General features: G+C 33.0%; 1 protein-coding gene across 1 annotated transcript; it reads left to right on the top strand.

Moving 5' to 3' along the window:
• The first annotated feature begins 81,162 nt into the window (after window positions 1-81,162).
• LOC139873298 (uncharacterized) lies at window positions 81,163-83,318 on the top strand. Its single transcript, XM_071861232.1, has 5 exons — window positions 81,163-81,569; window positions 81,678-81,728; window positions 82,039-82,172; window positions 82,482-82,582; window positions 82,933-83,318. The coding sequence occupies exons 1-5, from the start codon at window positions 81,246-81,248 to the stop codon at window positions 83,112-83,114; spliced, it is 792 nt and encodes a 263-aa protein (XP_071717333.1). The 5' UTR covers window positions 81,163-81,245; the 3' UTR covers window positions 83,115-83,318.
• The last annotated feature ends 205,040 nt before the right edge of the window (window positions 83,319-288,358 follow it).

Raw genomic sequence — 288,358 nt, 5'->3', positions numbered from 1 at the left:
CTTCGGCTTAAATAAGCATAATAATAATTTAGCTACGAGACATTAATTTAAAAAGGTTGAACATAACTTACAATGAGTATTAATAGCATAGCATTACATGGACAGAATTTCGACTTACAAACTTAAAACATTCGCTAACATAATCTTATTATTATTAAACTTAAATTAAAATTATAATTAAAATATAAATATAAATATATATTTGAGAGATAGAGAGTAGATGGATATATATTGGTGTACATAATTCGGCCGAAAACTCGTCCAATTTATAGACCTGGCCATGTACAGTAACCCATGCGATCGCATGGGTTTAGGCCTTCATAGCATTGCGATCGCATGGCCGCCTTCCACTGGTCCAAATGCTTCCAAAACGTGGGCTGCTGCGTATTATTTAATATTTATAATATAATATATATAATTATATATAATTATACATATATTATATTATATTCATGTGCATCGTTGACTTGTAATTTTAGCTCCGTTGCGTCACGCGTTGATAGTTGGTTCATGTCTCGGTTCCGGATTTTGGAACATCCTTTCGTACGATTTAATATCTTGTACTTTGCGTTTCGCGGCTCGTACTATTGTAATTTTGAGACGTTTCTCATCAATAAATTGAACCACTTGGATTGTACTTTGTAATTTTAGCATTTCGGTCAGTTGCATCTTCAAATCGTCGAATCTGTCTTTTATCTTCACCTTTTATTATTTAAACGAATATCACTTGTAAATAGAACAATTGCAACCAAAAGCTTGTCTTTCTTGAAGGATAATGCTATAAAATATATGTTCATTTTTAGCATTATCAAATATTCCCACACTTGAGTATTGCTTGTCCTCAAGCAATATAGAACTTGAAATAAAAACATACTTAAATCACTTCTTTATTCTTTACACTTTGTACATCAGTGATTTCAATACAGCGGTATGGACAATGATAGTAACGTTGTGGTTTACAGTCCCACATGACTATGAAATTTTAGATCCTTTAAGAAATTGGATCTTTATGAAAATATTTGATCTTTTGAAAATTCATTCTAGCTTTTACCCTAGATAAGTTTTCTGGAATAACCCTTCACCGGTGTTTGCAAAATGTTTTTGTGGGTTTTGTGGGTTTCAGATTTGAAAATTTTAGCTCAAAATTTATGGTTTTGTGTCACCTCAAAACTTATGGTTTTGTGTCACCCACTTACTAACCTTGTATTAGGAAAGCAACACATCCAGTTTACTTGTTCCGTTTATTACCTTTCGGTAAACTACCGTCCGGCTGTAAAGGAAAGCGTTGAACAAGCAACTGTTAAGGCAATGTCCCATGACATGCAGATAATTATGGTCGAAAGCGTGTCGGATGCAATTACTATCTTTTGTATGAGCAATAGTAAAGATCACCCTATAGTTTTTTGGTCTGGCACAAGGCCCTGTCTTCGACCATGCTATGCAACCACCGTTCTTACGGTTAACACCCGATTTGGTTCAAGTGACCTAATGAATTCAGGTGAATTCTTAGGATTTTACGTTCAATGGTAATGAACGCATTGAAAATGGGTTTTCAGAAAACAAATCGGTTTGTAATTTGATCAAAATATTTTCTCGTTCAAGCTCGAGTTTAGATATCATTGAATTCCATGAGTTTGTAATTCTCAGTCTTTAAGGTCAATCTCAAGGATTGAGTAATATCAGTCTTAAAAGCTTATTTTTGATCTTTAAGGAGATTATCCTTTATAGGGATCTGATTCATTAGTCTTATAAGCTAATTTGCACGGTGCCTCCCCATTATACGAGATAGATCCTCTCATGGTTAGGATAAGTCTGACCACTTCGCGACCCTGTTTGATGCTGAGGTCCGTGAATTTCCAGCTGATTTTCGAGAAAACTTTTCAAGGTTTTTCGTAAACTCTACAACTGGTCTAGATGAAAACTTCCTGACCTAAATCAAAAAGCGCGTGTCTTTTTCTCGAAAGACTGTACTTCCTTATAAATTCTATTTATATTACAATAAACTGGGTAAAACTTATTAATATCGTTCAAAACAAAAGTATCTTTAATTATTTGTACAAAAATATGTGATATATGTTCTAAATAACTTGGTAAATTTTTCCCACACTTGGCTTTTATTTTTGTTTCTTTGCCTTTTTATTCTCCTCTATTCTATTTTAAATGAATTCAAGCATTTTAGGTTGTTTCTCAATTTATGTCCTTTTCGAGGTAACAATAATTTCGGTGTTAACACCTAGTTTTATCGTTCATAAATATGTATAAACATGATTTTGAGTTCATTTAGTTAAAAAAAAAATTTAAAAATTTTACTAGAAGTGGGTAATCAGTATATAAGACTAGGGCTGTTCTTTATTATCAGAGAGCACTAGATTCTAATAAAACTACTGCGTTGCTAGTAAAGTTTAACGGTGGCTATTAAACCAAGTGTATAAGTAAAACAAAAATTATAAACCGAAAGAATTTAATCCCTTCCCACACTTAAGATATTTCAATGCCCTCATTTGCAAGAAATCAGTAGCAATTTAAATTATTGAGGGTGATTAGCGTAGAAAAATGATTAAATTTTACCAAAGTTCCCAAACATATTGTTTTTTGTGTTGAATGATAAATGGTGCACATCATTTGTTCAATCCTGCAGTTGTTATATCACATTTATTTTACATCTTGTCGTATGCATCTTGTCGTCAAAATTAGTTGCTTTTGCTGAACTTAATACCAGTCTTTGAAAATGCGCTGTTTTACCCTGTTGTGTACATGAGATAAAATTCATACAATACAAATATAAACATGCATGGTAATTTGAAATGGGACTTAATATCCCACTTTTAAATTACAAAAATAAAATATTAGTACAAAATAATAAAAATATTAAACATTACATTAAAGTATCAAAATGTTATATGTTTAAACATAACTAGATAAAAAAAAAAAGATAAGAAATCACCAATGGAACACTATTGATTTGGATAGGGATTCCAGTTCATATTTTCGTTCAGGTTCCAAGGTTGGTGATATGTGTCCTGGTAGGCTTGGTTGGGGTCGTACAGGTTAAAGGGTGGTCGCATATCGGGCTGATGTGGCGGATAGTATGCAGGTCGAGTCGGGACGTAGTTATGTGGTACCTGATATGATAGCTTGCTCATGATCTGATGCTGATGATAGTGCCATCTATCATGCTGGCATTGCCTGGATTGCTCGTACACATTATCGGCGTGCCACTGCTCATACTGACGATGCCTAGCCTCGTTAGTCATTTCTACCTCATATAAACGCTAGAAAACGTCAGTAGCACTATCCCTAATGACATCCCTAATGTCATCCGCTTCCTCCATCTCCTCATCCGAACCCCTTTCCACCTGTGGATGGTTGCCCTGATATTGTATTGCCTGATTGCGTCTCCTAGTCAATACCTTTGCACCTTGATAGACTTGCAAACCTAAAGTCTCGTCCTGTTCCCTAACCACCATCATTGGACCCCCTTGTTCCCTATCTATACCTAAATACTCTCCATTGAGAGTAACAAAAATACCTCCTCCTATTATTCCCCCATCCTGTATACCTTCCACCATTTTGGACAGATAAAAACCAACACAGTAGGGGATATTAACAAAGCCTCTAGTGTCTCGAATGCACTTAAGGTAAACTAAATCGTGTAGGGTCATTTTCTCCTTGTTGTTACCTCTTTGTGTAATCGAGTTTGCTAAAAATCTATGTATTATACGAAGTTCAGCTTTATTAATATCTAAATAGGAGTGTCTTCCTCCCCACGTAAAACCATTATAATTTGACATACGCCTCCAGATGGTGTTACCGTCAAAATTTCTATCTACCCTCTCACCATGATAAATCAAATTTGTACAATTAGGTGATAGTAATTCAGCGGGAGTGTAAATCTATAAAGCCATGGCCATGTCCAGCATGGACATCCTGTACATCCTACAGCCAAGTAAAAATCTAAGAAAACTCTTATCGTCTAACCTATCTACAACCTTATTTAAGGCTATAGTACTCATTAGCTCAACACACCACTCCATATATACAGGCCTACGAGTGGTAAATAAACGTTCCCAATCAGAAAAATAAGAGCTGCCATACCTTTGGATTAGATGCTGCCTAACTGGTTTAGCTAGGTGGACCCTTTCCAAAGGCTCCCAATCTATTACCCTTGGTACTTCTACATTTTTGGTCAAAAGCTTAAATTTGTTACTTTAGTACGTCGGGTAATCTCTCCAACTTCTATCAAATCGTAAATTGAGATGTAACTGTTCTTCATGAATTGTTGGGTGTTCTATTATATGGTGAACGGGAAATACTACGTAGGTAATAAAAAATTGTGGTTCTGGTTCATAGTATGGCACGTGTTGATTATAATGTTGTTGTTGTTCAGGTTGTGGTTCCGGTTGCGGTTCTTGATGAGGTTCTTGTTCAGGTCGTCTCGATGATGATGCACCTTCTGCATTGGTATTTCTTTGTAAAATACATTAAACACAAAATTTGTGCATCCAAATATGCATTAGTGTTAGCAAAATAACAAATTAAAACAATTACAATAACATGTTTAATCCATATTAAACTTATACTCATTTTCATATTTTTATTAATTCTACAACTTTTCAAATAAGCATATATGAAAAGGTATACAAAGTTCATAAGCATTCAACTCAAATAACATGTTAAAATAACCATTACTAGTAATTAAATAAATTTCAAATGGCATTAACATCAATTTAATCAAGTTCATGAATTTTAGACTTAAAAAGTCCACTTTGATGCTCAAAAATCATGTTTAGGATCAAAGTTTGGATCATTTAGCAACATAAACATGTTACACTACTTAATTTAGCAATAATTCATGACAAAAATCGGTCATAACCTGTTTATATCAAAAAGCCCCAAATTGCTCAAGAACACAAACCCTAGATTTTTAAAAATTTTGAAGTTTTTGGCTTCAAATCATGTTAAATAGCATCAATCTAGGTTATACATGCATAATATACTAACAATTTAACTCTAATTACACTATAAATTAACAAAATCAAATTAGGACAAATATTTGTAATTATCACAAAAATTAGGAATTTTAGGAGTTTAAGGGTGAAATTTTTACCTTTTTGCTTCCCCATCTGAGAAAAGGCATGATTGTAGCTAATTGTAGCTAATTGTAGAACGAAATTTGGTTGATTTTGGTTGAAAAATGATGATTTTAGGTGATGTTTTGGGAGTATTTTCGTATGTATGTGTGTGTGTTTTGTGGAAGATAGAAACCAGTCGATGGCTTTTTTAATCTGTCCAGTTTTTCAGCTCCATGCGACCGCCTGGCTTACTAGGCAAAACCCCATGTGATCGCATGGGGTGTATTTCTTTTTTTTTTAATGTTTTTGGCATACTTTAAATCAATAAGATTAAAATAAATGATAATAAAATTTCTCGTCCCGCCCTCGGGTAAAGCAATTTTGGTTCAACGACCTAGTCTTCAACTCACGACGAATTTTAAAAATCAATTTTTTTAACTTAATGAAATAAAGTACATTTTTGTTTTTAAATTCACACAAAACTTAAATTGAAATTACATAAAATTTAATATAAATATTAATAATATTTATATACATTAATTTTTCAAACTTACATTTAAATAATATAGTTATATATTAATTTTTTTTTAAAACAAGGTAAAAATAAAAAAAAAATCTTTTTGGTCTTTTATCCCACTTTAATCAATCAAATATTATCAAAAATATACGTCCCTCTTTTGGGTAAAGTAATTTTGGCTATATTACCTAGTTTTACTCCTGACAAATTTTTGAAATATTTTGAATTAATTGATTAAAGATATTTATACCTTATGAATAAACGGTAAATTTCGCAGTGATGAATTAAATTTTTGTATGATATCAATAATTTCGGTTTCGCATACCTAATTTTATTGAATATCAATTTAATACTTTATAGCGAACGATTCAGCGTTTATTATCAAAAGGTTAAAAGCAATAAATAAAAACAAATAAAAACTGTACATACTTACCTGTTGATAATGCTAAAAACGAACATATATTTCATAGCATTATTCCTCAAGAAAGACAAGCTTTTAGTTGCAATTGTTCTATTTACAAGTGATATTCGTTTAAATAATAAAAGGTGAAGACAAAAGACAGATTCGACGAATTGAAGACGCAAACGACCAAAAAGCTCAAAAGTACAAAAGACAATCAAAAAGGTTCCAATTATTGATAAGAAACGTCTCGAAATTACAAGAGTACAAGATTCAAAACGCAAAGTACAAAATATAAAATTGTACGCAAGGACGTTCGAAAATCCGAAACCGGGACCAGAGTCAACTCTTAACGCTCGACGCAACGGACTAAAAATTACAAGTTAACTAGGTATATAAATATAATATAATATATAATTAATTATATTAATTATATATATATTATATTTATAAATAAAAACCGTCGACAGAGAAAGACTCCAAGATATGAGCTGGAATTTCAAACTCCGCGACTTGCGGAGTTTGAAGGCAAAATTCACCGCGAGTCGCGGAGCCCCAAAATTGAAAACTGCCTATAAAGCCAACCGAATTCTGATCAAAATCATCATCTTTTTTCTTCCTCATTCATACGTAAAATTTATATTTATATTTATAATTTATATTTTAATTTTAATTATAATTCTAATAATAAGGGTATGTTAGCGAATATTGTAAGGGTGTAAGTCGAAATTATGTCCGTGTAACGCTACGCTATTTTTAATCATTGTAAGTTATGTTCAACCTTTTTACATTAATGTCTCATAGCTAAGTTATTATTATGCTTATTTAAAACGAAGTAATCATGATATTGGGCTAATTACTAAAATTGGGTAATTGGGCTTTGTACCATAATTGGGGTTTGGACAAAAGAACGACACTTGTGGAAATTAGACTATGGGCTATTAATGGGCTTTATATTTGTTTAACTAAATGATAGTTTGTTAATGTTAATATAAAGATTTACAATTGGGCGTCCCTATAAATTACCATATACACTCGATCGGACACGATGGGCGGGGTATTTATATGTACGAATAATCGTTCATTTAACCGGACAAGGGAATGGATTAATAGCCACTAGAATAATTAAAACAGGGGTGAAATTACATTCAAGGGTAATTGGTGTAATTGTTAACAAAGTAGTAAAACCTTGGTTTACACGCAGTCGATAACCTGGTGTATTCATTAAACAAAGTATTAAAACCTTGTTACAATTCGAATCCCCAATTAGTTGGAATATTTAACTTCGGGTATAAGAATAATTTGATGAGGACACTCGCACTTTATATTTATGACTGATGGACTGTTATGGACAAAAACCAGACGGACATATTAAATAATCCAGGACAAAGGACAATTAACCCATGGGCATAAAACTAAAATCAACACGTCAAACATCATGATTACGGAAGTTTAAATAAGCATAATTCTTTTATTTCATATTTAATTTCCTTTATTTTATATTTAATTGCACTTCTAATTATCGCACTTTTATTTATTGTTATTTAATCGCACTTTTAATTATCGTACTTTTTAATTATCGTAAGTTTATTTTATCGCACTTTTATTATTCGCAATTTCATTATCGTTATTTACTTTACGCTTTAATTTAAGTCTTGTATTTATTTTATATTTTACATTAGGTTTTAACTGCGACTAAAGTCTTAAAATCGACAAACCGGTCATTAAACGGTAAAAACCCCCCTTTATAATAATAATATTACTTATATATATATTTGTATTTTTAATAAAAGTAAACTAATATAGCGTTGAGCTTTGTTTAAAGATTTCCCTGTGGAACGAACCGGACTTACTAAAAACTACACTACTGTACGATTAGGTACACTGCCTATAAGTGTTGTAGCAAGGTTTAAGTATATCCATTCTATAAATAAATAAATATCTTGTGTAAAATTGTATCGTATTTAATAGTATTTCCTGCTAAAATTAATAACTATTTTATATACACCTCGCATAACATCAAGTATTTTTGGCACCGCTGCCGGGGACACTCTTAAACGCCGGAAGCGCAACCCTAATATAAAAAAAAAAAAATTTTTAGCTTACTTTTATTAAAAGTCGCTTTTGTAAAAATACGTTTTAATTATTAAAAAATATAAAAAGAAAAACAAAAATATAAGTATTTTTTTAGTATTTTTTTTAATATTTAAGTTTTATAAGTTTCTTTATCTTTATTTTAGTTATAATAATATAAATTTTATTAAATATCTTTTATTTATAGAAAAAAAACAGAAAACAGAAAATAAAAAATAAAGAAAAAACGCGTCGAATTTGAAACCTGTCAGCTGAAATTTGAAACCCCGCGACTCGCGGGGTTTGAAGCATTAAATACCGCGACTCGCGGAGGGTACCTGACACACGGACAGAAGCCCTAATTCAGCATTTATTACGGATTATTAATTATTATTATTATTATTAACCCTAATTAATATTATAATTAAGTTTTATTTTAATTTAAGTTTTATTTAATTTATATTTTAGTTTAAATAAGTTTAATTAAATTATAAAATTAGTAGTTTTATTAAATAAATAATATAAAAATAATATTTTTATAAAAATTGTACTTTTTACAACTTTTTGTATATTTTTATATTTTGTCCCTTTTTAATCGTTGTAGCATAACTTTTGTATTTTTAGCTCATATTTAATTTTAAACTTAGTTTTTGCTATAGTTATTTTTACTCCTAGATTTTTAGGCTTTGCCGTAGAATTCCTTAAGTGCTTTTTCTTTAGACTAAGATTTAGGTGCTTTAGAATTTTGCGACGCCATTTTAAGTTTTAGTTTCTTTTTAAGTTATTTCCATTTGGAATTTAGTTTTTCCTGTAAGCTTTAATATTTTTAGACGACTTTTACTATGTACCAATTGTCATTCCAATTAGTAATTTCAATTTGCGATTATAATTTTAAGTTAGTTGTAGTAATAAGGTTAGGTTAGTTAAGTATTTTTAAGTTTTTATAAGTTTCTTTTATTTTTCCGTCACCTTTTATTTTTCAACCATTTTTTCTTTTTCGACCTTTTGCGACGAACTCTTTTTCTCTCTTATTTCTCGCCATTCTAGTTTTTAGGACTTAGAATTTTTTCTACTTCTTATCTAAATTTCTTAAAATTACGAAAATTTATTTTAAGTGGTTAAATTGATAGACATCAAAATTTTCTGGTTCGTAGTAATAGTTGGATTTGTACGTGGACCGGGTTATTGGAGCCAAACAGTCCTCAATTATATTGAGACCAAACGAATCCTGCCCCTCTGCTGCATCTTTTGGCTATTCAAAACGTGGGCAAAATCAGAAAAGTCTATTAATTGGATAACTTATTATAATTTTTCTTTCCTTTTAAAAACTAATAGGATATTCAGTGAATGCACCGAGCAAGACGTTCACCACCTTTTGTACGTTCACCACCTGTAACTAGATCAAGACATTTAGCAAATATAACCGCCGTTGATTTTTCTTTAGAATCGTCATCTAGTCAACCAAGTACTTCAGTTCAAATTTCCGATAATCCATTTTTTGAACCCGACCTCACAATTGAGAATCCGGAAAATATTCAGGAACGGTTCGTAGATCCTGAACCATTAAACTTTCCTCCGGAGCCACCAATCATTCAAACAGAGATTGTTGAGGAACGAACTATTAAATCAGAATCATCTAGTGATACCGATTCAACAAATTCAATTATGGAGAATCTGGAACCTTTAAGTATGGAAGACCGAATGAGAGCTAAACGCACTGGCCAAGGTCACGCAATTACTCATCCAGACATTAATGCGCCAGATTATGAAATCAAAGGACAAATTCTACACATGGTGACTAATCAATGCCAATTTAGTGGTGCACCGAAGGAAGATCCAAATGAACATCTACGTACCTTTAAAAGGATCTGCACACTATTTAAAATCCGAGAAGTGGAGGATGAACAGATATATCTCATGTTATTTCCCTGGACTTTAAAGGGAGAAGCCAAAGATTGGTTGGAATCGTTACCTGAAGGGGCGATTGATACATGGGATGTTTTAGTTGACAAATTTCTTAAACAATTCTTTCCTGCATCTAAAGCCGTAAGACTTCAAGCAGAAATTGTTACGTTCACACAGAAACCAAATGAAACTCTATATGAGGCGTGGACAAGATATGGAAAGTTGTTAAGAGGATGTCCGCAACATGGTTTAGACACCTGTCAAATAGTACAAATATTCTACCAAGGATGCGACATCACTACAAGGAAAGACATAGATATAGCAGCTGGTGGTTCTATTATGAAGAAAACTGAAACTGATGCTTACAAAATTATTGATAACACTGCTTCCCACTCACATGAGTGGCACCAAGAAAAAGACATCATTAGATCATCTAAAGCAGCTAGAGCCGATTCTAGCCATGACTTAGATTCCATTTCCGCAAAGATAGATGATGTGGAGAGACGAATGGAAAAGATGACTAAAGATATTCACTCAATACGAATTAGTTGTGAGCAGTGTGGAGGACCACATTTGACAAAAGATTGTCTCAGTATTGAATTAACAATGGAACAAAGAGAGAATATTTCATACATAAACCAAAGGCCTGGAAATAATTATCAGAATAATTATCAACTGCCAAGACCGATTTACAATCAAAACCAGAATTATAACCGAAATATTCCATACAACAACCAACAAGGTCCTAGCAATCAACAAGTATCCAATAATACTTACAATCAGCAAAGACCTAATTTTCAAAACAAACCACCACAACAAACCGATGATAAAAAGCCGAATTTAGAAGATATGATGACGAAGCTAGTTGAAACTCAAACGCAGTTTTTCACATCTCAAAAACAAACCAATGAACAAAATGCTCAAGCATTTAGAAATCAACAAGCTTCTATTCAAAATCTGGAACAAGAAGTAAGTAACCTAGCAAGATTAATAGGTGAAAGAAAACCGGGAAGTCTACCTAGTGATACAAATGCTAACCCCCGGAATGAAACAGCTAAAGCTATTACCACAAGAAGTGGTACAACACTTAAACCACCTGAAATACCTGTAACTTCTGATGAAACTATTCCTACTCCACAAGAACCACAACCTGATCAAGATAAGGAAAAAGAACCGGTAGTTGAAAAGGATAATGAAGATAACACAGTTAAGGATAAACCTTATGTTAAACCATACCAACTACCACTTCCTTACCCGAGTAAAATGAAGAAAGAAAAACTTGAAGCCGAGCAATCCAAATTCTTGGATATGTTTAAACAGATAAATGTAAATCTTCCTTTCATTGATGTGATTTCAGGAATGCCAAGATATGCTAAATTCTTGAAAGATCTAATCTCAAATAGAAAGAAAATGGAAGAACTCTCGGCTGTTACTATGAATGCTAATTGTTCAGCAGTGCTGTTGAATAAGATACCAGAAAAATTATCTGATCCAGGAAGTTTCACAATTCCATGTTTTCTGGGTAGTCTTAGTTCAATAGAAGCATTGGCAGACTTAGGTGCTAGTATAAATCTAATGCCGTATTCACTATACACTAAACTAGACCTTGGAGAATTGAAACCAACCAGAATAAGCATACAACTAGCCGATAGATCAATAAAATATCCTAGAGGGATAATGGAGAACATGCTAGTTAAAGTTGGTACTTTAGTATTTCCAGTAGATTTTGTTGTTTTGGACATGGAAGAAGATTCTCAAGTTCCTCTCATATTAGGAAGACCATTCTTAAACACGGCTAAAGCAATGATAGACGTGTTCGGTAAGAAACTGACCCTAAGTATAGAGGATGAGAGTGTTACCTTTTCAGTTGATAGAGCAATGCAACAACCACAATCTGCAGATGATACATGTTATTATATTCAAACTATAGATGCACATGCAGAATTATTAGAAGAATTTCCAGAATTACAAGGAACAGGAGAATGTTCTTTAGGAGAAGGTAATGAACCAATTGATGAAGCTGAAATGTTAGCTACACTTATAGCTAATGGATATGAACCAACAACAGAAGAAATTCAAATGCTAAAAGAAGAAGACAGATATTGATATAAATCATCGATAGAAGAACCTCCGAAATTAGAGTTAAAGCCACTTCCAAACCATTTGGAATACGCTTATTTACATGGTGAATCTGAATTACCAGTAATAATATCGTCTTCTCTTACTGAAAATGAGAAATCACAACTCATTTCTGTGTTGAAAGCTCATAAACCAGCCATTGCATGGAAGATTCATGATATTAAAGGCATAAGTCCTTCGTATTGCACTCATAAAATCCTTATGGAAGAAGGTCATAAAACGTATGTGCAACGCCAACGAAGACTAAATCCTAATATGCAAGATGTTGTTAAGAAGGAAATAATTAAACTGCTAGATGCAGGTTTAATTTATCCAATTTCTGATAGTCCATGGGTAAGCCCAGTTCAATGTGTACCGAAGAAGGGTGGCATGACTGTCATCACAAATGAGAAAAATGAGCTTATTCCTACTAGGACTGTAACAGGATGGCGTGTATGTATTGATTATAGAAAATTAAATGACGCCACCAGAAAAGATCACTTTCCCTTACCTTTCATAGATCAAATGTTGGAAAGATTAGCCGGAAATAGTTACTATTGTTTTCTAGATGGATTTTCCGGATATTTTCAAATTCCAATAGCACCCGAAGATCAAGAGAAAACCACATTCACGTGCCCTTATGGTACTTTTGCTTACAAACGCATGCCATTTGGACTTTGTAACGCCCCTGCAACCTTTCAAAGGTGTATGATGGCGATTTTTCATGACATGATAGAAGAATGCATGGAAGTTTTCATGGATGACTTTTCAGTCTTCGGTGATACATTTAAATCATGTCTAGTTAATCTGGAATGAATGCTAATTAGATGCGAAAAATCAAATCTAGTACTTAATTGGGAGAAATGCCATTTCATGGTTAAAGAAGGCATCGTTCTTGGACATAAAATTTCAAAAGAAGGAATTGAAGTGGATAGAGCTAAAGTAGATGTAATTGCTAAACTTCCACATCCCACCAATGTTAGAGGAGTTAGGAGTTTTCTAGGGCATGCCGGTTTTTACCGACGTTTCATAAAAGATTTTTCTAAAATTGCCACTCCTATGAATAAACTCCTAGAAAAGGATGCGCCATTCATCTTTTCAGATGAATGTATCAAATCTTTTAATATTCTTAAAGAAAAACTCACTAATGCACCGATCATGATAACACCAAATTGGAATCTACCATTTGAACTAATGTGCGATGCAAGTGATTTTGCAATGGGAGCCGTTTTAGGACAAAGGATTGAAAAACGATTTCAACCTATATATTATGCTAGTAAGACATTACAAGGAGCACAAACGAACTATACAACTACTGAAAAAGAACTCCTTGCTATTGTCTTTGCTTTTGACAAATTTCGATCATATCTCGTTCTAGCAAAAACGGTGGTCTATACCGACCATTCTGCTCTTAGATACCTATTTTCAAAACAAGATGCTAAACCAAGATTAATCCGTTGGATCTTACTCTTACAAGAGTTTGATATTGAAATCCGAGATAAAAGAGGAGCAGAAAATCTCGCCGCTGATCATCTTTCCCGTCTTGAAAATCCCGAATTAGAAGTTCTGAATGAATCGGCCATACAAGACAACTTTCCTGATGAATATCTATTGAAGATAGATTATAAAGAAATCCCATGGTTTGCAGACTATGCAAACTACTTAGTTTGTGGATTCCTTGAAAAAGGATTATCGTACCAAAGATGAAAGAAATTCTTCAGTGATATAAAACACTATTTCTGGGAAGATCCACATCTGTTTAAAAGTTGTCCCGATGGAATAATACGCCGATGTGTATTTGGAGATGAAGCTAGTAAAATTTTAAACCATTGTCACACAGGACCAACAGGAGGGCATTATGGGCCTCAACTAACAGCAAGAAAAGTTTATGAAGCTGGATTCTATTGGCCTACAATTTACAAAGACGCACACCTTCTTTGCAAATCTTGTGATGCATGTCAAAGGGCCGGAAAAATAAGTCAACGTGATGAAATGCCACAAAATGTCATCCAAGTATGTGAAGTATTTGACATTTGGGGTATTGACTTTATGGGTCCATTTCCAAAATCTCATAATAATCTATATATACTCGTAGCCATTGATTATGTATCTAAATGGGCGGAAGCACAAGCTCTCCCAACTAACGATGCACGAGTTGTAGTCAACTTTTTAAAACGTCTTTTTGCAAGGTTTGGAACACCGAAAGCTTTAATAAGTGATCGGGGTACTCATTTCTGTAATAATCAACTTGAGAAAGTTCTTAAAAGATATGGAGTAACTCATAAAATCTCCACCGCATATCATCCACAAACAAGTGGACAAGTTGAAAATACCAACCGAGCTTTAAAACGTATTCTAGAGAAAACCGTAGGATCAAATCCGAAGGAATGGTCCATTAAATTGGAGGATGCACTCTGGGCTTTTAGAACAGCCTACAAAACTCCAATTGGAACCACACCTTTTAGACTTGTTTATGGAAAAGCATGTCATCTTCCAGTAGAAATTGAACACAAAGCATTTTGGGCTTTGAAAACATGTAATCTTGATTTACATGAATCCGGACGTCTACGATTAAGTCAACTAAATGAATTAGAAGAATTAAGACATGAAGCATACGAAAATTCGTTAATCTATAAAGAAAGAACGAAGAAATGGCATGATAAAAGAATCAGAAGTTCAAAAGAATTTAAAGAAGGAGACAGAGTTCTTCTTTTCAATTCACGATTCAAGCTATTTCCTGGAAAATTGAAATCAAGATGGTCTGGACCATTCATAGTCAAAAGAGTTTTCCCATACGGAACGATAGAATTAATAAATTCAAATGGGATGGAATTTAAAGTTAATGGTCACAGAGTTAAACATTACATACATGGTCCGATGGAAGTCGACAACGAAGTTAATCACAATTTCGACACCACAGCTAACTAAGTGTGGGGAGAATCAAGTCTTTAAAGGATAATATGTATTTCTGTTAGAGTTAGATTGTCTGTTTTCGTGTAGTTCTCGAAAATGGAACCCGAATGGTCTTTTCCTAGCAGACCCTAAAGAACTAGTCTTCTCCCCCCATTCTGAATTTTTATTTTTTTTAGGTTTTTACAAAATGAAGACTGCCTGTGAACTAAACCATGGTCTAATGCTACACGCTTTGATCACTAAAAGAAATAATGATATACTCCCGAGTGAAATAGTATCAGTAATCAGAGAAAGAATGGACGGAGTTAGAAAAGAATCCAGATGCGAAGATAATAAGTTACAATTTGGTAAAGGAAAATCAAAATCCGCAGCGAAAAGAAGAGCACGACACCTAGAACGATGTCACAAATGCGGAAAATGGTCACATGGAGGTAAATGTTCAAATAATCAAACCTATTCAAATACCGAATTTGTTACTTTATGCAGAGACGGACCGTTCATATGTTTAGAAGAAAAGACACTGAATGCTCGAGGTTACGCCTATGTAGCCATGGAAAACCAATTAAACCGACTATCTTATGAATGGGATAGATCATATAACTAAGAAATCTATTTCACAGGTATGTCTGTACAGTTTTTATTTTTATTTTTAACCTTTTGATAATAAACGCTAATTTGTTCGCTAAAAAGTATTAAATTGGTATTGAATAAAATTAGGTTTGGCGACCGAAATTATTGATATCATTCAAAAATTTATTACATCACTGCGAAATTTAACGTTTATTCTTAAGGTATAAATATCTTTAAACAATCAACCCAAAATATTTTAAAAATTCGTCATGAGTTAAATTAGGTCTTGGAACCGAAATTACTTTACCAAAAAGAGGGGCGCATATTTTTGATAATATTTGATTGATTAAAGTGGGATAAAAAGACAAAAAGATTTTTAATTTTATTTTTACCATGTTTTTAATCTTAATATTTAAATCTTAAATTAATATTGTAAACTTTGTAAAAACAATATATTTAAAATTGTAAATATTTGAAAAATTAATATAAGTTTAGTATGAATTTATAAATTTTTAAATTAAGTTTGATGTAAATTTTTAATTTTTAAAATATTAATTTTTAATTTTATGCATTTCAAATTTTAAGTTTGGTGTGAATTTTTAATAATAATTTTGAATTTTATATTTAAGTTGTGTGAATTTAAAAACAAAAATTTACTTTATCTCATTAAGTTAAGAATATGATTTTTAAATTCGTCGTAAGTTGAAGACTAGGTCTTTGAACCGAAATTGCTTTACCCGAGGGAGGGACGAGAACTTTTATTATCATTATTTTTAATCTTATTGAATTAGAGTATGCCAAAAACATTGAAAAAACCCAAAAATCTTAGCTTTTAAAACAATCGCTACAAAAAGACAAATTTTAAAATTTTATCGAAGGACGGATTAGGACATCGATCCGAAACGACCTCGTCCTAAATAACAAGGGAAACAAAATTTTAAAATTAAGTACTTAATTGTTTCAAAAGTTAATGATTATAAAAAAAAAAAAAAAAAAAAAAAAAAAAAAAACTCCGCGAGTCGCGGAGTTTAAAGGGTATTTCACCGCGACTCGCGGAGGGACCAATTCCCAGAAAAAAAATAAAACGTAAAAAACAGAGCAGTTCACTCCCCCACCCAAAAACACTGCGAAGAACAGCGAACAAAAACCCCAAAAATCCGAAAGAATTTAACCCCGAATGAAAGGGGTGAATCTTCATCCCAAGCCCGCAATGCTCCTGCTAAGAATTTGGAACAACAGGAGGTGGATAACTACTACAAGCAGGATATACCTCATCCAGTCATGACCTTTTCTGATATGCACTTGGAAGAGTTGCACCCGAACCTGAGATTTGACAGACTTTGGATAGATTATCCAAAATATCAACGGGGTTTGCATACTCTTCATTCTAAGGTTGTTGAGGTACCGAGGGTCATAGAATGGGGACCCTTAGAAGCTGTAGAATTGGCCGGGCCAAATAGGGAATTACTTGTACAGAGGTATGGTAATTCTTCTTTTAATGACTGGGTACATTTATTCACCATACGTAGACCTGTATATAAAGTATGGTGTGAAGAATTGTTATGTAGTATAGAGTTGAATGATCGGGTAGCTAGTTTAACCGATCGTTCTTTTATTAGATTTTTGTTAGGCGGTTCGATGCGCCACATGTCTTTACTGGACATGGCTCAGGCTTTATGTATATATACGCCTGAGGAGTTAGCGTCTGCCGATTGTAGAGGATTGATACTAAACGGTAGAAAGATAGATGAAAATTTTGATACACACGGTGTGTGGAGTCAAATGACAAGCCATCACCGTTTCAAAGGGGGAAATTACTCTTATTTGGATATAGATAGAGCCAAATTAAGAGTGATACATAGGTTTTTAGCTAATTCGATTACACAAAGGGGTAAGAACAAAGAAAAAGTAAATGAACAGGATTTGTTTTACCATATGTGTATTCGAGACCCACAAAGCGCTGTAAGTATACCATATTGTGTGGGTTATTATTTATCAGCTATGGTTCGGGGGATGCGACCACATAGCATAATAGGAGGTGGTATTTTTATTACTTTGATTGGTGAATATCTCGGTGTGGATATAAGTCGGGGGGGATTATTACTAGAAGAGCCAGAACCCCGCGATACTATAGGTTTAAATGTATACCATGGTGCGAAAGTTTTGAAGAGGCGAAATAACGCCGCAGTACGATACCATGGTAGACATCCACAGGTGTAGAGAAACCAGCAGCAAGGTAATGTAGGAGGGGGGGAATGATATGCAAGAAATGCATAGGTTTATAGCTTCTCAGGAATACGAAAATGCTAGACAGAGAGCATTTGAAGATTGGCAAGTTCATCAGAACCAGATCATAGCTCATTGCCAACATATAGGTAGAAACTATATTCCTACACCGAAACCCATCTTCCCTCCTTGGTCTATAGAGATGCAGCCACCGTATCCTACGTATGACCCTGCCGAAGCATTCTATAGCACTTATGGTTATGCCTGGAACCCCTATTGGTACCAATATCATCCTTAGTTTACTTATTATTTTTTTTTGTAATTTGTAATTATTGATACGTTTAATACTTTTGTTAATATTGTAATCATTTTTATAATTATCTAACTTTTATTCTTAGATTTTAATAATTTTTGAATGTGGGGTAATATACCAAACTTCAAAAATATGTATATATGTTTGCAGTTTATCATATGTACACAACAGGGTAAAACAATGCATTTTCAAAGACTGGCATTAAGTTCAGCAAAAGCAACTAATTTTGACGACAAGATGCAAAATATATGTGAAATAACAACAAGACGGAATGAACAAATGATGTGCACCATTTATCATTCAGCAAACAAACGCCAATATATTTGGAAACTTTGGTAAAATTTAATCATGTTCACACTAATCACCCTCAATAATTTAAATTGTTACTGATTTCTTGCAAATGAGGGCATTGCAAGATCTTAAGTGTGGGAAGGGGTTAAATTCTTTCGGATTTTAAAATTTTTATCTTAAACACTTGGTTACCATTAAAAAAACTAGTAAAGCAGTAGTTGTATTAGAATCTAGTGCTCTCTGATAATAAAGAACAGCCCTAGTCTTATATACTAACTACCCAATTCTAGTAAAATTTTTAAAAAAAAAATTTTCAATTAAATGAACTCAAAATCATGTTATACATATTTATGAACGATAAAACTAGGTTTTAACACCGAAATTATTGTTACCTCGGAAAGGACATAAATTGAGAAACAAACTAAAATGTTAAAATTCATTTAAAATGGAATAGAGGACAATAAAAAGGAAAATAAAAGCCAAGTGTGGGAAAATTTACCAAGTTATCTTAAACATATGTCACATATATCTGTAACAAATAACTGAAAATACTTTTGCTTTGGACTAAACTAAACTGTTTTACCCGATGAAAGAAAAGAAGAGATGGATCTACACGATGAATCAATTCCATCATTAAAAGGAAGTAAAGTCTTCCGAAAAAGACACGCGCTTCTTGATTTAGGTCATGAAGTTGTCGTCCAGACCAGCTGTAGGTTGACGAAAAATCTAGAAAAGTCATCACTAAAATCAGCAGGAAATCCACGGACCTCAGCATTAAACAGGGTCGCCAAGTGGTCAGATTTATCCTAACCATGAAAAGGATTTATCTCGTACAATGGGGGGGCACCGTGCAAATTAGCTTGATAAGACTAATGAATCAGATCCCTAGAAAGGATAATCTCCTTAAAGATTAAAAATCAGCTTTTAAGACTGATATCACTCAATCCTAGAGATTGACCTTAAAGATTGAGAATTCAAACTCATGGAATTCAATGATATCTAAACTCGAGCTTGAACGAGAAAATATTTTGATCAAAATTATAAACCGATTTGTTTTCTGAAAACCCTATTTTTAATGCGTTCATTACCATTGAACGTAAAATCCTAGGAATTCACCTGGAATTCATTAGGTCACCTGAACTAAATCGGGTGTCAACAGTAAGAACGGTGGTTGCATAGTGGTCAAAGACAGGACCTTGTGCCATACCGAAAAATTATAAGGGTGAGCTTTACTATTGCTCCTACCAAGGATAGTAATTGCGTCCGACACGTTATAGACCATAATCAAAAGCATGTCACGGGACATTGCCTTAACACTTGCTTGTTCAACGCTTTCCTTTACAACCGGACGGTAGTTTACCGAAAGGTAATATACGGGACAAGTAAACTGGACGTGTTGCTTTCCAAATACAAGGTTAGCAAGTGGGTGATACAAAACCGCAAGTTTGAGCTAAAATTTTCAAATCTGAAACCCACCAAACCCACAAAAATATTTTGCAAACACCGGTAAAGGGTTATTCCGGAAAACTTATCTAGGGTAAAAACTAGATTTCAAAAGATCAAATGTTTTCATAAAGATCCAATTTCCTTAATGGATCTAAATTTTTATAGTCATGTGGGACTGTAAACCATATCGTTACTACCATTGTTTATACCACCGTATAGAAATCACTGATGTACAAAGTGTGAAGAATAAAGAAGTGATTCTTGTATTTCAAGACAATATTGCTTGAGGACAAGCAACGCTCAAGTGTGGGAATATTTGATAATGCTAAAAACGAACATATATTTCATAGCATTATTCCTCAAGAAAGACAAGCTTTTAGTTGCAATTGTTCTATTTACAAGTGATATTCGTTTAAATAATAAAAGGTGAAGACAAAAGACAGATTCGACGAATTGAAGACGCAAACGACCAAAAAGCTCAAAAGTACAAAAGACAATCAAAAAGGTTCCAATTATTGATAAGAAACGTCTCGAAATTACAAGAGTACAAGATTCAAAACGCAAAGTACAAAATATAAAATTGTACGCAAGGACGTTCGAAAATCCGGAACCGGGACCAGAGTCAACTCTTAACGCTCGACGCAACGGACTAAAAATTACAAGTTAACTAGGTATATAAATATAATATAATATATAATTAATTATATTAATTATATATATATTAAATTTATAAATAAAAACCGTCGGCAGAGAAAGACTCCAAGATATGAGCTGGAATTTCAAACTCCGCGACTTGCGGAGTTTGAAGGCAAAATTCACCGCGAGTCGCGGAGCCCCAAAATTGAAAACTACCTATAAAGCCAACCGAATTCTGATCAAAATCATCATCTTTTTTCTTCCTCATTCATACGTAAAATTTATATATATATTTATAATTTATATTTTAATTATAATTATAATTCTAATAATAAGGGTATGTTAGCGAATATTGTAAGGGTGTAAGTCGAAATTCTGTCCGTGTAACGCTACGCTATTTTTAATCATTGTAAGTTATGTTTAACCTTTTTACATTAATGTCTCATAGCTAAGTTATTATTATGCTTATTTAAAACGAAGTAATCATGATGTTGGGCTAATTACTAAAATTGGGTAATTGGGCTTTGTACCATAATTGGGGTTTGGACAAAAGAACGACACTTGTGGAAATTAGACTATGGGCTATTAATGGGCTTTATATTTGTTTAACTAAATGATAGTTTGTTAATGTTAATATAAAGATTTACAATTGGGCGTCCCTATAAATTACCATATACACTCGATCGGACACGATGGGCGGGGTATTTATATGTACGAATAATCGTTCATTTAACCGGACACGGGAATGGATTAATAGCCACTAGAATAATTAAAACAGGGGTGAAATTACATTCAAGGGTAATTGGTGTAATTGTTAACAAAGTAGTAAAACCTTGGTTTACACGCAGTCGATAACCTGGTGTATTCATTAAACAAAGTATTAAAACCTTGTTACAATTCGAATCCCCAATTAGTTGGAATATTTAACTTCGGGTATAAGAATAATTTGATGAGGACACTCGCACTTTATATTTATGACTGATGGACTGTTATGGACAAAAACCAGACGGACATATTAAATAATCCAGGACAAAGGACAATTAACCCATGGGCATAAAACTAAAATCAACACGTCAAACATCATGATTACGGAAGTTTAAATAAGCATAATTCTTTTATTTCATATTTAATTTCCTTTATTTTATATTTAATTGCACTTCTAATTATCGCACTTTTATTTATTGTTATTTAATCGCACTTTTAATTATCGTACTTTTTAATTATCGTAAGTTTATTTTATCGCACTTTTATTATTCGCAATTTCATTATCGTTATTTACTTTACGCTTTAATTTAAGTCTTGTATTTATTTTATATTTTACATTAGGTTTTAACTGCGACTAAAGTCTTAAAATCGACAAACCGGTCATTAAACGGTAAAAACCCCCCTTTATAATAATAATATTACTTATATATATATTTGTATTTTTAATAAAAGTAAACTAATATAGCGTTGAGCTTTGTTTAAAGATTTCCCTATGGAACGAACCGGACTTACTAAAAACTACACTACTGTACGATTAGGTACACTGCCTATAAGTGTTGTAGCAAGGTTTAAGTATATCCATTCTATAAATAAATAAATATCTTGTGTAAAATTGTATCGTATTAAATAGTATTTCCTGCTAAAATTAATAACTATTTTATATACACCTCGCATAACATCACCTGTGAGATAGAATTCTCAGAGACCTGCTTTAGCCGACTCATAGGAGAGTCGTGTGATTTGGTTTTCCATAGCTACATAAGCGTAACCTCGAATCTTCAATAACTTTTCTTCTAAACATATGAACGGTCCTTCTCTGCATAGAGTAACAAATTCGGTATTTGAATATGTTTGATTGTTCGAACATTTACCTTCATGTGACCATTTTCCGCATTTATGACATCTTTCAAGGTGTCGTGCTCTTCTTTTTGTTGCGAATTTTGATTTTCCTTTACCAAAATGTGTCTTATGATGATCCTAGCATCTATAATCCGTTTATAAAGTTTCTTCGTTGTACTATTGAAAACGGGTTCATCTAATTTCGTATCAATAACGTGGTTCTTTGTTATCGGGTTATCATTAGGTGTTTCTTCATCTTCCCCACACATAGGCGTTTTTATGGGTTCAACAGTTTTGGTTGGTGGAGATCTAAACTTTCGGTTCATAAAGGTAACCGATTTGTCACCATCTCTAAGTGTCATTCTACCTTCTCTTACATCAATGAATGCTTCGGTGGTTGCTAAAAATGGGCGACCAAAAATTAGAGGAATATCAAGGTCTTCCTCCATATTAATAACTATGAAGTTTGCAACAAAGGTCAAACTTCCCACTTTAACGTTTTCAAACTATATATATATATATATATATATATATATATATATATATATATATATATATATATATATATATAAGTAATATTATTATTATTATAAAAGGGGATTTTACCGTTTAATGACCGGTTTGTCGATTTTAAAACTTTAATCACAATTAAAACCTAATGCAAAATATAACTTAATTTAAAGCGTAAAGTAAATGACGATAATTAAAGTGCGATAAATAAAATGACGGTAAATAAAATTGCGATAATTTAAAAGTACGATAATAAAAAGTGCGATAAGATATAAAATGAAGGAATTATGCTTATTTAAACTTCCATAATCATGATGTTCGACGTGTTGATTTTAATTTATTACCATGGGTTAATTGTCCTTTGTCCTGGATTATTTGATATGTCCATACGGTTTTGTCCATAATAGTCCATCGGTCATAATTATAAAGTGCGAGGATCTTCGTCAAATTAACCTTATATCCGAAGTCAAATATTCTAACTAATTGGGGATTCGAACTGTAACAAGGTCTTAATACTTTGTTTAATGAATACACCAGGTTATCAACTGCGTGTAATCCAAGGTTTTAATACTTTGTTAACAATTAAACCAATTACCCTTGAATGTAATCCACCCCTATTTTAATGAGTCCAGTGACTATTAATCCATTCCCATGTCCGGTCAAATGAACAATAATTTGTATTTATAAATATCCCACCCACCGTACCCGATTAAGCGTATGTGATTATTTATAGATATGTCAAATTGTAAGCTTTATATTAAATTAACGAGATATCGTTTAGTTAATATAAAGCCCATTAATAGCCCATAGTCTAATTTCCACAAGTGTCGTTCTTTTGTCCAAACCCCAATTATGGTACAAAGCCCAATTACCCAATCTTAATATTTAGCCAACATCACGATTACTTCGGGTTAAATAAGCATAATAATAATTTAGCTACGAGACATTAATTTAAAAAGGTTGAACATAACTTACAATGAGTATTAATAGCTTAGCATTACACGGACAGAATTTTGACTTACATACTTAAAACATTCGCTAACATAATCTTATTCTAATTAAACTTAAATTAAAATTATAATTAATATATAAATATAAATATATATTTGAGAGATAGAGAGTAGATGGATATATATTGGTGTACATAATTCGGCAGAAAACTCGTCCAATTTATAGATCAGGCCATGTACAGTAACCCATGCGATCGCATGGGATTAGGCCTTCATAGCCATGCGATCGCATGGCCGCCTTCCACTGGTCCAAATGCTTCCAAAACGTGGGCTGCTGCATATTATTTAATATTTATAATATAATATATATATATATATATATATATATATATATATATATATATATTATATTCATGTGCATCGTTGACTTGTAATTTTAGCTCCGTTGCGTCGCGCATTGATAGTTGATTCATGTCTCGGTTCCGGATTTTCGAACATCCTTTCGTACGATTTAATATCTTGCACTTTGCATTTCGCGGTTCGTACTGTTGTAATTTTGAGACATTTCTCATCAATAAATTGACCCACTTGGATTGTACTTTGTAATTTTTAGCATTTTGGTCATTTGCATCTTCAAATCGTCGAATCTGTCTTTTGTCTTCACCTTTTATTATTTAAACGATTATCACTTGTAAATAGAACAATTGCAACCAAAAGCTTGTCTTTCTTGAAGGATAATGCTATGAAATATATGTTCGTTTTTAGCATTATCAATACTTACAAATCACAACACTGCTCACTCGTGAACAAATGTAACACCGATCATCTCATGTTGATTAAATAATTCGAACTTCCACTATCAATATCGATTACAGAATACTACTAGATGCTGTTATGTGAAGAACTAAACTGAAGTTATAGCAACTGTTTCGATTTCTCTGTACGTGGTATATTTTAGTCAATAGATCGAATCTGAAGAAATCCTCGCAATCTAAGAATACAGGAGTGTTAGGAATCACGTATTTAAGTTATCTGAATTGAAGAGTGAAAGTGTGCAAAAATCAAAATTTAATTTTCATCTTCATCCTCATGGTCACGCTTCAGTTCATGCTTCCATCCTCAAAATTGTGATGCTTTGGTCAAGGATTCTTCACAGATGAACTTCGTGAATAAAACACAATTGCTGCTTGTGTTTGAAAAACTGACCAGATAAAAAAAAGAAACGGAATTGTTAATGGGCTGACTAGTTGGGCTGTTAAATTTCCGATTTCCACTTGGGTCGAGCCCAATTTTATTAGGTTCGTGAATCCGAGGCCAACCCTGCATTGTTCAATGTCGTCATATGTATTTTTACTACAAAATACAGTATAGTGAGTTTCATTTGCTCCCTTTTTAAATGCTTTTGCAATATATATTTTTGGGACAGAGAATACATGCGCTGCTTTTATAAATGTTTTACGAAATAAACAAAAGTAATCGAAACTACATTCTATGGTTGGATTATCGAAATCGAATATCACCCTTTTAGCTTGGTAACCTAAGAATTAGGGAACAGACATTCTAATTGATGCGAATCCTAAACGTAGATCTACGGGCACTAACACCCCCCATACTGGAAAATGGTATGCTTTAGTACTTCAAGTTTATATTATACAGATAGATTTCTGTTTTGGGGATATTCTATATGCATGATGTTAATGTCGGTTACAAGGTGTTCAATCCATATGAATGATTTTTAAACACTTGCAAGTATATGATTATTGAATAAAGGAAATCTTGTGGTCTATTATATTATTGAAAATGATTGTTTACGATAAACTAATGAACTCACCAACCTTTTGGTTGACACTTGAAAGCATGTTTATTCTCAGATATGAAAGAAATCTTCCGCTGTACATTTGTTCATTTTAGATATATTACTTGGAGTTATTCATGATAGATTTCAAAAGACGTTGCGTTCGAGTGGTTGAGTTCATCAAGATTATTATTAAGTCAATTATAGTTGGATATATTATGAAATGGTATGCATGCCGTCAACTTTCGATGTAATGAAAGTTTGTCTTTTTAAAAATGAATGCAATGTTTGTAAAATGTATCATATAGAGGTCAAATACCTCGCGATGTAACCAAATGTATGTAACATCCCGCCTTTTTCCGGTTACTTTCCGTTTAACTATTTTAAAGTCCGTTATATATTTATAACATCTTTCGTTAATACGCGTTTTAAATTATCTCGATTAGGTAATTCACGCACCCGAACGAAACTTGAGGGACTAAAATTGACACGGGGCAAACTAGTTGACTAGGTCAACTAGTCCACCCCAAATCACCACCATTCAACCATCTCCATCTCTCTCTCTTTCTCTCTAGCAAGAACACACACACAATTACCAAATTCATTCAATCATCATCTAAATTCGATCTAGGAGGCTTACAACAAAATAAATTACATATTCGTGATCCTCTCTCCATCCTCTTCATTTTGGTACCAACTTCATCTCGTTTGGGTAACATTTCTAAAACTCTAGATTTCTCTAAATTCGTGTTTTTGACTTGAAATGGTGTTAGTTAGTGTCTATGGCTCAAGTCTAACATGATTATATGATTTATATGCTCGATCTCGTTATTTTAGTGTAACTAGCATGAACTTGAATTTTGGTGTATTGTTCTTGAATTTTGGATGATCATATGTTGTTAGATGTCAAAAGTTCATGTTCTAATTGTGTTCCTAGTATCACTAGCTTCAATTTGATGTGTAGGTTGCTTTAGAAAAGTTCATGAACTTGATTTATGATTTTGGTGAATTTGGGTTAGGGTTTGATGAACTTGAAATGGACTTTTGATGCATTGAATACCATGGATTATTGTTGGTAAGTGTTTAGTTGGATTGTATGTTTGATTACCTTCGAAATGGCATATCATACATGTAAATTGGTTACCCGAATCATGAAATGCGTTTTTAGAACTTGAACCTTTGATTATGAAAGTTTAATGTGGTTTTGGGCTGTTGTAGGTGTTAAATTACTTGTTGAAATGTGTCTAGTTGTTTTCTTCGTCAAATTACCTTCCCAACGGTATAAAATACTTGACTTGATTGTTTGCGGATCATAAATTGTGTTTATTTGGTTTTTGGTTCGTGTACTTAGAAGCTTACTGCATCAGACTGAAATACCAGTCTGGACGCCGTCCAGAAACTTGGACGCCGTCCCAGCCTTCAAAGCTGGACGTCGTCCAGCTATTTGGACACCGTCCCAGCCTTCAAAGCTGGACGCCGTCCAGATAATCTGGACGCCGTCCAGATACCCTGGCAGGCCACTATCTTCGTTGGTCATTTTACGGAAAATGTTTGCTATGCTATGGACCTCCGATTCACATGTAACTTGTTCTAACATGCTCATATATGATTAAAAACCTCAGAAAAATAGTTCGGGACCTGACCCGAACGTGTTGACTTTTTCGTTGACTTTGACCCGACCAAGTTGACTTTTAATCAAACTTAACCAATTGTTTGTGCAATCGTTCTAACATGCTTTTATACTTGTACCTTGCATGAAACATGACAATTTGATTCACATGCTATTATGATCGAGTCTTAACGAGCCATAGGACTAATTGAACATTTTTGACCAATCGTGTGTACCGTTATTGATACAATCTATTGTTTAGGTCAAGACTAGCATTGTTCTTTGCACACGTTTACTTGTTGAAGTACTTTACTACTCGTGCACTCAAGGTGAGATCATAGTCCCACTTTTACTCTTTTTGAACTTATATTTTGGGATGAGAAAACATAAACATTTCTTTTACTAAGTGAACACAAGTACAGGAAAACAAACATTCTACATACGAGTTTAGAACGAAATCCTCAATTCGATTATCATTAGTTACACTTGCAGGGTGTAAGTGTAGGTGTGAACTTATGTTGTATGGCCATATGGGTTTGACAAACCCTCATCTCGGACGGTTCGCTACCGTCCACAGATGAAATATATTTTCGAGAAACAGTGTTGTTCTAGCACTATGAATGGGGTATCAACGGACGGAATGTTAAGCCTTGATAATTGGGTGCTCGTGAATATTAACTTTTAGAATGTATTACTATTTTATCTTTGATGTAAATCTTGTGGTTCGACTTACTTTTACTCACTTACTTACTTAAACCTATGATTTCACCAACGTTTTCGTTGACAGATTTCTATGTTTTTCTCAGGTCCCTGAACGTTTTGTGATACATGCTTCCGCTCATTATTTTGATACTTGCATTGGATGTCGAGTATATATGCATACATGGAGCATCTTTTGGCTACTTTTAAATTATGTCGCATAAGTTTCATTTGTACTTATAACTTTGTAACGTAATTTGTGGTGGAACAATTCTTATAAACTTTGAACAATCTTTACATTTGAAATGAATGCGACATATCTTTCGGTCAAACGTTGTTTAAAAGACTTATGACCACGTAACGGGACCTAAGTAGACGGCACCGTCAATGACGATTTTGTCGGGTCGCTACAGATGGTATCAGAGCGTTGGTTGTAGGGATTTAGAGTTCATTGGTGTCAACCTCGAGTCATAGGGTACATTGGTGAGTCTAGACTACAACCGGCATATAGACTTGAAGTAGGAATTACTTGACTACTTGTGCATTTATACTCGAACGCTTCTACTCATATCTACTCTTAGTTCATCTTAATCTCACGTTGTTAAATTTGATTGACACGCCACCTTGACTATATGAAATGATGTCGAATGCACATATGAATCAGGGTAATATAATTTCCGGGATTATATTACGGTGACTCATATGAACGTTCCGACATTGTGGCATAAAGAATTTAAGGGGAGTCAAGGAAAATTTTCTCTCTATCATTATTCCATATCACGGTTAGTATTATTTAGAATACTAACCAACGGTATTCTTTTGTTTTGAAGGAACAATGCCTCTTCGCCGTGCGCCACGCCGTGAAACTCCCGAACAAGCTCTACAACGCATGATATCCACCGCCGTAGATGCGGCCATGGCCGGTCACTCATCCAACAACAATAATAATAACAACCACAACAACAACAACAACAACAACAATGGAGCCGGTAACTCAAACGAGGGATGCTCCTATAAAGCTTTCATGGGGTGCAAACCTCACACTTTCGATGGAACCAGAGGACCGGTTGCTCTCACTCGATGGTTTGAGCAAACGGAAGCCGTTTTCAGTATAAGCAGTTGTCGGGACCAAGACAAGGTCAAGTACTCCACTCACACTTTCTCCGGAATCACTCTCACTTGGTGGAACACCTATGTACAATCGGTGGGTACCGATGAAGCCCACGCTCTCTCTTGGTCCGATTTGAAAGGAAAGATGATCACCGAATACTTTCCGCGCGAGGAAACCCGAAAGCTCGAACAAGAGCTAAGAACTCTAAAAGCGGTCGGAAACGATCTCAAGGCCTATAATCAACGATTTTCTGAACTAGCCTTGATGTGCCCAAACCTTGTGAACCCCGAGTCTTTAAGGGTTGAACTTTACATGGATGGTCTTCCAAAGAGCATCAAACACGGAGTAATGTCATCCAAACCCCCTAATCATCAAGAAGCTTTGAACATGGCCCGTAAATTGATAGAGACGGTGGACGAAATCGTAGTACCGGCACCTAAAGCCGAGGACAAGTCGGGTAACAACAAAAGAAAATGGGAAGCCACTCCATCAAGCAACTACAACAACAATACCTTCACCAAAAAGCCTTTCAACAACGACGGCAAGAAAGGTTATGCCGGAACTCAACCTTTTTGCAAAAAATGTCACAAGCACCACTCGAGTGAATGCGGCAAGCTAATTTGCCACCGGTGCCAAGGAGTTGGTCATAAGGCCAACAATTGCACAAGCGCCGCCCCCATCGCTCGAAAGGGGCCCAATCCTCCAAAAACGGTCACTTGTTACGAATGTGGCCAAACGGGCCATTATAGAAATGCATGCCCGAAGAGGAAAGATAACCCCAATACGCACGGCCGAGCTTTCAACATCAACACCGAGGAAGCCCGAGATGATAATGAATTGGTCACGGGTACGTTTCTTCTCAACAACACTTATGTTACTTGTTTATTCGATTCGGGTGCCGATAAGAGTTTTGTATCCAAGAATTTGACTCATTCTTTTAATACTCCACCACGTCCACTAGATACCACTTATACCATTGAAGTGGCCAACGGAAAACTATTGAGTGCCGACACATATTACCGGGGGTGTACGTTAAACATTTTGGGTAATGAGTTTGAAATCGACTTGATACCCATGGAACTAGGCAGCTTCGATGTAATAATCGGTATGAATTGGCTAGCCAAAACGAAATCTCACATCCTTTGTGATCTTAACGCAATCAGAATCCCTATCGAGAATGGTGAACCTTTGATCGTCTATGGCGATAAGAGTTGCACCGGACTCAACCTCTTTTCGTGTATTAAAGTTAGAAAACTACTCCGTAAGGGCTGTTTTGAGATCCTTGCTCACGTTAAGAAAGTCGAGTCCGATGAGAAGCACATCGATGATGTGCCAATTGTTAGTGACTATTCCGATGTATTTCCTGATGAATTGCCGAGTCTTCCACCTCATCGACCGGTTGAATTCCAAATCGATCTTATTCCGGGAGCCGCCCCCGTAGCACGTGCACCATACAGACTCGCTCCATCCGAAATGCAAGAATTACAAAGTCAAATCCAAGAACTACTTGATCGTGGTTTTATCCAACCTAGCCATTCACCTTGGGGCGCTCCGATTTTGTTTGTTAAAAAGAAAGACGGATCCCTACGAATGTGCATTGATTATCGTGAACTAAACAAATTGACGGTTAAGAACCGATATCCTCTTCCTCGCATCGATGACCTCTTTAATCAATTACAAGGGTCTTGTGTATATTCAAAAATCGATCTCCGCTCGGGTTATCATCAATTAAGGGTTAAGGGGGAAGATGTCTCCAAAACCGCTTTCCGAACTTGTTATGGTAGTTATGAATTTCTTGTAATGCCATTTGGTCTCACTAACGCACCGGCGGTGTTCATGGATCTTATGAACCGCGTGTGCAAACCGTATCTCGATAAATTCGTTATTGTGTTCATCGATGACATATTGATCTATTCTAAAAATGAAGAAGAGCACGAGGAACACCTCCGACTTGTGCTTGAACTTTTAAGACAAGAACAACTCTATGCCAAATTCTCCAAGTGTGAATTTTGGTTGAAGGAAGTTCAATTTCTTGGTCATGTTGTAAGTGATCAAGGTATTAAAGTCGATCCCACGAAAATCGAAGCCATTAGTAAATGGGAGACTCCTACTACTCCTACTCACATTCGTCAATTCTTGGGTCTCGCCGAGTACTATCGTAGATTCATCGAAAACTTCTCTTTGGTTGCACGTCCTCTAACCTCATTAACACACAAGGGAAAGAAATTCATTTGGGCGACCGAGCAAGAATTCGCGTTTCAAATCTTGAAGACAAAGCTAACCACCGCTCCTATCTTGTCACTTCCCGAAGGCAATGATGATTTTGTTGTATATTGCGATGCCTCGAAACATGGTTTTGGGTGTGTATTGATGTAACGGAAGAAAGTCATTGCTTATGCCTCTCGACAACTAAAAATTCATGAACGGAATTACACGACTCATGATCTCGAACTTGGAGCCGTTGTCTTTGCACTTAAAATGTGGAGACACTATCTTTATGGAACCAAGAGTACTATCTTCACCGATCACAAAAGCCTTCAACACATCTTCGATCAAAAGCAACTAAACATGAGACAACGAAGGTGGATTGAAACCTTAAACAATTACGATTGCGAGCTTCGTTACCATCCCAGGAAGGCAAATGTAGTAGCCGATGCCTTAAGCCGAAAAGAAAGAGCGGTGCCTCTTCGTGTCCGAGCCTTAAACATCACCATCCACACAAACCTTAATAGCTAAATTCGGGTAGCCCAAGATGAGGCTCTCATGGACGAAAACATCTCTCTCGAACACTTGAACGTCCTCACCTATCGATTCGAAGTTAAAGAAACCGGACTCCGATATTTCGCCGGAAGAATTTGGGTACCTAGTTATGGGGACTTGCGAAGCCTTATTTTGGACGAAGCCCATAAGTCAAGATATTCGATTCACCCCGGTGCCAATAAGATGTACCACGACCTCAAAGAACAATATTGGTGGCCAAACATTAAAAGGGACGTCGCTACTTATGTTGGAAAGTGCCTAACTTGCTCCAAAGTCAAAGCCGAACATCAACGACCGTCCGGACTACTTAAACAACCCGAAATCCCGCGATGGAAATGGGAAAGGATAACGATGGATTTTATCACCAAACTACCAAAGACGGTTGGCGGTTATGATACTATTTGGGTCATTGTTGACCGACTCACCAAATCCGCGCACTTCCTAGCCATGAAGGAAACCGACAACATGGAGAAACTCGCACAACTCTACATCAAAGAAATCGTAGCCCGACACGGTGTACCCTTATCGATTATCTCGGACCGAGATGGCCATTTTGTTTCTAGATTTTGGCGTACTTTGCAAGAAGCATTGGGAACGCGTTTAGACATGAGCACCGCATATCATCTACAAACCGACGGACAAATCGAACGCACAATTCAAACTTTGGAAGACATGCTACGAGCTTGCGTTGTCGACTTTGAAAAAGCTTGGGATAAGCACTTGCCTCTCGCCGAATTCTCCTACAACAATAGTTATCACGCGAGTATTAACGCCGCACCATTCGAAGCATTATATGGCCGAAAATGTCGTTCTCCTCTTTGTTGGGCCGAAGTAGGCGACAAACAAATCACCGGACCCGAACTCATTCACGAAACCACCGAGAAGATCGTTCAAATCCGAGATAGGCTTAGGACGGCCCGAAGTCGTCAAAAGAGCTATACCGACAAACGACGCAACGATCTTGAATTTCAAGTCGGTGACCGAGTAATGTTAAAAGTCGCACCTTGGAAAGGTGTAATCCTATTTGGGAAACGCGGGAAGCTAAATCCGCGGTATATTGGTCCTTTCAAAATCTTGGAGCGTGTTGGAACCGTTGCTTATCGTTTAGATCTTCCGCCTCAACTGAGTTTCGTTCATCCTACTTTCCATATATCTAACTTGAAAAAGTGTTTAGCCAAACCCGAACTCGTCATCCCTCTCGAGGAGCTTACTATCGATGACAAACTTCATTTTGTGGAGGAACCGGTTGAAATTGTGGACACCTCCGTCAAAACGTTAAAACAAAGCCGAATTCCAATTGTCAAGGTCCGTTGGAATGCCAAAAGGGGACCCGAGTTTACTTGGGAAAGACAAGATCAAATGCAAAGGAAGTATCCTCATCTATTCGTGAATTCGGAAACGCAAGATCTCGAGGAAGAAACAACGACTACTACGCCTACTTAAATTTCGGGACGAAATTTCTTTTAAGGAGTAGGTAATGTAACATCCCGCCTTTTTTCGGTTACTTTCCGTTTAACTATTTTAAAGTCCGTTATATATTTATAACATCTTTCGTTAATACGCTTTTTAAATTATCTCGATTAGGTAATTCACACACCCGAACGAAACTTGAGGGATTAAAATTGACACGGGGAAAACTAGTTGACTAGGTCAACTAGTCCACCCCAAATCACCACCATTCAACCATCTCCATCTCTCTCTCTTTCTCTCTAGCAAGAACACACACACAATTACCAAATTCATTCAATCATCATCTAAATTCGATCTAGGAGGCTTACAACAAAATAAATTACATATTCGTGATCCTCTCTTCATCCTCTTCATTTTGGTACCAACTTCATCTCGTTTGGGTAACATTTCTAAAACTCTAGATTTCTCTAAATTCGTGTTTTTGACTTGAAATGGTGTTAGTTAGTGTCTATGGCTCAAGTCTAACATGATTATATGATTTATATGCTCGATCTCGTTGTTTTAGTGTAACTAGCATGAACTTGGATTTTGGTGTATTGTTCTTGAATTTTGGATGATCATATGTTGTTAGATGTCAAAAGTTCATGTTCTAATTGTGTTCCTAGTATCACAAGCTTCAATTTGATGTGTAGGTTGCTTTAGAAAAGTTCATGAACTTGATTTATGATTTTGGTGAATTTGGGTTAGGGTTTGATGAACTTGAAATGGACTTTTGATGCATTGAATACCATGGATTATTGTTGGTAAGTGTTTAGTTGGATTGTATGTTTGATTACCTTCGAAACGGCATATCATACATGTAAATTGGTTACCCGAATCATGAAATGCGTTTTTAGAACTTGAACCTTTGATTATGAAAGTTTAATGCGGTTTTGGGCTATTGTAGGTGTTAAATTACTTGTTGAAATGTGTCTAGTTGTTTTCTTCGTCAAATTACCTTCCCAACGGTATAAAATACTTGACTTGATTGTTTGCGGATCATAAATTGTGTTTATTTGGTTTTTGGTTCGTGTACTTAGAAGCTTACTGCATCAGACTGAAATACCAGTCTGGACGCCGTCCAGAAACTTGGACGCCGTCCCAGCCTTCAAAGCTGGACGTCGTCCAGCTATTTGGACACCGTCCCAGCCTTCAAAGCTGGACGCCGTCCAGATAATCTGGACGCCGTCCAGATACCCTGGCAGGCCACTATCTTCGTTGGTCATTTTACGGAAAATGTTTGCTATGCTATGGACCTCCGATTCACATGTAACTTGTTCTAACATGCTCATATATGATTAAAAACCTCAGAAAAATAGTTCGGGACCTGACCCGAACGTGTTGACTTTTTCGTTGACTTTGACCCGACCAAGTTGACTTTTACTCAAACTTAACCAATTGTTTGTGCAATCGTTCTAACATGCTTTTATACTTGTACCTTGCATGAAACATGACAATTTGATTCACATGCTATTATGATCGAGTCTTAACGAGCCATAGGACTAATTGAACATTTTTGACCAATCGTGTGTACCGTTATTGATACAATCTATTGTTTAGGTCAAGACTAGCATTGTTCTTTGCACACGTTTACTTGTTGAAGTACTTTACTACTCGTGCACTCAAGGTGAGATCATAGTCCCACTTTTACTCTTTTTGAACTTATATTTTGGGATGAGAAAACATAAACATTTCTTTTACTAAGTGAACACAAGTACAGGAAAACAAACATTCTACATACGAGTTTAGAACGAAATCCTCAATTCGATTATCATTAGTTACACTTGCAGGGTGTAAGTGTAGGTGTGAACTTATATTGTATGGCCATATGGGTTTGACAAACCCTCATCTCGGACGGTTCGCTACCGTCCACAGATGAAATATATTTTCGAGAAACAGTGTTGTTCTAGCACTATGAATGGGGTATCAACGGACGGAATGTTAAGCCTTGATAATTGGGTGCTCGTGAATATTAACTTTTAGAATGTATTACTATTTTATCTTTGATGTAAATCTTGTGGTTCGACTTACTTTTACTCACTTACTTACTTAAACCTATGATTTCACCAACGTTTTCGTTGACAGATTTCTATGTTTTTCTCAGGTCCCTGAACGTTTTGTGATACATGCTTCCGCTCATTATTTTGATACTTGCATTGGATGTCGAGTATATATGCATACATGGAGCGTCTTTTGGCTACTTTTAAATTATGTCGCATAAGTTTCATTTGTACTTATAACTTTGTAACGTAATTTGTGGTGGAACAATTCTTATAAACTTTGAACAATCTTTACATTTGAAATGAATGCGACATATCTTTTGGTCAAACGTTGTTTAAAAGACTTATGACCACGTAACGGGACCTAAGTAGACGGCGCCGTCAATGACGATTTTGTCGGGTCGCTACAATGTAATGTATTCGTCCAGATGGATTAGGACGGGTCGTTATAGGTGGTATCAGAGCGGTGGTCTTAGTGAACCAGGTCTTGCATTAGTGTGTCTAACTGATAGTTGTTACGATGCATTTGTGAGTCTGGACTTCGACTGTGTCTGCATGTCAAAAGTTTTGCTTATCATTTCTAGTGGGAAATCAGCTGCTTATCATCCTTAGGAAATTATCTGCTTATCATTCTTAATCTAGACACATCTTACTGCCTGGATTGCATGAATAGTGTACAGACAAAAATTCATATCTTAGCGTATCTGCTAATACATACCTTAGCGTATCTATTACTGTAGACTTTGCCTGACATATTCCACAAATTCCTCCGTAATCTACGAAATCTTTTGTTATATATATATATATATATATATATATATATATATATATATATATATATATATATATATATATATATATATATAGAATATCATCTGGTATCCGAAAATCATTTCATATCAAAAAATCCTTTACTCAGTTGTACGAAATGAAACACATCACTAGTTCAAGTTCTTCGGAATCCGACAGCTATTCCGACATGAATGTTCACCTAAGCTCCGAAAGCAGTGAAACCGGAATGAATTCAACCAATCAACCATCCCTAATTCATCTGTTGAGTTCGTAGTCGACTTAATCAATGGAGACGCGAAGAAGGCGATCCTTTCCACCAACCGAATTCACCTCTTGGCGACGAACCTGAAGCACTTACCGGCGAACCTGTTCGAGACACTATTTTCTCTCTCATTTCCAGAGTATCTCATCACGATTATATACTATCTCAATTTCTAGATCTTATCCATCCGCTCGTTCCGACCGACAATCATTCCGGAATAATGGAAGAAGTCAACGAGCTTCGCGCTCGAGTAATCAATTTAGAGAATATGGTGAAAAACTTACCAGCTTCAGCAACATCATCGGTACCAATAGTACCATCAGTAACAGCACCAGTATCCTCAACATCTCATTCTGTACCTCGAGTATAATCATCATTCTACGAATCGTTCTACATCATTTATCTTCGTTTGACATAGAGAATATGTAATCTCTAATGTTTTAGAGATTATATATTCTTATTCTAACGGTAAATTAAATGAGTCTAATATCATATTAACTCATAAATCTATGATTACATCTGAAGAAAATATATATGTATATATGTTTTCATAAAGATTGTAATTAAAAATTCTTTTGTACAAACTGTTAATGATGAAAATATTTTAACGGGTAGGTAATACCCGAGGAATATTTAGATTTCACATTAATAAGTTACACTGTACATTCTTCGAGGGTATTTCAACAGTCATTTACTATCCTACTTACATCTACAGATATACGAATCTGTTCACTACAAAATAATCATTTTCATTCAATTTCATATTTGGATTTTGACCTATCAGAATCCAACAAGTGGCATAATGAAGAAAACATTGGACAAATAAAATTTGTTAGAAACAAGCAAATTAACTATGAGAAATGCTGTTAAGAATCCACGCTAACAAAATCCTAGCTAACTGTTCCTAGCTAACTGTTAATTCCTATTTACATTTATTTATCACAATTTATTTATCGCAATTTTAATTCTCGCAATTTTATTTATCGTCATTTAATTTCTGTTATTTATTTTTATGCACTTTAAATATCGGGACACGTATACAATGTTTTGACATATCATATTGACGTCATCTATATATATTATTTGGAATAACCATAGACACTCTATATGCAGTAATGATCGAGTTCTCTATACAGGGTTGAGGTTGATTCTAAATAATATATATACTTTGAGTTGTGATCGAGTCTGAGACATGTATATAACGGGTCACGACACGTAATAATTAATTCGAATATTATATATTAAACTATATATGAATTGTTGAACTACTAATTATGGACTCCTAACTATGGACTAATAACATTGGACAATTAAAATGAATTAAAATATTGATTATAACATATGAAACTAAACATTCCTTCAAGTTTGCCACTTGATTTCATCTTAAACCTCATTTGTATCTTGACGATTACAATCCGCTTTCAAACCTTTCATGATTCTTGAAAACACCTCAACCGAGAGTATGAACCAACCGCACTTCATCTATGGAAGAAAAGATTGATGCATATAGTTATGCACCTGAAAAACTCTCGGAAACTGAGTAAACGTTTAACATGTAGCTGTGCTAAATCCTTTAGCATTGTTATTACCGAAAATAGCCTTACAATCCCTTTCCAAATTAGCAAATTTTATCACAGCTCCAGCAAATCAACTTCGACTTTCATTCGGATTAGCCTTATTATAACCTCGATATATATGCGTACTCTTTTATTGTTACCGGGAAACCTTTTATATTCCACCATATTACCAGCAGACGTACCAGCAACCTCATTGCTCCTTGGCTTAAATCTCTTGGATAAATCACTATATTTATTCATTGAAACCCTATCATGTACTCATCGACATCTTGTAACGATAATTACCATACCAATTACTGGGAAGCATCAATCGATAATCTTGAATTTCTCAGCGATTCTACGACAACAATTATATATATATATATATATATATATATATATATATATATATATATATATATATATATATATATATATATATGTATATATATATATATATGTATGTATGTATATATATATATATATATATATATATATATATATATATATATATATATATATATATATATATATATATATATATATATATATATATATATATATATATATATATATATATATATATATATAACTTCTATCTCCTGGATTTACGAACTTCAATTCTGAACTTTTGAAAAGCGCTTTAGCCTCTGAATCAGTTTTCTGAGTTTTGAAAAAGCTGATAATGTAGTGAAAACTGAAGACTGCCTTAACAGTCAAAAGTTTGATGATAAAGAATGGAGTATTGAAAAAGCTCAGCGATTTTGATACTGAAAAATGAATTGAGCAAACCATGAAGGAGACTCTGAAAAAATCTTGATGATTCTGTTCTGATGAAATCTTCAATGAATACTTTGCACCGTAATTATTCTAAATCATTGTGAATTAATTTCTTCATCACAATTTGATTCTAAAATTCTAAGATATCATCGTATCTTTCATTATAAATATCCTCGATATTTCTGAAGATATTTTTATTACTATTCTTATCTGAATTCATTTATCTCTTCGCGATATCAGCGTTACATCAAAAATGGAAACTGTTTTAGTTTCTAAATTCTGAAATATTCGAACTTAAAATATGAATGATATTGAAGTAGTGTTGGGAAATGAAGCATGAGTTAGTCATGCTGAATTTCTAAATGGAACGTGATGATTCACAGATCATAACGTCATCATGTGCCATGTTACACGACTCTGGTATTCTATTTAACCTCTAAAAATATCAAGAAAATATTTTTCTTGATGATTCGGTGTTTTTCGAGGTAATATGGTAATTTGACAAATCAAGATCGTGCCATTATAATTCTTTTCTTAGAACATTAACTATGTTCATTTCGAAATCTATACCAACGAATTCTGGACCGTTATTCGCTTGACTTGAAGCTGAGAAGAGGAGACAAAAGTATGAAACTCTTGAATATAAAATAAAATATAAATTTCGACAACAACACATAATTACAAACTGTGCATATCAATACGTATTGCAACGTAAAGGCACGAGAGAATTAAAAATACTATAACCCCAAGGTAATAGTAAAAATAAATAAAATCCTCTGGTGAAAGATGAAAAAGAAGAATGACAGATATGAAAGTTAGGAGTATATCAAGGATCAGAACAGGATGGAGCATATTGACGAATACTTTAAAGTATGAGTTGTGGAAATAACGAAACGAAGGGGGTGAATATATAGTAAAAGATCCGACAGAGCAATCAAAACAGATTATCGCATTTAATCAAAACGGATTCTAATTTCCTTAATTACCGAAGAATCAAATCTTAGTACGAATATTTTCTATAAATTCCTTAAACTCCGGAAATCAATCCTATCTACGTCAAAAGATATGACGAACCTACATTTACTCCTTTCACTCTTTTGGGATAACTTCACTCGTACTCTTCATATAATCGAGTTGTTTTATCCATATTACTCAATGATAATAAAAAAAACTCTAAATTCTAGCTCGTATGCGTCATGAAAAACATATTTATTGTCAGCTATGACCATTCCAATCAAATTTCGGGACGAAATTTCTTTAACGGGTAGGTACTGTGACGACCCGGAAATTTTTGACCAAATTTAAAATTTATCTTCATATTATTCCGACACGATAAGCAAAGTTTATTAAGTTAAATCTTAAGAATTTTAAACTGTATTCATACATTCATTTAACCTCGACCAAATTCCAATGATTCACGAACCATTGTATGAACGGATATGATTATATATGTATATGTGTATATATTATAATTTGAAAACGTTAACAACGTATTAGATGTATAATACTTTATATGAATGTATTTGTTTCTGTGACGACCCGAAAATTTCTGACTAAATTTAAACTTTATCTTTATATTATTCTGACACGATAAGCAATGTTTGTTAAGTTAAATCTTAAGGATTTTAAACTATGTTTATACATTCATTTAAACCTCGACCAAATTCCAATGATTCACGAACCATTAAATGAACATATATGAATATGTATGTATATGTGTATATATTATAAATTGAAAATGTCAACAAAGTATTTAAACGTATAATGCTTTATATGAACGTATTTGTTTCAATATGATTATCGACGAAATTAAAAAAAATATATATTAAATGATTGAATTATCAGAAACATTGAATTATGATTACAAGTCTCTATTGAGAGGTCCACTATGATTTGAGAAAATCTATTCCTCTTAACGATATTCGGAAGAATTTGTAAAGTTATTTATAAATAAAAACAAAAAGTGTCATTTACGAAAGTCAGACAAAAGTTAGTGGAGAATTGGTTTCCATAATATTCTATTAATCTATTTTCAAATGTACAAAAACGTTTTCAGTTTAAAAAGAACTTTATTATTAAAACATATATAACTTTTATAAATATCTAAAATCACTTTTGACAACTCATTACTTAACCAGTATAATAAATATAACGATATTTATATTTTATTTCATTAAATATATATAACGATTTAAATTAATATTATATATATTTATACGATTATTATACATACATAGTTTTTATACTTTTACTATACTTTAACTTTACCTTTACTTTACTTTTACTTTACTTTAACTTTAATAATTCACTTTAATAATTCACTTTAATAATTCATACTTTAATAATTCACTTTATTAATTCATACTTTAATAATTCACTTTAATAATTCATACTTTAATAATTCACTTTAATAATTCAAACTTTAATAATTCACTTTAATAATTCAAAAATCTATTATAAATAGAATTCAATAGATTTCATTATTTCATAGAAACTTGAAAATATATTTCTCTAAACTCTCTCAATCGATTTATATATATATATATATATATATATATATATATATATATATATATATATATATATATATATATATATATATATATATATATATTTGCTCTGTATTATTTCAAGATATTATTAGTATACATAAAATATTACGACGGAGTGCTGTCCGAATGATTTCAAAATAGTTTTTTTGAATGAGTCGAAGCTAAGGAAATTATGGGTTATAGCTATGGAGGTGATGGGTATAGTTCATGGGTATGCTCGTGAGGTCAATCTAGTGTTTATCATCTCCGTTGCGTCTACGTACTTTCCTGCAATATTGAATCTCAATATTGATACGTTCGTGAATCCGAGGCCAACCTTGCACTTGTTAAATGACGTTATATGTATTTTTACTACGAAATACAGTATTGTGAGTTTCATTTGCTCCCTTTTATATATATTTTTGGGACTGAGAATACATGAACTGTTTTTATAAATGTTTTACGAAATAGGCACAAGTACTAAAACTAATTCTACGTGGGTTTAAACTAGAAGTATACCCTTAGCTTGGTAACATTAAACTACTTGTCTATGTACGGTAGGCGCGATTCCTAAAGATAGATCTATTGGGCCTGACAAACCCCATCCTGACTATGGGATGCTTTAGTACTTCGAGGTTATTTTAAACACACCTGATCTGGTGTACTTCAGAGGGTAAAACATGAACGTTAAGGGTTGTTACCGGGTGCCTACAACTTATAGAATACTTTTATACACTTGCGAGTGTACATATATTTATAAACGGAAATCTTATGGTCTATTAATATATTGAAATGATTGTTATGATAAACCTATGAACTCACCAACCTTTTGGTTGACACTTTAAAGCATCTTTATTCTCAGGTATTAAAGAAATCTTCCACTGTGCATTAGCTCATTTTAAGGATATTACTTGGAATCATTCATGGCATATTTTGAAAGACGTTGCATTCGAGTCATTGAGTTCAACAAGATTATAATTAAGCCAATTATAGTTGGATGTATTATGAAATGGTGTGCATGCCGTCAACTTTCGTTGTAAAGAAAGTTTGTCTTTTAAAAACGAATGCAATTTTTGTAAAATGTATCATATAGAGGTCAAATACCTCGCGATGTAATCAACTATTGTGAATCGTTTATAATGTATATGAACGGGTCCTTTCAGTTGGTATCAGAGCAGTGGTCTTAGCGAACCAGGTCTGCATTAGTGTGTCTCACTGATAGTCGTTAGGATGCATTAGTGAGCCTGGACTTCGACCGTGTCTGCATGTCAAAAGCTTTGCTTATCATTTTTGTCGGAAATTGCCTGCTTATCATTCTTAGTCTAGACACGTCTTACTGCATTGATTGCATGAATAGTGTATAGACAAAATTCATATCTTAGCGTATCTGCTAATCCATATCTTAGCGTATCTGTTACTGTAAACTTTGCCTGACATATCCCGTAAATTCCTCAGGTTGTGATTTTCTTTCCTGTTTCTCTGCTCACTCGTGAACAAATGTAACACCGATCATCTCATGTTGATTGATTAAAAAATTCGAACTTCCACTATCAATATCGATTACAGAATACTACTAGATGCTGTTATGTGAAGAACTAAACCGAAATTATAGCAACTGTTTCGATTTCTCTGTACGTGGTATATTTTAGTCAATAGATCGAATCCGAAGAAATCCTCACAATCTAAGAATACAGGAGTGTTAGGAATCATGTATTTAAGTTATCTGAATTGAAGAGTGAAAGTGTGCAAAAATCAAAATTTAATTTTCATCTTCATCCTCATGGTCACGCTTCAGTTCATGCTTCCATCCTCAAAATTGTGATGCTTTGGTCAAGGATTCTTCACAGATGAACTTCGTGAATAAAACACAATTGTTGCTTGTGTTTGAAAAACTGACCAGATAAAAAAAAGAAACGGAATTGTTAATGGGCTGACTAGTTGGGCTGTTAAATTTTCGATTTCTACTTGGGCCGAGCCCGATTTTATTAGGTTCGTGAATCCGAGGCCAACCCTGCATTATTCAATGTCGTCATATGTATTTTTACTACAAAATACAGTATAGTGAGTTTCATTTGCTCCCTTTTTAAATTCTTTTGCAATATATATTTTTGGGACTGAGAATACATGCGCTGCTTTTATAAATGTTTTACAGAATAGACACAAGTAATCGAAACTACATTCTATGGTTGGATTATCAAAATCGAATATCACCCTTTTAGCTTGGTAACCAAAGAATTAGGGAACAGACACCCTAATTGACGCGAATCTTAAAGGTAGATCTACGGGCACTAACACTCCCCATACTGGAAAATGGTATGCTTTAGTACTTCGAGTTTATATTATACAGATGGATTTCTATTTTGGGGATATTCTATATGCATGATGTTAATGTCGGTTACCAGGTGTTCAATCCATATGAATGATTTTTAAACACTTGCGAGTGTATGATTATTGAATAAAGGAAATCTTGTGGTCTATTATATTATTGAAAATGATTGTTTATGATAAACTAATGAACTCACCAACCTTTTGGTTGACACTTGAAAGCATGTTTATTCTCAGGTATGAAAGAAATCTTTCGCTGTGCATTTGTTCATTTTAGAGATATTACTTGGAGTTATTCATGACATATTTCAAAAGACGTTGCATTCGAGTCGTTGAGTTCATCAAGATTATTATTAAGTCAATTATAGTTGGATATATTATGAAATGGTATGCATGCCGTCAACTTTCAATGTAATGAAAGTTTGTCTTTTTAAAAACGAATGCAATGTTTGTAAAATGTATCATATAGAGGTCAAATACCTCGCGATGTAACCAAATGTAATGTATTCGTCCAGATGGATTAGGACGGGTCGTTATAAAAAGTATTGTTTGGTGATGTCTAAGAAAGACATTTATACACGGATTTGGTTGTTGGATTTTCCGAACAGTCTCTAATTATATTGGAACCAAAAGGATCCTGCCTCTCCGTAGTCGGCCTGGCCGCCTAGATACCTAGTAATCTGTAATAAATCCTATCATTTGGAATCTCGATAAGGTTAGTGACCGAATTTCAAGAATAATTGTTTTTATTAAATTATCGATCCTTTTAGTCAATTAATATGTTCTAAAAGTTACTTTTAAGTCTTATTAAATAGAAAATCATAAAAATGGAACAACAAAACACCCTTGCTTCTATGCAAAAATCATGCTTAGAAGAAAGAGGGACACCAATCACCTTAGGAACCGAAGGAACTCCTGAAATCAGTTCACATATGATCAAGCTGGTCAATATGATATGTAAATTTCAAGGATTACCGACTGAGATCCAAACTTTCACTTAAACAAATTTATCAGCCGGGTTGACTCTTTTAAGAAGGAAGAAAACGAGAAAAACCTTTTAAAACTTCATATTTTCCGATATTCTCTGTCTTCACACGCTTTAACATTGTTTGATGGTCTTAACCCGAATTCAATACACTCATGGGAAGAATTAGCCACTAAGTTTTTGAACAAATTTTATCCACCTTCCCTGCAAACCTGCTTAAGAAATGACATCACCAACTTTTCTCAAAAATAAAACGAGTCATTGTGTCTAGCATGGAATAGAGTAAAAGTGATGCTTAAAAGATGTCCGAATCATTCATTAAGTCGGGCAGACATAATCTGCACGCTTTACAATGGTTTGACCAAGGATGACAAGTCTCTCCTATACATGGCCTAGCAAGGCAATTTCATGTCCCGAACAGCAGACGAAGCATGGGATCTTTTGGACACAATAGCTGCACAGCCCGAGGATTGGAACAAAGAAGCTGCTGAGAAGGATGACATCGTCTCTCATACGGTACAAATGCTAGAAACCAGGTTACAAGATCTCACCGTCACTCTTCAAAGTTTATCAATTCCTAAAAGTACCGATGCTACTAGAACCAATCTAACGTATCCTTAACCTAGATGGGCATATAAATAGCAGAATAGCTTAGACTTTAATATACTCCTCCCACTACACCAATCTGCTACCCTCTCTAGAGAAACTTTAGTTGAATTTATGAAAAAGCAATACACGATAAACCTTCAAGTCATAGAATGTCAGAACAAATTTGATACCATGATAAAAACTTTTGAAAAGTTAATAATTAATTTTCAGCTTACACTTAAACGTTTAACCGCTAAAGTTGAATTAGAGAGTAGTGAGTTTACTGCCCTAGTAGTAACTAGCGGTGGGAAGGAAAGAACTGTTAATATACCCATACAAGACTCTTCCGATAAGGAACCTGTGTCAATTGACCCAGTTGTCAATCCACCGGAACCTATCTCTCCTAAGGCCCCGGAAATTATTCCGCGCGCCCGCATACCTTTCCCAGGTAGGCTTAGGAAGGAAAAATAAGAAGCACAATTTGCTAAGTATTAGGATATTATTAAGAATTTACATTTGAATGTGCGACTAGTAGATGATTTAGTTGAAATGCCAAACTACGCTAAATTTTTCAAAGAACTGCTTTCGAACAAAGAGAGATTAAGAGAGATAGTTAGCTTGCTCTTAAGTGAAGAATGCTCATTAGTGTTACAACATGGTATTCCCCCTAAGTTAGGAGATACAGGAAGATTTACGATACCTTGCTACCTGCAAGATGTCCAGATTAGCAATGCTTTAGCAGACTTAGGAGCCAGTATAAACCTAATGTCCTATTCATTATTACAAAAGCTAGGATTAAAAGACTTACGACCAACCAGAATGACTATCCAACTCGCGGACAGATCCGTTAAGATTCCTCGAGGGATAGCTGAGGATGTCCTAGTTAGAGTGGATAAGTTCGCATTCCCTGTCGATTTCGTCATTATGGATATTGAGGAAGACGCTAAGGTCCCCCTCATACTTGGCAGACCATTCCTAAATACTGCCAAGGACGTAATAGATGTTCACAACAAATCATTGAAGTTAAGAGTTGGAAGTGAAGAAGTCACATTTAATGTCGACCGACTCATGAGCGACCCCCGCGAGGAAGATATCAATCTCACTGATTCTTTTTAGGAACTCGTCAATGAATATCTAGAGGATACCATGGCTATATGCAGTCAAGATCAAATTTCTAAGGATTTGTTCTTTACACCTCCTGAAGGAAATCTCGACACCCATTTAGCCATAGATCCTGTCAACATAAATCTCCCCTCTCTGAAAGTAACTTATTCGGTAAAACTATCCAAATAGCACCACTAGGTCAAGACATTCCCCTACCTCTGTTAAGGAGAAGACCGAATGAAGAAACATATTTCATTCCGGTATTTCAGGAACCCCAGTCAAAAGAAGAATGTGCGGAGAGTCCTGAACCCATCTTAGAAACTAAAGAAGACGTTTCTGAAGAAGAAGCTTTAAGAAGGACAATTTTCAGAACCAAAGAATAGATAGCATTAGTGACTGCTATTAAGGAGGAAGAATCAGAATCCCAAGAGAGGTATGACTTTGACAGAGCAAAAATAGCTAGAATGAGGCCATCTATCGAGGAACCTCCGAAATTAGAATTGAAAAAGTTACCCAAACATCTGGAGTATGCATTATTAGAAGGAGAATCGCAACTCCCTGTAATCATCTCAAAAGACCTCACGCCATATGAGAAGGCGAAATTGATTCAAGTTCTGAAATCACATAAGAAAGCAATTGCTTGGAAGATTTCCGACATAAAAGGATTTAGTCCCAACTATTGCACCCACAAGATCTTCATGGAAGATGATTTCAGACCATCAGTTCAGAGGCAAAGAAGGGTCAATCATATGATTCAAGGAGTCGTCAAGAAAGAAGTAATCAAACTTCTGGACACCGGTCTGATCTATCATATTTCTGATTCACCATGGGTCAGTCCTGTTCAAGTCGTACCCAAGAAAGGAGGAATGACTGTAATCCAAAATGAGAATAATGAACTTATTCTAACACGGAAGGTCACCGGTTGGAGGGTTTGCATAGATTATCGTAAACTTAATGATGTAACCCGGAAGGATCATTTTCCGTTACCTTTCATCAATCAAATGTTGAAACGTCTATCAGGAAATGAATTCTATTGTTTACTTGACGGTTTTTCCGGCTACTTTCAAATTCCTCTCGATCCAAAGGACCAAGAAAAAACAACCTTCACCTGTCCTTATGCAACATTCGCCTATCGACGCATGCCCTTTGGGTTATACAATGCACCAGCTACATTTCAATGATGCATGGTAGCAATATTCCATGACATGATTGAGCATTGTATGGAAGTCTTCATGGATGACTTTTCAGTTTTTGGTAGTACCTTTGATTCGTGCCTTTCTAACCTTGACAAGATGCTCACCCGGTGTGAGGATTCGAATTTAGTTCTGAATTGGGAAAAATGTCACTTCATGGTTAAAGAAGGTATAGTTTTAGGACATAAAATTTCAAAAGCAGGAATAGAAGTTGATAAGGCTAAGATTGAGACCATTACTAAACTTCCAGAACCTACCACTGTAAAAGCGGTAAGGAGTTTCCTTGGACACACCGGTTTTTACCGACGTTTCATTAAAGACTTTTCAAAGGTCACTCGACCTCTCACTCATCTCCTCGGAAAGGAAGTTCTGTTTGTCTTCGATGAAGAATGCAGAAAAGCATTCAACTATCTGAAGGAACAACTCACGCATGCACCCATCATGATCGCTCCCGATTGGAGTTTACCATTCGAAATCATGTGTGATGCAAGTGACTTCACAGTTGGATCTGTACTAGGACAACGGACAGATAAGCACTTTCATCCAATCTATTACGCCAGCAAAACCTTGACCGAAGCTCAAGAGAATTATACCACTACAGAAAAGGAGCTGCTAGCTGTAGTTTTCTCCTTTGACAAATTCCGTTCCTATTTCATCCTGTCCAAAACTACGGTTTACACAGATTACTCAGGCCTTAAATATCTATTCACTAAGCAAGATGCTAAATCGAGACTCCTACGATGGATCTTACTCCTACAAGAATTCGATATTGAGATCAAAGATAAGAAATGAGCAGAGAATGTCGTAGTAGACCATCTCAGTCATTTGGAGAACCCAGCGATGGAACAACTTGCTGAACAAGATATCAGAGGCAAATTTCTGAAAGAACATCTTATGAGCTTAGGAGAAGCTAACATAGGATCGCAATTTACTGATACCCCTTGGTATGCTGACATAGCCAACTACCTAGTTGCTGGAGTAGTACAAAAGGGAATGAGCACATCCCGAAGAAGGAAGTTCTTCAGGGATGTCAATTACTACTACTGGGAAGATCCATACCTGTTTAAAATTTGCCCTGATCAAATAATCAGGACGTGCGTAGATGAGAAACAAGCAGCAGGGATTCTTCACCAGTGTCACCATGGACCAACAGGAGGTCATCATGGAGCAAACTTAACCGCAAAAAAAAGTCTACGAATCAGGATTTTATTGGCCATCTATATTCCGAGATGCGCAAGAGATTGTAAAGCGTTGCGACGCATGCCAAAGGCAAGGTATTATCTCTATGAAGAATCAGATGCCTCGGACTAATATTCAAGCTTGCGAGATCTTCGATATATGGGGATTAGACTTTATGGGGCCATTCCCTAAGTCTAATAGGAAAGAATATGTCCTCGTAGCAGTAGATTATGTCTCCAGATGGGTCAAAGCCCAAGCATTTCCAACTAATGATGCCAAAGTTGTCACCGACTTCCTGAAGAGACTCTTCTGCCGATTTAGAGCTCCCCGCGCTATAATAAGTGATAGAGGCACGAACTTTTGTAATACCCAGTTTATGAAAGTGATGTAACAATACGGAGTTACCCACAAAATGTCCACTGCCGATCATCCGCAGAAGAACGGATAAGCAGAGGTCACTAACAGAGCACTCAAGAGAATTCTAGAAACACCGTCAGCCATTATGGGAATAAATGGGCTGAGAAACTAGATGATGCTATGTGGGCATTCCGGACTGCCTACAAGAATCCCCTAGGAACTACACCCTACCAAATGATCTATGGAAAAACTTTTCATCTTCCATTGGAACTAGAGTATAAAGCTTTCTGGGCACTGAAAACCTGTAACCTCGATCCTTCAGTAACCGATAGACATCGAAAAATGCAAATGAATGAACTCGCTGAATTAAGAGACCAAGCTTACGAGACATCATACATCTACAAGGAACAAACGAAGCTGGCACATGATGCAAAACTGATTCCTACAAAGTTCGCTCCTGGAGATAAAGTTCTACTCTTTAATTCCCGATTCAAGAAGTTCGCCGGAAAATTTAGATCAAGATGGAGTGGCCCATACAAAGTTATTCACGCTTTTCCACATGGAGCCGTGGAATTGGAAGGACCCAGTGGCAATTTCAAGGTCAAAGGCCACCGTTTAAAGGCTTATCTAGAAGACCACAACAAGGAGGAGCACCTTTTCTCCTTTGATCCATTCTGAAGATCTGGCAGGAAAAGTCGAGCTCTAACGACTTGATAAACAAAGTGCTCTTGGAGGCACCCCTTGCTTATCCTTTTAATTTATTTATTTTATTTTCAAATTATTTTTAGTCTACAAATATACTATCTCTGTGCACTAACCCTAAGCGTCATACTTGCGCTTAATACTTACAAGTTTGTTGAACGTATTCAGGCAAAAATGTCAAGTTCAGGAGTTTCTTATTGCATTCCAGTTCGCAGGAGAAGAACTCCCCGAGTTTACTCTTCAGGAAGCAGTGCAGATCAGTTCAGGCCATCCACAGGACAGTTAGGTCCAAGACGTATGATCCTTGAGAGTGTTGAGGAGGACACTAGTACGGCACCACCAGCTCCTCCAGTGCGACGCTCCCGATGTCTAGCATCAAGACCAGCTGAGTTTCCAGAGTTACCAAAGGCACGTGAGCTACAGACTGTGATTCATTATGGAGCCACCTTGAACGATCCAGATGTTACTTGGGTAGTACTTAGAGACCAGTAGAGACTTTACCAAGCTTTCAGAGCGTACCTGCATCGTGAAGGAATGCCCAAGAGTACTCTGGGCCCTTCGTCGTACAGGCTAGCACGCCGTGTCCCTCCGACATGACAAGCTACCCCCAAGAACTCCACTCCAGTCTCAGTTCGTTCAGTCACCCCAGCCGCTGTTCCGACTCACGCAGCTCCCATTACGCCACATTTGCTAGTCATTTCACCTCTCCTAGTCACGGAGACGGTCCCTATTCATGAGCGACCAGAGAGCTGCTACTTAGTGACAGTACCCATCTCAGTAGAGCCATCCATGGCTCAGGTTTTTGAGATTACCGGGAACATCCCCGAAGAAGAGCCATTTCCGAGCTTATCACATCTGGAGTTGCCATCGGACCTTTGTTTAGACCCGCTTTTGAGCCCCGCACTGGATGTAGGGCAACCATTAGAGTATTTGCCGACCCTTGAGGATGATGATGATCTCTTTGGATACTTCACAGACACCGGTCAGCACATTGGCCAGGATAGTATTTCGTAGACAACTTTACTTTATTTAATTTTTAATTTTATCTTCAAAGCATTGTATGAAAAAGTATATATAGTGGAAATGCTGCCTTTCTCTTTTGTTCTTCATGCAGAATCTTATCAAGAGACTGGTTCTTTCCAGCATTAGGAGACCCTGATCGTAGAAAGTACAATCGTAGGGAAGTAATCTTTCCTCAAATCTCTTTCAATTATCATGCACTAAAATCTCTAAGTGTGGGGTCATCCCCGCACCAAACTCAGAGATTCTAGAGACACTGTCCTTAATTTATTAAATATAAAATATTCTATTTCAGAGAACATTAGGGACAATGTTCCTCTAAGTGTGGGGTACTGGGTAAAGGTTTAAGGACAAGTAACCGTGAAAACGCCGAAGTTTTGAAAAATTCTGTTGTCTAAAAGTAACTAGCAAGGAATATTTCGGTAAATTCGAAAAATTCTTACCTCGTTTTACCCGAAAGATTCTATAAAAATTGCTAGAAATCAGTTTTCGAAACATTTACTAGAACGGAACGATTAAGCTAAAAACTCATGGTTTATGTCAAAAGATTTCTTTCGACAAAATATGTTAAAGGCTACGCATGACCAAGCACGACCCCTACTCCCAAAAAGTGAGGACTTTTGGACCCAAAAGTATCTGTACGATCCATCAAATCTTTAGTACTTTGTCAATTCAATTGATGAGCGTGCCAGTGTACGGTTCAAGTTAGAACTTGGTTCTGACATTCGTTTCGAGGCCAATGGTTAGTAAGCGCCATACGTGGTGTAGGTGCGATACTCCTTCCGAAATTATTCTGAATAGAGAAGACAAAGAGCCATCCGTTTCCGTTTCCACTCCACGCAATTTAAACCCGACCAACTCACACAAAGAGTTGATGAATCAAAAATATTCACTCCAAATTCACTCCTAAAATACACTACCCATTCACCTTCATTCCCTTTCCATTTATCAAAAAGATCCAGAGATTAACGAAGAGATAGATCGATCAAAATTCGCTTCAAAAGCACTTGTTGAAAAGATTCCGAACCCATGATTGTTTTTGATAGGTCAAAGACCTATTTTCGGTGAAATATCACTTCCTCTCTGGGCACCAGGAACGAAAGACAAAAGTTATGAAGAAAGGGTATGCTAAAAAAGAAAAATGATGATGAATGAAAGAGCAAAGTCTCTAATAAAGGCAAGAAAACCCGAGAAGTTGCCTAGAGGAGAATTACTGGAAGAGCCGAGAAAATCCTAGACAAAGTCTTAGCAAAATCCGCATCTTCCAAGGAAAACTCTTACGGAACTTAAGCCGTTATTTATCAAAAAAGGATACTCTGAAGAATCAAAATCTATCAATTCTCTCTGAAAATCAAAAGATCTGGATACCTTTCATCCATCCATAAAATTTCCAAACCCTATAACCTGTCTTCCTCTTGAAAGAATTCCTAGGAAGAAGATCAGTTCCGTCCTTACTTGACCGATGGAGATATCGATGCTTTACCAAGCCTATGATGAGAACTGTTACACGACAGGCTTCTGAGTGACAATACAACTAGATTAGGGCACCCTAAACACTTGAGTGATATGAGTGATCAGCTAGTAAGAAGCCTGGCCATGTATACTCTACATCTGAGAGTTGGAAAGTACACCTTTTTCAGTATGGACGCGATTGAAACCTAGCGCCTAAAACCATCGAGGTTCGAAACTTTTTCTAATACTTTCGAAAGATGTGACGTCTTCTGATGAAGGCATAATAAAAGATCTGAGGATAAGCGAGGGAGAATCTATTAGAAATATCCTTATATTCCCGCTATTTGCTTGAGGACAAGCAAAGCTAAGTGTGGGGTTTTTGATATCGGCCAAAAAGTCACGTTTTTACCCCTGATATTAGGCCCCAAAACCCATAAAGTTCCAGAATTTATCGCAAAAATACTCGCTTTGTCAGTTTATTTTGTAGATTAAGTAATTACAAAGACGATGCAAAAAGAATCAAGTAAAATAGAGCTGAAACGAAGAATCTAGAGCGAAAACGGTGAAAGACGAGAAAACGATTTACGATCCAGGAAATCAGACTGACCAGGCAAGCCAAATGGCCTGCCAAACGGCCTACCAAATGGCTTGCTTGGCTCAGAAGCAGCCTGCTAAACAGCCCAAGCAAACGGCATGGCTTGGCAGACGGCCATGGCAAACGGCCTGCCAGCCGTTTGCAGGCAAAAATCAAGTCTATTTAAAGGGCCTTCTCCATCCATTCCAACACACACTCAATTTACAATTCATTTTATATTTTCAAGTTTTAGGTTAGTTTTTAGTAGTTGCTAGCTTAGCTTTTATTTTCCAGAGGATATCCCGGCGAGTCCCTGCGATCTCGGGCAGATTTCTTCGGCCTTTTCAGGTTTTTATCCAAAACGCTTGTCTTTTGTATTAAACATGTCCCCTTACCTTTTATGTTTGATAATACGTTTTGATATTACCATGATAGCTTAAGTAATCTGTATGTTTCCATGATAGAAGTTTGGGTTAGCGTAATTATGTTAAATTAGTACGGTTATTGTTATTATGCTGAACTGGGAAGTCTGATAGATTTGTATCCTAGCATCTTAAGGATTGACCAACCTAGGTTGTGATCAGGACTTGTCCAACTATATGAACTTAGCTACTTCATAGGATTAAGACCCCTGGTTATACTGTATCTGAAGATTCTATGAACTCGGTATGGCCGGAGTTCCCGAGAGGCATTTCATGCGCTTTTAGGACACGGAACCTAGGAATTGAGACATGAATGACTTAGTATACCTATTGACTATTCCAAAGAGACCTCTTAGGAACTGTTAAGATCTAGCTAGTGCCCTGATGGTATGATCCAAACCTATTGCATGTTCTTGTTTGATTGTTGCCCTAGGATTAAGTCATACCAATTGTCTAGGTACCTGTTAGGTTTCTATCTGCTTTACTTTCAATATATCAACTTTAATGATGTATAACTTTTATCGTGGTTTGATCTCATTAGTATGATGGAATGGTTGTTAGTTTTCATTTAAGGTTTTGTCAACTTAACCCGACGGACTCCTTCCGTTTGTGATCCGTGTTCAATCAACATGGCACGTTGTTATTCAGTTAACCAAAATGATAACGAGGGTTAGGATTAGAACTCAACTCACTAATAAACCTAGTGCTTTACTAAGGGTAACCTCCGAGGTATTGTCATGTTTCAATTATACAACCATGTGACATACTTTTCACTGCTCAACGAGAACTTTAAGAGTTTAGAGATAAGTAGGTCTGTGTAATTGGCTCATCCAACCAGATCTACACCATTTCAATCATAAGCTTTAATACCAACATAATTACCTTTCCCTAACCTAAACTGATATCTTGGTCAATATTTCCCTGATCTGCACACTCTGGACATCCTCCCACTTTATTTACTTTTCCGCAATTAGGATTTTAGTTTAAACCAACTACTATCTTTTATCCGGGTAATTTAAGTAGAAGACAATTATCCACTTGATCTTCAATTCGTTAAACCATTCAAAAGCACGAACCTAGGTTAACTTACACCTTCTACATTAGAAAGTTAAAAGTAAATTTAGGCCCCGCAAAATATAAATTAAACTACAACTTCTCTGTACTATACCAGATTTGACGCCATGCGACCTAACTACACCACATGAACAAAACTGTCTGTTTTGGCTATATCAGCTCCCACATGACTTTTATGGCTAGTCGTCCACAAGAATTTAGTGGCACCGAAGGACCTATCGGACTTACCCACTGGTTTGAGAAAGTTGAGTCTATCTTTCGGGTTAGTAGGGTCCGAGATGAGGACAAGGTCAGTTTCGCCAGCTGCACTCTCAAGGACAATGCATTAACTTGGTGGAATAATTTGGTTAATAGTTTGGGCAATGATGCTGCATATGGTTTGACTTGGAATGATTTTAAAGAGAGGCTGATCATTTGTTATCATCCCATAGGTGAACTTAAGAAGTTGGAGACTGAGCTTAAGAACTTAAAGATGAAGGGCACCGATATCGATGCCTATGAGTAAAGGTTCTTTGAATTGACGTTGTTGTGTCCAAATGCTTATCCCGATGAGGACCGTAAGATTGAAACTTATATTGATGGGTTATCTGAGCAGATTGAAATTGGGGTTGAGTCTAGTGAGCCCCTAACTATTGAAGTTGCCATGTCTATGGCACATAAGCTAAATGATAAGATTTTGAGGAGAGGTAAGAAAGCTGCGTCAGATGCTAGTGACGAAGTTGTTAAGAAGGCTGATGATGGAAAGAGGAAGTGGGATAATACCCGCAACCAGAATCAAAGTCAGCAAAAGAAACAAAATACTTCGGGTTCAAATAACCGTAATAAGCGTGTTTGTCTGAGATGTTATAAGGCCACGATGGTTATTGTTCGGTTACTTGTAAAAGGTGTTCCAAGCAGGGACACATTGCTAAAGATTGTAACGTGATCATGCCGGGTACTGCTCCTCCTGCTGCAAGTGGTGGTAATAATGGTGGTAATGGTAATGGGAAGTCAAAAAATGGTGGTACTCAGAATGTGTGTTATGAGTGTGGTAAACCTGGGCATTTCCGTGATACGTGCCCTAATAAGAAGACTACTGAGAACGCACGTGGAAGGGCGTTCAATATTAATGCTAGGGATGTCGAGGAAGATCCAAAACGAGTTACTGGTACGTTCTCGGTCAATGATTTATTGGTTTATGTGCTATTTGATTCAGGGGCTGATTTAAGTTTGGTGTTGAGTAAATTTAGTCCAAAAATCAAAACTCCGTTAACTCCTCTAGACAGAACTTATGTTGTAGAGATAGTTAATGGTAAAGTGCTTACTGCTAAGACCGTGTATCGTAAATGTAACATTAAACTGGCTGGTAGGGACTTTGAGGTAGACTTGATACCGATTGAGCTATGGAGTTTTGACGTTGTCATTGGTATGGATTGGTTGTCTGAGAATCGTGCTAAAATCGTGTGTTATGAGAAGGCTGTTCGTATTACTAAAGTGGTTGGTGAGCCGCTGATGGTTTTTGGAGATAAGAAATGCAGACAGTTAAACCTTGTTAGCTGTTTGAAAGTTCAAAAATATCTTCGCAAAGGCTGTCATGCTATTCTAGCCCATGTTGTTGATTCTGATAAAGAAGAGAAAAGCGTTGGTGATGTTCATATTGTTAGAGATTTTACCGAGGTATTTTCCGAGGATTTACCTGGCCTTCCGCCGCAACGCGCGGTAGAATTTCAAATCGATCTTGTTCCCGGTGCCGCTCCTGTAGAACGTGCTCCTTATCGACTCGCTCTTTCTGAACTTCAAGAATTGTCGAGTCAGCTCGAGTCAACTCGAGTCAACCCCTTGGGGAGCTCCTATCTTGTTTGTTAAAAAGAAAGATGGTTCGTTTCGTTTGTGTATTGATTATCGTGAATTGAACAAGCTTACTATTAAAAATCGTTACCCTCTTCCAAGAATTGATGATATGTTCAATCAGCTTCAGGGTTCGTATGTTTATTCTAAGATCGATCTTCGTTCCGGTTATCACCAACTGCAGGTTAAAGAATCTGATGTTCCGAAAACCGCATTCTGCACACGTTATGGTCATTACGAATTTCTTATTATGCCGTTCGGATTAACTAACACATGGACAAATTCGTTATCATTTTCATCGACGACATCCTTATTTATTCCAAGAGTGATGAAGAGCATGAAGATCATTTGAAGTTGTGCTTAATTTATTGAGGACAAAAGAGCTGTACGCTAAGTTCTCTAAGTGTGCTTTCTGGTTAAGAGAAGTTCAATTCCTTGGACATGTTGTTAGTAAATAGGAAATACAAGTTAATCCTGCCAAGATTGAGGCAATTGAGAAGTGGGAAATTCCAAAGACTCCTACTCAGATTCGTCAGTTTCTAGGATTAGCAGGTTATTATAGAAGGTTCATTCAAGATTTCTCTCCCATAGCTCCAAGGGGAAGAAGTATGAATGGAAGGATGAACAAGATGCTGCCTTTCAAACTCTGAAGAAAAAGTTAACTTCCGCTCCGATATTATCACTACCTGAAGGTAATGACGATTTTGTTGTCTATTGTGATGCATCACGTTAGGGCTTTGGTTGTGTTTTGATGCAACAAAAGAAAGTCATCGCTTACGCATCAGGTCAATTGAAGATCCTTGAACAAAATTATACAATCCACGATTTAGAGTTGGGAGCTGTTGTGTTTGCGCTTAAGATTTGGAGACCTTATCTATATGGGGTCAAAAGTACATTGTACACTGATCACAAAAGTTTTCAACATATTCTTGATCAAAAACAGCTGAATATGAGGCAGTGACGATGGGTTGAGATGTTGAATGATTATGATTGTGAACTTTTATATCACCCGGGGAACGCTAATGTTGTGGCCGATGCGTTAAGTCAAAAAGAGAGGGTTGAACCTCGCAGATTTAGAGCCTTGAATATGACAATTCGAACTAATCTCGCTAGGCAAATTCTTGAGGCACATCAAGAAGCCTTAAAGGAGGAAAACTTCGTGAACGAGAAAGTCAGAGGCATGAGTAAGAAATTTGAGGTACGAGCAGATGGCACTCGGTATTTTGTGGGACGTCTTTGGGTTTCGAAATTTGGTGATTTGTGACAACTTTTGTTAGATGAGGCTCATAAGTCTAGGTACTCTATTCATCCTAGTTCAGGCAAGATGTATCTTGATCTTAAGGAGCTATACTGGTGGCCTAACTTGAAAACTGATGTGGCTACTTATGTGGCTAAGTGTTTGACCTGTGCTAAGGTTAAAGTTGAACATCAAAAACCGTTCGGACTTTTAGTGCAACCTGAGATTCTCGAGTGGAAGTGAGAAGGTATTATAATGGATTTTATTACGAAGTTATCGAGAGTAGTGGGTGGTTATGATACCATTTGGGTGATTGTTGATCGACTCACCAAGTCAGCTCATTTCTTGCAGATTAAGGAAACAGATTCGATGGAGAAGCTTACTCGTTTGTACTTGAAGGAAATTGTTTCAAGACATGGTGTTCCTGTATCTATTATTTCAGACTGAGACAGTCGATTTACATTGAGGTTTTGGCAATCCTTACAGGAAGCTTTGGGAACTAAATTGGATATGAGCACCGCTTATCATCCACAGTCGGATGGTTAGAGTGAAAGGACCATTCAGACATTAGAAGACATGTAACGAACGTGCGTTATTGATTTTGGTAATGGTTGGGATAGATATTTTCCATTGGCTGAATTTTCTTATAACAACAGTTATCATGCAAGTATTAAAGCCACACCGTTTGAGGCTCTGTATGGTAGAAAGTGTTGGTCTCCTATCTGTTGAAATGAGGTTGGGGATGCTCAACTCACAGGCCCAGAGAGTATTCATTAGACTACCGAGAAGATCGTACAGATTAAAGAAAGATTGAGAACCGCCAGAAGTCGGCAAAAGAGTTACGCCGACATTAGAAGAAAGGATATAGAATTTCAAGTTGGTGATCGTGTTATGTTGAAGGTTTCACCGTGGAAGGGTGTCGTACGATTTGGTAAAAGAGGAAAGTTGAATCCTCGATTTATTGGACCGTTCGGGATTACAGAGAGAATTGGACTCGTGGCTTATCCTTTGAAAATGCCAAAAGAACTTAGTGCCGTTCATGACGTTTTTGATGTATCAAATTTGATGAAGTGTTTGGTCGAGGCCGATGAAACCATTCCTCTTGATGAACTTCATGTCGATAAACAACTCCATTTTATTGAGGAACCTGTTGAAATTATGGATCGAGAGGTTAAGACTCTCAAGCAAAGTAAAATTCCTATCGTCCGAGTTAGATGGAATGCCAGACGCGGACCCGAGTTTACTTGGGAACGTGAAGATCAGATGAGGCAGAAGTACCCGCAGAAGATCGGATGGGACAGCGGACAATTTGATCATTTCAGTATATTTAACTGATGTTTTTGATAAAATAAAGTATTTAGATGAGTTCCTCTCATCAAGACAATAATTTTGGACTTTGGATTCATGTTAATTCGAGTCCCGGATCAAAAGTTATGCTTAATTTGGTGTTTTCATGAAATTGAAATATAAAAACGAATGTATTCAGTTTTGGTCCAACTTTGTGACCATTTTTGGAGTCTCTAGGGTGTACTAGTGTGTTAGGATTGATGATGGTATGAACATTCATGTTCGTGTCATCGAAATCTGAGCCACGGATCACCCGGAATGACTAAAATAAGTTTTAGAACGGATTAATGGTTTAGGTTGATTCATGACTGTTTTTCATGGCTCGTAAACTGACCTTAGGGTGTTCTTTAGTGCACTAATGTGTTGGGTGGTTTGGTTAGACGAAGATATATATAAAATTCGTCGAAAACGAAACCCGAGGCTCAAGTTACGACCCGGCGAACTTTTGATTAAACTTATGGTTATAAATTTGAACTTATGATATAAAATAATGATTTTCATTATTATTAAATTACTTATGATATAAAAGTAATTATTTTAAATTAAGACTTATGATATATATATTTATTATATCATTTATTAATTACATTATGATTTAATTAAACTTTTAATTAAACTTATGATTAATAATATTTTTATTATTAATGAAAAATACTTATGATAAGTATTAAACTTATGTTATGAGGTTATTATAATAAGACTTATAATAAAGATTAATTGATCATTTAATTATTATAAGGCTTAGTTATTATTTAATTATAATTTGATTATTAAATACTTATGGTTTAATAATTATAATTAAATACTTATGATATGATTAATAATTCATTATTAATTAATAATACTTACGATATGATTAAAAATTTATTATTAATTAATAATACTTATGTTATGATTAATATTTAATTAATTAATTAAATAATTATGTTATATTAATTATATCATTTAAACTTATGTTAACTTATTAATTCAATTTAATTTAATTAAACTAATGATATGACATGATTATACATATATGACTTTAAATAACATAATAACTTATATTATTAACATAATATACACTTTAAAATTCAATGTTGACTATGTTTGACCAAGGTTGACTTTTGAGTTGACTTTCGGTTGACTTTGACTTTCAGTTGACTTTTGTTGACTTTCTAATTAAGGAAACTTTCCTAAGTTAAAAACTTTCTAAAAATAGAAACTTTCTAATTATAGAAACTTTTCTAATATAGTAACTTTCTAAATATGAAAACTTTTCAAAAATAGAAACTTTCCAAAAATAGAAACTTTCCAAAAATAAAAACTTTCCAAAAATAGAAACTTTCCAAAAATGGAAACCTGCTAAAAATGGAAAGTACGTGTTATACGCTGTCCTGATCATACTGAAACATACTGAGTGTTGTTCTATGTTTACTTGCAACAAGTACTATAGCTATCATACTAAGACTTGACCTAAGTTAGTTATTTATATCGACCTGCTTTATTTATAGGTAGGCGTTGTGATCATTCTTGATTACTTTATCATTTGCGGTTCACATTTTTGTGTTATTACTTCGATTTTGTTAAGGTGAGTTATAGTCCCGCTTTTCATACTATTTAAAGTATTTTTGGGATGTGATTACATGCATTTTGTTTTACGTTTAGACACAAGTGGCAATTAAATTAAAATTATTCATTATGAGTTGAACGAAAATATTCCCTAGTCTGGTAACTGTAATCACTGGTTTCTACTGGTGAACGGGAATCTTATGGATAGATCTATCGGGCTTGACAGCCCCATTTCGAGCTAGTCACGCTAGCAATTTATAATCGGAATGTATTAGTACTTCGTTATTATTTGAAGATACGCATGTTTAGTGTATATTGTGTTTGGTAAGGGTATGGAAATGGTTAAGTGGTTACCATATGACTCATGGATTAATGGAATAATAGTTTAATGTTTTCTAATATTTTAAATCTTGTGGTCTAAAGCTTATTCGTTTATTTAAACCTATAATTCACTCAACATTTTTGTTGACAGTTTACTCGCATGTTTTCACAAGCACTTGATTATTTCGGCTTCCGCTGTGTTAGAGAGTCTGCATGTATTTCAGCAGATTTTTGTTAAACATTAAAACTTTGCATTCTCTTTTGATTTGTTAAACTGTGAGTGTTTTGTTGACATGTTTTGGTCAACTTTGGATATTTTAATAAGTTGGGTTTGTTTAAACTACTTATTTTGGTAAATTTTCTTTTTGGGAAATTATTTTGAATAAAGAATGCAATGTTGTTTAATAAATTCATTTAGAGTTCAAATAAGCTGTGGGACCAAGTGACGGAGCCGTTAAGGGTACTTGATGGGGCCATCACAGGTTCCATCTTCTCGAATGGTAAATTTCTTATCCAATCCTCTAAGTGACTCAGTAACAATGTTCCCTTCTTTCAATGCTTTGAGTTGTGCATCGCGTATCTGAGAAGTAACGTTCGTTTGGACAGTCATATTCAGCGCTCTAACTCGAAGAGGTTTAGCCTTCTCTTTGCTACTCAAGGCATCTACAACCACATTAGCCTTGCCAGGATGATAGCGAATCTCGTAGTCGTAGTCGTTCAGTAGTCCTACCCCACGTCTCTGCCTCATTTTGAGTTCTTTCTGATCGAAGATATGTTGTAAGCTCTTGTGATCGGTGAAAATTGTAAACTTAGTACCATACAAGTAGTGTCTCCACATCTTCAGTGCAAAGACCACAGCGCCAAGTTCCAAATCATGTGTTGTGTAATTTTGTTCATGTATTTTCAATTGTCGTGACCCATAGGCAATCACTTTCTTCCGTTGCATCAACATGCAACCAAAACCCCATCGTGAAGCATCACAGTAAATCATGAAATCTTCATTCCCTTCGGGTAAAGACAAAATCAGAGCAATAGTCAATTTTGTTTTAACAACTGAAATGCAGACTCATGTTTCTCAGTCCACTCATACTTCTTACCCTTGTGAGTCAATGTTGTTAACGGTCGGACAATGGTAGAAAATCCCTCAATGAATCTCCTATAATAACCGACGAGACCTAAGAATTGTCGGATCTGCATTGGCGATTTAGGAGTCTCTCATTTATTTACCATTTCTATCTTCGCAGGATCAACCTGAATACTATTAATACCAACGATATGACCCAAAAATTAAACTTCTTATAGCCAGAAGTCACACTTCGAAAATTTCACGTACAGCTGCTCTTTCTTGAGCATATCAAGATCAAACAGAGATGTTGTTCATGTTCCATCTCGTTCTTAGAGTATACCAGAATATCATCAATAAACACAATAACAAACTTATCTAGATATGGCTTACACACACGGTTCATGAGATCCATGAACACTGTCGGTGCATTCGTCAAACCCAATGGCATTACTGTAAATTCATGATGTCTGTAGCGTGTTCTAAATACTTTCTTCAGTATATCTGTCTCCTTTACTCTCATCTGATGGTAACCTGACCTCCGATCAATCTTAGAGTAACATCCTGATCCTTGCAACTGATCAACAAATCATCGATCCTCGGTAACGGATATCTATTCTTGATAGTTAGCTTATTCAGTTCCCTGTAATCGATACAAAGTCTCATAGATCCATCCTTCTTCTTAACGAAAAGCACAGGTGCTCCCCATGGTGAAGAACTTGGTCGAATGAATCCCTTGTCTAAAAGCTCTTGTAACTGATTAGACAACTCTTTCAATTCTGAAGGTGCAAGTCTATATAGTGCGCGCGCTACAGGTGCCGCTCCAAGTATTAAGTCAATCTAAAATTCTACGTCTCTATGCGGTGATAATCCGGGTAACTCTTTCGGAAAAACATCGAGAAAGTCTCTAATAATCGGCACATCTTCGAGTTTCTTGACTTCAGGTTCAGTTTTGTTCACGTGAACCAACATAGCAAAACAACCCTTTTCTTATGTGTTTTGTGCCTTCAAACAATTAATGAAATGCAACGGTGTATTATTTCGCTCTCCATACACCATAAAAGGGTCATCTTCGGTAACAGGAATGTGAATCGCTTTCTGGTAGCAGACGATGTCGGCACTATTCTCAGATATCCAGTCCATTCCAATCACAAGGTCAAAACTTCCCAGCTTAATCGATATCACATATAATCTAAAAGATTTCCCAGCCAAATTTAAAGTACAATCACGATAGATCTAATCATCTCTCACTAGATTACCATTCTCTAGTTCTATAGAGTACATGTTTTCTAATGACGATACAGGATTCTTAAGATTATGGAAAAAATCTTTAGACACAAAAATCCTATTAGCACCAGAATCAAAAAGTACATAAGCATGATGATTGTCGGATAAAAACGTACCCGTGACTAACTTGGGATCATAACGAGCTTCGTTGGAGTTGATGTTGAAAGCTCTGCCCCTTAGCAGGTTCAGTATTCTTATTCTCATTCGGACAATCCTTTCTAAAATGACCAGTTTTCCCGCATCCAAAACAAACATTTGTACTAGCTTTACACTCCAAGGCCAAGTGTCCATTCTTCTTACACTTATCACAAACCTTGTTGCAATTTCCTAGGTGATGCCTGTTGAATTTAGCACATAACAGATACTTTCCCTTGTACCCAGAGTTGGTATTCGAGGCAGTAGTGTTATCCTTGGTTGTATCATGTTTCTTGTAGGGCTGCTGGTTGTAGTTCTTTCCAGAATTGTTGTTATTCCACTTTCTCTTGTTGTCAAAAGTTTTTTTCTCAGTTGATGCAGGTGTTTTTCCTCGCTGTTCAATTTGATCCATTAACTCATGTGCCATTTCATCGGCCTCCTGAACCATCCTTAGTTTGAAGTGGTCACACCGCCCTGGATGTTCTCAGTTAACCCTTTCACATACAAAGTGATCTTTCGGCGCTCAGGAGTAACCATGTTCAAGCACATAAGAGCAAGCTCAAAGAATCTCTTATTATAGTTGGATAAATCAGTTCCAACCAGTTTCAGGTTCTGGAGTTCCCGCTCCATCTTAACAATCTCATTATAAGGGCAATACTCTTCAATCATTCTCTGCTTCAAGTCCTTCCAAGTAGTTTCAAAAGCCTGATCCATACCTACAGACTTCACATATGTATTCCACCATGTTAATGATATTATGATGTACGAATATCTCTTAATATGATATATATACATTAAATGTCGTTACAATGATAATCGTTACATATATGTCTCGTTTCAAAATCATTAAGTTAGTAGTCTTGTTTTTACATATGTAGTTCATTGTTAATATACTTAATGATATGATTACTTATCATAATATCATGTTAACTATATATATATAACCATATATATGTCATCATATAGTTTTTACAAGTTTTAACGTTCGTGAATCACCGGTCAACTTGGGTGGTCAATTGTCTATATGAAACCTATTTCAATTAATCAAGTCTTAACAAGTTTGATTGCTTAACATGTTGGAAACACTTAATCATGTAAATAAAAATTTCATTTAATATATATATAAACATGGAAAAGTTCGGGTCACTACAAAAATCGCAACAACTATCCCAATAACCGCAACATCAATCGCAACAACAACTTCAACAAACGTCCCAAAAACAACTACAATAACCGGCCCATCAACAATAACAACAACAACAACAACAACAACAACAACAACAACAACAACAACAACAACAACAACAACAACAACAACAACAACAACAACAACAACAACAACAACAACAACAACAACAGCAGCAATAACAATCCCAACAACAATCTCAATAACAACAATGGCAACAAAAACCAAAAACAGCCATGCTAAAGATGTGAAGAACATCACCTGGGGTTCTGCACGACATTTTGCAATAGGTGTAAAAGAAATGGTCATAGCGCGAAGAAGTACGAAATCTACGGACCAATGCATAACAGAACTAAAGGAACAAATAATGTCGGAACAAATAATACCGCCATAGTTTGTTTTGGATGTGGAAAACTGGGCCACTTTAGTAAAAATTGCCCAAATCAGGGGAATACTAATGGGCAGGGCCGCAGAAGAGTTTTCAATATTAATACGACAGAAGCGCAGGAAGACCCGGAGCTTGTTACGGGTACGTTTTTCATTGACAACAAATCTGCTTATGTTTTATTTGATTCGGGTGCGGATAGAAGCTATATGAGTAGAGATTTTTGTGCTAAACTAAGTTGTTCACCGACGCCCTTGGATAATAAATTTTTACTCGAATTAGAAAACGGTAAATTAATTACAGCAGATAATATATGTCGGAATCGAGAAATTAAACTGATTAGCGAAACATTTAAGATTGACTCGATACCAGTAGAGTTAGTGAGTTTTGATGTGATAATCGGTATGGACTGGTTGAAAGAAGTAAAAGCAGAGATCATTTGTTACAAAAATGCAATTCGCATTATACGAGAAAAAGGAAAACCCTTAATGGTGTACGGAGAAAAGAGCAACGCGAAGTTAAATCTTATTAGTAACCTGAAGGCACAAGAACTAATAAGAAAAGGTTGCTATGTTGTGCGAGCACACGTAGAGAAAGTCAATTCCGAAGAAAAGAACATCAATGATGTTCCAGTCGCAAAAGAATTTCCCGATGTATTTTCGAAATAATTACCGGGAATACCTCCACACCGATCCATTGAATTTCAAATAGACCTTGTACCGGGAACTGCATCAATAGCTCGTGCTCCATACAGACTCGCACCTAGTGTAATGAAGGAACTTCAGAGCCAATTACAAGAACTTTTAGAGCGTGGTTTCATTCGACCAATCACATCACCGTGGGGAGCTCCTGTTTTGTTTGTCAAGAAGAAGGATGGTACATTTAGGTTGTGTATCGACTACCGAGAGTTGAACAAACTTACCATCAAGAACCGCTACCCACTACCGAGAATTGACGACTTATTTGATCAACTACAAGGCTCGTCGGTTTATTCGAATATTGATTTACGTTCTGGGTATCATCAAATGTGGGTGAAGGAGGATGATATTCCAAAGACTGCTTTTAGGACGCGTTACGGTCATTACGAGTTTATGGTTATGCCGTTTGGATTGACAAATGCACCAGCTGTATTCATGGACCTCATGAACCGAGTGTGTGGGCCATATCTTGACAAGTTTGTCATTGTTTTCATCGATGACATACTTATTTACTCGAAGAATGATCAAGAACATGAAGAACATTTAACAAAAGTGCTAGAGTTGCTGAGAAAAGAAAAACTGCACGGTAAGTTTTCAAGGTGTGCATTTTGGTTGGAAGAAGTTCAATTCCTCGGTCACATAGTGAACAAAGAAGGTATTCAGGTGGATCCAGCAAAGATTGAAACCGTTGAAAAATGGGAAACCCTAAAAACTCCGAAGCATATACGCCAATTTTTAGGACTAGCTGGTTACTACAGAAAGTTCATCCAAGATTTTTCCAGAATAGCAAAACCCTTGACTGCATTAACGCATAAAGGGAGGAAATTTGAATGGAAGGATGAACAAGAGAAAGTGTTTCAATTGTTAAAGAAAAAGTTAACTACGGCACCTATATTGTCATTACCTGAAGGGAATGATGATTTTGTGATATATTGTGATGCTTCAAAGCAAGGTCTCGGTTGTGTATTAATGCAACGAATGAAGTTAATTGCTTATACGTCTAGACAATTGAAGATTCACGAGCAAAATTATATGACGCATTATTTGGAATTAGGCGCAGTTGTTTTTGCATTAAAGACTTGGAGGCACTACTTATATGGGGTCAAAAGTATTATATATACCGACCACAAAAGTCTTCAACATATATTTAATCAGAAACAACTGAATATGAGGCAGCATAGGTGGATTGAATTGTTGAATGATTACGACTTTGAGATTCGTTACCACCCGGGGAAGGCAAATGTGGTAGCCGACGCCTTGAGCAGAAAGGACAGAGAACCTATTCGAGTAAAAGCTATGAATATAATGATTCACACTAACCTTACTACTCAAATAAAGGAGGCGCAACAAGGAGTTTTAAAAGAGGGAAATTTAAAGGATGAAATACCCAAAGGATTGGAGAAGCATCTTAATATTCGAGAAGACGGAACCCGGTATAGGGCTGAAAGAATTTAGGTACCAAAATTTGGAGATATGAGAGAAATGGTACTTAGAGAAGCTCATAAAACCAGATAATCAATGCATCCTGGAACGGGGAAGATGTACAAAGATCTCAAGAAACATTTTTGGTGGCCAGGTATAAAAGCCGATGTTACTAAATACGTAGGGGAATGTTTGACGTGTTCTAAGGTCAAAGCTGAGCATCAGAAACCATCATGTCTACTTCAACAACTCGAAATCCCGGAATGGAAATGGGAAAACATTACCATGGATTTCATCACTAAATTGCCAAGGACTGCAAGTGATTTTGATACTATTTGGGTAATAGTTGATCGTCTCACCAAATCAGCACACTTTCTGCCAATAAGAGAAGATGACAAGATGGAGAAGTTAGCACGACTGTATTTGAAGGAAGTCGTCTCCAGACATGGAATACCAATCTCTATTATCTCTGATAGGGATGGCAGATTTATTTCAAGATTCTGGCAGACATTACAGCAAGCGTTAGGAACTCGTCTAGACATGAGTACTGCCTATCATCCACAAACTGATGGGCAGAGTGAAAGGATGATACAAACACTTAAAGACATGCTACGAGCATGTGTTATTGATTTCGGAAACAGTTGGGATCGACATCTACCGTTAGCAGAATTTTCCTACAACAACAGCTACCATTCAAGCATTGAGATGGCGCCGTTTGAAGCACTTTATGGTAGAAAGTGTATGTCTCCGATTTGTTGGAGTGAAGTGGGGGATAGACAGATTACGGGTCCGGAGATAATACAAGAAACTACCAAGAAGATCATCCAAATTCAACAACGGTTGAAAACCGCCCAAAGTCGACAAAAGAGCTACGCCGACATTAAAAGAAAAGATATAGAATTTGAAATTAGAGAGATGGTCATGCTTAAGGTTGCACCTTGGAAAGGCGTTGTTCGATTTGGTAAACGATGGAAATTAAATCCAAGGTATATTGGACCATTCAAGATTATTGATCGTGTCGGACCAGTAGCTTACCGCCTTAAGTTAGCTCAACAACTTGCGGCTGTACACAACACTTTCCACGTCTCGAACTTGAATAAATGTTTTGCTAAAGAAGATCTCACTATTCCGTTAGACAAAATCCAAATCAACAAAAAACTTCAATTCATCGAAGAACCCGTCGAAATAATGGATCGTGAGGTTAAAAGACTTAAGCAAAACAAGATACCAATTGTTAAGGTTAGATGGAATGCTCGTAGAGGACCCGAGTTCACCTGGGAGCGTGAAGATCAGATGAAGAAGAAATACCCGCATCTATTTCCAGAAGATTCGTCAACACCTTCAACAGCTTAAAATTTCGGGACGAAATTTATTTAACGGGTAGGTACTGTAGTAACCCGAACTTTTCTAATTTTATATATATTAATTGAGATTGATATTTACATGATTAAATGTTTCCAACATGTTAAGCAATCAAACTTGTTAAGACTTGATTAATTGAAATATGTTTCATATAGACAATTGACCACCCAAGTTGACCGGCGATTCACGAACGTTAAAACTTGTAAAAATGACATGACGATATATATATGGATATACATATGGTTAACATGAGATTATGATAAGTAAGTATCTCCATAAGTATATTAACAATGAGTTATGTACATATAAACAAGACTACTAACTTAGGGATTTCGAAACGAGATATATATGTAACGATTATCGTTGTAACGACATTTAAATGTATATATATCATATTAAGATATATTAATATATCATGATATCATGATAATATAATAATTTAACATCTCATTAGATATAATAAACAATGGGTTAACAACATTAATTGAGATCTTTAACTTAAAGGTTTCAAAACAACACTTACATGTAACGACTAACGATGACTTAACGACTCAGTTAAAATGTATATACATGTAGTGTATTTAGATGTATTAAAATACTTTTGGAAGACTTCAAGACATATATCAAAACACTCATACTTAACAAAAATGGTTACAGTTACTTTCCCATTCTTTTCTCATAGAGGACCTGAGTTCACCTGGGAATGAGAAGATTAGATGAAGAAGAAATACCCGCACTTATTTCCAAAAGATACGTCAACACCTCCAACTGCTTAAAAGTTCGAGACGAAATTTATTTAACGGGTAGGTACTGTAGTGACCCGAACTTTTCTATGTTTTTATATATTAAATGAAATTGTTATTTACATGATTAAGTGTTTCCAACATGTTAAGCAATCAAACTTGTTAAGACTTGATTAATTGAAATAGGTTTCATATAGACAATTGACCACCCAAGTTGACCGTTGATTCACGAACGTTAAAACTTGTAAAAACTATATGGTGACATATATATGATTATATATATAGTTAACATGATATTATAATAAGTAAGTATCTCATTAGGTATTTTAATAATGAATTATATACATAAAATTGAGTTTATTGAATTAAGAAACTCGAAACGATATATATAACGATTATCGTTATAACAACGTCTTACTAAATACATATGAATCATATTAAGATATTGATACACTATGTTTAATCATGATAAATAATAAGTAAACATGTCATTAAGTGTATTAACAATGAACTACATATGTAAAAACAAGACTACTAACTTAATGATTTCGAAACGAGACATATATATAACGATTATCGTTGTAACAACATTTAACTGTATATATATCATACTAAGATATATTAATATATCATAATATCATGATAATGTAATAATTTAACATCTCTTTAGATATAATAAACAATGGGTTAATAACATTTAACAAGATAGTTAACCTAAAGGTTTCAAAACAACATTTACATGTAATGACTAACGATGACTTAACGACTCAGTTAAAATGTATTTACATGTAGTGTTTTAATATGTATTCATACACTTTTGAAATACTTCAAAACACTTATCAAAATACTTCTACTTAACAAAAATGCTTACAATTACATCCTCGTTCAGTTTCATCAACAATTCTACTCGTATGCACCCGTATTCGTACTCGTACAATACATAACTTTTAGATGTATGTACTATTGGTATATACACTCCAATTATCAACTCTTAGAAGCCTATGTGAGTCACCTAACACATGTGGGAACCATCATTTGGCAACTAGCATGAAATATCTCATAAAATTACAAAAATATTAGTAATCATTCATGACTTATTTACATGTAAAAAAAATTACACATCCTTTATATCTAATCCATATACCAACGACCAAAAACACCTACAAACACTTTAATTCTTCAATTTTCTTCATTAAATTGATCTCTCTAAAGTTCTATCTTCAAGTTCTAAGTGTTCTTCATAAATTCTATAAGTTCTAGTTTTATAAAATCAAGAATACTTCCAAGTTTGCTAGCTTACTTCCAATCTCGTAGAGTGATCATCTAACCTCAAGAAATCTTTCTTATTTACAGTAAGATATCTTTCTAATACAAGGTAATACTCATATTCAAACTTTGATTCAATTTCTATAACTATAACAATCTTATTTCGAGTGGAAATCTTACTTGAACTTGTTTTCGTGTCATGATTCTGCTTCAAGAACTTTCAAGCCATCCAAGGATCCTTTGAAGCTAGAACTATTTTTTTCATTTCTAGTAGGTTTATCCACAAAACTTGAGGTAGTAATGATGTTCATAACATCATTCGATTCATATAAATAAAACTACCTTATTCGAAGGTTTAAACTTGAAATCACTAGAACATAGTTTAGTTAATTCTAAACTTGTTCGCAAACAAAAGTTAATCCTTCTAACTTAACTTTTAAAATCAACTATAAATATGTTCTATATCTATATGATATGCTAACTTAATGATTTAAAACCTGAAAACACGAAAAACACCGTAAAACTGGATATACGCCGTCGTAATAACACCGCGAGCTGTTTTGGTTTAGTTAATTAAAAACTATGATAAACTTTGATTTAAAAGTTGTTCTTCTGGGAAAATGATTTTTCTTATGAACATGAAACTATATCCAAAAATCATGATTAAACTCAAAGTGGAAGTGTGTTTTCCAAAATGGTCATCTAGACGTCGTTCTTTCGACTGAAATGACTACCTTTACAAAAACAACTTGTAACCTGTATTTACAACTATAAATTTATACTTTTTATGTATAGATTCATAAACTAAAGTTCAATATGAAACCATAGCAATTGGATTCACTCAAAACGGATTTAAAACGAAGAAGTTATGGGTAAAACAAGATTGGATATTTTTACTTGTTGTAGCTACGTGAAAATTGGCAACAAATCTATATTAATCATATCCTAGCTAACTTATATTGTATAATACATATATTCTAATATATTATGTAATCTTGGGATACCATAGACACGTATGCAAATGTTTTGACATATCATATCGACCCATCTATATATATTATTTGGAACAACCATAGACACTCTATATGCAATAATGTTGAAGTTAGCTATACAGGGTTTAGGTTGATTCCAAAAATATATATACTTTGAGTTGTGATCTAGCCTGAGACGTGTATACACTGGGTCGTGGATTGGGTCAAGATAATATATATCATTTTATTTCTGTACATCTAACTATGGACAACTAGTTGTAGGTTACTAACCAGGACAGCTGACTTAATAAACTTAAAACATTAAAACGTATTAGAAATGTTGTAAATATATTTTGAACATACTTTGATATATATGTACATATTTGTTATAGGTTCGTGAATCGACCAGTGGCCAAGTCTTACTTCCCGACGAAGTAAAAATCTGTGAAAGTGAGTTATAGTCCCACTTTTAAAATCTAATATTTTTGGGATGAGAATAAATGCAGCTTTATAAATATTTTACAAAATAGACACAAGTACATGAAACTACTTTCTATGGTTGAACGATCGTAGCCGAATATGCCCCTTTTACTTGGTACCCTAAGAATTAGTAAACCAGTCTACTAATTGACGCGAATCCTAAAGATAGATCTATTGGGCCCAACAAACCCCATCCGTTGTAGCAGATGCTTTAGTACTTCGAGTTTTTATATCATGTCCGATGGATGTCCCGGAATGATGGGGATATTCTTATATGTATCTTGTTAATGTCAGTTACCAGGTGTTCACCGTATGAATGATTTTTATCTCTATGTATGGGATGTATTGAAATATGAAATCTTGTGGTCTATTATTATGATTTGATAATATATAGGTTAAACCTATAACTCACCAACATTTTTGTTGACGTTTTAAGCATGTTTATTCTCAGGTGATTATTAAGAACTTTCGCTGTTGCATACTAAAATAAGGACAAGATTTGGAGTCCATGCTTGTATGATATTATGTAAAACTGCATTCAAGAAACTTATTTTTGATGTAATATATTCATATTGTAAACCATTATGTAATGGTAGTGTGTAAACGGTATATTTTAGATTATCATTATTTGATAATCTACGTAATGCTTTTTAAACCTTTATCGATAAAATAAAGGTTATGGTTGTTTTAAAAATGAATGCAATCTTTGAAAAACGTCTCATATAGAGGTCAAAATCTCGCGACGAAATCAATTAATATGGAACGTTTATAATCTATATGAACGGGACATTTCACAACATATAAGCAAAAGTCAACACAAGTCAACAAAAGTCAAACCTTGGTCAAATTGGTTAACCAAAGTCAACACATCAGTACGTTCATGTCAATGTTGGTCGAAGTAGTCAAACTTGGTTCATGTCATTCAATTCAGTTTCAGTTTCAAGTTTCATCGATTTCTGAATTCATTGTCATACCGCATGTTAATTAGTGTGCACTAAGGACACATATGTATAAATGACAAAAAAGTTCCACTTATGTCATGTAAACACTCATTAGTCAACCTCTAACCATTCATGAGTTCAAATCATATCATTAGCATGCAACACATGATCATATTTACTAAACACGTTGCACGAAATCAATTTCAATCTGCGCATCAATCTCAAAATGGTCATAACCGGATCTAGGAGCATGATAAAAAAGCAAGGTCAGTGGATATAGTTCAAGTACAAGCTAAAATAACACATATCAAAAGATGAGATGTTTTAGTTTAGCCAATTGGTATAGTTTATTCCGTAAAATCAGACCTTCTGTTTCAGCTCAATTCAGTAGTTAGCAAATCTTTGGCCTCATTGTGCATAATGTATTTGGTTTCAAGGTTTGCTATAAACTAGACTTTGATCACATATCATACAAAGTTCAAATATCCAGAAGATCAAGTTCTCAAATAATCCACAAGTCAACTTATAGAGCTATAGGTGCATACGTAGCAGATTTGGACAGAATACAGGTCATCATTTTGGCATGCACATTACGCAAGCTATACAAATCCAAATAATACAAGGCCTAGATGAAAAGTTATCTAAAACATATGAATTTTATATATATGCAAAGAATTGGTTCAAAATATCATTTCAAATTACTTTTAAAATCAGTTTAGGTTACCGAGCAAATCAGTTTGTCAAGAACATTCGTTTAGGCATAACATGAGCTTTACAACTCCAAATAGCATGATATCCTAGTCTAAATTGAATGTTTTTAAATTTTATACACAATGGTGATTAGTATATAACTCAATTCCTTACTCATTTTTTTAGAATTTGCATAAATCACAGATTCATCAATAAATTTAATCGTAACTTGCATATACGGTAACGAAAATACGCAAATCCAAAGCCTAAAATTATTAATATTTTGAGAGAATTCTAAATATGTAATAATATTTAACATTCAACAAAGTTAAGTTTCTGTAATCATGCATATTAAATTGGGATTAACCCTAATCACAACAAACGAGCAAATTAACGTAAGTAATCATGATCGAACACAAAGATATGAGTACTAGACCCTTGTACACTATGTAATTGAATAAAATCTGATCTAAAACAATTAGGGTTAGTGATTTTATACCTTAAAAGCACAATCAATGGATACTAGAGTGTAGAGGACGAAGCAAGGCACAACTTTAAAGTACAAGATTTCTTCTAATTTTGAGTTTGAGATGGTGTTCTTGTGGGGGTATCAGTCGACGAGCAAGAGAGGGAGAAGGGGGGAGGGTTTTGATTAGGTTTAGGGAGAGTGAGGGTTTATAGTTTAATTATGCTAGTTATAATCTAGATTAAGGCCCTAAACAAAGACACTAGTGATCTAATAGCACAAGTTAAGTCCACTAAAGAGGTTCCATGGGGGAGTCGGCCGAATGGCCCAAGTGAGATGTTCCCGGGCTTGTTTTGCTAAGTTTCATGTACGCGCGTGGTTCGTTTCGAGTGCCGTTAACCGTACCGGGTTCCCGTAACGTTAACCGGTCCTTTAAACGCAATCCACCAGGTTTAATTTATTAATTACATAATAAATTAAATAATTTTTCTCAAAGTTAATAATTATTAAAAATAATTATTTTTATTAAAAAGCGTGTCCCGTAATCTGAAAGGCTTTCTATGCGGTTATCATAACCGTGTCGTTTTCTATATATTTTGTTATCCGAAAAAAGTTTATCAGTTAATATCATCATATTAATTCATGTAATCTTCCAAGCTCAAGTATACATTTAAATCAGTTAAACAGACGAGGTTCTATGTAATCACCGTTAAATAATTAATAGACAAGTAACGATAGTAACGGGAAAAGTCGGGTTGTTACACCTATGGTGTCTCAAGCACCATATTCTTGTCAATATGGAATTCTTCATGGAAAGTAGGATGAATGGACTTGTGCATGATGACTCTCTTCCTCTTCCGTACGGAGCTCATCTCACCAAGCTCTTCAGGTACTTGAAAGTTCAAGCGCTACACTTTGATGGTCTAACCACCTCTCCAATCAACTATGATTTGGTTAGAGCGTTCAATGAAGTTACAGAGGACGAAAACACACCAGCATGGAGCACAACCGGTTCTAAAGAAAGCATGGAAGAAGATCAGTTCATCTCCCTACGATCACCAATTCAACGGTCCGTGCTTCATCGTCAGAATCGCCTAACCCACAAACTACCAAGAAACTTCTTAGTAAAATTCACTTGTTGGGGAAGCACTTCGAATCCTTATGATCGACCCTAGAACAACTTTCATGTACCTCTCATGCATATCTCATGTGAGATATTACGCATCTTGCTTTCGTATGTTGTCTTGAATAATAGCATTTTCTATTTATGTGCTTCTTTATTTGTTCTCATCGTGTTTGGTGCTTGTGTGTGCACTCTTATTTAAGAATGAATAAAACTTGTGTGTTGTGTATTTTGATATGGTGTGGTTGTAATTTTCCACCGTGTATGGTTCAGGGAGAGCATTTGTTTAGGGCAAAGCTTAGTTCCAGGGGAGCTAACCTTTTTGCTTCGAGAAAAGGGGGAAAAAGTTGAATAAGTGATGTTAACACTTGCACGTATTTATAGATAAATGTTGATAACTCCTAAATTATACAGTTTTTTAATAACATTTTGAGAAGTTATCTTAATATTTTTGAGTTATTTTAATGCCAAAACACGCTAAAATGGGTAAAAATGGGAAAAAGATATTTCTAATGATTTTATCAAAGTTACGTATTAAACAGGATCAAAAATAAAGAAAATTGCAAATCGGCTAAATGAAGCCGCCGGCAAGGATACAAGGAAGTCGCCGTCTTGGAGCTGAATGCACCAGAATGTTCCAAAATTAATGTAAAATTGAAAGAACTTGTTGATCAAGAAAAAGGCAAAGGAAGCCGCCGGCTTCATCCTGAAGCCGCCGGCCTGGTTGACAAGGTTTCTCAACTTATCGACCAAGTTCAATAAAAAATGGAAACAAAATCAAGACAAAATCAGAAAGATCTAGCGTATCTTTGAAGCCGCCGGCCTGGCCTGAAGCCGCCGGCTTGAGTATGACGGTTAAAAGATTGAGCTTGCGGATTAAGTTTAACTTGCACAAGGAGTCACCGACTCAAGGCAAGCCGCCGGCTTCCCACTGAAGCCGCCGACTTGGCCACCGAACCTAAACAGTATAAATAAAGGCCTTTGGTCTCAGTTTTCATATGTATTAGTTTTCAGAATTCAATAATTCTGGTTAGATCGTTTTTTTTAGGGTTTTTATCTAAACCCTTAGGTTAGATTTAGTCTCTGTAATCAAGATTTAAGTTTTAATTCAAGTTATTTTACATCTATCTTCTTTTTAAGGTATGATTCTATCCTTATTTTATTATTTTATTTATCTTTTTTACTGTATTCTTTTCTGTTCGTCTTCTGCTATGAATTAAACGTTCATAGTGGTTACGTGGACGAAGATTGAACTTTATCTGAGAATCAGATGAAGCTGCCGGCCTCACCCTCAAGCCGCCGACTTGATGGGAAGGAAGTCGCCGGCTTCAGTACTTCATCCGTACAGTTTCTGGTTCTTTCCCAGATCTGTATGGTCGAGTTTCTGTGATGATATTTGAACTATTTCGAATCTGTTTTGCTTAAATATACTTGTTTGTCATGCTTAATAATTAGATAACATGATTTTAGGATTGACTAGTACTTGATCCAACGATCTATTATCTGACTCATGCTACTTGTTTAGATCTAGTCCATCAAACTTATTAAATTGAGTTGCATGCAACTAAGTTAAACAGCATAATAGTGATAAACTTGTTTAGTTGGAATTACACTTATATAATAGAGTTTGATATTGTTAGGCTTAGTCGAAGATCCTCTATTTGGATGTGTTTAATTAATGATTGCATGAAAACTAAGTAGTAATTGACTTTCTGCTAGTAACTTGAGTTGATCTACTTGATGTTTAATAGCTTATATAATTTGTCAGTCTATTTGCATGTTAATCCGCATCATAAGAGTGATATGTATCATGTAATTGAATTGAATGCTAAGAATTGAGATATTAGTCATGCACATCACATGTCTAGTATATGCTTTAAGTCCTGCTTATTAAATGATATGCAACACTTGTCTTAACCTACTTAGGGATAATAATTGGTCTATGATTGTTATCTTGATTTGTGTTAATATAAGTTATGAAACTTGCCTAATATGATTCTCGTATGAGTTATTCGTTCATGTAGCTGCTTTCGTTTATACTTGTTTAATTTGAATCTTTATTTTCTTGCTTTATTTTGTTATTTTGTTTATCTTAAATCATCTCTTTCCTAAGAGATGAGAATCTATCCTTAGTTCTTTAATAAGAGCTAAGCTATAAACAACTTATAACGCATCTACGCTCCCTTGAGACGATAACCTAAAATACTACCTCTAATCGTGTTTTATTGCTCGTTAGGGTGTTAAAAGTGTATTAATAAAGGTTTTATAAATTTAAAAGTTTGAGAAGCAAATTAAGCACTACACACTTTTGCACATCAAATGTCCACCATTACTTATGTGTTTATCATCATCAAAAACGGAGAGAATGTTGGGGGAGAATGTAGGTTAACATGGGGTTAGGCTTAATGACTATAATAATCTTAACCCATAACAATAAGTGTTTTGATAATGACATATGCACATAACTGAAGGTGATGATAGACATCTTGACATAAATAAACAATTTCACTAATCCACACTTACTCTAGCAAAAGACCAAAACCAAATAAAGCTTAAAATGAAAACTGAGGTACACGGTTAGGACCACGGCGGACCGCAGGTCAGATCGTGGAGACTTGCACCCAAATTTATGAAATCAGGGTTGCACGGTCGACTCCACGGCCGACCGTGGATAAACTGTAGAAGCTTCTGTCCCAAATTCCATCGATTTTAGTTCGGCTACTTCGGGGCATCTATAATTCATGAAACATGTTCAAACATGCTTAGAATAGTTACCTCCTTCATACCCAAAGGAATTTTAGTCACTAGAACACTAATCTTAGTTAATTACACCTAATGACACCTTAATGTTTTTTGTTGTATCAAACGGGTCTTGAGTTGTTATGCCCATTTTGACACCTAACTTAAGTAATGTATAAATTAAAGTTGTTTAAACATGTCGAGTGTTGGAAGTTGTTTTGAAAACATAAAATAGTGGTGCCATGTATTAATATTAATGTGTTGTAATAAAAAAAAATCGGATCGGTAAAATGACGGGTTGGGCCGTTTCAAAAAATTGGGTATTAAAGATATTAATTAACAAAATATAGGTTTTCCTAAACTGCGTTGTACAAGAAGAAGATTGGATAATAGATAGTGGATGTACAACGCACATGACGGGGAACAAAGACTTCTTCACCAAGTACAAAGAACATAACGGTGGTGACGTAATCTTTTGTGGTGATGTACGAGGAAAAATCATCGGTAAAGGTAACATCACTCATTACAAAATTACTCTTGAAGATGTCTTGTATATTAAGAACCTAAGTTTTAATTTCCTAATTGTTGGTAAAATATGTGACAAAGGCTATAACATGACATTCACTAAATCCTCGTCACACATAACTAAAGTGGTAAAAATGTCATAAATGGAATTATGAAAAATGGACTTTACACATGCAAACTAAATGATTTCAAACAATTTGATATTTGTTAATGTTAACCAGTAACAAGTTGATTTAATCATTCATATCGTTTATTCAAAATGATTATTAAACAGCTTATTGTCATTCAGAACTAAATTCATTCAGAACCTTTGAATCATTCAGTGCTTAAATATTCAAATTTATCAAACGCACCCTAAGAAGAAGAATAAGGAAGAAGAAAATGGTTTTCCAAAAAAAAGGCTTAATGATTGTAACGTTCGTAACCCTTGTGATTGATATATGACAAAGAATTGATCTATTAGCTAATAGTTTTGTGGGAGTAATTTAGGCCATTGGATCAAAGAGTATATGAGGTCTTTTTTTATCCAATGGTTGGAAAGGGAGTTTTAGATCTATTTATTAGCTAATAAAAATTACTCCATGTTATAAGGTATAGAGGGGTTTTTTACCTATATATTTGCAGTGGTCGAACATAATGTATCTCAAAGGGGGTATCAGCACCATATGGTTAAAAAAATTACACTAATATTTTTTCACTAAAAGATAAAATTTATTCACTAAAAAATTAATTTTTTATTGTTTACTTTGTGTAACTAGTTTTACCCCCTTTGTAGTCGGGTTCAAATTCGCGGGTACAAGCTCTACCACTGTATATTTGATAGATATTGATACATTTCAAGTTTGTCTATGACGCCATTCATTGAAAATCCTTCGCCACTGGCACTACTAATCAATTACAAAAGTTTTTTTTTTTTTTTTTTTTTTTTTTTTGGAAAATAAACGCAAACTTATATACCAAATCATAATCTCAAAATAGACAAGAAATCAGGATACAAGAAAAGACCACCCGCGAGGCTTGAAAACAGAAAACAAGATCAAACAAAGAGAACGATCAAATGCTAACTAGCCCTGAGCCTCACCGAACACCTTACAAAATACCTAATGGTAACGAACAAACAAAGGAACGAAACCATCACATACATATAAAATCACATCAATACATAAACAATTAAAGACTAATGTTGTCGCCACCACCATCTACATTGACCTTGAACGCAAAGGTCGATTCGATTCCAGTCCATCCCTCGGTGCAGCTCCCCAGAGAATCCAAACCTACATTCCTAAATTCGTCAAAAAAACCTCCTATTTCTCCTACACATCCCGTCCCCGAACCAATGCGAGTCCACTTGCAAGATCCATCCTTTTGAGATTCCTCAAGATTTTTCTCTTTTAAAATTAGAAGCTCAATCCCCACTCCCCTTCTTCATCATCACTATAATCCTTCAAACACAACTTAACATTCCCTTCAATTTTCGTATTTCCCTTGCCTCTCATCTTGACACCATTTTTAAGACCGATCATCTTCGCCCCTTCTCCTCGAAATTTGCTAGAATAAACATGCGATCCACTACAAAAACTTTTATAATTCGAGTCCGCACAAATACAAAACTTACGATCCACATCATTCCTGGTGGCAACGTTAGCCAAGTTATCGAGAATATCGCTAATAGATGCGTTACATATCGTTGGTGTCCTAACCGGCCTCCTCAAATCTCCGTTTTTTACTCTTTGGACCAAAACCTATATAAATAAGAGTGTTATCGATCTCGACTTCTTGAACTGAATATGGTGAACCCAAAAACCCATTATCCCCAAAATTATTTTTACCCTTAACTTCCACATTAACACTACCCTTCGAACCCCCGACATCCGTTATCTTCCTCTTAGTCGATTCATCAATACCTATTATTGCATAAAAACAGCCCGAAGCATTTACAGCCGATTCCACCACATCAATCCCATCCTCCACTCAGATATCCCCACCTTGAGCACCAGAAACATTATCCGTTCAATTCACTAAACTTGTGACCGAAGGATCAACAATGATCGCTTCCGGGAACAACCCAAACCTAATGGAACGGTTAACACTCGAAGTCACCTTCGTTGAAAAGCAATCGTTGATTAACATCTTAAGATCAACCGATTGCCCAGCTTCGTTAACCCAAATGTTCTTTGATATGACCCTTTCACCCTCCAAATTAGTCGCAACTAACTCATGGATGTGTTTCACCAGACTTGACTTTATAAACGCATATTGGGAACCAAATTGCCAAAGAAAGTGGATGAATTAGCCACGTATAAAACATCACCAAACAATTCGGCCACTTTTTAAATATTCTTAACCGAGACAAACTTGACCGGTATACCCCTAATTTCAACCCAAACGAATGGTGCAAACTGCTCAGAATGTTCTTGCAAAAGTTACCCAACTAAAACCTTATCAATAGGGATGGCAATGGATCGGATACGGATCAGATGATGTCATATCCACATTCATATCCATTTAATTTTTGCTTATCTATATCCATTTAGTTTCAGTTCATCCATCCATATCCATATCCGATGAATTAAACGGGTTAATGAATATCAGTTGCATATCAAATAAAATGTTAATCTAACGACGATTTTATCAATTTAATATAGATTATAACAAATGTAAATATTTAATCTTTATGTCTTTGATTTGTTACACATGTTTTGATTGTAATTTCTCACCCATTGTGAATTTAATTGAGCAAAATACGTTATAATATAAATAAATATACGTTTAAACTAATCTAAATATGTAACTTTAAAATTTGTTAGTAACGATTTAATAATTGTAACTATCACAACCCTTATTTTCGTTAATTAGATGTATATGTATAATGATATGTAGATGTATATGCATATATTTTAATACGAATATATGTATATATGAGTGTATTTCGGGTGATAATGGATATATCCGTGGATGATAATTGTCATCCATATCCGGTTCACGAAACATTTAGATCATCCATATCCATATCCATTAATCGTATCCATTAATCGTCCATTTAAATCATCTATATTCATTATAAATAGATCGGATCAGGTAAATGTCTATGGATGAAACATCCATTCTCATCCTACTTATCAACACGAATCATTAGTAAAAGAGAATTTTACTCATAAGTCCTTTGCTACAATTAACACCACTGACCACTAGGTTGCTATCACCGTTGTTAATGGCGGTACTCATGAATTTCAAATGGACCCTACCTTAATTTAATGAAAAAAAAAAGAAATTTACATTAAAAAATAAAAATTTTACTAAAAAATAACAATGAAAAATTTAAAAAAGTGTCGCTCTGTATCCCGATTACAGTCTCGAGTAACAAATTCCGACCACCGTTAACCTCTCAACACCACCAATAATGACTCCTACTTCCGTCACTCCTCATGCTACTCTTATCCCCCCTCCGTCTCGTTATCTTCGCCCTACACATCTCCCCTCTCTAGTTTCCATCTCTACACCTTCACCGTTACAGTATGCTCGTTTCATCTCCGTTCGATGTATCAATCCTTCCCCTTCTCCTCCGGCTTCCACGTCGTTAAATTCCAAAATCCCCCAAAAAAATCATACAATTGAAAACTTTGAGGTGCAAATTACAAACCCTAGGGTTCCGTCTTCTACTTTTCTGCCTAGATTTAGCTTGAGTGATCAAGCTTTCTTTTTGTTAACATTCATTGCTTGCACGGTAATATGATTTCAATTGATTCTCAATATTACTTTATGATTAATTGATTTATTGAATGCTGATCCTTATGTAGTATATTGAGTATATAATTATATATTATATATGCAGGTATCAGTTTCATTTGCTGGCTTTGTCATGGCAGCTGTACCTACATTATTTGTAAGCCTTTTAGGATCTGTAGTATGATTTTGTTTCTGCAATTTTGATAATATCTGATTCGTGGTTATTTTAATCGAGAAACAGTAACGAGGAACCTTTAATGAATTACAACTTGTGCTTGCCTCTGTTTTAGTGACAGTAGACTGATTATTTGTTTCTTTGTGTCCTCGCTGTGTTTAAACAACTCAAGAGATCGGTTGTTTTAATGCTTTAAATTCATCAACGTAATCAACCATTTTTTTTAAGTATTTATTGAAACCTTTCTTTGTAAGCCTAAGTTGTAGGTTTATGTTTGTTTCTTGGTCCACAGGCGATGAGTAGAACAGCAATTGCGCTTGCAAAGTTGGCAGATACAGCTCAAAAGGAGCTTCCCAGTACAATGGCTGCGATTAGGCTTTCTGGCATGGAAATCAGTGATCTTTCCCTTGAGCTTAGTGACTTGAGGTTAATATTATAATCCAATTCTCTTAACTGTCCGTTTCGTTTTCTATGTTCTTCACAAATCTGTTACAATCATTGAAACTTCTTGGGCATATCTCACAACAATTGAAACTTCTCAATTTGAATATTTTCAAGCAAACATTACCTATTACCTGTTATTGTAATCATTATCATTATGAGTTATGATTTGTATCAATTTTGATTAGCAAGATTCTATATGTATTTTGATTAACGATACAGAGTAAGTGTATTTCTTTATAACAAAGAGAAACTAATGAAATTTACATTTTTCTTACTCATTTTTTGATCCAGCCATGAGATCTCTGATGGGGTAAACAAGTCTGCTCAAGCTGTGCAAACAGCAAAAGCTGGAGTCCAACAAATTAGTTCTTTGGCTCGAGATAAAACTATGTGTATGCTTTAAAAACTTTCACTATTCACTTTCTTCTTATCCATTGTTCATTGTTTATAATTTAGGTGGCAAAAATGGTCTTGACGGCATTTTAAATATAATTATAAAATGTATATCATCTTAATAGGATTCTAGTTTTTCTTTTACAGATTAAAATACTATTTTGTTGAAATATCCATGCTCTTGACCTTTTTTTTTTTTTTTCGCTATTATTCTTTCATAAATTTTTTTGACAGACTAAATCAATCTTTTCCCAAGTAAATGGGTAAAACTGGTTACTTTTTTTTTCTTTTCTTTTTTTGATGGATGATAATCATATAAACAATTTGGCTTTTGGTTCTTTGTAAACAGCCATGATTGAGGAACGAGCAAAACTTCCTGAAATCTCAATACAACCCGTTGTTGCTGGGGTCGCAAGAAAGACTTCACAAGCTGTGGGACATGCCAGTAAGTCCTTCATGAACATGATATCTGGAGGCGACTCCAGTTCTAGAGATGAAAGCATCGCCCATATTGATACCTCAGATGTCTGATATTTTTTATAATGTTATCGATGCACACATGTAAGCATAATTCTACATTGCAGTATCTAATGCACAGTGACGTTACTCCTACAAGTATTTGTTCTGATAAAGCGAAGTAGAATGCATGTATGTTGTACTCCGTAATGCATAGTGCCATTTTTGTAACTACTATTTTGAAATTCGAACTCATAATTTTCTCATGGCTCACTTCTAGTGTTTTGTATCCTTCTGAGCTTTCTCATGACTATCATCGTCTGAACTCTGAAGCCTGGTCCAAAGTTATGCCATTTTTGAGGGGGACAGAAGAGTTCTTATTCAGATGTTATGGGTTGAAACGCGGTGGGATGGGTTGTACCGAAACAGTTTTTGTGAGAATAAGAAAAGAAATAATCAAATAAGTAAATTGTCTATAATTAGTGTGTTGGACTATTCCTAACCCTGACGGGATGTCGGAGGTAAATTGTGCATTTTTTGGTAAAAGAAGGGGTTTTTGACTGTGACTGTATTTGTTCCCCGTTAACTCAAAATGTCAAGTTTTTGTGTCAAATATTTATAAGGTGATGTGGTAATATATGATTGGAAATTGATGAAATTGAGGGGGAAATAATAAATTAATTACATAAATATAATAATATTAAATTAAAGAAAGCGTTCATTGGCTGCGTGAAGCAGCTAACCTTCTTTCGAGTATGAAAACAAGTCCCAAATTTAACTACTGGATTAATATCTTCACCTAGGTGGTCAGAGAGCGAGATAGTTTGTGGGTTTTGTTCATATATTATTACCGCTGATATGGTATAGATTAATATATAAATATATGGTATTTGAGTTTGTAATTTGGGTTATACTTGTAATTTGAGTTTGTTCACTATATGGGTATGTTTGACAGTTGTTCGGGGGTTGCTATTCAAGTGGGTGACTATATGCAGAGTCTGTCCTATGACAGTTGTTCGGTGGAACATCCTCGACACGTGGAACGAATATGATCGGGTAGTGGGAACTTCTTTGGTGGTCCGCCGTCAGTGATTCCAATCTCGCTGTTAAAAAAATTACGATAAGTTTGGTAAAACTAGCTGATAGTTAGTAGCTGTTTGCTTTTTAAATGTGATTTTGGTGTTTGGCAGAGTAGCTGAAACTGTTAAAATAATGAGTCAAATGATAAAATGTTAGGAGTTTTTTTTTTCAAACATTAGTTCTATTAGCCTTTAGCTTATAGTTTTTTCCTTCCATCTAAAAGCTTTAAGCTCTTTCAACCAAATGAAGTTTTTATTAGATATGAGTTTTTTCACCAAGTTAGAAGCTAAAAGTTTCTAATAGCACTAGGTGTCCGTGTCCATTTTTCGGTGTCCATTTCAAGGTCGAAAATGGGCGTCGTAATTGATTAAAGTGGGGTGTCGTTCGGTGTCCATTTCGGTGTCAATTTCAAGATCGTAAATGATGAGGACCAATTAGAAAATAGAATAATTTGAAAAGAAAAAAAATTACCGTCCGCGTAGCGACGATGGTGTACTGACGCAGAAATAGACGTGGATCGACGGTGGGCCGGTATCCATTTTGAGCCACCGTGGGTGATGGACGCTGAAATTGTCGACGGATACCTGATGCTCTAAAAGTTTCAAAAAACTATTAACCAAACATACCCTTAAATGTTTGGCAGAGTACTAGAAACTCTTAAATAAGCTAGTTGTAGTAAATTGACAAAAAATTATGAGTTTTTTCTCAAACGCTAGTTGTAGTAACTTTTAGTTTTTTCCTCGTTAAAAGCTTTAAACTTGTAATCAAACAAAGCTTTTTATTAGATACGAGTTTTTTCATAAAAGTTACCAAAAATACCCAAAAAGTTCGCATCCTAACATACTTTAATATTAAGTCTTCTGTCTCATATAAGTGTCTACTATTGGCTTTTCAAAGTCTTTCTTTATTAATATTGGCTTTAAAGATTTTTCTTCGTATTATATGATATTTGATGGAAAATTATATGAATTAAAACAAATTTAAAACTCAATCAATTTATATAGTAATTTTTATCAAATATGTATAGTATCAGAGAAACATGAATCTACTGATTTGCTGTTAATTCGAATTTACAGATGCAAAACATTTCATATAAGAATTTGTTAAAATTGGCAAAATGCATTGCAAACTTAAGTTATAGATGAGTCATGAGTTATACTGTCACCGCGATGGTAGCTTAGTGGTTGAGGGACATGCAGCATAAAGCGGTGTTCATGTGTTCAATCTCTGCCCTATGTCCCTTTAAGTATGGATTATGCGATTTTCCTCTCACATGTTGACCGTGAGACCGGTGTAGGGCTAGAGGGTCTGTTTTTCCCTTTATAGATGAGCTATACTCTGTAGAATACAATTAAGTTTTTTAATCAATAAAATAAATTAATCTTGTACGGAGTAGTTTATACGGACTAGTTAGTTTTTATTTATCAATATGCCAACAAATATTCAAAAAAAAAAAAAAAAAAACGTCAAATTCACGTAAAATTGAGTATGTAGAATAGGAAGTTTTCCTCTCCGTACACAACGACCACACACTCAACTTTTCTAGTTCCCAACCTCAATTTCAAATTTGCACCGGTTCTTTTCCACCTTTGCACCATCCTTCAACTGTAAACCTCCATCTCAGTCCGGCCCTCCACCACCAATTTCCTCTTCTCTGTTACGCTCTCCTTCCTCCCTTGACCATTTCGCCACCCAGTGTCCCTCGTTCCGGTTTGAAACTGTCGTCGTGTGATGAAAACTGCACTATCTTTATTGCACCATTGCTACTAGGTTTCAACAAGTCCATTCTTCAAGAAGCTTTTGGCAAATTTGGGTTTATTTGTCGTAGTTAATTCTGGGAACGAGAAAGAGTGTGATGGTTTTGGTTTAGATGGTAGTTTAAGCAATACAATTTTTTTTTTAAATAGAAAAATTTGGAGGCAAGTTTATAGAAATAGATTTTCAAACTACATGTTTTAAAAAATAGAAAAACCGACATTTCGAAAGTCGGTTTGTCCCTTTTCAACGCAAACCGGCATTTGAAATGTCGGTTTGATCCTACATGGAACTTTGTACTAGGGTTTTGGCCACCCGTGCCGTAAAAACACAAACCAGCATTTCAATTGCCGGTTTGCACTTATTTATGTAATATTTATAATCTTTAGTAATTCTATTTAAACAAAGTATTATTGATTCAGTTTTATCTCAAACTATAACTTTTCACATTTCGTTTTTCTTAATTTACTTTTCACACTATGCATCATCGTCGTCAAATTCCAATTTCTCATAGGACAATCCTCGATGGGGGTTGTTTTTTAGGAGGAACTGAGGCTAGAGAAGATCATGGGACAATCCCTGATGGGGGTTGTATTTTAAGAGGAACTGAGGCTAGAGAAGATAATGAACTCACATACGAGCAGTTTGAAGAATTATCATTATTGTGTATGATAAGTGACATTTTCGCTGTTTAATCTGTTTGTGTACGTGAGTTCTATCAGAATTTTTCTTTTTCCAAAGAAGACAAAAAGGTTAGGTTCATTTTGAAAGGTATACCATATTGCTAGGATATGAATACATTCAATAATACTTTGTGACTCCCAACAGGAGGTTTGCAATTTTACAATTTTACTACTCAAATTGATGGCGATCTTCTTGAGACACATGTTGTTGGCGAGACTTCTATAGAAGATGTTGTCAACACATGTGTTGAAGATGAACGTCTAAATATTTGTCTCAAAATAAAAATGATGTTTTATGGTTTTCTTAGAGACAATAAAAGGAAAATATATACTATAATTCGTAGCAACATAACCGGTCGTTCACAGTGTGCGGACCATGATTACTCCAACAAGGTGCTTCTAATTGAAGCTCTTATGATACACTAGATCACAATCTGTTTACCTTTTGATGTCGGATACATCATGGCTAATCGGATGCAAGAAGTTAGGGAAAGCTTAAATGCACCGTTACCATCCGGGATGATGATTACAAAGTTATTCTGAAATCTTGGCATCTTAACATCGGGTTCGTATCGTATTCCTGAGAGGACTCGTCTCGTCGCCTAGTTTGTTCAATGTTTTTGTAGTTATGATTGTGTTTTTTAAGTATCTAATTGTTGTATCAGTTTGTGTTTATTATTAGTTTATTGCAATCTTATCTTTTTAACAACACTTTTATCTTCCTCGCAAAGATACTCAAATTTGTTTTAGCTTCATTCCAAAACATCACCCCTGAGTGTTCAACCGGGGCGTTTTATTTGAGCCACTCAAACACCTTCGAAATAGTCATCTGACTAACCTCCACATTTAGGTACTTATTTCTAGACCACTCATAGTACGACGGAAATTTTGACGTAAATTTACCATTCCAATAGACATCGATTTGAACAAGAATGGGTGACATGTTTTGAATTTGAATTTGTGTTTGGAGAGGAGAGTGATACTTCCATATCTTCTAATAAACGTGTGCTTATATAGAAAAGTGTACTTTTAATAAACCGGAATTTGAAAAACCAGTTTTAATAAAAAGCAAACAAATAATGAAAGCTGACAACAGTAAAAGTTATTACAAAAAGTAAAACCTAAAAGTAAAATATGTAATACCAGTTTGGCAGGGTCTGTAAAAGTTATTACAACCCGGCTATTGTAACACCGGTTTGATTGATTTTTTCTTACATGTCTGAAACCGGCCTTCTTAATGTCGGGTTGTTGTACATGTATAGTTATACAATTGTATTTTGATTGTTGCATAAACACACAACTACCATGGATCTGAAGTACGTTTCAATTGACGTATATCAAGGCTGTGATTCTGTGTGTAACGATGATACAAAATTCACTGGAGAGCAGAAAATGACGTTTGATAATGTAGATGTTTGTGGCTTTACTATGAAGAAGTTGAATGAGTTCATTCGAGAAAAGTTACCGAAAAATCCAGATTCAATTGACATATACTATTACAAACAAGGAATTACTCAACTTGAAAAATTGTACTTTGATGAAGAATGATATACATTAGTAGGGAAAACATGTATACTTTTTGGAAAAATTGAGTTGTATGTTTTATTTAGAGTTTTTGAAGACGCACTTGAATTCAATAGGATATATGATAGTTATGGTGAATACGATAATGCATAAAGTTAGTTGTAATAGATTAGTAGTGGTTGTGTTATTATAAGTATTTTTATTATATTATAATTATTATAATAATAATAATAATAATAATAATAATAATAATAATAATTATTATTATTATTATTATTATTATTATTATTATTATTATTATTATTATTATTATTATTATCATTATCATTGTCATTGTCATTATTATTATTATTATTATTATTATTATTATTATTATTATTATTATTATTATTATTATTATTATTATTATTATTATTATTATTAATAGTAAAGTGCAAACTTAATTTCTTAACAACACTTTTAATGAAAAACATAAATACGGTTAAAACAAATGGAGTACAACAAATTACTACTTAATTTCTTAACCAAATCTAGTAGGACAGGAATTTCAGTTATGGATTAGTTGTCAGCAAATACCATACCTTGGTGGAACTGTCTCTCTGTTGTGATTTTCTTCCATCTCGTTACGGAACCGTCGTTGTCATCTCCTACCCCTATGTGTGATCAGTCGTGATGGATCAGCCTTAATTGCCCAGTCTGCATTGGCCCAGTATGAGGAGTCTCTAAGTGGATGTAAGTGATAATGATATTTTTCTCTCCACATGGTAGTAGTGTAGTAGTTACTAATCAAGGTCTTTGGATCTTTATTTCGTTTGCGACATACTGCAATGCCATGAGAGCAAGAAGTCCTGACATCCTTTGATGTTGCCATCTTTCACACGAGCACTTTTTGACACAATATTCCACAGTGTAAGTAACTAGAGGGGGGGTGAATAGTTACTTAGTGCGATTTTTTAAAACTTTTTCGATTTAGGACTTGAGATTATTATAGTGTGATTTGATTAGTTTGTTCACAAGTAATGTAAAAGCAAAGATAAAGGATAAGAGAATAAAACATAGATTTATTAGTGGTTCCGGAAGATGTTATCTAATCTTTCTTAATCCACTCCTCAATTCTAACGAATTGAGAGTTAGTTACACTATGATGCTCCAAACTCGGTGGAGTGTCCGGATACAACATTAGCCCCTCGATAAGCCGCAACTTATGAACCCTTATGTCCCTTTGAAGAATTCACAATCACCAAATGCTCTTACCACAAGACCCTAATGATTCCTCTAAGTGAAACCTCACATATATTCTAGATCCCTTTAAGAAGATAGTTTATAAGTAAACTTACAACTAAGTTTACAATCACTCTTTCTTGAATCACTCTAAATAGATTACAATAATATTTTGAATGATATCAGTAAATCTATGGAAATGTAAGTGCAAGATGTGAGTCTTCAAGTGCTCTAAGGTTTAACTTTTATAGTAAAGCGACCCGTCCTAATCCATAAGGACGAATACAATAACATATGATTACATCGAGAGGTATTAGACCTCTAAATGATACATTTTACAAACATTGCATTCGTTTTTAAAAGACAAACTTTCATTACATCGAAAGTTGACAGGCATGCATACCATTTCATAATATATCAAACTATCAATGACTTAATAATAATCTTGTTGAACTCAACGACTCGAATGCAACGTCTTTTGAAATATGCCATGAATGACTCCAAGTAATATCTCTAAAATGAGCAAATGCACGGCGGAAGATTTCTTTCAAACCTGAGAATAAACATGCTTTCAAGTGTCAACCAAAAGGTTGGTGAGTTCATTAGTTTATCATAAACATTCATTTCCATCATTTTAATAGACCACAAGATTTCAGATATTTAATTGTACACGTAACCCGAGTACAAAATGATACGCATAACGTGCGAATTAAAAATCACTCATATGGATTGAACACCTGGTAACCGACGTTAACTTTAATGCATAGAATATCCCCAAACAGAACCTCTCGTCTGTATAATAATAATCTCGAAGTACTAAAGCATTCGTACCCCGAATGGGACTTGTCAAGGTCCATAGATCTATCTTTAGGATTCGCGTCAATCAGGGGCCATTTCCCTAAATTCTTAGGTTACCAGACCTGAAGGGCGATATTCAGTTTAATAATCCAACCATAGAATGTAATTTTAAGTACTTGTGTTTATTTCGTAAAACATTTATAAAAGAAGCGCGTGTATTCCCAGTCCCAAAAATATATATAAAAAGGGAGTAATGAAACTCACTATATTGTATTTCGTAGTAAAAATACATATGACGTCATTGAACAAGTGCAAGGTTGGCCTCGGATTCACGAACCTATATTAAGTATATATATTCATATAATGGTCAATATCTGTCTAACAATTAAGGTCGAGTTATAGTGTAGCACAATCCTAATGCTCGAGACTAATATGCAAAAGTCAACAAAAGTTAACTTAATCCTAAATGATTTCCAAGATTTATACATGATTATTATATAACTTAAATATAATTTTTTAATATATTTAAATATTTTTAACGGATTTTATTAGAGTAAATAACATAATTCATTTATTAATAAATAAAATTTTATATTAAAATTTATATAATAAAAATATACTTTTATATATCTTAAGTAATAAAATTTATAAAGTTCATTTAATATCACAAAAATAATATGATAGGTATTATTAATGTAATTATATTGCACGTGGTAAAATATCTTTGTATCATGCATTTATTTAATAAAATAATATCGATATTAACAATAGTATGTAAAAATTGTATTATTTTGTAATAATAATAATTATTATTCTACTAATAATAATAACAATATTTATATTTACTAAAAATGATATTATGATAAAATGATAATTTTTATTAATAATAATAATGAAATTTTATATTAACAATGATATAATAATTTTTGTAAAAATGATAGTTTTAATATTAATAATACTTTTAATAATAGTAATGATAAAAATAATGAAAACGATATTCTTGTCTAAATTAATACCTTTAAATTTTAATCTCATTATGATACATATACTCACTATTTCCTAATCAATTTGTTAATAGCTTTTAGTCATCTTTTATATCGCGTTCATATTAATGATAATAATAGTAATCATAATAATTAGATGTTACTAATATTAGTTTTAATTATATTAATACTAATAATAATAAATATTATGATAATATTAATGATAATACTAATAACTATTTTAATGATAATAATAATAATATTACTAATTATAACCTTAACGATAATAACGATAGTAATAATAATAACAATAACAATTTTTAATGATAACGCCTTTTATTGATAATGATAATAATAATAATAATAATTAATAATAATAATTAGATAAAAACTATAACGTCGATAATAACGAAGATAATAATAATCATTTTTTAATAATAATACAAAAATTCAATTGACTATAACTTCTAATCCGTTCATCGAAACCATTTGATATCTAAATGAAAAGTTCTTAATTTTTTGCTAGCTTTCCAACGACATGCATATCTTATACTTTATCTCAACCACATATGTATCAAAATCATAAATTATCATAAACTATCTAACAACAAAATTAAATATACAAACATGCATAATCCTATATACTCGAGCACTAGTCAGGGATACACTATTAATATATAAAAATTAAGTTATGAGTGCTCACGTATCAATATTGAGATTCAATATTGCAGGAAAGTATGTAGACGCAATGGAGACGATAAACACTAGATTGACCTCGTGAGCATACCCCCGAACATTACCCATCACCTCCATAGCTATAAACCATAATTTCCTTAGCCATATCCTACTCGAAAACCAGTTTTGAAAATAATTCGCTCATGACTCCGTCGTAGTATTTTGTGTATAATAATACTAATACTACTAGTACTTCTAATAATAATAACAATAAGATTAATAATAATACTAATAATAATAATAATAATAATAATAATAATAATAATAATAATAATAATAATAAATATATAAGTGAGAGTAGATATTTCGAGTGATATGAATTTGAAACGAGCCAGAATTCAATACTTAAAGGGATATGAGCCACCTAACCACCCCATGCGATCGCATGGGGTTCATGTGGTATAGCCATGCGATCGCATGGGTACCACTTACAGCTCATGATCGATTAATTTCCTTGCCGACACTTTATAATATTATTATATATATATATATATAATATATTTAATTTATATAATTAATTATATATTATATTATATTTACGGGTATAGTTAACGTGTAAAATTAATTACATTGACTTGGACGTTGTCACTCGACTCATGTCCTGGTTTCGATTTTTCGAACGCATATTCGTACGCTTAGAAAACTAACACTAAACGATGCGCGACGTGTACCTTTATAAATAATTAGACTTAAGCATCGATGAATCATATTATAAGAAATATAACTTATAGATTTGAGGGTTGTGGTCATTTGCTTCTATAAATCAGTGGCTCGTTGTTTATCAAAATATATTATTTTAAATCAGAACGTTTTATGACTAAGTTAAAATACTTAGATATATATATGTTTTTATTTAGAATTATAAATTTATACATAATATATATATTTAAAATATTTATCTAATGATATAATAATTGGCTTTTTTAGAAATAATTATATTTCAAAGATTATTATATATAATCGTTTAAATAATAGAATTTACTATGTCGTATAACGTTTATGTTTTTGAAACACTATATATATATCTTTATAATATAAAGCTTAAATTCTGCTAATTCTATATAATCAATTTACCTTTATAAATAACAGATTACAATAATTCAGTTTTTGAAATCTTTTTCTTACTTTTGAAAATAGGTCAGTCGAATATTATGAAATTCAGTTCTCCACTAAATTTTGCCTAACCTTCGTCAATTGACACATTTGTTCTTACATGTAAATCACTTTACCAATTATTCCGAATACCGTTAAAAAAGAAAGGTTTCCTAAATCAAAGTGGACCTCACAACAGAGACTCGTAATCATAATTTAATGTATCTGATAATTCAATTATTTGATATTATCTTTTAATTCCGTCAATAATTATTTTAAATATATTTTGAAACAAATACGTTTATGTAAAGTGTGACGACCCGGAGATTTCCGACGAAATTTAAACTTAAATCTTTATATGACTTCGACATGATAAACAAAGTCTGTTAAACTGAATCTCAAGAACTTGAAACTATGTTCATACATTTAATGAACCTCGACTGCTATCGACGATTCACGAACCTTTAATTGTAACCAGAAATGTAAATATAAATAATTATATATGGAAATTATTATATTAAATACTAATAAACTACAAAATAAATTAGGAAAGATAACTTTAAATAACTAAAGCTTATTATTTTGAATATATATATATATATATATATATATATATATATATATATATATATATATATATATATATATATATATATATATATATATATATATATATATAGTATATTGTATATGAATGGATCAAACATAATATGCCAATGTTATCAAAATATTAAATGTATAATGTATACATGAGGTTACTTGTTTAATATATATAATAAATTATCTACTTAACATTTAACACATAATTATATATATATATATATATATATATATATATATATATATATATATATATATATATACATAAATACAAATCTATATATGGTTCCTAATCAAGATTATATTGTAATATATAAAATGTATAAACACTAAATATCCAATGAAAAATATCATAATATATATTAAGAAATTATTAAATATTACATAAATTAATAAGTTGTATATTAAATGCGGTTACAAGATAAAAAGATTATGGTTGTTATACTAATATTATTATTACTACTTTATTATTATTATTATTATTAATATTATATTATTATTAATATTAACAGATATGAAAATTGATACATTTAATGTGTTAAAAGTCTATCATTTATAATATCATTATCATTATTTTATCACTTTACTACTTCTTATTATTAAGTAATACATGTATTATCAAAAATTATAATAAGAAAATATTTACATGTAACTTGTGGTATTATTAATAGTATTATTATAATTACTTATTATTAATATATTTATCAATATCATTAATATCATTTCTTTATAAACTAGTAGTAACGTTAAAATTTTAATTATTCAATTTAATGTTATCACTAGGAGTTATTATTACATTATCATTAAGAGCTGCTAAAACCATTATATTTATTAACAATATTATAAAAATCATTAGTATAATGGTCAGTAATTAATATCATTACTACTAATATTATTATTAATATATATAAAATTATTATTATTAGTATTAGTAATATTATTATTAATGATTAATTCTATTATTATTATTAATTGTATTTATATTAATATTATTAATACTATAATTATTAATTTATACTAATTATATACATAATTATATGGAGTAGGAATCCTAATCAGTTTCAAGTGCTTTACTACTGTAATTACATTCCAAAAATTGGTACAAAATGATTCCCAATCAATTCCGTAACAACAAAGTCTGTTAAGGGTCATTGTCTGTTTAATTTTTTTTATAATTTCTGATGTACCTGATGAATCAAATACCTGTCGACCATTAACACTAGGTTACAATAAACTTTACTGCTTCAATCAGTCAATTACTTCCTTCATATACCGCTATTTACAACTGCAAATGGGAATTTAAAACAAAAATAATAAATAACAGCTCCTTCGTTCTCTGTTATTCCACTTTTTAGCCAAAACACAATCTGGAATCGAATTTAAAGATGTAATATTGCAGAGTCATTAGGAAACCCTTGTTCAAACTATCTGCAAAGTTACAACCTCCAATTCCTTTTATCGATTCGTAATTTCGAAGTCAAAGGTATTTTCTAAAAAGTCAAAGATATGTGTTCATCCTCAAATTTGAATTCGTTTTAAGGTTTATGTTAAAATTGATGATTTAGAAAGTTTACATAAAGGATTTAAGACCTCTTTCATTTTATAATCATAATCTATTACGCATTCAAATTCAAAAACCAAATTTTTATTTTATTTTATACCGTAGCTGCTGTGTGCAGTCTTTTTTTTTTATTTTTTTTTTGCTGTTTCAGATAATTCAAAGACTCATAAGATTGTTTATATATTGCTAGATAATCCTAAATTAATTAAGTAATTTTTTTCCTTAATAGCTAGGTTTGATCCTTTATTAATTCGAATTGAGGAAGAAGGTGGAAGGGAATAGAAAGCAGTTTATATTAATATGTTTGGGATTTATTTCAGAAAAACAAAATAGAGCAGATGGTTGGGTGCATGTTAGGGGAACGGGAGGTTGCGATTTCAAATCCCTGCTGTGCCATTTTTTTTGAAAAAGAATCAAAATTTCCTGTTGGGCCGAAAACTAAACATTTGTTATTGGGCCGTGTATAAAGCTGTTGGGCCAAGTATGATTAGATTTTTTCGGATTGAAAACTGAAATGGGTTATAAGTATTTAGACTGCATTTAAATCATAGAATCAAGGTCGGTTCAGTGGTTTGGGAAGCGAGTTGGTTAACGAGAGGTTGCGGGTTCGAGCCTGGGCAGTGGCGTTCCTTTTTAAATGCTTGTTTCTTCAAAGGTTGTATTTTATAACTATTTTTTTATTATTACCATTACCATTATTATTATTATTATTATTATTATTATTATCATTATTATTATTATTATTATTATTATTATTATTATTATTATTATTATTATTATTATTATTATTATTATTATTATTATTATTATTATTATTATTATTATTAGAATTGCTAGTTTTGATATAAGAATTATTATGGTTAGGATCATTATGATTACTATTATGGAAATAATACAAACTATTATTATTATCAATAATATTAGTATTAGTATCATTTTAGAATTATTATTATTATTATCGTTATTATTTAGGTTATCATGAGTAATATTATGTAGTTACTAAAATCGTTATCATAATTAGCAATAACAATACAATTAATATTTTTACATTCACTATCATTAGTATCATTATTATTATTACTAATAAAACTATTAACATTATTATCTTATTAATAATATTAAGTATTGTAAACGATTTTATCACTATTAATATTATTTTTGGTATTATTATAACTAGTGTTATTAATATGCAAAAGATATATTTAATACATATAACATAACAAAATTATATTTTTAATACAAAATGAATATTTGAAACATATATATATTATTAATATAAAAAGGATATAACTAATAAATTTATATATATATTTGTTCGATTTCAAATATGTATATTAATAAACATACAAATGATATAGGTTCGTGAATCCGAAGCCAACCCTGCATTGTTCAGTTATTAAATGTTGTCATATGTATTTTTACTACAAAATACATTAGGTGAGTTATAGTCCCACTTTTAAAATCTAATATTTTTGGGATGAGAATACATGCAGGTTTTATAAATGATTTACAAAATAGACACAAGTACGTGAAACTACATTCTATGGTTAAATTATCGAAATCGAATATGCCCCTTTTTATTAAGTCTGGTAATCTAAGAATTAGGGAACAGACACCCTAATTGACGCGAATCCTAAAGATAGATCTATTGGGCCTAACAAACCCCATCCAAAGTACCGGATGCTTTAGTACTTCGAAATTTATATCATATCCGATGGGTGTCCCGGAATGATGGGGATATTCTTATATATGCATCTTGTTAATGTCGGTTACCAGGTGTTCAATCCATATGAATGATATTTTTTTGTCTCTATGCATGGGACGTATGTTTATGAGAAATGGAAATATGAAATCTTGTGGTCTATCAAAATTATGAAATGATTATTTATGTTAAACTAATGAACTCACCAACCTTTTGGTTGACACTTTAAAGAATGTTTATTCTCAGGTATGAAAGAAATCTTCCGCTGTGCATTTGCTCATCTTAGAGATATTACTTGGAGTCATTCATGACATATTTCAAAAGACGTTGCATTCGAGTAGTTGAGTTCATCAAGATTATTACTAGGTCAATTATAGTTAGATATATTATGAAATGGTATGCATGCCGTCAACTTTTGATGTAATGAAAGATTGTCTTTTCAAAAACGAATGCAATGTTTGTAAAATGTATCATATAGAGGTCAAGTACCTCGCGATGTAATCATCTGTTGTGAATCGTTTATAATCGATATGGACTTCGTCCAGATGGATTAGGACGGGTCCTTTCAGTTGGTATCAGAGCAGAGGTCTTAGCGAACCAGGTCTGCATTAGTGTGTCTAACTGATAAGTCGTTAGGAGGCATTAGTGAGTCTGGATTTCGACCGTGTCTGCATGTCAAAAGTTTTGCTTATCATTTCTAGTCGAAAATCATCTGCTTATCATCCTTAGGAAATTACCTGTTTATTATTCTTAGTCTAGACACATCTTACTGCAATGATTGCATGAATAGTGTATAGACAAAAATTCATATCTTAGCGTATATGTTACTGTAGACTTTATCTGACACGATTCCTTAATTCCCTCCGTAAATTAAGGGATCTTCTATACTATATTAGATATTCTATATATAGTTAGAATATCATTCGATATTCGAAAATCATTTCATATCAAAACCCTTTAACGGATCGTGAGAGATGGATCCTACACCTAGTTTAGATTCCATTAGTTCCGGAAGTGATTTTGAGATGTATATTGAAGCAGACTCCGAAGTCAATGAACCAGAAGTGCCTCAACCATTTAGTTATTTTTCTTTCTGGAGGAGATGGGGGTGGGTCCGAGACTTACTCACTCGATGGAGAAATGAAGAAGGCGAGCCCTACCGCGAACCAAACTTACCTCCTAACATCGGAGAAAACGATGTACTCACCGGTGAACCTATGCGCAATACTGTATTCACCCTTCTTACTAAAGTTTTCCACCTCGAAGGTCGTGTTACTGCAATCTCAGAAAATATTCAACCTCTACTTCCGAATACCAATCGAAGGGGAATATTAGAAGAAGTTATGGAACTTCGAATTGATAATCAAGATCTATCAAATCAGATGAGTGGATGGATAGAAATGATAGAGGGTAGGATAGAAACCTTGACAAGAATGGTGCGTGAATTACAAGCTATACTTACTACACCAACATCATCATCAACCTCAGCACTAACAACACTTGTAGCACCAACAGCAACAGTACCACCATCAGCAGCATAACCGGTACCAATAACAACAACATCATCACACGTCTCAACCTCGCAATCTATCTTCGTCCTTCATGGCAATTATGAAATCTCTAATGTTTTAGAGATTATGTACACTAGTTCTTGCCGTAAATCTGATGAGATTAATATCATATTAACTTATTAAATCCATGATTACATCTGAAAAAAATATATATATATATATATATGTTTTCATAAAGGTTGTAATTAAAAATTCTTTGGTACAAACTGTTAATGGTGAAAATATTTTAACGGGTAGGTAATACCTGAGGAATATTTAGATTTCACATTAATAAGTTATACTGTACATGCTACGAATCTGATTCAACTGTTATTTTACTATCTTATTTACAACCACAGCTATACGAATCCGTTCACCACAAAATAACCATTTTCGTTCAATTTTATATTTGAATTTTGACCTATCAGAATTCAACAAGTGGCATAATGAAGAAATAATGGACACAATAAAAATTGATTAGAAACAGACTAATTAACAATATGAAAATTTGTTAAGAAATCACACTAACAAAATCCTAGCTAACTGTTCCTAGCTAACTGTTAATTCCATATTACATTTTATTTGTCGCAATTTAATTATCGCAATTTATTTTATCAAAATTTTAATTCTCGCAATTTTATTTAACGTCATTTAATTTCTGTTATTTACTTTACGCACTTTATTTATCGTCATTTATTTTTCTGTTATTTATTTTACGCACTTTAAATATCGGGACACGTATACAAGGTTTTGACATATCATATCGACGCATCTATATATATTATTTGGAATCACCATAGACACTCTATATGCAGTAATGATCGAGTTCTCTATACAGGGTTGAGGTTGATTCTATAATAATATATATACTTTGAGTTGCGATCGAGTCTGAGACATGTACACGGGTCACGATACGTATTAATTAATTCGAATATTATATATTAAATTATATATGAAAATGAATTATTGGACTGTCAACTATGGACTATCGACTGTAGACTAATAAAATTGGACAATTAAAAATGAATTAAAATATTGACTATAATATATGAAACTAAACAATTCTTTAAGTTTTTCACTTGATTTCACCTTAAATCTCGTTTGTATCTTGATGATTACAATCTGCGTTCAAACCTTTCATGATTCTTGAAAACACCTCAATCGATAGGATGAATCAACCACACTTCATCTACGGAAGGAAAGATTTATGCATATAGTTATGCACCTGAGAAACTCTCGGCAACTGAGTAAAAGTTTAACACGTAGCCGCGTCAGATTCTTTGGCATTTATTAGCAAAAATAACTTTGCAATTTTTTTTTTTTTCAAATTAGCCAATTTTGTCACAGCTCTACCAAATCAACTTCGACTTTCCATTCGAAACAACCTTATTATAACCTTGATATATATACGTGCTCTTTTATTGTTACCGGGGAACCTTTCATATTTTACCATATTACCAGCAGACGTACCAGCAACCTCGTTGCTTCTTGGTTTAAATCTCTTCGATAAATCATTATATTTATTCATTGAAACCCTATCATATACTCATCCGTTTCTTGTAACGAGAACTGCCATACCAATTACCGGGAATCAGCTATCAGTATTTTGAAAACTCACAGCATATCTACATCAACAGTTATATGTATCCATATAACATTTATCTCTTAGAATTATGATCTTTCATTCTGAAATTCTAAAAAGCACTCAGTCTGCAAATCAATACTCTGAATGTTGAAAAAGCTGAATGAAGCAGCAAAAACTGTAGGCAACCGTAAATGACCTTAGTCGTCGGAAGTTTGATAATAAAGAATAATATGTTGGAAAAGCTCAGAAATGTTGGAACTGGAAAACGGATAGAGTTAACCATGAAGGAGACCAAGGACCAATACAAGAACCATACCCTATATTCAAAGAATCCAGATAATTCTGGATCCGTTGAAATCTTTAGAGAATATCTTGCTTCGAAATCATGTTAAAATCTTACGGAAAATCTTTCTCCATCAACTATTGAACTTAGAAATTCCAAAATATCATCATCAATATCTTCGATATTTCTGAGGATATCTTCATAAATATTCTCGTCCGAAATTATATACCTCTTCGTGCTTCCTGTGTATCATTATATTGGAAATATTCAATAGAAAATTTAGTACCGAAAAGCGGATTATGCGAAACTATGAAGGAAGCCGTGGACAAATCACAAGGAATAAGTTTGACTTCAAAGAATCCAAATGATTCTGTTTCTGATGAAATCTTTACCGAATACCTTGCTTCCGAATCTAAACCCTTACGGATAAATATTCTTCATCATCCATCGATATTAGAAATTCCAAGATATCATCGTATATCCATTTATAAATATCCTCCATATTTCTGAAGATATTTTCATAACTGTTCTTATCTGAAATCATTAATCCCTTCGTGCTATCAGTGTTACATCATATAGAAACTGTTAGTTTCTATATTCTGTAAACTTTCGAGCTTAAAATATGAATGTTATTGAAGTAATGTTGGGAACTGATGCATGAGTTAGTACATATAATGACACTTGATCAACGTGATTATATTACAGTAAGTCATGCTGAGTTTCTAAATGGAACAGGATGATTCACAGATTATAACGTCATCATGTGCCATGTTACATAACTCTTTCATTCTGCTTAACTTCTGAACATATCAAGAAAATATATTCTTGATAGTTCTATTCTCAGTGATTCAGGTAATTTGACAAAACAAATCGTGCTACTACCTTTCCTTTCTACCTTGTATATTATGATAATTTGAAACTCCATACCTATGAATTCTGAACCGTTACTTGCGAAAAGTAAACAAAAGCATGAAGCTCTGAAATAGAAAGGGGGTATAAATCACAGCAAATAAGAGAGCGCATTAACTGTGGATGTCAATAATTATAGGAGACAGAAGCAGGGACATTGAAATATAAAGGAAGATATAAAACCCAATAACAACACAGAAGTTACAAATTGTGGATATTAATACAAATAGCAATATAAAGACACGGTATAATTAAGAATAGTATCCCCCCAAGGCAATAGTAGAAGTAAACAGATTTTCTGGTGGAAGATTGAAAAGAAGGGTGACAGATACATAGATAGGAAAATATCAAGAATCAGAACTGGATGGGGCATTTCCACAATATTTTAGAAGTAGGAATAGAGGAAGAAAGTATAGGAATGGTGAAAGTAATGGAACAGAAGAAGTTCATTTATAGTGAAAATACCAGACAAAGAAATCAAGGCAGATTTCTGCATTAATTATAGAGATCTTAATTTCCTTACCCGCCAAAGAATCAAATCTTTTAGATTTCGAAGATTTTCTTTAAATCCCTTGAATTCCGGAATTCAACCAAAACAACGACAAAAGTTAAGACGCATCCTGTTTTCTAAATTCAATCGTGACTATGTCAAAAGATAAGATGCATCTTACTTTCAAAATTCAACCCTGACTCTGTCAAAAGTTACGACGAATCTTTACTTATCATATTTCAATCTTTTGCGATAATTTCACTTGTACGCTTCGAATAATTGAGTTGTTTTTATTCAAATCACCTGATGGTGATAAAACTTTAATTATTGACTCATACTCGTCATGAAAACATTTTTATTGTTAGTCATGACGACCACACTCAAATTTCGGGACGAAATTTCTTTAACGGGTAGGTACTGTGACGACCCGGAGATTTCCGATCAAATTTAAACTTAAATCTTTATATGACTTCGACATGATAAGCAAAGTCTGTTAAACTGAATCTCAAGAACTTGAAACTATGTTCATACATTTAATGAACCTCGACTGCTATCGACGATTCACGAACCTTTAATTGTAACCAGAAATGTAAATATAAATAATTATATATGGAAATTATTATATTAAATACTAATAAACTATAAAATAAATTAGGAAAGATAACTTTAAATAACTAAAGCTTATTATTTTGAATATATATATATATATATATATATATATATATATATATATATATATATATATATATATATATATATATATATATATATATATATATATATATATATATATATATATATATAGTATATTGTATATGAATGGATCAAACATAATTTGCCAATGTTATCAAAATATTAAATGTATAATGTATACATGAGGTTACTTGTTTAATATATATAATAAATTATCTACTTAACATTTAACACATAATTATATATATATATATATATATATATATATATATATATATATATATATATATAAATACAAATCTATATATGGTTCCTAATCAAGATTATATTGTAATATATAAAATGTATAAACACTAAATATCCAATGAAAAATATCATAATATATATTAAGAAATTATTAAATATTACATAAATTAATAAGTTGTATATTAAATGCGGTTACAAGATAAAAAGATTATGGTTGTTATACTAATATTATTATTACTACTTTATTATTATTATTATTATTATTATTATTATATTATTATTATTAATATTAACAGATATGAAAATTGATACATTTAATGTGTTAAAAGTCTATCATTTATAATATCATTATCATTATTTTATCACTTTACTACTTCTTATTATTAAGTAATACATGTATTATCAAAAATTATAATAAGAAAATTTTTACATGTAACTTGTGGTATTATTAATAGTATTATTATAATTACTTATTATTAATATATTTATCAATATCATTAATATCATTTCTTTATAAACTAGTAGTAACGTTAAAATTTTAATTATTCAATTTAATGTTATCACTAGGAGTTATTATTACATTATCATTAAGAGCTACTAAAACCATTATATTTATTAACAATATTATAAAAATCATTAGTATAATGGTCAGTAATTAATATCATTACTACTAATATTATTATTAATATATATAAAATTATTATTATTAGTATTAGTAATATTATTATTATTGATTAATTCTATTATTATTATTAATTGTATTTATATTAATATTATTAATACTATAATTATTAATTTATACTAATTATATACATAATTATATGGAGTAGGAATCCTAATCAGTTTCAAGTGCTTTACTACTGTAATTACATTCCAAAAATTGGTACAAAATGATTCCCAATCAATTCAGTAACAACAAAGTCTGTTAAGGGTCATTGTCTGTTTAATTTTTTTTTATAATTTCTGATGTACCTGATGAATCAAATACCTGTCGACCATTAACACTAGGTTACAATAAACTTTACTGCTTCAATCAGTCAATTACTTCCTTCATATACTGCTATTTACAACTGCAAATGGGAATTTAAAACAAAAATAATAAATAACAGCTCCTTCGTTCTCTGTTATTCCAGTTTTTAGCCAAAACACAATCTGGAATCGAATTTAAAGATGTAATATTGTAGAGTCATTAGGAAACCCTTGTTCAAACTATCTGCAAAGTTACAACCTCCAATTCCTTTTATCGATTCGTAATTTCGAAGTCAAAGGTATTTTCTAAAAAGTCAAAGATATGTGTTCATCCTCAAATTTGAATTCGTTTTAAGGTTTATGTTAAAATTGATGATTTAGAAAGTTTACATAAAGGATTTAAGACCTCTTTCATTTTATAATCATAATCTATTACGCATTCAAATTCAAAAACCAAATTTTTATTTTATTTTATACCGTAGCTGCTGTGTGCAGTCTTTTATTTTTTATTTTTTTTTGCTGTTTCAGATAATTCAAAGACTCATAAGATTGTTTATATATTGCTAGATAATCCTAAATTAATTAAGTAATTTTTTTCCTTAATAGCTAGGTTTGATCCTTTATTAATTCGAATTGAGGAAGAAGGTGGAAGGGAATAGAAAGCAGTTTATATTAATATGTTTGGGATTTATTTAAGAAAAACAAAATAGAGCAGATGGTTGGGTGCATGTTAGGGGAACGGGAGGTTGCGAGTTCAAATCCCTGCTGTGCCATTTTTTTTGAAAAAGAATCAAAATTTCCTGTTGGGCCGAAAACTAAACATTTGTTATTGGGCCGTGTATAAAGCTGTTGGGCCAAGTATGATTAGATTTTTTCGGATTGAAAACTGAAATGGGTTATAAGTATTTAGACTGCATTTAAATCATAGAATCAAGGTCGGTTCAGTGGTTTGGGAAGCGAGTTGGTTAACGAGAGGTTGCGGGTTCGAGCCTGGGCAGTGGCGTTCCTTTTTAAATGCTTGTTTCTTCAAAGGTTGTATTTTATAACTATTTTTTTATTATTACCATTACCATTATTATTATTATTATTATTATTATTATTATTATTATTATTATTATTATTATTATTATTATTATTATTATTATTATTATTAGAATTGCTAGTTTTGATATAAGAATTATTATGGTTAGGATCATTATGATTACTATTATGGAAATAATACAAACTATTATTATTATCAATAATATTAGTATTAGTATCATTTTAGAATTATTATTATTATTATCGTTATTATTTAGGTTATCATGAGTAATATTATGTAGTTACTAAAATCGTTATCATAATTAGCAATAACAATACAATTAATATTTTTACATTCACTATCATTAGTATCATTATTATTATTACTAATAAAACTATTAACATTATTATCTTATTAATAATATTAAGTATTGTAAACGATTTTATCACTATTAATATTATTTTTGGTATTATTATAACTAGTGTTATTAATATGCAAAAGATATATTTAATACATATAACATAACAAAATTATATTTTTAATACAAAATGAATATTTGAAACATATATATATTATTAATATAAAAAGGATATAACTAATAAATTTATATATATATTTGTTCGATTTCAAATATGTATATTAATAAACATACAAATGATATAGGTTCGTGAATCCGAAGCCAACCCTGCATTGTTCAGTTGTTAAATGTTGGCATATGTATTTTTACTACAAAATACATTAGGTGAGTTATAGTCCCACTTTTAAAATCTAATATTTTTGGGATGAGAATACCTGCAGGTTTTATAAATGATTTACAAAATAGACACAAGTACGTGAAACTACATTCTATGGTTGAATTATCGAAATCGAATATGCCCCTTTTTATTAAGTCTGGTAATCTAAGAATTAGGGAACAGACACCCTAATTGATGCGAATCCTAAAGATAGATCTATTGGGCCTAACAAACCCCATCCAAAGTACCGGATGCTTTAGTACTTCAAAATTTATATCATATCCGATGGGTGTCCCGGAATGATGGGGATATTCTTATATATGCATCTTGTTAATGTCGGTTTACTAGGTGTTCAATCCATATGAATGATATTTTTTTGTCTCTATGCATGGGACGTATGTTTATGAGAAATGGAAATATGAAATCTTGTGGTCTATCAAAATTATGAAATGATTATTTATGTTAAACTAATGAACTCACCAACCTTTTGGTTGACACTTTAAAGCATGTTTATTCTCAGGTATGAAAGAAATCTTCCGCTGTGCATTTGCTCATCTTAGAGATATTACTTGGAGTCATTCATGACATATTTCAAAAGACGTTGCATTCGAGTAGTTGAGTTCATCAAGATTATTATTAAGTCAATTATAGTTAGATATATTATGAAATGGTATGCATGCCGTCAACTTTTGATGTAATGAAAGATTGTCTTTTCAAAAATGAATGCAATGTTTGTAAAATGTATCATATAGAGGCCAAGTACCTCGCGATGTAATCAACTGTTGTGAATCGTTTATAATCGATATGGACTTCGTCCGGATGGATTAGGACGGGTCCTTTCATAAAGTATTATACATCAAATACTTTGTTAATGTTTTCAAGATATAATACATATATACATATATAAACATATATAATCATATCATTCATTTAATAGTTCGTGAATCGTAGGCATTTGGTCAAAGTTAAATGAATGTATGAACATAGTTTAAAATGTTTGAGATTTAACTTAACAATCTTTGCTTATCGTGTCGGAATAATATAAAGATTAAAGTTTAAATTTGGTCGGAAATTTCCGGGTCGTCACATATAGGCAAGAGAAATTCAAACCCGACTGTCTGCGGCTCACCTCACGGTCGACCGTGGGTCGACCGTGCAGGTCTCTGACCTATGAAATTGTAGCTGTTTGAGATCTTTAACTTTGTCATTTTCTCTTATCGAATGGCTGCAAAAACATCTGAAAAGACCTGCATTACCCCTTTTATTATGGATGTATACTTTGAGGTTGACCTTGGCTTAAAAGAGGAAAGTCTCATTGTACTAGAGGTGCGTCATTGATTTTCCTTTAAGGCAAATACAGAATTTTGATCTCATGACAACCACAAGCTTCCAAACTTCAAGTCACAAGTCTTCATCCCTTTTGTCAACATTAGTTTTGCAAGTATATGCATTCATTGGTTACTTGCAACCTTCCAAGTTAGACCAAATTGTTTTTATATGAAGACTTTTTGGGAGTTTACACTAAACTCTTATTAAGCATGTAAGTATTGCTTGATGGTTAATCAAGTGGTGAGCATCTCTTTAATTGGGAATTTAATGACCATCTTAAAAATTTCATTACTTTTAATTTAGATTTAAAAAGATGCTTTTGAAAAAGAAATTTTAGCCATACTTGTGTGTTTAGAATTAATCATAAGCTAAAAGTGTCATTAAGACGTCATTAAGTGTAATTAACCAAGATTAGTGTTTTAGTGACCAAAACTAATTTGAATATGAAGGAGGCAACTATTCTAAGCATGTTTAAACGAGTTTTGTAAATTATAGATGCCACAAAGTAGTCAAACATTTTTCAATCAAAATTCGGACAGAAGAAACTGCGATCGATCCATGGTTGACCGTGGAGTCGACCGTGCACCTTGTTTTGAAGAACCAAGGTACAGGGCATTCGACGGTTTGACCTGCGGTCGACCATGAACCCAGCCTTGCTCCTCCAGTGGTTTTCAATTGACTCTTTTGACTTAACTATTTTGTGTAATGGTTGTTTGCTAGAGATTGTGTAGGCTTGTGAACTTTTGTTTTTCTATACGTTGTTTAAGCACATAAGACTTGGTGTTATCATCAAAATAAAGTGGTTAGCATTTGAATATTATCATTGGATCACTAACCAACATTCTCCCCCTTTTGATGATGACAAACCTATGTAAGTGTGTTTAAGCGTACAATACAACACATGTGTTAACGTCACTTACCATACACTTTCTCCCCCTTTTATCGAAGCAAAAAGGTTAGGTCCCCCTTGAACTAATCGCGCCCTAGGGTAATGCTCCCCCTTGAATCGTACATAGCGGTTGATGATATAGCTCGCCCTTGAAATGTGCAATATAAGACTCATAGAGAAAGGATTAGTTCACACATAAGTCATAATAAGAGTACATAACACCTTACACATTATAAGCATAAGTCTTAATCATAGACTAGTTTAACTTAACTACCCGCCCTTAATATAATCCTAACCAACATTTTAAAGGTAATTTGCATTGGTGCTGACGGCATCCGAAATTGCAGAGTCCTCAAAGTCGGATGAGAGAATTGTGATAGGTGCGGCAATCCAAAAGGTAAGCGGAGTGGTTGATGAAAGTCGGATTAGAGAATTGTGATAGGAGTTATCATACCTAGGTATCGAAAGATGCGATTGAGATGAATGGAGTAGGAAAGTGGACTGTTAGGAAGGTTACGAAGATTGCTCATTCTTTGAGTTACGATGAAGGCTAAGTTTATGGCATCGTTTGATAGGAAAGACCATAGAATGGCTACTTTGGTTCCCGATAGTTAATTGACGGAAGTCTCACTACAAAAGATGTTGTGTCGAATGACGGTTAAGAGGAGTTGAAGATCATGACGTGTGTATATATATATATATATAATATATATATATATATATATATATATATATATTGGTGGATACTACTTCATATGTGGGGTATGTTGGGTGCAAAGATCTAAGATCGGTTCGAGGAGTATAGAAATTACGACCTTGTGAGGGAGTCCTCATAACCGAAGCAAAGTACGAGAGAGGCCAAGTGTGAATCTTATTACCGAGTTGAAATTTGACTTGATTTGGGTTGACAAGTTCGAAGTTGGCATAAAACTCTCGGATAAGGGTTGGATGGATGACCTCATCTAGGTTTAAGAAAGAGAAACATTCTTTTTGAGTGAATGTTGTTTGAAGGTTTGGAAATTCATCATAGTGAACAACTCTTTCTTCCAGAAGGGTTCGAGTTTCCTTTTGTTGTTGGTTATATGCTGTAGTGACCCGAACTTTTCCATGTTTATATATATTAATTAAGATTGATATTTACATGACTAAATGTTTCCAACATGTTAAGCAATCAAACTTGTTAAGACTTGATTAAATGAAATAAGTTTCAAATAGACAATTGATCACCCAAGTTGACCGGCGATTCACGAACGTTACAAATTTGTAAAAACTACATGTTGTGGTATATATAGACATATATATATATATATGGTTTACATGATATTATGATGAGTAAGTATCTCACTAAGTATATTAACAATGTGTGATATACATAAGAAATGAGATTACTAAGTTAAGAAACTCGAAATGATATATATAACGATTATCGTTATGATAACGTCTACTAAATATATATGTATCATATTAAGATATTGATACACTATATTTAACATGATAAAATTATATTTAAATATATCATTAAGTGTGTTAATAATGAACTACATATGTAAAAAACAAGACTACTAACTCAAGAATTACGAAACGAGACTTATATGTAACGATTATCGTTGTAACGATATTTTAATGTATATATCATATTAATAGATATTTATACATCATAATATCATGATAACATAATAATTTAACATCTCATTTGATATAATAAAAATGGTTGCAACATAATAATTTATATATATTAATTAAGATTGATATTTACATGGTTAACAACATTAATTGAGATCGTTAACTTAAAGGTTTCAAAACAACACTTACATGTAACGACTAACAAAGACTTAACGACTCCATTAGAATGTATATACATGTTTTGTTTTGATATGTATTCTTACACTTTTGAAAGACTTCAAGATACATATTAAAGTACTTCTACTTAACAAAAATGCTTACAATTACATCCTCGTTCAGTTTCATTAACAATTCTACTCGTATGCACCCGTATTCGTACTCGTACAATACACAGCTTTTAGATGTATGTACTATTGGTATATACACTCCAATGATCAGCTCTTAGCAGCCCATTTGAGTTACCTAACACATGTGGGAACCATCATTTGGCAACTAGCATGAAATATCTCATAAAATTACAAAAATATTAGTAATCATTCATGACTTATTTACATGAAAACAAAATTACATATCCTTTATATCTAATCCATATACCAATGACCAAAAACACCTACAAACACTTTCATTCTTCAATTTTCTTCATCTAATTGATCTCTCTCAAGTTCCATCTTCAAGTTCTAAGTGTTCTTCATAAATTCCATAAGTATAGTTTCATAAAAATCAAGAATACTTTCAAGTTTGCAAGTCTACTTCCAAGCTTTCTAATCCATTCTAAGTAATCATCTAAGATCAAGGAACCTTTGTTATTTACAGTAGGTTATCTTTCTAATTCAAGGTAATATTTATATTCAAACTTCGATTCAATTTCTACAACTATAACAATCTTATTTCGAGTGAAAATCTTACTTGAACTGTTTTCGTGTCATGATTCTACATCAAGAACTTTCAAGCCATCCAAGGATCCTTTGAAGCTAGATCCATTTTTTTCATTTCCAGTAGTTTTATCCAGAAAACTTGAGGTAGTAATGATGTTCATAACATCATTCGATTCATACATATAAAGCTATCTTATTCGAAGGTTTAAACTTGTAATCACTAGAACATAGTTTAGTTAATTCTAAACTTGTTCGCAAACAAAAGTTAATCCTTCTAACTTGACTTTTAAAATCAACTAAACACATGTTCTATATCTATATGATATGCTAACTTAATGATTTAAAACCTGGAAACACGATGAACACCATAAAATCGGATATACGCCGTCGTAGTGAAACCGGGGGCTGTTTTAGTTTGGATAATTAAAAACTATGATAAACTTTGATTTAAAAGTTGTTCGTCTGGGAAAATGATTTTTCATATGAACATGAAAATATATCCAAAAATCTTGGTTAAACTCAAAGTGAAAGTATGTTTTTCAAAATGGTCATCAAGATGTCGTTCTTTCGACGGAAATGACTACCTCTTTAGTAATTGACATGTAACTTAAATTTCCGACTATAAACCTATACTTTTTCTGTTTGGATTCTTAAATTATAGTTCAATATGAAACCATAGCAATTTGATTCACTCAAAACGGATTTAAAATGAAGAAGTTATGGGTAAAACAAGATTGGATATTTTTGATCTTTTTAGCTACGGAAAATGTTTAACAAATCTATACAAATCATATCCTAGCTAAATTATATTGTATAATAAATGTATTCTAATATATTATGTAATCTTGGGATACCATAGACACGTATGCAAATGTTTTGACATATCATATCGACCCATGTATATATATTATTTGGAACAACCATAGACACTCTATATGCAGTAATGTTGGAGTTAGCTATACAGGGTTGAGGTTGATTCCAAATATATATATACTTTGAGTTGTGATCTAGCCTGAGACGTGTATACACTGGGTCGTGGATTGATTCAAGATAATATATATCGATTTATTTCTGTACATCTAACTGTGGACAACTAGTTGTAGGTTATTAACGAGGACATCTGACTTAATACACTCAAATCTTTAATACATAATAAAAATGGTTGTAATTATAATTTGATCATACTTTGATATATATATGTACATATTTGTATAGGTTCGTGAATCGATCCGTGGCCAAGTCTTATTTCCGAGGAAGGAAATATCTGTGAAAGTGAGTTATAGTCCCACTTTTAAAATCTAATATTTTTGGGATGAGAATACATGCAGGTTTTATAAATGATTTACAAAATAGACACAAGTACGAGAAACTACATTCTATGGTTGAATTATCGAAATTGAATATGCCCCTTTTTATTAAGTCTGGTAATCTAAGAATTAGGAAACATACACCCTAATTGACGTGAATCCTAAAGATAGATCTATGGGGCCTAACAAACCCCATCCAAAGTACCAGATGCTTTAGTACTTCGAAATTTATATCATATCCGAAGGGTGTCCCGGAATGATGGGGATATTCTTATATATGCATCTTGTTAATGTCGGTTACCAGGTGTTCACCATATGAATGATTTTTATCTCTATGTATGGGATGTGTAGTGAAATATGAAATCTTGTGGTCTATTGTTACGATTTGATATATATATAGGTTAAACCTATAACTCACCAACATTTTTGTTGACGTTTAAAGCATGTTTATTCTCAGGTGAATACTAAGAGCTTCCACTGTTGCATACTAAAATAAGGACAAGATTTGGAGTCCATTTTTGTATGATATTGTGTAAAAACTGCATTCAAGAAACATATGTCGATGTAATATATTTCTATTGTAAACCATTATGTAATGGTCATGTGTAAACAGTATATTTTAGATTATCATTATTTGATAATCTACGTAATGCTTTTAAAACCTTTATTGATAAAATAAAGGTTATGGTTGTTTTAAAAATGAATGCAGTCTTTGAAAAACGTCTCATATAGAGGTCAAAACCTCGCAACGAAATCAATTAATATGGAACGTTTATAATCAATATGAACGGGACATTTCAGTTGGTATCCGAGCGTTGGACTTAGAGAACTAGAAATTTGCATTAGTGTGTCTTATCGAGTTTGTTAGGATGCATTAGTGAGTCTGGACTTCGACCGTGTTTTTCTTCAAAAACGATTGCTTAACATTTTTTGTTGGAAACTATATATTATTAACATGTAAATATTATGTGATATATTAATCTCTTAACGTGTTTGATATTGTGTGATAGATGTCTACCTCTAGTACAAATCCCATTGATTCACTTAATAATAATGAAGAGTCGAATATATTTTGGGAAGATTCACAAATTCCCGAAGAGGAACCGGAAGAGGAGGAACCGGAAGAGGAGGAACCGGAAGAAGAGGAACCAGAAGAGGAGGAATCAGAAGAGGAGGAACCAGAAGAAGAAGAGGTTTCGGAGGAAGACATATTGATACCTATAGTAAAATGATTAAATAAAAGAAAATCCTCAACCAATGGACCAAAGTTAATAATGGTCAATGGTGTTTCCGCCGAGGAAGCAAAATATTGTTAAGATTACCAATTTTCCGATGAATCGGATCCCGATGAGGATTCCGATGATGTTATAGAAATTACCTCGACCCAATTTAATAAAGCGAAAGAAAATAATAGGGGAAAAGGTATAAAAATAGAGAAACCCGATTCCAACCCCGATGACCTTTATATGTATCGACAACATCCGTATTTCCTAAAATGTAACAATGACCCGGGAACCTCTAAACCACCAGGTTTTTCTAAACCATTATGGAAAATGACTGCTCGTATTAGAGGAACACCATATATTCCTAGAAAATTAGGAAAACGAACCAAGTCCGAAGAAGAAGAAACCAGTGATTCTAAATTAGAGGGTTGTAATCATGTTGTGTATTATATGTATTGTAGTGTGCTTGTACTTTTATGTTCTATGTAAAAAATTGCTTGTATTGTTTGTTAATTATCTTTTACGAATCTAATCCTTGTCTATTTTACAGTATAAAAACAAAATGGACGTTAAGGGTAGACAACCGAATATTATAGAAGACCTACCAGAGGATATGATTGAGGAAATCTTGTCTAGAGTCGGTCAGAATTCATCAGCACATTTAGTTATGGCGAAATTAACTTGTCAAACGTTTGAAAGACTTTCCAGAAATGCCTTAGTTTATAAAAGGCTTTCCTTTGATAGGTGGGGTATATCAAATTGGGGAGACCGTAAGTTACGCCGTGTTTTCTTTAAAGCATTAAATGCGAGGAACCCAAATGCAATTTTACGCTATGGGTTAAGAACCTATTTTGACTCAACATATCCCAACATAGGCTTTCGTGAATTAGAAAGAGCTTCTAACATGCAACATAAAGAAGCATGTTATGCTTACGGGTTAGTGATGTTCGCTTCTTACCAAAGTGAGAAAAAGAACATCGGATTGCAACTTTTAAATAAGACCTTCCCACAAGTGACGGATTCAGTAGTTGGGGTGAGAAACAAGGTTTTTAGATTATTACGGGGCTGTTGGACATTACGAAACCCTCATTTTGACGACATTACAACATGCTGCCTAGCGAATGGTCATAACGGTTATTTTCCACAAGACCAAGGATGGGAAGTCGTCTTAGTAAAACCAGAATGCATGACTTGTTTCTGGACTTATTAATTACGTGTCTTTATTTCCTTTGCTGAACAACTTGCGTATTAACTAGTTTTATCTTCCAAACTGTCCTGTATCAGAGTGTACTATATTTCATGTTATATGTAATATAGCGAAGTTGTAAGTTTGAAGAATATTTGTATGTGATATATTATTATAATCAGTTTTTCATATGGAATTGTAGTAGTTGAATTGTATATTAGCTACTAAGTATGAACTTAAGGGGTAGGTAGTACCCGAATTTAAACTTATAAAACGCTAATATAAAGAAAAAGCTTTTATAAATGAGTTCATATTATGCTACGAGATACTATTGACTACTCTTAATATTCTGTATGATTAACTTGTTTCATTTGACTATTTTGAAGGAAATGGCACCGACTACTCGACACACCTTGAATATGTGCGAAGAGGAATTTCGTGCCTTTCTTGCTTCAAAAATAGCCACAGTACAGGCCGCGCTACATACCAACAATAACCCTGAATCTAGCAATACAGCTAACGACGCAAGAAATCGTGTAGGATGCTCCTACAAGGAATTCACTGCCTGCAAACCTTCAGAATTTGATGGGACCGAAGGACCAATTAGATTGAAACGGTGGACCGAGAAAGTTGAATCGGTGTTTGCCATAAGTAAGTGTGCTGAAGGGGACAAAGTGAAGTACGCTACGCATACCTTCACAGGTATTACGTTAACATGGTGGAATACCTATCTAGAGCAAGTGGGACAAGATGCTTCTTACGCGCTACTGTGGTCAGCATTCAAGCACTTGATGAACGAGAAGTACCGTCCCAGAACCGAGGTCAATAAGCTCAAGTCAGAACTTAGAGGGTTACGAACACAGGGATTCGATATTACTTCGTACGAAAGACGATTCACAGAATTGTGCCTATTGTGTCCGAGAGCGTTCGAAGATGAGGAAGAGAAGATCGACGCGTTTGTGAAAGGGTTACCAGAGAGAATCCAAGAAGATATAAGTTCACACGAGCCTGTCTCCATACAAAAGGCATGTAGAATGGGTCACAAACTAGTTAACCAGATTGAGGGAAGAATTAAAGAACAGGCGGTCGAAGAGGCCAACGTGAAGCTAGTCAAAAGAAAGTGGGAGGAAAACGGTGATAAGAGTCACCAATACAACAACAACTATCCAACAATCGCAACATCAATCGCAACTACAACAAACGGCATAACAACAACAACAACAACTACAACAATCATCCCAACAACAATAACAACCGCAACAATAACAACAATCAGAAGTAGCTATGCCAAAGGTGTGAAAAGTATCACTCGGGGTTCTGTACCAAATTTTGCAACAAGTGTAAAAGAAATGGTCATAGCGCGATGAAGTGTGAGGTCTACGGACCAGGGGTTAACAGAACGAAAGGAACAAATGGTGTCGGAACGAGTAATGGCGGAGCAAGTAGTGTCGGAGCAAGTTATGCCAATATAGTTTGTTATAAATGTGGAAAACCGGGCCATATTATTAAAAATTGCCCGAACCAGGAGAACACGAATGGACAAGGCCGCGGAAGAGTTTTCAATATTAATGCGGCAGAGGCACAGGAAGACCTGGAACTTGTTACGGGTACGTTTCTTATTGACAATAAATCTACTTACATTTTATTTGATTCGGGTGCGGATAGAAGCTATATGAGTAGAGATTTTTGTGCTAAATTAAGTTGTCCATTGACGCCGTTGGATAGTAAATTTTTACTCGAATTAGCAAACGGTAAATTAATTTCAGCAGATTATATATGCCGGAATCGAGAAATTAAACTGGGTAGCGAAATATTTAAGATTGATTTGATACCAGTAGAGTTAGGGAGTTTTGATGTAATAGTTGGCATGGACTGGCTGAAGGAGATGAAAGCAGAGATCGTATGTTACAAAAATGCAATTCGCATTGTACGAGAAGAAGGAGAACCCTTAATGGTGTACGGAGAAAAGGGCAATACGAAGCTACATCTTATTAGTAATTTGAAGGCACAAAAACTAATAAGAAAAGGTTGCTATGCTGTTCTAACACACGTCGAGAAAGTACAAACTGAAGAAAAGAGCATCAATGATGTTCCCGTCGCAAAAGAATTTCCCGATGTATTTCCGAAAGAATTACCGGGACTACCTCCACATCGATCTATTGAATTTCAAATAGATCTTGTACTAGGAGCTGCACCAATAGCTCGTGCTCCTTACAAACTCGCACCCAGCGAGATGAAAGAACTGCAAAGCCAACTGCAAGAACTATTAGAACGTGGTTTCATTCGACCAAGCACATCACCATGGGGAGCTCCTGTTTGTTTGTCAAGAAGAAGGATGGTACATTTAGGTTGTGTATTGACTACAGAGAGTTGAATAAACTTACCATCAAAAACCGTTATCCACTGCCGAGAATTGACGACTTATTTGATCAACTACAAGGCTCGTCGGTTTATTCAAAAATCGATTTACGTTCTGGATATCATCAAATGCAAGTAAAGGAGGATGATATTCCAAAAACTGCTTTTAGGACGCGTTATGGTCATTACGAGTTTATGGTTATGCCGTTTGGATTGACTAATGCACCAGCTGTGTTCATGGACCTTATGAACTGAGTGTGTGGGCCATATCCTGACAAGTTTGTCATTGTTTTCATCGATGACATACTTATTTACTCAAAGAATGATCAAGAGCACGAAGAACATCTGAGAAAAGTGCTAGAAGTATTGAGGAAAGAAAAACTGTACGTTAAGTTTCCAAAGTGTGCATTTTGATTGGAAGAAGTTCAATTCCTCGGTCATATAGTGAACAAAGAAGGTATCCAGGTGGACCTGGCAAAGATCGAAACCGTTGAAAAGTGGGAAACCCCAAAAACTCTGAAGCATATACGTCAATTTTTAGGATTGGCTGGTTACTACAGAAGATTCATCCAAGATTTCTCCAAAATAGCAAAACCCTTGACTGCATTAACGCATAAAGGGAAGAAATTTGAATGGAAGGATGAACAAGAGAAAGTGTTTCAGTTATTGAAGAAAAAGCTAACTACGGCAGCTATATTGTCATTGCCTGAAGGGAATGATTATTTTGTGATTTATTGTGACACATAAACGCAAGGTCTCGGTTGTGTATTAATGCAACGAACGAAGGTGATTGCTTATGCGTCTAGACAATTGAAGATTCACGAGCAAAATTATACGACTCACGATTTGGAATTAGGTGCTGTTGTTTTTGCATTAAAGACTTGGAGGCATTATTTATATGGGGTCAAAAGTATTATATATACCGACCACAAATGTCTCCAACATATATTTAATCAGAAGCAACTGAATATAAGACAACGTAGGTGGATTGAACTGTTGAATGATTATGATTTTGAGATTCGATACCACCCTGGGAAGGCAAATGTGGTAGCTGACGCTTTGAGTAGAAAGGACAGAGAACCTATACGGGTAAAAGCTATGAATATAATTATTCGTACTAACCTTACTACTCAAATAAAGGAGGCGCAACAGGGGGTTGTAAAAGAAGAAAAGTTGAAGAATGAGATACCCAAAGGATCAGAGAAACATCTTAATATTTGGGAAGACGGAACCCGATATAGGGCTGATAGAATTTGGGTACCAAGGTTTGGAGATGTGAGAGAAATGGTACTTAAGGAAGCATATAAAACCAGATATTCAATACATCCCGGAGCGGAGAAGATGTATAACGTTTTCAAGAAACACTTTTGGTGGCCGGGTATGAAAGCCGATAGTGCTAAATATGTAGGAGAATGTTTGACGTGTTCTAAGGTCAAAGCTGAACATCAGAAACCATCAGGTCTACTACAACAACCTGAAATCCCAAAATGGAAATGGGAAAACATTACCATGGATTTCATTACTAAATTGCCAAGGACTGCAAGTGGTTATGATACTATTTGGGTAATAGTTGATCATCTCACCAAGTCAGCACACTTCCTGCCAATGAGAGAAGATGACAAAATGAAGAAGTTGGCGCGATTGTATTTGAAGGAGGTTGTCTCCAGACATGGAATACACGTCTCTATTATCTCTGATAGGGATGGTAGATTTGTTTCAAGGTTCTGGCAGACGTTGCAACAAGTATTGGGGACTCGTCTAGACATGAGTACTGCCTATCATCCACAAACTGATGGGCAGAGCAAAAGGACGATACAAACGCTTGAAGACATTCTACGAGCATGTGTTATTGATTTCGGAAACAGTTGGGATCGACACCTACCGTTAGCAGAATTTTCATACAACAACAGTTATCATTCTAGTATTGAGATGGCGCCGTTTGAGGCACTTTATGGTAGAAAGTGCAGGTCTCCGATTTGTTGGAATGAAGTGGGGGATAGACAGATTACGGGTCTGGAGATAATACAAGAAACTACCGAGAAAATCATCCAAATTCAACAACGATTGAAAACCGCCCAGAGTCGACAAAAGAGCTACGCGAACAGTAAAAGAAAATATATAGAGTTTGAAATTGGAGAAACGGTCATGCTTAAGGTTTCACCTTGGAAAGGCATTGTTCGATTTGGTAAACGGGGGAAACTAAATTCAAGGTACATTGGACCATTCAAGATTATAGATCGTGTCGGACCAGTAGCTTACCAACTGGAGCTACCTCAACAACTCGCGGCTGTACATAACACTTTCCAAGTCTCGAATTTGAAGAAATGTTTTGCTAAAGAAGATCTCACTATTCCATTGGACGAAATCCAAATCAATGAAAAACTTCAATTCATTGAAGAACCCGCCGAAATAATGGATCGTGAGGTTAAGAGACATAAGCAAAACAAGATACCGATTGTTAAGGTTCGATGGAATGCTCATAGAAGACTCGAGTTCACCTGGGAGCATGAAGATCAGATGAAGAAGAAATACCCGCCTCTATTTCCAGAAGATTCGTCAACATCTTCAACAGCTTAAAATTTCGGGACGAAATTTATTTAACGGGTAGGTACTGTAGTGACCCGAACTTTTCCATGTTTATATATATTAATTGAGATTGATATTCACATGAATAAATGTTTCCAACATGTTAAGCAATCAAACTTGTTAAGACTTGATTAAATGAAATAAGTTTCATATAGACAATTGATCACCCAAGTTGACCGGCGATTCACGAACGTTACAAATTTGTAAAAACTACATGTTGTGGTATATATAGACATATATATATATATATATATATATATATATATATATATATATATATATATATATATATATATATATATATATATATATGTATGTATGTATGTATATGGTTGACATGAGATTATGATGAGTAAGTATCTCACTAAGTATATTAACAATGTGTGATATACATAAGAAATGAGATTACTAAGTTAAGAAAATCGAAATGATATATATAACGATTATCGTTATGATAACGTCTACTAAATACATATGTATCATATTAAGATATTGATATACTATATTTAACATGATAAAATGATATTTAAATATATCATTAAGTGTGTTAACAATGAACTACATATGTAAAAACAAGACTACTAACTCAAGAATTACGAAACGAGACTTATATGTAACGATTATCGTTGTAACGATATTTTAATGTATATATCATATTAATAGATATTCATACATCATAATATCATGATAACATAATAATTTAACATCTCATTTGATATAATAAACATTGGGTTAACAACATTAATTGAGATCGTTAACTTAAAGGTTTCAAAACAACACTTACATGTAACGACTAACGAAGACTTAACGACTCCATTAGAATGTATATACATGTTGTGTTTTGATATGTATTCTTACACTTTTGAAAGTGTATCAATATCTTAATATGATTCATATGTACCTAGTAAGACGTTGTTATAACAATAATCGTTATCAAGACACATATCAAAGTACTTCTACTTAATAAAAATGCTTACAATTACATCCTCGTTCAGTTTCATCAACAATTCTACTCGTATGCACCCGTATTTGTACTCGTACAATACACAGCTTTTAGATGTATGTACTATTAGTATATACACTTAATGATCATCTCTTAGCAGCCCATGTGAGTCACCTAACACATGTAGGAACCATCATTTGGCAACTAGTATGAAATATCTCATAAAATTACAAAAATATTAGTAATCATTCATGACTTATTTACATGAAAACAAAATTACATATCCTTTATATCTAATCCATATACCAACGACCAAAAACACCTACAAACACTTTCATTCTTCTATTTTCTTCATCTAATTGATCTCTCTCAAGTTCCATCTTTAAGTTCTAAGTGTTCTTCATAAATTCCATAAGTATAGTTTCATAAAAATCAAGAATACTTCCAAGTTTGCAAGTCTACTTCCAAGCTTTCTAATCCATTCCAAGTAATCATCTAAGATCAAGGAACCATTATTATTTACAGTAGGTTATCTTTATAATTCAAGGTAATATTCATATTCAAACTTTGATTCAATTTCTATAACTATAACAATCTTATTTCGAGCGAAAATCTTACTTGAACTGTTTTTGTGTCATGATTCTGCTTCAAGAACTTTCAAGCCATCCAAGGATCCTTTGAAGCTAGATCCATTTTTCTCATTTCCAGTAGTTTTATCCAGAAAACTTGAGGTAGTAATGATGTTCATAACATAATTCGATTCATACATATAAAGCTATCTTATTCGAAGGTTAAACTTGTAATCACTCGAACATAGTTTAGTTAATTCTAAACTTGTTCGCAAACAAAAGTTAATCCTTCTAACTTGACTTTTAAAATCAACTAATCACATGTTCTATATCTATATGGTATGCTAACTTAATGATTTCAAACCTGGAAACACGATGAACACCATAAAATCGGATATACGCCGTTGTAGTGAAACCGGGGGCTGTTTTGGTTTGGATAATTAAAAACTATGATAAACTTTGATTTAAAAGTTGTTCTTCTGGGAAAATGATTTTTTATATGAACATGAAAATATATCCAAAAATCTTGGTTAAACTCAAAGTGAAAGTATGTTTTTCAAAATGGTCATCAAGACGTCGTTCTTTCGACGGAAATGACTACCTCTTTAGTAATTGACATGTAACTTAAATTTCCAACTATAAACCTATACCTTTTCTGTTTGGATTCTTAAATTAGAGTTCAATATGAAACCATAGAAATTTGATTCACTCAAAACAGATTTAAAATGAAGAAGTTATGGGTAAAACAAGATTGGATATTTTTGATCTTTTTAGCTACGGGAAATATTTAACAAATCTATACAAATCATATCCTAGCTAACTTATATTTTATTATACATGTATTCTAATATATTATGTAATCTTGGGATACCATAGACACTTATGCAAATGTTTTGACATATCATATCGACCCATGTATATATATTATTAGGAACAACCATAGACACTCTATATGCAGTAATGTTGGAGTTAGCTATATAGGGTTGAGGTTGATTATAAAACTATATATACTTTGAGTTGTGATCTAGCCTGAGACGTGTATACACTGGGTCGTGGATTGATTCAAGATAATATATATATCGATTTATTTCTGTACATCTAACTGTGGACAACTAGTTGTAGGTTATTAACGAGGACAGCTGACTTAATACACTCAAATCTTTAAAACATAATAAAAATGGTTGTAATTATATTTTGATCATACTTTGATATATATGTACATATTTATATAGGTTCCTGAATCGATCCGTGGCCAAGTCTTATTTTCGAGAAGGAAATATCTGTGAAAGTGAGTTATAGTCCCACTTTTAAAATCTAATATTTTTGGGATGAGAATACATGCAGGTTTTATAAATGATTTACAAAATAGACACAAGTACGTGAAACTACATTCTATGGTTAAATTATCGAAATCGAATATGCCCCTTTTTATTAAGTCTGGTAATCTAAGAATTAGGGAACATACACCCTAATTGACGCGAATCCTAAAGATAGATCTATTGGGCCTAACAAACCCCATCCAAAGTACCGGATGCTTTAGTACTTCGAAATTTATATCATATCCGAAGGGTGTCCCGGAATGATGGGGATATTCTTATATATGCATATTGTTAATGTTGGTTACCAGGTGTTCACCATATGAATGATTTTTATCTCTATGTATGGGATGTGTATTGAAATATGAAATCTTGTGGTCTATTGTTATGATGTGATATATATATATATATAGGTTAAACCTATAACTCACCAACATTTTTGTTGACGTTTAAAGCATGTTTATTCTCAGGTGAATACTAAGAGCTTCTGCTGTTGCATACTAAAATAAGGACAAGATTTGGAGTCCATGTTTGTATGATATTGTGTAAAAACTGCATTCAAGAAACATATGTCGATGTAATATATTTCTATTGTAAACCATTATGTAATGGTCATGTGTAAACATTATATTTTAGATTATCCTTATTTGATAATCTACGTAACGCTTTTAAAACCTTTATTGATAAAATAAAGGTTATGGTTGTTTTAAAAATGAATGCAGTCTTTGAAAAACGTCTCATATGGAGGTCAAAATCTCGCAACGAAATCAATTAATATGGAACGTTTATAATCAATATGAACGGAAAATTTCATATGCCGTACGCTGTCTTCGTGTGTTGGTCATTTCCTAGGAACGTGAACATTTTAGCAAGGAAGTCATGTTTGCAACATGATTTTGAAAACCTATATGTGAAACATGTGTTGATTAATTCTTATCTAGACGCATTTTTAAAAGAGTGGTGCCATTTTGAAAAGATAGACAAGTTTCATCATTTCATTTTATGTTTGCCAAAGTTTGATAAGTATCATGAGATTAACATTTATCACAAGAGCTTGGTCAAACATATGTGTGTGCAACTGTGCATGAGTGGTTTTTAAAAGCAACTAGTATGGATTATGCAAGAAAAAGTTCCTACTTGGCACTCTATTAGTTAGGATCTTTGCAAAGAAGCTTTCTCACAATTGATGAGTTATGCATCAAAAAAGTGTTCCTATTATTATGAAAGACACTAAAATTATTCACATGTGAGATTATGCAAGTATTCAAGGATCACATGAGAAAATTTTAAAAGTAAGAAAGAATAAAAAGTTTGGATTCTTACCTTTGAGGACCACTAGATGTTGGAGAGAAGTGAGACAATGAAATCTGGAATCTAGTGGTTGGGGTTTAAAGAAGGAGTGGGGTTGGTGAAAAAGTGATTTAGATAATAAAGGTGGTGAGGAAAAGACAAAACAGCCGTAAGCTGTTGTGCGGTCGAGACCACGGTCGACCATGCTTCGACCGCACGGGTTCAGTAGGATTAATTTTATTAAGGCAGAAGTTCCATCATTCCCAACTCATTCCTAAGTAGAGTGAAGGTCTCCTTTTTCAGAGGCTTAGTAAAGATATCAGCAATATTTTTCAAGGAGTCTACCTTATCAATCACAATATTACCCTTTTGGACATGATCACGTATAAAGTGGTGTCTAATGTCTATGTGTTTAGTCCTAGAGTGTAATATTTGATTCTTAGATAGGTCTATAGTACTCTTATTATCACAACAAATACGTATTTTAGAAGAGATGATTCTGTAGTCGATGAAGGTTTGTTTCATCCATAACACTTGTGCACATGCTCTCCCCATGGCAACATATTCTGCTTTGGTAGTAGATAGTGCAACGGATGTTTGCTTCTTGGAGAATCATGATGTTAAGCAAAGTCCGACAAATGCACATACACTACTTTTGCTCTTTCGATCAATCAACGATCATCCATGGTCGGAATCCGCAAAGCACATAATGTCAACACCGGTGAACTTTGGATACCATACACCAAGATGCATGGTACCTTTCAAGTATCTAAAGATTCCTTTGACTGCTTCCACGTGAGACTTTTTGGGATTCTCTTAGAATTTTTCCCACAAGCACACGCTACACATGATGTCGGGTCAGCTTGCCGTTAAGTATAAAAGAGATCCAATCATTCCTCTATACTTGGTGCTATCGAATGAATCTCTTTCTCCTTCAAGAGAAAGCTTGACAATGGTGGCCATAGGAGTGGCCATTGTTTTTGAGTTTTCCATTCCAAACTTTTTGAGCATATCATGAATATACTTTTGTTGATTTATGAACGTTCCATCTTCTAGTTGCTTAATTTGGAGTCCGAGAAAGAACTTGAGTTCACCCATCATGCTCATTTCAAACTCATCATGCATTAGCTTAGAAAACTCATTTCTAAGAGACTCGTTAGTAGAACCAAATACAATATCATCAACATATATTTGAACAATAACTAGATCATTTTCATGCCTTTTAACAAATAATGTATTATCAATTTTTCCCATTCCATATTTATGGTTAATAAGGAAGGTTCTAAGTCTCTCATACCAAGCTCTACGAGCTTGTTGGAGTCCATATAGGGCTTTCTTAAGTTTATACACATGATATGGTTTTTCAAAATCTTCAAAGCCTGGAGGTTGTAACAAAAATACTTCTTCATTTATGACACCATTTAGAAAAGCACTTTTGACATCCACTTGATATAATTTTAAGTTTTTAGCACATGTGTATGCAAGAAGTATTCTAGTGGACTCTAGTCTAGCTACGGGAGCAAATGTTTCATCATAATCGATTCATTCTTGTTGGTTATACCCTTGTGCGACTAACCTAGCTTTGTTTTTAACAACCTTCCCATCTTCATCTAGTTTGTTCCTATATACCCATTTGGTTCCTATGATATTTTGCTCACTTGGTAAAGGAACCAATTCCTATACATCACTCCTTTGAAATTGATTTAATTCCTCTTGCATGGCTTCTATCCAACTCTCATCTAATAAGGCTTCCTTGAAGTTTTTGGGTTCTACATGGGAGATGAATGCATAGTTTGCAACTAAATTAAAGATTTATGATCGTGTGGTTCTAGTATTGATAACCCCTATGACTTGTTCTATTGGATGATCCATAATATGTTTAAGGTCGGTTGTGGGTTCTAGATTATCTTTGCCAGGATCGTTTTCCAAGTGAGATTCTTTCTCGTTGGTTTCCTCGATCTCTTTGGACTCATTTTGGCTTGTGATAATTACAATGGCCTCTTGTTCAACTACATCATCATCTACTAGTGGTTTGGACTTAAGTGGAGGAGTATCATCAATTGTGACATATAACGACTCTTCTATGACATTAGTGTACTTGTTTAGAACCTATAAGCTTTACTCTCTAACGAATATCCTTGGAATACTCCTTCATAGGCTTTAGGTTCAAACTTTGTTAGGTATTTATTTTTGTTTAAGTTGAAACACTTACATCCAGATACCCTAAGATGACTTACGGTGGGTTTCCTACCATTTAGAATTTCATAAGGTGTTTTATCCATTGAAGGCCTAATTACTATTTTGAATATAAGTAGAGGTAGCTACCGCTTCACACCAAAATTATTGAGGGATTGATTGGTCATTTAACATTATTCTACTCATTTCTTGAATAGTTCGGTTTTTCCTTTCAACAACCCCATTTGATTGAGGAGTGCGAGGAGCCGAGAAATTATGAGAAATTCTATGTAATTCATAAAAGACTCCAAATTGGGCATCATTATCAACTTATCTTCCATGATCCGTTCGTATGGTGACAATTGTACACCCAAACAAGTTTTGTATTTTTGTAGAAAAAATTACGAATCTTTTAAACGCCTCATTTTTGTGTTTTAGAAAAAGTGTCCATGCATATCTAGAAAAATCATCAACGATTACCAAGGTGTAGAAATTCCCACCATAACTTTGAACGGACGATGGACCAAACAAATCCATATGTAGGAGTTCTAAATATCTTTTAGTTGAAATGAAGTTCTTAGGTTTATGACTAGAATGGACTTGTTTTCCTACTTTACATGCATCACAAAAATGACTTTCATATTTTTGCTTAGGTAAATCTCAAACCATTTCTTTAGAAGATATGTTGTGAATTAGTTTCATATTAGCATGCCCAAGTCTCCTATGCCACAAGGTGGTAGTGTCATGAATGAAAGTAAGACAAATATCTAAATGTTTAAAGTCATTTAGTTTGTACGTGTAAAGGCCCTTTTTCTAATTACATTTATAATATTTTTACCATCTTTGGTTATATTTGATGATGATTTAGTGAATGTCATGTTGTAACCTTTATCACATATTTTACCAACACTTAGCAAGTTGAAACCTAGGTTCTTAATATGCAAGACATCCTCAAGAGTAATTTTATAGTTAGTGATGTTACCTTTACCGGAGATTTTACCTCGTACATCGCCACCAAAGATTACGTCACCACCGTTATGTTCTTTGTACTTTGTGAAGAAGTCTTTGTTCCCCGTGAAGTGCGTTGTACATCCACTATCGATTATCCAATCTTCTTCTTGTACAACACCATTTAAGCAAACCTATATTTTGTTAATTAATATCTTTGGTACCCAATGTTTGTTGGGTCCGGGATGATTAGCATAAAAAATTCCTACTCTAACCCATCTTTTTACGATTTTAGCGTTGTAGTTTTCTTTGGGTTGGGCCCTTGTTTCAAGGATTTCCTTCCTAGGATTTCTAGAGTGGTTAGTTTTACTTTCTAGAAATTCTTCTTGAAGTGTTTGATTTCTTCCTTTTGAAATGGTTTAGTTTTTGAAAATGGGCATGCGGTCGACTTCACGCCCTTACCGTGCTTCGACCGCACGTTCTTTGTGACGTTTGGCTTTCCTTGTGACTTAACAAAAAATATAGGTTGTTGTTTTGATGATTTTATTTCGAGAGAGTTTTTATAAAACCTAACCCATGTTTGTTATTGTTTGACCGTTGAGCACTTAAAATATTTTCTACTACTTTTTCACTTTTATTATATATTAAAAACTTGACTTTATTTTCATGTAATTTTACGATTTTATTAAGTACTTTATTTTCATGTTTTAGATCATCACAAGTAAGGCATTCGTGTGAGTTATTTATTCTTTCTCTTAGCCTAGACACTTCTAACTTAAGTGAGTTATATTCTTCTTTTAAGTTGGTATTACTAGTGCTAACTCTTCTACTTAGAACACAAAGCTTAATGAAATTATTAATATCAAATTAAAAAGAGTTTGGAAGAACCTCATTGTCAATTTGTACGACTAGGCAAGCTTCATCATCTCCTTTCAAGCTTGGTGCTTCAATGGCCATAAGCCATGTTTCCTTTCCCTCTTCTTGTGTCTCATTCTCTTCATCGTCTCATGCACCTCCAAGAAATGTCTTCTCGTTATTTCTTTTGGGACATTCATATATTAAATGATTTGGATCACCACATCTAAAACATTTCCTTACAAACTTCTTTTTGGTATCAAAAAGTGCTTTCTTTGAGTCCATTGGGGGTCGGACATGATTCCCGGGTCTTCGATAGAATTTATTGAATGATCGTACAATAAATGCAAGTTGTTCATCATCATTTAGGATATCATCTTCATCCTCTCCATATTTGCCTTCTTCACTTGCTTTGGCCTTCAAAGCAATTGACTTATTCTTTTCTTTCTTGACTTTGTCCGCTTTTTCATCCTTGTCTAGGATGACCTCATGTACTTTAAGATTTCCAATGAGTTCATCAAGAGACAATTTTTCCAAGTCCATTGACTCATCTATTGTCGTTACTTTAGGTCTTCATTTTGAGGGTAGTGCTCTTAAGAATTTCCGAACATATTGCTTGTTCGTGTAGATAGTATCTAAAGCTTTCAAACTTGAACAAATATTGTTAAATCTAGAATAAGCGATATTAATTTTCTCATCATCTGATATAACGAATTGTTCAAATTGAGCTACTAGTAGTTCAATTTTATTTTTAATGACTTGCACATTTCCTTGATGAGTAACTATTAAACTATCTCATACTTCCTTTGCACTCTTAAGCATAAAGACCCTTTCATATTCTTTTCTAGGCAAACCGTTAAATATGACTAGTTTAGCTTGATAGGTTTTTTTCCTACATCCATTTTATTTTCTTTGGACCAACTATCTTCGATTATAATTATTCTAGTTTCCTGTCCTCACTAAGTGTGAATGGAACATAATCATCCTTAGTAATGATGTTCCAAACATCTATATCTTTAGCACGGACATATGTTTCAAATCTTTGTTACCAATAGCAAAATCTTTCACTCTCAAGTAGTGGGGTTTTTTGCATAGAGGAACCTTCACTATAGCTCAAGTTCTCGAATTTTTGTTCCATGATCTTTAACTCAAAAGTTTGCAAAAACTAATTTTTAACTTAAAAATAACAATTTTAGCAAAACATTTAGAGCAACCGCTCTGATACCAATTGTAAGTAACTAGAGGGGTGGTGAATAGTTACTTAGTGCGATTTTTTAAACTTTTTCGATTTAGAACTTGAGATTATTATAGTGTGATTTGACTAGTTCGTTCACAAGAAAAGTAAAAGCAAAGATAAAGGATAATAGAACAAACACGGAGATTTATAGTAATTCGGGAAGATGTTAACTAATCTTCCTTAATCCACTCCTCAATTCTAACGAATTGAGAGTTTGTTTCACTATGATGCTCCAAACTCGGTGGAATGTCCGGATACAACACTAGCCCCTTGATATCCCGTAACTTATGAACCCTTACGTCCTTTGAAGAATTCACAATCACCAAATGCTCTTACCACAAGACCCTAATGCTTCCTCTAAGTGAAACATCACCTATCTTCTATATCCCTTTAATAAGGTATTTACAAGTATACTTACAACTAAGTTTACAATCACTCTTGCTTGAATCACTCTAAATAGATTACAATAATATTTTGAATGATATCAGTAAATGTATGGAAATGTAAGTGCAAGAGGTGAGTCTTCAAGTGCTCCAAGGTTTGGCTTTTATAGGCAAGACAAATTTAAACCCGACTGTCTGCAGCTCACCTCACGGTCGACCGTGGGTTGACCATGCAGGTCTCTGACCTCTGAAATTGTAGCCGTTTGAAATCTTTAACTTTGTCATATTTCCTTATTGGATGGCTGCAATTAGATGTTAAAAGCATCTGAAAGACCTGCATTATGTGACGACCCGGAAATTTTCGACCAAATTTAAACTTAATCTTTATATGTTTCCGACACGATAAGCAGAGTCTGTGATGTTGAGTCTCAAAAATTTTGAACTATTTTCATACAATCAAATTAACTTCGACCATTTCCGATGATTCACGAACTATTACATATAAATAAATACATATATATTTAAATATTTAAATATATATCATACTTTGAAATATAGTTGATTTAATATATGATTTAAATTACAAAATAATATAAGAGATAATAAAATTTATTATATAAAATAGATCTATATATATATACATAAAAAGTATATTAAATATATTTTGTGATTTCGGAGTTATTTAGTAAACAACTGTAACGCTTAATGGTAAATTCAATTAATAGTAAACGTGTTAAAAAGGAACTTATTTGATTTTAAAATAAACGGTGATACGAAAATGAGTTATATAAGTTATAGGCTTATTAAAAGTATATTTAGGACCTAATTATTTAATTTTAACACTTTTTATATTTTACCCATAAATGAGAGGGACAGTTGATGTAATTTTTATTTATTAAATTAATGACTGAATTTTATACCATAATGGCCAAAATAAATAAAGTTATTTAATCTAAAATTTGGGATTAATCTATGGACTTTTATCCGCCACTAATTAACAACGGACCACGATATAATATCCGTGATAAACTGTCGTCAAATAAAATTAAAAAGTAGCCGTCTAATTACTGTTGACTCACATGTGTTCCTTTTACTTATTTAATTATTATAGGATTACTTTATTATTGTTAATTTTCTCCTTTCACATACTGCTAAATTACTCATTCACCATCTTGTTAATCCCACTTCATCGATTACCATTATTTTTTTATGATTTCAATTATTCGAACAAATCATAACAACCCCACTAAATATACGACTACTATTTCTCTTTTTGAATTCCTTTCTTTCACACTTTTACTTAGGTTATATGTCAATTCCTTCTTTTCTCTCATTACTACTCATGACATTAGAATATATATATACACACACATGATCAAGGTTATAGCTTCACCTCATCATCTTCATTCAAACTTTGAAGGACCATCTGTCACCTTTGAAACACCGGCCCTCACCCACATCACCATAAACAACCACTCCGATTACCATCATCTCCACCACTTTCGATCACCTCCACCCCAAAACTGTCACCACCTTAACACTCATCAAAACATCACCTAAATGTCTTCAATCATCCTTTTATTATTACTAATTCATTGCTCATAATGGCACTGTAACAATCACCAAACAAACACCATTAATCGCCACCATCATATGCCTGTACGATTGCTGCACGCAAATTATTACTTTTCTGTTTTAAACAAGTCAGAAACCTCCACCTTTGATCACTATAAAACCCTCCTACTGCTCGTTACTAAATGGTTCAAGCCAAAATCAAACAACTAACAACATCGTGGGTTACTACTACTTCTGTCCGTTTTCTTTTTCGCTGTAAACAGTCCAGAACACCACCTTTTGTTCCTCCTGTTGTCAAGCAAAACCACCTTCATCATACTAATTTGAGACCTCCATTGCTACAGCCTTTTTCTGTTTAACGAAAATAAAGGGGTGACGAAGTCATGTTACTTCAGAAAAAATAAGTGAAAAAAAAAGAAATAAATCCTTTTATATTCAAGTGTCGGCCACTATTATTCTTTTAACAGTTTGTTAATTGAAACCTTTAATTAATTAATAGGTATTGGGCCAAGAATGTTTATTTGTTTGTTGGGTCGAGGCTTATTGTTCAGTTGGGCCAAGTGTTATTTTATTTTTTTTGGGTCGATTAAGGATTAGTGGGCCGAGAGTCTGATATATGTTAAATGAAAAAATGGCGAATGAAACCAAGAACTTATGAGTGCTTCAGTGGTTTGGTGATGTTTGGGTTAGCCAAGAGGTCACAAGATTGAACCTGGGCTGGAGCAAATATTTTTTTTAGAAGATGAAATAAACAGCGCTATAGATACTAGGTATATATTAATGGATTGTGTTTCAATCAGAAAAGAGGAAGTAGAAGGACGGTTAAGAGAGTTATGTGTTAAGCGAGAGGTCTTGTGTCCGAGTCCCGTCTCGAGCACTTCTTTTTACTTGAAGCTTTTAAGGGTATAACTCTTTTAATTTTTATTTCTATTTTTATTATTATTATTATTATTATTACTAACTAATATTAGTATCATTATTTGAAATCTATCATCTTATTAAAAATTAGTAATATCAATATTATTATTATTATTAATATTATCATTTAGAATAAAGTTATTATTATTACTATTAGTAAATCATTAATATCAACACTATCATTTTTAAGCAAATAAATATTTTGCACATAACTATATATATCAACCCTACTAAGATTATTTATATAAATATTTACAAATAACAAACTATCTATTTTTAAATATAATATTAAAACAAGTATATATATATATATATATATATATATATATATATATATATATATATATATATATATATATATATATATATATATATATATATATATATATATATATATATATATATTAACCATGTTAAATATATATACACAAAGTAAATATACATAAGATTTAAATTGAGGATAAAATAAATAAATTGGTCCAGTTATAATTATATGTTTTAATATATATATATATATATATATATATATATATATATATATATATATATATATATATATATATATATATATATATACAAATGATATAGGTTCGTGAATCTGAGGCCAACCCTGCATTGTTCAATATAGTCATATATATTTTTACTACAATATATAGTATGGTGAGTTTCATTTTCTCCCTTTTTCTCTTTACATTTTTGGGACTGAGAATACATGCGCTGCTTTTATAAATGTTTTACAAAATAATCACAAGTTCATGAAACTATATTCGACGATTTTTTTGTTATACCGGATATCTGTACTTATTATTATTATGCTTGGTAACCTAAGAATTAGGGAACAGACACCCTAATTGACGCGAATCCTAAAGGTAGATCTACGGGCACTAACCACCCCCATTTTCGAATAGTGGAAATGCTTTAGTACTTCGAAGGGTTCTTGTCATACATTTGAATAGTGGAATGTATGATGCCAGATATCTTAAGCGCTCTATGTTAAGGTCAGTTACCAGGCGACTCATCATATGAATGATTTTTGCAGTTGTAATGATCATGCACATTTAATTAAATGAAATCTTGTGGCTTATTAAATATTATGATTATTATATAGAAATTAAACCTATGAACTCACCAACCTTTTAGTTGACACTTTAAAGCATGTTTATTCTCATGTATTAAAGAAACCTTCCGCTGTGCATTTACTCATTTTAGAGATATTACTTAGAGTCATTCATGACATATTTCAAAAGACGTTGCATTCGAGTCATTGAGTTCATCAAGATTATTATTAAGTCAATTATAGTTGGATATATTATGAGATGATATGCATGTCGTCAACTTTCAATGTAATGAAAGATTGTCTTTTCAAAATCGAATGCAATGTTTGTAAAAATGTATCATATAGAAGTCAAGTACCTCGCGATGTAATCAACTATTATGAATCTTTTATAATCGATATAGACTTTGTTCGGATGGATTAGGACGGGTCGTTTCAGTTGGTATCAGAGCGGTGGTTGTAGCGAACCAGGTCTTGCATTAGTGTGTCTAACTAGTAGTTGTTAGGATGCATTAATAAGTCTGGACTTCGACCTAGTAGTTGTTAGGTTATATTAATAAGTCTGGACTTGAACCTGGTCTGCATGTCAAAAGTTTTTACTTACCACCATTTGTCGAAAATTATCTACTTATCATTTACAGTCTCGACACGTCTTATTGCAATTATTGCATAGATGATGTACAGACAAATTCATATCCCATCACATTAGACTTTATCAGACACGTTTCCTTAATCCCCTCCGTAATCTATGGGATCTTCTGTACTATATTTAGGTATTCTATGTAATAAGAATATCATCCGATATCCGAAAATCATTTCATATCGAAATCCTTTATCTAATCGTACAAAACAGAACTCGCAACTAGTTCAAATTCCTTAGATTTCGACAGCTATTCTGATATAGATTTCGACTCAAGCTCCGAAGAAAGTGTAACCGGAATGGACCAACCAATCAGCCATCATCTATTCTGGATGAATTGGGGCTGGGTTCATAGCCTACTTAGTCATTGGAGACAAGAAGAAGGCGATCCCTTTCATCCACCACATTGCCCTCTTGGCGAAGAACCTGAAGCACTTACCGGTGAACCTGTCCGAAACACCATTTTTCTCTCATTTCCAGAGTATCTCGTCACGATTATATACTACACCAAATCCTAGATTTTATTTATCCACTCGTTCAAACCGACAATCACCACGGTGTAATAGAAGAAGTCAACGAGTTTCGCGCTCGGGTGGTGGCTTTAGAGAATATGGTGCAAAGGTTACTAGCACCAGCAGCATCACCGACATTAACAGTACCACCAACATCAGTACCAGCAGAACCAGTACCAGTAACCACAACATCCGCATCACACATCTCGACACCATAATCTATACCTCGAACATCAACATCATACGCACCATAGATACCAAGGTGTACCAACAATAATTAACGATGAAGTATTGATCCATAACTTCATTAATATTCTACGAAGAATATGTGGTTCCGAATAGTTTTAGAGATTACTTATTCTAGCACAAACCGAAAAGCAAATGAGATTAATATCATATTAACTCATTAGATCCATGATTACATCTGAAGAAAATATATATGCAAGTATATTTTCATAAAGATTGTAATTAAAAATTCTTTTGTACAAATTGTTAATGATGAAAATATTTTAACGGGTAGGTAATACCCGAGGAATATTTAAGATTTCGCATTAATAAGTTACACTGTACATTCTTCGAATCTGATTCAACGGTCATTTACTATCCTATTTACATCCACCGATATACGTATCCGTTCACCACAGAATAACCATTTTCATTCAATTTCATATTTGAATTTTGATTTATCAGAATCCAACAAGTGGCATAATAAAGAAACATTGAACAAAATAAAATTTGTTAGAAACAAACGAATTAACTATGAGAAATTTTTTTAAGAATCCACGCTAACTGTTCCAGCTAACTGTTCCTAGCTAACTGATTACATTTTATTTATCACAATTTAATTATCGCAATTTATATTCTCGCAATTTTATTTATCGTCATTTAATTTCTGTTATTTATTTTTACGCACTTTAAATATCGGGACACGTATACAAAGTTTTGACATATCATATCGACGCATGTATATATATTATTTGGAATAACCATAGACATTCTATATGCTGTAATGCTCAAGTTCGCTATACAGGGTTGAGGTTAATTCTACAATAATATATATATTTTGAGTTGTGATCGAGTCTGAGACATGTACACGAATTCTGTAATTGTATATATGTATAATAATATTCTTGGTACATCCTAACACAATAAGTATACAATACGTTTTGATAAATCCTAAGACAATACGTACACAGTACGTCTTAGTTAATTCTAAGACAATACATATACAATACGTATCTGGGTTGATGCAAAGACAATACGTATACAATACGTCGTGGGGGTAACTCTAAGATTATATATACATAAATTGATTATTGGACTATCAACATTGGACAATTAAAAATGAATTAAAATATTAATTATAACATATGAAACTAAACAATTCTTCAAGTTTGTCACTTGATTTCATCTTAAACCTCAATTGTATCTTAACGATTACAATCTGCGTTCAAACCTATCATGATTCTTGAAAACACCTCGATTGAGAGAATGAACCAACCGCATTTCATCTACGGAAGGAAAAGATTTATGCATATAGTTATGCACTTGAAAAACTCTCGAAAACTGAGTAAACGTTTAACACATAGCTGTGCTAATTCCTTTAGTGTTATTATTACCCAAAATAACTTGGTAATACCTTTCAAAGTAGCAAATTTTGTCACAGATCCAGCAAGTCAACTTCGACTTTTCGTTTAAAACAACCTTATTACCACCTTGATATATATGCGTATTCATTTATTGTTACCAGAAAACCTTTTATATTCCACCATACTACCATCAGCATTTAATCATCTAAAAACACAATTCTCCTGAAAACACCTCGGATTGATAATCGACGATTCATATATGTCTGTATTAAATGCAGACGAAACTGTAAAATTGTAGATGGCCTAAATGGCCAAGAGTTTGATGATAAAGAATGGAGTGTTGGGAACGCTCGATAGAAAATTTGGTACTGAAAAATGGATTGAGCTAACCATGAAGGAGATCAAGGACAAATACAAGGACCAAACCCTATATTCAAAGAATCCAGGTAATTCTGGATCCGATGAAATCTTAGAGAATATCATGCTCCGAAGTCATGTTAAAATCTTACGAAAAATCTTTCTTCATCAACTTTCGAACTTAGAAATTCCAAAATATCATCATAAATATCTTCGATATTTCTGAAGATATTTTCATAAATATTCTCGTCCGAAATTATATACCTCTTCATGCTATCTGTATTCCATTATAGTGGAAACTTCTGTAAAACCTAAGCATAAATTATGAATAAATTCTGGAGAAGTCTTAAGAATTAGAGCATGAGTTAGTATAATATAATGATGCTTGGCCAACGTGATTATATTACAGTAAGTCATGATGGAAGTTCTATTGGAGCATGATGATTCACAGATCATAACGTCATCATGTGCCATGTTACATAACTCTTTCATTCTACTTAACTTCTGAACATATCAAGAAAATATATTCTTGATGGTTCTATCTTCCGTGATGTTGATAAATTTGAAAATCAAATCGTGCTATCATGTTCCTTCTTGCTTAGAACATTATATTCATTCGAAACTCCATACTTATAAATTCTGGACCATTACTAGCTTAGTTAGAGCTCGAGAGGAGAATAAAAAGGCAAAGAGATACAAGATATAAGAGAAAATATAAAGCCCAATAACAACACGGAGGTTACAAATCGTGGATATTAATATGAATATCAATATAAAGACACGGTATAATTAAGAATAGTATCATCTCAAGGTAATAGTAGAAGTAAACGGATTCTTCTGGTGGAAGATTGAAAAGAAGGATGACAGAAATGATAATTAGGAAAATATCAAGGATTAGAACTGGATTAAGAATTTTCACAATCTTGTGGATGTAAGAACCATGAAAGAAAGAGTAGGAATGGTGAGAATAATGGAACGAAAGAGCTTAATTTATAATGGAAATATCAGACAGAGTAATCGAGGCAGATAACCGTATTTAATTATAGAAATCTTAATTTCCTTATTCGTCGAAGAATCAAATCTTTTAGATTTCGAAGATTTTCTTTTAAATCCCTTGAATTCCGGAATTCAACCGAGACAACGTCAAAAGTTAAGACGAACCTTATTTTTCTAAATTCAACCATGACTAGTCAAAAGTTATGATGAAACATGTCTTTCTCATTTCACTATTTAGTGATAGCTTCATTCGTACTATTCGAATAAACGAATTGTTTTATCCATATTACTCAATGATGATAAAGCTTTATTTATCAACTCATATTCATCATGAAAACATTTTTATTGTTAACCATGACCACCTCGATCAAATTTTGAGACGAAATTTCTTTAACGGGTAGGTACTGTGATGACCCAAAAATTTCCGACCAAATTTAAACTTAATCTTTATATGTTTTCGACACGATAAGCAGAGTCTGTGATGTTGAGTCTCAAAAATTTTGTACTATTTTCATACAATCAAATTAACTTCGACCATTTCTGACGATTCACGAACTATTACATATAAATAAATAAATACATATATATTTAAATATATAAATATATATCATACTTTGAAATATAGTTGATTTAATATATGATTTAAATTACAAAATAATATAAGAGATAATAATATTTATTATATAAAATAGATCTATATATATATACATAAAAAATATATTAAATATATTTTGTGATTTCGAAGTTATTTAGTAAACAACGATAACGCTTAATGGTAAATTCAATTAATAGTAAACGTGTTAAAAAGGAACTTATTTGATTTTAAAATAAACGGTGATACGAAAATGAGTTATATAAGTTATAGGCTTATTAAAAGTATATTTAGGACCTAATTATTTAATTTTAACACTTTTTATATTTTACCCATAAATGAGAGGGACAGTTGATGCAATTTTTATTTATTAAATTAATGACTGAATTTTATACCATAATGGCCAAAATAAATAAAGTTATTTAATCTAAAATTTGGGATTGATCTATGGACTTTTATCCGCCACTAATTAACAACGGACCACGATATAATATCCGTGATAAACTGTCGTCAGATAAAATTAAAAAGTAGTCGTCTAATTACTGTTGACTCACATGTGTTCCTTTTACTTTTTTAATTATTATAGGATTACTTTATTATTGTTAATTTTCTCCTTTCACATACTGCTAAATTACTCATTCACCATCTTGTTAATCCCACTTCATCGATTACCATTATTATTTTATGATTTCAATTATTTGAACAAATCACAACAACCCCACTAAATATACGATTACTATTTCTCTTTTTGAATTCCTTTCTTTCACACTTTTACTTAGGTTATATGTCAATTCCTTCTTTTCTCTCATTACTACTCATGACATTAGAATATATATATACACACATGATCAAGGATATAGCTTCACCTCATCATCTTCATTCAAACTTTAAAGGACCATCCATCACCCTTGAAACACCGACCCTCACCCACATCACCATAAACAACCACTCCGATTACCATCATCTCCACCACTTTCGATCACCTCCACCCCAAAACTGTCACCACCTTAACACTCATCGAAACATCACCTAAACATCTTCGATCATCCTTTTATTATTACTAATTCGTTGCTCATAATGGCACTGTAAACAATCACCAAACAAACACCATTAATCGCCACCATCATATGCCTGTACGATTGCTGCACGCAAATTATTACTTTTCTGTTTTAAACAAGTCGTAAACTGCCACCTTTGATCACTATAAAATCCTCCTACTGCTCGTTACTAAACGGTTCAAGCCAAAATCAAACAACTAACAATATCGTGGGTTACTACTACTTCTGTCCGTTTTATTTTTTTCTGTAAACAGTCCAGAACACCACCTTGTGTTCCTCCTGTTGTCGAGCAAAACCACCTTCATCATACTAATTTGAGACCTCCATTGCTACAGCCTTTTTCTGTTTAACGAAAATAAAGGGGTGACGAAGTCATGTTACTTTAGCAAAAACAAGTGAAAAAAAAGATGAAATAAATCCTTTTATATTCAAGTGTCGACCACTATTATTCTTTTGACAGTTTGTTAATTGAAACCTTTAATTAATTAATGGGTATTGGTCCAAGAATGTTTATTTGTTTGTTGGGCCGAGGCTTATTGTTCAGTTGGGCCAAGTGTTGTTTTATTTTTTTTGGGTCGATTGAGGATTAGTGGGCCGAGAGTCTGATATATGTTAAATGAAAAAAAATGGCGAATGAAACCAAGAACTTATGAGTGCTTCGGTGGTTTGGTGATGTTTGGGTTAGCCAAGAGGTCACAGGATCGAACCTGGGCTGGAGCAAATATTTTTTTTTTAGAAGATGAAACAAACAGCGCTATAGATACTAGGTATATATTAATGGATTGTGTTTCAATCAGAAAAGAGGAAGTGGAAGGACGGTTAAGAGAGTTATGTGTTAAGCGAGAGGTCTTGTGTTCGAGTCCCGTCTCGAGCGCTTCTTTTTACTTGAAGCTTTTAAGGGTATAACTCTTTTAATTTTTATTTCTATTATTATTATTATTATTATTATTATTATTATTATTATTATTATTATTATTATTATTATTATTATTATTATTATTATTATTATTATTATTATTAATAACTAATATTAGGATCATTATTTTAAATCTATCATCTTATTAAAAATTAGTAATATCAATATTATTATTATTAATATTAACATTTAGAATAAAGTTATTATTATTATTATTATTAGTAAATCATTAATATCAACACTATCATTTTTAAGCAAATAAATATTTTGCACATAACTATATATATCAACCCAACTAAGATTATTTATATAAATATTTACAAATAACAAACTATCTATTTTTAAATATAATATTAAAACAAGTGTGTGTGTGTATATATATATATATATATATATATATATATATATATATATATATATATATATATATATATATATATATATATATATATATATATATATATAAATATTAACCATGTTGAATATATATACACAAAGTAAATATACATAAGATATAAATTGAGGATAAAATAAATAAATTGGTCCAGTTATAATTATATGTTTTAATATATATATACAAATGATATAGGTTCGTGAATCTGAGGCCAACCCTGTATTGTTTAATATAGTCATATGTATTTTTACTACAAAATACAGTATGGTGAGTTTCATTTGCTCCCTTTTTCTCTTTACATTTTTGGGACTGAGAATACATGCGCTGCTTTTATAAATGTTTTACAAAATAAGCACAAGTTCATGAAACTATATTCTACGATTGTTTTGTTATACCGGATATCTGTACTTATTATTATTATGCTTGGTAACCTAAGAATTAGGGAACAGACACCCTAATTGACGCGAATCCTAAAGGTAGATCTACGGGCACTAACCACCCCCATTTTCGAATAGTGGAAATGCTTTAGTACTTCGAAGGGTTCTTGTCATACATTTGAATAGTGGAATGTATGATGCCAGATATCTTAAGCGCTTTATGTTAAGGTCGGTTACCAGGCGACTCATCGTATGAATGATTTTTGCAGTTGTAATGATCCTGAACATTTAATTAAATGAAATCTTGTGGCTTATTAAATATTATGATTATTATATAGAAATTAAACCTATGAACTCATCAAACTTTTGGTTGACACTTTAAAGCATGTTTATTCTCAGGTATTAAAGAAACCTTCCGCTGTGCATTTGCTCATTTTAGAGATATTACTTGGAGTCATTCATGACATATTTCAAAAGACGTTGCATTCGAGTCGTTGACTTCATCAAGATTATTATTAAGTCAATTATAGTTGAATATATTATGAGATGATATGCATGTCATCAACTTTCGATGTAATGAAAGATTGTCTTTTCAAAAACGAATGCAATGTTTGTAAAAATTTATCATATAGAGGTCAAGCACCTCGCGATGTAATCAACTGTTATGAATCGTTTATAATCGATATGGACTTCGTCCGGATAGATTAGGACAGGTTGTTTCACATTACCCCTTTTATCTTGGATGTATTATTTGAGATTGACCTTAGCTTAAAAGAGGAAAGTCCCATTGTACTAGAGGTGTGTCTGTGACGACCCAGAAATTTCTGATAAATTTTAAACTTGATCTTTATATGATTTCGACATGATAAGCAAAGTCTGTTAGGTTGAGTATCAAAAAGTTTGAACTGATTCATGTATACATTTACCCTTCAACTGCTCTCAACGATTCACGAACCACTATTTGTAAATAGATACATATGTATTTAAAATATAAGAATTTGAAATATAAATATTATATGATGTAATTGTTAGAATTAATAATGTAAAATAAAATAGTATATAATAACTATTATTTAAAATATAACTATATATATAAATAATGTATAATGAATATATATATATATATATATATATATATATATATATAGTTTTGAATTTATTTTGTCAGCAACAATAATGCTCAATTGTCATTTGATCGATAATAAGTAAGTTAAAATCAAACTTATATTATTATAAAATAAACATTTAAAATAGGATACAAAATAATTAAACGTAAATTTAAAATGAATCTATATATATATAAACATAAATAATTTTTTTATGATTAATTATTATTATATGCATATTGTAATATATAAAAATTTATATAATAATAAATATTCAATAAAAGTTATTACATATTATATGTAATCACAAGTTAAAGTATAAAGGTTATATTAATACTATGATTGTTACTTTCATAATTATTATAAATAGCAGCCTTAACAGTTGTATTATTAATAATATTATATGTAACATAAAATAGATATCTACATATATGAAATTTGATATAAGTTGTTATATTATCAAAATTTATTAATATTATTATTATCATTAATATTATTATAAGAAGTATTATTATTAGTATTAATAAACATTTAATTGTTATTGTTTTATTATGATTGTTATTAGAATCATTTATAAGATTATTATTATCATTTTTATAATTTTTATTATAATAATTATTATAATAATAATAATAATAATAATAATAATAATAATAATAATAATTATTATTATTATTATTATTATTATTATTATTATTATTATTATTATTATTATTATTATTATTATTATTATTATTATTATTATTATTATTATTATTATTATTATTATTAATATAATAATCGATATTATTAATACTATCAATATTATTATTAGTATTATTTTTGACTAGTAATATTATTATTATTATTTTTATGATTATTGTATTTTTATTATATTATTATTATTAATATATTTATTAGTAACATCAATTATAAATTATAAATAAATATTATATAGAATCAGATGCAGATTTCAATCACGATCGAACTGTTTTGAATCTTGTTTCCTGTCTTCAATCTGTTACGTATCCTTATCAATAGTACCACTTTATTCAATCACATTCTACCTTTATTTGTATTATTATTATATTTTTGTCCTGATCAAAATTGTGATTTGTCGACCACTTGATTAAATCAAATGAATTGTTGTATATTGTTGAGAGAAACCATTCAATTCTTCCATATCACTTTGAACACCCATCTGCAACCCAACATTACCCTTTTCATTTGATCAACTCCAAACAATCATCTCCTTCGTTGCTACTAACTCTGCTCACCTCTAAGATTGTTGCCCAACAACAACTCCATTATCGACCTCTACATCATCTTCCTTGTTCCTGGATCAACTATCAACCATCTTCAGTCTCTTTTCTGATTGAAGCTGCCATCATCGAACACACTATCATCTAAACCCACTTGTTTTGATGCCCGACGATTAAACCCAATACCATCCAACCACCACCCATTCCACCTCCATTAAACTACCACGAAACCACTAATCAACCCAAGTCACCTCCTTACCTCTCGTCCTCTCTCTTTCTACAAATTTTTTTTATGAACCTTGAAAACCAACCAAGACTCCAAGTAGCACATAAAGCTCGAGAACAAACGGTAGTTTAGATTCTAGTCACAAAGAATCAACAACGGCCATGAAATTTAAACCGTATGCCTATTGATCATTAAATGATAATCACTATCTTTCATTTTTTCTTGTTCCATCTTTATCATCATCAAACACCTCTACAATCCACCACCATCTTCACACACCACCACCTCTCTATTTTGCTTCCATCTCTTATTCAAGGAACCGCCACTTGAAACTTCTGTAACTGTGCTAATAACTGCTGATGCATGCTTCTGATCGTGTCCAACCAGCTTCTGTTTGCAGTTGAGAAGATGCGATATATATATATATATATATATATATATATATATATATATATATATATATATATATATATATATATATATATATATATATATATATATATATATATTTTCTTTTTCTTTCACACTATCACAACAAAATAAAGATGATGTTAAAGGCATAAAGGCACAGATGGGTCCATTAAAGTCTTTTGAGACGTGTGAATATGCAACTTGTAATACTTAAATAAAAAGTCTGGTAGCAAATTATTTAACAACTTTAAACCACCGACACTTCCGTATCTTTAAAACAGAAACGAGCTGGACTGAATAGGTTATTGGGCCACCGCATTTATCCCTCTGTTGGGCCTTAAACTCGCTTTAATTAGTGGGCTGAGAAGTTGTTTTAGTCATTGGGCCATCTGAATCCCACACCGGATCATCGTTGCTGCTATATACCCTCCTGTTGAAGCATTATTCGACTTGTATATTGCAGTCGTAAATTGCTGTTTCTTTTAGCTTAAAATGAATACATGAAATTAGGATGATGATGATAATAAAACATAATGATGTGATAATGTTGAAGATCACGTGAAGTATGGTGGTGATAGAAGAAAATGAAAATGAGGATCGATGATAATGATAGGTTGGTGATTTCAATTTATATGATTACGAATATGATTAGATTAGGTGCTTGATTAGGTTGATTGGTTATGTTAATGAAAGTGATAAATGAATTAATGAAAACGATTATGATGAAATTAAGGAGAAGAAGAAGAAGAAGGAAACAGAAATTTCGGGCTATATAGATTTAAAATAGAAGTTGTGATAGAAATAACAAAATAGCTTGATAGTTGAGGGTGTTTGCGTTATCCGAGAGGTCGCGGGTTCGAGTCCTGTCTGGAGCATTCCTTTTTTAGACAAAGCTTTTAAGGGTATACACTTTTAAATTTATTTCCATTATTATTATTACTCTTAATTATTATGATAAAAATTATTATTGTTAGTATTATGAATATTATTGTTATTATTTGTATTATTATTATTATTATTATTATTATTATTATTATTATTATTATTATTATTATTATTATTATTATTATACCTACAAGTATTATAGGAATTATTATCATTAGTATTACTATAAATATTATTTATATAATTATTATTATTATTAATTTTATCATTTTAATTATTATTATCATTTTTATGATTATGATTATTATTATTATAGTTATTCTTAAAACAATACAATTTTTTTTTATTATTTTCATAAATATTAGTATTAGTAACGTTCATAAACTTTAGTATTATAAACTTACTTATAATTTATATTATCATCATCTAAATTATGATCTTTATCGTTTTATTACTAAAATAAGTATTAACATTATTATTATAAATATTATCATTAATATGAATTTTCAATTATTAGTATTACTATTATTAAAGGATATTATCATTATTGTCATTTTTACAAAAATTATCTTTTTGTAATCCTTACAAACAATCATTATTATTATCCGTGATATCTATATTATTATTATTAAAATAATAATAATTATAAAAATAGAAGTTTAAAAGACTTGGTTAAGATAATAATTATAAAAATTACAATTTATGTATAAAAATATATTTAATATACTTAACTTAACTATATTAATATTATTATGTACAAAATAAAAATGTATAAATAACTAATAAAACTTATAATTTATTAAATATAACAATTACATCACTAATAAAAATGTATAGATTTATTCGATTACAAGAATATGTTTTAATACATATATGAATATATAGGTTCGTGAATCTGAGGTCAACCCTACACTTATTCAATGCCGTCATATGTATTTTTATTACAAAATACAGTATTGTGAGTTTCATTTGCCTTTTTACCCTTTATATTTTTGGGTTGAGAATACATGAGAAATTTTTATATAAATGTTTTACGAAATAGACACAAGTAATTGAAACTACATTATATGGTTGAATGATCGAAGCCGAATATGCCCCTTTTGCTTGGTAACCTAAGAATTAGTAAACCGATCTACTAATTAACGCGAATCCTAAAGATAGATCTATTGGGCCTAACGAACCCCATCCAAAGTACCGGATGCTTTAGTACTTCGAATTCGTTTTTATCATGTCCGAAGGATTTCCCAGAATGATAGGGGATATTCTTATATGCATCTTGTTAATGTCGGTTACCAGGTGTTCAATCCATATGAATGATATTTTTTGTCTCTATGCATGGGACGTATATTTATGAGAAATGGAAATGAAAATCTTGTGGTCTATTAAAATGATGAAAATGATTGATTATAATAAACTAATGAACTCACCAACCTTTTAGTTGACACTTGAAAGCATATTTATTCTCAGTTACGAAAGAAATCTTTCGCTGTGCATTTGCTCATTTTAGAGACATTACTTGGAGTCATTCATGACATAATTCAAAAGACGTTGCATTCGAGTCGTTGAATTCAACAAGATTACTATTAAGTCATTTATAGTTTGGATAAATTATGAAAGGGTAGACCTGCCTGTCAACTGTCGATGAAATGAAAGTTTGTCTTTTAAAACGAATGCAATGTTTGTAAAATGTATCATATAGAGGTCAAGTACCTCGCAATGTAATCAACTATTGTAAATCGTTTATAATGTATATGAATGGGTCCTTTCAGTTGGTATCAGAGCGGTGGTCTTAGCGAACCAGGTCTTGCATTAGTGTGTCTAACTGATAGCTGTTTAGATGCATTAGTGGGTCTGGACTTCGACCGTGTCTGCATGTCAAAAGTTTTGCTTATCATTTTGTGTCAAAAATTATCTGCTTATCATTCTTAAGTCTAGACACATCTTACTGCACTTACTGCATTGATAGTGTATAGACAAATTCATATCATAGCGTATCTATTACTGTAAACTTTGCCTGACAGCTTCTGAAGATTCCTCCGTAACTTATGGGATCTTCATATTAATTATACATATGAAAATTATGTGTTTCTAAGTCCTTTAATCTATCTCATATCGAAAATTAATTTCCTGATCGTACAAGATGGATCCCTCAACCAGTTCGAATTCCTCGGATTCCGACAACTATCCCGATATGGAGTTTCACCTATGCTCCGAAAGCAGTGTCACTAGAATGAATCAACCAATCACCCATTCCTAATTCATCTGATGGGTTTGTAGTCGACTTAATCAATGGAGACGAGAAGAAGGCGATCCTTTTCACCAACTAAATTTCCCTCTTGACGATGAACCTGAAGCACTAACTGGCGAACCAATCCAAAACACCATTTTCACCCTCATTACCTAAATATCTCGCCATGATTATATACTATCTAAAATTCAAAACCTTATTCATCCTTTTGTTCCAATCATTCCAGAGTAACCGAAGAAGTCAATGAGCTTCGCGCCTGAGTAATGATTTTGGAGAATATGGTGCAAAACTTACCAGCTTCAGCAACATCACTGGCACCTACAGAAGCACCAGCAACAACACCCGTACCATCAACACCACACGCTACAATATCACAATCTATAGGCCAAGCCTGATCTTCATTCTACATATCGTTCTACATTGATTATCTTCATTCTACATACCATTCTACATTGATTATCTTCGTTCTACATGGCAATTATGTAATCTTTAATATTTTAGAGATTATATATTCTATTTCTAACAATAACCCAGATGAGTTTAATATCACATTGACTCATTAAATCCATGATTACATCTGAAGAAAATATATATGTAAGTATATTTTCATAAAGATTGTAATTAAAAATTCTTTCGTACAAACTGTTAATGATGAAAATATTTTAACGGGTAGGTAATACCTGAGGAATATTTAGATTTCACATTAATAAGTACACTGTACATTCTTCCAATCTGATTCAACAGTCATTTACTATCCTACTTATTTCCACAGATGTATGTATTCGTTCACCGCAGAATAACTATTTTTATCCAATTTCATATTTGGATTTTGACCTATCAGAATCCAACAAGTGGCATAATGAAGAAAACATTGAACAAAATAAAATTTTTTAGAAACAGACAATTTAACTATGAGAAATTTTGTTAAGAATCCACGCTAACAAAATCCTAGCTAACTGTTCCTAGCTAACTGTTACTTCCTTATTACATTTAATTATCGCAATTTATTGCAATTTTCATTCTCGCAATTTTATTTATCGTCATTTAATTTCTGTTATTTATTTTACGCACTTTATTTATCGTCATTTAAATACTGTTATTTACGCATTTAAATATCGGGACACGTATACAAGGTTTTGACATATCATATCGACACATCTATATATATTATTTGGAATAACCATAGACACTCTATATGCAGTAATGCTGGAGTTAGCTATACAGGGTTGAGGTTGATTCTACAATAATATATATACTTTGAGTTGTGATCGAGTCTGAGACATGTATATAACGGGTCACGACACGTATTAATTAATTCGAATATTATATATTAAACTATATATGAATTGTTATACTACTAATTGTGGACTACGAACTGTGGACTAATGACATTGGACAATTAAAATGAATTAAAATATTGATTATAACATATGAAACTAAACAATTCTTCAAGTTTTCCACTTGATTTCATCTTAAACCTCATTTATATCTTGACGATTCCAATTTGCTTTCAAACCTTTCATAATTCTTGAAAACACCTCAATCTAGAGAATGAACCAACTGCATCTCATCTACGGAAGAAAAGATTTATGCATATAGTTATGCACCTGAAAAACTCTCGAAACCTGAGTAAATATTTAACACGTACCTGTGCTATCTCCTTTGGCATTTCTATTACCGAAAATAACATTGCAATTCTTTTTCAAATTGGCCAATTTTGTCACAGCTCCAAAAAGTCAACTTCGACTTTTCGTTCGAAACAACCTTATTACAACCTTGATATATATGCGTGCTCTTTTATCGTTACCGGGGAACCTTTTATATTCCACTATATTACCAGCTGATGTAACGGCAACTTCGTTGCCCTTTGGCTTAAATCTCTCTAAACAAATCACAAGGACTAAACTTGTACATAAAGAATCCCGATGATTGTGATTCTAGTGAAATTTTTAGCGAATATCTTACTCCTTAATCGTGTGGAGAAGGGGTAAACCCACACGTAGGTGGGAGGATAGAATAAAGCTCGACTTGAAGGAGCTTTTACTGACCGAGGACATGACCTCTGATAGGAACGTGTGAAGGGATAGAATTAGAATAGACGAGTAGGCTTTGAAATGTATGTGTGTTTGCGGGTAGGGGTGCTTATGGGTATGGGTTATTGTGTGTTTGTGTCTTCTTTTGAAGTGTTGTTCGTATGATGGTTTGTGTACGTATGTATCCTCATGTTTTTCCGCACTTCGCATCTAACCAGGACCCCGTCTCGGTTTTGGGTATGTTTGTGTGTGCATGTATGTTTGTGTGTGTATGTACGCATGTTTAGGGTGTCGGGTATGGTTGTTTGCATGTTTAGGTTTGGATGTTTTTGGGTATGTATGTTTATGGTTGTTTTTATGTGTGCATATATGTTTGCACGATGTATGTTTATGGATGTTTGTAAGTATGTTTTTGTTTTGGATGTATGTACGCGTTTGTAAGTATGCTTATGCTTGTATCTATGTTTTGTATGTTTAGCGATGTAGGTATGTTAGTATATATGTAGGTATGTATGCGTATATGTTAGCGTGTATATGTGCGTTTATGTTTCGTATGCGTATGTTTCATGTATGTTTGCTTTATGTTGCGTTTAGGTACGGATTTATGTATGTATGTATGTATGCTTGTGTGGATGTTTGGAGGTAGTTTGTAGGGCCATGTTTTGTAGTTATTGTTTAGGTGTGTTTCTGGTTATTGGTATGTGGTCATATATGTTTATTGTACTTTTAGTGTTGCTTTTCTCGATATGTCTTGAGCCTCGCTCAACTGTATAAGGTACGTTTCCATATATATATATATATATATATATATATATATATATATATATATATATATATATATATATATATATATATATATATATATATATATATATATATATGGCCCTATTACTTGAGGCAACAGCAAGCGTCGATTTATTGACGACTTGACTGCCGCTTAGTGGCTAAATTGAACTCCAGGCTTGATTTAAAATCCATGAAAATTTACTTCTACCATTTTCATGGCGTCTCTTTTCTATTATTTTTCTATCATGTATGTATCTATTTTATTTTTTATTTAAATTATTTTTTATTTACTTTATTTATTTTTATTTTGTTTTATTTTGTTCTATTTTTATTATTATTATTATTATTATTATTATTATTATTATTATTATTATTATTATTATTATTATTTTTTTTTTCCTTCTTCTTTTGGGCCGGAGGTCCTCTTGGAAGCAATCTCTTTATCCGTTGAACAGAGAGAGGGAGGACTTTCTCTACTCTTGTGAGTGTTTCACTCGGGGTGGAGAAATGATTTCTCTTTATTCTGGGATAAAGGAAGGATTGTCTACGTCTCACATCCCCCATACCCCACACATGTGGGATTGGGTATGTTGTTGTTGTTGTTGTTGTTGTTACTCCTTAATCGCTCTAAATCATTGTGAATGAATTTCTTCATCACACTTTGAATCTAAAATTCTATGACGCTATCGTATCTTTCCTTGTAAATATCCTCAATATTTCTGAAGATATCTTCATAAATATTCTTGTCCGATATTAATAATCTCTCCGCGCTATCTGTGTTATATCATAAAAAGAAAACTATTTTAGTTTCTAAATCTCTGAAAATGTAGAGTTTGAATTATGAATGTTTTGAAGTAGTGTTGGAAATTGATGCATGAGTTAGTATAATATAATGACACTTGATTAACATGATTATATTACAGTAAGTCATGCTGAGTTTCTAATGGGACGTGATGATTCACAGATCATAACGTCATCATGTGCCATGTTACATAACTCTTTCATTCTGCTTAACTTTTGAACATATCAAGAAAGTATATTCTTGATAGTTCTATTCTCAGTGAATCTGGTAATTTGACAAATCAAATCGTGCTATTACGTTCTTTCTTGTTTAGAACATTAAGTTGATTCGAAACTCCATACTTACGAATTCTGGACCGTTACTCGTTTTACTAGAGATCGAAAGGATAATAAAAAGGCAAAGAGCTCTAAAATATAAGAGAAAATATAAAGTCCAATAACAACACAGAGGTTACAAACCGTAGATATTAATACGAATAGCAATATAAAGACACGGTAGAATTAAGAATAGTATCACCCCAAAGTAATAGTAGAAGTAAACAGATTTTTCTGGTGGAAGATTGTAAAGAAGGATGACAGAAATGATAATTAGGAAAATATCAGGGATTAGAACGGGATTAAGCATTTTCACAATCTTTTGGATGTATGAACTAAGAAGGAAAGTATAGGAATGGTGAGGATAATGGGACGGAAGAGTTTAATTTATAATGGAAATATCAGACAGAGTAATCGAGGCAGATCACCGTATTTAATTATAGAGATCTTAATTTCCTTACTCGTCGAAGAATCAAATCTTTTAGAATTCGAAGATTTTCTTTAAATCCCTTGAATTCCGGAATTCAACCCTGGCTATGTCAAAAGCTAGGATGAATCTGCAATTATTCATTTCACTCTTTTGTGATAACTTCATTCGTACTCTTTGAATAATCGAATTATTTTATCCTTATCAATCAATGGTAATAAAACTCTATTTATCAGCTTATGTGAGTCATGAAAACATACTTATTGTCAGCCATGTCCATTCCAACCAAATTTCGGGACGAAATTTCTTTAACGGGTAGGTACTGTGACGACCCGAAAATTTTCGACAAAATTTAAACTTGATCTTTATATGATTTCGACATGATAAGCAAAGTCTATTAGGTTGAGTCTCAAAAACTTTGAACTGATTCATGTATACATTTACCCTTCGACTGCTCTCAACGATTCACGAACCACTATTTGTAAATAGATACATATATATTTAAAATATATGAATTTGAAATATAAATATTATATGACGTAATTGTTAGAATTAATAATGTAAAATAAAATAATATATAATAACTATTATTTAAAATATAACTATATATGTAAATAATGTATAATGAATATATATATATAGTTTTGAATTTATTTTGTAAGCAACAATAATGCTCAATTGTCATTTGATCGATAATAAGTAAGTTAAAATCAAACTTATATTATTATAAAATAAACATGTAAAATAGGATACAAAATAATTAAACGTAAATTTAAAATGAATCTATATATATATAAACATAAATAATTTTTTTATGATTAATTATTATTATATGCATATTGTAATATATAAAAATTTATATAATAATAAATATTCAATAAAAGTTATTTCATATTATATGTAATCACAAGTTAAAGTATAAAGGTTATATTAATACTATGATTGTTACTTTCATAATTATTATAAATAGCAGCCTTAATAGTTGTATTATTAATAATATTATATGTAACATAAAATAGATATCTACATATATGAAATTTGATATAAGTTGCTATATTATCAAAAATTATTAATATTATTATTATCATTAATATTATTATAAGTAGTATTATTATTAGTATTAATAAACATTTACTTGTTATTGTTTTATTATGATTGTTATTAGAATCATTTATAAGATTATTATTATCATTTTTATAATTTTTATTATAATAATAATAATAATAATAATAATAATAATAATAATAATAATAATAATAATAATAATTATTATTATTATTATTATTATTATTATTATTATTATTATTATTATTATTATTATTATTATTATTATTATAATCGATATTATTAATACTATCAATATTATTATTAGTATTATTTTTGACTAGGAATATTATTAGTATTATTTTTATGATTATCTGTATTTTTATTATATTATTATTATTAATATATTTATTAGTAACATCAATTATAAATTATAAATAAATATTATATAGAATCAGATGCAGATTTCAATCACGATCGAACTATTTTGAATCTTGTTTCCTGTCTTCAATCTGTTACGTATCCTTATCAATCGTACCACTTTATTCAATCACATTCTACCTTTATTTGTATTATTATTATATTTTTGTCCTGATCAAGATTGTGATTTGTCGACCACTTGATTAAATCAAATGAACTGTTGTATATTGTTGAGAGAAACCATTCAATTCTTCCATATCACTTTGAACACCCACCTGCAACCCAACATTACCCTTTTCATTTGATCAACTCCAAACAATCATCTCCTTCGTTGCTACTAACTCTGCTCACCTCCAAGATCGTTGCCCAACAACAACTCCACTATCGACCTCTACATCATCTTCCTTATTCCTGGATCAACCATCAACCATCTTCAGTCTCTTTTCTGATTGAAGCTGCCATCATCAAACACACTATCATCTAAACCCATTTGTTTTGATGCCCGACGACTAAAACCCAATACCATCCAACCACCACCCATTCCACCTCCATTAAACTACCACGAAACCACTAATCAACCCAAGTCACCTCCTTACCTCTCGTCCTTTCTCTTTCGACAAATTTGTTTTATAAACCTTGAAAACCAACCAAGACTCCAAGTAGCACATAAAGCTCGAGCACAAACGGTAGTTTAGATTCTAGTCACAAAGAATCAAGAACGGCCATGAAATTTAAACCGTATGCCTATTGATCATTAAATGATAATCACTATCTTTCAATTTTTCTTGTTCCATCTTTATCATCATCAAACACCTCTACAATCCACCGCCGTCTTCACACACCACCACCTCTCTATTTTGCTTCCATCTCTTATTCAAGGAACCGCCACTTGAAGCTTCTGTAACCGTGCTAATAACTGCTACTGCATGCTTCTGATCATGTCCAACCAGCTTCTGTTTGCAGTTGAGAAGATGCGATATATATATATATTTTTTCTTTTCTTTTTCTTTCACACTATCACAATGAAATAAAGATGATGTTAAAGGCATAAAGGCACAGATGGGTCCATTAAAGTCTTTTGAGATGTGTGAAGATGCAACTTGTAATACTTAAATAAAAAGTCTGGTAGCAAATTATTCAACAACTTTAAACCACCGACACTTCCTTATCTTTAAAACAGAAACAAGCTGGACTGAATAGATTATTGGGCCACCGCATTTATCCCTCTGTTGGGCCTTAAACTCGCTTTAATTAGTGGGCTGAGAAGTTGTTTTAGTCATTGGGCCATCTGAAACCCACACCGGATCATCGTTGCTGCTATATACCCTCCTGTTGAAGCATTATTCGACTTGTATATTGCAGCCGTAAATTGCTGTTTCTTTTAGCTTTGAATGAATACATGAAATTAGGATGATGATGATAATAAAACATAATGATGTGATGATGTTGAAGATCACGTGAAGTAAGGTGGTGATAGAAGAAAATGAAAATGAGGATCGATGATAATGATAGTTTGGTGATTTCAGTTTATATGATTATGAATACGATTAAATTAGGTGCTTGATTAGGTTGATTGGTTATGTTAATAAAAGTGATACATGAATTAATGAAAACGATTGAGATGAAATTAAGAAGAAGAAGAAGGAAACAGAAATTTCGGGCTATATAGATTTAAAATAGAAGTTGTGATAGAAATAACAAAACAGCTTGATGGTTGAGGGTGTTTGCATTATCCGAGAGGTCGCGGGTTCGAGTCATGTCTGGAGCATTCCTTTTTTAGACAAGGCTTTTATGGGTATACACTTTTAAATTTATTTCCATTATTATTATTACTCTTAATTATTATGATAAAAATTATTATTGTTAGTATTATGAATATTATTGTTATTATTTGTATTATAATTATTATTATTATTATTATACCTACAAGTATTATAGGAATTATTATCATTAGTATTACTATAAATATTATTTATATAATTATTATTATTATTAATTTTATCATTTTAAGTATTATTATCATTTTTATGATTATGATTATTATTATTATTATAGTTATTCTTAAAACAATACAATTTTTTTATTATTTTCATAAATATTAGTATTATTAACGTTCATAAACTTTAGTATTATAAACTTATTTATAATTTATATTATCGTCATTTAAATTATGATCTTTATCGTTTTATTACTAAAATAAGTATTAACATTATTATTATAAATATTATCATTAATATGAATTTTCAATTATTAGTATTACTATTATTAAAAGATATTATCATTAATGTCATTTTTACAAAAATTATCTTTTTGTAATCCTTAGAAACAATCATTATTATTATCCATGATATCTATATTATTATTATTAAAAAAATAATAATTATAAAAATAGAAGTTTAAAAGACTTGGTTAAGATAATAATTATAAAAATTACAGTTTATGTATAAAAATATATTTAATATACTTAACTATATTCATATTATTATGTACAAAATAAAAATGTATAAATAACTAATAAAACTTATAATTTATTAAATATAACAATTACATCACTAATAAAAATATATAGATTTATTCGATTACAAGAATATGTTTTAATACATATATGAATAATATAGGTTCGTGAATCCGAGGTCAACCCTACACTTGTTCAATGCCGTCATATGAATTTTTATTACAAAATACAGTATTGTGAGTTTCATTTGCCTTTTTACCCTTTATATTTTTGGGCTGAGAATACATGCGAAATTTTTATATAAATGTTTTACGAAATAGACACAAGTAATCGAAACTACATTATATGGTTGAATGATCGAAGCCGAATATGCCCCTTTTGCTTGGTAACCTAAGAATTAGTAAACCGATCTACTAATTGACGTGAATCCTAAAGATAGATCTATTGGGCCTAACGAACCCCATCCAAAGTACCTGATGCTTTAGTACTTCGAATTCGTTTTTATCATGTCCGAAGGATTTCCCGGAATGATAGGAGATATTCTTATATGCATCTTGTTAATGTCGGTTACCATGTGTTCAATCCATATGAATGATATTTTTTGTCTCTTTGCATGGGACGTATATTTATGAGAAATGGAAATGAAAATCTTGTGGTCTATTAAAATGATGAAAATGATCGATTATAATAAACTAATAAACTCACCAACCTTTTGGTTGACACTTGAAAGCATGTTTATTCTCAGGTACGAAAGAAATCTTCCGCTTTGCATTTGCTCATTTTAGAGACATTACTTGGAGTCATTCATGACATAATTCAAAAGACGTTGCATTTGTGTCGTTGACTTCAACACGATTACTATTAAGTCATTTATAGTTTGGATAAATTATGAAAGGGTAGACATGCCTGTCAACTGTCGATGAAATGAAAGTTTGTCTTTTAAAATTTAATGCAATGTTTGTATTATGTATCATATAGAGGTCAAGTACCTCGTGATGTAATCAACTATTGTGAATCGTTTATAATGTATATGAACGGGTCCTTTCAGTGTCATTGATTTTCCTTTAAGGAAAATGCAGAATTTTGATCCCATGACAACCACAAGCTCCCAAACTTCAAGTCACAAGTCTTCATCCCTTTTGCCAACATTAGTTTTGCAAGTATATGCATTCTGGTTACTTGCAACATTCCAAATTAGACCAACTTGTTTTTACATGAAGACTTTTGGGAGTTTACACTAAACTCTTATTAAGCATGTAAGTAATGCTTAATGGTTAATTAAGTGGAGAACATCTCTTTAATTAAGACTTTAATGACCATCTTAAATGTTTAATTACTTTTAATTTAAATTTCAAAAGATGACTTTTGAAAAAGAACTTTTAGCCATACTTGTGTGTTTAACATTAATCATAAGCTAAAAGTGTCATTAAGATGTGATTAAGTGTGATTAACCAAGATTAGTGTTTTAGTGACCAAAAATCATTTGAATATAAAGGAGGCAACTATTCTAAGCATGTTTAAATGAGTTTTGTAAATTATAGATGCCCCAAAGTAGTCAAACATTTTTCGATCAAAAATTCGGATAGAAGAAACTGCGGTCGACACCTGGTTGACCGAGGAGTCGACCGTGTACCTTGTTTCGAAGAACCAAGGTACAGGGCATCCCACGGTCTGACATGCGGTCGACCGTGGTCCCTAATGTGCTCCTCCAGTTTTTTCAATTGACTCTTTTGACTTAATTATTTTGCGTAATGGTTTTTTGCTAGAGATTGTGTAGGCTTGTGAACTTGTGTTGTTCTAAACTTTGTTTAAGCACATAAGACTTGGTGTCATCATCAAAATAAAGTGGTTAACATTTGAATATTATCATTGGATCACTAACCAACTCACAATGTAGTTTGTCCCAATCACCGCTTCTTTGATATGTAGATTGAACCTTGTACACGCATGTGTCAAAGTCATAGCATTTTACTGTGTAAGTAGATGCTAGTTTATCACGATCTTGAAATTGTGCCCACATAGTTTTGAGTGGGGCTTGCCAATTATTGAGCAGTTCTTTCTTGGTTGTTGAAGTGCTCTCTTGTGTAGTGAAATGTATAATCAATACACGCTTTGATTGGCATCATACAGGCATGACGCAAAACATTGTTCAACGACTCGGCTATGTTTGTCGTTAAGTTAGCTCAACGACGACGACCGTTGTCTCTAAAAAAAATCCACTTTTCAAGTTCAGCATCTTCTAAATACTCATAAGCCACCTCATTCACTTTTTTAATTCCACGAACTGCACTTTTGTATGTATTACCTTGCGTCATGAAACCGGCCCTCCAACACAACTTCTTGAGCTCGTTGTTTCTTTTAAACTTTGTCATCAAGTTGCTACGAATGTGGCACAAGAAATAACGATGATGCTAACCATAGGCATTATCAGCCATCGCATTAAGTATACCTTGATGACGATCAGATCTGACACACAATTGTCTGTTACTGTGACAATTAACATGTGTTTAGAACTGCTCCAAAACTCAAGCCCAACTTTCGTTCATCTCAGTGTCAACTAATGCAAATGCAATAGACAGAATTTGCGCGTTAGCATTTTTGGCTAACGCGGTTAGCATATTTCCCATATAGTTACCCTTCAAATGAGTCCCATCATTACAAATGATAGGAATACATTTTTTATATGCCATAATAACATAGCAAAATGCCCAAAATACATATTTGAATGTGTGGAAATCATATTCAGTTTGAGGGCCATGCTCCCATCAAACAGTTATATCCGGATTGGTGTAAATAAATTCATTGATACATTTGAAAATTTCTGTAACGTTGCTTTGCCAAGTTCCAAACAAACGTTCAATTGATATATGCCTAGAATTCTAAGCCTTGGCGTAAGTGATATCCACTTTTTAAGCTTGTTTCACGTGAGCTTGGATGTGTTTAACTTCATATGCAATGTTTTTACTAATTTGAGATAATCTCAGTAGGAATTAAACTGGAAGTTAAGGAACGATTGTTGTTACCTTGTACGTTTTCGTAGCAAATGTGTCAATCTTCCCACTTTGTAATTCCACACACGATATTTATTTTTCATTGTACCAGCAATTGAGATGACCCGTCCTAATCCATAAGGACGAATACAATTACATATGATTACATCGCGAGGTATTTGACCTCTATATGATACATTTTACAAACATTGCATTCGTTTTTAAAATACAAACTTTATTTACATCGAAAGTTGACGGCATGCATCCCATTTCATAATATGTCCAACTATAATTGACTAATTAATAATCTTGATGAACTCAACGACTCGAATGCAACGTCTTTTGAAATATGTCATGAATGACTCCAAGTAATGTCTCTAAAATGAGCAAATGCACAGCGGAAGATTTCTTTCATACCTGAGAATAAACATGCTTTCAAGTGTCAACCAAAAGGTTGGTGAGTTCATTAGTTTATCATAATCATTCATTTCCATCATTTTAATAGACCACAAGATTTTCATTTCTCGTAAATATACGTCCCATGCATAGAGACAAAAATCATTCATATGGTGAACATCTAGTAACCGACCTTAACAAGATGCATATAGAATATCCACATCATTCCGGGACTCCCTTCGGACATGATAAATTCGAAATAATAAAGCATCCGGTACTTTGGATGGGGCTTGTTGGGCCCAATAGATCTATCTTTAGGATTCGCGTCAATTAGGGTGTCTGTTCCTAATTCTTAGATTACCAGACTAAAAAGGAGCATATTCGGTTTAATAATCCAGCCATAGAATGTAGTTTTAAGTACTTGTGTCTATTTCGTCAAACATTTATAAAGCAGCGCATTTATTCTCAGTCCCAAAAATATATATTGCAAAAACATTTAAAAAGGGAGCAAATGAAACTCACGATATTGTATTTTTTAGTAAAAATACATATGACGATACTGAACAATGCAGGGTTGGCCATGGATTCACGAACCTATATCATTTGTATATATATTAAAACATATAATTGTAGTTGAACAAATTTATATATATATATATATATCTTAAATTATATATTATATATATTTAATTTGTGTATATATTCACAATGATTAATACATATATATAGTTATATTAATATATCTGATTAGTATTATATTTAAAAATACCTATCTTGTTATTTATGAATAAAAATTGTTAATATGATTAATACCTACTTATAACTTTAATAGTATATTTAAAACTTTTATGTTCTTAATAATTTTAATGTTAATAATATTGATACTACTAATAATAATAATACTAATAGTTTTAGTAATAATAAAATGATACTTGTTAATAATGAATATAATTTTTATTAATAGCAATACTAATAATGGTATAAATGATAATATTTATAATGATACTTGTAATTGAATAAATCTATATATTATTATTAGTGATGTAATTGCTATATTTAATAATGTATAAGTTTCCTTATTTATTTATATATTTCCATTTTATATATCGTAATATTAATATAGTTAAGTTATGTATAATAAATATATATCTTTTATATGAAGATCATTTGTTTATGAAATTATTATTAATTTTGGTAATGCTAAAGTTATTAAAAATGATATTTTATAATAATATTGATAAAAGTGATAATAATAATAATAATAATGTTATATTAGCAAATAAAATACTAAGTTGTGTTATGATAATAATAGTTATGATAATTTTAGTAATTTCTATAAATCATGAATTAACTAGAATGTTAATCTAATGATTTTCCTACTAATCTTTATATCCAAGATTTTTATTTTCATAATTGTAATAATATTATTAAAACCTTTATATTCCTAATCATGAAAATCATAATCTTCATGTCAAATTTCTATGATAACGACTATAGTTTCTTATAACATTAATTTGTATCTATAATCATAACTTTTACATGTATTCTTATAATTACAACTATTTTCTATAATCTTTATCCTATTATCTATTATTATATATTTATGTTATTAATATATTTAATATTCTTGAAATCATAATAATAATAATAATAATAATAATAATAATAATAATAATAATAATAATAATAATAATAATAATAATAATACTAATAATAATAATAATACAATAATAATAATAATAATAATAATAATACTAACAATAACGATAATATTAGTAATGATAATATTGAAAATTATAAACTTTTTGATAAAACTAATATTTATAAAATGATACAAATTCTAATATTAATAATAATATTATTATACTTATATACTAAACCTCCTCCCATTTTTGGTCGTTTCAGTTTTAACGAATTGTCGTTTTGAGTTTGCGTTCACACTACAAATGGTCCTCTAACTTTCGCACAAATTACACAACAACCCCTCAACTTTACACTTTTTCAGGGGTAAAAAACGTAAATTTATATTTTAATTAAAATAAAAAAACCTTACTCCACCCGAATTTATAACGGGCCCTATCTTCTCGCTCGGTGCGAGTTAAATTTTTCCGAGGCCACCGTTCAACTCGAAAAAATCTCACGAACCCAACGGGACTAAGTATATGCAAAACGGACATCGTTAAAAAAACACTAAATAACGGGCCCTGTATTCACGCTCGGTGCGAGTTAAATTTTTCCGAGACCACCGTTCAACTCGAAATAATTTTACGAACACAACGCGACTAACTATACGCGAAACGGACATCGTTAAAAAAAATAAATATTTCGGGCTATATTACATACATATATATATATATACAACACGACTAACTATACGCGAAACGGACATCGTATATCCAAATTGGACCGCGCATCGAATACAACCGCAGCAACGCGCGGTCGGATTTTTTCTAGTTAATAATAATCCTAATCATGTTAATAATTATAATAATTATACTAGTAATAACCATAATAATAATACTTTTACTTATTCCAATAAACATATTAATGATATTAGTAATAATAACAATTAACAACAACAATAATTAATAACAATAATAATAATAGTAACAATAATAATAATAATAATAATAATAATAATAATAATAATAATAATAATAATAATAATAATTGAAAGGACCCGTCCTAATCCATCCGGACGAAGTCCATATCGATTATAAACGATTCACAACAGTTGATTACATCGCGAGGTACTTGACCTCTATATTATACATTTTACAAACATTGCATTCGTTTTTGAAAAGACAATCTTTCATTACATCGAAAGTTGACAACATGCATACCATTTCGTAATATATCTTACTATAATTGACTTAATAATAAACTTGATGAACTCAACGACTCGAATGCAACGTCTTTTAAATTATGTCATGAATGACTCCAAATAGTATCTCTAAGATGAGCAAATGCACAGCGGAAGATTTCTTTCGTACCTGAGAATAAACATGCTTTAAAGTGTCAACCAAAAGGTTGGTGAGTTCATTAGTTTAACATAAATAATCATTTCATAATTTTAATAGACCACAAGATTTTCATATTTCCATTTCTCATAAACATACGTCCCATGCATAGAGACAAAAATCATTCATATGGATTGAACACCTGGTAACCGACATTCACAAAATGCATATAAGAATATCCCCATCATTCCGGGATCCTCCTTCGGACATGATATAAATTTCGAAGTACTAAAACATCCGGTACTTTGGATGGGGCTTGTTGGGCCCGATAGATCTATCTTTAGAGTTCGCGTCAATTAGGGTGTCTGTTCCCTAATTCTTAGATTACCAGACTTAATAAAAAGGGGCATATTCGATTTCGATCATTCAACCATATAATGTAGTTTTAATTACTTGTGTCTATTTCGTAAAAACATTTATAAAGATTGCGCATGTATTCTCAGCCCAGAAATATAAAGGGTAAAAAGGTAAATGAAACTCACGCATATAAATATTGTAAAACATTTAATAAAGCATTTGCATGCATTCTCTGCCCAAAAATGTAAAGAGTAAAAAGGGCAAATGAAACTCACGCATATAAATATTGTAAAATAGTTAATAAAGCATTTGCATGTATTCTCAGCCCAAAAATGTAAAGAGTAAAAGGGAGCAAATGAAACTCACGCATATAAATATTGTAAAACAGTTAATAAAGCATTTGCATGTATTCTCAGCCCAAAAATGTAAAGAGTAAAAGGGAGCAAATGAAACTCACGCATACTGTATTTTGTAGTAAAAATACATATGACTATATTGAACAACTGAACAATGCAGGGTTGGCCTCGGATTCACGAACCTATATCATTTGTATATTTATTAATACACATAATCATAAGCGAACAATTATTTATATTAATACTAGTGATAATTTCTATATTACTAACTTATATATTTTATTATATATTCATTTTGTGTATTCTAAATAAAATATTTATATATTTAAGTTATGGTTATTATATTTATTTTTATATACATAATCTTTTGTTTACAAAATAATAATTATAGTAATACTAGAGTAATATAAAAAATGATAATAATTATAATACTTAATACTATTAATTAAGATAATAATGATTTTGATTTCATTAGTGATAAAAATAATGATACTAAAATGATAATTTTAGCAAAAATGATACTTTTAATCTTAATATTAGTATTTAATAAAATTTTAATTTTAATAATAATGATAATAATAAAAATAATACTTTTTGATAATAATAATAATAATAATAATAATAATAATAATAATAATAACAATAATAATAATAATAATAATAATAAAATCACGCGTTTTATTTTAGGGTTTCTCAAAACAGATTGAACCAGATCGAGATAGTGGAAGCAATTCGCAGAGAGAAAAATCATCACCAAATCAATCCATCAACAATTATCACCGTCATTATCGATCTCCTTCATCATCGCTTCTCGATTATAATAGGAACAGAAGAATGATACTGTATTCCTTCGGTGGTGTTGAGGTTGAATACGAATAAGAAACAGAACAAGTTCGAGCTTGTAGATTCCGGCCATCAAACTTAATCAATAGTAGGTAATTGATTCATTATTATTCTTTTAATTTCTTCATCCCTTTAATAACTTATTCAGTATTTTATTTATTTATATAATTCCTCTGAATCGAACATGAACATTAAATATGGGGAGATTTTATATAATATTGATGATGAATCGGAATGTTTTAAAACGGTGGTGATGGTGATTGACTGGAAGGTTTGATTGAACAAAAACCCTAATTGCAAACGTATACCAACAACATGGGAATTGCAGGTCTGATGATGGTCGTTTGCAGGGTCCTGATTGAATCACGATAGTTTCACATAGCCCCCTTCATATGCAACAGGTATGATCCTTATTAATTCATCTGGAAATATAGTCTAATTATTATCAGTTAAAGTCTTCATAATTTTTAGAGTTTACTAATTGTTTTTACTACAAGGTTATGAGATTAGTTTGTAACTATCTCATATTGTTTGGTTTGTGGTTTCATTAAAATGAGGATATGAAAATTGGGTTGCCATGGAAAAGAACATGGGAAGGTTGTTTGAGAGTAGTTGCAAGGTGGTTGGGTTTTGTCACGGCAATCCTTGGATCATGAGTGAAGGTATTATATCAAATATTTATATTTCTTTATTCTATTTAGTTTAAGCAAAGTCTTATATGTCTATTAACCATATTCTTACTCTTTCATGTTTGTATAATTGTATTTTATCATGTGTTTTAATAGGAATCAAAAGTTTGATATGAGTGGTTTTTGTTAACTAAACCCAATTGTGTCTGCAAAATAAAATAACAAAAGTGATAGGATTTCAGTTGTGATCTTACCAGAATTGCAGCAGCAACATTTGAAGATAATGGTGTTGGTGTTTCAAGGGGACTCCGGGTCTGGGTTGAAGATTAATACAGAAGCAGAAAGCTAAAGCCGTAGCATATAATGCAGATAGGTTAGTGGTGTCGGGTTTTGTTTGTGCAGGTGAAACAGAAATAAATGAGCTGAATAGAATAGAAAAGTTTAGCAGCTGTAGATGTGGTTGGTGGTTGTTATGCTAGTTCGACAGTGATCATGGGTGGTGAATGTTAGATGGCCTTCGTGATGGAGATGGGGTGATGAATGGTTTAGTGGCTGGACAAATTAATATCGTTGAAAGCAGCCATTAAAGGTGGTAAAGCGTTGAAGGTGGTGATTTATTCACGGATTCAAAACTGAAACAAACTGAAATATGCAGTAGCTTCAACGTTGGTTTGGTTGCAGTTTGCAAATGGCAGATTAAGGTGATCATAGAAGGGGCAGCTGTTGAAAAATGGAAGTGAAGGTGAGATTGTCGATGGTGGTAGCTTGGGTTGTAGCAGAATGAGGTCAGGAGGGTGAGAGAAGTGGAACAAGATAGTTATGTTAGTGATTAAAGGAATAGACAATTTACAAGTTATTGCACTTACATGTATATATAAATTATAGGATACATATCCTAATAGAATATAGTAGGTAATTATATTGAAAGGTTAAATAATATGCAACTTTTGTTGGAACGTTTATACAAAGAAAGAAGTAACAAGAATGAAAGTGGTGGGTCTCATGCTTGAGATGTCTTGACAAAATGATAACAATAATGCTCCAATAATAGATAGTAAATTCACTGATCAATTATAATGTGTAACAGAAAGTAGCTTGATTTGTTATCTATCTATATCAATATATGACTTGTTTATATTAAAGAAAAGAGATAGTGGATGTTCCCAGCTCATTACCTTTGACAACATGAACTCACAAGAAAGAAAGAATAAAAAAAACATATATATTTACACATAATTGTTCGTGAATTGTCGGGAATAGTCAAAGGTTAAATGAATGTAATGAAAACAGTTCAAAAATTTTAAGACTCGGTTTAATAGGCTTTGCTTATCGTGTCAGAAATATATAAAGATTAAGTTTAAATTTGGTCGAAAATTCCCGGGTCATCACAGTACCTACCCGTTAAAGAAATTTCGTCCCGAAATTTGAGTGAGGTTGTCATGGCTAACAATAAAAATGTTTTCATGGCAAATATGAGTTGATAAATAGAATTTTATCACAGGGTCTAACCTGGATAAAATAATTCGATTATTCGAAGAGCACGAATGAAACTATCATGAGAGAGGTCCTAACGGGCATCGTCCACCTTCGCCCAAAAACTTGCCCAAATTTTTAGCCGTTAGTAAAAAAAAAAAATTCCAACGGCTATCCCAACGGTCACTTTTATCCTATAATAACACCAACCATATACTTCATTTTATTCACTCAAACATATATTTCTTTTACATTTCCACCTTTCTCAAAATCAAAATCAAACACTCCCAAACTGCAAAATGTTAACACTTCCCCCAATGATTGTTTCATTCGATGTTCATTACGGAGGTGATTTCCGTAATCAAATGAAGGAATATAAGTGGTGCGACAGTATTTCGTTTGAAGATATTGACATTCGTGATGTTGGTTTACAAGACTTGCTATCCTTTCTGAAGGAAAAAGTCCCGTGTGAATTTACGTCTGTGTTCTTTTATAAAGACGATTATGATGCGGATTGTAGGGCAAGTTTTCTGTGTACCGATGATCAATGGTACTTTATAAAAGATACCATTGAAGATCGTGGTAAACGTATTTCTTTGTATGTGGTTCTGGAAGATGAAGAGACGTTGAGTTATCGTTACCTCGATGAATCAACTGAAGCAGCAGTTGAGGCATCAAGAGAAATACCGATGTCTCCAGAGTACCTCACGGATGGTGAAATGACTGGTGAACGCTACTTTGCAGATGACAATTGACGACAACGAGTAGCTTGATTGTAATCTTTTAAATTTTTTTAATTGTCGTGATGTTTTAATTTTTAATTATTGTAATTTCAGTATTGTCGTCGAGTTTTATATCTTCCTTTATGTTTCGGAGCTCTTCGTCTTTTTAATCTCCTCTCGATCTCTAATAAAACGAGTAATGGTCTAGAATTTGTAAGTATGGAGTTGCGAATGAATTTAATGTTATAATCAAGAAAGAACGTAATAGCACGATTTGATTAGTCAAATTACCAGAATCATTGAGAGTAGAGCTATCAAGAATATACTTTCTTGATATGTTCAGAAGTTAATTAGAATGAAAGAGTTATGTAACATGACACATGATGGTGGTATGATTTACTGTGAACCATCATGTCCCATTAGAACTCAGCATGACTTACTATAATATAATCACGTTGATCAAGTGTCATTATATTATACTAACTCATGCATCAGTTCCCAACACTACTTCAAAAACATTCATATTTTAAATTTGAAAGTCTACAGAATATAGAAACTAACAGCTTCTATATGATATAATACTGATAGCACGAAGAGATTAATGATTTCAGATAAGAATAGTTATAAAAATATCTCCAGAAATATGGAGGATATTTATAATGAAAGATACGATAATATCTCGGAATATCTAAGATCAGAGGATGATAGAAACTATTGTCTGCAAGGGTTTAGAGTAAGGAGTAAGATATTCACTAAAGACTTTAGCAGACATTGAATCATTTGGATTCTTTGAAGTCAAACTTATTCTTTGTGATTTGTCTACGGCTTTCTTCATAGTTTCGCATAATCTGCTTTTCGGTACTAAATTTTTCTATTGAATGTTTCCAATATAATGACACACAGGAAGCATGAAGAGGTATATAATTTCGGACGAGAGTATTTATGAAAATATCCTCAGAAATATCGAAGATATTGATGATGATATTTTGGAATTTCTAAGTTCGATGGTTGATGGAGAAAGATTTTCCGCAAGATTTTAACATGACTTCGGAGCAAGATATTCTCTAAAGATTTCAACGGATCTAGATTTATCTGGGTTCTATGAATTTAGGGTATGTTACTTGTATTTCTCCTTGGTTTCCTTTATGATTAGCTCAATCTGCTTTTCAGTACCAAATTTTCTATCGAGCGTTCCTAACACTCCCTTATTTATCATCAAACTTTTGGCTGTTTAGACCATCTACATTTTTTCTGTTTCCTCTGCATTTAATGCTACGATATCTGAATCATCGGTTATCAATCCGAGGTGGTTTCAGGAGAATTGTGTTTTTAGATAATTAAACGCTGATGGTAATATGGTGGAATATAAAAGGTTCCCGGTAACAATAAATGAACATACATATTAGTCAAGGTGATAATAAGGTTGTTTCGAACGAAAAGTCGAAGTTGACTTGCTGGAGCTGTGACAAAATTGACTAATTTTGAAAAGGAATTGCAAAGTTATTTTCGGTAATAATAACGCTAAAGGAATTAGCACAACTACGCGTTAAACGTTTACTCAGTTGCCGAGAGTTTCTCAGGTGTATAACTATACGCATCAATCTTTTCTTTCTGTAGATGAAGTGTGGTTGGTTCATCTTCTCGATTGAGATGTTTTCAAGAATCATGAAAGGTTTGAACGCAGATTGTAATCGTCAAGATATAGATGAGGTTTAAGATGAGATCAAGTGGCAAACTTGAAGATATGTTTAGTTTCATATGTTATAATCAATATTTTAATTTATTTTAATTGTCCAATGTTGATAGTCCTCAGTTGATAATCCACAGTTAACAGTCCAATAATTCATATATAATTTAATATATAATATTCGATTTAATTAATATGTATCGTGACCCGTGTACATGTCTCAGACTCGATCACAACTCAAAGTATATATATTATTTGAGAATCAACCTCAACCCTGTATAGAGAACTCGATCATTACTGCATATAGAGTGTCTATGGTGATTCCAAATAATATATATAGATGCGTCGATATGATATGTCAAAACCTTGTATACATGTCCCGATATTTAAAGTGCGTAAAATAAATAACAGAAATTAAATGACGATAAATAAAATTGCGAGAATGTAAATTGCGATAATTAAATTGCGATAAATAAAATGTAATCAGTTAGCTAGGAAGAATTAGCTAGGAACAGTTAGCGTGGATTCTTAACAAAATTTCTCATAGTTAATTTGTTTGTTTCTAACAAATTTTATTTTGTCAAATGTTTCCTTCATTATGCCACTTGATTTTTGATAAATCAAATTCGAAATATGAAATTGGATGAATATGGTTATTCTGGGGTGAACTGATTTGTATATCGGTGGATATAAGTAGGATAGTATATGACTGTTGAAACAGATTTGAAGAACGTACAATGTAACTTATTAATGTGAAATTTAAATAGTTCTCGGGTATTACCTACCCGTTAAGATATTTTCACCATTAACAGTTTGTACAAGAGAATTTTTAATCACAATCTTTATGAAAATATACTTACATATATATTTTCTTCAGATGTAACCATGGATTTAACGAGTCAATATGATATTAAACTCTTTTGATTTACCGTTTCAACAAGTAGGTATAATCTCTAAAACATTAGAGTTTACATAATCATCATGTCGAACGAAGATAAATGATGTAGAACGTCATGTGGAACAATGATTATACTCGAGGTACAGAATGAGATGTCGAAGCTGGTGATGCGGATGTTGTTGTTGGTGGTACTAGTGCTGTTGGTGCTAAGGTTGGTGATATAACTGGTGTTGGTGATACTGTTGATGCTTGCAAACTGTGTACCGTGCTCTCTAAAGTTAACACTCGAGCTCGGAGTTCTTTAACTTCTTCTACTAACCCTGGTTGGTTATCAGTGTGGGGTAGAGGTTGAATATCTTCTCTAGTTCCGTTAATGGTAGTCTCAAGACGAAAAATTCTGGCAAAAAGGGTATAAATGGTGTTGCGAACGGGTTCGCCGGTGAGCGGGTCAAGTACTCCAAGGTTAGGTGGTAGATTCGGTTCATGATATGGAGTACCTTCTTCCCTTCTCCATAGGGTGAGTATGTCGCGAACCCACCCCCATTTTCTCCAGTAATCACGGTAGTTGATTGGTTGGTGTGCTCCTGTCACGCTGTCTTCGGAGTCAGAGGAACTTGGTTGATTCGTAGAGGCCATCTTACGCGATCTCAGGAAAGATTTTTGGTATGAAGAGTTTAGTGACAGCAATTTATAGTTGGATGGTATTCTCAATGCATAATTTGCATAGATATATATAGTACCAGGATCCCTTAAATTAAGGAGAAATTTATGAGAGATATCAGGAAAGGTCTACAGTAACAGATACGCTAAGATATGAATTGTCAGATACGCTAAGATATGAATTTTGTCTATACACTATTTATGCAGTCAATGCAGTAAAACGTGTCTAGACTAAGAATAATGAGCATGTAATTTCCTAAGGATGATAAGCAGATGATTTTTGACAAAAATGATAAGCAAAACTTTTGACATGCAGACACGGTCGAAGTCCAGACTCACTAATGCATCCTAACGACTTATCAGTTATGCATACTAATGTAGACCTGGTTCGCTAAGACCATCGCTCTGATACCAACTGAAAGGACCCGTCCTAATCCATCCGGACGAAGTCCATATCGATTATAAACGATTCACAACAGTTGATTACATCGCGAGGTACTTGACCTCTATATTATACATTTTACAAACATTGCATTCGTTTTTGAAAAGACAATCTTTCATTACATCGAAAGTTGACAACATGCATACCATTTCGTAATATATCTTACTATAATTGACTTAATAATAAACTTGATGAACTCAACAACTCGAATGCAACGTCTTTTAAATTATGTCATGAATGACTCCAAATAGTATCTCTAAGATGAGCAAATGCACAGCGGAAGATTTCTTTCGTACCTGAGAATAAACATGCTTTAAAGTGTCAACCAAAAGGTTGGTGAGTTCATTAGTTTAACATAAATAATCATTTCATAATTTTAATAGACCACAAGATTTTCATATTTCCATTTCTCATAAACATACGTCCCATGCATAGAGACAAAAATCATTCATATGGATTGAACACCTGGTAACCGACATTCACAAAATGCATATAAGAATATCCCCATCATTCCGGGATCCTCCTTCGGACATGATATAAATTTCGAAATACTAAAACATCCGGTATTTTGGATGGGGCTTGTTGGGCCCGATAGATCTATCTTTAGAGTTCGCGTCAATTAGGGTGTCTGTTCCCTAATTCTTAGATTACCAGACTTAATAAAAAGGGGCATATTCGATTTCGATCATTCAACCATATAATGTAGTTTTAATTACTTGTGTCTATTTCGTAAAAACATTTATAAAGATTGCGCATGTATTCTCAGCCCAGAAATATAAAGGGTAAAAAGGTAAATGAAACTCACGCATATAAATATTGTAAAACAGTTAATAAAGCATTTGCATGCATTCTCAGCCCAAAAATGTAAAGAGTAAAAAGGGCAAATGAAACTCACGCATATAAATATTGTAAAACAGTTAATAAAGCATTTGCATGTATTCTCAGCCCAAAAATGTAAAGAGTAAAAGGGAGCAAATGAAACTCACGCATATAAATATTGTAAAACAGTTAATAAAGCATTTGCATGTATTCTCAGCCCAAAAATGTAAAGAGTAAAAGGGAGCAAATGAAACTCACGCATACTGTATTTTGTAGTAAAAATACATATGACTATATTGAACAACTGAACAATGCAGGGTTGGCCTCGGATTCACGAACCTATATCATTTGTATATTTATTAATACACATAATCATAAGCGAACAATTATTTATATTAATACTAGTGATAATTTCTATATTACTAACTTATATATTTTATTATATATTCATTTTGTGTATTCTAAATAAAATATTTATATATTTAAGTTATGGTTATTATATTTATTTTTATATACATAATCTTTTGTTTACAAAATAATAATTATAGTAATACTAGAGTAATATAAAAAATGATAATAATTATAATACTTAATACTATTAATTAAGATAATAATGATTTTGATTTCATTAGTGATAAAAATAATGATACTAAAATGATAATTTTAGCAAAAATGATACTTTTAATCTTAATATTAGTATTTAATAAAATTTTAATTTTAATAATAATGATAATAATAAAAATAATACTTTTTGATAATAATAATAATAATAATAATAATAATAATAATAATAATAATAATAACAATAATAATAATAATAATAATAATAAAATCACGCGTTTTATTTTAGGGTTTCTCAAAACAGATTGAACCAGATCGAGATAGTGGAAGCAATTCGCAGAGAGAAAAATCATCACCAAATCAATCCATCAACAATTATCACCGTCATTATCGATCTCCTTCATCATCGCTTCTCGATTATAATAGGAACAGAAGAATGATACTGTATTCCTTCGGTGGTGTTGAGGTTGAATACGAATAAGAAACAGAACAAGTTCGAGCTTGTAGATTCCGGCCATCAAACTTAATCAATAGTAGGTAATTGATTCATTATTATTCTTTTAATTTCTTCATCCCTTTAATAACTTATTCAGTATTTTATTTATTTATATAATTCCTCTGAATCGAACATGAACATTAAATATGGGGAGATTTTATATAATATTGATGATGAATCGGAATGTTTTAAAACGGTGGTGATGGTGATTGACTGGAAGGTTTGATTGAACAAAAACCCTAATTGCAAACGTATACCAACAACATGGGAATTGCAGGTCTGATGATGGTCGTTTGCAGGGTCCTGATTGAATCACGATGGTTTCACATAGCCCCCTTCATATGCAACAAGTATGATCCTTATTAATTCATCTGGAAATATAGTCTAATTATTATCAGTTAAAGTCTTCATAATTTTTAGAGTTTACTAATTGTTTTTACTACAAGGTTATGAGATTAGTTTGTAACTATCTCATATTGTTTGGTTTGTGGTTTCATTAAAATGAGGATATGAAAATTGGGTTGCCATGGAAAAGAACATGGGCAGGTTGTTTGAGAGTAGTTGCAAGGTGGTTGGGTTTTGTCACGGCAATCCTTGGATCATGAGTGAAGGTATTATATCAAATATTTATATTTCTTTATTCTATTTAGTTTAAGCAAAGTCTTATATGTCTATTAACCATATTCTTACTCTTTCATGTTTGTATAATTGTATTTTATCATGTGTTTTAATAGGAATCAAAAGTTTGATATGAGTGGTTTTTGTTAACTAAACCCAATTGTGTCTGCAAAATAAAATAACAAAAGTGATAGGATTTCAGTTGTGATCTTACCAGAATTGCAGCAGCAACATTTGAAGATAATGGTGTTGGTGTTTCAAGGGGACTCCGGGTCTGGGTTGAAGATTAATACAGAAGCAGAAAGCTAAAGCCGTAGCATATAATGCAGATAGGTTAGTGGTGTCGGGTTTTGTTTGTGCAGGTGAAACAGAAATAAATGAGCTGAATAGAATAGAAAAGTTTAGCAGCTGTAGATGTGGTTGGTGGTTGTTATGCTAGTTCGACAGTGATCATGGGTGGTGAATGTTAGATGGCCTTCGTGATGGAGATGGGGTGATGAATGGTTTAGTGGCTGGACAAATTAATATCGTTGAAAGCAGCCATTAAAGGTGGTAAAGCGTTGAAGGTGGTGATTTATTCACGGATTCAAAACTGAAACAAACTGAAATATGCAGTAGCTTCAACGTTGGTTTGGTTGCAGTTTGCAAATGGCAGATTAAGGTGATCATAGAAGGGCAGCTGTTGAAAAATGGAAGTGAAGGTGAGATTGTCGATGGTGGTAGCTTGGGTTGTAGCAGAATGAGGTCAGGAGGGTGAGAGAAGTGGAACAAGATAGTTATGTTAGTGATTAAAGGAATAGACAATTTACAAGTTATTGCACTTACATGTATATATAAATTATAGGATACATATCCTAATAGAATATAGTAGGTAATTATATTGAAAGGTTAAATAATATGCAACTTTTGTTGGAACGTTTATACAAAGAAAGAAGTAACAAGAATGAAAGTGGTGGGTCTCATGCTTGAGATGTCTTGACAAAATGATAACAATAATGCTCCAATAATAGATAGTAAATTCACTGATCAATTATAATGTGTAACAGAAAGTAGCTTGATTTGTTATCTATCTATATCAATATATGACTTGTTTATATTAAAGAAAAGAGATAGTGGATGTTCCCAGCTCATTACCTTTGACAACATGAACTCACAAGAAAGAAAGAATAAAAAAAACATATATATTTACACATAATTGTTCGTGAATCGTCGGGAATAGTCAAAGGTTAAATGAATGTAATGAAAACAGTTCAAAAATTTTAAGACTCGGTTTAATAGGCTTTGCTTATCGTGTCAGAAATATATAAAGATTAAGTTTAAATTTGGTCGAAAATTCCCGGGTCATCACAATAATAGTAGTAGTAATAATAATAATAATAATAATAATAATATTAATAATAATAATAATAATAATAATAATAATAATAATAATAATAATAATAATAATAATAATAATAATGAAATAAAAAAATAAGTAAATAAAGGAGTATACCCTTCTCTAAAAAGAATTGCCCTAGATAGGACTCGAACCCGTGATTACTTGCATACCTGCTAACACATCTAAACCATCTGCTATATCCCATTTTTCTGTAATTATAATCAATCTTTAACTATATAATCCGTTCATCTTTTTCTTCCTATTTCTTCTCCTTTCTCTCAAAATTAACTCGACCAGGGAACCAGGTAATCAAACAGAGTTATTGTTTATTTGTTTTAGAATGCAAAATTTATACATAACCAATTTGAGTAAACGGAAAAACAAAAATAAAAATAAAAACTAAAAGAGTGCCTGCTGTTACCCGAAGAACATTTAAAACCCAAACATTAATCTTAATTTCAAGAACGTTTTAGACAATGAATTCAACACGAAATATCTTGTAAATCCACCATATAATCTTTCTGAATCATCAATTGACTAAGAAACATTAAAACAAATTCAAAATTTTTGATGAACACCCCGTTTGACTTTTTAAAGTTAAACTTTGACCTTGAAATTTGTATTTGATTTGAGGAATTAAAGAATGAGAATTTACAGATAGATTAAATGAATAACTCCCAAGACATCTGCATTCTCAGATTTTGAAGATTCATATAAAATCGAGTTTTTGATAAAATGGAACCGAACAGAGGTACTGGGTTTATTTCCTTGAATTGCTTCTTGATATCTCGAACAACAGCAGAGATAATATAAAGTGAATTTGAATGATTGATGCAGCGACAAGGATTAATCGAGGGTCGTTTGGTAGTGATGACTGGGTAGACAGAACTTCACGAGCAAGAAGGGAAAAGCAGAAAAAAATAAAGATCCTGATCTGTTAATCAATTACGCGTATCTATATCCTTATATCTTATATTTAGTTAATATAAATAATTAATAAATATAAATACAAATATATTAATAATAATACTTTTAATATTAATAATTAATATTAATAATAACATTAATGATAAATATAACAAGTTGTATTATTTTAATAATAATAATATTGATAATTATAATAAAAATGATGATTTTAAATAGTAAAAAAGAAATAATAATATTATTATTATTATTGGTACTAATAATAATACTAATTTTAATAATATTAGTAATAATGATATAACAATTTATATATATATATATATATATATATATATATATATATATATATATATATATATATATATATATATATATATATCCTGTTTACATAATAATATTAATAATACTAATATAGCTGTTATTATTGAAAGTAATCATAATATTATTATAACAATTACAATTTATTTTATAACTAAACTTATTATATTAGATATTAATATTACATATTATTAATTATATAATAACATACATTAAATATTTAATATTCAAACTTTACCATATAGAAATCATATATATATATTCATTTCAATAACAACTTAATTATTCTATATATTATTTTACCTTTTAATTTAGATGATTAAGGTGTACTATTTTAATTTAAAATATTATATATACACTTATATATATATATATATATATATATATATATATATATATATATATATATATATATATATATATATATATATATATATATATATACACACACACACACAATTGTTCGTGAATCGTCGGGAATAGTCAAAGTCAAATGATGTCATTAAACAGTTCAAAAATTTTGTGACTTAACATTACAGCCTTTGCTTATCGTGTCGGAATCATATTAAGATTAAGTTTAAATTTGAACAGAAATTTTCGGGTCGTCACAAGGAGTAGGTGAGTTAAGTCCAATGGAAATGAGTGTTCGACTCTTTGATCAAACCATTAGGCACCCAATTGGAATTGCTTACAACCTACCCGTTCAAGTGAGTAATTTAACATTTCTAGTCGAATTTGTTGTTATTGACATAGAAAAGGACTCAAACATTCCTCTAATTTTAGGTCGACCATTCTTAGCGTCCACCGGGGCGTTATTTGATGTAAGAGAGGGTAGAATGACATTTAGTGATGGTGAAAAATCGGTCACCTTTGTGATTCGAAAGTCTAAATCTCCACCAACCAAAACCGTTGAACCAATAAAAACGATCGATGAGAAGCATATTGTTTTACCAACTCCAATGGTAGTGCTTAACAATAATAAAACGCCTAAGTGTGGGGAAGATGAAGTAACACCTAATGATGACTTGATAACAAAGAACTCCGTTGTTGATACAAAATTAAATGACTCTGTTATTAACAGTTCAATGAAGAAACTTATTAAACGGATTCTTGATGCTAGAACCAAGGGGAACTCTAAGTTATGTAACCGGTTAGTATCCAATCTATCGCCTAAAGAAAAGGCGAAACTAGTTGAATTTGTAGATATTACACAGGAATCCGACCAATGGCTTAAAGCAAAAGTCACAGATATGCAAGTTGATTATGGTCCAAAAGAAATTGACAATGAAGTTAATCACAATTTTGACACCACAGCTACCTAAGTGTGGGGAGATTCAAATGTTCTAAATAGAAAATGTTGTCTAGTGTTAGTTGTTCTGTTCTCGTGTAGTTTTGAGAATGGAATCCGATTGGTCTTTTCCACTAGCAGACACTAAAGAACTAGTTTCTCCCCCCATTCTGAATTTTTTTGTTTTGTAGGTTTTGTATAAAATTAATACGCTTTTTAAATATAAGCTTTGTGTGAATTTAAAAACAAAAAATTTACTTTAATTCATTAAGTTTAAAAAACTGATTTCTAAAATTCATCGTAAGTTGAAGACTAAATCATAGAATCGAAATTGCTTTACTCGAGGGCGGGGCGAAAAATTTTGTTATCATTATTTTTTAATTTTATTGATCTAAAGTATACCAAAAAAATTTAAAAAAAAAAAACCAAAAATCTTTGCTTTTAAAACAACCGCTTTAAAAACGACAAATTTTAAATTTTGTCGAGGGACGGACTAGGTAAACATACCGAAACTACCTAAAGTAAAAGGAAACAAAATTTTAAAAATTATTCATTTAAATTGTTTTAATAAATAAAGGTTTTATAAAATATATATATATATATATATATATATATATATATATATATATATATATATATATATATATATATATATATATATATGTTTGTATTTTATGTTATATACAAAACAGGGTAAAACATCATACTTTCAAAGACTGGCATTAAGTTCAGCAAAAGCTACTAATTTTGACGACAAAACGCAAAATATCAAATGTGATATAAAATAATATGTTTGCAAACTCGGCATTTTTAATCACTTTTCTACACTAATCACCCTCATGAATTTATAATTATAATCTGATTTCATGTAAATGAGGGCATTGCATGATCTCAAGTGTGGGGAAGGGTTATAAATTCTCTCGGGTTTACACTTGGTTTAAATTGCCAAATTTTGTGAAAATTTGAAAAAATTTCAACTAAATAAATTCAAAATCATGTTTATACTTATTTATGAACGATAAAACTAGGTGATAATACCGAAATTATTGTTACCTCGAAAAGGACATAAATTGAGAAACAACCCAAAACGCTTGAATTTATTTAAAATGGAATAGAAGAGAATAAAAAGGCAAAGAAAAGAATAAATAAAAGCTAAGTGTGGGAAGAATTTACCAAGTTCTTTAAAACATATATCACATATTTTGTACAAGATTATTGCAGGTACTTTTGCTTTAGACTATATTAATTAGTTTTACCCGATTTATTGTAATACCTTTGAAAGAATAGATGGATCTACACGATGAATCAATTCCATCATTAAAAGGAATTAAAGTCTTTCGAAAAAGATACGCGCTTCTTGATTTAGGTCAGGAAGTTGTCGTCCAGACCAGCTGTAGGTTGACGAAAAATCTAGAAAAGTCATCTCTAAAATTAGCAGAAAATCCACGGACCTCAGCATAAAACAGGGTCGCCAAGTGGTCAGACTTATCCTAACCATGAGATTATCTGTCTCGTAAAATGAGGAGGGCGCCGTGCAAATTAGCTTGATAAGACTAATGAATCAGACCCCCAGAAAGGATAATCTCCTTAAAGATTAAAAATCAGCTTTTAAGCCTGATATTACTCAATCCTTGAGATTGACTTTAAAGATTGAGAATTACAAACTCATGGAATTCAATGATATCTAAACTCGAGCTTGAACGAGAAAACATTTTGATCAAAATTAAAACCGAATTGTTTTCTGAAAAACCTATTTTCAATGCGTTCATTACCATTGAACGTAAAATCCCGAGAATTCACCAGAATTCATTAGGTCACCTGAACAAAATTGGGTGTCAACCGTAAGAACGGTGGTTGCATAGCATGGTCGAAGACAGAACCTTGTGCCAGACCGAAAAAATTATAGGGTGATCTTTACTATTGCTCCTACAAAGGATAGTAATTGCTTCCCACACGTTGTTGACCATGAACATTTACATCTCATTAGACATTGCCTTAACAGTTGCTTGTTCAACGCTTTCCTTTACAACCGGACGGTAGTTTACCGAAAGGTAATATACGGAGCAAGTATACTGGACGTGTTGCTTTCCTAATACAAGGTTAGCAAGTGGGTGACACAAAACCGCAAGTTTTGAGCTAAAAATTTAAAAATCTGAAACCCACAAATCCCACAAAAACATTTTGCAACACCGGTGAAGGGTTATTCCGGAAAACTTATCTAGGGTAAAAGCTAGAATGAATTTTCAAAAGATCAAATGTTTTCATAAAGATCCAATTTCCTTAAAGGATCTAAATTTTTATAGTCATGTGGGACTGTAAACCACATCGTTACTATCATTGTTCATACCGCCATATCAAAATCACTGATGTATAAAGTGTGAGAATAAAAAAGTGATTCGAGTGAAGTATGATTTTATTTCAAGTTCTGTATTGCTTGAGGACAAGCAACGTTCAAGTATGGGGATATTTGATAGTACTCCAAATGAACATATATTTAGTCGCAATATCCTTCCAATATGTAAAGCTTTTAGTTGCAATTGTTCTATTTTTATGTCTTATTCATTTAAATAAATAAGTGCGAAGAAGAAAGACGAAAATGAAGATTTAAAGACGCAAATGACCAAAAAGCCCAAATGTACAAGATACAATTCAAGTGGTTCGAATTATTGATGAGAAACGTCTAAAACTTACAAGAGTACAAGTCACGGAACGTAAAGTAAAAAATATCTACGCGTACGAAAGGACGTTAGAAAATCCGGAACCGGGACATGAATCAACTATCAACGTACGACGCAGCGGAGCTAAAATTACAAATCTACTATGCACAAGAATATAATATAATATATAAAATTATATATATTATATTATATATTATATAAATCGAGCAGCCCACGTTTTAAATGAAGAATGGGTGCATGCCAGCCTGGCCATGCGATCGCATGGGAATTACAAGGGAAAGCCATGCGATCGCATGGCTCCCAAACTCAGGTCAGGTCTATAAAAGCCACAAGAATTCGACGAGTTTTACACACAGATATCATACATCTTACTCTCTCTTAATTATATATTTATATTTATAATTATAATTTTAATTTAAGTTAATTTTAATAATAAAGTTATGGTTTAGTTGGGTTATTGTAAGAAATGTTTTAAGGTTTTGTAAGTCGGAATTCTGTCCGTGTAACGCTACGCGATTAATCACCACTGTATGCTATGTTCTTCCTTTTTAAATTAATTTCTCGTAACTAAGTTATTATTATGCTTATTTAATCTGAAGTAATCGTGATGTTAGGCTAAATATTAAGATGGGGTTATTGGATTTTGTACCATAATTCGGGTTTGGACAAAAGACCGACACTTGTAAACATTGGACTATGAATATTAATAGATGATGGGTATTGTCTAATTGAGCGACAACTCATTGGAACCTGTCGAACCTATCTTCAAATTAGTTAATCTAATAATTATTAAAATGATTATGAATTTCCTATTTAGTGATGTTCATACGACATCGTTTACAATCATTTAATTAATCAATTGGATTGGGTAATTGATTATTCATTATGGCCAAGTGAATAAATTAATGTATCATGGACTAATTAAAACAGGGGTGGATTACATACAAGGATAATTGGTGTAATTGTTAACATAGTATTAAAACCTTGAATTACACGCAGTCGATAACCTGGTGTAATTATTAACAAAGTATTAAAACCCTGTTACAGTTTAAATCCCTAATTAGTTGGAATATTTGACTTCGGAAATAAGGTTAATTGGACGAACATTTTATAATTATGACCGATGGACTATTATGGACAAAAACCAGATAGGTATCAAATAAACCAGGACAAAGGACAATTAACCCGGGTAACAATTAATTAAAATCAAAACGTTAAACATCATGATTACGGAAGTTTAAATAAGCATAATTCTTTTATTTCATATTTCATCGTACCTTTATTTACTGTCATTTTAATTACTGCAATTTACTTTATCGCAATTTAAATTCTATCATTTATATTATCGTCATTTATCTTAACGCTTTATTTAAAATCTACAAACCGGTCATTAAACGGTAAAACCCCCCCTTTTATAATAATAATAATAATACAACTATATTACTAATATATATATATAAATATATATATATATATATATATATATATATATATATATATATATATATATATATATATATATATATATATATATATACAAATATAATTGTTTAAAAATATAGTGTACGCAATAAGCCGTCTCCCTGTGGAACGAACCGGACTTACTAAAAACTACACTACTCTACAATTAGGTACACTGCCTATAAGGGTTGTAGCAAGGTTTAAGTATATCTCATCTATATAAATAAATAAAACTTGTGTAAATTGTATCGTATTTCGTAATAAAAATAATACTATTTCGTACTACACCTCGCACACATCATACGGAAAGATTTATTATGGTTTAAAAATTTATATATAAGATATACATATAAATCCTTCAGTGGAAATGAGTTAATACTTCATAACTCGTTATTTCGATATACCTATTGGTGATTGTGTTGTCAATATCTTTGGTGGTTATGTAATTGATGGAGCTTGTAGTGTTACAGGTGTTGCTGGTGTTGGTAATACTGACGATGGTGCTGGCGGTACTGGCGGTGCTAGTGATGCTGACGGAACTGTTGATGCGGCTGGTAAACAAGTCTAGCTTGTAATTCGTATACCATCCTTATCAGGGTTTCTATTCTTCCCTGTATCATTTCTATCCATCCATTCATCTTGGTTTACGGGTATGATTTGAATAGATAATCTCTAAAAATTTAGAGATTACATAATCAACGTAGAATATTTTTCCGATGAAGTTATGAATCAATACTTCATCTTTTGTTGTTGTTGGTACTCCTTAGTATCTATGGTGTGTGTGACGTTGATGCTTGAGGTACCGATTGTGATGTTAAAGTGTGGGGTGCAGATGTTGCTGTTGGTGGTGGTGATGGTACTGTTGCTGCCGATGTTGCTGCTGGTGCTTATAACCTTTGCACCGTATTCTCTAAAGCTAGTACCTGAGCGCGAAGCTCGCTGACTTCTTCTATTACTCCGGGATGATTGGTGGTTCAGACGAGTGGGTGAATAAGATCTAGAATGTGAGATAGTATATAATCGTGACGAGACTCTCTGGAAATGAGAGAGAAAATGGTGTCTCGAATAGGTTCGCCGGTAAGTGCTTCAGGTTCATCGCCAAGAGGGCAATGTGGTGGATGGAAGGGATCACCTTCTTCTTGTCTCCAATGATTAAGTAGGTTACGAACCCATCCCCAATTCTTCCAGAATAGATGATGGCTAATTGGTTGATCCATTCCGGTCACACTGCTTTCGGAGCTCGAGTGAAACTCCATATCGGAATCCGAGGGACTTGAACTAGTGGCGAGTTCCATTTTGTACGATTGAATAAAGGATTTTTTGATATGAAATGATTTCCGGCTATCGGATGGTATTCTAAATACATAGAATATCTATATATATATATAGCAAAAGATTTCGTAGATTATGGAGGAATTTACGGAATATGTCAGGCAAAGTTTACAGTAATAGATACGCTAAGATATGAATTAGTAGATACGCTAATATATGAATTTTTGTCTATACACTATCTATGCAATGAATGCAGTAAGACACGTTTAGACTTAAGATGATAAGCAGGTAATTTTCGACAAAAATGATAAGCAAATCTTTTGACATGTAGACACGTTCGAAGCCCAGACTCATTAATGCATCTTATTATCTATCAGTTAGACACACTAATGCAAGACCTGGTTCACTAAGACCACCGCTCTGATACCACATGAGACGACCCATCCTAATCCATAAGGACAAATACAATAACATATGATTACAATGCGAGGTATTTGACCTCTAAATGATACATTTTACAAACATTGCATTCAATTTTAAAAGACAAACTTTCATCACATCGAAAGTTGACGGCATGCATACCATTTCATAATATATCCAACTATAAATGACTTAATAATATTCTTGATGAACTCAACGACTCGAATGCAACTTGCGATGGCCCCTTCAAAACACTTAACGGCTCCGTCACTTGGTCCCACAACTTGATCGAACTTTAAATGAATTTAATAAACAACATTGAATTCTTTTATTCAAAAAGTTTCCTAAAAAGGAAATATACCAAAAATATGTAGTTTAAATAACCCAACATATTAAATACCAAAGTTGACTTTAAAACATTATCAACAAAACCCACGAGTTTTAAATTGTTCCAAAATAGAATGCAAGTGCAAAGTTTCATAATTATTTAACAAAATCTGCCCAAATGTATGCAGACTCTTTAACACAGCGGAAGCATCAAACAAACTCAAGTACCTATGAAAACATGCGAGTAAACTGTCAACAAAAATGTTGAGTGAATTATAGGTTTAAATAATTGAATAAACTTTAGACCACAAGATTTAAAATGTTAGAAAACATTAAACATTATTCCATTATCAATGAGCCACCTGGTAACTACTTAACCCTTTATTTACCCTTGCCAAACACAATAATAATATACACTGAACAAGTGTATCTACAACAAAATACGAAGTACTAAACATTCTGATTATAAATTGCTAGCGCGACTAGCTCGAAATGGGGTTGTCAAACCCAATAGATCTATCCGTAGGATTCACGTTCACCAGCAGAAACCAATGATTACAGTTACCAGACTAGGAAATATTTTTGTTCAACTCATAACGAATAATTTAAATTTAATTGTCACTTGTGTCTAAAAGTAAAATAAAATGCATGTAATCACATCCCAAAAATATACTTTGAAAAGTATGTAAAAACGGGACTATAACTCACCTTAATAGCAAACGAAGTAACCACATAAATATGCGAACAGCAAACGAAGTAAAGTGATCAGGAATGATCACAATGCCGACCTATAAATAAAGCAGGTTGATATAAATAACTAACTTAGGTCAAGTCTTAGTATGATAGCTATTGTACATGTAGCAAGTAGACATAGAACAACACTCAACATGCATCGGTTTGATCAGAACAGCGTACAGACACACACTTTCTATTTTTAGAAAGTTTCTATTTTTAGCAGGTTTCCATTTTTGGAAAGTTTCTATTTTTGGAAAGTTTTTATTTTCGAAAGTTTCCAAATTTAGAAAGTTTCTATATTTAGAAAGTTGCTATTTTTGGAAATTTTATAAGTTAGGAAAGTTTTCTTAATTAGAAAGTCAACAATAGCCAACTGAAAGTCAAAGTCAATCGAAAGTCAACTCAAAAGTCAACCTTGGTCAAACATAGTCAACATTAATTTTAAAAGTATAAGTTATAATAATAATATAGGTTATAACGTTAATTAAAGTCATATATGTATAATTATGTCATAACATAAGTTAAATTAAATTAAATTGAATTATTAAAGTTAACATAAGTTTAAATGATATAATTAATATAACATAAGTATTTAATTAATTAATTAAATATTAATCATAATATAAGTATTATTAATTAATAATAGATTTTAAATCATATCATAAGTATTATTAATCAATAATGAATTATTAATCATATCATAAGTTTCTAATTATAATTATTAAATCATAAGTATTTAATAATTAAATTATAATTAAATAAAAACTAAGCCTTATAATAATTAAATGATTAGTTAATCCTTATTATAAGTCTTATTATAATAATCTCATAATATAAGTTTAATACTTACCATAAGTATTTTTCATTAATAATAAAAGTATTATTAATCATAAGTTTAATCAAATGGTTAATTAAATCATAAGTAATTAATAAATGACATAATAAATATGTATATCATAAGTCTTAAATTAAATAATTACTTTTTATATCATAAGTAATGTATTAATAATGAAATTCATTATTTATATCATAAGTCATAATTATTAACCATAAGTTTTAATTAAAAGTTCACCGGGTCATAACTTGAGCACCGGGAATCAGTTTTCGGCGAGTCTTATATGTATCTTCATCTAACCAACCCACCTAACACATTAGTGTGATCAAGAACATCCCAATAATAGCAAACAAGTCATGATTTACATCCATAAAACAACTTGTAGCTTTAATCCGTTCAAAAACATGTTCTAGTCATACCGGGTGATCCGTGGCTCGGATTTCGATGACCCGAACATGAAAGTTCATCCCATCATCAATCTTAACACACTAGTACACCCTAAAGACTCCAAAAATGATCACAAAGTTGGACCGTACCTGATTCAATTCGTTTTCACATTTTAATCTCAACAAAACACCATTTTAAGCATATCTAGAGCTCCGGGAATCGAAATGACAAGAATTCGGAGTCTAAAATTAATGTCTTGATGAGAGGAACTCATATAAATACTTTAATTTCACTTTTATATCAGTTATATTTACAGAAAATAACAATCAAACCGCTGTCCCAAAACAATCAACCCGAAAACATGAATTAACGAGCACTTCTACGCATACAATCAACAATACAATAACATATAAGTATCATACTATCAATATAACATATAAAAATAGAAAAATATAATAAAAATTGAAAAGCTAGGGTTAGGATTTATACCCTAATCAAGAATTGATTAATATGAGCGCGTAGAGAACGGAATGAGGAATCCGATTGTGTAAACAATTTAATGATCCAAGTAATATTTTGTTGAAGGATGATGATGATGGTGTGATGGTTGGCGATGGCCAATGGATAAGGGAGAGGGAAAAAGAGTGCAAAAATTAGAAATTAGGTTTAGGAAACTAAAGTGTAGTGTAAAAAAAAATGAAAGGAGAAAAGGCACTCCCCCCCCCTTAGGGGTTCGGTCGATTGGGATGGGGTGGGCCCCACTTGTGGGCCAATTTGATAAAGTGATAAAATCCTTGTGGCCCGAACGCCCGATAGAAACCCAAAATGCGAAAACCCGATTACGCGATTAAATAATCGGAGAGATATTAACTACGCGACGAAAAATATATATAAATACTATATATAAATATATGACATTAAAATATCATATTTAAAATTATTAGGACTTAAAAATCCCAAAAGCTCGACCGTTGGTTTGAAAACCAAAAAGATTTGCTGGATAGAAATCTGCGACACGTAGAAACGTATAACTTAAAATATGAATACAAATATTCATTTAACACATAATAATTAATATATTATTACAAAATTAATAATATAGGTGCAGGGGTTGACTCAGCATCTGGGAACAAATGCGGGTACTTCTGCTTCATCTGATCTTCACGCTCCTAAGTGAACTCAGGACCGCGTCTGGCGTTCCATCTAACCCGAACAATAGGAATTCTACTCTGCTTAAGAGTCTTAACCTCTCGATCCATAATTTCAACAGGTTCCTCAATAAAATGAAGTTGCTTATCAACATGAAGTTCCTCCAGAGAAATTGTCTCATTGGCTTCGGCCAAACACTTCTTTAAATTCGATACATGAAAAATGTCATGAACAGCACTGAGTTCTTGTGGTAATTTCAAACGATAAGCCACTGGTCCAACTCTCTCAATAATCTCAAATGGTCCAACAAAATGAGGACTCAACTTTCCCCTTTTATCAAAACGTATCACGCCCTTCCAAGGTGATACCTTCAACATAACACGATCGCCGACCTGAAATTCAATCTCGTTCCTTTTCTTATTGGCATAGCTCTTTTGCCTACTTCTGGCGGTTTTCAATCTTTCCTTAATCTGTACGATCTTCTCAGTAGTCTCATGAATAATTTCTGGACCGGTGAGTTGAGCATCCCCAACCTCATTCCAACAGACATGAGACCTACACTTCCTACCATACAGCGCTTCAAACGGTGCGGTTTTAATACTTGCATGATAACTATTGTTATAAGAAAATTCAGCTAGCGGCAAATATCTATCCCACCCATTACCAAAATCAATAACACACGCTCGCAACATGTCTTCTAATGTTTGAATGGTCCTTTCACTCTGACCATCCGTCTGCGGATGATAAGTGGTGCTCATATCCAACTTAGTTCCTAAAGATTCCTGTAAGGATCGCCAAAACCTCGATATAAATCGACTGTCTCGGTCTGAAATGATTGATACAGTGTAGTGACCCGAACTTTTCCATGTTTATATATATTATTTGAGATTGATATTTACATGACTAAATGTTTCCAACGTGTTAAGAAATCAAACTTGTTAAGACTTGATTAAATGAAATAAGTTTCATATAGACAATTGATCACCCAAGTTGACCGGCGATTCACGAACGTTACAAATTTGTAAAAACTACATGTTGTGGTATATATAGACATATATATATGGTTGACATGAGATTATGATGAGTAATTATCTCACTATGTATATTAACAATGTGTGATATACATAAGAAATGAGATTACTAAGTTAAGAAACTCGAAATGATATATATAACGATTATCGTTATGATAACGTCTACTAAATACATATGTATCATATTAAGATATTGATACACTATATTTAACATGATAAAATGATATTTAAATATATCATTAAGTATGTTAACAATGAACTACATATGTAAAAACAAGACTACTAACTCAAGAATTACGAAACGAAACTTATATGTAACGATTATCGTTGTAACGATATTTTAATGTATATATCATATTAAGAGATATTCATACATCATAATATCATGATAACATAATAATTTAACATCTCATTTGATATAATAAACATTGGGTTAACAACATTAATTGAGATCGTTAACTTAAAGGTTTCAAAACAACACTTACATGTAACGACTAACGAAGACTTAACGACTCCATTAGAATGTATATACATGTTGTGTTTTGATATGTATTCTTAAACTTTTGAAAGACTTCAAGACACATATCAAAGTACTTCTACTTAACATAAATACTTACAATTACATCCTCGTTCAGTTTCATCAACAATTCTACTCGTATGCACCCGTATTCGTACTCGTACAATACACAGCTTTTAGATGTATGTACTATTGGTATATACACTCCAATGATCAGCTCTTAGCAGCCCATGTGAGTCACCTAACACATGTGTGAACCATCATTTGGCAACTAGCATGAAATATCTCATAAAATTACAAAAATATTAGTAATCATTCATGACTTATTTACATGAAAATAAAATTACATATCCTTTATATCTAATCCATATACTAACAACCAAAAACACCTACAAACACTTTCATTCTTCAATTTTCTTTATCTAATTGATCTCTCTCAAGTTCCATCTTCAATTTCTAAGTGTTCTTCATAAATTCCATAAGTATAGTTTCATAAAAATTAAGAATACTTCCAAGTTTGCAAGTCTACTTCCAAGATTTTTAATCCATTCCAAGTAATCATCTAAGATCAAGGAACCTTTGTTATTTATAGTAGGTTATCTTTCTAATTCAAGGTAATATTCATATTCAAACTTTGATTCAATTTCTACAACTATAACAATCTTATTTCGAGTGAAAATCTTACTTGAACTGTTTTAGTGTCATGATTCTGCTTCAAGAACTTTCAAGCCATCCAAGGATCCTTTGAAGCTAGATCCATTTTTCTCATTTCCATTAGTTTTCTCTAGAAAACTTGAGGTAGTAATGATGTTCATAACATCATTCGATTCATACATATAAAGCTATCTTATTCGAAGGTTTAAACTTGTAATCACTAGAACATAGTTTAGTTAATTCTAAACTTGTTCGCAAACAAAACTTAATCCATCTAACTTGACTTTTAAAATCAACTAAACACATGTTCTATATCTATATTATATGCTAACTTAATGATTTAAAACCTGAAAACACGATGAACACCATAAAATCGGATATACGCCGTCGTAGTGAAACCGAGGGCTCTTTTGGTTTGGATAATTAAAAACTATGATAAAATTTGATTTAAAAGTTGTTATTCTGGAAAAATGATTTTTCATATGAACATGAAACTATATCCAAAAATCTTGGTTAAACTCAAAGTGAAAGTATGTTTTTCAAAATGGTCATCAAGATGTCGTTCTTTCGACAGAAATGACTACCTCTTTAGTAATTGACATGTAACTTATATTTCTGACTATAAACCTATACTTTTTATGTTTGGATTCTTAAATTAGAGTTCAATATGAAATCATAGCAATTTGATTCACTCAAAACGGATTTAAAATGAAGAAGTTATGGGTAAAACAAGATTGGATATTTTTGATCTTTTTAGCTACGGGAAATGTTTAACAAATCTATACAAATCATATCCTAGCTAACTTATATTGTATTATACATGTATTCTAATATATTATGTAATCTTGGGATACCATAGACATGTATGCAAATGTTTTGACATATCATATCGACCCATGTATATATATTATTTGGAACAACCATATACACTCTATATGCAGTAATGTTGTAGTTAGCTATACAGGGTTGAGGTTGATTCCAAAAATATATATACTTTGAGTTGTGATCTAGCCTGAGACGTATATACACTGGGTCGTGGATTGATTCAAGATAATATATATCGATTTATTTCTGTACATCTAACTGTGGACAACTAGTTGTAGGTTATTAACGAGGACAGCTGACTTAATACACTCAAATCTTTAAAACATAATAAAAATAGTTGTAATTATATTTTGATCATACTTTGATATATATGTACATATTTGTATAGGTTCGTGAATTGATCCATGGTCAAGTCTTATTTTCGAGGAAGGAAATATCTGTGAAAGTGAGTTATAGTCCCACTTTTAAAATCTAATATTTTTGGGATGAGAATACATGCAGGTTTTATAAATGATTTACAAAATAGACACAAGTACGTGAAACTACATTCTATGGTTGAATTATCGAAATCGAATATTCCCCTTTTTATTAAGTCTGGTAATCTAAGAATTAGGGAACAGACACCCTAATTGACGCGAATCCTAAAGATAGATCTATTGGGCCTAACAAACTCTATCCAAAGTACCGGATGCTTTAGTACTTCGAAATTTATATCATATCCGAAGGGTGTCCCGGAATGATGGGGATATTCTTATATATGCATCTTGTTAATGTCGGTTACCAGGTGTTCACCATATGAATGATTTTTATCTCTATGTATGGGATGTGTATTGAAATATGAAATCTTGTGGTCTATTGTTACGATTTGATATATATATAGGTTAAACCTATAACTCACCAACATTTTTGTTGACGTTTAAAGCATGTTTATTCTCAGGTGAATACTAAGAGCTTCCGTTGTTGCATACTAAAATAAGGACAAGATTTGGAGTCCATGTTTGTATGATATTGTGTAAAAAAACTGCATTCAAGAAACATATGTCGATGTAATATATTTCTATTGTAAACCATTATGTAATGGTGATGAGTAAACAGTATATTTTAGATTATCATTATTTGATAATCTACGTCATGCTTTTAAAACCTTTATTGATAAAATAAAGGTTAAGGTTGTTTTAAAAATGAATGCAGTCTTTGAAAAACGTCTCATATAGAGGTCAAAACCTCGCAACGAAATCAATTAATATGGAACGTTTATAATCAATATGAACGGGACATTTCAGTTGGTATTTGAGCGTTGGTCTTAGAGAACCAGAAAATTTGTATTAGTGTGTCTTATCGAGTTTGTTAGGATGCATTAGTGAGTCTGGACTTCGACCGTGTTTTCTTTAAAAATGATTGCTTAACATTTTTGTTGGAAACTATATATTATTAACATATAAATATTATGTGATATATTAATCTCTTAATATTTTTGATATTGTGTGATAGATGTCTACCTCTAGCACAAATCCCATTGACTCACTTAATAATAACGAAGAGTCGAATATATATTGGCAAGATTCACAAGTTCCCGAAGAACCGGAAGAAGAGGAAACGGAACCGGTAGAAGAGGAACCGGAAGAAGAGGAACCGGAAGAAGAAGAGGTTCCGGAGGGGGGAATAGTAGGAACCACAGAAAACCGGTCAAATAAAAGAAAATCCTCAACCAATGGACCAAAGTTAATAATGGTCAATGGTGTTTCCGCTAAGGAAGCAAAATATTGGGAAAATTACCAATTTTCCAATGAATCGGATCCTGATGAGGATTCCGATGATGTTATAGAAATTTCCCTGACCCAATTTAATGAGGCAAAAGAAAATAATAAGAGAAAAGGCATCAAAATAGAGAAATCTGATTCCGACCCCGATGAACTTTATATGTACCGTCAACACCCATATTTTCAATATCGTGACAATAACTCGGGAACCTCTAAACCACCAGTTTTTTCTAAACCAATGTGGAAAACGACGGCTCGTATTAGAGGAACATCATATATCCCTAGAAAATTAGGAAAAAGAACCAAGTCCGAAGAAGAAGAAACCAGTGATTCAGATTAGAGGGGTGTGAGCATGTTGTGTAATAAATGTATTGTAGTGTGCTTGTACTTTTATGTTCTATGTAAAAATTGCTTGTATTGTTTGTTATTACGATTCTAATCCTTGTCTATTTTACAGTATAAAAATAAAATGGACGTTAAGGGTAGACAACTGAATATTTTAGAAGACCTACCAGAGGATATGATTGAGGAAATCTTGTCTAGAGTTTGAAGAATATTTGTATGTGATATATTATTATAATCAGTTTTTCATATGGAATTGTAGTAGTTGAATTGTATATTAGCTACTAAGTATGAACTTAACGGGTAGGTAGTACCCGAATTTAAACTTATAAAACGCTAATATGAAGAAAAAGCTTTTATAAATGAGTTCATATTATGCTACGAGATACTATTGACTACTCTTAATATTATGTATGATTAACTTGTTTCATTTGAATATTTTGAAGGAAATGGCACCGACTACTCGACACACCTTGAATATGAGCGAAGAGGAATTGCGTGCCTTTCTTGCTTCAAACTTAGCCGCAGTACAGACCGCGCTACATACCAACAATAACTCTGAATCTAGCAATATAGCTAACGGCACAAGAAATCGTGTAGGATGCTCCTACAAGGAATTCACTGTCTGCAAACCTTCAGAATTTCATGGGACCGAAGGACCAATCAGATTGAAACAGTGGACCGAGAAAGTTGAATCGGTGTTTGCCATAAGTAAGTGTGCTGAAGGAGATAAAGTGAAGTACGCTACGCATACCTTCACAGGTATTGCGTTAACATGGTGGAATACCTATCTAGAGCAAGTGAGACAAGATACTGCTTACGCGCTACCGTGGTCAGCATTCAAGAACTTGATGAACGAGAAGTACCATCCCAGAACCGAGGTCAATACACTCAAGTCAGAACTTAGAGGGTTACGAACACAGGGATTCGATATTACTTCGTACGAAAGACGATTCACAGAATTGTGCCTATTGTGTCTGAGAGCGTTCGAAGATGAGGAAGAGAAGATCGACGCGTTTGTGAAAGGGTTACCGGAGAGAATCCAGGAAGATATAAGTTCACACGAGCCTGCCTCCATACAAAATGCATGTAGAATGGCTCACAAACTAGTGAACCAGATTGAGGGAAGAATTAAAGAACAGGTGGCCGAAGAGGCCAATGTGAAGCTAGTCAAAAGAAAGTGAGAGGAAAACGGTGATAAGAGTCACCAATACAACAAAAACTATCCCAACAATCGCAACATCAATTGCAACTACAACAAACGGCACAACAACAACTACAACAATCATCCCAACAACAATAACAACCGCAACAACAACAACAATAATCAGAAACAGCTATGCCAAAGGTGTGAAAAGTATCACTCGGGGTTCTGCACCAAATTTTACAACAAGTGTAAAAGAAATGGTCATAGCGCGGTGAAGTGTGAGGTCTACGGACCAGGGGTTAACAGAACGAAAGGAACAAATGGTGTCGGAATGAGTAATGGCAGAGCAAGTAGTGTCGGAGCAAGTTATGCCAATGTAGTTTGTTATAAATGTGGAAAACCGGGCCACATTATTAGAAATTGCCCGAACCAGGATAACACGAATGGACAAGGCCGCGGAAGAGTTTTCAATATTAATGCGGCAGAGGCACAGGAAGACCCGGAACTTGTTACGGGTACGTTTCTTATTGACAATAAATCTGCTTACGTTTTATTTGATTCGGGTGCGGATAGAAGCTATATGAGTAGAGATTTTTGTGCTAAATTAAGTTGTCCATTGACGCCGTTGGATAGTAAATTTTTACTCGAATTAGCAAACGGTAAATTATTTTCAGCAAATTATATATGCTGGAATCGAGAAATTAAACTGGGTAGCAAAATATTTAAGATTGATTTGATACCAGTAGAGTTAGGGAGTTTTGATGTAATAGTTGGCATGGACTGGCTGAAGGAGATGAAAGCAGAGATCGTATGTTACAAAAATGCAATTTGCATTGTACGAAAAGAAGGAGAACCCTTAATGGTGTATGGAGAAAAGGGCAACACGAAGCTACATCTTATTAGTAATTTGAAGGCACAAAAACTAATAAGAAAAGGTTGCTATGCTGTTCTAGCACACGTCGATAAAGTACAAACTGAAGAAAAGAGCATCAATGATGTTCCCGTCGCAAAAGAATTTCCCGATGTATTTCCGAAAGAATTACCGGGACTACCTCCACATCGATCTGTTGAATTTCAAATAGATCTTGTACCAGGAGCTGCACCAATAGCTCGTGCTCCTTACAGACTCGCGCCCAGCGAGATGAAAGAATTGCAAAGCCAACTACAAGAACTATTAGAACGTGGTTTCATTCGACCAAGCACATCACCATGGGGAGCTCCTGTTTTGTTTGTCAAGAAGAAGGATGGTACATTTAGGTTGTGTATTGACTACAGAGAGTTGAATAAACTTACCATCAAAAACCGTTATCCAATGCCGAGAATTGAAGACTTATTTGATCAACTACAAGGCTCGTCGGTTTATTCGAAAATTGATTTACGTTCTGGATATCATCAAATGCGAGTAAAGGAGGATGATATTCCAAAAACTGCTTTTAGGACGTGTTATGGTCATTACGAGTTAATGGTTATGCCATTTGGATTGACTAACGCACCAGCTGTGTTCATAGACCTTATGAACCGAGTGTGTGGGCCATATCTTGACAAGTTTGTCATTGTTTTCATCGATGACATACTTATTTACTCAAAGAATGATCAAGAGCACGAAGAACATTTAAGAAAAGTGCTAGAAGTATTGAGGAAAGAAAAACTGTACGCTAAGTTTTCAAAGTGTGCATTTTAGTTGGAAGAAGTTCAATTCCTCGGTCACATAGTGAACAAAGAAGGTATCCAGGTGGACCCGGCAAAGATCGAAACCGTTGAAAAGTGGTAAACCCTAAAAACTCCGAAGCATATACGTCAATTTTTAGGATTGGCTAGTTACTACAGAAGATTCATCCAAGATTTCTCCAAAATAGCAAAACCCTTGACTGCATTAACGCATAAAGGGAAGAAATTTGAATGGAAGGATGAACAAGAGAAGGCATTTCAGTTATTGAAGAAAAAGCTAACTACGGCACCTATATTGTCATTGCCTGAAGGGAATGATGATTTTGTGATTTATTGTGACGCATCAAAGCAAGGTCTCGGTTATGTATTAATGCAACGAACGAAGGTGATTGCTTATGCGTCTAGAAAATTGAAGATTCACGAGCAAAATTATACGACTCACGATTTGGAATTGGGTGCTGTTGTTTTTGCATTAAAGACTTGGAGGCATTATTTATATGGGATCAAAAGTATTATATATACCGACCATAAAAGTCTCTAACATATATTTAATCAGAATCAACTGAATACGAGACAACGCAGGTGGATTGAACTGTTGAATGATTATGATTTTGAGATTCGATACCACCCGGGGAAGGCGAATGTGGTAGCTGACGCTTTGAGTAGAAAGGACAGAGAACCTATACGGGTAAAATCTATGAATATAATTATTCGAACTAACCTTACTACTCAAATAAAGGAGGCGCAACAGGAGGTTGTAAAAGAAGGAAAGTTGAAGAATGAGATACCTAAAGGATCAGAGAAACATCTTAATATTCGGGAAGACGGAACCTGATATAGGGCTGATAGAATTTGGGTACCAAGTTTTGGAGATGTGAGAGAAATGGTACTTAAGGAAGCACATAAAACCAGATATTCAATACATCCCGGAGCGGGGAAGATGTATAAAGATCTCAAGAAACACTTTTGGTGGCCGGGTATGAAATCCGATATTGCTAAATATGTAGGAGAATGTTTGACGTGTTCTAAGGTCAAAGCTGAACATCAGAAACTATCAGGTCTACTACAACAACCTGAAATCCCGGAATAGAAATGGAAAAACATTATCATGGATTTCATTACTAAATTTCCAAGGACTGCAAGTGGTTATGATACTATTTGGGTAATAGTTGATCGTCTCACCAAGTCAGCACACTTCCTTCCAATGAGAGAAGATGACAATATGGAGAAGTTGGCGCGATTGTATTTGAAGGAGGTTGTCTCCAGACATGGAATACCCGTCTCTATTATCTCTGATAGGGATGGTAGATTTGTTTCAAGGTTCTGGCAGACGTGGCAACAAGCATTGGGGACTCGTATAGACATGAGTACTGCCTATCATCCACAAACTGATGGGCAGAGTGAACGGACGATACAAACGCTTGAAGACATGCTACGAGCATGTGTTATTGATTTCGGAAACAGTTGGGATCGACACCTACCGTTAGCAGAATTTTCCTACAACAACAGTTATCATTCTAGTATTGAGATGGCGCTGTTTGAGGCACTTTATGGTAGAAAGTGCAGGTCTCCAATTTGTTGGAATGAAGTGGGGGATAGACAGATTACGGGTCCGGAGATAATACAAGAAACTACTGAGAAAATCATCCAAATTTAACAACGATTGAAAACCGCCCAGAGTCGACAAAAGAGCTACGCGGACAGTAAAAGAAAAGATATAGAGTTTAAAATTGGAGAAATGGTCTTGCTTAAGGTTTCACCTTGGAAAGGCGTTGTTCGATTTGGTAAACGGGGGAAACTAAATCCAAGGTACATTGGACCATTCAAGATTATAGATCGTGTCGGACCAGTAGCTTACCAACTGGAGCTACCTCAACAACTCGTGGCTGTACATAACACTTTTCACGTCTCGAATTTAAAGAAATGTTTTGCTAAAGAAGATCTCACTATTCCGTTGGACGAAATCCAAATCAATGAAAAACTTCAATTCATTGAAGAACCCGTCGAAATAATGGATCGTGAGGTTAAGAGACTTAAGCAAAACAAGATACCGATTGTTAAGGTTTGATGGAATGCTCGTAAAGTACCCGAGTTCACCTGGGAGCGTGAAGATTAGATGAAGAAGAAATACCCGCATCTATTTCCAGAAGATTCGTCAATACCTTCAACAGCTTAAAATTTCGGGACGAAATTTATTTAACGGGTAGGTACTGTAGTGACCCGAACTTTTCTATGTTTATATATATTAATTGAGATTTCTATTTACATGACTAAATGTTTCCAACATGTTAAGCAATCAAACTTGTTAAGACTTGATTAAATGAAATAAGTTTCATATAGACAATTGATCACCCAAGTTGACCGGCGATTCACGAACGTTACAAATTTGTAAAAACTACATGTTGTGCTATATATAGACATATATATATGGTTGATATGAGATTATGATGAGTAAGTATCTCACTATATATATTAACAATATGTGATATACATAAGAAATGAGATTACTAAGTTAAGAAACTCGAAATGATATATATAACGATTATCGTTATGATAACGTCTACTAAATACATATGTATCATATTAAGATATTGATACACTATATCTAACATGATAAAATGATATTGAAATATATCATTAAGTGTGTTAACAATGAACTACATATGTAAAAACAAGACTACTAACTCAAGAATTACGAAACGAGACTTATATGTAACGATTATCGTTGTAACGATTATCGTTGTAACGATATTTTAATGTATATATCATATTAAGAGATATTCATACATCATAATATCATGATAACATAATAATTTAACATCTCATTTGATATAATAAACATTGGGTTAACAACATTAATTGAGATCGTTAACTTAAAGGTTTCAAAACAACACTTACATGTAACGACTAACGAAGACTTAATGACTCCATTAGAATGTATATACATGTTGAGTTTTGATATGTATTCTTACACTTTTGAAAGACTTCAAGACACATATCAAAGTACTTCTACTTAACAAAAATGCTTACAATTACATCCTCGTTCAGTTTCATCAACAATTCTACTCGTATGCACCCGTATTCGTACTCGTACAATACACAGCTTTTAGATGTATGTACTATTGGTATATACACTCCAATGATTAGCTCTTAGTAGCCCATGTAAGTCACCTAACACATGTGGTAACCATCATTTGGCAACTAGCATGAAATATCTCATAAAATTACAAAAATATTAGTAATCATTCATGACTTATTTACATGAAAACAAAATTACATATCCTTTATATCTAATCCATATACCAATGACCAAAAACACCTACAAACACTTTCATTCTTCAATTTTCTTCATCTAATTGATCTCTCTCAAGTTCCATCTTCAAATTCTAAGTGTTCTTCATAAATTCCATAAGTATAGTTTCATAAAAATCAAGAATACTTCCAAGTTTGCAAATCTACTTCCAAGCTTTCTAATCCATTCCAAGTAATCATCTAAGATCAAGGAACCTTTGTTATTTATAGTAGGTTATCTTTCTAATTCAAGGTAATATTCATATTCAAACTTTGATTCAATTTCTACAACTAGAACAATCTTATTTCGAGTGAAAATCTTACTTGAACTGTTTTCGTGTCATGATTCTGCTTCAAGAACTTTCAAGCCATCCAAGGATCCTTTGAAGATAGATCCATTTTTCTCATTTCCAGTACTTTTATCCAGAAAACTTGAGGTAGTAATGATGTTCATAACATCATTCGATTCATACATATAAAGCTATCTTATTCAAAGGTTTAAACTTGTAATCACTAGAACATAGTTTAGTTAATTCTAAACTTGTTCGCAAACAAAAGTTAATCCTTCTTACTTGGCTTTTAAAATCAACTAAACACATGTTTTATATCTATATTATATGCTAACTTAATGATTTAAAACCTGGAAACACGATGAACACCATAAAATCGGATATACGCCGTCGTAGTGAAACCGGGGGCTGTTTTGGTTTGGATAATTAAAAACTATGATAAACTTTGATTTAAAAGTTGTTCTTCTGGGAAAATGATTTTTAATATGAACATGAAACTATATCCAAAAAACTTGGTTAAACTTAAAGTGAAAGTATGTTTTTCAAAATGGTCATCAAGATGTCGTTCTTTCGACGGAAATGACTACCTCTTAAGTAATTGACATGTAACTTAAATTTCCAAATATAAACCTATACTTTTTATATTTGGATTCTTAAATTAGAGTTCAATATGAAACCATAGCAATTTGATTCACTCAAAACGGATTTAAAATGAAGAAGTTATGGGTAAAACAATATTGGATATTTTTGATCTTTTTAGCTACGGGAAATGTTTAACAAATCTATACAAATCATATCCTAGCTAACTTATATTGTATTATACATGTATTCTAATATATTATGTAATCTTGGGATACCATAGACACGTATGCAAATGTTTTGACATATCATATCGATCCATGTATATATATTATTTGGAACAACCATAGACACTCTATATGCAGTAATGTTGGAGTTAGCTATACAGGGTTGAGGTTGATTTCAAAAATATATATACTTTGAGTTGTGATCTAGCCTAAGATGTGTATACACTGGGTCGTGGATTGATTCAAGATAATATATATATCGATTTATTTCTGTACATCTAACTGTGGATAACTAGTTGTAGGTTATTAACGAGGACAGCTGACTTAATACACTCAAATCTTTAAAACATAATAAAAATAGTTGTAATTATATTTTGATCATACTTTGATATATATGTACATATTTGTATAGGTTCGTGAATCGATCCGTGGCCAAGTCTTATTTTCGAGGAAGGAAAAATCTGTGAAAGTGAGTTATACTCCCACTTTTAGAATCTAATATTTTTGGGATGAGAATACATGCAGGTTTTATAAATGATTTACAAAATAGATACAAGTACGTGAAACTACATTCTATGGTTGAATTATCGAAATCGAATATGCCCCTTTTTATTAAGTCTGGTAATCTAAGAATTAGGGAACAGACACCCTAATTGACGCGAATCCTAAAGATAGATATATTAGGCCTAACAAACCCCATCCAAAGTACCGGATAATTTAGTACTTCGAAATTTATATCATATCCTAAGGGTGTCCCGAAATAATGGGGATATTCTTATATATGTATCTTGTTAATGTCGGTTACCAGGTGTTCACCATATGAATGATTTTTATCTCTATGTATGGGATGTGTATTGAAATATGAAATCTTGTGGTCTATTGTTACGATTTGATATATATAGGTTAAACCTATAACTCACCAACATTTTTGTTGACGTTTAAAGCATGTTTATTCTCAGGTGAATACTAAGAGCTTCCGCTGTTGCATACTAAAATAAGGACAAGATTTGGAGTCCATATTTGTATGATATTGTGTAAAAACTGCATTCAAGAAACTAATTTGGATGTAATATATTTCCATTGTAAACCATTATGTAATGGTCATGTGTAAACAGGATATTTTAGATTATCATTATTTGACAATCTACGTAAAGCTTTTTAAACCTTTATTTATGAAATAAAGGTTATGGTTTGTTTTAAAAATGAATGCAGTCTTTGAAAAACGTCTCATATAGAGGTCAAAACCTCGCAACGAAATCAATTAATATGGAACGTTTTTAATCAATAAGAACGGGACATTTCAGTTGGTATCCGAGCATTGGTCTTAGAGAACCAGAATTTTGCATTAGTGTATCTTATCGAGTTTGTTAGGATGCATTAGTGAGTCTAGACTTCGACCGTGTTTACTTGAAAAATGATTGCTTAACAAATTTTGTTGGAAACTATATATTTTTAACATGTGAATATTATGTGATATATTAATCTCTTAACGCGTTTGATATTATGTGATAGATGTCTACCTCTAGAACAAGTCCCATTGACTCACCTAATAATAATGAAGAGTCAAATGTAAATTGGAATGATTCGTGGACTGATTCACAAGTTCCCGAAGAGGAACCGGAAGAAGAGTCGGAACCGGAAGAAGAATCGGAACCGGAAGAAGAATCGGAACCGGATGAAGAAATAGAACCGGTGGGGGAAATAATAAAACGGTTAAGTAAAAGAAAATTCTCAACCAACCAACCTAGGTTAATTATGGTTAATGGTGTTTCCGCCAAGGAAGCAAAATATTGGGAGGATTACCAATTCTCCGATGAATCGGATTCCGACGAGAATTCCGATGATGTTATAGAAATTACCCCAACTGAATTTAAAAAGGCAAAAGAAAATAATAAGGGAAAGGGCATAAAAATAGAGAAATCTAATTCCAACCCCGATGAACTTTATATGTATCGTCAACCCCTGAAGTCCTTAAGTTGTAACAATGACCCGGGAACCTCTAAACCACCAGGTTTTTCTAAACCATTGTGGAAAACGACGGCTCGTATTAGGGGAACATCATATATCCCTAGAAACTTGGCAAAACGAACCAAAACCGAAGAAGAAGAAACAAGCGAGTCGGAATAAGATAGTTGTATTCGTGTGGTGTAATATATGTAATATAGTGTGCTTATGCTTTAAGATATATGTAAAAATTGCTTGTATTAATAAGTATTTTTTTATGAATCTAACTCTTGTCTATTTTACAGTATAAAAACACAAAATGGATAGACAACCCAATATTTTAAGAGACCTACCCGGAGACATGATTGATGAAATCTTATCTAGAGTCGGTCAGAATTCTTCGGCACAACTATTTAAGGCGAGATTAGTTTGTAAGACATTCGAAGAACGTTCCAAGAATGCCTTGGTTTATAAAAGGCTTTCGTTCGAAAGATGGGGGATATCACATTGGGAAATCCATAAGTTACGATGTGTTTACTTTGACGCATATATTGCGGGGAACCCAAATGCTATTTTACACAATAGGTTAAGAAATTATTTTGACTCAATATATCCGAATATTGGACTTCGTGATTTAGAAAAAGCGGCTAACATGCAACATAAAGAAGCATGTTATGCTTACAGATTAGTAATGTTCGCTTCTCACCAAAGTGAGAACAAGAACATCGGGCTACAACTATTAAACAAAACGTTTCCACAAGTGACGGAGTCGGTAATTGGGGTAAGAAATGAGGTTTTTATATTGTTACAGGACTGTTGGACATTACGTAACCCTCGTCCCTTTGATGACGTTACAACACGATGTCTTATCAACGGCCATAATGGTTATGTTCCACAAGACCAAGGATGGGAAGTAATCCTAGTAAAACCAGAATGCATGACTTGTTTCTGGACGTATGAATTACGTGTCTTTATTGCCTTTGCTGAACGACTTGTGTACTAGCTAGAATTATCTTCACAACCATCTTGTATCAAATTTATTGTGTGCTATATTTCATGCTATATGTAAAATAAGCGGTATTGTAAGTTTGTAAAATATTATGTAAAAGTTTGAACGCGAAATATTATTATAATTAGTTTTTCATATAGAATTGTAGTAGTTGAATTGTATATTAGCTACTAAGTATGAACTTAACGGGTAGGTACTACCCGAATTTAAACTTATAAAACGCTAATATGAAGAAAAATCTTTTATAAATGAGTTCATATTATGCTACGAAATACTATTAACTACTCTTAATATTCTGTATGATTAACTTGTTCCATTTGACTATTTTGAAGGAAATGGCACCGACTACTCGACACACCGTGAATATGAATGAAGAGGAATTCCGTACTTTTCTAGCTTCAAACATAGCCGCAGTACAGGCTGCGCTACATACCAACAATAACCTTGGATCTAGCAGTACAGGAAATCGTGTAGGATGCACCTACAAAGAATTCACTGCCTGCAAACCTTTGGAATTTGATGGAACCGAAGGACCGATCGGATTGAAACGGTGGACCGAGAAGGTCGAATCAGTGTTTGCCATAAGTAAGTGTACTGAAGAGGACAAAGTGAAGTACGCTACGCATACCTTCACAGGTTCTGCATTAACATGGTGGAATACCTATCTAGAGCAAGTGGGACAAGACGATGCGTACGCACTACCGTGGTCAGCATTCAAGCACTTGATGAACGAGAAGTACCGTCCCAGAACCGAGGTCAATAAGCTCAAGACAGAACTTAGAGGGTTACGAACCCAAGGATTTGATATTACCACATACGAAAGACGATTAGCAGAATTGTGCCTATTGTGTCCGGGAGCATTCGAAGATGAGGAAGAGAAGATCGACGCGTTTGTGAAAGGATTACCGGAAAGAATCCAAGAAGATATAAGTTCACACGAGCCCGCCTCCATCCAACAGGCATGTAGAATGGCTAACAAACTAGTGAACCAGATTGAAGAAAGAATTAAAGAACAGACTGCTGAAGAGGCCAATGTGAAGCAAGTCAAAAGAAAGTGGGAGGAAAACGGTGATAAGAATCACCAATACAACAACAATAGCAATTACAACTGTAGTGACCCGAACTTTTCCATGTTTATATATATTAATTGAGATTGATATTTACATGATTAAATGTTTCCAACATGTTAAGCAATCAAATTTGTTAAGACTTGATTAATTGAAATAGGTTTCATATAGACAATTGACCACCCAAGTTGACCGGTGATTCACGAACGTTAAAACTTGTAAAAACTATATGATGACATATATATGGTTATATATATAGTTAACATGATATTATGATAAGTAAACATATCATTAAGTATATTAACAATGAACTACATATGTAAAAACAAGACTACTAACTTAATGATTTTGAAACGAGACATATATGTAACGATTATCGTTGTAACGACATTTAATGTATATATATCATATTAAGAGATATTCGTACATCATAATATCATGATAATATAATAATTTAAAATCTCTTTTGATATTATAAACATTGGGTTAACAACATTTAACAAGATCGTTAACCTAAAGGTTTCAAAACAACATTTACATGTAACGACTAACGATGACTTAACGACTCAGTTAAAATGTATATACATGTAGTGTTTTAATATGTATTCATACACTTTTGAAAGACTTCAAGACACTTATCAAAATACTTCTACTTAACAAAAATGCTTACAATTAGATCCTCGTTCAGTTTCATCAACAATTCTACTCGTATGCACCTGTATTCGTACTCGTACAATACACAACTTTTAGATGTATGTACTATTGGTATATACACTCCAATGATCAGCTCTTAGTAGCCCATGTGAGTCACCTAACACATGTGGGAACCATCATTTGGCAACTAGCATGAAATATCTCATAAAATTACAAAAATATGAGTAATCATTCATGACTTATTTACATGAAAACAAAATTACATATCCTTTATATCTAATCCATACACCAACGACCAAAAACACCTACAAACACTTTAATTCTTCAATTTTCTTCATCTAATTGATCTATCTCAAGTTCTATCTTCAAGTTCTAAGTGTTCTTCATAAATTCCAAAAGTTCTAGTTTCATAAAATCAAGAATACTTTCAAGTTTGCTAGCTCACTTCCAATCTTGTAAGGTGATCATCCAACCTCAAGAAATCTTTGTTTCTTACAGTAGGTTATCATTCTAATACAAGGTAATAATCATATTCAAACTTTGGTTCAATTTCTATAACTATAACAATCTTATTTCAAGTGATGATCTTACTTGAACTTGTTTTCGTGTCATGATTTTGCTTCAAGAACTTCGGGCCATCCAAGGATCCATTGAAGCTAGATCCATTTTTCTCTTTTCCAGTAGGTTTATCCAAGGAACTTAAGGTATTTTTGATGTTCATAACATCATTCGATTCATACATATAAAGCTATCTTATTCGAAGGTTTAAACTTGTAATCACTAGAACATAGTTTAGTTAATTCTAAACTTGTTCGCAAACAAAAGTTAATCCTTCTAACTTGACTTTTAAAATCAACTAAACACATGTTCTATATCTATATGATATGCTAACTTAATGATTTAAAACCTGGAAACACGAAAAACACCGTAAAACCGGATTTACGCCGTCGTAGTAACACCGCGGGCTGTTTTGGGTTAGTTAATTAAAAACTATGATAAACTTTGATTTAAAAGTTGTTATTATGAGAAAATGATTTTTATTATGAACATGAAACTATATCCAAAAATTATGGTTAAACTCAAAGTGGAAGTATGTTTTCTAAAATGGTCATCTAGACGTCGTTCTTTCGACTGAAATGACTACCTTTACAAAAATAACTTGTAACTTATTTTTCCGACTATAAACCTATACTTTACTGTTTAGATTCATAAAATAGAGTTCAATATGAAACCATATCAATTTGATTCACTCAAAACGGATTTAAAATGAAGAAGTTATGGGTAAAACAAGATTGGATAATTTTTCTCATTTTAGCTACGTGAAAATTGGAAACAAATCTATTCCAACCATAACTTAATCAACTTGTATTGTATATTATGTAATCTTGAGATACCATAGACACGTATACAATGTTTCGACCTATCATGTCGACACATCTATATATATTTCGGAACAACCATAGACACTCTATATGTGAATGTTGGAGTTAGCTATACAGGGTTGAGGTTGATTCCAAAATATATATAGTTTGAGTTGTGATCAATACTGAGATACGTATACACTGGGTCGTGGATTGATTCAAGATAATATTTATCGATTTGTTTCTGTACATCTAACTGTGGACAACTAGTTGTAGGTTACTAACGAGGACAGCTGACTTAATAAACTTAAAACATCAAAATATATTAAAAGTGTTGTGAATATATTTTGAACATACTTTGATATATATGTATATATTGTTATAGGTTCGTGAATCAACCAGTGGCCAAGTCTTACTTCCCGACAAAGTAAAAATCTGTGAATGTGAGTTATAGTCCCACTTTTAAAATCTAATATTTTTGGGATGAGAATACATGCAGGTTTTATAAATGATTTACAAAATAGACACAAGTACGTGAAACTACATTCTATGGTTGAATTATCAAAATTGAATATGCCCCTTTTTATTAAGTCTGGTAATCTAAGAATTAGGGAACAGACACCCTAATTGACGCGAATCCTAAAGATAGATCTATCGGGCCCAACAAGCCCCATCCAAAGTACCGGATGCTTTAGTACTTCGAAATTTATATCATATCCGAAGGGTGTCCCGGAATGATGGGGATATTCTTATATATGCATCTTGTTAATGTCGGTTACCAGGTGTTCACCATATGAATGATTTTTATCTCTATGTATGGGATGTGTATTGAAATATGAAATCTTGTGGTCTATTATTATGATTTGATATATATAGGTTAAACCTATAACTCACCAACATTTTTTGTTGACGTTTTAAGCATGTTTATTCTCAGGTGATTATTAAGAGCTTCCGCTGTCGCATACTTAAATAAGGACGAGATTTGGAGTCCATGCTTGTATGCATTGTGTAAAAACTGCATTCAAGAAACTTATTTTGTTGTAACATATTTGTATTGTAAACCATTATGTAATGGTCGTGTGTAAACAGGATATTTTAGATTATCATTATTTGATAATCTACGTAAAGCTTTTTAAACCTTTATTGATGAAATAAAGGTTATGGTTTGTTTTAAAATGAATGCAGTCTTTGAAAAACGTCTCATATAGAGGTCAAAACCTCGCAACGAAATCAATTAATATGGAACGTTTTTAATCAATAAGAACGGGACATTTCAGTTGGTATCCGAGCGTTGGTCTTAGAGAACCAGAATTTTGCATTAGTGTGTCTTATCGAGTTTGTTAGGATGCATTAGTGAGTCTGGACTTCGACCGTGTTTACTTGAAAAATGATTGCTTAACAAATTTTGTTGGAAACTATATATTTTTAACATATGAATATTATGTGATATATTAACCTCTTAACGCGTTTGATATTATGTGATAGATGTCTACCTCTAGAACAAGTCCCATTGACTCACCTAATAATAATGAAGAGTCAAATGTAAATTGGAATGATTCGTGGACTGATTCACAAGTTCCCGAAGAGGAACCGGAAGAAGAGTCGGAACCGGAAGAAGAATCGGAACGGGAAGAAGAATCGGAACCGGATGAAGAAATAGAACCGGTGGGGGAAATAATAAAATGGTTAAGTAAAAGAAAATCCTCAACCAACCGACCAAGGTTAATTATGGTCAATGGTGTTTCCGCCAAGGAAGCAAAATATTGGGAGGATTACCAATTCTCCGATGAATCGGATTCCGACGAGAATTCCGATGATGTTATAGAAATTACCCCAACTGAATTTAAAAAGGCAAAAGAAAATAATAAGGGAAAGGGCATAAAAATAGATAAATCTAATTCCAACCCCGATGAACTTTATATGTATCGTCAACCCCCGAAGTCCTTAAGTTGTAACAATGACCCGGGAACCTCTAAACCACCAGGTTTTTCTAAACCAATGTGGACAACGACGGCTCGTATTAGGGGAACATCATATATCCCTAGAAACTTGGCAAAACGAACCAAAACCGAACAAGAAGAAACGAGCAAGTCGGAATAAGATAGTTGTATTCGTGTGGTGTAATATATGTAATATAGTGTGCTTATGCTTTATGATATATGTAAAAATTGCTTGTATTAATAAGTATTTTTTTTATGAATCTAACTCTTGTCTATTTTACAGTATAAAAACACAAAATGGATAGACAACCCAATATTTTAAGAGACCTACCCGGAGACATGATTGATGAAATCTTGTCTAGAGTCGGTCAAAATTCTTCGGCACAACTATTTAAGGCGAGATCAGTTTGTAAGACATTCGAAGAACGTTCCAAGAATGCCTTGGTTTATAAAAGGCTTTCGTTCGAAAGATGGGGGATATCACATTGGGAAATCCATAAGTTACGATGTGTTTACTTTGACGCATATATTGCGGGGAACCCAAATGCTATTTTACGCAACGGGTTAAGAAATTATTTTGACTCAGTATATCCGAATATAGGACTTCGTGATTTAGAAAAAGCGGCTAACACGCAACATAAAGAAGCATGTTATGCTTACGGATTAGTAATGTTCGCTTCTCACCAAAGTGAGAACAAGAACATCGGGCTACAACTATTAAACAAAACGTTCCCACAAGTGACGGAGTCGGTAATTGGGGTAAGAAATGAGGTTTTTAGATTGTTACGGGACTGTTGGACATTACGTAACCCTCGTCCCTTTGACGACGTTACAACACGCTGTTTTATCAACGGCCATAACGGTTATGTTCCACAAGACCAAGGATGGGAAGTAATCCTAGTAAAACCAGAATGCATGACTTGTTTCTGGACGTATGAATTACGTGTCTTTATTGCCTTTGCTGAACGACTTGTGTACTAGCTAGAATTATCTTCACAACCATCTTGTATCAAATTTATTGTGTGCTATATTTCATGCTATATGTAAAATAAGCGGTATTGTAAGTTTGTAAAATATTGTGTAAAAGTTTGAACGCGAAATATTATTATAATCAGTTTTTCATATAGAATTGTAGTAGTTGAATTGTATATTAGGTACTAAGTATGAACTTAACGGGTAGGTACTACCCGAATTTAAACTTATAAAACGCTAATATGAAGAAAAACCTTTTATAAATGAGTTCATATTATGCTACGAAATACTATTAACTACTCTTAATATTCTGTATGATTAACTTGTTCCATTTGACTATTTTGAAGGAAATGGCACCGACTACTCGACACACCGTGAATATGAATGAAGAGGAATTCCGTACTTTTCTAGCTTCAAACATAGCCGCAGTACAGGCTGCGCTACATACCAACAATAACCTTGGATCTGGCAGTACAGGAAATCGTGTAGGATGCACCTACAAAGAATTCACTGCCTGCAAACCTTTGGAATTTGATGGAACCGAAGGACCGATCGGATTGAAACGGTGGACCGAGAAGGTCGAATTGGTGTTTGCCATAAGTAAGTGTACTGAAGAGGACAAAGTGAAGTACGCTACGCATACCTTCACAGGTTCTGCGTTAACATGGTGGAATACCTATCTAGAGCAAGTGGGACAAGATGATGCTTACGCACTACCGTGGTCAGCATTCAAGCACTTGATGAACGAGAAGTACCGTCCCAGAACCGAGGTCAATAAGCTCAAGACAGAACTTAGAGGGTTACGAACCCAAGGATTTGATATTACCACGTACGAAAGACGATTCACAGAATTGTGCCTATTGTGTCCGGGAGCATTCGAAGATGAGGAAGAGAAGATCGACGCGTTTGTGAAAGGATTACAGGAAAGAATCCAAGAAGATATAAGTTCATACAAGCCCGCCTCCATACAACAGGCATGTAGAATGGCTCGCAAACTAGTGAACCAGATTGAAGAAAGAATTAAAGAACAGACTGCTGAAGAGGCCAATGTGAAGCAAGTCAAAAGAAAGTGGGAGGAAAACGGTGATAAGAATCACCAATACAACAACAACAGCAATTACAACAATAATTGCAACAATTATCTCAACAATCGCAACATCAATCGCAACTACAACAAATGGCCCAACAACAACAACAACAACAACAACAACAACAGCAACTACAACAATCATCCCAACAACAATAATAACCGCAACAACAACAACAATCAGAAGCAGCTATGCCAAAGGTGTGAAAAGTATCACTCGGGGTTCTGCACCAAATTTTGCAACAAGTGTAAAAGAAATGGTCATAGCACGGTGAAGTGTGAGGTCTACGGACCAGGGGTTAATAGAACGAAAGGAACAAATGGTGTCAGAACGAGTAATGGCAGAGCAAGTAGTGTCGGAGCAAGTTATGCCAATGTAGTTTGTTATAAATGTGGAAAACCGGGCCACATTATTAGAAATTGCCCGAACCAGGAGAACACGAATGGACAAGGCCGCGGAAGAGTTTTCAATATTAATGTGGTAGAGGCACAGGAAGACCCGGAGCTTGTTACGGGTACGTTTCTTATTGACAATAAATCTGCTTACGTTTTATTTGATTCGGGTGCGGATAGAAGCTATATGAGTAGAGATTTTTGTGCTAAATTAAGTTGTCCATTGACGCCTTTGGATAGTAAATTTTTACTCGAATTAGCAAATGGTAAATTAATTTCAGCAGATAATATATTTCGGAATCGAGAAATTAAACTGGTTAGCGAAACATTTAAGATTGATTTGATACTAGTAGAGTTAGGGAGTTTTGATGTGATAATCGGTATGGACTGGTTGAAAGAAGTGAAAGCAGAGATCGTTTGTTACAAAAATGCAATTCGCATTATACGAGAAAAAGGAAAACCCTTAATGGTGTACGGAGAAAAGGGCAACACGAAGCTACATCTTATTAGTAATTTGAAGGCACAAAAACTAATAAGAAAAGGTTGCTATGCTGTTCTAGCACACGTCGAGAAAGTACAAACTGAAGAAAAGAGCATCAATGATGTTCCCGTCGCAAAAGAATTTCCCGATGTATTTCCGAAAGAATTACCGGGATTACCCCCACATCGATCCGTTGAATTTCAAATAGATCTTGTACCAGGAGCTGCACCAATAGCTCGTGCTCCTTACAGACTCGCACCCAACGAGATGAAAGAACTGCAAAGCCAATTACAAGAATTTTTAGAGCGTGGTTTCATTCGACCAAGCACATCACCGTGGGGAGCTCCTGTTTTGTTTGTCAAGAAGAAAGATGGTAGATGCAGGTTGTGTATCGACTACCGAGAGTTGAACAAATTTACCATCAAGAACCGCTACCCACTACCGAGAATCGACGACTTATTTGATCAACTACAAGGCTCGTCTGTTTATTCAAAGATTGACTTACGTTCCGGGTATCATCAAATGCGGGTGAAAGAAGATGATATTCCAAAGACTGCTTTCAGAACACGTTACGGTCATTACGAGTTTATGGTCATGCCGTTTGGTTTAACTAATGCACCAGATGTGTTCATGGACCTTATGAACCGAGTGTGTGGACCATACCTTGACAAGTTTGTCATTGTTTTCATTGATGACATACTTATTTACTCAAAGAATGACCAAGAGCACGGTGAACATTTGAGAAAGGTGTTAGAAGTATTGAGGAAGGAAGAATTGTACGCTAAGTTTTTAAAGTGTGCATTTTGGTTGGAAGAAGTTCAATTCCTCGGTCACATAGTGAACAAAGAAGGTATTAAGGTGGATCCGGCAAAGATAGAAACTGTTGAAAAGTGGGAAACCCCGAAAACTCCGAAACACATACGCCAGTTTTTAGGACTACTTGGTTACTACAGAAGGTTCATCCAAGACTTTTCCAGAATAGCAAAACCCTTGACTGCATTAACGCATAAAGGGAAGAAATTTGAATGGAATGATGAACAAGAGAAAGCGTTTCAGTTATTGAAGAAAAAGCTAACTACGGCACCTATATTGTCATTGCCTGAAGGGAATGATGATTTTGTGATTTATTGTGACGCATCAAAGCAAGGTATCGGTTGTGTATTAATGCAACGAACGAAGGTGATTGCTTATGCGTCTAGACAATTGAAGATTCACGAACAAAACTATACGACGCATGATTTGGAATTAGGCGCGGTTGTTTTTGCATTAAATACTTGGAGGCACTACTTATATGGGGTCAAAAGTATTATATATACCGACCACAAAAGTCTTCAACACATATTTAATCAGAAACAACTGAATATGAGGCAGCGTAGGTGGATTGAATTATTGAATGATTACGACTTTGAGATTCGTTACCACCCGGGGAAGGCAAATGTGGTAGCCGATGCCTTGAGCAGGAAGGACAGAGAACCCATTCGAGTAAAATCTATGAATATAATGATTCATAATAACCTTACTACTCAAATAAAAGGAAGCGCAACAAGGAGTTTTAAAAGAGGGAAATTTAAAGGATGAAATATCCAATGGATCGGAGAAACATCTTAATATTCGGGAAGACGGAACCCGGTATAGGGCTGAAAGGATTTGGGTACCAAAATTTGGAGATATGAGAGAAATGGTACTTAGAGAAGCTCATAAAACCAGATACTCAATACATCCTGGAACGGGGAAGATGTACAAGGATCTCAAGAAACATTTTTGGTGGCCGGGTATGAAAGCCGATGTTGCTAAATACGTAGGAGAATGTTTGACGTGTTCTAAGGTCAAAGCTGAGCATCAGAAACCATCAGGTCTACTTCAACAACCCGAAATCCCGGAATGGAAATGGGAAAACATTACCATGGATTTCATCACTAAATTGCCAAGGACTGCAAGTGGTTTTGATACTATTTGGGTAATAGTTGATCGTCTCACCAAATCAGCACACTTCTTGCCAATAAGAGAAGATGACAAGATGGAGAAGTTAGCACGACTGTATTTGAAGGAAGTCATCTCCAGACATGGAATACCAATCTCTATTATCTCTGATAGGGATGGCAGATTTATTTCAAGATTCTGGCAGACATTACAGCAAGCATTAGGAACTCGTCTAGACATGAGTACTGCATATCATCCACAAACTGATGGGTAGAGCGAAAGGACGATACAAACGCTTGAAGACATGCTACGATCATGTGTTATTGATTTCGAAAACAGTTGGGATCGACATCTACCATTAGCAGAATTTTCCTACAACAACAGCTACCATTCAAGCATTGAGATGGCGCCGTTTGAAGCACTTTATGGTAGAAAGTGCAGGTCTCCGATTTGTTGGAGTGAAGTGGGGGATAGACAGATTACGGGTCCGGAGATTATACAAGAAACTACCGAGAAGATCATCCAAATTCAACAACGGTTGAAAACCGCCCAAAGTTGACAAAAGAGCTACGCTGACATTAAAAGAAAAGATATAGAATTTGAAATTGGAGAGATGGTCATGCTTAAAGTTGCACCTTGGAAAGGCGTTGTTCGATTTGGTAAACGAGGGAAATTAAATCCAAGGTATATTGGACCATTCAAGATTATTGATCGTGTCGGACCAGTAGCTTACCGACTTGAGTTACCTCAACAACTCGCGGCTGTACATAACACTTTCCACGTCTCGAATTTGAAGAAATGTTTTGCTAAAGAAGATCTCACTATTCCGTTAGATGAAATCCAAATCAACCAAAACTTCAATTCATCGAAGAACCCGTCGAAATAATGGATCGTGAGGTTAAAAGACTTAAGCAAAACAAGATACCAATTGTTAAGGTTCGATGGAATGCTCGTAGAGGACCCGAGTTCACCTGGGAGCGTGAAGATCAGATGAAGAAGAAATACCCGCATCTATTTCCAGAAGATTCGTCAACACCTTCAACAGCTTAAAATTTCGGGACGAAATTTATTTAACGGGTAGGTACTGTAGTGACCCGAACTTTTCCATGTTTATATATATTAATTGAGATTGATATTTACATGATTAAATGTTTCCAACATGTTAAGCAATCAAACTTGTTAAGACTTGATTAATTGAAATATGTTTCATATAGACAATTGACTACCCAAGTTGACCGGTGATTCACGAACGTTAAAACTTGTAAAAACTATATGATGACATATATATGGATATATATATATATAGTTAACATGATACTATGATAAGTAAACATATCATTAAGTATATTAACAATGAACTACATATGTAAAAACAAGACTACTAACTTAATGATTTTTAAACGAGACATATATGTAACGATTATCGTTGTAAAGACATTTAATGTATATATATAATATTAAGAGATATTCATACAAGATAATATCATGATAATATAATAATTTAAAATCTCATTTGATATTATAAACATTGGGTTAACAACATTTAACAAGATCGTTAACCTAAAGGTTTCAAAACAACACTTACATGTAACGACTAACGATGACTTAACGACTCAGTTAAAATGTATATACATGTAGTGTTTTAATATGTATTTATACACTTTTTAAAGACTTCAAGACACTTATCAAAATACTCCTACTTAACAAAAATGCTTACAATTACATCCTCGTTCAGTTTCATCAACAATTCTACTCGTATGCACCCGTATTCGTACTCGTACAATACACAGCTTTTAGATGTATGTACTATTGGTATATACACTCCAATGATTAGCTCTTAGCAGCCCATGTGAGTCACCTAACACATGTGGGAACCATCATTTGGCAACTAGCATGAAATATCTCATAAAATTACAAAAATATGAGTAATCATTCATGACTTATTTACATGAAAACAAAATTACATATCCTTTATATCTAATCCATACACTAACGACCAAAAACACCTACAAACACTTTCATTCTTCAATTTTCTTCATCTAATTGATCTCTCTCAAGTTCTATCTTCAAGTTCTAAGTGTTCTTCATATATTCTACAAGTTCTAGTTACATAAAATCAAGAATACTTTCAAGTTTGCTAGCTCACTTTCAATCTTGTAAGGTGATCATCCAACCTCAAGAAATCTTTGTTTCTTACAGTAGGTTATCATTCTAATACAAGGTAATAATCATATTCAAACTTTGGTTCAATTTCTATAACTATAACAATCTTATTTCAAGTGATGATCTTACTTGAACTTGTTTTCGTGTCATGATTCTGCTTCAAGAACTTCGAGCCATCCAAGGATCCGTTGAAGCTAGATCCATTTTTCTCTTTTCTAGTAGGTTTATCCAAGGAACTTAAGGTAGTAATGATTTTCATAACATCATTCGATTCATATATATAAAGCAACCTTATTCGAAGATTTAAACTTGTAATCACTAGAACATAGTTTAGTTAATTCTAAACTTATTCGCAAACAAAAGTTAATCCTTCTAACTTGACTTTTAAAATCAACTAAACACATGTTATATATCTATATGATATGCTAACTTAATGATTTAAAACCTGGAAACACGAAAAACACCGTAAAACCGGATTTACGCCGTCGTAGTAACACCGCGGGCTGTTTTGGGTTAGTTAATTAAAAACTATGATAAACTTTGATATAAAAGTTGTTATTCTGAGAAAATGATTTTTATTATGAACATGAAACTATATCCAAAAATTATGGTTAAACTCAAAGTGGAAGTATGTTTTCTAAAATGGTCATCTAGACGTCGTTCTTTCGACTGAAATGACTACCTTTACAAACACGACTTGTAACTTATTTTTCCGCTATAAACCTATACTTTTTCTGTTTAGATTCATAAAATAGAGTTCAATATGAAACCATAGAAATTTGATTCACTCAAAACAGATATAAAATGAAGAAGTTATGGGTAAAACAAGATTGGATAATTTTTCTCATTTTAGCTACGTAAAAATTGGTAACAAATCTATTCCAACCATAACTTAATCAACTTGTATTGTATATTATGTAATCTTGAGATACCATAGACACGTATACAATGTTTCGACCTATCATGTCGACACATCTATATATATTTCGGAACAACCATAGACACTCTATATGTGAATGTTGGAGTTAGCTATACAGGGTTGAGGTTGATTCCAAAATATATATAGTTTGAGTTGTGATCAATACTGAGATACGTATACACTGGGTCGTGGATTGATTCAAGATAATATTTATCGATTTATTTCTGTACATCTAACTGTGGACAACTAGTTGTAGGTTACTAACGAGGACAGCTGACTTAATAAACTTAAAACATCAAAATATATTAAAAGTGTTGTAAATATATTTTGAACATACTTTGATATATATGTATATATTGTTATAGGTTCGTGAATCAACCAGTGGCCAAGTCTTACTTCCCGACGAAGTAAAAATCTGTGAAAGTGAGTTATAGTCCCACTTTTAAAATCTAATATTTTTGGGATGAGAATACATGCAGGTTTTATAAATGATTTACAAAATAGACACAAGTACGTGAAACTACATTCTATGGTTGAATTATCGAAATCGAATATACCCCTTTTTATTAAGTCTGGTAATCTAAGAATTAGGGAACAGACACCCTAATTGACGCGAATCCTAAAGATAGATCTATTGGGCCTAACAAACCCCATCCAAAGTACCGGATGCTTTAGTACTTCGAAATTTATATCATATCCGAAGGGTGTCCCGGAATGATGGGGATATTCTTATATATGCAACTTGTTAATGTCGGTTACCAGGTGTTCACCATATGAATGATTTTTATCTCTATGTATGGGATGTGTATTGAAATATGAAATCTTGTGGTCTATTATTATGATTTGATATATATAGGTTAAACCTATAACTCACCAACATTTTTGTTGACGTTTTAAGCATGTTTATTCTCAGGTGATTATTAAGAGCTTCCGCTGTCGCATACTTAAATAAGGATGAGATTTGGAGTCCATGCTTGTATGATATTGTGTAAAAACTGCATTCAAGAAACTTATTTTGTTGTAACATATTTGTATTGTAAACCATTATGTAATGGTCGTGTGTAAACAGGATATTTTAGATTATCATTATTTGATAATCTACGTAAAGCTTTTTAAACCTTTATTGATGAAATAAAGGTTATGGTTTGTTTTAAAATGAATACAGTCTTTGAAAAACGTCTCATATAGAGGTCAAAACCTCGCAACAAAATCAATTAATATGGAACGTTTTTAATCAATAAGAACGGGACATTTCACATCAAAGCAAGGTCTCGGTTGTGTATTAATGCAACGGACGAAGGTGATTGCTTATGCATCTAGACAATTGAAGATTCACGAGCAAAATTATATGACGCATGATTTGGGATTAGGCGCGGTTGTTTTTGCATTAAAGACTTGGAGGCACTACTTATATGGGGTCAAAAGTATTATATATACCGACCACAAAAGTCTTCAACACATATTTAATCAGAAACAACTGAATATGAGGCAGCGTAGGTGGATTGAATTGTTGAATGATTAAGACTTTGAGATTCGTTACCACCCGGGGAAGGCAAATGTGGTAGCCAACGCCTTGAGCAGAAAGGACAGAGAACCCATTCGAGTAAAATCTATGAATATAATGATTCACACTAACCTTACTACTCAAATAAAGGAGGCGCAACAAGGAGTTTTAAAAGAGGGAAATTTAAAGGATGAAATACCCAAAGGATCGGAGAAGCATCTTAATATTCGGGAAGACGGAACCCGGTATAGGGCTGAAAGAATTTGGGTACAAAAATTTAGAGATATGAGAGAAATGGTACTTAGAGAAGCTCATAAAACCAGATACTCAATACATTCTGGAACGGGGAAGATGTACAAGGATCTTAAGAAACATTTTTGATGGCCAGGTATGAAAGCCGATATTGCTAAATATGTAGGAGAATGTTTGACGTGTTCTAAGGTCAAAGCTGAACATCAGAAACTATCAGGTCTACTACAACAACCTGAAATCCCGGAATGGAAATGGGAAAACATTACCATGGATTTCATTACTAAATTGCCAAGGACTGCAAGTGGTTATGATACTATTTGGGTAATAGTTGATCGTCTCACCAAGTCAGCGCACTTCCTGCAAATAAGAGAAGACAACAAGATGGAGAAGTTAGCACGACTGTATTTGAAGGAAGTCGTCTCCAGACATGGAATACCAATCTCTATTATCTCTGATAGGGATGGCAGATTTATTTCAAGATTCTGGCAGACATTACAGCAAGCATTGGGAACTCGTTTAGACATGAGTACTGCCTATCATCCACAAACTGATGGGCAGAGCAAAAGGACGATACAAATGCTTGAAGACATGCTACGAGCTTGTGTTATTGATTTCGGAAACAGTTGGGATCGACATCTACCGTTAGCAGAATTTTCCTACAACAACAGCTACCATTCAAGCATTGAGTGGGCGCCGTTTGAAGCACTTTATGGTAGAAAGTGCAGGTCTCCGATTTGTTGGAGTGAAGTGGGGGATAGACAGATTACGGGTCCCGAGATAATACAAGAAACTACCGAGAAAATCATCCAAATTCAACAAAGATTGAAAACCGCCCAGAGTCGACAAAAGAGCTACGCGGACAGTAAAAGAAAAGATATAGAGTTTGAAATTGGAGAAATGGTCATGCTTAAGGTTTCACCTTGGAAAGGCGTTGTTCGATTTGGTAAACGGGGGAAACTAAATCCAAGGTACATTGGACCATTAAAGATTATAGATCGTGTCGGACCAGTAGCTTACCAACTAGAGCTACCTCAACAACTCGCGGTTGTACATAACACTTTCCACGTCTCAAATTTGAAGAAATTTTTTGCTAAAGAAGATCTCACTATTCCGTTGGACGAAATCCAAATCAATGAAAAACTTCAATTCATTGAAGAACCCGTCGAAATAATGGATCGTGAGGTTAAGAGACTTAAACAAAACAAGATACCGATTGTTAAGGTTCGATGGAATGCTCGTAGAGGACCCGAGTTCACCTGGGAGCGTGAAGATCAGATGAAGAAGAAATACCCGCATTTATTTCCAGAAGATACGTCAACACCTCCAAGTGCTTAAAATTTCGGGACGAAATTTATTTAACGGGTAGGTACTGTAGTGACCCGAACTTTTCCATGTTTATATATATATTAAATGAAATTGTTATTTACATGATTAAGTGTTTCCAACATGTTAAGCAATCAAACTTGTTAAGACTTGATTAATTGAAATAGGTTTCATATAGACAATTGACCACCCAAGTTGACCGGTGATTCACGAACGTTAAAACTTGTAAAAACTATACGATGACATATATATGGTTATATATATAGTTAACATGATTTTATTATAAGTATGTATCTCATTAGGTATTTTAACAATGAGTTATATACATAAAAATGAGATTATTAATTTAAGAAACTCAAAAACGATATATATAACGATTATCGTTATAACAACGTCTTACTAGGTACATATGAATCATATTAAGATATTGATACACTTGGTTAATTATGTTAAATGATAAGTAAATATATTATTAAGTGTATTAACAATGAAATACATATGTAAAAATAAGACTACTAACTTAATGATTTCGAAACGAGACATATACGTAACGATTATCGTTGTAACGACATTTAACTGTATATATATCATACTAAGATATATTATATATCATAATATCATGATAATATAACAATTTAACATCTCATTTGTTATAATAAACAATGGGTTAATAACATTCAACAAGATCGTTAACCTAAAGGTTTCAAAACAACATTTACATGTAACGACTAACGATGACTTAACGACTCAGTTAAAATGTATATACATGTAGTGTTTTAATATGTATTCATACACTTTTGAAAGACTTCAAGACACTTATCAAAATACTTCTACTTAACAAAAATGCTTACAATTACATCCTCGTTCAGTTTCATCAACAATTCTACTCGTATGCACCCGTATTCGTACTCGTACAATACACAGCTTTTAGATGTATGTACTATTGGTATATACACTCCAATGATTAGATCTTAGCAGCCCATGTGAGTCACCTAACACATGTGGGAACCATCATTTGGCAACTAGCATGAAATATCTCATAAAATTACAAAAATATGAGTAATCATTCATGACTTATTTACATGAAAACAAAATTACATATCCTTTATATCTAATCCATACACCAACGACCAAAAACACCTATAAACACTTTCATTCTTAAATTTTCTTCATCTAATTGATCTCTCTCAAGTTCTATCTTCAAGTTCTAAGTGTTCTTCATAAATTCCAAAAGTTCTAGTTTCATAAAATCAAGAATACTTCCAAGATTGCAAGTTTACTTCCAAGTTTTCTAAATCCATTCCAAGTAATCATCCAAGATCAAGAAACTTTTGTTACTTACAGTAGGTTATCTTTCTAATACAAGGTAATAATCATATTCAAACTTTAATTCAATCTCTATAACTATAACAATCTTATTTCGAGTGGAAATCTTACTTGAAATTGTTTTCGTGTCATGATTCTGCTTCAAGAACTTTCAAGCCATCCAAGAATCCTTTGAAGCTAGATCTATTTTTCTCATTTCCAGTAGGTTTATCCAAGGAACTTGAGGTAGTAATGATGTTCATAACATCATTCGATTCATACATATAAAGCTATCTTATTCGAAGGTTTAAATACTTGTAATCACTAGAACATAGTTTAGTTAATTCTAAACTTGTTCGCAAATAAAAGTTAATCCTTCTAACTTGACTTTTAAAATCAACTAAACACATGTTCTACATCTATATGATATGCTAACTTAATGATTTAAAACCAGGAAACACGAAAAACACCGTAAAACCGGATTTACGCCGTCGTAGTAACACCGCGGGCTGTTTTGGGTTAGTTAATTAAAAACTATGATAAACTTTGATTTAAAATTTGTTATTCTGGGAAAATGATTTTTATTATAAACATGAAACTATATCCAAAAATTATGGTTAAACTCAAAGTGGAAGTATGTTTTCTAAAATGGTCATCTAGACGTCGTTCTTTCGACTGAAATGACTACCTTTACAAAAATGACTTGTAACTTATTTTTCCGACTATAAACCTATATTTTTTCTGTTTAGATTCATAATATATAGTTCAATATGAAACCATAGCAATTTTATTCACTCAAAACGGATTTAAAATGAAGAAGTTATGGGTAAAACAAGATTGGATAATTTTTCTCATTTTAGCTACGTGAAAATTGGTAACAAATCTATTCCAACCATAACTTAATCAACTTGTATTGTATATTATGTAATCTTGAGATACCATAGACACGTATACAATGTTTCGACCTATCATGTCGACACATCTATATATATTTAGGAACAACCATAGACACTCTATATGTGAATGTTGGAGTTAGCTATACAGGGTTAATGTTGATTCCAAAATATATATAGTTTGAGTTGTGATCAATACTGAGATACGTATACACTGGGTCGTGGATTGATTCATGATAATATTTATCGATTTATTTCTGTACATCTAACTGTGGATAACTAGTTCTAGGTTACTAACGAGGACAGCTGACTTAATAAACTTAAAACATCAAAATATATTAAAAGTGTTCAAAATATGTTCAAAACTTTTAATATATTTTTCTCATTAAAAATATATTAAGTTTACAACACTTTTAATATATTTTGATGTTTTAAGTTTATTAAGTCAGCTGTCCTCGTTAGTAACCTACAACTAGTTGTCCACAGTTAGATGTACAGAAATAAATCGATAAATATTATCTTGAATCAATCCACGACCCAGTGTATACGTATCTCAGTATTGATCACAACTCAAACTATATATATTTTGGAATCAACCTCAACCCTGTATAGCTAACTCCAACATTCACATATAGAGTGTCTATGGTTGTTCTGAAATATATATAGATGTGTCGACATGATAGGTCGAAACATTGTATATGTGTCTATGGTATCTCAAGATTACATAATATACAATACAAGTTGATTAAGTTATGGTTGGAATAGATTTGTTACCAATTTTCACGTAGCTAAAATGAGAAAAATTATTCAATCTTGTTTTACCCATAACTTCTTCATTTTAAATCCGTTTTGAGTGAATCAAATTGCTATGGTTTCATATTGAACTCTATTTTATGAATCTAAACAGAAAAACTATAGGTTTATAGTTGGAAAAATAAGTTACAAGTCATTTTTGTAAAGGTAGTCATTTCAGTCGAAAGAACGACGTTTAGATGACCATTTTAGAAAACATACTTCCACTTTGAGTTTAACCATAATTTTTGGATATAGTTTCATGTTCATAATCAAAATCATTTTCCCAGAATAATAACTTTTAAATCAAAGTTTATCATAGTTTTTAATTAACTAACCCAAAACAGCCCGCGGTGTTACTACGACGGCGTAAATCCGGTTTTACGGTGTTTTTCGTGTTTCCAGATTTTAAATCATTAAGTTAGCATATCATATAGATATAGAACATGTGTTTAGTTTATTTTAAAAGTCAAGTTAGAATGATTAACTTTTATTTGCGAACAAGTTTAGAATTAACTAAACTATGTTCTAGTGATTACAAGTTTAAACCTTCGAATAAGATAGCTTTATATGTATGAATCGAATGATGTTATGAACATCATTACTACCTCAAGTTCCTTGGATAAACCTACTGGAAATGAGAAAAATAGATCTAGCTTCAAAGGATCCTTGGATGGCTTGAAAGTTCTTGAAGCAGAATCATGACACGAAAACAATTTCAAGTAAGATTTCCACTCGAAATAAGATTGTTATAGTTATAGAAATTGAATTAAAGTTTGAATATGATTATTACCTTGTATTAGAAAGATAACCTACTGTAAGTAACAAAGGTTTCTTGATCTTGGATGATTACTTGGAATGGATTTAGAAAACTTGGAAGTAAACTTGCAATCTTGGAAGTATTCTTGATTTTATGAAACTAGAACTTTTGGAATTTATGAAGAACACTTAGAACTTGAAGATAGAACTTGAGAGAGATCAATTAGATGAAGAAAATTGAAGAATGAAAGTGTTTGTAGGTGTTTTTGGTCGTTGGTGTATGGATTAGATATAAAGGATATGTAATTTTATTTTCATGTAAATAAGTCATGAATGATTACTCATATTTTTGTAATTTTATGAGATATTTCAAGCTAGTTGCCAAATGATGGTTCCCACATGTGTTAGGTGACTCACATGGTCTGCTAAGAGCTGATCATTGGAGTGTATATACCAATAGTACATACATCTAAAAGCTGTGTATTGTACGAGTACGAATACGGGTGCATACGAGTAGAATAGTTGATGAAACTGAACGAGGATGTAATTGTAAGCATTTTTGTTAACTAGAAGTATTTTGATAAGTGTCTTGAAGTCTTTAAAAAGTGTATGAATACATATTAAAACACTACATGTATATATATTTTAACTGAGTCGTTAAGTCATCGTTAGTCGTTACATGTAAATGTTGTTTTGAAACCTTTAATTTAACGATCTTGTTAAATGTTGTTAACCCATTGTTTATTATAACAAATGAGATGTTAAATTGTTATATTATCATGATATTATGATATATAATATATCTTAGTATGATATATACAGTTAAATGTCGTTACAACGATAATCGTTACATATATGTCTCGTTTCGAAATCATTAAGTTAGTAGTCTTATTTTTACATATGTATTTCATTGTTAATACACTTAATAATATATTTACTTATCATTTAACATAATTAACCAAGTGTATCAATATCTTAATATGACTCATATGTACCTAGTAAGACGTTGTTATAACGATAATCGCTATATATATCGTTTTCGAGTTTCTTAAATTAATAGTCTCATTTTTATGTATATAACTCATTGTTAAAATACCTAATGAAATACATACTTATAATAAAATCATGTTAACTATATATATAACCATATATATTTCATCGTAAAGTTTTTACAAGTTTTAACGTTCGTGAATCACCGGTCAACTTGGGTGGTCAATTGTCTATATGAAACCTATTTCAATTAATCAAGTCTTAACAAGTTTGATTGCTTAATATGTTGGGAACACTTAATCATGTAAATAAAAATTTCATTTAATATATATATAAACATGGAAAAGTTCGAGTCACTACAGTACCTACCCGTTAAATAAATTTCGTCCCGAAATTTTAAGCAGTTGGAGGTGTTGACGTATCTTCTGGAAATAAATGCGGGTATTTCTTCTTCATCTGATCTTCACGCTCCCAGGTGAACTCGGGTCCTCTACGAGCATTCCATCGAACCTTAACAATCGGTATCTTGTTTTGTTTAAGTCTCTTAACCTCACGATCCATTATTTCGACGGGTTCTTCAATGAATTGAAGTTTTTCATTGATTTGGATTTCGTCCAACGAAATAGTGAGATCTTCTTTAGCAAAACATTTCTTCAAATTTGAGACGTGGAAAGTGTTATGTACAGCCGCGAGTTGTTGAGGTAGCTCCAGTTGGTAAGCTACTGGTCCGACACGATCTATAATCTTGAATGGTCCAATGTACCTTGGATTTAGTTTCCCCCGTTTACCAAATCGAACAACGCCTTTCCAAGGTGAAACCTTAAGCATGACCATTTCTCCAATTTCAAACTCTATATCTTTTCTTTTACTGTCCGCGTAGCTCTTTTGTCGACTCTGGGCGGTTTTCAATCTTTGTTGAATTTGGATGATTTTCTCGGTAGTTTCTTGTATTATCTCCGGACCCGTAATCTGTCTATCCCCCACTTCACTCCAACAAATCGGAGACCTGCACTTTCTACCATAAAGTGCTTCAAACGGTGCCATCTCAATGCTTGAATGGTAGCTGTTGTTGTAGGAAAATTCTGCTAATGGTAGATGTCGATCCCAACTGTTTCCAAAATCAATAACACAAGCTCGTAGCATGTCTTCAAGCGTTTGTATCGTACTTTCGCTCTGCCCATCAGTTTGTGGATGATAGGCAGTACTCATGTCTAGACGAGTTCCCAATGCTTGCTGTAATGTCTGCCAGAATCTTGAAATAAATCTGCCATCCCTATCAGAGATAATAGAGATTGGTATTCCATGTCTGGAGACGACTTCCTTCAAATACAGTCGTGCTAACTTCTCCATCTTGTCATCTTCTCTTATTGGCAGGAAGTGTGCTGACTTGGTGAGACGATCAACTATTACCCAAACAGTATCATAACCACTTGCAGTCCTTAGCAATTTAGTAATGAAATCCATGGTAATGTTTTCCCATTTCCATTCCGGGATTTCAGGTTGTTGTAGTAGACCTGATGGTTTCTGATGTTCAGCTTTGACCTTAGAACACGTCAAACATTCTCCTACATATTTAGCAATATCGGCTTTCATACCTGGCCACCAAAAATGTTTCTTAAGATCCTTGTACATCTTCCCCGTTCCAGGATGTATTGAGTATCTGGTTTTATGAGCTTCTCTAAGTACCATTTCTCTCATATCTCCAAATTTAGGTACCCAAATTCTTTCAGCCCTATACCGGGTTCCGTCTTCCCAAATATTAAGATGCTTCTCCGATCCTTTGGGTATTTCATCCTTTAAATTTCCCTCTTTTAAAACTCCTTGTTGCGCCTCCTTTATTTGAGTAGTAAGGTTAGTGTGAATCATTATATTCATAGATTTTACTCGAATGGGTTCTCTGTCCTTTCTGCTCAAGGCGTCGGCTACCACATTTGCCTTCCCCGGGTGGTAACGAATCTCAAAGTCGTAATCATTCAACAATTCAATCCACCTACACTGCCTCATATTCAGTTGTTTCTGATTAAATATGTGTTGAAGACTTTTGTGGTCGGTATATATAATACTTTTGACCCCATATAAGTAGTGCCTCCAAGTCTTTAATGCAAAAACAACCGCGCCTAATTCCAAATCATGCGTCGTATAATTTTGCTCGTGAATCTTCAATTCTCTAGACGCATAAGCAATCACCTTCGTCCGTTGCATTAATACACAACCGAGACCTTGCTTTGATGCGTCACAATAAATCACAAAATCATCATTCCCTTTAGGCAATGACAATATAGGTGCCGTAGTTAGCTTTTTCTTCAATAATTGAAACGCCTTCTCTTGTTCATCCTTCCATTCAAATTTCTTCCCTTTATGCGTTAATGCAGTCAAGGGTTTTGCTATTTTGGAGAAATCTTGGATGAATCTTCTGTAGTAACCAGCCAATCCTAAAAATTGACGTATATGCTTCGGAGTTTTTGGGATTTCCCACTTTTCAACGGTTTCGATCTTTGCCGGGTCCACCTGGATACCTTCTTTATTCACTATGTGACCGAGGAATTGAACTTCTTTCAACCAAAATGCACACTTTGAAAACTTAGCGTACAGTTTTTCTTTCCTCAATACTTCTAGCACTTTTCTCAAATGTTCTTCGTGCTCTTGATCATTCTTTGAGTAAATAAGTATGTCATCGATGAAAACAATGACAAACTTGTCAAGATATGGCCCACACACTCGGTTCATAAGGTCCATGAACACAGCTGGTGCGTTAGTCAATCCAAACGGCATAACCATAAACTCGTAATGACCATAACGCGTCCTAAAAGCAGTTTTTGGAATATCATCCTCCTTTACTCGCATTTGATGATATCCAAAACGTAAATCGATCTTCGAATAAACCGACGAGCCTTGTAGTTGATCAAATAAGTTGTCAATTCTCGGCAGTGGATAACGGTTTTTGATGGTAAGTTTGTTCAACTCTCTGTAGTCAATACACAACCTAAATGTACCATCCTTCTTCTTGACAAACAAAACAGGAGCTCCCCATGGTGATGTGTTTGGTCAAATGAAACCATGTTCTAATAGTTCTTGCAGTTGGCTTTGCAGTTCTTTCATCTCGCTGGGTGCGAGTCTATAAGGAGCATGAGCTATTGGTGCAGCTCCTGGTACAAGATCTATTTGAAATTCAACAGATCGATGTGGAGGTAGTCCCGGTAATTCTTTCGGAAATACATCGGGAAATTCTTTTGCGATGGGAACATCATTGATGCTCTTTTCTTCAGTTTGTACTTTCTCGACGTGTGCTAGAACAGCATAGCAACCTTTTCTTATTAGTTTTTGTGCCTTCAAATTACTAATAAGATGTAGCTTCATGTTGCCCTTTTCTCCGTACACCATTAAGGGTTCTCCTTCTTCTCGTACAATGCGAATTGCATTTTTATAACATACGATCTCTGCTTTCACCTTCTTCAGCCAGTCCATGCCAACTATTACATCAAAACTCCCTAACTCTACTGGTATCAAATCAATCTTAAATATTTCGCTACCCAGTTTAATTTCTCGATTCCGGCATATATTATCTGCTGAAATTAATTTACCGTTTGCTAATTCGAGTAAAAATTTACTATCCAACGGCGTCAATGGACAACTTAATTTAGCACAAAAATCTCTACTCATATAGCTTCTATCCGCACCCGAATCAAATAAAACGTAAGCAGATTTATTGTTAATAAGAAACGTACCCGTAACAAGCTCTGGGTCTTCCTGTGCCTCTGCCGCATTAATATTGAAAACTCTTCTACGGCCTTGTCCATTCGTGTTCTCCTGGTTAGGGCAATTTCTAATAATATGGCCCGGTTTTCCACATTTATAACAAACTACATTGGCATAACTTGCTCCGACACTACTTGCTCTGCCATTACTCGTTCCGACACCATTTGTTCCTTTCGTTCTGTTAACCCTTGGTCCGTAGACCTCACACTTCGCCGCGCTATGACCATTTCTTTTACACTTGTTGCAAAATTTGGTGCAGAACCCCGAGTGATACTTTTCACACCTTTGGCATAGCTGCTTCTGATTGTTGTTGTTGTTGCGGTTGTTATTGTTGTTGGGATGATTGTTGTAGTTGATGTTGTTGTTGTTGTTGTTGTTGTTGTTGTTGGGCCGTTTGTTGTAGTTGCGATTGATGTTGCGATTGTTGGGATAATTGTTGCGATTATTATTGTAATTGCTGTTGTTATTGTATTGGTGATTCTTATCACCGTTTTCCTCCCACTTTCTTTTGACTTGCTTCACATTGGCCTCTTCAGCCGTCTGTTCTTTAATTCTTTCCTCAATCTGGTTCACTAGTTTGTGAGCCATTCTACATGCCTGTTGTATGGAGGCGGGCTCGTGTGAACTTATATCTTCTTGGATTCTTTCCGGTAATCCTTTAACAAACGCGTCGATCTTCTCTTCCTCATCTTCGAACGCTCCCGGATACAATAGGCACAATTCTGTGAATCGTCTTTCGTACGTGGTAATATCAAATCCTTGGGTTCGTAACTCTCTAAGTTCTGTCTTGAGCTTATTGACCTCGGTTCTGGGACGGTACTTCTCGTTCATCAAGTGCTTGAATGCTGACCACGGTAGTGCGTACGCATCATCTTGTCCCACTTGCTCAAGATAGGTATTCCACCATGTTAACGCAGAACCTGTGAAGGTATGCGTAGCGTACTTCACTTTGTCCTCTTCAGTACACTTACTTATGGCAAACACCGATTCGACCTTCTCGGTCCACCGTTTCAATCCGATCGGTCCTTCGGTTACATCAAATTCCAAAGGTTTGCAGGCAGTGAATTCTTTGTAGGTGCATCCTACACGATTTCCTGTACTGCTAGATCCAAGGTTATTGTTGGTATGTAGCGCAGCCTGTACTGCGGCTATGTTTGAAGCTAGAAAAGTACGGAATTCCTCTTCATTCATATTCACGGTGTGTCGAGTAGTCGGTGCTATTTCCTTCAAAATAGTCAAATGGAACAAGTTAATCATACAGAATATTAAGAGTAGTTAATAGTATTTCGTAGCATAATATGAACTCATTTATAAAAGCTTTTTCTTCATATTAGCGTTTTATAAGTTTAAATTCGGGTAGTACCTACCCGTTAAGTTCATACTTAGTAGCTAATATACAATTCAACTACTACAATTCTATATGAAAAACTAATTATAATAATATTTCGCGTTCAAACTTTTATACAATATTTTACAAACTTACAATACAGCTTATTTTACATAAAGCATGAAATATAGCACACAATAACTTTGATACAAGATAGTTGTGAAGATAATTCTAGCTAGTATACAAGTCGTTCAGCAAAGGCAATAAAGACACGTAATTCATACGTCCAGAAACAAGTCATGCATTCTGGTTTTACTAGGACTACTTCCCATCCTTGGTCTTGTGGAACATAACCGTTATGGCCGTTGATAAGACAGCGTGTTGTAAATTCGTCAAAGGGACGAGGGTTACGTAATGACCAACAGTCTCGTAATAACCTAAAAACCTCATTTCTTACTCCAATTACCGACTCCGTCACTTGTGGGAACGTTTTGTTTAATAGTTGTAGCCCGATGTTCTAGTTCTCACTTTGGTGAGAAGCGAACATTACTAATCCGTAAGCATAACATGCTTCTTTATGTTGCATGTTAGCCGCTTTTTCTAAATCACGAAGTCCAATATTCGGATATATTGAGTCAAAATAATTTCTTAACCCATTGCGTAAAATAGCATTTGGGTTCCCCGCAATATATGCGTCAAAGTAAACACATTGTAACTTATGGATTTCCCAATGTGATATCCCCCATCTTTCGAACAAAAGCCATTTATAAACTAAGGCATTCTTGGAACGTTCTTCGAATGTCTTACAAACTGATCTCGCCTTAAATAGTTGTGCCGAAGAATTCTGACCGACTCTAGACAAGATTTCATCAATCATGTCTCTGGGTAGGTCTCTTAAAATATTGGGTTGTCTATCCATTTTGTGTTTTTATACTGTAAAATAGACAAGAGTTAGATTCATAAAAAAAATACTTATTAATACAAGCAATTTTTACATATATCATAAAGCATAAGCACACTATATTACATATATTACCCCACACGAATACAACTATCTTATTCCGACTCGCTCGTTTCTTCTTCTTCGGTTTTGGTTCGTTTTGCCAAGTTTCGAGGGATATATGATGTTCCCCTAATACGAGCTGTCGTTTTCCACAACGGTTTAGAAAAACCTGGTGGTTTAGAGGTTCCCGGGTCATTGTTACAACTTAAGGGCTTCGGGGGTTGACGATACATATAAAGTTCATAGGGGTTGGAATTAGATTTCTCTATTTTTATGCCCTTTCCCTTATTATTTTCTTTTGCCTTTTTAAATTCAGTTGGGGTAATTTCTATAACATCATCGGAATTCTCGTCGGAATCCGATTCATCGGAGAATTGGTAATCCTCCCAATATTTTGCTTCCTTGGCGGAAACACCATTGACCATAATTAACCTTGGTCGGTTGGTTGAGGATTTTATTTTACTTAACCGTTTTATTATTTCCCCCACCGGTTCTATTTCCTCCTCCGGTTCCTCTTCTTCCGGTTCTGATTCTTTTTTCGGTTCTGATTCTTCTTCCGGTTCTTCTTCGGGAACTTGTGAATCAGTCCAATATATATTCGACTCTTCGTTATTATTAGGTGAGTCAATGGGATTTGTGCTACAGGTAGACATCTATCACACAATATCAAACACGTTAAGAGATTAATATATCACATAATATATACATGTTAATAATATATAGTTTCCAACAAAAAATGTTAAGCAATCATTTTTAAAGAAAACACGGTCGAAGTCCAGACTCACTAATGCATCCTAACAAACTCGAAAAGACACAATAATGCAAATTTTCTGGTTCTCTAAGACCAACGCTCGGATACCAACTGAAATGTCCCGTTCTTATTGATTAAAAACGTTCCATATTAATTGATTTCGTTGCGAGGTTTTGACCTCTATATGAGACGTTTTTCAAAGACTGCATTCATTTTTAAAACAAACCATAACCTTTATTTCATAAATAAAGGTTTAAAAAGCTTTACGTAGATTATCAAATAATGATAATCTAAAATATCCTGTTTACACACGACCATTACATAATGGTTTATAATACAAATATGTTACATCGAAATCAGTTTCTTGAATGCAGTTTTTACACAATATCATACAAACATGGACTCCAAATCTTGTCCTTATTTTAGTATGCAACAGCGGAAGCTCTTAGTATTCACCTGAGAATAAACATGCTTTAAACGTCAACAAAAATGTTGGTGAGTTATAGGTTTAACCTATATATATCAAATCGTAACAATAGACCACAAGATTTCATATTTCAATACACATCCCATACATAGAGATAAAAATCATTCATATGGTGAACACCTGGTAACCGACATTAACAAGATGCATATATAAGAATATCCCCATTATTCCGGGACACCCTTCGGATATGATATAAATTTCGAAGTACTAAATTATCCGGTACTTTGGATGGGGTTTGTTAGGCCCAATAGATCTATCTTTAGGATTCGCTTCAATTAGGGTGTCTGTTCCCTAATTCTTAGATTACCAGACTTAATAAAAAGGGGCATATTCGATTTCGATAATTCAACCATAGATTGTAGTTTCACGTACTTGTGTCTATTTTTTAAATCATTTATAAAACCTGCATGTATTCTCATCCCAAAAATATTAGATTCTAAAAGTGGGACTATAACTCACTTTCACAGATTTTTACTTCGTCGGGAAGTAAGACTTGGCCACTGGTTGATTCACGAACCTATAACAATATATACATATATATCAAAGTATGTTCAAAATATATTTACAACACTTTTAATATATTTTGATGTTTTAAGTTTATTAAGTCAGCTGTCCTCGTTAGTAACCTACAACTAGTTGTTCACAGTTAGATGTACAGAAATAAATCAATAAATATTATCTTGAATCAATCCACGACCCAGTGTATACGTATATCAGTAGTGATCACAACTCAAACTATATATATTTTGGAATCAACCTCAACCCTGTATAGCTAACTCCATCATTCACATATAGAGTGTCTATGGTTGTTCCGAAATATATATAGATATGTCGACATGATAGGTCGAAACATTGTATACGTGTCTATGGTATCTCAAGATTACATAATATACAATACAAGTTAATTAAGTTATGGTTGGAATAGATTTGTTACCAATTTTCACGTAGCTAAAATGAGAAAAATTATCCAATCTTGTTTTACCCATAACTTCTTCATTTTAAATCCGTTTTGAGTGAATCAAATTGCTATGGTTTCATATTGAACTCTATTTTATGAATCTAAACATAAAATGTATAGGTTTATAGTCGGAAAAATAAGTTACAAGTCATTTTTGTAAAGGTAGTCATCTCAGTCGAAAGAACGACGTCTAGATGACCATTTTAGAAAACATACTTCCACTTTGAGTTTAACCATAATTTTTGGATATAGTTTCATGTTCATAATAAAAATCATTTTCCCAGAATAACAACTTTTAAATCAAAGTTTATCATAGTTTTTAATTAACTAACCCAAAACAGCCCGCGGTGTTACTACGACGGCGTAAATCCGGTTTTACGGTGTTTTTAGTGTTTCCAGGTTTTAAATCATTAAGTTAGCATATCATATAGATATAGAACATGTGTTTATTTGATTTTAAAAGTCAAGTTATAAGGATTAACTTTTATTTGCGAACAAGTTTAGAATTAACTAAACTATGTTCTAGTGATTACAAGTTTAAACCTTCGAATAAGATAGCTTTATATGTATGAATCGAATGATGTTATGAACATCATTAATACCTCAAGTTCCTTGGATAAACCTACTGGAAATGAGAAAAATAGATCTAGCTTCAAAGGATCCTTGGATGGCTTGAAAGTTCTTGAAGCAGAATCATGACACGAAAACAATTTCAAGTAAGATTTCCACTCGAAATAAGATTGTTATAGTTATAGAAATTGAATTAAAGTTTGAATATGATTATTACCTTGTATTAGAAAGATAACTTACTGTAAGTAACAAAGGTTTCTTGATCTTGGATGATTACTTGGAATGGATTTAGAAAACTTGGAAGTAAACTTGCAATCTTGGAAGTATTCTTGATTTTATGAAACTAGAACGTTTGGAATTTATGAAGAACACTTAGAACTTGAAGATAGAACTTGAGAGAGTTCAATTAGATGAAGAAAATTGAAGAATGAAAGTGTTTGTAGGTGTTTTTGGTCGTTGGTGTATGGATTAGATATAAAGGATATGTAATTTTGTTTTCATGTAAATAAGTCATGAATGATTACTCATATTTTTATAATTTTATGAGATATTTCATGCTAGTTGCCAAATAATGGTTCCCACATGTGTTAGGTGACTCACATGGGCTGCTAAGAGCTGATCATTGGAGTGTATATACCAATAGTACATACATCTAAAAGCTGTGTATTGTACGAGTACGAATACGGGTGCATACGAGTAGAATTGTTGATGAAACTGAACGAGGATGTAATTGTAAGCATTTTTGTTAAGTAGAAGTATTTTGATAAGTGTCTTGAAGTCTTTCAAAAGTGTATGAATACATATTAAAACACTACATGTATATACATTTTAACTGAGTCGTTAAGTCATCGTTAGTCGTTACATGTAAATGTTGTTTTGAAACCTTTAGGTTAACGATCTTGTTGAATGTTGTTAACCCATTGTTTATTATAACAAATGAGATGTTAAATTGTTATATTATCATGATATTATGATATATAATATATCTTAGTATGATATATATACAGTTAAATGTCGTTACAACGATAATCGTTACATATATGTCTCGTTTCGAAATCATTAAGTTAGTAGTCTTATTTTTACATATGTATTTCATTGTTAATACACTTAATAATATATTTACTTATCATTTAACATAATTAACCAAGTGTATCAATATCTTAATATGATTCATATGTACCTAGTAAGACGTTGTTATAACGATAATCGTTATATATATCGTTTTCGAGTTTCTTAAATTAATAATCTCATTTTTATGTATATAACTCATTGTTAAAATACCTAATGAGATATATACTTATAATAAAATCATGTTAACTATATATATAACCATATATATGTCATCGTATAGTTTTTACAAGTTTTAACGTTCGTGAATCACCGGTCAACTTGGGTGGTCAATTGTCTATATGAAACCTAATTCAATTAATTAAGTCTTAACAAGTTTGATTGCTTAACATGTTGGAAACACTTAATCATGTAAATAACAATTTCATTTAATATATATATAAACATGGAAAAGTTTGGGTCACTACAACATTAAGTTTTGTGAAATAAATAATCAATCATGAATCATCATATCACATCTGCTTGAAGCGGGTGTGATAAGCTGAGCCGGTATGAGGCTCGGCAGGAGTCTCATACTTCCTCCATTTTCCTTTCATCTCCTCCAACTCTGACTTCAGACCACGAACTATGCTCTCAAGAGCCTTGAACTTAGCATCCACCTCACGGTTATGCTTCCTATTCTCGAACCCAACATTATGCTTGAAACTGATAAACGAGTCCATACTAGCTCTAATCTCGTCCATCACCTCGTTATGCGGCAAAGTCCACATACAGTCGCTGAGAGCATTAATACGCCTCTCATTCGAGTATGCTTTAGTCATGTGAGTTATGGTAGCCATGTAGTGGTTAACGGGATCATCGATCAAAGGCTAATCAGCACGGCGTCTAGCAGCGGACGAAGGAGCAGGAGCAGGAACGAAATTGTTGCTCGAAGTTGACATCTGCAAATAGTAAAACCACAAACCACATACAACATAGAAATAACATAAGTAATAACTTATAATTATTCCTCATACGAAATGAAATGCATAATAATGCTATAACAAGAAAGGTCGGGCTGTCATAACATAAGTTTAATTAAATTAAATTGAATTATTAAAGTTAACATAAGTTTAAATGATATAATTAATATAACATAAGTATTTAGTTAATTAATTAAATATTAATCATAAAATAAGTATTATTAATTAATAATAGATTTTAAATCATATCATAAGTATTATTACTTAATAATGAATTATTAATCATATCATAAGTTTCTAATTATAATTATTAAATCATCAGTATTTAATAATTAAATTATAATTAAATAATAAGTAAGCCTTATAATAATTAAATGATTAATTAATCCTTATTATAAGTCTTATAATAAAAGTATTATTAATCATAAGTTTAATCAAATGTTTAATTAAATCATAAGTAATTAATAAATGATATAATAAATATGTATATCATAAGTCTTAAATTAAATAATTACTTTTTATATCATAAGTAATGTATTAATAATGAAATTCATTATTTGTATCATAAGTCATAATTATTAACCATAAGTTTTAATTAAAAGTCCATCGGGTCATAACTTGAGCCCCGGGAATCAGTTTTCGGCGAGTCTTATATATATCTTCACCTAACCAACCCACCCGACACATTGGTGTGCTCAAGAACATCCCAAGAACAGCAAACTAGTCAAGATTTACAGCCATGAAACAACTTGTAGCTTTAATCCGTTCAAAAACATGTTCTAGTCATACCGGGTGATCCATGACTCGGATTTCGATGACCCGAACATGAAAGTTCATCCCATCATCAATCCTAATAAACTAGTACACCCTAAAGACTCCAAAAATGATCACAAAGTCGGACCATACCTGATTCAATTCGTTTTCACATTTTAATCTCAATAAAACACCATTTTAAGCATATCTAGAGCTCCGGGAATCGAAATGACATGAATCCGGAGTCTAAAATTAATGTCTTGATGAGAAGAACTCATCTAAACACTTTAATTTTACTTTTATATCAGTTATATTTACAGAAAACAACAATCAAACTGCTGTCCCAAAATAATTAACCCGAAAACATGAATTAACGAGCACTTCTACGCAAACAATCAATAATACAATAACATATAAGCATCATACTATCAATATAACATATAAAAACCGAAAAATATAAGAAAAATTGAAAAGCTAGGGTTAGGGTTTATACCCTAATCAAGAATTGATTAATATGAGCGCGTAGAGAACGGAATGACGAATCCGATTGTGTAAACGATTTAATGATCCAAGTAATATTTTGTTGAAGGATGATGATGATGGTGTGATGGTTGACGATGGCCAAGGGACAAGGGAGAGGGAAAAAGAGAGCAAAAATTAGAAATTAGGTTTAGAAAACTAAAGTGTAGTGTAAAAAAAAATGAAAGGAGAAAAGGCACTCCCACCCTTAGGGGTTCGGCCGATTGGGATGGGGTGGGCCCCATTTGTGGGCCAATTTGATAAAGTGATAAAATCCTTGTGGCCCGAACGCCCGATCGAAACCCGAAACGTGAAAACACGATTAAGCGATTAAATAATCGGAGAGATATTAACTACACGAAAAAAATATATATAAACACTATATGTAAATATATGACATTAAAATATCATATTTAAAATAATTAGGACTTAAAAATCCCAAAATCTCGACCGTTGGTTTGAAAACCGAAAAGATTCGCCGGATAGAAATCCGCGACACGTAGAAACGTATAACTTAAAATATGAATACAAATATTCATTTAACACATAATAATTAATATATTATTACAAAATTAATAATATAGGTCATGGAAATGACGTGGCACGAATAACAGTTAACGGTCGTTAAATAATTAACGATAAAAGATAACGAAAAAAGTAGGGTCGTTACACAACGTCTTTAGAAATATGCCATGAATGACTCCAAGTAATATCTCTAAAATGAGCAAATGCACAGCGAAAGAATTCTTTCATACCTGAGAATAAACATGCTTTTAAGTGTCAACCAAAAGGTTGGTGAGTTCATAAGTTTATCGTAAACAATAAAATTCATCATTTTGATAGACCACAAGATTTAAATACAGTACACATATCTCGTGTACTAAACCATTTTTCATAATGCTTAGCAGAGTAGGTTCGTATACTTTTCTCCCCCGTAGGTTTCCTCGCAATTTTTAATAATCGTACACATCTCTCGTGCACAAAACTAATACACATAACCTGTGTATAAAAATCATTCTCTTGATACATAACATTCACTTTGATTTCATTGCTCAACATGGTAACCGACCTTAACATATAATGCGCATCAATAATATCCCCAAAATAGAACATCTCGTCTGTATAATATATAAACTTCGAAGTACTAAACACCATTCCCACTAGCTCTTCCGTCTAGTAAACATTCTGGGTGGGGGTGTTAAACCCGGTAGATACCTTTAGGATTTGCGTGAATTAAGGCCATACCCGTTTTCTAATTCTTAGGTTACCAAGCAATAATAATCAGGGGAAATATTCACAACAATTAGTGGCAATTATAACGTCCAACTAATTCAATAATAATCCACAGAACTTCTGTCTGCATAATAATTCATTCGAGGAATGTTTTGCTTATGTCTATCTAGTCAAACATTTATAAAAAATCATTTCATGTATTCTCAGTTCAAAATATATTTCAAAAGCATTTAATAAAGCATTTATAAAAACAGCGCATGTATTCTCAGTTCCAAAAATGTAAAGAGTAAAAGGGAATCAAATGAACTCACTATACTGTATTTCGTAGTAATTATGCATATGACAGCATTGAACAAGTGCAAGGTTGGCCTCGAATTCACGAACATATATTAATTATATATATTTATATGTTGGTCAATAACTGTCTAACAATTTAGGTTAAACTGCAGTGTATCACAATCCTAATGCTCGAGAGTAATATGCAAAAGTCAACAAAAGTCAACTTGACCCCAAAATGTCTTCCAAAATCTATATATGATTATTATATAACTTAAATATAGTCATTATATATATATAAATATATTTAACAGATTTTACTAGAGTAATTAATAAAAAGTCATTTGTTAATAAAATTTATATCTAAAATTTATATATGATAAGAATATACTTTTATATATCTTAAATAATAAAATTTATAAAGTTCACTTAAAATATAGTGGTATGTATTATTAATGTAATTATATTACGGGTGGTAAAAATATCTTTGTATCACATATTTATTTAATAAAATAATATTGATAATAATAATTAATAAATAAAAGTTGTTTTACTTGTAATAATAATTATTATTATTATTATTCTACTAATAATAATAATAACAATATTTATTTTCACTAATGATAATATTAATTATGATAATAAATGATAATCTTTTGTAACAATACTAATATAATAATTATTGCTGATGATGATAAAAATATTATAGTCGTGTTAATGATAATAACAAGATTGAAGGTACGCGCTGCGCGGCTGTGAATTATCGATGGCCATTTATACTGACTGTCTAATAAATAACCATCGTTATCGCATACAATATATCAATGTAGTAACTGATAACACATGTGCTAGTATACATGTCAAACGTATAAATTCAATTACAATCAGATGTAAAAGGATGTGTATCAAATTGAATTGATGGTCTGCAACTTTAAAGGGAGTTGTCTAAAGTGTGCATTATTAAAACTCGATAAAACTGACAGAGAATAAGGTATACTTTAAAAAAGTTAAATCGTTTTCGAATAAGTTGATATGAATCTATTAATCGAAGCGATTGAACCTCTGGTGTCTTCATGATTCCTCAATCCCTTTATGTATATCATACCACAAGCCAGTACTCCGCCTGCATTTCCAGTGAAGAGACCAAATCCATATCATAACAAAAAGATTCTAGTAACAAAAATACAACGGTCAAATTCCTACCCAAATTGATCAACTGCATAAGATGGATGAACATGTCATATATCATGAAGGTAACATAAGTAAGATAAAATCGATACAAAGCTTCATCATAAATAATATATCATGTAGATCCGATCTCATCATATGCCGAACTTTATCGGCTCACGGGTTCCGCAATTCAGAAACTCGGACCAATTCTTATTATCCATCAATTGAGAAAAGAATACATACAATATTTGGACAAGCATAGACTTACATGAAAAGGTTTGACTTAAGTCAGAAAGTGTTACTCAAATTGGACCAATTTAGGATTGGTTTAAATTGTTGTATGTTACCCGAACATAAGCCAACTCATTTTGACCACAACCTTTTTTGACCCACCTCCCAACCCACCCATTGTGTCAACTCTATAGTTTATTAAAAGAAAATTTTAGTTAATAAATGAAGATTACTCACCTGCACATTGATTGCATTTCTGTCTATCATTCTGTACCCGCATTGTAAGGGGTTAACCCATTTTGCACATATGACCCAATCTAAGATGCCTGCCTGTTTTTGTAAAAAAAAAATTTAATCAACTATAAATCTTTGACTTGCTAACTCTACATTAGTATTAGCATGTATTGATATTATTTCATAAATATTGAAGTGAAATTATAATATAATATATACAAGTGATTGGTCAACCGTGCATTGCTGCAATTTTTTCCTTTTGGAAATTAAAATAAGTACTTCGCGTAGGATCGTACATACCTGTAAAAATGTTTTCTCAAATCAGTTTTGATATCAGTTGGTCATTCGAACAACATTTGTAACTTATAAGAGCAAATATACCACCAAAATATGATAGTAGACAATAAATTAGAATGTACAAAATAAAAACATCTAAAGCTTAAAAAAAGTATGCACAAAATAAAAAAATCTAAAGCTTAAAAGAAGTATGCTTACTATTGGAAATAAGTGAAATGTCCCGTTCATATCGATTATAAATGTTTCATATTAATTGATTTCCTTGCGAGGTATTGACCTCTATATGAGACGTTTTTCAAAGACTGCATTCGTTTTTAAAACAAACCATAACCTTTATTTTGTCGTTAAAGGTTTTAAAATCATAACGTAGATTATCCAGTAATGATAATATAAAAGATAACATTTTTCACACAACCATTACATAATGGTTTACAATAATATTACACATCGATTTAAATCTCCGAATGCAGTTTTTAAACAATATATTACAAGCATGCTGACTCCAATTCTTGTCCTTAATTAGCATGCAACAGCGAAAGCTCTTAATAATCACCTGAGAATAAACATGCTTAAAAACGTCAACATAAATGTTGGTGAGTTATAGGTTTAACCTATATATATCAAATTGTAATAATAGACCACAAGATTTCATTTTTCATAAACATCCATCTCATATCAGGCATTTTGCATAAACTGCATAGAGATAAAAATCATTCATATGGTGAACACCTGGTAACCGACATTAACATAACGCGTCTAGAATATCCCCATCATTCCGGGACTCTCATCGGACATGATAAAATCGAAGTACTAAAGCATCCGTAACCTGGATGGGATTTGTTAGGCCCAATAGATCTATCTTTAGGATTCGTGTCAATTAGGGTTTCTGTTCCCTAATTCTTAGATTACCAGACTAAAAAGGGTGATATTCGGTAATAATAATTCAACCATAGAATGTAGTTTCGCATACTTGTGTCTATTTTGTAAAACATTTATAAAACTGCATGTATTCTCATCCTAAAATATTAGATTTTAAAAGTGGGACTATAACTCACTTTCACAGATTCTTAATTCGTCGAGAATTAGACTTTGCCACTGATCGATTCACGAACCTATAACAAATATATACATATATATCAAAGTATGATCGAAATATATTTACAATATGTTTTATTACGTTTTAACAATTTAAGTTTGTTAAGTTAGCAGTCCAACATTAGTAATCTACAACTAGTTGTCCACAGTTAGATGTACAGAATTAAATCAATATATATTATCTCGAATCAATCCACCACCCAGTGTATACAAGTCTCAGGCTAGATCACAACTCAAAGTATATATATTATTTTAGAATCAACCTCAACCCTGTATAGCTAACTCGAACATTACTGCATATAGAGTGTCTATGGTTGTTCCCAAATAATATATATAGATGGGTCGATATGATATGTTAAAACATTGTATACGTGTCTATGGTATCCCAAGATTACCTAATATATGTTAGAATACATGTATAATACAATATAAGTTAGTTAAGTTATGATTTGTATAGATTTGTTACAAATTTCACGTAGCTACAACAAGTAAAAATATCCAATTTTATTTTACCCATAACTTCTTCGTTTTAAATCCGTTTTGAGTGATTCAAGTTGTTATGGTTTCATATTGAACTGAAATTTTTGAATCTAAACAGAAAAAGTATAAGTTTATAGTCGGAAATATAAATTACAAGTCATTTTTGTAAGAGGTAGTCATTTCAGTCGAAAGAACGACGTCTTGATGACCATTTTGAAAAACATACTTTCACTTTGAGTTTAACCATGATTTTTGGATACAGTTTCATGTTCATAAGAAAAATCATTTTTCTAGAAGAACAATTTTTAAATCAAAGTTTATCATAGTTTTTAATTATCTAACCCAAAACAGCCCCCAGTTTCACTACGACGGCGTATGTCCAGTTTTACGGTGTTATTCGTGTTTCCAGGTTTTAAATCATTAAGTTGATGGAATTTAACATTTAACAAGTGACATGTTCATGTAGTTTACACAATCATAAAACCAATTTTAAGATAGTTAAAGCAAGCGGAAGCATTAATAGAACAAGTATATTTGTTAAGCCATTTTGTTAAATCCCATATTAATATCAAGTCTTGAATATATGCTTACAAATAAGAATAAGTAGAGAAGATTCATACCTCCTTAAGCTTGTTGAGGGTAGTTTACAAAAGTGCAAGATGATGATGAAGATGATGGTAAGAAAGCCTCTAACTTGAAGCCTCAAGTGTGTAATACCCACAAGCAATAACCCCAACACATTTGTAATTTAGTTAGGATTTATTAACACTTAATTAGAGCTTGCAAAATAAACTTGAGAACCCTTTCTCCCTCTCTAAAAGGCCAAGGCAATCAGCTGAATTGCAGCAGTTTTTTATGCAATTTTCTTGATGTGTTTGCATGTGAGAGACTAGCTATGAGTCAAGGAACATGCTTATAGATAGATGCAAAAGTATGGGGAATTCAAGAAGGAATCTTAGCATGTTTTCTTGAGTCCCCATGCCACTACCATGTGTATAAATAAAAATGGTTTTATAAAGTTTGATTTTATAAAATTAACTTTTATAAAATACTTTTATAAAACTTTCATTTTATTTATTATGTTTACATTATTTATAAAACCCATTTTATATAAAATGTAACATAATTAATTAATTATTTAACCTATAAATAATTAAATCCATATCATATAAATTATTCCATAATTTATATATATATGTACATCAAGTAATATTTCATAAAACCATTTTTCTTAAAGTTCAAGTGTCGCGTATTTAATCAATGATCCAATCTTTAAGATTAAATACGTATAAGGTGTCGGTAAGCTTGTTATTGGGTATGACCCGACTTGGATCATAATACATTAGCCACATTAATTTAATATGTCTCTTGGGCATACGAAATACCTTCAATCTCCCACTTGCACGAGAAACATAAGAAATTAATGCAAGTGATGGATACCACCCAATGACCTTCCATCACCCCCAATATGTTATGACTTTATGCCATTCAATAACATCATCCCTTTCGAGTCCCATCTCGAATATGAATAGGTGAATCTTTCATCACATCCTTTTGTCCTAGATGTCATGTTAAATCCAAGAGACACAGAGTGATCACTCTCTTCTAGATTTAACTTTATCAGGCCTTAAACATCTGACTCTCAACGAATAAGAGGGACAAAATCCATCTTGACTACATACGTCCTAAATATATACCTTGCATTATACCTAAGCTCTTCCTTATGAACTACCATATTTCAAAATAGCGAAGGAAAGAATCAAGGCACAATACTTGGTAAATATCCGAGCCCAATATGTATCTCAGGTCAGAGGATACAATGATATTTGCCTTTACTCAAGATTACATGTGATCAACCACAAAGGCACCATTTAGTAAATCCTGAGGGCGGGTCTTCCAATATTTGTGTCCCACAAATATCTATGAACCTTGGTTGCAACCTTGCCCCACATTCATCCCGTGAATGTATACCAATCCAAGTTCATAATAGTCTAAACTTCACACTTGTTCCCACAAATGTGATCAACTATGGAATTTAGAATAATTACTTATTCATGGATAAAATATGCAAAATAGGAACATGACTCAATATTAATAAATTAATACCATAATTATATTAATGAGTTTGAACAAATTTCATTCCTTTACAATACTTAAAACAGATCATGACCAATCACTAGAATATCGAAGCCCTAATGCACAAACATGTCCTGCATGTTTTGCTCCATGTAAGAGCTTCGTGAGAGGATCCGCTATATTAAGATCTGTGTGAACTTTGCGAATACATATCTTTCCCTTTTCAACTTCATCCCTTATGTAGTTGAATCTCCGCTCAATGTAACGGGTCTTTTGATGAGCACGAGGTTCCTAGATTTGAGCAATCGCACCCTCGTTGTCACAAAAGATCTCAAGCGGGTCCTGAATGGAAGGAACAACTCCTAAGTCGTCGATGAATTTCTTCATCCATGCAGCTTCCTGAGCTGCCAATGAGGCGGCAATGTACTTCAGCTCTGAAGTGGATAATGCAACAACGTCCTATTTTGAACTCTTCCAAGAAACTGCACCTCCATTTAATGTGAATACATAACCGGATTGTGATCGAGAATCATCTCGATCAGTGTGGAAACTCGCATACACGTAACCTTTTACAACGAGTTCCTCCTCACCAGACCCATATATTAGAAACATGTCCTTAGTCCTCCTAAGGTATTTCAATATACTTTTAACAGCTATCCAATGACTGTTTCCTGGGTTATTCTGGTATCTACTTGTCAAGCTAAGAGTGCATGACACATCCGGTCTAGTGCATATCATTGCATACATGATTGACCCAATAGCAGATGTGTACGGGACTTTCTTCATTCTCTCTTGTTCATCTTTCGTGGTAGGACACTGAGATGAACTGAGAAGCGTTCATCTTTGAATAGGTACCAAACCTTTCTTAGAGTTGTCCATCTTGAACCTTTTCAAGATCTTTTCAATGTATGCACTTTGATTCAAACCTATCAGTTTCTTGGGTCTATCCCTGTAGATCCCAATCCCCAAAATGTATTGTGTTTCTCCAAGATCTTTAATGGAGAATCATTTACTTAGCCAAGTTTTAACACCTTCCATTACCGGAATATCATTTCCAAATAACAATATATCATCCACATATAGTATAAGGAACATGATTGTGCTCCCACTAGCTTTCTTGTATACACAAGCTTCATCACCATTTTTAATGAAGCCAAATTTCTTGGCCTCCTCATTAAAACGATGATTCCACATTCTAGATGCTTGTTTCAATCCGTAGATTGACTTCTTTAACTTGCATACCTTTTTAGGATATTTCGGATCAACAAAACCTTCAGGCTGAACCATATAGACATCTTCCTCAAGATGTCCATTTTGGAAAGCGGTCTTGATATCCATTTGCCATATTTCATAATCATAATGAGCAGTAATGGCAAGTAATATCCTAATAGACTTTAGCATTGCCACGGGCGAAAAAGTTTCATCATAGTCAACCCCTTGAGTTTGAGTGAAACATTTTGCTACAAATCTAGCTTTATATGTATCCAAGTTTCCATGTATGTCGGTTTTCATTTTGAAAAGTCATTTACAATCAACTAGCCTAGAGCCAGGAGGTTGTGCAACAAGTTCCCAAACTTGGTTGTCATACATGGATTGCATCTCAGTGTTCATGGCTTCCTGGCATTTATCTTTATCAATCCTTGATAAAGCATCTTGGTAGTTTGTTGGTTCATCTAAATCAACCACATAGCAACCATCCATGAGAAACCCATATCTCTCAGGAGGATTACTAATCCTACCAGATCTGCGAATGTCTTGTGTATTTTGATCATCACTCTCAACATTTTCATATTGAGTGCTAGTGTCAACCAATTGTATATCATCTACTTGATTTTGAACCTCTTCAAGATCTATCTTCCTCTCACTATTTCCTTCTATTAGGAACTTAGTTTCAAGGAATTCAGCCTTTCGAGCAACAAATACATTTTGCTCGGTTGGATCATAGAAATAGTATCCCATATCATTCTTGGGATATCCTATGAAGATACACTTCGTGGATCGAGCATTCAACTTATTAGAGACATAACACTTAGGATAAGCTTCACATCCCCATACCTTTAAGTATGATAGAGATGGAGGTTTTCCAAACCACATCTCATGAGGAGTTCGTTCCACTTTCTTGGCTAGGGTCATATTTAAAATACGAGCCACGGAGCATAGACAATAACCCTAAAATGATAGAGGTAACGAGCTTCTGGCCATCATATATCGAACCATATCCATTAGGGTTCGGTTCCTCCTTTCAGAAACTCCATTAAGTTGGGGTGTTCCAGGAGGAGTAAGTTGCGAGATAATCCCACAACCTTTATGATGATCTTGGAAAGCATCGCTTAGGTATTCACCTCCTCTATCAGTACGAAGTACCTTGATTGTCTTGTTGAGTTGATTTTGTACTTCGTTTTAATACTCTTTGAATGCTTCAAAAGTTTCGTCCTTGTGTCTTAACAAGTAGACATATCTAAAACGACTGAAGTCATCAATGAAAGTGACGAAGTATCTTTCACCTTTCCTAGTCATGGGCTTAAAGGGTCCACATACATTCGAATGTATTAATCCCAATAAGTCCTTAGCCCTTTCATAGGTCCCTTTGAAAGGTGCTTTAGTCATTTTGCCTTGTAAACAAGATTCACATACATCAAACGAGTCTAGTTCATTTGATTTCAAAATTCCATTCTTTTGAAGTGTATGCATTCGATTCTTGTTTATGTGACCAAGGTGACAATGCCATAAGTAGGAATCACTCAAATCCCTTTTGAGTTTCTTGGTGTTTGCATGGAACATTGAGCTATTGTATGATGTGTCATCATGAACTAATTCATAAATACCATTCGAAGGTGAAGCCTTGAAATAGAACACATTATCTAAAGAAACATGGATATCATCATTAATGAAATTAAGATCAAAACCACATTGTTTCAAGTGGGATACAGAAATAATGTTTCGAGATAAATCGGGTGCATACAAAACATTTTTCAACATAAGCTCCAAACCACTTGGAAGCTTCAAAATAAAGTCTCCTTGAGCTACTACTTGCACCTTAGCTCCATTTTCCATGAAGAGACTTGATGTTCTCGCTTCTTGTCTACTTCTTTTGAACCCCTGCATAGAATTGCAAATGTGAGTTCCACATCTTGTGTCTAATACCCATGTATTAGAAGAAGTAATACTAAGCTCAATGTATACCATATATACATTACCTGAGGTTTGCCCTGCATCCCTCTTTTCTTTCAACTCCTTAAGGTAGATCAGGCAGTTGCGTTTCCAGTGACCCATCTCACCGCAACCAAAGCACGGATTTTCCTTGGGGTTAGCTTTACCAGTAACCTTTTGCTTCTTGTTTGTGTTGGTTGGGGTAACCGTCTTCCCTTTTCCCTTGCCCTTGCCTTGGTAGGTGGGTCATTTCCTCTTAGCCACCTTTGGCTTAGAAGTGTTATTGGTTTTGGACCCGCCTTCATTGATCATAAACATGGGTGAAGCCCTTTTACCCATGCTCGCTTCGGCCATCTTAAGCATGGCGTGTAATTCGCCAATGCTCTTATCCCATCCATTCATGTTGTAATTCATTACAAATGTGTCAAACCTCTTTGACAAGGAATTAAGGATAAGGTCCGTGGCTAATTCATTAGACACGTTGCAGTTTAGATGGTTCGCTCAATCAATTAGGCTTTTCATCTTAAGGACATAAGATGAAACGGATTGGGAGTCGTCCATCCGACATGCATGAAGCGCTCGAACCATTTCGAAGCGCTCGACACGAGCTTGTTGAAGGAACATCTCCTTTAACTGTGTGATCATGTCATATGCACTATGATGCTCAAAATCCTTTTGGAGTTCGGGTATCATAGTCCCAAGCATGAGGCAAGAAACTTGCACCGAATCGGTGCAATATTTCTCCCAATAAGCCATGCCTTCCGTATCATCCTCGTCCGGTTGATCGGGAATGGGGTCTTCTAACACATACGCCCTATCCTCTAGTTTGAGGAAAATTCTTAGATTGCGAAACCAATCCATGAAGTTCGTATAGTTGAGTTTTTCCTTTTAGAGGATTGACCTCAACGATAGGTTGTTAAAGTTGATTGGTGCGTTTGGAATGTTGTTGTTATTGGCGGCCATCTACAAAATTTAACAAAGTTGTTTAAGTATTAATTTTAATTTAACAATCAATACCCTTTAAATCCAATTGATATTTATTAAATTTTAGAATCCAACGGTAAACCAAATTTTGGTTAGGTGACCTTTATCCCGTCATTTGATTTAGCTAGGTAGTCATTGTATGACAATTGCAATCCTTTTGCAACTTCTAAGTTATGGGATCATGCAATCCTTTTGCATGGCATATTTATCCCATCAACGCCTATTTGTTCCTCATGCTTCGGTGACCCTAAGTTCATGATTCCCAAATCAAGTCGTCCTACTTGTCTAAACGTGTAAATTTAACATACAAGTGGTTAGGTGACCTTTATCCCACAAGTGTGCGAAATTCACCTTAATCATATTAGTTTGCTCATAACGGTTAGGTGACCTTTATCCCATTATGAGTTCCCTAATATTTTTAAGTGTCACACAAAAGGATGGCGTTTAACTTGTTTGCCTTGTTAATAAGGGATTTTAAGTTTTCATTATTTCTAGTTTAAGAAAACTTCTATGCCATACACCAACATGCATTTAGTGTGTGGTACTTATGAAAAACCATTTTCATGTCTTGTAATTAAGCCAATTACTTGATATAAACCATTTTATATATATGATCCTTATCATGTTCTTAATAACTATTTATTAATGTCCTTTTAGCCATTTTTAATTTAACCAATTAAATTGTCGTTTTGCATGTCGTTTATTAATGTCTAATTTAACCAATTAAATTGCCATTTTGCTTGTTGTTAACTTGTGTGATTAACTTGTAGCATACAAACATACAATCCACAATCATACAATAAACAACCATGCATGCAAAACAAATATGTTCACAATCAAGCCATTTTGGTAGGTATTTGTTTAGCCAAAAAACAATTGCCACCGGTTAAGGGGTTATAACACAAAGTAGGAGATTTTAAATCTCCCACTTAATCTTGCATCCAAATGCTTCTTCTTGTGTTCTTCAAGTCTTCATTATCTAATACAATTTATCTAAAAAATGAAATTACAACCTAATCTATTTTACATACCAAATATAAAATAAATTACATAACCAAAATAATATTATTACAAACCAATTGAATAAATATTATTACAAACCAAATGAATAATAAATAGTCATCAAACATGCAACCAAACAAACACAAGGTCTAGGAATTGATTGTGAACATTAACATACAACAAAATATGAAAAAATGGAAGCACCCAAAACCCATTTTGGGTCTCCAAATTTTCTGTCAAAATTAGATACCCACCCAAACCCGATAATTTTTGTATTCCATTTTCATGCATGTACTTGGAATGCAAATATAGTGGGTTTAAAGACAATATAAGAAGCATAATCCATAGACCTCTGCTCTAGATACCTTTGATGGAATTTAACATTTAGCAAGTGACATGTTCATGTAGTTTACACAATCATAAAACCAATTTTAATATAGTTAAAGCAAGCGGAAGCATTAATAGAACAAGTATATTTGTTAAGCCATTTTGTTAAATCCCATATTAATATCAAGTCTTGAATATATGCTTACAAATAAGAACAAGTAGAGAAGATTCATACCTCCTCAAGCTTGTTGAGGGTAGTTTACAAAAGTGCAAGATGATGATGAAGATGATGGTAAGAAAGCCTCTAACTTGAAGCCTCAAGTGTGTAATACCCACAAGCAATAACCCCAACACCTTTGTAATTTAGTTAGGATTTATTAACACTTAATTAGAGCTTGCAAAATAAACTTGAGAACCCTTTCTCCCTCTCCAAAAGGCCACGGCAATGCAGCTGAATTGGAGCAGTTTTTTGTGCAATTTTCTTGATGTGTTTGCATGTGAGAGACTAGCTATGAGTCAAGGAACATGCTTATAGATAGATGCAAAATATGGCCAATTCAAGAAGGAATCTTAGCATGTTTTCTTGAGTCCCCATGCCACTACCATGTGTATAAATAAAAATGGTTTTATAAAGTTTGATTTTATAAAATTAACTTTTATAAAATACTTTTATAAAACTTTCATTTTATTTATTATGTTTACATTATTTATAAAACCCATTTTATATAAAATGTAACATAATTAATTAATTATTTAACCTATAAATAATTAAATCCATATCATATAAATTATTCCATAATTTATATATATATATATATATATATATATATATATATATATATATATATATATATATATATATATATATATATATATATATATATATATATACACACATCAAGTAATATTTCAGAAAACCATTTTTCTTAAAGTTCAAGTGCCACGTATTTAATCAATGATCCAATCGTTAAGATTAAATACGTATAAGGTGTCGGTAAGCTTGTTATTGGGTATGACCCGACTTGGATCAAAACACATTAGCCACATTAATTTAATATGTCTCTCGGGCATACGAAATACCTTCATAAGTTAGCATGTCATATAGATATAGAACATGTATTTAGTTGATTTTAAAAGTCAAGTTAGAAGGATTAACTTTGTTTGTGAACAAGTTTAGAATTAACTAAACTATGTTCTAGTTATTACAAGTTTAAATCTTCGAATAAGATAGTTATATATAGATGAATCGAATGATGTTAAGAACATCATTACTACCTCAAGTTTAGTAGGTAAACCTACTGGAAGTGTCAAGAAATGATTTAGCTTCAAAGGATCTTGGATGGCTTGAAAGTTCTTGAAGTAGAATCATGACACAAAAACAAATTCAAGTAAGATTCCTACCCGAATTAAGATTGTTATAGTTATAGAAATTGAATCAAAGTTTGAATATGAGTATTACCTTGAATTAGAATGATAACCTATTGTAAATAACAGAGGTTTCTTGATCTTAGATGATTACTTGGAATGGATTAGAAAGCTTGGAAGTAGACTTGCAAACTTGAAAGTGTTCTTGAAGTTTACTTGAGTAGTTGTTTTGAAAGTTGATCTAGGTTAGGATTTATGAACTAGATTGAGCTAGATTTTGTTAAAGATGATGAAGAACACTTAGAACACCAAGAGAGAACTTGAGAGAGATAAGTTTGATGCATGAAAGTTGAAAAATGAAAGTGTTATGGTTAGTGAAGAAAAACGTGATCCTACCCTTGAATATAAGGTTCCATTAGTTTGTATTTTTGTTAGATATTTCATGCTAGTTGCCAAATGATGGTTCCCACATATTTAGGTGACTCATTAAGGCTACTAAGAGCTGATCATTGAAGTGTATATACCAATAGTATATACATTTAGAAGTTGTGTATTGTACGAGTACGAATACGGATTGAATACGAGTAAATAGTGTACTGTAGTAAATAGTGTTTACTGTAGCAAATAGTATTTTACTGTAGCAAATAGTATTTTGCTGTAGCGAATAGTATTTTACGGTAGCAAATAGTATTTTACTGTAGCAAAGCGAAAGTTTACTGTAGCAAATAGTGTTTTACTGTAGCAAATGGTGTTTTACTGTACATCTTTGATTTAATTGTATTTTTTCTTATATATATATATATATATATATATATATATATATATATATATATATATATATATATATATATATATATATATATATATATATATATATATATATATATATATATATAGTGGACCAATCCATGGATAAGCACTAAATGGGGCACAAACTGGATAAGTAAAATTTCAAATTTTTTTTTTAAAAAAAAAACGATCCTTTAATATACAAATAGAAGAAAACGAAAAAATTTTAAAAAGTTTTTGAACAAAATCGTTCGAAAATCGATGATGAATGGTAAACATCGATGATGAATGGTAAAAATTGATGATGAATGGTAAAATTAACCATTCATCTGGTTAATTTATCATTCATTTTTGTTCGCGATGAATGATAAAATTAATCAATGCTAAAAAAAAGCAGATGAATGGTTAATTTAACCATTCATCTGTTTATAATGAATGATAAAAAAAACAGTTGAATGGTTAATTTAACCATTCATCTGGTTTTTTTTATCATTGATTAATTTTATCATTAATCGTAAACAAGATGAATGATAAATTAACCCGATGAATGGTTAATTTTACCATTCATGTAACAACCCAAACCAAACCACGAACAACCCGTGTAAAAATACAAAACAAAAAAAAAATTTACTCGTTCAGCAAATGGCGCGGCGCGTCATATGGCCGCGCGGCGCGCCAAACTAGTCTGTCCCAAAAAGTTTGGAATGCGAAAAAGATCGACTAGTTCCCGACATTTTTAGACGAAACGCTTTTAACCACACATTTAAATATGTAAAACTACCACGATTCAAACATAAAATTGATGTTTTACAAGCGGGGCCCACACGACCCAAAATACAAGTTTAATACAATTTATGAGTTTCGACCACCAAAAAGTTTAAGTACCAAACTACACTATGAGCATGGCGTTTGGGATTAAACTACCCACGTCTCGGTCGAACTCCCAAAAGTCAACACATCCAAAAGCGTCCCCTACAATAAAGCGGGATCTCTAGTCCAAGGTAATGCCCTTACCCTTGTCCACAACCGAACCTATAAAAATAGTAAACAACGAGAGGGTAAGCAAAGCTTAGTGAATGCAATAATTATACGAATAAATATATAATTATACCTACTTGCAAACACTTACACAAACCGCAAACATGTTAGCAAACACAATTAGCTTATCGTCACAATAACAAGCTATAAATCTCCAATACCACAAGCTAGCATAACAACCGCATATAAATATAACACGAATAATATAATATGCTTACAACACAAATAACCATGGTTAACCAATAGTACAAGGGAACGGCGCTCGCGAAAACGCCATCGGTGTTCATAACATCTGAAAGGACCCGTTCATATACATTATAAACGATTCACAATAGTTGATTACATTGCGAGGTATTTGACCTATATATGATATATTTTACAAACATTGCATTCGTTTTTAAAAGACAATCTTTCTTTACATCAAAAATTGACAGGCATGCATACCATTTCATAATATCCACTATCTAACTATAAATTGATTTAATAATAATCTTTGTTGAACTCAATGACTCGAATGCAACGTTCTTCGAAATATGCTATGAAAGACTCCAAGTAATATCTTTAAAATGAGCAAATGCACAGCGGAAGATTTCTTTAACACCTGAGAATAAACATGCTTTAAAGTGTCAACCAAAAGGTTGGTGAGTTCATTAGTTTATCATAATCATTTATTTCCATCATTTTAATAGACCACAAGAATTTCATTTACAGTTCTCATAAATATACGTCCCATGCATAGAGACAAAAAATAATCATTCATATGGTGAACACCTGGTAACCGACATTAACTAGATACATATAAGAATATCCCCTATCATTCCGGGATCCTCCTTCGGACATGATATAATTTCGAAGTACTAAAGCATCCGGTACTTTGGATGGGGTTTGTTAGGCCCAATAGATCTATCTTTAGGATTCGCGTCAATTAGGGTGTCTGTTCCCTAATTCTTAGATTACCAGACTTAATAAAAAGGGGCATATTCAATTTCGATAATTCAACCATAGAATGTAGTTTCACATACTTGTGTCTATTTCGTAAAACATTTATAAAAGTTGCGCATGTATTCTCAGCCCAAAAATATAAAGGGTAAAAAGGCAAATGAAACTCACCATACTGTATTTCGTAGTAAAAATACATATAACGTCATTGAACAAGTGCAAGGTTGGCCTCGGATTCACGAACCTAAATTAATTATATATATTTATGTGTTGGTCAATATTTGTCTAACAAATTAGGTCAAGTCATAGTGTACCACAATCCTAATGCTCGAGACTAATATGCAAAAGTCAACAAAAGTAAATTTGACTCAAAATAATTTCTAAAAATTTATACATGATTAATATATAGTTTAAATATCGTCGTTTTATATTTTTAAATATTTTTAAAAGATTTATTAGAGTAAATAATATAATTTATTTATTAATAAATAAAATTTTATATTATATTTATATAATAAAATATACTTTTATATATATTAAGTAATAAAATTTATAGGGTTCATTTAATATTATAAAGATAATATGATACGTATTATTAAAGTAAGTTATTACACGTAGTAAAATATGTTTGTATCAAATATTTATTTGATAAAATAATATCTATAATAATAGTAAGTAAAAGTTGTATTATTTTGTAATAATAATTATTATTATAAAAATATCAATATTTATAATTACTAAGATGACATTATGATAAAACGATAATTCTAATTATGATAACTTTAATATTTACGATAATTTTTAATATTATCTTTAAAATAATAATTCTATTTAAAATAATAATAATAATGATATTTTATAGTAACAATGACATTTCTATTAAAATAATAATTTTTGTTAAAATGATAGTTTTAATACTAACGATAATTTTAATAATAATAGTAATGATAAAAATAATAAGAACGATAATTTTATCTAAATCAATATCTTATAATATTTTAATTTCATCATGATACTCTTACCCATTATTTTCTAATCGTTTCGTTTAATAGCTTTTAATCGTCTTTTATATCGTGTTCGTAATAATGATAATAATAGTAATCAAAATAATTAGGTGTTACAAATATTTGTTTTAATTACACTAATATTAATAATGATAGTTACTATAACATTATTAACGATAATACTAATAATTATCTTAATGATAATATAGTAATAATAATAATAACAATAACAATAACCATTTTTAAATAATGATATATATATTAATAATGATAATAATAATAATAATACCAATAATAATAATAATAATAATAATAATAATAATAATAATAATAATAATAATAATTGGATAATAATAATAATAATACTAATTATAACTTTAACGATAATAACGATAGTAATAATAAAAAAATAACAATTTTTAATGATAAATCCTTTTATTAATAAAGATAATAATAATAATAATAATAAGAAAAAACTAGAACGACGATAATAACGACGATAATAATAATCATTTTTAATAATAATACAAAAATTCGATGGACTATAACTTCAAATCCGTTCATCGAAATCATTCGATATCTAAATGAAAAGTTCTTAATTTTTCGCTAGCTTTCCAACGACATGCATATCTTATACCTTATCTCAGTCGCATATATAACTAATTCAGGATTCAACATAATCTAACTAAAGGCAATATCAAAAGTACAAACATGCATAATCCTATATACTCGAGCACTAGTCAGGGATACACTATTAGTATGTAAAAGTTAAATTATGAGTACTCACGTATCAATATTGAGATTCAATATTGCAGGAAAGGTACGTAGATGCAACGGAGATGATAAATACTATATTGACCTCACGAGCATACCCATGAACCATACCAATCACCTCCATAGCTATAACCCATAATTTCCTTAATCCAATCCCACTCGAAAAACAATTTCGAAATCACTCGGACAGCACTCTGACGTAATATTTTATGTATACTAATAATATCTTGAAATAATACGGAGTAAATATATATATGTAAATCGATTGAGAGAGTTTAGAGAAAAATATTTTCAAGTTTCTATGAAATAATGAAGCCTATTGAATTCTATTTATAATAGATTTTTGAATTATTAAAGTATGAATTATTAAAGTGAATTATTAAAGTATGAATTATTAAAGTGAATTATTAAAGTATGAATTATTAAAGTGAATTATTAAAGTATGAATTATTAAAGTGAATTATTAAAGTGAATTATTAAAGTATGAATTATTAAAGTGAATTATTAAAGTTAAAGTAAAGTAAAAATAAAGTAAAGGTAAAGTTTAAGTATAGTAAAAGTATAAAACTATGTACGTATAATATGCGTATAAATATATATAATATTAATTTAAATCATTATATATATTTAATAAAATAAAATATAAATATCGTTATCTTTATCATACTGGTTAAGTAATGAGTTGTCAAAAGTGGTTCTAGATATTTATAAAAGTTATATACGTTTTAATAATAAAGTTCTTTTTAAACTGAAAACGTTTTTGTACGTTTGAAACTAAATCAAATAAATATAATAATTTTGTTTTCCAAAACCAAATATATTTTTAAGAATCATTTTGTTTAAAGGTTAAAATAATGGAAATCGTTATATCATAAAATGTTTTAAAAAAATAGAATCATATATATTCATAATAGGTTTCAAGTTTTTAAATTACAGTTTGTTGGTGAAGCATGGGATAAAGTTCAAAGGTTAAATAAACGTATGAAATCATCTTAATGAAAAATGTCGAGTTACTTAACTTGTCGATATCCAACATCTAAGTTATTTACACTTCACGTTCTTACTTATAAATCACTTTGCCATTTTCCGAATGTTGTCAAAAAGAATAGATTTCTTAAATCACAGTGGACCTCATAACATAGACCCGTAATCATATCATAATGTATCTGATAAATCAACAATTTGATATTATCTTCTAATTCCATCGATAAACATATTGAAACAAATACGATCATGTAAAGTATTATACGTTTAATACTTTATTAATATTCTCAAGTTATAATATATATATATATATATACATATATATACATATTTATTTATATATAACGGTTCGTGAATCGTCTGAATTTGATCGAGGTTATAATGAATGTATGAACACAATTTAAAATTCTTGAGATTTAACTTAACAAACTTTGCTTATCGTGTCGGAATAATATAAAGATAAAGTTTAAATTTGATTGGAAATTTCAGGGTTGTCACAGTACCTACCCGTTAAAGAAATTTCGTCCCGAAATTTGAGTGGAAAGGTCGTGAATGATAATAAGTATGTTTTCATGATGCATACAGGCTGAAAATTAGAGTTTTATAATCAGCGAATAATTTGGATAAACAATCCATTTATATGAAGAGTACGAATGAAGCTAACATAGAAGAGTGAAATGAGTAAGTGTAGATTCATCTTATCATTTGACATAGATATGATTGATTTCCAGATTTCAAGTGATTTGAAGAAAATCTTTGTAATAAGATTTGATTCTCCGGTAACAAAAGGAATTAGGATCCGCTTTAAATGCGATCGTCCATTTTAATTGTTTTGTCAGAGATTTTCTTATAAATTCACCTCCTTCCTTTTCTTACAACTCACGCCTTCTGTTGATGCATTTTATGCAAGTCCTTAGACATCTACCCACGTCCATTGCAGGTACAACAGTTTACAGGCTACCATGATCGTTTGTTATTATCCTATTTGTGTTTGTATGTGGTTACAGCAACTGCAGGAACGACATGTGGATGTTTGACTATGTTAGACTTAGTCAGACGTCCGAGTGAAGCCTCACTCGTACGGCTGACAGGCTCATACGCACGGTTGATGCTGAGCTAAGTCACAATTACAATCTAAATGAGAAGACACGAGTGAGTGATCACCCGTACGGCTGATGAAACCAACTCGTATGTGTGATGGATGAATCGTACGGGTGAGTCAACAGCAGGGGTATATAAAGTCTTATGTTCTTCATTTTTAGGTTAAGCCTCTCATTTGTTACACACACTCAGATCTGGTGAGCTCCTCCGATTCTCTCTCAACCCAAATCACCCAGGTGGTGAATAATAGCTCTAGGTGTTGATCTAATCACACTTGATTTAGTTGTGGTATGACTAAATTAATCACAAAAAGCTTAACCTATTCACTAGAGGGTTTGATTCACTTATTCCGTCATTATGTGAGTTAAATCTGTTGATTTCTAAGTTCCTAGTCATGTTTCATCACCTTCTATTCTTTCCCCCTCAACTCATATTTTAAAGTATTCATCAATATGCTCCATCCAGTTCTGATTCTCGATATACTTATAACTTTCATATCGGTCATTCTTCTTTTTCATCTACCGCCGGAAGAATTTATTTACTTCTACTATACTCTTGGGTTTATAGTGTTTCTAGTTCTCCCGTGTCTTTATATTGCTATAAGCATCGATATATATGGTTTATAATTTTTGGTTTGTCGTTGGGCTTTATATCTTCCCTTATATTTCAAAGTCTCTGTTTCTATCTTCTATAATCATTGTCATCCACAGTTAATGATCTCTTTTATTTGCTGCAATTTATACCCTAATTTCTATTTCGGAGTTTTGTCCTTTCGTTTCTTCTTCTTGCGATTAAGCACCGCTTGTAATGGTCCAGAATTCACAAATATGATTTTCGGAATGAACATTGTTAATGTTCTAGGAAGGAAATTGTGATGGCACGATCTTGACTTGTCAAATTACTAGAATACCTTGGAAAAGGCCGAATCATCAAGAAATATTTTCTTGTTATTTTAGAGGTTAAATAGAATACAAGAGTCGTATAACATGGCACATGATGATGTTATGATCTGTGAATCATCACGTTCCATTTAGAAACTCAGCATGAATTACTGTAATATAATCACGTTGATCAAGTGTCATTATATTATACTAACTCATGCTTCAGTTTCCAACACTACTAAAAAAACATTCATATTTTAAACTCAAAGGTTTACAGAGTATAGGAGCTAAACAGTTTCCTTTTTGATGTAATACAGATAGCGCAAAGAGATAAATGATTCCAGATAAGAATAGTTATGGAAATATCTTCAGAAATATGGAGGATATTTATAATGAAAGATACGATGATATCTTAGAATTTCTAATATCAGAGGATGATGAAGAATATTGTCTGTAAGGGTTTAGTGTCAGGAGCAAGGTATTCGTTAATGACTTCAGCAGACACTGAATCATTTGGATTCTTTGAAGGCAGGTTCAGTCTTTGTGATTTGTCCACAGCCTCCTTCATACTTTGCTCAATCCGTTTTCCAGTTCCAAAACTTCTCTATTTCTGAGCTTTGTTAATACACTAATCTTTATCATCAAACTTTTTACTGCTAAGGTCGTTTACAGTTTTTGTTGCTTCATCATCATTTCGAGAACTAGTTCGCGGTTCAGAGTGTTTTTCAGAAACTTCACATTCGAAGTATGTAAGCCTTGGAAATAGACGTTATGTATAACTGTTGGTGTCAACATGCTGTGAGATTTCAAAATACTGATTGCTAACTCCCAATGATTCGTATGACAATTCTCATTACAAGAGGCAGATGAGTAAATGATGAGGTTTCGATAAATATAAAGATTCTTCGGAATGCCCAAGATCAGTGAAGTTGTTAGTAAGTTTATTGCTAATGTGGTGGAATATGAAAGGTTCTCCGGTAACAAAAGGGTAATCACATATATCAAAATTATGATAAGGCTACTCCGAATGAAAAAATCAAAGTTGTCTTGCTGGAGCTGTGATATAATTTGCTACTTTGCAAAGGAATTGCAAGGTTATTTTTGCTAATAAATGCCAAAAGATCTGACACAGATATGTGTTGAATTATGACTTTGGTTTCGAGATCTTTTTAAGTACATAACTGTGGGTAATATGTGGTTGGATCATCATCTCGATTGCTCATTATTTGAAGTGTCTTCAGAGATTTTCGAAGGGTTTGAACATAGATTGTAATTGTTTGTATACATTTGATGTTCTAACACACTTTTGAAGTCAAAGTATAGCTTTGAAAGATGTAGGAATCTAAAAGTAATGGTACCGGTTATATCTCGAATTGAATTCTGAGATTTTAAAATCAGAATACGTAATTGGGTTTGAATGAGTATGGTTGTTTTGATTTCTATGAAAGAATGTATATTATTGTGAAAGTAGGAAGTATAATTGATAATTTGCTTAATCTGATTCGAAGAATGTAACATATTAATTGTGAATTTATATATATCTCTCGGGTATTACCTACCCGTTAAAAAATTTTCACAATTAATATTTTGTACATAAGAATTTTATTACAGTCTTTATGAAAATATATATGTATATATTCTCCTCAGATGTAACATAGATTTTAATGAGTTAATACTAAATTAAACTCATTCGATTTACGGTTGGAACTAGAATTGAATAATTCCTTGAAGGTTTAGAGGTTACATAAGTATTTCTTCAATAATATTGAAATTATGAATCAATACTTCGTTATTTGTTGAGAAGTGATGTTGGTTTTCGTTAAATTCTTGTGAACTTCGCAAAGTACGAATGATGGTATCTGAAAAGTTTCGGTTACATCAATGATGAAGTGTAAAATCAAATATATACTTGATTTATTAGGAATTGGAATTTGTTGAATTGAGACAGAGATTGTAGTTAACGATGGTTTAGTCGCGGGTGAGGGACGTACATTATTGCATATTTGTAATATGAATTAACTGAGTAGTTAAGATTCACACACAATAGCTTAGCACGGAAAGATTTGTTTTTTATTTCAAAAAAAAAAAAATATATATATATATATATATATATATATATATATATATATATATATATATATATATATATATATATATATATATATATATATATATATATATATATATATATAATATATAATTTCTTCAGAGGGAATGAGTTAATTCTTCATAACTTGTTGATACAATATACACGTTATTGATTCGTAATGATGTCCACAGTGATTCTTGAACTGACGGAGTTTGTGATGTTATAGGTGTTGTTGATTCTGAGGTTGACTGTACTGACGATGCTGGTGACGTTGACGGTACTGTTGATGCTGTTGGTAAAACAAGTTTAACTTGTTAATCACACACCATTTTTGTCAGGGTTTCTACTCTTCTTTCTATCATTTTGGTTCGCTTAACTGATTTATGGTTAGGGCTAGATTAGATAATCTCTAAGACTTTAGAGATTATATAATCGCCGCGGAATGTTTCTCCAATGAAGTTATGAATTAATACTTCGTCAGTTATTGTTGTTGGTACTCCTTGGTATCTATGGTGCGTATGACGTTGATGCTCGTGGGACAGATTGTGAAGTTGAGGTTTACAACGCGGTTGTGGTTGGAGGTGGTAATGGTACTGTTGGCGTTGATGATGGTGGTACTGGTTATGCTGCTGGTGCTGCTGCTGGTGTTTGTAATCTCTGCACCATATTCTCCAAAGCCACTACCCGAGCGCGAAGTTCGTTGACTTCTTCTATTATTCCAGAATGATTGTTGGTCGGAACGAGCGGATAAATCAAATCTAGAATTTGATGTAGTATATAATCGTGACGAGATACCCTGAAAATGAGAGAGAAAATGGTGTCTCGAACAGGTTCGCCGGTAAGTGCTTCAGGTTCTTCGCCAAGAGGGCAATGTGGTGGATGGAAAGGATCGCCTTCTTCTTGTTTTCAATGATTGAGGAGGCTACGAACCCATCCCCAATTCATCCAGAATAGGTGATGACTGATTGGTTGATCCATTCTGGTCACACTGCTTTCGGAGCTTGAGTGAGATTCCATTTCGGAATCCGAGTGACTTGAACTGATGACAAATTCCATTTCGTACGATTGGATAAAGGATTTTCGATATAAAAATGATTTTTCGGCTATCGGGTGGTATTCTATTTACATAGGATATCTATATATAGAGATCAAAAGATTTCATAGATTACGGAGGAATTTGCGGGGTATGTCAGGTAAAGTTTAAAGTAACAGATACGATAAGATATGATTTAGCAGATACGCTAAGATATGAAGTTTGTCTATACACTACTCATGCAATTAATGTAGCAAGACGTGTCTAGACTAATAATGATAAGCAGGTAATTTCCTATGGATGATAAGCAGATGATTTCCGACTAGAAATGATAAGCAAAACGTTTGACATGCAGACACGGTCGAAGTCCAGACTCACTAATGCATCCTAACGACTTATCAGTTAGACACACTAATGCAGACCTGGTTCGCTAAGACCACCGCTCTGATACCAACTGAAAGGACCCGTTCATATACATTATAAACGATTCACAATAGTTGATTACATTGCGAGGTATTTGACCTATATATGATATATTTTACAAACATTGCATTCGTTTTTAAAAGACAATCTTTCTTTACATCAAAAATTGACAGGCATGCATTCCATTTCATAATATCCACTATCTAACTATAAATTGATTTAATAATAATCTTTGTTGAACTCAATGACTCGAATGCAACGTTCTTCGAAATATGCTATGAAAGACTCCAAGTAATATCTTTAAAATGAGCAAATGCACAGCGGAAGATTTCTTTAACACCTGAGAATAAACATGCTTTAAAGTGTCAACCAAAAGGTTGGTGAGTTCATTAGTTTATCATAATCATTTATTTCCATCATTTTAATAGACCACAAGAATTTCATTTCCAGTTCTCATAAATATACGTCCCATGCATAGAGACAAAAAATAATCATTCATATGGTGAGCACCTGGTAACCGACATTAACTAGATACATATAAGAATATCCCCTATCATTCCGGGATCCTCCTTCGGACATGATATAATTTCGAAGTACTAAAGCATCCGGTACTTTGGATGGGGTTTGTTAGGCCCAATAGATCTATCTTTAGGATTCGCGTCAATTAGGGTGTCTGTTCCCTAATTCTTAGATTACCAGACTTAATAAAAAGGGGCATATTTGATTTCGATAATTCAACCATAGAATGTAGTTTCACATACTTGTGTCTATTTCGTAAAACATTTATAAAAGTTGCGCATGTATTCTCAGCCCAAAAATATAAAGGGTAAAAAGGCAAATGAAACTCACCATACTGTATTTCGTAGTAAAAATACATATAACGTCATTGAACAAGTGCAAGGTTGGCCTCGGATTCACGAACCTAAATTAATTATATATATTTATGTGTTGGTCAATATTTGTCTAACAAATTAGGTCAAGTCATAGTGTACCACAATCCTAATGCTCGAGACTAATATGCAAAAGTCAACAAAAGTAAATTTGACTCAAAATAATTTCTAAAAATTTATACATGATTAATATATAGTTTAAATATCGTCATTTTATATTTTTAAATATTTTTAAAAGATTTATTAGAGTAAATAATATAATTTATTTATTAATAAATAAAATTTTATATTATATTTATATAATAAAATATACTTTTATATATATTAAGTAATAAAATTTATAGGGTTCATTTAATATTATAAAGATAATATGATACGTATTATTAAAGTAAGTTATTACACGTAGTAAAATATGTTTGTATCAAATATTTATTTGATAAAATAATATCTATAATAATAGTAAGTAAAAGTTGTATTATTTTGTAATAATAATTATTATTATAAAAATATCAATATTTATAATTACTAAGATGACATTATGATAAAACGATAATTCTAATTATGATAACTTTAATATTTACGATAATTTTTAATATTATCTTTAAAATAATAATTCTATTTAAAATAATAATAATAATAATGATATTTTATAGTAACAATGACATTTCTATTAAAATAATAATTTTTGTTAAAATGATAGTTTTAATACTAACGATAATTTTAATAATAATAGTAATGATAAAAATAATAAGAACGATAATTTTATCTAAATCAATATCTTATAATATTTTAATTTCATCATGATACTCTTACCCATTATTTTCTAATCGTTTCGTTTAATAGCTTTTAATCGTCTTTTATATCGTGTTCGTAATAATGATAATAATAGTAATCAAAATAATTAGGTGTTACAAATATTTGTTTTAATTACACTAATATTAATAATGATAGTTACTATAACATTATTAACGATAATACTAATAATTATCTTAATGATAATATAGTAATAATAATAATAACAATAACAATAACCATTTTTAAATAATGATATATATATTAATAATGATAATAATAATAATAATACCAATAATAATAATAATAATAATAATAATAATAATAATAATAATAATAATTGGATAATAATAATAATAATACTAATTATAACTTTAACGATAATAACGATAGTAATAATAAAAAAATAACAATTTTTAATGATAAATCTTTTTATTAATAAAGATAATAATAATAATAATAATAAGAAAAAACTAGAACGACGATAATAACGACGATAATAATAATCATTTTTAATAATAATACAAAAATTCGATGGACTATAACTTCAAATCCGTTCATCGAAATCATTCGATATCTAAATGAAAAGTTCTTAATTTTTCGCTAGCTTTCCAACGACATGCATATCTTATACCTTATCTCAGTCGCATATATAACTAATTCAGGATTCAACATAATCTAACTAAAGGCAATATCAAAAGTACAAACATGCATAATCCTATATACTCGAGCACTAGTCAGGGATACACTATTAGTATGTAAAAGTTAAATTATGAGTACTCACGTATCAATATTGAGATTCAATATTGCAGGAAAGGTACGTAGATGCAACGGAGATGATAAATACTATATTGACCTCACGAGCATACCCATGAACCATACCAATCACCTCCATAGCTATAACCCATAATTTCCTTAATCCAATCCCACTCGAAAAACAATTTCGAAATCACTCGGACAGCACTCTGACGTAATATTTTATGTATACTAATAATATCTTGAAATAATACGGAGTAAATATATATATGTAAATCGATTGAGAGAGTTTAGAGAAAAATATTTTCAAGTTTCTATGAAATAATGAAGCCTATTGAATTCTATTTATAATAGATTTTTGAATTATTAAAGTATGAATTATTAAAGTGAATTATTAAAGTATGAATTATTAAAGTGAATTATTAAAGTATGAATTATTAAAGTGAATTATTAAAGTATGAATTATTAAAGTGAATTATTAAAGTGAATTATTAAAGTATGAATTATTAAAGTGAATTATTAAAGTTAAAGTAAAGTAAAAATAAAGTAAAGGTAAAGTTTAAGTATAGTAAAAGTATAAAACTATGTACGTATAATACGCGTATAAATATATATAATATTAATTTAAATCATTATATATATTTAATAAAATAAAATATAAATATCGTTATCTTTATCATACTGGTTAAGTAATGAGTTGTCAAAAGTGGTTCTAGATATTTATAAAAGTTATATACGTTTTAATAATAAAGTTCTTTTTAAACTGAAAACGTTTTTGTACGTTTGAAACTAAATCAAATAAATATAATAATTTTGTTTTCCAAAACCAAATATATTTTTAAGAATCATTTTGTTTAAAGGTTAAAATAATGGAAATCGTTATATCATAAAATGTTTTAAAAAAATAGAATCATATATATTCATAATAGGTTTCAAGTTTTTAAATTACAGTTTGTTGGTGAAGCATGGGATAAAGTTCAAAGGTTAAATAAACGTATGAAATCATCTTAATGAAAAATGTCGAGTTACTTAACTTGTCGATATCCAACATCTAAGTTATTTACACTTCACGTTCTTACTTATAAATCACTTTGCCATTTTCTGAATGTTGTCAAAAAGAATAGATTTCTTAAATCACAGTGGACCTCATAACATAGACCCGTAATCATATCATAATGTATCTGATAAATCAACAATTTGATATTATCTTCTAATTCCATCGATAAACATATTGAAACAAATACGATCATGTAAAGTATTATACGTTTAATACTTTATTAATATTCTCAAGTTATAATATATATATATATACATATATATACATATTTATTTATATATAACGGTTCGTGAATCGTCTGAATTTGGTCGAGGTTATAATGAATGTATGAACACAATTTAAAATTCTTGAGATTTAACTTAACAAACTTTTCTTATCGTGTCGGAATAATATAAAGATAAAGTTTAAATTTGATTGGAAATTTCAGGGTTGTCACAACATCCGTTAGGGCACTTAACACCTCGCAACACTAACCCCTAGGGTGGCACCTTAACACCTCGGCACATCACCCCGAGTGGCATCTTAACACCTCGATGCATCACTCATTATTTTTACGGAGTGGTGTCTTAACACCTCGACACTACACTCCTAGGTGGCATCTTAACACCTCGATGCTACACCCGAGTGGCATCTTAACACCTCGATGCTACACTCTTCACGTGAAACGTGGTGTCTTAACACCTTGACACTACACATTTCACGCTACAACAAATAGATACATTATATACCTACACATATAATTATTCCACTCACCTCGAATACTTGAAGAACGGATCCCGCGATCTTAACTTCTTCCACCGACTTCACGCGAATCACCTATGCAAAGTATAAATGCAAATAAGCTACACGCAATGCTTATTCGACTCAAACAACACTTATGTTCTTCTAGAACATCCTACTTGACCAACTTTGACCAATGACCATTTTTCGCTCGAAAACCTTCATAATCCCAAATGACTTGTGATTATGCCTCAACAACAACATCATTTAAACATGGTTTGGTCAATCGATCACTCATTTAAACACACGACCCGCCCATTTGGTCCTAAAGTGTGTTTTACACCATTTTATGCATAAAACGATAATCAAAAGTCCAAAACTTATGAAATCACATCCCGCGTTCCCAAAATAGCTAATCTTAACTCTTATAGCCATTAAACGAAATTTATAGGGCCGTTTACTCAAAAACCCATTTTATGAACTAAACTAGTCAAACTTTCAAGTTCATGAGTTCTTTCATCAATCCTTTAATCATAAGACTCTTAGATGAATTAAACCCTTTAATTAAGTTCCTTAATCAACTAATCATCTTTATCAAACCCTAATCTCATTAAAACAACCATTTTCATCATCACTAGTTTAAACCTTCATGTTCATGACTAGTGGGGTTCTTTAAACTAACCAACAAGATCATTAACACAAATTAAACCCCAAATCATATGAGAAATCAATCAAAAACGGATCTTGAAGTTAACACTTACCGTTTGTACTTTCGTGTAGCCAAGAACGAGAGGAACGAGAAACCTTCACGCACTGAAAGTCGAATCACGAGCCTTGAACCTCAAATCTCCACTTGAATCTTGAGTGTGTTTAGAGTTTAGAGAGAAAATGGAGAAATAAATGGAAAAGAAAATGAAATAAAAAGATATGTGGACGTGAATGAGTCCCCCAAACTGCCTTTTGTGGCCTAAAACCGTCCATATGCAAAAGGACCATAATACCCTTCATTTAAACACTTAAAATGCTGAAAAAAACGCATCAGACGCTTTTGGCGCGCCGCGCCAAATGGTGGGGCGCCGCTCCAATATGCAGGTCAGATTTCAGAAACTTGTTTTGGCCATAACTTTTTGACCGTAGCTCCGTTTTCGATGAATCAAATATCGTTGGAAATGTAATAAGATATTATTTCCAATGGTAAGGCTTTGAAACATCAACTCAAACTTTATTTGGGGTCGAAAAGATACGTACACACCTTGTCACTTCAGACAACGTCCAGTTTCCTTCGACGTTCGAGCAAGCAACACGTACACTTTATACGCGCATCATACACCATAAATACATTATGTACAATAAATATTTGGGTCTTACAACTCTCCCCCACTTAAAATCGATCACGTCCTCGTGATCTTCTCCACTTAACCAATCCGGAACTACTCAACGGTCCTCAATTATAAGTCCCAATCTGACTTTTCTAAGCAATTCTTCCCAATGAATCGCCTTTAACAACTAAAATCATCACCCGCAATTTTATCGAAACAAAAATCCGAGCACTAAAACCTACTCAATCCCCCATACATCGGAAAAAACTCAACCGATCTCGTACCGAGATATCAACCCTATAGCGTACCCTTTCCAAGTACAATGCTAAAAACAACCAAATATCGACCTAAGGTCGACACCCAAACGATGAAGACCAAGTAAAGGCGAATCCTTACGGATAACACTTACCATCTAACACCCTTAGTAGTGCGCAAACATAGCTAATATGCAACTAACCAATTACGTGAGCAAAATACGGCTATTACATCACTAATCACACAACGTGGTCCTTACGACCGAACCGTCAGAGCTTAAAACAACCAGTGGTTCTCAAGTCCAACAACGCGAAGGTTAGTTCACACGAAACCCATGGTGTACAAAAACGGCTATCGTGATATATCCGTAGTGTGCAAAAACGGCTATTGCGACACTACCAACCATATGTGAGCGAAACACGGCTATCGCATCACTATTTACCAACGTGTGAGTAAAAATCGGCTATCACTCACAACCATGTGCACAAAACGGCTATGTGCACAATTTATACGGGCAATTAGCATCATAACCCTACAAGTAACGGTTCCTTCCAAAAACCGCTCACCATCAATCACAACCACGAGTGGTTAACGAATAGCTAATCCTTCCGGATATCCCTCGTCACCTATCATAAGTCAAACATGGTCAACATAGAGATAACCCCAAATAAACACCACGTAATCACCTTGTAGTTCACAAAATGGCTATCGTGTAACTACCACCCAAGGTATACGATAATGAGGCATCGTAACCTTTCTCAAAGTCCCATTACTCTATTCCCAAAGGTAACCACACGGCTACCACAATCGAGCCAAGAACCACCCATATTACTCATAGACACAACAATAATTCCCTAGAAGAGAATCCGGCATACACATCCCTTAACCGAGGGATCTTACTTTGCTCGTCGAACACGTAACTTATCTCCCAATGAGATTTACCACCTTACCACCTCGGTGATAATTTAAATCCAAAAACCATAAGTACAATTTATTCCAAATCGTACTTTTACCACAATCGACCAATGTAGGTCTCAACACTAGCTTCGAATCCCTACGAGCATCATCCAAATATCACTGCAATAGAACACCTTCGTGCAAGAGTACAAACTCCCCCACTTAGAACTCCGCTTCGTAACCACATCATCGAACAATAGCATCCCGTGGAATGACCACTTATCAACATACACAACCAATATCCTCATTGGTCATAGTCCTTGAATTCTAGCGAATTCGTCCTTAACAATAAATCCCGACGATAAACACATATATCTAATTTCCTCGTAGTACACAAAATGGCTATTTTGTAACTACTGCCCAAAGTATACGACAATGAGGCATCGTACCCTTTCTCAAATCCCATTACGCTTCCTCAGTAGGAATATAAATCCTAATAAAGTCAACACAATTTCTTTGATGTAACACTAACAACTTCCCAACGTAGAACCTCGTTCCTAAATCAAATCGTCATGATTACAAAGTCAAACGATTTCGCCATTTACCGTCGTACACGACTGATGTCGTAGCGTGGGGTTACGAAATATACTATATTTTTAATACGGAATGCTACAAAATTTAACAAGTTTTAATTAAATATTTACAAAATGGATATACCAAAACCTTGCTACAACACAATAGGCAGTGTACCTAGTCGCGGAGTAGTATAGTTTTTAGTAAGTTCGGTTCGTTCCACAGGGAGACGGGCTTATGAAACACTTATTTTTATATAATTATATTTGTAAAAATATATAAATATATATATAATAATATATAAAAGTGGGGGTTTTACCGTTTAATGACCGGTTTGTCGATTTATATTTTAAGCGAAGCGTATAGTAAATGACGATATTTAAATAACAATAATTGAAATGACAATAAATAAAAGTACGAGAAAAAATGAAATAAAATATATTATGCTTATTTAAACTTCCGTAACCATGATGTTTGACGTTTTGATTTTAATTTATTGTCCTGGGCTAATTGTCCTTTGTCCTGGATGTATTTGAAACCTATCTGGTTTTTGTCCATAATAGTTCATCGGTCATAATTATAAACTGCTCGGCAAATTTAACCTTATACCCGAAGTCAAATATTCCAACTAACTGGGGATTCGAACTGTAACAAGGTCTTAATACTTTGCTTAATGAATACATCAGGTTATCGACTGTGTGTAAACCAAGGTTTAAATACTTTGTTAACAATTACACCAATTACCCTTGAATGTAATCCACCCCTGTTTTAATGAGTCCATTGACTATTAATCCATCCCCGTGTCCGGTCAAATGAACAATAATTCGTACTTATAAATATCCCGCCCATCGTGTCCGATTAAGCGTATGTGGTTATATATAGATACGTCAAATTATAACCTTTATATTAAATTAACGAGGTATCGTTAATTTAATATAAATCCCATTAATAGCCCATAGTCTAATTTCCACAAGTGTCGTTCTTTTGTCCAAACCCCAATTATGGTACAAAACCCAATTACCCCATCTTTAATATTTAGCTCAACATCATGATTACTTCGGCTCAAATAAGCATAATAATAACTTAAGTACGAGACATTAATTTAAAAAGGAGAACATAGCTTACATTGATTATTTATCGCGTAGTGTTACACGGACAGAGCTTCGACTTTAAAACCCGTAAAATAACCTTTACATAACCCGAACTAATCTAATATAAAACTACACTATACTATATATATTATATATATATTTATTTATTACAGAGTATTATTATTATTATGTGTGTGGTGTGTTAAAAACGAGTAGAAAACTGGCCTTTTATAGAACCTGAGCTGAATCTGATCCTCATGCGACTCGCATGGGAAATAGGCATAAATCCATGCGACTCGCATGGCTATGCTGGACAGCTCACATACGTTTGTCACATAGCTTTGCCGACATAATATAAAATAAATATAAATATATAAATAATTAATATAATTATTTATATATTATATTTTATTCTTGTGCATAGTAGACTAGATATTTTTGGTCCGTTGCGTCGGGCGTTTCTTCTTGGCTCGGGTCCCGGTTCCGGATTTTCGGACGTCTTCGCGTATTATTTTATATCGTGTACTTTGCGTTCCGCAACTTGTACTCTTGTCATTTTTAGACGTCCTTCATAAATATTTTGAACCTTTTTGATTGAATCTTGTACATTTGAGCATTTTGGACCTTTTTGTCTTCAAATCTTCGTTTACGCCTTTTGTCTTCGCACTTATTAAATATAAACGAATATTACTTGAATATGGAACAATTACAACTAAAATCTTGTCTTTCTTGGGGGATAATGCTGTGAAATAAATGTTCCTTTTTAACCTTATCAATATCCCCACACTTGAGCGTTGCTTGTCCTCAAGCAATACAGTCTTGAAATAGGATAATACAAATCACTTCTTTATTCTTCACACTTTATACATCAGTGATTTTGATAGAGCGGTATAAACAATGATAGTAATGATAGAACCATGGTTAAAGGTGGGTGTGTCATCCACAGTTGCCTTGGGTTTAGGTCAACGACACTTGCAATCAAATAGCCGATTTACTTTCGGTTTTCAAAGCAAAGTGCACATTTGAAAGGTGGTTTACAGTCCCACATGACTATAAAAATGTAGATCCTTAAGGAAATTGGATCTTTATGAAAACATTTGATCTTTTAAAAATTCAAGCTAGATTTTACCCTAGACAAGTTTTCTGATTTGATCCATCATCGGTGTTGCAAAATATATTTGTGGATCAATATTTTGGCTTAAAACTTTTAGGTTCGTGTAATCCACTGCTATCCCGGTATCGGAAGCACACATCCAGTTTACTTGTTCCGTATATTACCTTTCGGTAAACTACCGTCCGGTTGTAAAGGAAAGCGATGAACAAGAAACTGTTAAGGCAATGTCTAATGACATGCATTTGTTCATGGTCTAATTAACGTGTCGGATGCTAGAACTATCCTTGGTAGGAGCAATAGTAAAGATCATCCTTTGATTTTTCGGTCTGGCACAAGGTCCTGTCTTCGACCATGCTATGCAACCACCGTTCTTACGGTTGACACCCGATTTGGTTCAGGTGACCTAATGAATTCCAGGTGAATTCCTAGGATTTTACGTTCAATGGTAATGAACGCATTGAAAATGGGTTTTCAGAAAACAAATCGGTTTGTAATTTTTATCAAAATATTTTCTCGTTCAAGCTCGAGTTTAGATATCATCGAATTCCATGAGTTTGAATTCTCAATCTTTAAGGTCAATCTCAAGGATTGAGTAATATCAGGCTTAAAAGCTGATTTTTAATCTTTTAAGGAGATTATCCTTTCTGGGGATCTGATTCATTAGTCTTATCAAGCTAATTTGCACGGTGCCTCCCCATTGTACGAGATAAATCCTTCTCATGGTTAGGATAAATCTGACCACTTGGCGACCCTGTTTGATGCTGAGGTCCGTGGATTTCCAGCCGATTTTAGTGATGACTTTTCTAGATTTTTCGTCAACCTACAGCTGGTCTGGACGACAACTTCATGACCTAAATCAAGAAGCGCGTGTCTTTTTCGGAAGACTTTACTTCCTTTTAATGATGGAATTGATTCATCGTGTAGATCCATCTTTCATTACAGTAAATCGGGTAAAACAGTTAATTTAGTCCAAAACAAAAACACCTGCAATAACTTTACAGAAACATATGATAGATAGTTTTTAATAACTTGGTATATTCTCCCCACACTTAGTTTCTTTCTTTGCCTTGTTATTTTCCTTTATTCGAATTCAAGCGTTTTGGGTTGTTTCTCAATTTATGTCCTTTTCTAGGTAACGATAATTTCGGTATTAACACCTAGTTTTCATCGTTCATAAATATGTATAAACATGATTTTAAATTTATTTAGTTGAAAATTTTTCAAATTTTCACAAAATTTGGCAAATAAACCAAGTGTAAACCCGAGAGAATTTATAACCCTTCCCCACACTTGAGATCATGCAATGCCCTCATTTGCATGAAATCAGACTCTAATTATAAATTCATGAGGGTGATTAGTGTAGAAAAGTGATTAAGAATACCTAGTTTGTACTTACAAAGCTCGTCGAATGATAGATGGCGCGCCTCATCGTTCCTTCCTTTTTGTTTTATCACACATGTTTTTCTTCAAAAATGGTTGCTTTTCTGAACTGTTTGCTAATTTTTTTGAAAATACATATTTTACCCTAACTTATCATGCATGGTTATTAACGAGTTATGCACTAACCCGAACCCCTATTTTAACGTTAAGTGGGGTTAGACTTCCCCACACTTAGCTGACGACATGTGAAGTCGGTAGAATAAGTTCCACGAATTAGAATAGTGAGCCAGTTATTTATATCTCGGGTGGTGTATAATATATTAATGGGTTTAAAGTTTAGACTCACCCGATCGTCACTACTTAATTCTTTTTTAAGTGTAGCTTTTAGTAAATGGATATGTCTCTTTTCTGGTTCTTGGTCAAATGGATCGATATACACCGACATACTTATATCTATAGGGTGGACAATTTCTAATATTTCCTTCCGTTCATTCTCGGAATCAAAGGTTTCACCTCTATTACCCAATTGGGTGAAATCCGAGGTGTCATTATCTATTACAGCTCGTGGTTCATCTTCAGTAGATGACTCGTCTATTGAGAATATTGGGTTAGGAGGTTGTGGAATGGTGAAGTTTGGTTTGGTCTCGGGGGTAAAATTTTCAACGTTATCGTTTTCCCAAGAGTACCAATTTGTTACCCTTACATCTTCTTCGTCAGTAGAGGCTAATGTGTCGATATGTTGTGAAATTGGTAAGGCTGAATAAGAATTATCATCGGGATAGTTGGTGATTTCGGAGCTCTCGAATTCATCAAAATTCGATGATTTGAGATTTTCTTGCACAATACTCCTCAGATCAACAGGTGTGTAATCTGATAGAGTTTCAGCTTGCCTATTTACAAACTCTCTCATTTGTTCCTTTTGAGCATCAAGTTCTTCGAGTTTGATTCTCATATAATCTAAAGAATCTTCAAGTTCTTCTGGTTGTTGAGTTTGAATATCTTCTTGGGAATAATCCCAATTAGAATTGTGTTCTTCATAATCGTTCCATTCAGGTTCTGTGGGTGCGTAATTTTCAGTAGGAACGTAATAGTAACATTCCCATGTTGAGTGATAATATCCACATATTTCACAACCAGTTATTGTTTCGTCGTTCGCGATCCAAGATTGACTGACCGAATTGTCATCAACACTCGGTTGAGAGTATTGATTTAATTGATTTTGGAGTTCAAAAAGAGTTTCCAAGGCCTTGTTTTCAAAATTTTCCATTTTATTGCGATGGCCAAATTTTAGCTACAATGTGGTGCATTCACGAATTATCCTATTAGTTATAAAAATAGAAAAACTTATATAAGTTGTCCAATTAATAGACTTTTCTGATTTTGCCCACGTTTCGAATAGCCAAAAGATGCAGCAGGTAGCCAGGACCCTTTAAATCGGAAGCCCACAACTAGCCACTAACAAATCCAACTATTACTACGAACCAGAAAAATGTCAACGTCCATTAATTTAACCGCTTAAATAATTTTTCTTTCTGTTTGAGATATTAGATAAGAAATAGAGAAAATTCTAGGTCCTAAAAACTAGAGTGTCGAGAAAATAGAAAGAAATAGATTGCGCGTCGAAAAGTGCCGAAAAATAAAAAGGTAGAAAAATAGACGTCGAAAAATAAAAGTAAGAAAGTCGTACGAAAAATGGCGTCGCAAAATTCTAAAGCACCTAAATCTTAGTCTAAGGAATAAGTACTTAAGGGATTTTACGGCAAACCTAAAAATCTAGAAATATAAAAATAAACTACGGCAAAATCTATATTTAAAACTAAGTACGAACGACAAAATACAAATATTACGCTAAACGACTAAAAGATACAAAATATAAAAATATATAAAAAGTTGAGAAAAAGAATAATTTTTATAAAAAAAAAATATTATTTTTATATTATTATTTATTAAAGATATTAATTTATATATTAATAAAACTAATTAAAAGTAAAATACAAATTAATTAAGAATTAAAACTAATTAATATTAAATTAATAAACTAATTAGGGTTTATATTAATAATAATAAATAAAATACCGTATTTAATGCGAAAGTAGGGTTGTATGTGGCCCTGTCAGACCCCTCATGCGACTCGCATGGGGTTCAGGCTAAGGGTCATGCGAGTCGCATGACCTCCAGAGCCGGTTCAAATGAGGGGGGTCAAATGACAGGCTCAACCGTATTATTTATATTTATTTATATTTTCTGTTTTAAATATTAAATAAAATATATATATAATTTAAATAAAAACTTAATATTTTTATAAAACTAAAAATAGAAATATTTGATAATAAAAATCTTAAAATTATATAAAAATATATATTTTTTTTTCTTTTCGGTTTTAATTTTTTAAATTTTTAGATTTTTAAATTTTTTAATTTTTAGGATTTTATATTGTTTTTCTAAAAATAATAAATATATATATACAAAAATGAAAAATATATAGTTTCGCCGAGTCCCCGGCAGCGGCGCCAAAAACTTGATGTCGTAGCGTGGGGTTACGAAATATACTATATTTTTAATACGGAATGCTACAAAATTTAACAAGTTTTAATTAAATATTTACAAAATGGATATACCAAAACCTTGCTACAACACAATAGGCAGTGTACCTAGTCGCGGAGTAGTATAGTTTTTAGTAAGTTCGGTTCGTTCCACAGGGAGACGGGCTTATGAAACACTTATTTTTATATAATTATATTTGTAAAAATATATAAATATATATATAATAATATATAAAAGTGGGGGTTTTACCGTTTAATGACCGGTTTGTCGATTTATATTTTAAGCGAAGCGTATAGTAAATGACGATATTTAAATAACAATAATTGAAATGACAATAAATAAAAGTACGAGAAAAAATGAAATAAAATATATTATGCTTATTTAAACTTCCGTAACCATGATGTTTGACGTTTTGATTTTAATTTATTGTCCTGGGCTAATTGTCCTTTGTCCTGGATGTATTTGAAACCTATCTGGTTTTTGTCCATAATAGTTCATCGGTCATAATTATAAACTGCTCGGCAAATTTAACCTTATACCCGAAGTCAAATATTCCAACTAACTGGGGATTCGAACTGTAACAAGGTCTTAATACTTTGCTTAATGAATACATCAGGTTATCGACTGTGTGTAAACCAAGGTTTAAATACTTTGTTAACAATTACACCAATTACCCTTGAATGTAATCCACCCCTGTTTTAATGAGTCCATTGACTATTAATCCATCCCCGTGTCCGGTCAAATGAACAATAATTCGTACTTATAAATATCCCGCCCATCGTGTCCGATTAAGCGTATGTGGTTATATATAGATACGTCAAATCATAACCTTTATATTAAATTAACGAGGTATCGTTAATTTAATATAAATCCCATTAATAGCCCATAGTCTAATTTCCACAAGTGTCGTTCTTTTGTCCAAACCCCAATTATGGTACAAAACCCAATTACCCCATCTTTAATATTTAGCTCAACATCATGATTACTTCGGCTCAAATAAGCATAATAATAACTTAAGTACGAGACATTAATTTAAAAAGGAGAACATAGCTTACATTGATTATTTATCGCGTAGTGTTACACGGACAGAGCTTCGACTTTAAAACCCGTAAAATAACCTTTACATAACCCGAACTAATCTAATATAAAACTACACTATACTATATATATTATATATATATTTATTTATTACAGAGTATTATTATTATTATGTGTGTGGTGTGTTAAAAACGAGTAGAAAACTGGCCTTTTATAGAACCTGAGCTGAATCTGATCCTCATGCGACTCGCATGGGAAATAGGCATAAATCCATGCGACTCGCATGGCTATGCTGGACAGCTCACATACGTTTGTCACATAGCTTTGCCGACATAATATAAAATAAATATAAATATATAAATAATTAATATAATTATTTATATATTATATTTTATTCTTGTGCATAGTAGACTAGATATTTTTGGTCCGTTGCGTCGGGCGTTTCTTCTTGGCTCGGGTCCCGGTTCCGGATTTTCGGACGTCTTCGCGTATTATTTTATATCGTGTACTTTGCGTTCCGCAACTTGTACTCTTGTCATTTTTAGACGTCCTTCATAAATATTTTGAACCTTTTTGATTGAATCTTGTACATTTGAGCATTTTGGACCTTTTTGTCTTCAAATCTTCGTTTACGCCTTTTGTCTTCGCACTTATTAAATATAAACGAATATTACTTGAATATGGAACAATTACAACTAAAATCTTGTCTTTCTTGGGGGATAATGCTGTGAAATAAATGTTCCTTTTTAACCTTATCAACGACCATACTTGGCGTCGGTCCCTCTTCCTGAATTCTCGAGAGCTCAATTCGATAATAATAAATACTAACGTCTATCGTCACCCGATTGCGCCACTAAAGTGATGACACAATGTCAACATAACACGTATCCTTTTAGAACGAAATTACCGCTACCCGCAAGGTAGACTTTTCCAACTATCAAATCCTTTCTACCCGTTACCACTACGAAAGCATCCGGTCAACGATACACACATGCTCTCAAGGGTTTCACCCCTTTCACTACAAAAGCGAACCCGCGCTCACAACCTAATATCAAAGTCCGTTCTCATGGCCTAGTAGAATCATTTACCCCATCACTAAGAAATGCTTGGTTACACCAAGTCTTACGCCCTTGTCCATCAATACAAACGTCATCATAGGGTGTTTCTATTAGGAATGACACCCATACTAATACTACGTATTACCGCCATGCATTCGTCCCCAGGGCGCATTTCCACGAGTCAACGACTCAAAAGCTACCCCGGTGCACTATCATCAAAATCGCTAACAAACCGAATCTTCACCGAGTTCACTAATCCCGCACCCTTATGGGTACCTTTGAAACATACACTCACTTGAGACTAATTAGACCACGAAACAAAGTTTAAGTCTCTAATACATACATGAATCCATCGGCACACAATAAACAATAATAAGGCATATTTGTACCAAAGACGAAAATACCTGAAACATCATCGTTGGACCCTTGCGCTTCACTGACCCTCAGATAGTCACGCTCTAACCTCCTAACCCGATCGACAAACGATTCAGAGCACTCCGACTTACGGTGTCCCTTCTTTTGGCAAATAAAGCACTTGAATGTGCTTAAAGGTACACTCGTACAATCCCGTTCCAAATGACCTCGTCCTCCACACCTAAAGCACGTAGGCCCATAACCTCCCTTAATCCTCTTCTTCACTTTTTCAACACCTTCGGGCGTACTTCTCGCCCTCTTACTAGGAGCACCTCTTGATTCCAACTTTCTCTTACCCAAAGAGTGATCCGCAAATTTTGGAGCATGAGATTTAATCCCCATAGTTGCTCCTTTGTCACCGACACCTTGAGGTTTAGAAAACCTCTTTTCTAACTCTCCCTTCACGACCTTAGGCACTTGGTCTCGGACCATCTCGGTCACTATTCCCTCGAACGACTCTTGGAGAACTTGTTTAACCTTGTCGGCGAAAATCGAAATATAGCGTTCGAACTCGGCCTCAATCCTTAACGTTAACTCATCCTTCCCTTCGTGAATAGGCTCACTCGTTCCACATCCATCTTCCGTTTTCATTCTAAGGAATGCAAACGATTAGATCACAAGTGTAGTGACCCGAACTTTTCCATGTTTATATATATTAATTGAGATTGATATTTACATGATTAAATGTTTCCAACATGTTAAGCAATCAAACTTGTTAAGACTTGATTAATTGAAATAGGTTTCATATAGATAATTGACCACCCAAGTTGACCGGTGATTCACGAACGTTAAAACTTGTAAAAAAAAAACTATATGATGACATATATATGGTTATATATATAGTTAACATGATATTATGATAAGTAAACATATCATTAATTATATTAACAATGAACTACATATGTAAAAACAAGACTACTAACTTAATGATTTTGAAACGAGACATATATGTAACGTTTATCGTTGTAACGACATTTAATGTATATATATCATATTAAGAGATATTCGTACATCATAATATCATGATAATATAATAATTTAAAATCTCTTTTGATATTATAAACATTGGGTTAACAACATTTAACAAGATCGTTAACCTAAAGGTTTCAAAACAACACTTACATGTAACGACTAACGATGACTTAACGACTCAGTTAAAATGTATATACATGTAGTGTTTTAATATGTATTTATACACTTTTGAAAGACTTCAATACACTTATCAAAATACTTCTACTTAACAAAAATGCTTACAATTACATTCTCGTTCAGTTTCATCAACAATTCTACTCGTATGCACCCGTATTCGTACTCGTACAATACACAGCTTTTAGATGTATGTACTATTGGTATATACACTCCAATGATCAGCTCTTAGCAGCCCATGTGAGTCACCTAACACATGTGGGAACCATCATTTGGCAACTAGCATGAAATATCTCATAAGATTACAAAAATATGAGTAATCATTCATGACTTATTTACATGAAAACAAAATTACATATCCTTTATATCTAATCCATACACCAACGACCAAAAACACCTACAAACACTTTCATTCTTCAATTTTCTTCATCTAATTGAACTCTCTCAAGTTCTATCTTCAAGTTCTAAGTGTTCTTCATAAATTCCAAAAGTTCTAGTTTCATAAAATCAAGAATACTTTCAAGTTTGATAGCTCACTTCCAATCTTGTAAGGTGATCATCCAACCTCAAGAAATCTTTGTTTCTTACAGTAGGTTATCATTCTAATACAAGGTAATAATCATATTCAAACTTTGGTTCAATTTCTATAACTATAACAATCTTATTTCAAGTGATGATCTTACTTGAACTTGTTTTCGTGTCATGATTTTGCTTCAAGAACTTTGAGCCATCCAAGGATCCATTGAAGCTAGATCCATTTTTCTCTTTTCCAGTAGGTTCATCCAAGGAACTTAAGGTAGTAATGATGTTCATAACATCATTCGATTCATACATATAAAGCTATCTTATTCGAAGGTTTAAACTTGTAATCACTAGAACATAGTTTAGTTAATTCTAAACTTGTTCGCAAACAAAAGTTAATCCTTCTAACTTGACTTTTAAAATCAACTAAACACATGTTCTATATCTATATGATATGCTAACTTAATGATTTAAAACCTGGAAACACGAAAAACACCGTAAAACCGGATTTACGCCGTCGTAGTAACACCGCGGGCTGTTTTGGGTTAGTTAATTAAAAACTATGATAAACTTTGATTTAAAAGTTGTTATTCTGAGAAAATGATTTTTATTATGAACATGAAACTATATCCAAAAATTATGGTTAAACTCAAAGTGGAAGTATGTTTTCTAAAATGGTCATCTAGACGTCGTTCTTTCGACTGAAATGACTACCTTTACAAAAACGACTTGTAACTTATTTTTCCGACTATAAACCTATACTTTTTCTGTTTAGATTCATAAAATAGGGTTCAATATGAAACCATAGCAATTTGATTCACTCAAAACGGATTTAAAATGAAGAAGTTATGGGTAAAACAATATTGGATAATTTTTCTCATTTTAGCTACGTGAAAATTGGTAACAAATCTATTCCAACCATAACTTAATCAACTTGTATTGTATATTATGTAATCTTGAGATACCATAGACACGTATACAATGTTTCGACCTATCATGTCGACACATCTATATATATTTCGGAACAACCATAGACACTCTATATGTGAATGTTGGAGTTAGCTATACAGGGTTGAGGTTGATTCCAAAATATATATAGTTTGAGTTGTGATCAATACTGAGATACGTATACACTGGGTCGTGGATTGATTCAAGATAATATTTATCGATTTATTTCTGTACATCTAACTGTGGACAACTAGTTATAGGTTACTAACGAGGACAGCTGACTTAATAAACTTAAAACATCAAAATATATTAAAAGTGTTGTAAATATATTTTGAACATACTTTAATATATATGTATATATTGTTATAGGTTCGTGAATCAACAGTGGCCAAGTCTTACTTCCCGACGAAGTAAAAATCTGTGAAAGTGAGTTATAGTCCCACTTTTAAAATCTAATATTTTTGGGATGAGAATACATGCAGGTTTTATAAATGATTTACAAAATAGACACAAGTACGTGAAACTACATTCTATGGTTGAATTATCGAAATCGAATATGCCCCTTTTTATTAAGTCTGGTAATCTAAGAATTAGGGAACAGACACCCTAATTGACGCGAATCCTAAAGATAGATCTATTGGGCCTAACAAACCCCATCCAAAGTACCGGATGCTTTAGTACTTCGAAATTTATATCATATCCGAAGGGTGTCCCGGAATGATGGGGATATTCTTATATATGCATCTTGTTATTGTCGGTTACCAGGTGTTCACCATATGAATGATTTTTATCTCTATGTATGGGATGTGTATTGAAATATGAAATCTTGTGGTCTATTGTTACGATTTGATATATATAGGTTAAACCTATAACTCACCAACATTTTTGTTGACGTTTTAAGCATGTTTATTCTCAGGTGATTATTAAGAGCTTCCGCTGTCGCATACTTAAATAAGGACAAGATTTGGAGTCCATGCTTGTATGATATTGTGTAAAAACTGCATTCAAGAAACTTATTTTGTTGTAACATATTTGTATTGTAAACCATTATGTAATGGTCGTGTGTAAACAGGATATTTTAGATTATCATTATTTGATAATCTACGTAAAGCTTTTTAAACCTTTATTGATGAAATAAAGGTTATGGTTTGTTTAAAAATGAATGCAGTCTTTGAAAAACGTCTCATATAGAGGTCAAAACCTCGCAACGAAATCAATTAATATGGAACGTTTTTAATCAATAAGAACGGGACATTTCAGTTGGTATCAGAGCGTTGGTCTTAGAGAACCAGAATTTTGCATTAGTGTGTCTTATCGAGTTTGTTAGGATGCATTAGTGAGTCTGGACTTCGACCGTGTTTACTTGAAAAATGATTGCTTAACAAATTTTGTTGGAAACTATATATTTTTAACATGTGAATATTATGTGATATATTAATCTCTTAATGCGTTTGATATTATGTGATAGATGTCTACCTCTAGAACAAGTCCCATTGACTCACCTAATAATAATGAAGAGTCAAATGTAAATTGGAATGATTTGTGGACTGATTCACAAGTTCCCGAAGAAGAACCGGAAGAAGAGTCGGAACCGGAAGAAGAATCGGAACCGGAAGAAGAATCGGAACCGGATGAAGAAATAGAACCGGTGGGGGAAATAATAAAACGGTTAAGTAAAAGAAAATCCTCAACCAACCGACCAAAGTTAATTATGGTCAATGGTGTTTCCGCCAAGGAAGCAAAATATTGGGAGGATTACCAATTCTCCGATGAATCGGATTCCGACGAGAATTCCGATGATGTTATAGAAATTACCCCAACTGAATTTAAAAAGGCAAAAGAAAATAATAAGGGAAAGGGCATAAAAATAGAGAAATCTAATTCCAACCCCGATGAACTTTATATGTATCGTCAACCCCCGAAGTCCTTAAGTTGTAACAATGACCCGGGAACCTCTAAACCACCAGGTTTTTCTAAACCAATGTGGACAACGACGGCTCGTATTAGGGGAACATCATATATCCCTAGAAAGTTGGCAAAACGAACCAAAACCGAAGAAGAAGAAACGAGCGAGTCGGAATAAGATAGTTGTATTCGTGTGGTGTAATATATGTAATATAGTGTTCTTATGCTTTATGATATATGTAAAAATTGCTTGTATTAATAAGTATTTTTTTTATGAATCTAACTCTTGTCTATTTTACAGTTTAAAAACACAAAATGGATAGACAACCCAATATTTTAAGAGACCTACCCGGAGACATGATTGATGAAATCTTGTCTAGAGTCGGCCAGAATTCTTCGGCACAACTATTTAAGGCGAGATCAGTTTGTAAGACATTCGAAGAACGTTCCAAGAATGTCTTGGTTTATAAGAGACTTTCGTTTGAAAGATGGGGGATATCACATTGGGAAACCCATAAGTTACGATGTGTTTACTTTGACGCATATATTGCGGGGAACCCAAATGCTATTTTACGCAACGGGTTAAGAAATTATTTTGACTCAATATATCCGAATATTGGACTTCGTGATTTAGAAAAAGCGGCTAACATGCAACATAAAGAAGCATGTTATGCTTACGGATTAGTAATGTTCGCTTCTCACCAAAGTGAGAACAAGAACATCGGGCTACAACTATTAAACAAAACGTTTCCACAAGTGACGGAGTCGGTAATTGGGGTAAGAAATGAGGTTTTTAGATTATTACGGGACTGTTGGACATTACGTAACCCTCGTCCCTTTGATGACGTTACAACACGCTGTCTTATCAACGGCCATAACGGTTATGTTGCACAAGACCAAGGATGGGAAGTAGTCCTAGTAAAACCAGAATGCATGACTTGTTTCTGGACGTATGAATTACGTGTCTTCATTGCCTTTGCTGAACGACTTGTGTACTAGCTAGAATTGTCTTCACAACTATCTTGTATCAAAGTTATTGTGTGCTATATTTCATGCTTTATGTAAAATAAGCGGTATTTTAAGTTTGTAAAATATTGTATAAAAGTTTGAACGCGAAATATTATTATAATCAGTTTTTCATATAGAATTGTAGTAGTTGAATTGTATATTAGCTACTAAGTATGAACTTAACGGGTAGGTACTACCCGAATTTAAACTTATAAAACGCTAATATGAAGAAAAAGCTTTTATAAATGAGTTCATATTATGCTACGAAATACTATTAACTACTCTTAATATTCTGTATGATTAACTTGTTCCATTTAACTATTTTGAAGGAAATGGCACCGACTACTCGACACACCGTGAATATGAATGAAGAGGAATTCCGTACTTTTCTAGCTTCAAACATAGCCGCAGTACAGGCTGCGCTACATACCAACAATAACCTTGGATCTAGCAGTACAGGAAATCGTGTAGGATGCACCTACAAAGAATTCACTGCCTGCAAACCTTTGGAATTTGATGGAACCGAAGGACCGATCGGATTGAAACGGTGGACCGAGAAGGTTGAATCGGTGTTTGCCATAAGTAAGTGTACTGAAGAGGACAAAGTGAAGTACGCTACGCATACCTTCACAGGTTCTGCGTTAACATGGTGGAATACCTATCTAGAGCAAGTGGGACAAGATGATGCGTACGCACTACCGTGGTCAGCATTCAAGCACTTGATGAACGAGAAGTACCGTCCCAGAACCGAGGTCAATAAGCTCAAGACAGAACTTAGAGGGTTACGAACCCAAGGATTTGATATTACCACGTACGAAAGACGATTCACAGAATTGTGCCTATTGTGTCCGGGAGCATTCGAAGATGAGGAAGAGAAGATCGACGCGTTTGTGAAAGGATTACCGGAAAGAATCCAAGAAGATATAAGTTCACACGAGCCCGCCTCCATACAACAGGCATGTAGAATGGCTCACAAACTAGTGAACCAGATTGAAGAAAGAATTAAAGAACAGACTGCTGAAGAGGCCAATGTGAAGCAAGTCAAAAGAAAGTGGGAGGAAAACGGTGATAAGAATCACCAATACAACAACAACAGCAATTACAACAATAATCGCAACAATTATCCCAACAATCGCAACATCAATCGCAACTACAACAAACGGCCCAACAACAACAACAACAACAACAACAACAGCAACTACAACAAACATCCCAACAACAATAATAACCGCAACAACAACAACAATCAGAAGCAGCTATGCCAAAGGTGTGAAAAGAATCACTCGGGGTTCTGCACCAAATTTTGCAACAAGTGTAAAAGAAATGGTCATAGCGCGGCGAAGTGTGAGGTCTACGGACCAGGGGTTAATAGAACGAAAGGAACAAATGGTGTCGAAATGAGTAATGGCGGAGCAAGTAGTGTCGGAGCAAGTTATGCCAATGTAGTTTGTTATAAATGTGGAAAACCAGGCCACATTATTAGAAATTGCCCGAACCAGGAGAACACGAATGGACAAGGCCGTGGAAGAGTTTTCAATATTAATGCGGTAGAGGCACAGGAAGACCCGGAGCTTGTTACGGGTACGTTTCTTATTGACAATAAATCTGCTTACGTTTTATTTGATTCGGGTGCGGATAGAAGCTATATGAGTAGAGATTTTTGTGCTAAATTAACTTGTCCATTGACACCTTTGGATAGTAAATTTTTACTCGAATTAGCAAATGGTAAATTAATTTCAGCAGATAATATATGTCGGAATCGAGAAATTAAACTGGTTAGCGAAACATTTAAGATTGATTTGATACCAGTAGAGTTAGGGAGTTTTGATGTGATAATCGGTATGGACTGGTTGAAAGAAGTGAAAGCGGAGATCGTTTGTTACAAAAATGCAATTCGCATTATACGAGAAAAAGGAAAACCCTTAATGGTGTACGGAGAAAAGGGCAACACGAAGCTACATCTTATTAGTAATTTGAAGGCACAAAAACTAATAAGAAAAGGTTGCTATGCTGTTCTAGCACACGTCGAGAAAGTACAAACTGAAGAAAAGAGCATCAATGATGTTCCCATTGCAAAAGAATTTCCCGATGTATTTCCGAAAGAATTACCGGGATTACCCCCACATCGATCCGTTGAATTTCAAATAGATCTTGTACCAGGAGCTGCACCAATAGCTCGTGCTCCTTACAGACTCGCACCCAGCGAGATGAAAGAACTGCAAAGCCAATTACAAGAACTTTTAGAGCGTGGTTTCATTCGACCAAGCACATCACCGTGGGGAGCTCCTGTTTTGTTTGTCAAGAAGAAAGATGGTACATTCAGGTTGTGTATCGACTACCGAGAGTTGAACAAACTTACCATCAAGAACCGCTACCCACTACCGAGAATCGACGACTTATTTGATCAACTACAAGGCTCGTCTGTTTATTCAAAGATTGACTTACGTTCTGGGTATCATCAAATGCGGGTGAAAGAAGATGATATTCCAAAGACTGCTTTCAGAACACGTTACGGTCATTACGAGTTTATGGTCATGCCGTTTGGTTTAACTAATGCACCAGCTGTGTTCATGGACCTTATGAACCGAGTGTGTGGACCATACCTTGACAAGTTTGTCATTGTTTTCATTGATGACATACTTATTTACTCAAAGAATGACCAAGAACACGGTGAACATTTGAGAAAGGTGTTAGAAGTATTGAGGAAGGAAGAATTGTACGCTAAGTTTTCAAAGTGTGCATTTTGGTTGGAAGAAGTTCAATTCCTCGGTCACATAGTGAACAAAGAAGGTATTAAGGTGGATCCGGCAAAGATAGAAACTGTTGAAAAGTGGGAAACCCCGAAAACTCCGAAACACATACGCCAGTTTTTAGGACTAGCTGGTTACTACAGAAGGTTCATCCAAGACTTTTCCAGAATAGCAAAACCCTTGACTGCATTAACGCATAAAGGGAAGAAATTTGAATGGAATGATGAACAAGAGAAAGCGTTTCAGTTATTGAAGAAAAAGCTAACTACGGCACCTATATTGTCATTGCCTGAAGGGAATGATGATTTTGTGATTTATTGTGACGCATCAAAGCAAGGTCTCGGTTGTGTATTAATGCAACGAACGAAGGTGATTGCTTATGCGTCTAGACAATTGAAGATTCACGAACAAAATTATACGACGCATGATTTGGAATTAGGCGCGGTTGTTTTTGCATTAAAGACTTGGAGGCACTACTTATATGGGGTCAAAAGTATTATATATACCGACCACAAAAGTCTTCAACACATATTTAATCAGAAACAACTGAATATGAGGCAGCGTAGGTGGATTGAATTGTTGAATGATTACGACTTTGAGATTCGTTACCACCCGGGGAAGGCAAATGTGGTAGCCGATGCCTTGAGCAGGAAGGACAGAGAACCCATTCGAGTAAAATCTATGAATATAATGATTCATAATAACCTTACTACTCAAATAAAGGAGGCGCAACAAGGAGTTTTAAAAGAGGGAAATTTAAAGGATGAAATACCCAAGGGATCGGAGAAGCATCTTAATATTCGGGAAGACGGAACCCGGTATAGGGCTGAAAGGATTTGGGTACCAAAATTTGGAGAAATGAGAGAAATGGTACTTAGAGAAGCTCATAAAACCAGATACTCAATACATCCTGGAACGGGGAAGATGTACAAGGATCTCAAGAAACATTTTTGGTGGCCAGGTATGAAAGCCGATGTTGCTAAATATGTAGGAGAATGTTTGACGTGTTCTAAGGTCAAAGCTGAGCATCAGAAACCATCAGGTCTACTTCAACAACCCGAAATCCCGGAATGGAAATGGGAAAACATTACCATGGATTTCATCACTAAATTGCCAAGGACTGCAAGTGGTTTTGATACTATTTGGGTAATAGTTGATCGTCTCACCAAATCGGCACACTTCCTACCAATAAGAGAAGATGACAAGATGGAGAAGTTAGCACGACTGTATTTGAAGGAAGTCGTCTCCAGACATGGAATACCAATCTCTATTATCTCTGATAGGGATGGCAGATTTATTTCAAGATTCTGGCAGACATTACAGCAAGCATTAGGAACTCGTCTAGACATGAGTACTGCCTATCATCCACAAACTGATGGGCAGAGCGAAAGGACGATACAAACGCTTGAAGACATGCTACGAGCATGTGTTATTGATTTCGGAAACAGTTGGGATCGACATCTACCGTTAGCAGAATTTTCCTACAACAACAGCTACCATTCAAGCATTGAGATGGCGCCGTTTGAAGCACTTTATGGTAGAAAGTGCAGGTCTCCGATTTGTTGGAGTGAAGTGGGGGATAGACAGATTACGGGTCCGGAGATTATACAAGAAACTACCGAGAAGATCATCCAAATTCAACAACGGTTGAAAACCGCCCAAAGTCGACAAAAGAGCTACGCTGACATTAAAAGAAAAGATATAGAATTTGAAATTGGAGAGATGGTCATGCTTAAAGTTGCACCTTGGAAAGGCGTTGTTCGATTTGGTAAACGAGGGAAATTAAATCCAAGGTATATTGGACCATTCAAGATTATTGATCGTGTCGGACCAGTAGCTTACCGACTAGAGTTACCTCAACAACTCGCGGCTGTACATAACACTTTCCACGTCTCGAATTTAAAGAAATGTTTTGCTAAAGAAGATCTCACTATTCCGTTAGATGAAATCCAAATCAACGAAAAACTTCAATTCATCGAAGAACCCGTCGAAATAATGGATCGTGAGGTTAAAAGACTTAAGCAAAACAAGATACCAATTGTTAAGGTTCGATGGAATGCTCGTAGAGGACCCGAGTTCACCTGAGAGCGTGAAGATCAGATGAAGAAGAAATACCCGCATCTATTTCCAGAAGATTCGTCAACACCTTCAACAGCTTAAAATTTCGGGACGAAATTTATTTAACGGGTAGGTACTGTAGTGACCCGAACTTTTCCATGTTTATATATATTAATTGAGATTGATATTTACATGATTAAATGTTTCCAACATGTTAAGCAATCAAACTTGTTAAGACTTGATTAATTGAAATAGGTTTCATATAGATAATTGACCACCCAAGTTGACCGGTGATTCACGAACGTTAAAACTTGTAAAAAAAAAACTATATGATGACATATATATGGTTATATATATAGTTAACATGATATTATGATAAGTAAACATATCATTAATTATATTAACAATGAACTACATATGTAAAAACAAGACTACTAACTTAATGATTTTGAAACGAGACATATATGTAACGTTTATCGTTGTAACGACATTTAATGTATATATATCATATTAAGAGATATTCGTACATCATAATATCATGATAATATAATAATTTAAAATCTCTTTTGATATTATAAACATTGGGTTAACAACATTTAACAAGATCGTTAACCTAAAGGTTTCAAAACAACACTTACATGTAACGACTAACGATGACTTAACGACTCAGTTAAAATGTATATACATGTAGTGTTTTAATATGTATTTATACACTTTTGAAAGACTTCAATACACTTATCAAAATACTTCTACTTAACAAAAATGCTTACAATTACATTCTCGTTCAGTTTCATCAACAATTCTACTCGTATGCACCCGTATTCGTACTCGTACAATACACAGCTTTTAGATGTATGTACTATTGGTATATACACTCCAATGATCAGCTCTTAGCAGCCCATGTGAGTCACCTAACACATGTGGGAACCATCATTTGGCAACTAGCATGAAATATCTCATAAGATTACAAAAATATGAGTAATCATTCATGACTTATTTACATGAAAACAAAATTACATATCCTTTATATCTAATCCATACACCAACGACCAAAAACACCTACAAACACTTTCATTCTTCAATTTTCTTCATCTAATTGAACTCTCTCAAGTTCTATCTTCAAGTTCTAAGTGTTCTTCATAAATTCCAAAAGTTCTAGTTTCATAAAATCAAGAATACTTTCAAGTTTGATAGCTCACTTCCAATCTTGTAAGGTGATCATCCAACCTCAAGAAATCTTTGTTTCTTACAGTAGGTTATCATTCTAATACAAGCTAATAATCATATTCAAACTTTGGTTCAATTTCTATAACTATAACAATCTTATTTCAAGTGATGATCTTACTTGAACTTGTTTTCGTGTCATGATTTTGCTTCAAGAACTTTGAGCCATCCAAGGATCCATTGAAGCTAGATCCATTTTTCTCTTTTCCAGTAGGTTCATCCAAGGAACTTAAGGTAGTAATGATGTTCATAACATCATTCGATTCATACATATAAAGCTATCTTATTCGAAGGTTTAAACTTGTAATCACTAGAACATAGTTTAGTTAATTCTAAACTTGTTCGCAAACAAAAGTTAATCCTTCTAACTTGACTTTTAAAATCAACTAAACACATGTTCTATATCTATATGATATGCTAACTTAATGATTTAAAACCTGGAAACACGAAAAACACCGTAAAACCGGATTTACGCCGTCGTAGTAACACCGCGGGCTGTTTTGGGTTAGTTAATTAAAAACTATGATAAACTTTGATTTAAAAGTTGTTATTCTGAGAAAATGATTTTTATTATGAACATGAAACTATATCCAAAAATTATGGTTAAACTCAAAGTGGAAGTATGTTTTCTAAAATGGTCATCTAGACGTCGTTCTTTCGACTGAAATGACTACCTTTACAAAAACGACTTGTAACTTATTTTTCCGACTATAAACCTATACTTTTTCTGTTTAGATTCATAAAATAGGGTTCAATATGAAACCATAGCAATTTGATTCACTCAAAACGGATTTAAAATGAAGAAGTTATGGGTAAAACAAGATTGGATAATTTTTCTCATTTTAGCTACGTGAAAATTGGTAACAAATCTATTCCAACCATAACTTAATCAACTTGTATTGTATATTATGTAATCTTGAGATACCATAGACACGTATACAATGTTTCGACCTATCATGTCGACACATCTATATATATTTCGGAACAACCATAGACACTCTATATGTGAATGTTGGAGTTAGCTATACAGGGTTGAGGTTGATTCCAAAATATATATAGTTTGAGTTGTGATCAATACTGAGATACGTATACACTGGGTCGTGGATTGATTCAAGATAATATTTATCGATTTATTTCTGTACATCTAACTGTGGACAACTAGTTATAGGTTACTAACGAGGACAGCTGACTTAATAAACTTAAAACATCAAAATATATTAAAAGTGTTGTAAATATATTTTGAACATACTTTAATATATATGTATATATTGTTATAGGTTCGTGAATCAACAGTGGCCAAGTCTTACTTCCCGACGAAGTAAAAATCTGTGAAAGTGAGTTATAGTCCCACTTTTAAAATCTAATATTTTTGGGATGAGAATACATGCAGGTTTTATAAATGATTTACAAAATAGACACAAGTACGTGAAACTACATTCTATGGTTGAATTATCGAAATCGAATATGCCCCTTTTTATTAAGTCTGGTAATCTAAGAATTAGGGAACAGACACCCTAATTGACGCGAATCCTAAAGATAGATCTATTGGGCCTAACAAACCCCATCCAAAGTACCGGATGCTTTAGTACTTCGAAATTTATATCATATCCGAAGGGTGTCCCGGAATGATGGGGATATTCTTATATATGCATCTTGTTATTGTCGGTTACCAGGTGTTCACCATATGAATGATTTTTATCTCTATGTATGGGATGTGTATTGAAATATGAAATCTTGTGGTCTATTGTTACGATTTGATATATATAGGTTAAACCTATAACTCACCAACATTTTTGTTGACGTTTTAAGCATGTTTATTCTCAGGTGATTATTAAGAGCTTCCGCTGTCGCATACTTAAATAAGGACAAGATTTGGAGTCCATGCTTGTATGATATTGTGTAAAAACTGCATTCAAGAAACTTATTTTGTTGTAACATATTTGTATTGTAAACCATTATGTAATGGTCGTGTGTAAACAGGATATTTTAGATTATCATTATTTGATAATCTACGTAAAGCTTTTTAAACCTTTATTGATGAAATAAAGGTTATGGTTTGTTTAAAAATGAATGCAGTCTTTGAAAAACGTCTCATATAGAGGTCAAAACCTCGCAACGAAATCAATTAATATGGAACGTTTTTAATCAATAAGAACGGGACATTTCAACAAGCGTGTAAACCATACGCACAACACCGTTCCATCTTGCTAAACACTCGTCGTACATAACTTGTTAGACATGATTTGAACCCGTAATAAGGTTTGCAAGTCCTTATTACGCATACACGCCGTATCAACTTGTTAGTACAACGACCGCCCCGCTCGATGATATAAACAAACACAAACAAATTCTACACGACAAATCACAAGCGAGAATTATTATCACAACACAATAATATATTAATAATATCCACATTACTAATATAAACGTTAGTCCACTTACAAACGAGGCACTAACTATAACCCGTTCCGACCCGTAATCCTACAAGTCCCGCAACAAATTAAGCACACACAAAAGTCAAAGTCTATGCACCTATCTCAAGTCACCTAAATCCCTTAGACCATGCTCTGATACCACTTGTAACAACCCAAACCAAACCACGAACAACCCGTGTAAAAATACAAAACAAAAACAAAAAATTGCTCGTTCAGCAAATGGCGCGGCGCGCCATATGGCCGCGCGGCGCGCCAAACTGGTCTGTCCCAAAAAGTTTGGAATGCGAAAAAGATCGACTAGTTCTCGACATTTTTAGACGAAACGCTTTTAACCACACATTTAAATATGTAAAACTACCACGATTCAAACATAAAATTGATGTTTTACAAGCGGGGCCCACACGACCCAAAATAAAAGTTTAATACAATTTATGAGTTTCGACCACCAAAAAGTTTAAGTACCAAACTACACTATGAGCATGGCTTTTGGGATTAAACTACCCACGTCTCGGTCGAACTCCCAAAAGTCAACACATCCAAAAGCGTCCCCTACAATAAAGCGGGATCTCTAGTCCAAGGTAATGCCCTTACCCTTGTCCACAACCGAACCTATAAAAATAGTAAACAACGAGAGGGTAAGCAAAGCTTAGTGAATGCAATAATTATACGAATAAATATATAATTATACCTACTTGCAAACACTTACACAAACCGCAAACATGCTAGCAAACACAATTAGCTTATCGTCACAATAACAAGCTATAAATCTCCAATACCACAAGCTAGCATAACAACCGCATATAAATATAACTCGAATAATATAATATGCTTACAACACAAATAACCATGGTTAACCAATAGTACAAGGGAACGGCGCTCGCGAAAACGCCATCGGTGTTCATAACATCCGTTAGGGCACTTAACACCTCGCACCACTAACCCCTAGGGTGGCACCTTAACACCTCGGCACATCACCCCGAGTGGCATCTTAACACCTCGATGCATCACTCATTATTTTTACGGAGTGGTGTCTTAACACCTCGACACTACACTCCTAGGTGGCATCTTAACACCTCGATGCTACACCCGAGTGGCATCTTAACACCTCGATGCTACACTCTTCACGTGAAACGTGGTGTCTTAACACCTCGACACTACACATTTCACGCTACAACAAATAGATACATTATATACCTACACATATAATTATTCCACTCACCTCGAATACTTGAAGAACGGATCCCGCGATCTTAACTTCTTCCACCGACTTCACGCGAATCACCTATGCAAAGTATAAATGCAAATAAGCTACACGCAATGCTTATTCGAATCAAACAACACTTATGTTCTTCTAGAACATCCTACTTGACCAACTTTAACCAATGACCATTTTTCGCTCGAAAACCTTCATAATCCCAAATGACTTGTGATTATGCCTCAACAACATCATTTAAACATGGTTTGGTCAACCGATCA

The sequence above is a fragment of the Rutidosis leptorrhynchoides genome, chromosome 10, assembly GCF_046630445.1.
Source record: "Rutidosis leptorrhynchoides isolate AG116_Rl617_1_P2 chromosome 10, CSIRO_AGI_Rlap_v1, whole genome shotgun sequence".
In the NCBI taxonomy this organism is placed as follows: Eukaryota; Viridiplantae; Streptophyta; class Magnoliopsida; order Asterales; family Asteraceae; genus Rutidosis; species Rutidosis leptorrhynchoides.
The sequence above is the reverse complement of the archived record's forward strand: the minus strand, read 5'-3'. Positions and strand labels throughout refer to the sequence as shown.

What these genes read in the sequence shown, in the direction of transcription:
- LOC139873298 (XM_071861232.1), top strand. Translation starts at nt 81,246, where the DNA reads ATGACTCCTACTTCCGTCACTCCTCATGCTACTCTTATCCCCCCTCCG. An exon ending in TAACATTCATTGCTTGCACG is followed by an intron (nt 81,570 to 81,677) that starts GTAATATGATTT and finishes TTATATATGCAG; the next exon opens with GTATCAGTTTCATTTGCTGG. An exon ending in GGCTCGAGATAAAACTATGT is followed by an intron (nt 82,583 to 82,932) that starts GTATGCTTTAAA and finishes CTTTGTAAACAG; the next exon opens with CCATGATTGAGGAACGAGCA.